The sequence below is a fragment of the Melozone crissalis genome, unplaced genomic scaffold (genome assembly GCF_028551555.1).
Source record: "Melozone crissalis strain CALT ecotype California unplaced genomic scaffold, PUWL_Pcris_2 ptg000145l_1, whole genome shotgun sequence".
Taxonomy (NCBI): domain Eukaryota; kingdom Metazoa; phylum Chordata; class Aves; order Passeriformes; family Passerellidae; genus Melozone; species Melozone crissalis.
The window spans coordinates 309,152-595,602 of NW_026535917.1; the positions used below are offsets into that span (position 1 = coordinate 309,152).

Genomic DNA, 286,451 nt, shown 5'->3' on the forward strand with positions numbered 1-286,451 from the left:
TGATTTTATGTATTGCTGTATGAGCCCTCCTGGGAGAGACATTTTGGGGTGGATCAGTGAGCTGTCATGTCTCCTTCTTGTATTATGAGACTGATGTGCTGGAAATAAAATCAAAAAATCTCTTCACTGGTCTGTTTACAATGTTATCCATATTTGGATATTTTGCCGCGGCCTAGTGGGTTTCTTTTTTAAGACGTGGGTTCCTGACACAATTGGACTTATATCTACCCATCCCCCGACAAATGGTGCCCCGTCCGAGGAAGTAGAATAGAAGAAAAAAGAAAAATCGTGGATGTACCAGCCGCGGAGACCCAAGTGTTAACAAGGAGGACACTGTATCATCTCTCCCGCCGAAGTCAAGAAAATTGTAAGTAACTATTTCGGGAGAGCGCTTGGGTAACGTTGGGAGCAAATATAAAGAAAAAGAAAAATTATTAAAAGATCACAAAACTGGGAACGAATTTATCAAAAGTTGAATGGGATGTTTTTCATCAATTAGAGACAATGTTACAAGAAAAAGGTCACTCTGAAATTTCAAAAACTGAGCTTAAAAACTTACTTATCTGGGTTAAGGCGAATACGCAAGATTTGATTTTGCAGTCTGCTTTTACTTTTCATTTTTGGGATCAGATAAACTGGAGAATCTATAATCTAGTTTCTCTCAAAAAAGATGAAAGCTTAAGAGAACTTATGCCGATTTGTAGAGCTCTGTTGGAGTGTTTTAAACAAACTGATAATAATAAGATCAACTTGGACTCAGAAAACAAAGCTTCTGGCTCTATCTCTTTAAATGCCAGTAAACCGGAGACTGTGTGTGTATCGGAGAATGTAACAAGTGTTGTTTCAAATGGTGACACTATTGCTTTGAACTCTGTTGAAAAAAATCATCCTTCTCTCTCTCTGGGAAAAAATGAGACTCTTTCGGACTTTTCTTCGTGTAGTTCTGTTAATGTAAAAATATGTGACTCTTGTAAGGGGGATGGGACAAAGTGTGTAAAAGATGGGAATGAAAAAGTGATTGTACTTCCTAAAATTGTTTGCACAGGGACACTGAAACCTGAATGGGATTCTGTTGGGCCTGGGGTGGAGGCTGAAGTGGCTGCTTCCACTCGGGAAATTGCGGTTCCGGGGAACTCTTTTTCAGTTAAGCAAAAATATGGTTGTTCTGGTGGTTGTCAATCTAAAGATACAGAGAAAGAGAAACTGGTTTTAATTCAAAGGGTGGAGTCCTTTGAAAGGATGGATAACTCTCAAAAACCTGAAAAAACACGGGTTGAGTTTTTAAAATGCCATGATCCTAATTCTTGTACTTTAAAACAAAACCATGTAAGTTTAAAATCTGGATTTGGGGACTCCCAAGCTGAGTTTTTCTTGGCAGGGAGACAATGTGAAACTTGTAGTAAAGTATCAACCTCAAGGTTAAATGGCACTGTTCCCAGAAGAGAGGAACACGCCTCTGTCCCTGCCCCTTTGGGTCGGGCTTCAGAAGAGGCATGTTGTTTGTGGGAGTCCACTCTCCCGGCCCCTTTGGGCCGGGCTTCGGAGGAGGCGTGTTGTTTGCGGGAGTCCACCCCTGCCTTTTATGGCCGAGTTCCCAGAACTGGCCGAGTTCCCAGAACTGGCCGAGTTCCCGGAGTTGGCAGAATTCCTGGACAAGAGTACAGTGTCCCTGTCAGGAATTTGGAAGTGGCCAGAGTGCCTGGAAGGTTTGGATTTAGTGACTTTTCAGAATCAGAAAATGTATTGGTTAAAAGTAAAGGTCAGCCTGTCATTGATCGAAGTGACAATTTTGATTTTCCATTGAATTTACCTGATTGGTCATACATTAATCGGAAACTAGAAAAAGATTCAGATTTAAGGGAACAATATCTTGCTTTACCAGTAAAATATGGAAGAAATGATAGAAATCCAAAATATGAAAGACTTGATCATCATGATATAAAGGAGTTGCGACAGGCTTTGAAAGAGAGTGGATTCTCTTCTTCCTATTTTAACAGTGTGTTGAAAAATACTTTTAACTCTTATGATTTAGTTCCTGCTGATTGCAGGAATGTGGCCTCTCTGATCTTAACCAATTCACAGTACCTACTATGGGAAATACAATGGAAAAAATTACTTAACAAGTTGGTTGAAGGATATGCAAATACTGATTATGCTAATCTAGATGTTGCTCAATTAGCTGGTGATTCACCTTACAATAGGCCTGAAAATCAAGCAGCTGAACTGCCTCGGCCTGTGTTAACAGACATTAAGGATGCTGCTAGAAAGGCCTTGCTTTCACTTGAGCCTGCTGGCTCACACTTGAATTCATATCCACTGATCAGACAAGGTGAAACTGAATCTTATGGTTCCTTTTTGGATAGATTAACTCAAGCAGTTGAAAGGCAATGTCCAGATGAACAAGCCCGCTCTTATATCATTCAAAATCTTGCTTCTGTAAATGCTAATAATGAATGTAGAAAAATTATTTTAGCTTTGCCTGATCAGCCTCCAACAATTACACAGATGCTAACAGCTTGCAGTAGACTTGTGGGTTCACAAAATGCTGTAAATTCACAGGTCAATGCTTTGGAAAAAACACTGGAACACAATTTGACACAACGAATGGATAAAATTGAAAAGCTTTTAGAAAAACATTGGGAAAATTCTGTTAATGCTGTAAAAGTAGATCCTAATAAAAAGCCTGTCTGCTTTGGTTGTGGTAAATTAGGACACCTTAAAAAGGATTGTCGTGGGACATCAAATCAAATTTCTATTTGCCCTCGATGCCGAAAAGGAAGGCATCTTGCTAAATTCTGTCACTCACTATTTGATATCAATGGCAACCCCCTGTCTTTAAACTTCAGAAACAGCGCGTTCCACCGCGCTCAGACACAAATGGTGGCACCCACTGGCAATCAGATCTCAGACCAAGTGATGATGACACGTCAGCCATTTGTCTCTCAACCAGCACAACCTCGAATGATCCCAGCTCAGCAATTCCAAACACAAGGGTGGAATTGTGTTCCTCAAAACTAATTCATCTTTTAAATAATTTTTGCTGGGTGAATATTCCCACTGGGCTGATCAGTTCTTGTCAACAAGGACAAGATTTTTTAATTTTGGGCAAAGCAAATAACAAATTACTGGGACTGTCAATCTTTCCTACTATTGTTTCAGTAAATCATAATGAGGAGCTGATGATTTTAGCTCTTGCATTCGATGTTCCTGTGGTAATTCCACCAAAAACACCTATTGCTATTGCATTTCTGACATCTGAAAATGGGTCTCCCAACATCTCAGATCCAGAGGTTTTCTGGGTGCAATGTTTGAATCGTGACCGTCCGCAATTAACTTGTAGTCTGACTCACTGTGGTAGAACAATTCATGTTACAGGAATGCCTGATACTGGTGCAGATGTCACTGTGATTTCTCACATGTTTTGGCCCAATGACTGGGGATTAGTAGCTCCTTCAGGTTCTCTTTCAGGGATTGGAGGTGCTACTGTGTGTATGCAAAGTGCATCCATGATTGACATTACAGGTCCTGAAGGAAAGACTGCTACGGTGCGTCCTTTTGTTGTTCAGAAGCCTCTCACCGTTTGGGGGAGAGACGTCCTGTCCCAATGGGGAGCAAGATTGGAAGTGGGCCTGTAATGAAAGCTTCATCGAAACCTGCTACTCTGAAGCTCACCTGGAAAACTGATCATCCTGTGTGGGTCGATCAATGGCCTTTGACGGAAACAAAGTTGAACATTCTTAACAAACTGGTAAAAGAACAATTACAGCAAGATCACATCACTCCCACGAACAGTCCCTGGAACTCTCCAGTTTTCATCATCCACAAGAAGACATCTAATTCCTGGAGGTTGCTACATGACCTGAGGAAAATCAATGAAGTAATTGAAGACATGGGCCCTCTTCAACCTGGACTTCCTTCTTTGCCCATGATCCCAAGGCATTGGCCTCTCGTTGTAATTGATTTAAAGGACTGTTTTTTCCACATTCCACTTCACCCTGATGACGCTCCAAGATTTGCTTTTTCAGTCCCTGTCATCAACCGAAGTGAACCCGTTCGAAGATACCACTGGAAATCGCTTCCACAAGGAATGAAAAATTCGCCTGTGATTTGTCAACATTTCGTTGCCCAAGCTTTGCATCCTGCTCGTCAGAAGTTTCCAAGATCCATGATTCTACACTATATGGATGATCTTCTCATCACAGCTTCTACACAGGAAGAGTTGGAAGAAACTCGAGACTGTGTTCAAGAATTTTCAGTTATCTATTTGCCATTGAAAAATGATTACTTCAATTGGGCAATGCGAAATTCTGATGATTTACAATATGCATTCTTAGGTTTCCCAGGTGTTTGTTCCATACACTATCCAGCTCACAAACTACTGCAAGCAAAATTGAGTTTCAGAGAAAAACCTAAATTAAGTGAAGAACCTTTAAATGCTGTGACTCTCTTCACTGATGGCTCTGGTAAAAGCCACAAGTCCGTTGTAACTTGGTTTAATGAAAAGACTAAGGTTTGGGAATCAGATATTCAAGCGGTAGAGGGATCCCCTCAAATTGTTGAGCTTGATGCAGTAGTTCGAGCTTTTCAGCTTTTCCCTCAGCCTTTTAATCTAGTTACAGATTCTGCTTATGTTGCTAATATAGTCAGGAGAATAGAAGGTTCAATTTTAAAGGATGTTAGTAATGAAACTTTACATCGTTGGCTTTCATGTCTTTTTATAACTTTGCAATATAGAACTAATCCATATTTTGTTTCTCACATTAGGGCGCATTCTTCACTTCCTGGATTTTTAGTGGAAGGAAATGCAAGAGCGGACAAGCTGACAATGGTCATTTCTAACACATTGCCAAACATTTTTGAACAAGCAAAATTGAGTCATGCCTTTTTCCACCAAAATGCACAAGCACTCATGCGAATGTTCCAAATCACTAAAAGTCAAGCTAAAGCTATCATTCATACTTGCCCTGATTGTCAATTGGTACAACCTCCTGTCTCTACAGGAGCAATCAACCCCCGAGGCTTACAAAGCCTACAGTTGTGGCAAACAGATGTTACTAAGTATCCTTCTTTTGGTAAATTTAAAAATATTCATGTTTCCATAGACACGTTCTCTGGTGCAGTTTTCGCTTCCCTTCACACAGGTGAAACTGGCAGCCATGCCTGTCATCATTTCTTGCAAGCTTTTGCTTCCTTGGGTATACCCCAAGAAGTAAAAACTGACAATAGTCCTGCATACATATCCCAAAAATTGGCCACATTTTTAAACGAATGGGGTGTTCGACACATTTTTGGTATTCCCCATTCTCCCACAAGCCAAGCAATCATTGAAAGAACACATCAAACCTTAAAACGCATATTAGATCAACAGAGAGGGGGAACAGAGATAACCCCGCAGATGAGACTGAGTAAGGCTCTGTATGTTTTTAATTTTCTAAATAGTTCAAGTACAGAACCAGATCCACCAATTTTTAGACACTTTTCAAATAACACACAGGCAAAACTGAAAGAACATCCTCCTGTTCTAATTAGGAATCCTGACTCTGGACAGATGGAAGGTCCGTTTCATTTAATAACGTGGGGCAAAGGGTATGCTTCTATTTCCACAGGTGCTGGAATTAAGTGGGTTCCTGCCAAAAACGTCAAACCATATCGCACTTCAGAACCAGTTGTCGGATCCAGAACCGAGGAAGCAAGTACGCAGACGTGAACCGAATCGAAGGATCCCGGGTCTCGCCTGACGCCTCTTGTGCCTGACGTTCTTTGTGCATCGGTGGAACCCATGAACTCTGATTTTGTGCCAATGTTATTCATGAGTATACTAATTGAATGCTGAATGTTTGCTTTACAAAATTAATATTTGGCTGAAAACTTAAGGTTGTCGTTTTTGTGTAGAAAGAATTTTGCCAAAACTTAGTTCTTGAAAGAGATGGGGAAAAATCAAATGGTATACTTGTTTTGCTTGATTTTAATTGTTTTTTGTCGTGCAGATCTGCCTGTGGATCAACCGAAAACGAATGTTTGGGTGACCTTAGCCAAGGCTGCTGGATCGGATACTATATGTCTGTTTAATTCGGAACCAGAAAAGCCTTTTTCAACCTGTCTGGTTGGTGTGCCAGTGAAAGAGTTGCCTTTGATCAAAAAACAATCTAATGGTAAACCAAGTGGAATTGACAATGGAAACAGTCCTTCCTTTAATTGGAATATTTGGTCCAAAAAACTCCTTAGGGCAGCATCTGAATCTCAAGAATTGGAAATCCTTGGTTCTTTGACCATGGATTTTTGTTTTACTTTCATGACTCGTGCCTGGCGAAAAGGTGATCCCCCAAAGTTCAGTGTTACCCCTCATTATTTTGCATATAAAAATTTGAGTTTTTGGTGTAATGTTTCAAACAGTTGGGATGTGTTTCCGGAGACGGATCAATATCCACGGCAATTGCCGAAAGGGTATTGGTTCATCTGTGGAGACAGAGCTTGGCAAGGCATTCCAGCTCACCTTGAAGGTGGCCCTTGTAGCATTGGTATGCTCACCATAATTGCTCCCACTGCCAAAGCAGTGATGAAAAAGAAACAAAGGAGAACGAGAGCTGTTCCTCATTATGATGAGAACTGTCAGAGTGATTTTATGCCTTGGAATGCCGCCAGAAGGGTTTCAGCAGGTATATTTTTACCACAATTGGCTTCAGCAGTGGCATTGAGACAATTAGATCGAGTTGGATGTTGGCTGAGCAAACAAGCTAATGCCACATCCTCCGCAATCAGTGATATGTTGACTGATGTTGATAGTATTAGACATGCTACTCTTCAAAACAGAGCAGCCATTGATTTTCTTTTACTGGCACAAGGACATGGTTGTGAGGAATTTGAAGGATTGTGTTGTATGAATTTGTCTGATCATTCTGAATCCATTCACAAAAGCATTCAAAAATTAAAGGATCTGACAGCCCAAATTAAAGAAGATGGAGGTTCTTGGTTGGATGATTTGTTTCAAAATTGGAATTTTGCACCTTGGCTAAGGCAACTTTGCGAGATAGGTCTTTACGTGTTAGGTGTTCTAATACTGATATTGATAGTGGTACCTTGTATACTCTGTTGTGTTCGGCGAATGATGAACAAAACAGTCCAAGAAGTTTTTGTCATTCAAGCAGGAGAATTAGGAAGTAGAAGCATGGAGAGTGTACGAAATCTCACGAAAGCAGTAGATGAGGGTATTGACATGAACGAAGGTTTTGAATTAAGGCCTTGGAATCGACCAGAGTTTTTCGAACGATAACTTGTGACTGTTGCCGAACGTGAATCATACCTCTTTCAAGAATTAGGTTTTCACAGCATCAAGTTGCTGTGCCGTAATATAGCAATACTTTAGTTTAGTGAAAATAGGTCTTCAACAGATAATAAGCAGAAATTTTGCAATAGAGCTATGAAACGCAAGTAGTAAGCGACAAGAAAATGAAAGTTTCTGTGTCAAACAGAGAGGGGGAAATGTTGGAATCCATAAGGTAAGAGGGTTTTTAGGAAATGGTTAAAAAGGTATAGGCCTCAGACTGAAGTTCTGTTAGCATTGCAAAGGCAAGCAGAAAAGTTTCCCATGCAAGCAGAAAAGTTTCCCAAGCAGTAGACGTGACAAATAACAATAGATCTCTGTAGAATTGGTTTTAGGATGGCAACAAGGTTATTTAATGTATATCTTTAGAAGGTTAGCATGAATAGAGCTCTGTTCATTGTCTCTTATGAACCAGTCTTTGTTTTAGCTACGATTACGTATACTTTGTGGGATTGGATAGAACGCTTGTCAATATGTGTTTTCTGTATGTGATTGGCTGAACTCTAGATTGAGATGATTTTATGTATTGCTGTATGAGCCCTCCTGGGAGAGACATTTTGGGGTGGATCAGTGAGCTGTCATGTCTCCTTCTTGTATTATGAGACTGATGTGCTAGAAATAAAATCAAAAAATCTCTTCACTGGTCTGTTTACAATGTTATCCATATTTGGATATTTTGCCGCGGCCTAGTGGGTTCCTTTTTTAAGACGTGGGTTCCTGACACAATTGGACTTATATCTACCCATCCCCCGACAAGTGGAAAAGCTTTTTGCTAAGATGTAGACGAGAAGAGAGGCTAAAGACGAAGGTACGGTGCTCTGCAGAGCTAAGCACCGCTCCCGGACCTCTTTCGGCAGAAGGCGCACACCGCAGAGCACTGTGAGCGGCAGAATCGTCTTTGCGCGAAGAAGCAGCGTCTTCGTCTCCGGGAGCCGGAGAGAGCGGCAACTTCGCAAAGGTGATGAAACAAGCTGTACAACACTGCGATTGTGTGCGCAGCTTGCCAACTGAGAGAAAACAGTACCTGACCACTCTCCTGCCTTTTCTATTCACATGAACATTCGATTGCAAGCTGTTTTGGACAACTTTCTTTCTCTTCTTGCAAAACACTCGGCAGACCTCCGTGCAGCTTCTAGAACACGATGGGAGATGTTATTTGTGCTGGCACAGTTTCTCCTTGCCAGGCACAGTGGAAAAGCTTTTTGCTAAGATGTAGACGAGAAGAGAGGCTAAAGACGAAGGTACGGTGCTCTGCAGAGCTAAGCACAGCTCCCGGGCCTCTTTCGGCAGAAGACACACGCTGCAGAGCACTGTGAGCGGCAGAATCGTCTTTGCGCGAAGAAGCAGCTTCTTCGTCTCCGGGAGCCGGAGAGAGCGGCAACTTCGCAAAGGTGATGAAACAAGCTTTACAACACTGCGATTGTGTGCGCAGCTTGCCAACTGAGAGAAAACAGTACCTGACCACTCTCCTGCCTTTTCTATTCACATGAACATTCGATTGCAAGCTGTTTTGGACAACTTTCTTTCTCTTCTTGCAAAACACTCGGCAGACCTCCGTGCAGCCTCTAGAACATGATGGGAGATGTTTTCTGTGCTGGCACAGTTTCTCCTTGCCAGACAGAGTGGAAAAGCTTTTTGCTGAGATGTAGACGAGAAGAGAGGCTAAAGACGAAGGTACGGTGCTCTGCAGATCTAAGCACCGCTCCCGGACCTCTTTCGGCAGAAGGCGCACACCGCAGAGCACTGTGAGCGGCAGAATCGTCTTTGCGCGAAGAAGCAGCTTCTTCGTCTCCGGGAGCTGGAGAGAGCGGCACCTTCGCAAAGGTGATGAAACAAGCTGTACAACACTGCGATTGTGTGCGCAGCTTGCCAACTGAGAGAAAACAGTACCTGACCACTCTCCTGCCTTTTCTATTCACATGAACATTCGATTGCAAGCTGTTTTGGACAACTTTCTTTCTCTTCTTGCAAAACACTCGGCAGACCTCCGTGCAGCCTCTAGAACACGATGGGAGATGTTTTTTGTGCTGGCACAGTTTCTCCTTGCCAGAGAGAGTGGAAAAGCTTTTTGCTAAGATGTAGACGAGAAGAGACGCTAAAGACGAAGGTACGGTGCTCTGCAGAGCTAAGCACCGCTCCCGGGCCTCTTTCGGCAGAAGACACACACTGCAGAGCACTCTGAGCGGCAGAATCGTCTTTGCGCGAAGAAGCAGCTTCTTCCTCTCCGGGAGCCGGAGAGAGCGGCAACTTCGCAAAGGTGATGAAACAAGCTGTACAACACTGCGATTGTGTGCGCAGCTTGCCAACTGAGAGAAAACAGTACCTGACCACTCTCCTGCCTTTTCTATTCACATGAACATTCGATTGCAAGCTGTTTTGGACAACTTTCTTTCTCTTCTTGCAAAACACTCGGCAGACCTCCGTGCAGCCTCTAGAACACGATGGGAGATGTTTTTTGTGCTGGCACAGTTTCTCCTTGCCAGACAGAGTGGAAAAGCTTTTTGCTAAGATGTAGACGAGAAGAGAGGCTAAAGACGAAGGTACGGTGCTCTGCAGAGCTAAGCACAGCTGCCGGGCCTATTTCGGCAGAAGACACACACCGCAGAGCACTGTGAGCGGCAGAATCGTCTTTGCGCGAAGAAGCAGCTTCTTCGTCTCCGGGAGCCGGAGAGAGCGGCAGCTTCGCAAAGGTGATGAAACAAGCTGTACAACACTGCGATTGTGTGCGCAGCTTGCCAACTGAGAGAAAACAGTACCGGACCACTCTCCTGCCTTTTCTATTCACATGAACATTCGATTGCAAGCTGTTTTGGACAACTTTCTTTCTCTTCTTGCAAAACACTCGGCAGACCTCCGTGCAGCCTCTAGAACACGATGGGAGATGTTTTTTGTGCTGGCACAGTTTCTCCTTGCCAGACAGAGTGGAAAAGCTTTTTGCTAAGATGTAGACGAGAAGAGAGGCTAAAGACGAAGGTACGGTGCTCTGCAGAGCTAAGCACCGCTCCCGGGCCTCTTTCGGCAGAAGACGAACACCGGAGAGCACTGTGAGCGCCAGAATCGTCTTTGCGTGAAGAAGCCGCTTCTTCTCCTCCGGGAGCCGGAGAGAGCGGCAACTTCGCAAAGGTGATGAAACAAGCTGTACAACACTGCGATTGTGTGCGCAGCTTGCCAACTGAGAGAAAACAGTACCTGACCACTCTCCTGCCTTTTCTATTCACATGAACATTCGATTGCAAGCTGTTTTGGACAACTTTCTTTCTCTTCTTGCAAAACACTCGGCAGACCTCCGTGCAGCCTCTAGAACACGATGGGAGATGTTTTTTGTGCTGGCACAGTTTCTCCTTGCCAGACAGAGTGGAAGAGCTTTTTGCTAAGATGTAGACGAGAAGAGAGGCTAAAGACGAAGGTACGGTGCTCTGCAGAGCTAAGCACCGCTCCCGGACCTCTTTCGGCAGAAGGCGCACACCGCAGAGCACTGTGAGCGGCAGAATCGTCTTTGCGCGAAGAAGCAGCTTCTTCGTCTCCGGGAGCCGGAGAGAGCGGCAGCTTCGCAAAGGTGATGAAACAAGCTGTACAACACTGCGATTGTGTGCGCAGCTTGCCAACTGAGAGAAAACAGTACCTGACCACTCTCCTGCCTTTTCTATTCACGTGAACATTCGATTGCAAGCTGTTTTGGACAACTTTCTTTCTCTTCTTGCAAAACACTCGGCAGACCTCCGTGCAGCCTCTAGAACACGATGGGAGATGTTTTTTGTGCTGGCACAGTTTCTCCTTGCCAGACAGAGTGGAAAAGCTTTTTGCTAAGATGTAGACGAGAAGAGAGGCTAAAGACGAAGGTACGGTGCTCTGCAGAGCTAAGCACCGCTCCCGGACCTCTTTCGGCAGAAGGCGCACACCGCAGAGCACTGTGAGCGGCAGAATCGTCTTTGCGCGAAGAAGCCGCTTCTTCGTCTCCGGGAGCCGGAGAGAGCGGCAACTTCGCAAAGGTGATGAAACAAGCTGTACAACACTGCGATTGTGTGCGCAGCTTGCCAACTGAGAGAAAACAGTACCTGACCACTCTCCTGCCTTTTCTATTCACATGAACATTCGATTGCAAGCTGTTTTGGACAACTTTCTTTCTCTTCTTGCAAAACACTCGGCAGACCTCCGTGCAGCCTCTAGAACACGATGGGAGATGTTTTTTGTGCTGGCACAGTTTCTCCTTGCCAGACAGAGTGGAAAAGCTTTTTGCTAAGATGTAGACGAGAAGAGAGGCTAAAGACGAAGGTACGGTGCTCTGCAGAGTTAAGCACCGCTCCCGGGCCACTTTCGGCAGAAGACGAACACCGCAGAGCACTGTGAGCGCCAGAATCGTCTTTGCGTGAAGAAGCCGCTTCTTCTCCTCCGGGAGCCGGAGAGAGCGGCAACTTCGCAAAGGTGATGAAACAAGCTGTACAACACTGCGATTGTGTGCGCAGCTTGCCAACTGAGAGAAAACAGTACCTGACCACTCTCCTGCCTTTTCTATTCACATGAACATTCGATTGCAAGCTGTTTTGGACAACTTTCTTTCTCTTCTTGCAAAACACTCGGCAGACCTCCGTGCAGCCTCTAGAACACGATGGGAGATGTTTTTTGTGCTGGCACAGTTTCTCCTTGCCAGACACAGTGGAAAAGATTTTGCTAAGATGTAGACGAGAAGAGAGGCTAAAGACAAAGGTACGGTGCTCTGCAGAGCTAAGCACCGCTCCCGGGCCTCTTTCGGCAGAAGACGAACACCGCAGAGCACTGTGAGCGCCAGAATCGTCTTTGCGTGAAGAAGCCGCTTCTTCTCCTCCGGGAGCCGGAGAGAGCGGCAACTTCGCAAAGTTGATGAAACAAGCTGTACAACACTGCGATTGTGTGCGCAGCTTGCCAACTGAGAGAAAACAGTACCTGACCACTCTTCTGCCTTTTCTATTCACATGAACATTCGATTGCAAGCTGTTTTGGACAACTTTCTTTCTCTTCTTGCAAAACACTCGGCAGACCTCCGTGCAGCCTCTAGAACACGATGGGAGATGTTTTTTGTGCTGGCACAGTTTCTCCTTGCCAGGCACAGTGGAAAAGCTTTTTGCTAAGATGTAGACGAGAAGAGAGGCTAAAGACGAAGGTACGGTGCTCTGCAGAGCTAAGCACAGCTCCCGGGCCTCTTTCGGCAGAAGGCGCACACCGCAGAGCACTGTGAGCGGCAGAATCGTCTTTGCGCGAAGAACCAGCTTCTTCGTCTCCGGGAGCCGGAGAGAGCGGCAATTTCGCAAATGTGATGAAAAGAAGCTGTACAACACTGCGATTGTGTGCGCAGCTTGCCAACTGAGAGAAAACAGTACCTGACCACTCTCCTGCCTTTTCTATTCACATGAACATTCGATTGCAAGCTGTTTTGGACAACTTTCTTTCTCTTCTTGCAAAACACTCGGCAGACCTCCGTGCAGCCTCTAGAACACGATGGGAGATGTTTTTTGTGCTGGCACAGTTTCTCCTTGCCAGACAGAGTGGAAAAGCTTTTTGCTAAGATGTAGACGAGAAGAGAGGCTAAAGACGAAGGTACGGTGCTCTGCAGAGCTAAGCACCGCTCCCGGACCTCTTTCGGCAGAAGGCGCACACCGCAGAGCACTGTGAGCGGCAGAATCGTCTTTGCGCGAAGAAGCCGCTTCTTCGTCTCCGGGAGCCGGAGAGAGCGGCAACTTCGCAAAGGTGATGAAACAAGCTGTATAACACTGCGATTGTGTGCGCAGCTTGCCAACTGAGAGAAAACAGTACCTGACCACTCTCCTGCCTTTTCTATTCACATGAACATTCGATTGCAAGCTGTTTTGGACAACTTTCTTTCTCTTCTTGCAAAACACTCGGCAGACCTCCGTGCAGCCTCTAGAACACGATGGGAGATGTTTTTTGTGCTGGCACAGTTTCTCCTTGCCAGACAGAGTGGAAAAGCTTTTTGCTAAGATGTAGACGAGAAGAGAGGCTAAAGACGAAGGTACGGTGCTCTGCAGAGCTAAGCACCGCTCCCGGGCCTCTTTCGGCAGAAGACGAACACCAGAGAGCACTGTGAGCGCCAGAATCGTCTTTGCGTGAAGAAGCCGCTTCTTCTCCTCCGGGAGCCTGAGAGAGCGGCAACTTCGCAAAGGTGATGAAACAAGCTGTACAACACTGCGATTGTGTGCGCAGCTTGCCAACTGAGAGAAAACAGTACCTGACCACTCTTCTGCCTTTTCTATTCACATGAACATTCGATTGCAAGCTGTTTTGGACAACTTTCTTTCTCTTCTTGCAAAACACTCGGCAGACCTCCGTGCAGCCTCTAGGACACGATGGGAGATGTTTTTTGTGCTGGCACAGTTTCTCCTTGCCAGACAGAGTGGAAAAGCTTTTTGCTAAGATGTAGACGAGAAGAGAGGCTAAAGACGAAGGTACGGTGCTCTGCAGAGCTAAGCACCGCTCCCGGACCTCTTTCGGCAGAAGGCGCCCACCGCAGAGCACTGTGAGCGGCAGAATCGTCTTTGCGCGAAGAAGCAGCTTCTTCATCTCCGGGAGCCGGAGAGAGCGGCAGCTTCGCAAAGGTGATGAAACAAGCTGTACAACACTGCGATTGTGTGCGCAGCTTGCCAACTGAGAGAAAACAGTACCTGACCACTCTCCTGCCTTTTCTATTCACATGAACATTCGATTGCAAGCTGTTTTGGACAACTTTCTTTCTCTTCTTGCAAAACACTCGGCAGACCTCCGTGCAGCCTCTAGAACACGATGGGAGATGTTTTTTGTGCTGGCACAGTTTCTCCTTGCCAGACAGAGTGGAAAAGCTTTTTGCTAAGATGTAGACGAGAAGAGAGGCTAAAGACGAAGGTACGGTGCTCTGCAGAGCTAAGCACCGCTCCCGGACCTCTTTCGGCAGAAGGCGCACACCGCAGAGCACTGTGAGCGGCAGAATCGTCTTTGCGCGAAGAAGCCGCTTCTTCGTGTCCGGGAGCCGGAGAGAGCGGCAGCTTCGCAAAGGTGATGAAACAAGCTGTGCAACACTGCGATTGTGTGCGCAGCTTGCCAACTGAGAGAAAACAGTACCTGACCACTCTCCTGCCTTTTCTATTCACATGAACATTCGATTGCAAGCTGTTTTGGACAACTTTCTTTCTCTTCTTGCAAAACACTCGGCAGACCTCCGTGCAGCCTCTAGAACACGATGGGAGATGTTTTTTGTGCTGGCACAGTTTCTCCTTGCCAGACAGAGTGGAAAAGCTTTTTGCTAAGATGTAGACGAGAAGAGAGGCTAAAGACGAAGGTACGGTGCTCTGCAGAGTTAAGCACCGTTCCCGGGCCTCTTTCGGCAGAAGACGAACACAGCAGAGCACTGTGAGCGCCAGAATCGTCTTTGCGTGAAGAAGCCGCTTCTTCTCCTCCGGGAGCCGGAGAGAGCGGCAACTTCGCAAAGGTGATGAAACAAGCTGTACAACACTGCGATTGTGTGCGCAGCTTGCCAACTGAGAGAAAACAGTACCTGACCACTCTCCTGCCTTTTCTATTCACATGAACATTCGATTGCAAGCTGTTTTGGACAACTTTCTTTCTCTTCTTGCAAAACACTCGGCAGACCTCCGTGCAGCCTCTAGAACACGATGGGAGATGTTTTTTGTGCTGGCACAGTTTCTCCTTGCCAGACACAGTGGAAAAGCTTTTTGCTAAGATGTAGACGAGAAGAGAGGCTAAAGACAAAGGTACGGTGCTCTGCAGAGCTAAGCACCGCTCCCGGGCCTCTTTCGGCAGAAGACGAACACCGCAGAGCACTGTGAGCGCCAGAATCGTCTTTGCGTGAAGAAGCCGCTTCTTCTCCTCCGGGAGCCGGAGAGAGCGGCAACTTCGCAAAGTTGATGAAACAAGCTGTACAACACTGCGATTGTGTGCACAGCATGCCAACTGAGAGAAAACAGTACCTGACCACTCTTCTGCCTTTTCTATTCACATGAACATTCGATTGCAAGCTGTTTTGGACAACTTTCTTTCTCTTCTTGCAAAACACTCGGCAGACCTCCGTGCAGCCTCTAGAACACGATGGGAGATGTTTTTTGTGCTGGCACAGTTTCTCCTTGCCAGGCACAGTGGAAAAGCTTTTTGCTAAGATGTAGACGAGAAGAGAGGCTAAAGACGAAGGTACGGTGCTCTGCAGAGCTAAGCACAGCTCCCGGGCCTCTTTCGGCAGAAGGCGCACACCGCAGAGCACTGTGAGCGGCAGAATCGTCTTTGCGCGAAGAACCAGCTTCTTCGTCTCCGGGAGCCGGAGAGAGCGGCAATTTCGCAAATGTGATGAAAAGAAGCTGTACAACACTGCGATTGTGTGCGCAGCTTGCCAACTGAGAGAAAACAGTACCTGACCACTCTCCTGCCTTTTCTATTCACATGAACATTCGATTGCAAGCTGTTTTGGACAACTTTCTTTCTCTTCTTGCAAAACACTCGGCAGACCTCCGTGCAGCCTCTAGAACACGATGGGAGATGTTTTTTGTGCTGGCACAGTTTCTCCTTGCCAGACAGAGTGGAAAAGCTTTTTGCTAAGATGTAGACGAGAAGAGAGGCTAAAGACGAAGGTACGGTGCTCTGCAGAGCTAAGCACCGCTCCCGGACCTCTTTCGGCAGAAGGCGCACACCGCAGAGCACTGTGAGCGGCAGAATCTTCTTTGCGCGAAGAAGCCGCTTCTTCGTCTCCGGGAGCCGGAGAGAGCGGCAACTTCGCAAAGGTGATGAAACAAGCTGTACAACACTGCGATTGTGTGCGCAGCTTGCCAACTGAGAGAAAACAGTACCTGACCACTCTCCTGCCTTTTCTATTCACATGAACATTCGATTGCAAGCTGTTTTGGACAACTTTCTTTCTCTTCTTGCAAAACACTCGGCAGACCTCCGTGCAGCCTCTAGAACACGATGGGAGATGTTTTTTGTGCTGGCACAGTTTCTCCTTGCCAGACAGAGTGGAAAAGCTTTTTGCTAAGATGTAGACGAGAAGAGAGGCTAAAGAGGAAGGTACGGTGCTCTGCAGAGCTAAGCACAGCTCCCGGACCTCTTTCGGCAGAAGGCGCACACCGCAGAGCACTGTGAGCGGCAGAATCGTCTTTGCGCGAAGAAGCAGCTTCTTCGTCTCCGGGAGCCGGAGAGAGCGGCAATTTCGCAAATGTGATGAAAAGAAGCTGTACAACACTGCGATTGTGTGCGCAGCTTGCCAACTGAGAGAAAACAGTACCTGACCACTCTCCTGCCTTTTCTATACACATGAACATTCGATTGCAAGCTGTTTTGGACAACTTTCTTTCTCTTCTTGCAAAACACTCGGCAGACCTCCGTGCAGCCTCTAGAACACGATGGGAGATGTTTTTTGTGCTGGCACAGTTTCTCCTTGCCAGACAGAGTGGAAAAGCTTTTTGCTAAGAAGTAGACGAGAAGAGAGGCTAACGACCAAGTACGGTGCTCTGCAGAGCTAAGCACACCTCCCGGGCCTCTTTCGGCAGAAGACACACACTGCAGAGCACTGTGAGCGGCAGAATCGTCTTTGCGCGAAGAAGCAGCTTCTTCGTCTCCGGGAGCTGGAGAAAGCGGCAACTTGGCAAAGGTGATGAAACAAGCTGTACAACACTGCGATTGTGTGCGCAGCTTGCCAACTGAGAGAAAACAGTACCTGACCACTCTCCTGCCTTTTCTATTCACATGAACATTCGATTGCAAGCTGTTTTGGACAACTTTCTTTCTCTTCTTGCAAAACACTCGGCAGACATCTGTGCAGCTTCTAGAACACGATGGGAGATGTTTTTTGTGCTGGCACAGTTTCTCCTTGCCAGACAGAGTGGAAAAGCTTTTTGCTAAGATGTAGACGAGAAGAGAGGCTAAAGACGAAGGTACGGTGCTCTGCAGAGCTAAGCACCGCTCCCGGACCTCTTTCGGCAGAAGGCGCACACCGCAGAGCACTGTGAGCGGCAGAATCGTCTTTGCGCGAAGAAGCCGCTTCTTCGTCTCGGGAGCCGGAGAGAGCGGCAACTTCGCAAAGGTGATGAAACAAGCTGTACAACACTGCGATTGTGTGCGCAGCTTGCCAACTGAGAGAAAACAGTACCTGACCACTCTTCTGCCTTTTCTATTCACATGAACATTCGATTGCAAGCTGTTTTGGACAACTTTCTTTCTCTTCTTGCAAAACACTCGGCAGACCTCCGTGCAGCTTCTAGAACACGATGGGAGATGTTTTTTGTGCTGGCACAGTTTCTCCTTGCCAGGCACAGTGGAAAAGCTTTTTGCAGAGATGTAGACGAGAAGAGAGGCTAAAGACGAAGGTACGGTGCTCTGCAGAGCTAAGCACTGCTCCCGGGCCTCTTTCGGCAGAAGACACACGCTGCAGAGCACTGTGAGCGGCAGAATCGTCTTTGCGCGAAGAAGCAGCTTCTTCGTCTCCGGGAGCCGGAGAGAGCGGCAACTTCGCAAAGGTGATGAAACAAGCTTTACAACACTGCGATTGTGTGCGCAGCTTGCCAAGTGAGAGAAAACAGTACCTGACCACTCTCCTGCCTTTTCTATTCACATGAACATTCGATTGCAAGCTGTTTTGGACAACTTTCTTTCTCTTCTTGCAAAACACTCGGCAGACCTCCGTGCAGCCTCTAGAACACGATGGGAGATGTTTTCTGTGCTGGCACAGTTTCTCCTTGCCAGACAGAGTGAAAAAGCTTTTTGCTAAGATGTAGACGAGAAGAGAGGCTAAAGAGGAAGGTACGGTGCTCTGCAGAGCTAAGCACCGCTCCCGGACCTCTTTCGGCAGAAGGCGCACACCGCAGAGCACTGTGAGCGGCAGAATCGTCTTTGCGCGAAGAAGCAGCTTCTTCGTCTCCGGGAGCCGGAGAGGGCGGCAACTTAGCAAAGGTGATGAAACAAGCTGTACAACACTGCGATTGTGTGCGCAGCTTGCCAACTGAGAGAAAACAGTACCTGACCACTCTCCTGCCTTTTCTATTCACATGAACATTCGATTGCAAGCTGTTTTGGACAACTTTCTTTCTCTTCTTGCAAAACACTCGGCAGACCTCCGTGCAGCCTCTAGAACACGATGGGAGATGTTTTTTGTGCTGGCACAGTTTCTCCTTGCCAGACAGAGTGGAAAAGCTTTTTGCTAAGATGTAGACGAGAAGAGAGGCTAAAGAGGAAGGTACGGTGCTCTGCAGAGCTAAGCACCGCTCCCGGGCCTCTTTCGGCAGAAGACACACACTGCAGAGCACTGTGAGCGGCAGAATCGTCTTTGCGCGAAGAAGCAGCTTCTTCGTCTCCGGGAGCCGGAGAGAGCGGCAACTTCGCAAAGGTGATGAAACAAGCTGTACAACACTGCGATTGTGTGCGCAGCTTGCCAACTGAGAGAAAACAGTACCTGACCACTCTCCTGAATTTTCTATACACATGAACATTCGATTGCAAGCTGTTTTGGACAACTTTCTTTCTCTTCTTGCAAAACACTCGGCAGACCTCCGTGCAGCCTCTAGAACACGATGGGAGATGTTTTTTGTGCTGGCACAGTTTCTCCTTGCCAGACAGAGTGGAAAAGCTTTTTGCTAAGATGTAGACGAGAAGAGAGGCTAAAGACGAAGGTACGGTGCTCTGCAGAGCTAAGCACCGCTCCCGGGCCTCTTTCGGCAGAAGACACACACCGCAGAGCACTGTGAGCGGCAGAATCGTCTTTGGGCGAAGAAGCAGCTTCTTCGTCTCCGGGAGCCGGAGAGAGCGGCAACTTCGCAAAGGTGATGAAACAAGCTGTACAACACTGCGATTGTGTGCGCAGCTTGCCAACTGAGAGAAAACAGTACCTGACCACTCTTCTGCCTTTTCTATTCACATGAACATTCGATTGCAAGCTGTTTTGGACAACTTTCTTTCTCTTCTTGCAAAACACTCGGCAGACCTCCGTGCAGCTTCTAGAACACGATGGGAGATGTTATTTGTGCTGGCACAGTTTCTACTTGCCAGGCACAGTGGAAAAGCTTTTTGCTAAGATGTAGACGAGAAGAGAGGCTAAAGACGAAGGTACGGTGCTCTGCAGAGCTAAGCACTGCTCCCGGGCCTCTTTCGGCAGAAGACACACGCTGCAGATCACTGTGAGCGGCAGAATCGTCTTTGCGCGAAGAAGCAGCTTCTTCGTCTCCGGGAGCCGGAGAGAGCGGCAACTTCGCAAAGGTGATGAAACAAGCTGTACAACACTGCGATTGTGTGCGCAGCTTGCCAACTGAGAGAAAACAGTACATGACCACTCTCCTGCCTTTTCTATTCACATGAATATTCGATTGCAAGCTGTTTTGGACAACTTTCTTTCTCTTCTTGCAAAACACTCGGCAGACCTCCGTGCAGCCTCTAGAACACGATGGGAGATGTTTTTTGTGCTGGCACAGTTTCTCCAGAACACGATGGGAGATGTTTTTTGTGCTGGCACAGTTTCTCCTTGCCAGACAGAGTGGAAAAGCTTTTTGCTAAGATGTAGACGAGAAGAGAGGCTAAAGACGAAGGTACGGTGCTCTGCAGAGCTAAGCACCGCTCCCGGGCCTCTTTCGGCAGAAGGCGCACACCGCAGAGCACTGTGAGCGGCAGAATCGTCTTTGCGCGAAGAAGCAGCTTCTTCGTCTCCGGGAGCCGGAGAGAGCGGCAGCTTCGCAAAGGTGATGAAACAAGCTGTACAACACTGCGATTGTGTGCGCAGCTTGCCAACTGAGAGAAAACAGTACCTGACCACTCTCCTGCCTTTTCTATTCACATGAACATTCGATTGGAAGCTGTTTTGGACAACTTTCTTTCTCTTCTTGCAAAACACTCGGCAGACTTCCGTGCAGCCTCTAGAACACGATGGGAGATGTTTTGTGTGCTGGCACAGTTTCTCCTTGCCAGACAGAGTGGAAAAGCTTTTTGCTAAGATGTAGACGAGAAGAGAGGCTAAAGACGAAGGTACGGTGCTCTGCAGAGCTAAGCACCGCTCCCGGACCTCTTTCGGCAGAAGGCGCACACCGCAGAGCACTGTGAGCGGCAGAATCGTCTTTGCGCGAAGAAGCAGCTTCTTCGTCTCCGGGAGCCGGAGAGAGCGGCAGCTTCGCAAAGGTGATGAAACAAGCTGTACAACACTGCGATTGTGTGCGCAGCTTGCCGACTGAGAGAAAACAGTACCTGACCACTCTCCTGCCTTTTCTATTCACATGAACATTCGATTGCAAGCTGTTTTGGACAACTTTCTTTCTCTTCTTGCAAAACACTCGGCAGACCTCCGTGCAGCTTCTAGAACACGATGGGAGATGTTTTCTGTGCTGGCAAAGTTTCTCCTTGCCAGACAGAGTGGAAAAGCTTTTTGCTAAGGTGTAGACGAGAAGAGAGGCTAAAGACGAAGGTACGGTGCTCTGCAGAGCTAAGCACCGCTCCCGGGCCTCTTTCGGCAGAAGGCGCACACCGCAGAGCACTGTGAGCGGCAGAATCGTCTTTGCGCGAAGAAGCAGCTTCTTCGTGTCCGGGAGCCGGAGAGAGCGGCAGCTTCGCAAGGGTGATGAAACAAGCTGTACAACACTGCGATTGTGTGCGCAGCTTGCCGACTGAGAGAAAACAGTACCTGACCACTCTCCTGCCTTTTCTATTCACATGAACATTCGATTGCAAGCTGTTTTGGACAACTTTCTTTCTCTTCTTGCAAAACACTCGGCAGACCTCCGTGCAGCTTCTAGAACACGATGGGAGATGTTTTCTGTGCTGGCAAAGTTTCTCCTTGCCAGACAGAGTGGAAAAGCTTTTTGCTAAGATGTAGACGAGAAGAGAGGCTAAAGACGAAGGTACGGTGCTCTGCAGAGCTAAGCACCGCTCCCGGGCCTCTTTCGGCAGAAGGCGCACACCGCAGAGCACTGTGAGCGGCAGAATCGTCTTTGCGCGAAGAAGCAGCTTCTTCGTCTCCGGGAGCCGGAGAGAGCGGCAGCTTCGCAAAGGTGATGAAACAAGCTGTACAACACTGCGATTGTGTGCGCAGCTTGCCAAGGGAGAGAAAACAGTACCTGACCACTCTCCTGCCTTTTCTATTCACATGAACATTCGATTGCAAGCTGTTTTGGACAACTTTCTTTCTCTTCTTGCAAAACACTCGGCAGACCTCCGTGCAGCCTCTAGAACACGATGGGAGATGTTTTTTGTGCTGGCACAGTTTCTCCTTGCCAGACAGAGTGGAAAAGCTTTTTGCTAAGATGTAGACGAGAAGAGAGGCTAAAGACGAAGGTACTGTGCTCTGCAGAGCTAAGCACCGCTCCCGGACCTCTTTCGGCAGAAGGCGCACACCGCAGAGCACTGTGAGCGGCAGAATCGTCTTTGCGCGAAGAAGCAGCTTCTTCGTCTCCGGGAGCCGGAGAGAGCGGCAGCTTCGCAAAGGTGATGAAACAAGCTGTACAACACTGCGATTGTGTGCGCAGCTTGCCAAGTGAGAGAAAACAGTACCTGACCACTCTCCTGCCTTTTCTATTCACATGAACATTCGATTGCAAGCTGTTTTGGACAACTTTCTTTCTCTTCTTGCAAAACACTCGGCAGACCTCCGTGCAACCTCCAGAACACGATGGGAGATGTTTTTTGTGTTTGCACAGTTTCTCCTAGCGAGACAGAGTGGAAAAGCTTTTTGCTAAGATGTAGACGAGAAGAGAGGCTAAAGACGAAGGTACGGTGCTCTGCAGAGCTAAGCACCGCTCCCGGACCTCTTTCGGCAGAAGGCGCACACCGCAGAGCACTGTGAGCGGCAGAATCGTCTTTGCGCGAAGAAGCAGCTTCTTCGTCTCCGGGAGCCGGAGAGAGCGGCAGCTTCGCAAAGGTGATGAAACAAGCTGTACAACACTGCGATTGTGTGCGCAGCTTGCCGACCTGAGAAAAAAAAGTACCTGACCACTCTCCTGCCTTTTCTATTCACATGAACATTCGATTGGAAGCTGTTTTGGACAACTTTCTTTCTCTTCTTGCAAAACACTCTGCAGACCTCCGTGCAGCTTCTAGAACACGATGGGAGATGTTTTTTGTGCTGGCACAGTTTCTCCTTGCCAGACAGAGTGGAAAAGCTTTTTGCTAAGATGTAGACGAGAAGAGAGGCTAAAGACGAATGTACGGTGCTCTGCAGAGCTTAGCACCGCTCCCGGACCTCTTTCGGCAGAAGGCGCACACCGCAGAGCACTGTGAGCGGCAGAATCGTCTTTGCGCGAAGAAGCAGCTTCTTCGTCTCCGGGAGCCGGAGAGAGCGGCAGCTTCGCAAAGGTGATGAAACAAGCTGTACAACACTGCGATTGTGTGCGCAGCTTGCCGACTGAGAGAAAACAGTACCTGACCACTCTCCTGCCTTTTCTATTCACATGAACATTCGATTGCAAGCTGTTTTGGACAACTTTCTTTCTCTTCTTGCAAAACACTCGGCAGACCTCCGTGCAGCTTCTAGAACACGATGGGAGATGTTTTCTGTGCTGGCACAGTTTCTCCTTGCCAGACAGAGTGGAAAAGCTTTTTGCTAAGATGTAGACGAGAAGAGAGGCTAAAGACGAAGGTACGGTGCTCTGCAGAGCTAAGCACCGCTCCCGGACCTCTTTCGGCAGAAGGCGCACACCGCAGAGCACTGTGAGCGGCAGAATCGTCTTTGCGCGAAGAAGCAGCTTCTTCGTCTCCGGGAGCCGGAGAGAGCGGCAGCTTCGCAAAGGTGATGAAACAAGCTGTACAACACTGCGATTGTGTGCGCAGCTTGCCGACTGAGAGAAAACAGTACCTGACCACTCTCCTGCCTTTTCTATTCACATGAACATTCGATTGCAAGCTGTTTTGGACAACTTTCTTTCTCTTCTTGCAAAACACTCGGCAGACCTCCGTGCAGCTTCTAGAACACGATGGGAGATGTTTTCTGTGCTGGCACAGTTTCTCCTTGCCAGACAGAGTGGAAAAGCTTTTTGCTAAGATGTAGACGAGAAGAGAGGCTAAAGACGAAGGTACGGTGCTCTGCAGACCTTAGCACCGCTCCCGGACCTCTTTCGGCAGAAGGCGCACACCGCAGAGCACTGTGAGCGGCAGAATCGTCTTTGCGCGAAGAAGCAGCTTCTTCGTCTCCGGGAGCCGGAGAGAGCGGCAACTTCGCAAAGGTGATGATACAAGCTGTACAACACTGCGATTGTGTGCGCAGCTTGCCGACTTAGAGAAAACAGTACCTGACCACTCTCCTGCCTTTTCTATTCACATGAACATTCGATTGCAAGCTGTTTTGGACAACTTTCTTTCTCTTCTTGCAAAACACTCGGCAGACCTCCGTGCAGCCTCTAGAACACGATGGGAGATGTTTTTTGTGCTGGCACAGTTTCTCCTAGCGAGACAGAGTGGAAAAGCTTTTTGCTAAGATGTAGACGAGAAGAGAGGCTAAAGACGAAGGTACGGTGCTCTGCAGAGCTAAGCACCGCTCCCGGACCTCTTTCGGCAGAAGGCGCACACCGCAGAGCACTGTGAGCGGCAGAATCGTCTTTGCGCGAAGAAGCAGCTTCTTCGTATCCGGGAACCGGAGAGAGCGGCAACTTGGCAAAGGTGATGAAACAAGCTGTACAACACTGCGATTGTGTGCGCAGCTTGCCAACTGAGAGAAAACAGTACCTGACCACTCTCCCGCATTTCTATTCACATGAACATTCGATTGCAAGCTGTTTTGGACAACTTTCTTTCTCTTCTTGCAAAACACTCGGCAGACCTCCGTGCAGCCTCTAGAACACGATGGGAGATGTTTTCTGTGCTGGCAAAGTTTCTCCTTGCCAGACAGAGTGGAAAAGCTTTTTGCTAAGATGTAGACGAGAAGAGAGGCTAAAGACGAAGGTACGGTGCTCTGCAGAGCTTAGCACCGCTCCCGGACCTCTTTCGGCAGAAGGCGCACACCGCAGAGCACTGTGAGCGGCAGAATCGTCTTTGCGCGAAGAAGCAGCTTCTTCGTCTCCGGGAGCCGGAGAGAGCGGCAGCTTCGTAAAGGTGATGAAACAAGCTGTACAACACTGCGATTGTGTGCGCAGCTTGCCAACTGAGAGAAAACAGTACCTGACCACTCTCCTGCCTTTTCTATTCACATGAACATTCGATTGCAATCTGTTTTGGACAACTTTCTTTCTCTTCTTGCAAAACACTCAGCAGACCTCGGTGCAGCCTCTAGTACACGATGGGAGATGTTTTCTGTGCTGGCACAGTTTCTCCTTGCCAGACAGAGTGGAAAAGCTTTTTGCTAAGATGTAGACGAGAAGAGAGGCTAAAGAAGCACGTATGGTGCTTCTCAGAGCTAAGCACAGCTCCCGGACCTCTTTCGGCAGAAGGCGCACACCGCAGAGCACTGTGAGCGGCAGAATCGTCTTTGCGCGAAGAAACAGCTTCTTCGTCTCCGGGAGCCGGAGAGAGCGGCAGCTTCGCAAAGGTGATGAAACAAGCTGTACAACACTGCGATTGTGTGCGCAGCTTGCCGACTGAGAGAAAACAGTACCTGACCACTCTCCTGCCTTTTCTATTCACATGAACATTCGATTGCAAGCTGTTTTGGACAACTTTCTTTCTCTTCTTGCAAAACACTCGGCAGACCTCCGTGCAACCTCCAGAACACGATGGGAGATGTTTTCTGTGCTGGCACAGTTCCTCCTTGCCAGACAGAGTGGAAAAGCTTTTTGCTAAGATGTAGACGAGAAGAGAGGCTAAAGACGAAGGTACGGTGCTCTGCAGAGCTTAGCACCGCTCCCGGACCTCTTTCGGCAGAAGGCGCACACCGCAGAGCACTGTGAGCGGCAGAATCGTCTTTGCGCGAAGAAGCAGCTTCTTCGTCTCCGGGAGCCGGAGAGAGCGGCAGCTTCGCAAAGGTGATGAAACAAGCTGTACAACACTGCGATTGTGTGCGCAGCTTGCCGACTTAGAGAAAACAGTACCTGACCACTCTCCTGCCTTTTCTATTCACATGAACATTCGATTGCAAGCTGTTTTGGACAACTTTCTTTCTCTTCTTGCAAAACACTCGGCAGACCTCCGTGCAGCCTCTAGAACTCGATGGGAGATGTTTTTTGTGCTGGCACAGTTTCTCCAAGCGAGACAGAGTGGAAAAGCTTTTTGCTAAGATGTAGACGAGAAGAGTGGCTAAAGACGAAGGTACGGTGCTCTGCAGAGCTAAGCACCGCTCCCGGACCTCTTTCGGCAGAAGGCGCACACCGCAGAGCACTGTGAGCGGCAGAATCGTCTTTGCGCGAAGAAGCAGCTTCTTCGCCTCCGGGAGCCGGAGAGAGCGGCAGCTTCGCAAAGGTGATGAAACAAGCTGTACAACACTGCGATTGTGTGCGCAGCTTGCCGACTGAGAGAAAACAGTACCTGACCACTCTCCTGCCTTTTCTATTCACATGAACATTCGATTGCAAGCTGTTTTGGACAACTTTCTTTCTCTTCTTGCAAAACACTCGGCAGACCTCCGTGCAGCCTCTAGAACACGATGGGAGATGTTTTTTGTGCTGGCACAGTTTCTCCTTGCCAGACAGAGTGGAAAAGCTTTTTGCTAAGATGTAGACGAGAAGAGAGGCTAAAGACGAAGGTACGGTGCTCTGCAGAGCTAAGCACCGCTCCCGGACCTCTTTCGGCAGAAGGCGCACACCGCAGAGCACTGTGAGCGGCAGAATCGTCTTTGCGCGAAGAAGCAGCTTCTTCGTCTCCGGGAGCCGGAGAGAGCGGCAGCTTCGCAAAGGTGATGAAACAAGCTGTACAACACTGCGATTGCGAGCGCAGCTTGCCAACTGAGAAAAAACAGTACCTGACCACTCTCCTGCCTTTTCTATTCACATGAACATTCGATTGGAAGCTGTTTTGGACAACTTTCTTTCTCTTCTTGCAAAACACTCTGCAGACCTCCGTGCAGCTTCTAGAACACGATGGGAGATGTTTTCTGTGCTGGCAAAGTTTCTCCTTGCCAGACAGAGTGGAAAAGCTTTTTGCTGAGATGTAGAATAGAAGAGAGGCTAAAGACGAAGGTACGGTGCTCTGCAGAGCTTAGCACCGCTCCCGGACCTCTTTCGGCAGAAGGCGCACACCGCAGAGCACTGTGAGCGGCAGAATCGTCTTTGCGCGAAGAAGCAGCTTCTTCGTCTCCGGGAGCCGGAGAGAGCGGCAGCTTCGCTAGGGTGATGAAACAAGCTGTACAACACTGCGATTGTGTGCGCAGCTTGCCGACTGAGAGAAAACAGTACCTGACCACTCTCCTGCCTTTTCTATTCACATGAACATTCGATTGCAAGCTGTTTTGCACAACTTTCTTTCTCTTCTTGCAAAACACTCGGCAGACCTCCGTGCAGCCTCTAGAACACGATGGGAGATGTTTTTTGTGCTGGCACAGTTTCTCCTTGCCAGACAGAGTGGAAAAGCTTTTTGCTAAGATGTAGACGAGAAGAGAGGCTAAAGACGAATGTACGGTGCTCTGCAGAGCTTAGCACCGCTCCCGGACCTCTTTCGGCAGAAGGCGCACACCGCAGAGCACTGTGAGCGGCAGAATCGTCTTTGCGCGAAGAAGCAGCTTCTTCGTCTCCGGGAGCCGGAGAGAGCGGCAGCTTCGCAAAGGTGATGAAACAAGCTGTACAACACTGCGATTGTGTGCGCAGCTTGCCGACTGAGAGAAAACAGTACCTGACCACTCTCCTGCCTTTTCTATTCACATGAACATTCGATTGCAAGCTGTTTTGGACAACTTTCTTTCTCTTCTTGCAAAACACTCGGCAGACCTCCGTGCAGCTTCTAGAACACGATGGGAGATGTTTTCTGTGCTGGCACAGTTTCTCCTTGCCAGACAGAGTGGAAAAGCTTTTTGCTAAGATGTAGACGAGAAGAGAGGCTAAAGACGAAGGTACTGTGCTCTGCAGAGCTAAGCACCGCTCCCGGACCTCTTTCGGCAGAAGGCGCACACCACAGAGCACTGTGAGCGGCAGAATCGTCTTTGCGCGAAGAAGCAGCTTCTTCGTCTCCGGGAGCCGGAGAGAGCGGCAACTTCGCAAAGGTGATGAAACAAGCTGTACAACACTGCGATTGTGTGCGCAGCTTGCCAACTGAGAGAAAACAGTACCTGACCACTCTCCTGCCTTTTCTATTCACATGAACATTCGATTGCAAGCTGTTTTGGACAACTTTCTTTCTCTTCTTGCAAAACACTCGGCAGACCTCCGTGCAACCTCCACAACACGATCGGAGATGTTTTTTGTGCTGGCACAGTTTCTCCTTGCCAGACAGAGTGGAAAAGCTTTTTGCTAAGATGTAGACGAGAAGAGAGGCTAAAGACGATGGTACGGTGCTCTGCAGAGCTAAGCACCGCTTCCGGGCGTCTTTCGGCAGAAGGCGCACACCGCAGAGCACTGTGAGCGGCAGAATCGTCTTTGCGCGAAGAAGCAGCTTCTTCGTCTCCGGGAGCCGGAGAGAGCGGCAGCTTCGCAAAGGTGATGAAACAAGCAGTACAACACTGCGATTGTGTGCGCAGCTTGCCGACTGAGAGAAAACAGTACCTGACCACTCTCCTGCCTTTTCTATTCACATGAACATTCGATTGCAAGCTGTTTTGGACAACTTTCTTTCTCTTCTTGCAAAACACTCGGCAGACCTCCGTGCAGCCTCTAGAACACGATGGGAGATGTTTTTTGTGCTGGCACAGTTTCTCCTAGCGAGACAGAGTGGAAAAGCTTTTTGCTAAGATGTAGACGAGAAGAGTGGCTAAAGACGAAGGTACGGTGCTCTGCAGAGCTAAGCACCGCTCCCGGACCTCTTTCGGCAGAAGGCGCACACCGCAGAGCACTGTGAGCGGCAGAATCGTCTTTGCGCGAAGAAGCAGCTTCTTCGTATCCGGGAACCGGAGAGAGCGGCAACTTCGCAAAGGTGATGAAACAAGCTGTACAACACTGCGATTGTGTGCGCAGCTTGCCAACTGAGAGAAAACAGTACCTGACCACTCTCCTGCCTTTTCTATTCACATGAACATTCGATTGCAAGCTGTTTTGGACAACTTTCTTTCTCTTCTTGCAAAACACTCGGCAGACCTCCGTGCAACCTCCAGAACACGATGGGAGATGTTTTCTGTGCTGGCACAGTTTCTCCTTGCCAGACAGAGTGGAAAAGCTTTTTGCTAAGATGTAGACGAGAAGAGAGGCTAAAGACGAAGGTACGGTGCTCTGCAGAGCTAAGCACCGCTCCCGGGCCTCTTTCGGCAGAAGGCGCACACCGCAGAGCACTGTGAGCGGCAGAATCGTCTTTGCGCGAAGAAGCAGCTTCTTCGCCTCCGGGAGCCGGAGAGAGCGGCAGCTTCGCAAAGGTGATGAAACAAGCTGTGCAACACTGCGATTGTGTGCGCAGCTTGCCGACTGAGAGAAAACAGTACCTGACCACTCTCCTGCCTTTTCTATTCACATGAACATTCGATTGCAAGCTGTTTTGGACAACTTTCTTTCTCTTCTTGCAAAACACTCGGCAGACCTCCGTGCAGCCTCTAGAACACGATGCGAGATGTTTTTTGTGCTGGCACAGTTTCTCCTTGCCAGACAGAGTGGAAAAGCTTTTTGCTAAGATGTAGACGAGAAGAGAGGCTAAAGACGAAGGTACGGTGCTCTGCAGAGCTAAGCACCGCTCCCGGACCTCTTTCGGCAGAAGGCGCACACCGCAGAGCACTGTGAGCGGCAGAATCGTCTTTGCGCGAAGAAGCAGCTTCTTCGTCTCCGGGAGCCGGAGAGAGCGGCAGCTTCACAAAGGTGATGAAACAAGCTGTACAACACTGCGATTGCGAGCGCAGCTTGCCAACAGAGAAAAAACAGTACCTGACCACTCTCCTGCCTTTTCTATTCACATGAACATTCGATTGGAAGCTGTTTTGGACAACTTTCTTTCTCTTCTTGCAAAACACTCTGCAGACCTCCGTGCAGCTTCTAGAACACGATGGGAGATGTTTTCTGTGCTGGCAAAGTTTCTCCTTGCCAGACAGAGTGGAAAAGCTTTTTGCTGAGATGTAGAATAGAAGAGAGGCTAAAGACGAAGGTACGGTGCTCTGCAGAGCTTAGCACCGCTCCCGGACCTCTTTCGGCAGAAGGCGCACACCGCAGAGCACTGTGAGCGGCAGAATCGTCTTTGCGCGAAGAAGCAGCTTCTTCGTCTCCGGGAGCCGGAGAGAGCGGCAGCTTCGCTAGGGTGATGAAACAAGCTGTACAACACTGCGATTGTGTGCGCAGCTTGCCGACTGAGAGAAAACAGTACCTGACCACTCTCCTGCCTTTTCTATTCACATGAACATTCGATTGCAAGCTGTTTTGCACAACTTTCTTTCTCTTCTTGCAAAACACTCGGCAGACCTCCGTGCAGCCTCTAGAACACGATGGGAGATGTTTTTTGTGCTGGCACAGTTTCTCATTGCCAGACAGAGTGGAAAAGCTTTTTGCTAAGATGTAGACGAGAAGAGAGGCTAAAGACGAATGTACGGTGCTCTGCAGAGCTTAGCACCGCTCCCGGACCTCTTTCGGCAGAAGGCGCACACCGCAGAGCACTGTGAGCGGCAGAATCGTCTTTGCGCGAAGAAGCAGCTTCTTCGTCTCCGGGAGCCGGAGAGAGCGGCAGCTTCGCAAAGGTGATGAAACAAGCTGTACGACACTGCGATTGTGTGCGCAGCTTGCCGACTGAGAGAAAACAGTACCTGACCACTCTCCTGCCTTTTCTATTCACATGAACATTCGATTGCAAGCTGTTTTGGACAACTTTCTTTCTCTTCTTGCAAAACACTCGGCAGACCTCCGTGCAGCTTCTAGAACACGATGGGAGATGTTTTCTGTGCTGGCACAGTTTCTCCTTGCCAGACAGAGTGGAAAAGCTTTTTGCTAAGATGTAGACGAGAAGAGAGGCTAAAGACGAAGGTACTGTGCTCTGCAGAGCTAAGCACCGCTCCCGGACCTCTTTCGGCAGAAGGCGCACACCACAGAGCACTGTGAGCGGCAGAATCGTCTTTGCGCGAAGAAGCAGCTTCTTCGTCTCCGGGAGCCGGAGAGAGCGGCAACTTCGCAAAGGTGATGAAACAAGCTGTACAACACTGCGATTGTGTGCGCAGCTTGCCAACTGAGAGAAAACAGTACCTGACCACTCTCCTGCCTTTTCTATTCACATGAACATTCGATTGCAAGCTGTTTTGGACAACTTTCTTTCTCTTCTTGCAAAACACTCGGCAGACCTCCGTGCAACCTCCACAACACGATGGGAGATGTTTTTTGTGCTGGCACAGTTTCTCCTTGCCAGACAGAGTGGAAAAGCTTTTTGCTAAGATGTAGACGAGAAGAGAGGCTAAAGACGATGGTACGGTGCTCTGCAGAGCTAAGCACCGCTTCCGGGCGTCTTTCGGCAGAAGGCGCACACCGCAGAGCACTGTGAGCGGCAGAATCGTCTTTGCGCGAAGAAGCAGCTTCTTCGTCTCCGGGAGCCGGAGAGAGCGGCAGCTTCGCAAAGGTGATGAAACAAGCAGTACAACACTGCGATTGTGTGCGCAGCTTGCCGACTGAGAGAAAACAGTACCTGACCACTCTCCTGCCTTTTCTATTCACATGAACATTCGATTGCAAGCTGTTTTGGACAACTTTCTTTCTCTTCTTGCAAAACACTCTGCAGACCTCCGTGCAGCTTCTAGAACACGATGGGAGATGTTTTCTGTGCTGGCACAGTTTCTCCTTGCCAGACAGAGTGGAAAAGCTTTTTGCTAAGATGTAGACGAGAAGAGAGGCTAAAGACGAAGGTACGGTGCTCTGCAGAGCTAAGCACCGCTCCCGGACCTCTTTCGGCAGAAGGCGCACACCGCAGAGCACTGTGAGCGGCAGAATCGTCTTTGCGCGAAGAAGCAGCTTCTTCGTCTCCGGGAGCCGGAGAGAGCGGCAGCTTGGCAAAGGCGATGAAACAAGCTGTACAACACTGCGATTGTGTGCGCAGCTTGCCAAGTGAGAGAAAACAGTACCTGACCACTCTCCTGCCTTTTCTATTCACATGAACATTCGATTGCAAGCTGTTTTGGACAATTTTCTTTCTCTTCTTGCAAAACACTCAGCAGACCTCCGTGCAGCCTCTAGTACACGATGGGAGATGTTTTTTGTGCTGGCACAGTTTCTCCTTGCCAGACAGAGTGGAAAAGCTTTTTGCTAAGATGTAGACGAGAAGAGAGGCTAAAGACGAATGTACGGTGCTCTGCAGAGCTTAGCACCGCTCCCGGACCTCTTTCGGCAGAAGGCGCACACCGCAGAGCACTGTGAGCGGCAGAATCGTCTTTGCGCGAAGAAGCAGCTTCTTCGTCTCCGGGAGCCGGAGAGAGCGGCAGCTTCGCAAAGGTGATGAAACAAGCTGTACAACACTGCGATTGTGTGCGCAGCTTGCCGACTGAGAGAAAACAGTACCTGACCACTCTCCTGCCTTTTCTATTCACATGAACATTCGATTGCAAGCTGTTTTGGACAACTTTCTTTCTCTTCTTGCAAAACACTCGGCAGACCTCCGTGCAGCTTCTAGAACACGATGGGAGATGTTTTCTGTGCTGGCACAGTTTCTCCTTGCCAGACAGAGTGGAAAAGCTTTTTGCTAAGATGTAGACGAGAAGAGAGGCTAAAGACGAAGGTACTGTGCTCTGCAGAGCTAAGCACCGCTCCCGGACCTCTTTCGGCAGAAGGCGCACACCACAGAGCACTGTGAGCGGCAGAATCGTCTTTGCGCGAAGAAGCAGCTTCTTCGTCTCCGGGAGCCGGAGAGAGCGGCAACTTCGCAAAGGTGATGAAACAAGCTGTACAACACTGCGATTGTGTGCGCAGCTTGCCAACTGAGAGAAAACAGTACCTGACCACTCTCCTGCCTTTTCTATTCACATGAACATTCGATTGCAAGCTGTTTTGGACAACTTTCTTTCTCTTCTTGCAAAACACTCGGCAGACCTCCGTGCAACCTCCACAACACGATCGGAGATGTTTTTTGTGCTGGCACAGTTTCTCCTTGCCAGACAGAGTGGAAAAGCTTTTTGCTAAGATGTAGACGAGAAGAGAGGCTAAAGACGATGGTACGGTGCTCTGCAGAGCTAAGCACCGCTTCCGGGCGTCTTTCGGCAGAAGGCGCACACCGCAGAGCACTGTGAGCGGCAGAATCGTCTTTGCGCGAAGAAGCAGCTTCTTCGTCTCCGGGAGCCGGAGAGAGCGGCAGCTTCGCAAAGGTGATGAAACAAGCAGTACAACACTGCGATTGTGTGCGCAGCTTGCCGACTGAGAGAAAACAGTACCTGACCACTCTCCTGCCTTTTCTATTCACATGAACATTCGATTGCAAGCTGTTTTGGACAACTTTCTTTCTCTTCTTGCAAAACACTCGGCAGACCTCCGTGCAGCCTCTAGAACACGATGGGAGATGTTTTTTGTGCTGGCACAGTTTCTCCTAGCGAGACAGAGTGGAAAAGCTTTTTGCTAAGATGTAGACGAGAAGAGTGGCTAAAGACGAAGGTACGGTGCTCTGCAGAGCTAAGCACCGCTCCCGGACCTCTTTCGGCAGAAGGCGCACACCGCAGAGCACTGTGAGCGGCAGAATCGTCTTTGCGCGAAGAAGCAGCTTCTTCGTATCCGGGAACCGGAGAGAGCGGCAACTTCGCAAAGGTGATGAAACAAGCTGTACAACACTGCGATTGTGTGCGCAGCTTGCCAACTGAGAGAAAACAGTACCTGACCACTCTCCTGCCTTTTCTATTCACATGAACATTCGATTGCAAGCTGTTTTGGACAACTTTCTTTCTCTTCTTGCAAAACACTCGGCAGACCTCCGTGCAACCTCCAGAACACGATGGGAGATGTTTTCTGTGCTGGCACAGTTTCTCCTTGCCAGACAGAGTGGAAAAGCTTTTTGCTAAGATGTAGACGAGAAGAGAGGCTAAAGACGAAGGTACGGTGCTCTGCAGAGCTAAGCACCGCTCCCGGGCCTCTTTCGGCAGAAGGCGCACACCGCAGAGCACTGTGAGCGGCAGAATCGTCTTTGCGCGAAGAAGCAGCTTCTTCGCCTCCGGGAGCCGGAGAGAGCGGCAGCTTCGCAAAGGTGATGAAACAAGCTGTACAACACTGCGATTGTGTGCGCAGCTTGCCGACTGAGAGAAAACAGTACCTGACCACTCTCCTGCCTTTTCTATTCACATGAACATTCGATTGCAAGCTGTTTTGGACAACTTTCTTTCTCTTCTTGCAAAACACTCGGCAGACCTCCGTGCAGCCTCTAGAACACGATGCGAGATGTTTTTTGTGCTGGCACAGTTTCTCCTTGCCAGACAGAGTGGAAAAGCTTTTTGCTAAGATGTAGACGAGAAGAGAGGCTAAAGACGAAGGTACGGTGCTCTGCAGAGCTAAGCACCGCTCCCGGACCTCTTTCGGCAGAAGGCGCACACCGCAGAGCACTGTGAGCGGCAGAATCGTCTTTGCGCGAAGAAGCAGCTTCTTCGTCTCCGGGAGCCGGAGAGAGCGGCAGCTTCACAAAGGTGATGAAACAAGCTGTACAACACTGCGATTGCGAGCGCAGCTTGCCAACTGAGAAAAAACAGTACCTGACCACTCTCCTGCCTTTTCTATTCACATGAACATTCGATTGGAAGCTGTTTTGGACAACTTTCTTTCTCTTCTTGCAAAACACTCTGCAGACCTCCGTGCAGCTTCTAGAACACGATGGGAGATGTTTTCTGTGCTGGCAAAGTTTCTCCTTGCCAGACAGAGTGGAAAAGCTTTTTGCTGAGATGTAGAATAGAAGAGAGGCTAAAGACGAAGGTACGGTGCTCTGCAGAGCTTAGCACCGCTCCCGGACCTCTTTCGGCAGAAGGCGCACACCGCAGAGCACTGTGAGCGGCAGAATCGTCTTTGCGCGAAGAAGCAGCTTCTTCGTCTCCGGGAGCCGGAGAGAGCGGCAGCTTCGCTAGGGTGATGAAACAAGCTGTACAACACTGCGATTGTGTGCGCAGCTTGCCGACTGAGAGAAAACAGTACCTGACCACTCTCCTGCCTTTTCTATTCACATGAACATTCGATTGCAAGCTGTTTTGCACAACTTTCTTTCACTTCTTGCAAAACACTCGGCAGACCTCCGTGCAGCCTCTAGAACACGATGGGAGATGTTTTTTGTGCTGGCACAGTTTCTCATTGCCAGACAGAGTGGAAAAGCTTTTTGCTAAGATGTAGACGAGAAGAGAGGCTAAAGACGAATGTACGGTGCTCTGCAGAGCTTAGCACCGCTCCCGGACCTCTTTCGGCAGAAGGCGCACACCGCAGAGCACTGTGAGCGGCAGAATCGTCTTTGCGCGAAGAAGCAGCTTCTTCGTCTCCGGGAGCCGGAGAGAGCGGCAGCTTCGCAAAGGTGATGAAACAAGCTGTACAACACTGCGATTGTGTGCGCAGCTTGCCGACTGAGAGAAAACAGTACCTGACCACTCTCCTGCCTTTTCTATTCACATGAACATTCGATTGCAAGCTGTTTTGGACAACTTTCTTTCTCTTCTTGCAAAACACTCGGCAGACCTCCGTGCAGCTTCTAGAACACGATGGGAGATGTTTTCTGTGCTGGCACAGTTTCTCCTTGCCAGACAGAGTGGAAAAGCTTTTTGCTAAGATGTAGACGAGAAGAGAGGCTAAAGACGAAGGTACTGTGCTCTGCAGAGCTAAGCACCGCTCCCGGACCTCTTTCGGCAGAAGGCGCACACCACAGAGCACTGTGAGCGGCAGAATCGTCTTTGCGCGAAGAAGCAGCTTCTTCGTCTCCGGGAGCCGGAGAGAGCGGCAACTTCGCAAAGGTGATGAAACAAGCTGTACAACACTGCGATTGTGTGCGCAGCTTGCCAACTGAGAGAAAACAGTACCTGACCACTCTCCTGCCTTTTCTATTCACATGAACATTCGATTGCAAGCTGTTTTGGACAACTTTCTTTCTCTTCTTGCAAAACACTCGGCAGACCTCCGTGCAACCTCCACAACACGATGGGAGATGTTTTTTGTGCTGGCACAGTTTCTCCTTGCCAGACAGAGTGGAAAAGCTTTTTGCTAAGATGTAGACGAGAAGAGAGGCTAAAGACGATGGTACGGTGCTCTGCAGAGCTAAGCACCGCTTCCGGGCGTCTTTCGGCAGAAGGCGCACACCGCAGAGCACTGTGAGCGGCAGAATCGTCTTTGCGCGAAGAAGCAGCTTCTTCGTCTCCGGGAGCCGGAGAGAGCGGCAGCTTCGCAAAGGTGATGAAACAAGCAGTACAACACTGCGATTGTGTGCGCAGCTTGCCGACTGAGAGAAAACAGTACCTGACCACTCTCCTGCCTTTTCTATTCACATGAACATTCGATTGCAAGCTGTTTTGGACAACTTTCTTTCTCTTCTTGCAAAACACTCTGCAGACCTCCGTGCAGCTTCTAGAACACGATGGGAGATGTTTTCTGTGCTGGCACAGTTTCTCCTTGCCAGACAGAGTGGAAAAGCTTTTTGCTAAGATGTAGACGAGAAGAGAGGCTAAAGACGAAGGTACGGTGCTCTGCAGAGCTAAGCACCGCTCCCGGACCTCTTTCGGCAGAAGGCGCACACCGCAGAGCACTGTGAGCGGCAGAATCGTCTTTGCGCGAAGAAGCAGCTTCTTCGTCTCCGGGAGCCGGAGAGAGCGGCAGCTTGGCAAAGGCGATGAAACAAGCTGTACAACACTGCGATTGTGTGCGCAGCTTGCCAAGTGAGAGAAAACAGTACCTGACCACTCTCCTGCCTTTTCTATTCACATGAACATTCGATTGCAAGCTGTTTTGGACAATTTTCTTTCTCTTCTTGCAAAACACTCAGCAGACCTCCGTGCAGCCTCTAGTACACGATGGGAGATGTTTTTTGTGCTGGCACAGTTTCTCCTTGCCAGACAGAGTGGAAAAGCTTTTTGCTAAGATGTAGACGAGAAGAGAGGCTAAAGACGAAAGTACGGTGCTCTGCAGAGCTTAGCACCGCTCCCGGACCTCTTTCGGCAGAAGGCGCACACTGCAGAGCACTGTGAGCGGCAGAATCGTCTTTGCGCGAAGAAGCAGCTTCTTCGTCTCCGGGAGCCGGAGAGAGCGGCAGCTTCGCAAAGGTGTTGAAACAAGCTGTACAACACTGCGATTGTGTGCGCAGCTTGCCGACTGAGAGAAAACAGTACCTGACCACTCTCCTGCCTTTTCTATTCACATGAACATTCGATTGCAAGCTGTTTTGGACAACTTTCTTTCTCTTCTTGCAAAACACTCGGCAGACCTCCGTGCAGCTTCTAGAACACGATGGGAGATGTTTTCTGTGCTGGCACAGTTTCTCCTTGCCAGACAGAGTGGAAAAGCTTTTTGCTAAGATGTAGACGAGAAGAGAGGCTAAAGACGAAGATACTGTGCTCTGCAGAGCTTAGCACCGCTCCCGGACCTCGTTCGGCAGAAGGCGCACACCACAGAGCACTGTGAGCGGCAGAATCGTCTTTGCGCGAAGAAGCAGCTTCTTCGTCTCCGGGAGCCGGAGAGAGCGGCAACTTCGCAAAGGTGATGATACAAGCTGTACAACACTGCGATTGTGTGCGCAGCTTGCCGACTTAGAGAAAACAGTACCTGACCACTCTCCTGCCTTTTCTATTCACATGAACATTCGATTGCAAGCTGTTTTGGACAACTTTCTTTCTCTTCTTGCAAAACACTCGGCAGACCTGCGTGCAGCCTCTAGAACACGATGGGAGATGTTTTTTGTGCTGGCACAGTTTCTCCTTGCCAGACAGAGTGGAAAAGCTTTTTGCTAAGATGTAGACGAGAAGAGAGGCTAAAGACGAAGGTACGGTGCTCTGCAGAGCTAAGCACCGCTCCCGGACCTCTTTCGGCAGAAGGCGCACACCGCAGAGCACTGTGAGCGGCAGAATCGTCTTTGCGCGAAGAAGCAGCTTCTTCGTATCCGGGAGCCGGAGAGAGCGGCAGCTTGGCAAAGGCGATGAAACAAGCTGTACAACACTGCGATTGTGTGCGCAGCTTGCCAAGTGAGAGAAAACAGTACCTGACCACTCTCCTGCCTTTTCTATTCACATGAACATTCGATTGCAAGCTGTTTTGGACAATTTTCTTTCTCTTCTTGCAAAACACTCTGCAGACCTCCGTGCAGCCTCTAGTACACGATGGGAGATGTTTTTTGTGCTGGCACAGTTTCTCCTTGCCAGACAGAGTGGAAAAGCTTTTTGCTAAGATGTAGACGAGAAGAGAGGCTAAAGACGAAAGTACGGTGCTCTGCAGAGCTTAGCACCGCTCCCGGACCTCTTTCGGCAGAAGGCGCACACTGCAGAGCACTGTGAGCGGCAGAATCGTCTTTGCGCGAAGAAGCAGCTTCTTCGTCTCCGGGAGCCGGAGAGAGCGGCAGCTTCGCAAAGGTGTTGAAACAAGCTGTACAACACTGCGATTGTGTGCGCAGCTTGCCGACTGAGAGAAAACAGTACCTGACCACTCTCCTGCCTTTTCTATTCACATGAACATTCGATTGCAAGCTGTTTTGGACAACTTTCTTTCTCTTCTTGCAAAACACTCGGCAGACCTCCGTGCAGCTTCTAGAACACGATGGGAGATGTTTTCTGTGCTGGCACAGTTTCTCCTTGCCAGACAGAGTGGAAAAGCTTTTTGCTAAGATGTAGACGAGAAGAGAGGCTAAAGACGAAGATACTGTGCTCTGCAGAGCTTAGCACCGCTCCCGGACCTCGTTCGGCAGAAGGCGCACACCACAGAGCACTGTGAGCGGCAGAATCGTCTTTGCGCGAAGAAGCAGCTTCTTCGTCTCCGGGAGCCGGAGAGAGCGGCAACTTCGCAAAGGTGATGATACAAGCTGTACAACACTGCGATTGTGTGCGCAGCTTGCCGACTTAGAGAAAACAGTACCTGACCACTCTCCTGCCTTTTCTATTCACATGAACATTCGATTGCAAGCTGTTTTGGACAACTTTCTTTCTCTTCTTGCAAAACACTCGGCAGACCTGCGTGCAGCCTCTAGAACACGATGGGAGATGTTTTTTGTGCTGGCACAGTTTCTCCTTGCCAGACAGAGTGGAAAAGCTTTTTGCTAAGATGTAGACGAGAAGAGAGGCTAAAGACGAAGGTACGGTGCTCTGCAGAGCTAAGCACCGCTCCCGGACCTCTTTCGGCAGAAGGCGCACACCGCAGAGCACTGTGAGCGGCAGAATCGTCTTTGCGCGAAGAAGCAGCTTCTTCGTATCCGGGAACCGGAGAGAGCGGCAACTTCGCAAAGGTGATGAAACAAGCTGTACAACACTGCGATTGTGTGCGCAGCTTGCCAACTGAGAGAAAACAGTACCTGACCACTCTCCTGCCTTTTCTATTCACATGAACATTCGATTGCAAGCTGTTTTGGACAACTTTCTTTCTCTTCTTGCAAAACACTCTGCAGACCTCCGTGCAGCTTCTAGAACACGATGGGAGATGTTTTCTGTGCTGGCACAGTTTCTCCTTGCCAGACAGAGTGGAAAAGCTTTTTACTAAGATGTAGACGAGAAGAGAGGCTAAAGACGAAGGTACGGTGCTCTGCAGAGCTTAGCACCGCTCCCGGACCTCTTTCGGCAGAAGGCGCACACCGCAGAGCACTGTGAGCGGCAGAATCGTCTTTGCGCGAAGAAGCAGCTTCTTCGTCTCCGGGAGCCGGAGAGAGCGGCAACTTCGCAAAGGTGATGATACAAGCTGTACAACACTGCGATTGTGTGCGCAGCTTGCCGACTTAGAGAAAACAGTACCTGACCACTCTCCTGCCTTTCTATTCACATGAACATTCGATTGCAAGCTGTTTTGGACAACTTTCTTTCTCTTCTTGCAAAACACTCGGCAGACCTCCGTGCAGCCTCTAGAACACGATGGGAGATGTTTTTTGTGCTGGCACAGTTTCTCCTAGCGAGACAGAGTGGAAAAGCTTTTTGCTAAGATGTAGACGAGAAGAGAGGCTAAAGACGAAGGTACGGTGCTCTGCAGAGCTAAGCACCGCTCCCGGACCTCTTTCGGCAGAAGGCGCACACCGCAGAGCACTGTGAGCGGCAGAATCGTCTTTGCGCGAAGAAGCAGCTTCTTCGTATCCGGGAACCGGAGAGAGCGGCAACTTCGCAAAGGTGATGAAACAAGCTGTACAACACTGCGATTGTGTGCGCAGCTTGCCAACTGAGAGAAAACAGTACCTGACCACTCTCCTGCCTTTTCTATTCACATGAACATTCGATTGCAAGCTGTTTTGGACAACTTTCTTTCTCTTCTTGCAAAACACTCGGCAGACCTCCGTGCAACCTCCAGAACACGATGGGAGATGTTTTTTGTGTTTGCACAGTTTCTCCTTGCCAGACAGAGTGGAAAAGCTTTTTGCTAAGATGTAGACGAGAAGAGAGGCTAAAGACGAAGGTACGGTGCTCTGCAGAGCTAAGCACCGCTGCCGGACCTCTTTCGGCAGAAGGCGCACACCGCAGAGCACTGTGAGCGGCAGAATCGTCTTTGCGCGAAGAAGCAGCTTCTTCGTCTCCGGGAGCCGGAGAGAGCGGCAGCTTCGCAAAGGTGATGAAACAAGCAGTACAACACTGCGATTGTGTGTGCAGCTTGCCGACTGAGAGAAAACAGTACCTGACCACTCTCCTGCCTTTTCTATTCACATGAACATTCGATTGCAAGCTGTTTTGGACAACTTTCTTTCTCTTCTTGCAAAACACTCTGCAGACCTCCGTGCAGCTTCTAGAACACGATGGGAGATGTTTTCTGTGCTGGCACAGTTTCTCCTTGCCAGACAGAGTGGAAAAGCTTTTTGCTAAGATGTAGACGAGAAGAGAGGCTAAAGACGAAGGTACGGTGCTCTGCAGAGCTAAGCACCGCTCCCGGACCTCTTTCGGCAGAAGGCGCACACCGCAGAGCACTGTGAGCGGCAGAATCGTCTTTGCGCGAAGAAGCAGCTTCTTCGTCTCCGGGAGCCGGAGAGAGCGGCAGCTTGGCAAAGGTGATGAAACAAGCTGTACAACACTGCGATTGTGTGCGCAGCTTGCCAAGTGAGAGAAAACAGTACCTGACCACTCTCCTGCCTTTTCTATTCACATGAACATTCGATTGCAAGCTGTTTTGGACAATTTTCTTTCTCTTCATGCAAAACACTCAGCAGACCTCCGTGGAGCCTCTAGTACACGATGGGAGATGTTTTTTGTGCTGGCACAGTTTCTCCTTGCCAGACAGAGTGGAAAAGCTTTTTGCTAAGATGTAGACGAGAAGAGAGGCTAAAGACGAAAGTACGGTGCTCTGCAGACCTTAGCACCGCTCCCGGACCTCTTTCGGCAGAAGGCGCACACCGCAGAGCACTGTGAGCGGCAGAATCGTCTTTGCGCGAAGAAGCAGCTTCTTCGTCTCCGGGAGCCGGAGAGAGCGGCAGCTTCGCAAAGGTGTTGAAACAAGCTGTACAACACTGCGATTGTGTGCGCAGCTTGCCGACTGAGAGAAAACAGTACCTGACCACTCTCCTGCCTTTTCTATTCACATGAACATTCGATTGCAAGCTGTTTTGGACAACTTTCTTTCTCTTCTTGCAAAACACTCGGCAGACCTCCGTGCAGCTTCTAGAACACGATGGGAGATGTTTTCTGTGCTGGCACAGTTTCTCCTTGCCAGACAGAGTGGGAAAGCTTTTTGCTAAGATGTAGACGAGAAGAGAGGCTAAAGACGAAGGTACTGTGCTCTGCAGAGCTTAGCACCGCTCCCGGACCTCGTTCGGCAGAAGGCGCACACCACAGAGCACTGTGAGCGGCAGAATCGTCTTTGCGCGAAGAAGCAGCTTCTTCGTCTCCGGGAGCCGGAGAGAGCGGCAACTTCGCAAAGGTGATGAAACAAGCTGTACAACACTGCGATTGTGTGCGCAGCTTGCCAACTGAGAGAAAACAGTACCTGACCACTCTCCTGCCTTTTCTATTCACATGAACATTCGATTGCAAGCTGTATTGGACAACTTTCTTTCTCTTCTTGCAAAACACTCGGCAGACCTCGGTGCAACCTCTAGAAAACGATGGGAGATGTCTTCTGTGCTGGCACAGTTTCTCCTTGCCAGACAGAGTGGAAAAGCTTTTTGCTAAGATGTAGACGAGAAGAGAGGCTAAAGACGAAGGTACGGTGCTCTGCAGAGCTTAGCACCGCTCCCGGACCTCTTTCGGCAGAAGGCGCACACCGCAGAGCACTGTGAGCGGCAGAATCGTCTTTGCGCGAAGAAGCAGCTTCTTCGTCTCCGGGAGCCGGAGAGAGCGGCAGCTTCGCAAAGGTGATGAAACAAGCTGTACAACACTGCGATTGTGTGCGCAGCTTGCCAACTGAGAGAAAACAGTACCTGACCACTCTCCTGCCTTTTCTATTCACATGAACATTCGATTGCAAGCTGTTTTGGACAACTTTCTTTCTCTTCTTGCAAAACACTCTGCAGACCTCCGTGCAGCTTCTAGAACACGATGGGAGATGTTTTCTGTGCTGGCAAAGTTTCTCCTTGCCAGACAGAGTGGAAAAGCTTTTTGCTAAGATGTAGACGAGAAGAGAGGCTAAAGACGAAGGTACGGTGCTCTGCAGAGCTTAGCACCGCTGCCGGACCTCTTTCGGCAGAAGGCGCACACCGCAGAGCACTGTGAGCGGCAGAATCGTCTTTGCGCGAAGAAGCAGCTTCTTCGTCTCCGGGAGCCGGAGAGAGCGGCAGCTTCGCAAAGGTGATGAAACAAGCTGTACAACACTGCGATTGTGTGCGCAGCTTGCAGACTGCGAGAAAACAGTACCTGACCACTCTCCTGCCTTTTCTATTCACATGAACATTCGATTGCAAGCTGTTTTGGACAACTTTCTTTCTCTTCTTGCAAAACACTCGGCAGACCTCCGTGCAACCTCCAGAACACGATGGGAGATGTTTTTTGGGTTTGCACAGTTTCTCCTTGCCAGACAGAGTGGAAAAGCTTTTTGCTAAGATGTAGACGAGAAGAGAGGCTAAAGACGAAGGTACGGTGCTCTGCAGAGCTAAGCACCGCTGCCGGACCTCTTTCGGCAGAAGGCGCACACCGCAGAGCACTGTGAGCGGCAGAATCGTCTTTGCGCGAAGAAGCAGCTTCTTCGTCTCCGGGAGCCGGAGAGAGCGGCGGCTTCGCAAAGGTGATGAAACAAGCAGTACAACACTGCGATTGTGTGCGCAGCTTGCCGACTGAGAGAAAACAGTACCTGACCACTCTCCTGCCTTTTCTATTCACATGAACATTCGATTGGAAGCTGTTTTGGACAACTTTCTTTCTCTTCTTGCAAAACACTCTGCAGACCTCCGTGCAGCTTCTAGAACACGATGGGAGATGTTTTCTGTGCTGGCACAGTTTCTCCTTGCCAGACAGAGTGGAAAAGCTTTTTGCTAAGATGTAGACGAGAAGAGAGGCTAAAGACGAAGGTACGGTGCTCTGCAGAGCTAAGCACCGCTCCCGGACCTCTTTCGGCAGAAGGCGCACACCGCAGAGCACTGTGAGCGGCAGAATCGTCTTTGCGCGAAGAAGCAGCTTCTTCGTCTCCGGGAGCCGGAGAGAGCGGCAGCTTGGCAAAGGTGATGAAACAAGCTGTACAACACTGCGATTGTGTGCGCAGCTTGCCAAGTGAGAGAAAACAGTACCTGACCACTCTCCTGCCTTTTCTATTCACATGAACATTCGATTGCAAGCTGTTTTGGACAATTTTCTTTCTCTTCTTGCAAAACACTCAGCAGACCTCCGTGGAGCCTCTAGTACACGATGGGAGATGTTTTTTGTGCTGGCACAGTTTCTCCTTGCCAGACAGAGTGGAAAAGCTTTTTGCTAAGATGTAGACGAGAAGAGAGGCTAAAGACGAAAGTACGGTGCTCTGCAGAGCTTAGCACCGCTCCCGGACCTCTTTCGGCAGAAGGCGCACACCGCAGAGCACTGTGAGCGGCAGAATCGTCTTTGCGCGAAGAAGCAGCTTCTTCGTCTCCGGGAGCCGGAGAGAGCGGCAGCTTCGCAAAGGTGTTGAAACAAGCTGTACAACACTGCGATTGTGTGCGCAGCTTGCCGACTGAGAGAAAACAGTACCTGACCACTCTCCTGCCTTTTCTATTCACATGAACATTCGATTGCAAGCTGTTTTGGACAACTTTCTTTCTCTTCTTGCAAAACACTCTGCAGACCTCCGTGCAGCTTCTAGAACACGATGGGAGATGTTTTCTGTGCTGGCACAGTTTCTCCTTGCCAGAACGAGTGGGAAAGCTTTTTGCTAAGATGTAGACGAGAAGAGAGGCTAAAGACGAAGGTACTGTGCTCTGCAGAGCTTAGCACCGCTCCCGGACCTCGTTCGGCAGAAGGCGCACACCACAGAGCACTGTGAGCGGCAGAATCGTCTTTGCGCGAAGAAGCAGCTTCTTCGTCTCCGGGAGCCGGAGAGAGCGGCAACTTCGCAAAGGTGATGAAACAAGCTGTACAACACTGCGATTGTGTGCGCAGCTTGCCAACTGAGAGAAAACAGTACCTGACCACTCTCCTGCCTTTTCTATTCACATGAACATTCGATTGCAAGCTGTTTTGGACAACTTTCTTTCTCTTCTTGCAAAACACTCGGCAGACCTCCGTGCAGCCTCTAGAACACGATGGGAGATGTCTTCTGTGCTGGCACAGTTTCTCCTTGCCAGACAGAGTGGAAAAGCTTTTTGCTAAGATGTAGACGAGAAGAGAGGCTAAAGACGAAGGTACGGTGCTCTGCAGAGCTTAGCACCGCTCCCGGACCTCTTTCGGCAGAAGGCGCACACCGCAGAGCACTGTGAGCGGCAGAATCGTCTTTGCGCGAAGAAGCAGCTTCTTCGTCTCCGGGAGCCGGAGAGAGCGGCAGCTTCGCAAAGGTGATGAAACAAGCTGTACAACACTGCGATTGTGTGCGCAGCTTGCCAACTGAGAGAAAACAGTACCTGACCACTCTCCTGCCTTTTCTATTCACATGAACATTCGATTGCAAGCTGTTTTGGACAACTTTCTTTCTCTTCTTGCAAAACACTCTGCAGACCTCCGTGCAACTTCTAGAACACGATGGGAGATGTTTTCTGTGCTGGCAAAGTTTCTCCTTGCCAGACAGAGTGGAAAAGCTTTTTGCTAAGATGTAGACGAGAAGAGAGGCTAAAGACGAAGGTACGGTGCTCTGCAGAGCTTAGCATCGCTGCCGGACCTCTTTCGGCAGAAGGCGCACACCGCAGAGCACTGTGAGCGGCAGAATCGTCTTTGCGCGAAGAAGCAGCTTCTTCGTCTCCGGGAGCCGGAGAGAGCGGCAGCTTCGCAAAGGTGATGAAACAAGCTGTACAACACTGCGATTGTGTGCGCAGCTTGCAGACTGCGAGAAAACAGTACCTGACCACTCTCCTGCCTTTTCTATTCACATGAACATTCGATTGCAAGCTGTTTTGGACAACTTTCTTTCTCTTCTTGCAAAACACTCGGCAGACCTCCGTGCAACCTCCAGAACACGATGGGAGATGTTTTTTGTGTTTGCACAGTTTCTCCTTGCCAGACAGAGTGGAAAAGCTTTTTGCTAAGATGTAGACGAGAAGAGAGGCTAAAGACGAAGATACGGTGCTCTGCAGAGCTTAGCACCGCTGCCGGACCTCTTTCGGCAGAAGGCGCACACCGCAGAGCACTGTGAGCGGCAGAATCGTCTTTGCGCGAAGAAGCAGCTTCTTCGTATCCGGGAGCCGGAGAGAGCGGCAGCTTCGCAAAGGTGATGAAACAAGCTGTACAACACTGCGATTGTGTGCGCAGCTTGCCGACTGAGAGAAAACAGTACCTGACCACTCTCCTGCCTTTTCTATTCACATGAACATTCGATTGCAAGCTGTTTTGGACAACTTTCTTTCTCTTCTTGCAAAACACTCGGCAGACCTGCGTGCAGCCTCTAGAACACGATGGGAGATGTTTTATGTGCTGGCAAAGTTTCTCCTTGCCAGACAGAGTGGAAAAGCTTTTTGCTAAGATGTAGACGAGAAGAGAGGCTAAAGACGAAGGTACGGTGCTCTGCAGACCTTAGCACCGCTCCCGGACCTCTTTCGGCAGAAGGCGCACACCGCAGAGCACTGTGAGCGGCAGAATCGTCTTTGCGCGAAGAAGCAGCTTCTTCGTCTCCGGGAGCCGGAGAGAGCGGCAACTTCGCAAAGGTGATGATACAAGCTGTACAACACTGCGATTATGTGCGCAGCTTGCCGACTGAGAGAAAACAGTACCTGACCACTCTCCTGCCTTTTCTATTCACATGAACATTCGATTGCAAGCTGTTTTGGACAACTTTCTTTCTCTTCTTGCAAAACACTCGGCAGACCTCCGTGCAGCTTCTAGAACACGATGGGAGATGTTTTCTGTGCTGGCAAAGTTTCTCCTAGCCAGACAGAGTGGTAAAGCTTTTTGCTAAGGTGTAGACGAGAAGAGAGGCTAAAGACGAAGGTACGGTGCTCTGCAGAGCTAAGCACCGCTCCCGGGCGTCTTTCGGCAGAAGGCGCACACCGCAGAGCACTGTGAGCGGCAGAATCGTCTTTGCGCGAAGAAGCAGCTTCTTCGTCTCCGGGAGCCGGAGAGAGCGGCAGCTTCGCAAGGGTGATGAAACAAGCTGTACAACACTGCGATTGTGTGCGCAGCTTGCCGACTGAGAGAAAACAGTACCTGACCACTCTCCTGCCTTTTCTATTCACATGAACATTCGATTGCAAGCTGTTTTGGACAACTTTCTTTCTCTTCTTGCAAAACACTCGGCAGACCTCCGTGCAGCCTCCAGAACACGATGGGAGATTTTTTTAGTGCTGGCAAAGTTTCCCCTTGCCAGACAGAGTGGAAAAGCTTTTTGCTAAGATGTAGAATAGAAGAGAGGCTAAAGACGAAGGTACGGTGCTCTGCAGAGCTTAGCACCGCTCCCGGACCTCTTTCGGCAGAAGGCGCACACCGCAGAGCACTGTGAGCGGCAGAATCGTCTTTGCGCCAAGAAGCAGCTTCTTCATCTCCGGGAGCCGGAGAGAGCGGCAGCTTCACAAACGTGATGAAACAAGCTGTACAACACTGCGATTGTGTGCGCAGCTTGCCGACTGAGAGGAAACAGTACCTGACCACTCTCCTGCCTTTTCTATTCACATGAACATTCGATTGCAAGCTGTTTTGGACAACTTTCTTTCTCTTCTTGCAAAACACTCGGCAGACCTCGGTGCAGCCTCTAGAACACGATGGGAGATGTTTTTTGTGCTGGCACAGTTTCTCCTTGCCAGACAGAGTGGAAAAGCTTTTTGCTAAGATGTAGACGAGAAGAGAGGCTAAAGACGAAGGTACGGTGCTCTGCAGAGCTAAGCACCGCTCCCGGACCTCTTTCGGCAGAAGGCGCACACCGCAGAGCACTGTGAGCGGCAGAATCGTCTTTGCGCGAAGAAGCAGCTTCTTCCCATCCTGGAGCCGGAGAGAGTGGCAGCTTCACAAAGGTGATGAAACAAGCTGTACAACACTGCGATTATGTGCGCAGCTTGCCGACTGAGAGAAAACAGTACCTGACCACTCTCCTGCCTTTTCTATTCACATGAACATTCGATTGCAAGCTGTTTTGGACAACTTTCTTTCTCTTCTTGCAAAACACTCGGCAGACCTCCGTGCAGCCTCTAGAACACGATGGGAGATGTTTTTTGTACTGGCAAAGTTTCTCCTTGCCAGACAGAGTGGAAAAGCTTTTTGCTAAGATGTAGACGAGAAGAGAGGCTAACGACGAAGGTACGGTGCTCTGCAGAGCTAAGCACCTCTCCCGGGCCTCTTTCGGCAGAAGACACACACTGCAGAGCACTGTGAGCGGCAGAAGTCTTTGCGCGAAAAAGCAGCTTCTTCATCTCCGGGAGCCGGAGAGGGCGGCAGCTTCACAAAGGTGATGAAACAAGCTGTACAACACTGCGATTGTGTGCGCAGCTTGCCGACTGAGAGAAAACAGTACCTGACCACTCTCCTGCCTTTTCTATTCACATGAACATTCGATTGCAAGCTGTTTTGGACAACTTTCTTTCTCTTCTTGCAAAACACTCGGCAGACCTCCGTGCAGCCTCTAGAACACGATGGGAGATGTTTTTTGTGCTGGCACAGTTTCTCCTTTCCAGACAGAGTGGAAAAGCTTTTTGCTAAGATGTAGACGAGAAGAGAGGCTAAAGACGAAGGTACGGTGCTCTGCAGAGCTAAGCACCGCTCCCGGACCTCTTTCGGCAGAAGGCGCACACTGCAGAGCACTGTGAGCGGCAGAATCGTCTTTGCGCGAAAAAGCAGCTTCTTCGTCTCCGGGAGCCGGAGAGGGCGGCAGCTTCGCAAAGGTGATGAAACAAGCTGTACAACACTGCGATTGTGTGCGCAGCTTGCCAAGTGAGAGAAAACAGTACCTGACCACTCTCCTGCCTTTTCTATTCACATGAACATTCGATTGCAAGCTGTTTTGGACAACTTTCTTTCTCTTCTTGCAAAACACTCTGCAGACCTCCGTGCAGCTTCTAGAACACGATGGGAGATGTTTTTTGTCCTGGCAGAGTTTCTCCTTGCCAGACAGAGTGGAAAAGCTTTTTGCTAAGATGTAGACGAGAAGAGAGGCTAAAGACGAAGGTACGGTGCTCTGCAGAGCTAAGCACCGCTCCCGGACCTCTTTCGGCAGAAGGCGCACACCGCAGAGCACTGTGAGCGGCAGAATCGTCTTTGCGCGAAGAAGCAGCTTCTTCGTCTCCGGGAGCCGGAGAGAGCGGCAGCTTCGCAAAGGTGATGAAACAAGCTGTACAACACTGCGATTGTGTGCGCAGCTTGCCAACTGAGAGAAAACAGTACCTGACCACTCTCCTGCCTTTTCTATTCACATGAACATTCGATTGCAAGCTGTTTTGGACAACTTTCTTTCTCTTCTTGCAAAACACTCGGCAGACCTCCGTGCAGCCTCCAGAACACGATGGGAGATGTTTTTTGTGCTGGCACAGTTTCTCCTTTCCAGACAGAGTGGAAAAGCTTTTTGCTAAGATGTAGACGAGAAGTGAGGCTAAAGACGAAGGTACGGTGCTCTGCAGAGCTAAGCACCGCTGCCGGACCTCTTTCGGCAGAAGGCGCACACCGCAGAGCACTGTGAGCGGCAGAATCGTCTTTGCGCGAAGAAGCAGCTTCTTCGTCTCCGGGACCCGGAGAGAGCGGCAGCTTCGCAAAGGTGATGAAACAAGCTGTACAACACTGCGATTGTATGCGCAGCTTGCCAACTGAGAGAAAACAGTACCTGACCACTCTCCTGCCTTTTCTATTCACATGAACATTCGATTGCAAGCTGTTTTGGACAACTTTCTTTCTCTTCTTGCAAAACACTCGGCAGACCTCCGTGCAGCTTCTAGAACACGATGGGAGATGTTTTCTGTGCTGGCAAAGTTTCTCCTAGCCAGACAGAGTGGAAAAGCTTTTTGCTAAGGTGTAGTCGAGAAGAGAGGCTAAAGACGAAGGTACGGTGCTCTGCAGAGCTAAGCACCGCTCCCGGGCCTCTTTCGGCAGAAGGCGCACACCGCAGAGCACTGTGAGCGGCAGAATCGTCTTTGCGCGAAGAAGCAGCTTCTTCGTCTCCGGGAGCCGGAGAGAGCGGCAGCTTCGCAAAGGTGATGAAACAAGCTGTACAACACTGCGATTGCGTGCGCAGCTTGCCAACTGAGAGAAAACAGTACCTGACCACTCTCCTGCCTTTTCTATTCACATGAACATTCGATTGCAAGCTGTTTTGGACAATTTTCTTTCTCTTCTTGAAAAACACTCAGCAGACCTCGGTGCAGCCTCTAGTACACGATGGGAGATGTTTTTTGTGCTGGCACAGTTTCTCCTTGCCAGACAGAGTGGAAAAGATTTTTGCTAAGATGTAGACGAGAAGAGAGGCTAAAGACGAAGGTACGGTGCTCTGCAGAGCTAAGCACCGCTGCCGGACCTCTTTCGGCAGAAGGCGCACACCGCAGAGCACTGTGAGCGGCAGAATCGTCTTTGCGCGAAGAAGCAGCTTCTTCGTCTCCGGGAGCCGGAGAGAGCGGCAGCTTCGCAAAGGTGATGAAACAAGCAGTACAACACTGCGATTGTGTGCGCAGCTTGCCGACTGAGAGAAAACAGTACCTGACCACTCTCCTGCCTTTTCTATTCACATGAACATTCGATTGCAAGCTGTTTTGGACAACTTTCTTTCTCTTCTTGCAAAACACTCTGCAGACCTCCGTGCAGCCTCTAGAACACGATGGGAGATGTTTTCTGTGCTGGCAAAGTTTCTCCTTGCCAGAGAGAGTGGAAAAGCTTTTTGCTAAGATGTAGACGAGAAGAGAGGCTAAAGACGAAGGTACGGTGCTCTGCAGAGCTAAGCACCGCTCCCGGACCTCTTTCGGCAGAAGGCGCACACCGCAGAGCACTGTGAGCGGCAGAATCGTCTTTGCGCGAAGAAGCAGCTTCTTCGTCTCCGGGAGCCGGAGAGAGCGGCAGCTTCGCAAAGGTGATGAAACAAGCTGTACACCACTGCGATTGTGTGCGCAGCTTGCCAACTGAGAGAAAACAGTACCTGACCACTCTCCTGCCTTTTCTATTCACATGAACATTCGATTGCAAGCTGTTTTGGACAACTTTCTTTCTCTTCTTGCAAAACACTCAGCAGACCTCGGTGCAGCCTCTAGTACACGATGGGAGATGTTTTTTGTGCTGGCACAGTTTCTCCTTGCCAGACAGAGTGGAAAAGCTTTTTGCTAAGATGTAGACGAGAAGAGAGGCTAAAGACGAAGGTACGGTGCTCTGCAGAGCTAAGCACCGCTCCCGGACCTCTTTCGGCAGAAGGCGCACACCGCAGAGCACTGTGAGCGGCAGAATCGTCTTTGTGCGAAGAAGCAGCTTCTTCGTCTCCGGGAGCCGGAGAGAGCGGCAGCTTCGCAAAGGTGATGAAACAAGCTGTACAACACTGCGATTGTGTGCGCAGCTTGCCGACTGAGAGAAAACAGTACCTGACCACTCTCCTGCCTTTTCTATTCACATGAACATTCGATTGCAAGCTGTTTTGGACAACTTTCTTTCTCTTCTTGCAAAACACTCGGCAGACCTCCGTGCAACCTCTAGAACACGATGGGAGATGTTTTCTGTGCTGGCACAGTTTCTCCTTGCCAGACAGAGTGGAAAAGCTTTTTGCTAAGATGTAGACGAGAAGAGAGGCTAAAGACGAAGGTACGGTGCTCTGCAGAGCTAACCACCGCTCCCGGGCCTCTTTCGGCAGAAGGCGCACACCGCAGAGTACTGTGAGCGGCAGAACCGTCTTTGCGCGAAGAAGCAGCTTCTTCGTCTCCGGGAGCCGGAGAGAGCGGCAGCTTCGCAAAGGTGATGAAACAAGCTGTACAACACTGCGATTGTGTGCGCAGCTTGCCGACTGAGAGAAAACAGTACCTGACCACTCTCCTGCCTTTTCTATTCACATGAACATTCGATTGCAAGCTGTTTTGGACAACTTTCTTTCTCTTCTTGCAAAACACTCGGCAGACCTCTGTGCAGCCTCCAGAACACGATGGGAGATGTTTTTTGTGCTGGCACAGTTTCTCCTTGCCAGACAGAGTGGAAAAGCTTTTTGCTAAGATGTAGACGAGAAGTGAGGCTAAAGACGAAGGTACGGTGCTCTGCAGAGCTAAGCACCGCTGCCGGACCTCTTTCGGCAGAAGGCGCACACCGCAGAGCACTGTGAGCGGCAGAATCGTCTTTGCGCGAAGAAGCAGCTTCTTCGCCTCCGGGAGCCGGAGAGAGCGGCAGCTTCACAAAGGTGATGAAACAAGCTGTACAACACTGCGATTGTGTTCGCAGCTTGCCAACTGAGAGAAAACAGTACCTGACCACTCTCCTGCCTTTTCTATTCACATGAACATTCGATTGCAAGCTGTTTTGGACAATTTTCTTTCTCTTCTTGCAAAACACTCAGCAGACCTCGGTGCAGCCTCTAGTACACGATGGGAGATGTTTTTTGTGCTGGCACAGTTTCTCCTTGCCAGACAGAGTGGAAAAGCTTTTTGCTAAGATGTAGACGAGAAGAGAGGCTAAAGACGAAGGTACGGTGCTCTGCAGAGCTAAGCACCGCTGCCGGACCTCTTTCGGCAGAAGGCGCACACCGCAGAGCACTGTGAGCGGCAGAATCGTCTTTGCGCGAAGAAGCAGCTTCTTCGTCTCCGGGAGCCGGAGAGAGCGGCAGCTTCGCAAAGGTGATGAAACAAGCAGTACAACACTGCGATTGTGTGCGCAGCTTGCCGACTGAGAGAAAACAGTACCTGACCACTCTCCTGCCTTTTCTATTCACATGAACATTCGATTGGAAGCTGTTTTGGACAACTTTCTTTCTCTTCTTGCAAAACACTCTGCAGACCTCCGTGCAGCCTCTAGAACACGATGGGAGATGTTTTCTGTGCTGGCAAAGTTTCTCCTTGCCAGAGAGAGTGGAAAAGCTTTTTGCTAAGATGTAGACGAGAAGAGAGGCTAAAGACGAAGGTACGGTGCTCTGCAGAGCTAAGCACCGTTCCCGGACCTCTTTCGGCAGAAGGCGCACACCGCAGAGCACTGTGAGCGGCAGAATCGTCTTTGCGCGAAGAAGCAGCTTCTTCGTCTCCGGGAGCCGGAGAGAGCGGCAGCTTCGCAAAGGTGATGAAACAAGCTGTACACCACTGCGATTGTGTGCGCAGCTTGCCAACTGAGAGAAAACAGTACCTGACCACTCTCCTGCCTTTTCTATTCACATGAACATTCGATTGCAAGCTGTTTTGGACAACTTTCTTTCTCTTCTTGCAAAACACTCAGCAGACCTCGGTGCAGCCTCTAGTACACGATGGGAGATGTTTTTTGTGCTGGCACAGTTTCTCCTAGCCAGATAGAGTGGAAAACCTTTTATCAAGATGTAGACGAGAAGAGAGGCTAAAGACGAAGGTACGGTGCTCTGCAGAGCTAAGCACCGCTCCCGGACCTCTTTCGGCAGAAGGCGCACACCGCAGAGCACTGTGAGCGGCAGAATCGTCTTTGCGCGAAGAAGCAGCTTCTTCGTCTCCGGGAGCCGGAGAGAGCGGCAGCTTCGCAAAGGTGATGAAACAAGCTGTACAACACTGCGATTGTGTGCGCAGCTTGCCGACTGAGAGAAAACAGTACCTGACCACTCTCCTGCCTTTTCTATTCACATGAACATTCGATTGCAAGCTGTTTTGGACAACTTTCTTTCTCTTCTTGCAAAACACTCGGCAGACCTCCGTGCAACCTCTAGAACACGATGGGAGATGTTTTCTGTGCTGGCACAGTTTCTCCTTGCCAGACAGAGTGGAAAAGCTTTTTGCTAAGATGTAGACGAGAAGAGAGGCTAAAGACGAAGGTACGGTGCTCTGCAGAGCTAACCACCGCTCCCGGGCCTCTTTCGGCAGAAGGCGCACACCGCAGAGTACTGTGAGCGGCAGAATCGTCTTTGCGCGAAGAAGCAGCTTCTTCGTCTCCGGGAGCCGGAGAGAGCGGCAGCTTCGCAAAGGTGATGAAACAAGCTGTACAACACTGCGATTGTGTGCGCAGCTTGCCGACTGAGAGAAAACAGTACCTGACCACTCTCCTGCCTTTTCTATTCACATGAACATTCGATTGCAAGCTGTTTTGGACAACTTTCTTTCTCTTCTTGCAAAACACTCGGCAGACCTCCGTGCAACCTCTAGAACACGATGGGAGATGTTTTCTGTGCTGGCACAGTTTCTCCTTGCCAGACAGAGTGGAAAAGCTTTTTGCTAAGATGTAGACGAGAAGAGAGGCTAAAGACGAAGGTACGGTGCTCTGCAGAGCTAACCACCGCTCCCGGGCCTCTTTCGGCAGAAGGCGCACACCGCAGAGTACTGTGAGCGGCAGAATCGTCTTTGCGCGAAGAAGCAGCTTCTTCGTCTCCGGGAGCCGGAGAGAGCGGCAGCTTCGCAAAGGTGATGAAACAAGCTGTACAACACTGCGATTGTGTGCGCAGCTTGCCGACTGAGAGAAAACAGTACCTGACCACTCTCCTGCCTTTTCTATTCACATGAACATTCGATTGCAAGCTGTTTTGGACAACTTTCTTTCTCTTCTTGCAAAACACTCGGCAGACCTCCGTGCAGCCTCTAGAACACGATGGGAGATGTTTTTTGTGCTGGCAAAGTTTCTCCTTGCCAGACAGAGTGGAAAAGCTTTTTGCTAAGATGTAGACGAGAAGAGAGGCTAACGACGAAGGTACGGTGCTCTGCAGAGCTAAGCACCTCTCCCGGGCCTCTTTCGGCAGAAGACACACACTGCAGAGCACTGTGAGCGGCAGAAGTCTTTGCGCGAAAAAGCAGCTTCTTCATCTCCGGGAGCCGGAGAGGGCGGCAGCTTCACAAAGGTGATGAAACAAGCTGTACAACACTGCGATTGTGTGCGCAGCTTGCCGACTGAGAGAAAACAGTACCTGACCACTCTCCTGCCTTTTCTATTCACATGAACATTCGATTGCAAGCTGTTTTGGACAACTTTCTTTCTCTTCTTGCAAAACACTCGGCAGACCTCTGTGCAGCCTCTAGAACACGATGGGAGATGTTTTTTGTGCTGGCACAGTTTCTCCTTTCCAGACAGAGTGGAAAAGCTTTTTGCTAAGATGTAGACGAGAAGTGAGGCTAAAGACGAAGGTACGGTGCTCTGCAGAGCTAAGCACCGCTGCCGGACCTCTTTCGGCAGAAGGCGCACACCGCAGAGCACTGTGAGCGGCAGAATCGTCTTTGCGCGAAGAAGCAGCTTCTTCGCCTCCGGGAGCCGGAGAGAGCGGCAGCTTCACAAAGGTGATGAAACAAGCTGTACAACACTGCGATTGTGTGCGCAGCTTGCCGACTGAGAGAAAACAGTACCTGACCACTCTCCTGCCTTTTCTATTCACATGAACATTCGATTGCAAGCTGTTTTGGACAACTTTCTTTCTCTTCTTGCAAAACACTCGGCAGACCTCCGTGCAGCTTCTAGAACACGATGGGAGATGTTTTCTGTGCTGGCAAAGTTTCTCCTAGCCAGAGAGAGTGGAAAAGCTTTTTGCTAAGATGTAGACGAGAAGAGAGGCTAAAGACGAAGGTACGGTGCTCTGCAGAGCTTAGCACCGCTGCCGGACCTCTTTCGGCAGAAGGCGCACACCGCAGAGCACTGTGAGCGGCAGAATCGTCTTTGCGCGAAGAAGCAGCTTCTTCGTCTCCGGGACCCGGAGAGAGCGGCAGCTTCGCAAAGGTGATGAAACAAGCAGTACAACACTGCGATTGTATGCGCAGCTTGCCAACTGAGAGAAAACAGTACCTGACCACTCTCCTGCCTTTTCTATTCACATGAACATTCGATTGCAAGCTGTTTTGGACAACTTTCTTTCTCTTCTTGCAAAACACTCGGCAGACCTCCGTGCAGCTTCTAGAACACGATGGGAGATGTTTTCTGTGCTGGCAAAGTTTCTCCTAGCCAGACAGAGTGGAAAAGCTTTTTGCTAAGGTGTAGTCGAGAAGAGAGGCTAAAGACGAAGGTACGGTGCTCTGCAGAGCTAAGCACCGCTCCCGGGCCTCTTTCGGCAGAAGGCGCACACCGCAGAGCACTGTGAGCGGCAGAATCGTCTTTGCGCGAAGAAGCAGCTTCTTCGTCTCCGGGAGCCGGAGAGAGCGGCAGCTTCGCAAAGGTGATGAAACAAGCTGTACAACACTGCGATTGCGTGCGCAGCGTGCCAACTGAGAGAAAACAGTACCTGACCACTCTCCTGCCTTTTCTATTCACATGAACATTCGATTGCAAGCTGTTTTGGACAACTTTCTTTCTCTTCTTGCAAAACACTCTGCAGACCTCCGTGCAGCCTCTAGAACACGATGGGAGATGTTTTCTGTGCTGGCAAAGTTTCTCCTTGCCAGAGAGAGTGGAAAAGCTTTTTGCTAAGATGTAGACGAGAAGAGAGGCTAAAGACGAAGGTACGGTGCTCTGCAGAGCTAAGCACCGCTCCCGGACCTCTTTCGGCAGAAGGCGCACACCGCAGAGCACTGTGAGCGGCAGAATCGTCTTTGCGCGAAGAAGCAGCTTCTTCGTCTCCGGGAGCCGGAGAGAGCGGCAGCTTCGCAAAGGTGATGAAACAAGCTGTACACCACTGCGATTGTGTGCGCAGCTTGCCAACTGAGAGAAAACAGTACCTGACCACTCTCCTGCCTTTTCTATTCACATGAACATTCGATTGCAAGCTGTTTTGGACAACTTTCTTTCTCTTCTTGCAAAACACTCAGCAGACCTCGGTGCAGCCTCTAGTACACGATGGGAGATGTTTTTTGTGCTGGCACAGTTTCTCCTTGCCAGACAGAGTGGAAAAGCTTTTTGCTAAGATGTAGACGAGAAGAGAGGCTAAAGACGAAGGTACGGTGCTCTGCAGAGCTAAGCACCGCTGCCGGACCTCTTTCGGCAGAAGGCGCACACCGCAGAGCACTGTGAGCGGCAGAATCGTCTTTGCGCGAAGAAGCAGCTTCTTCGTCTCCGGGAGCCGGAGAGAGCGGCAGCTTCGCAAAGGTGATGAAACAAGCAGTACAACACTGCGATTGTGTGCGCAGCTTGCCGACTGAGAGAAAACAGTACCTGACCACTCTCCTGCCTTTTCTATTCACATGAACATTCGATTGGAAGCTGTTTTGGACAACTTTCTTTCTCTTCTTGCAAAACACTCTGCAGACCTCCGTGCAGCCTCTAGAACACGATGGGAGATGTTTTCTGTGCTGGCAAAGTTTCTCCTTGCCAGAGAGAGTGGAAAAGCTTTTTGCTAAGATGTAGACGAGAAGAGAGGCTAAAGACGAAGGTACGGTGCTCTGCAGAGCTAAGCACCGTTCCCGGACCTCTTTCGGCAGAAGGCGCACACCGCAGAGCACTGTGAGCGGCAGAATCGTCTTTGCGCGAAGAAGCAGCTTCTTCGTCTCCGGGAGCCGGAGAGAGCGGCAGCTTCGCAAAGGTGATGAAACAAGCTGTACACCACTGCGATTGTGTGCGCAGCTTGCCAACTGAGAGAAAACAGTACCTGACCACTCTCCTGCCTTTTCTATTCACATGAACATTCGATTGCAAGCTGTTTTGGACAACTTTCTTTCTCTTCTTGCAAAACACTCAGCAGACCTCGGTGCAGCCTCTAGTACACGATGGGAGATGTTTTTTGTGCTGGCACAGTTTCTCCTAGCCAGATAGAGTGGAAAACCTTTTATCAAGATGTAGACGAGAAGAGAGGCTAAAGACGAAGGTACGGTGCTCTGCAGAGCTAAGCACCGCTCCCGGACCTCTTTCGGCAGAAGGCGCACACCGCAGAGCACTGTGAGCGGCAGAATCGTCTTTGCGCGAAGAAGCAGCTTCTTCGTCTCCGGGAGCCGGAGAGAGCGGCAGCTTCGCAAAGGTGATGAAACAAGCTGTACAACACTGCGATTGTGTGCGCAGCTTGCCGACTGAGAGAAAACAGTACCTGACCACTCTCCTGCCTTTTCTATTCACATGAACATTCGATTGCAAGCTGTTTTGGACAACTTTCTTTCTCTTCTTGCAAAACACTCGGCAGACCTCCGTGCAACCTCTAGAACACGATGGGAGATGTTTTCTGTGCTGGCACAGTTTCTCCTTGCCAGACAGAGTGGAAAAGCTTTTTGCTAAGATGTAGACGAGAAGAGAGGCTAAAGACGAAGGTACGGTGCTCTGCAGAGCTAACCACCGCTCCCGGGCCTCTTTCGGCAGAAGGCGCACACCGCAGAGTACTGTGAGCGGCAGAATCGTCTTTGCGCGAAGAAGCAGCTTCTTCGTCTCCGGGAGCCGGAGAGAGCGGCAGCTTCGCAAAGGTGATGAAACAAGCTGTACAACACTGCGATTGTGTGCGCAGCTTGCCGACTGAGAGAAAACAGTACCTGACCACTCTCCTGCCTTTTCTATTCACATGAACATTCGATTGCAAGCTGTTTTGGACAACTTTCTTTCTCTTCTTGCAAAACACTCGGCAGACCTCCGTGCAGCCTCTAGAACACGATGGGAGATGTTTTTTGTGCTGGCACAGTTTCTCCTAGCGAGACAGAGTGGAAAAGCTTTTTGCTAAGATGTAGACGAGAAGAGAGGCTAAAGACGAAGGTACGGTGCTCTGCAGAGCTAAGCACCGCTCCCGGACCTCTTTCGGCAGAAGGCGCACACCGCAGAGCACTGTGAGCGGCAGAATCGTCTTTGCGCGAAGAAGCAGCTTCTTCGTATCCGGGAGCCGGAGAGAGCGGCAACTTCGCAAAGGTGATGAAACAAGCTGTACAACACTGCGATTGTGTGCGCAGCTTGCCAACTGAGAGAAAACAGTACCTGACCACTCTCCTGCCTTTTCTATTCACATGAACATTCGATTGCAAGCTGTTTTGGACAACTTTCTTTCTCTTCTTGCAAAACACTCGGCAGACATCCGTGCAGCCTCCAGAACACGATGGGAAATGTTTTGTGTGCTGGCACAGTTTCTCCTTGCCAGACAGAGTGGAAAAGCTTTTTGCTAAGATGTAGACGAGAAGAGAGGCTAAAGACGAAGGTACGGTGCTCTGCAGAGCTTAGCACCGCTCCCGGGCCTCTTTCGGCAGAAGGCGCACACCGCAGAGCACTGTGAGCGGCAGAATCGTCTTTGCGCGAAGAAGCAGCTTCTTCGCCTCCGGGAGCCGGAGAGAGCGGCAGCTTCGCAAAGGTGATGAAACAAGCTGTACAACACTGCGATTGTGTGCGCAGCTTGCCGACTGAGAGAAAACAGTACCTGACCACTCTCCTGCCTTTTCTATTCACATGAACATTCGATTGCAAGCTGTTTTGGACAACTTTCTTTCTCTTCTTGCAAAACACTCGGCAGACCTCCGAGCAGCCTCTAGAACACGATGGGAGATGTTTTTTGTGCTGGCACAGTTTCTCCTTGCCAGACAGAGTGGAAAAGCTTTTTGCTAAGATGTAGACGAGAAGAGAGGCTAAAGACGAAGGTACGGTCCTCTGCAGAGCTAAGCACCGCTCCCGGGCCTCTTTCGGCAGAAGGCGCACACCGCAGAGCACTGTGAGCGGCAGAATCGTCTTTGCACGAAGAAGCAGCTTCTTCGTCTCCGGGAGCCGGAGAGAGCGGCAGCTTCGCAAAGGTGATGAAACAAGCTGTACAACACTGCGATTGTGTGCGCAGCTTGCCAAGTGAGAGAAAACAGTACCTGACCACTCTCCTGCCTTTTCTATTCAGATGAACATTCGATTGCAAGCTGTTTTGGACAACTTTCTTTCTCTTCTTGCAAAACACTCGGCAGACCTCCGTGCAGCCTCTAGAACACGATGGAGATGTTTTTTGTGCTGGCACAGTTTCTCCTTGCCAGACAGAGTGGAAAAGCTTTTTGCTAAGATGTAGACGAGAAGAGAGGCTAAAGACGAAGGTACGGTGCTCTGCAGAGCTTAGCACCGCTGCCGGACCTCTTTCGGCAGAAGGCGCACACCGCAGAGCACTGTGAGCGGCAGAATCGTCTTTGCGCGAAGAAGCAGCTTCTTCGTCTCCGGGAGCCGGAGAGAGCGGCAGCTTCGCAAAGGTGATGAAACAAGCTGTACAACACTGCGATTGTGTGCGCAGCTTGCCAACTGAGAGAAAACAGTACCTGACCACTCTCCTGCCTTTTCTATTCACATGAACATTCGATTGCAAGCTGTTTTGGACAACTTTCTTTCTCTTCTTGCAAAACACTCGGCAGACCTCCGTGCAGCTTCTAGAACACGATGGGAGATGTTTTCTGTGCTGGCACAGTTTCTCCTTGCCAGACAGAGTGGAAAAGCTTTTTGCTAAGATGTAGACGAGAAGAGAGGCTAAAGACGAAGGTACGGTGCTCTGCAGAGCTAAGCACCGCTCCCGGACCTCTTTCGGCAGAAGGCGCACACCGCAGAGCACTGTGAGCGGCAGAATCGTCTTTGCGCGAAGAAGCAGCTTCTTCGTCTCCGGGAGCCGGAGAGAGCGGCAGCTTCGCAAAGGTGATGAAACAAGCTGTACAACACTGCGATTGTGTGCGCAGCTTGCCAACTGAGAGAAAACAGTACCTGACCACTCTCCTGCCTTTTCTATTCACATGAACATTCGATTGGAAGCTGTTTTGGACAACTTTCTTTCTCTTCTTGCAAAACACTCGGCAGACTTCCGTGCAGCCTCTAGAACACGATGGGAGATGTTTTGTGTGCTGGCACAGTTTCTCCTTGCCAGACAGAGTGGAAAAGCTTTTTGCTAAGATGTAGACGAGAAGAGAGGCTAAAGACGAAGGTACGGTGCTCTGCAGAGCTAAGCACCGCTGCCGGACCTCTTTCGGCAGAAGGCGCACACCGCAGAGCACTGTGAGCGGCAGAATCGTCTTTGCGCGAAGAAGCAGCTTCTTCGTCTCCGGGAGCCGGAGAGAGCGGCAGCTTCGCAATGGTGATGAAACAAGCTGTACAACACTGCGATTGTGTGCGCAGCTTGCCGACTGAGAGAAAACAGTACCTGACCACTCTCCTGCCTTTTCTAATTACATGAACATTCAATTGCAAGCTGTTTTGGACAACTTTCTTTCTCTTCTTGCAAAATACTCGGCAGACCTCCGTGCAGGCTCTAGAACACGATGGGAGATTTTTTTAGTGCTGGCAAAGTTTCTCCTTACCAGACAGAGTGGAAAAGCTTTTTGCTAAGATGTAGAATAGAAGAGAGGCTAAAGACGAAGGTACGGTGCTCTGCAGAGCTTAGCACCGCACCCGGACCTCTTTCGGCAGAAGGCGCACACCGCAGAGCACTGTGAGCGGCAGAATCGTCTTTGCGCGAAGAAGCAGCTTCTTCATCTCCGGGAGCCGGAGAGAGCGGCAGCTTCACAAAGGTGATGAAACAAGCTGTACAACACTGCGATTGTGTGCGCAGCTTGCCGACTGAGAGGAAACAGTACCTGACCACTCTCCTGCCTTTTCTATTCACATGAACATTCGATTGCAAGCTGTTTTGGACAACTTTCTTTCTCTTCTTGCAAAACACTCGGCAGACCTCGGTGCAGCCTCTAGAACACGATGGGAGATGTTTTCTGTGCTGGCACAGTTTCTCCTTGCCAGACAGAGTGGAAAAGCTTTTTGCTAACATGTAGACGAGAAGAGAGGCTAAAGACGAAGGTACGGTGCTCTGCAGAGCTAAGCACCGCTCCCGGGCCTCTTTCGGCAGAAGGCGCACACCGCAGAGCACTGTGAGCGGCAGAATCGTCTTTGCGCGAAGAAGCAGCTTCTTCGTCTCCGGGAGCCGGAGAGAGCGGCAGCTTCGCAAAGGTGATGAAACAAGCTGTACAACACTGCGATTGTGTGCGCAGCTTGCCAACTGAGAGAAAACAGTACCTGACCACTCTCCTGCCTTTTCTATTCACATGAACATTCGATTGGAAGCTGTTTTGGACAACTTTCTTTCTCTTCTTGCAAAACACTCGGCAGACTTCCGTGCAGCCTCTAGAACACGATGGGAGATGTTTTGTGTGCTGGCACAGTTTCTCCTTGCCAGACAGAGTGGAAAAGCTTTTTGCTAAGATGTAGACGAGAAGAGAGGCTAAAGACGAAGGTACGGTGCTCTGCAGAGCTAAGCACCGCTGCCGGACCTCTTTCGGCAGAAGGCGCACACCGCAGAGCACTGTGAGCGGCAGAATCGTCTTTGCGCGAAGAAGCAGCTTCTTCGTCTCCGGGAGCCGGAGAGAGCGGCAGCTTCGCAATGGTGATGAAACAAGCTGTACAACACTGCGATTGTGTGCGCAGCTTGCCGACTGAGAGAAAACAGTACCTGACCACTCTCCTGCCTTTTCTAATTACATGAACATTCAATTGCAAGCTGTTTTGGACAACTTTCTTTCTCTTCTTGCAAAATACTCGGCAGACCTCCGTGCAGGCTCTAGAACACGATGGGAGATTTTTTTAGTGCTGGCAAAGTTTCTCCTTACCAGACAGAGTGGAAAAGCTTTTTGCTAAGATGTAGAATAGAAGAGAGGCTAAAGACGAAGGTACGGTGCTCTGCAGAGCTTAGCACCGCACCCGGACCTCTTTCGGCAGAAGGCGCACACCGCAGAGCACTGTGAGCGGCAGAATCGTCTTTGCGCGAAGAAGCAGCTTCTTCATCTCCGGGAGCCGGAGAGAGCGGCAGCTTCACAAAGGTGATGAAACAAGCTGTACAACACTGCGATTGTGTGCGCAGCTTGCCGACTGAGAGGAAACAGTACCTGACCACTCTCCTGCCTTTTCTATTCACATGAACATTCGATTGCAAGCTGTTTTGGACAACTTTCTTTCTCTTCTTGCAAAACACTCGGCAGACCTCGGTGCAGCCTCTAGAACACGATGGGAGATGTTTTCTGTGCTGGCACAGTTTCTCCTTGCCAGACAGAGTGGAAAAGCTTTTTGCTAACATGTAGACGAGAAGAGAGGCTAAAGACGAAGGTACGGTGCTCTGCAGAGCTAAGCACCGCTCCCGGGCCTCTTTCGGCAGAAGGCGCACACCGCAGAGCACTGTGAGCGGCAGAATCGTCTTTGCGCGAAGAAGCAGCTTCTTCCCATCCTGGAGCCGGAGAGAGCGGCAGCTTCACAAAGGTGATGAAACAAGCTGTACAACACTGCGATTGCGTGCGCAGCTTGCCAACTGAGAGAAAACAGTACCTGACCACTCTCCTGCCTTTTCTATTCACATGAACATTCGATTGCAAGCTGTTTTGGACAACTTTCTTTCTCTTCTTGCAAAACACTCAGCAGACCTCGGTGCAGCCTCTAGTACACGATGGGAGATGTTTTTGGTGCTGGCACAGTTTCTCCTTGCCAGACAGAGTGGAAAAGCTTTTTGCTAAGATGTAGACGAGAAGAGAGGCTAAAGACGAAGGTACGGTGCTCTGCAGAGCTAAGCACCGCTGCCGGACCTCTTTAGGCAGAAGGCGCACACCGCAGAGCACTGTGAGCGGCAGAATCGTCTTTGCGCGAAGAAGCAGCTTCTTCGTCTCCGGGAGCCGGAGAGAGCGGCAGCTTCGCAAAGGTGATGAAACAAGCAGTACAACACTGCGATTGTGTGCGCAGCTTGCCGACTGAGAGAAAACAGTACCTGACCACTCTCCTGCCTTTTCTATTCACATGAACATTCGATTGGAAGCTGTTTTGGACAACTTTCTTTCTCTTCTTGCAAAACACTCTGCAGACCTCCGTGCAGCCTCTAGAACACGATGGGAGATGTTTTCTGTGCTGGCAAAGTTTCTCCTTGCCAGACAGAGTGGAAAAGCTTTTTGCTAAGATGTAGACGAGAAGAGAGGCTAAAGACGAAGGTACGGTGCTCTGCAGAGCTAAGCACCGCTCCCGGGCCTCTTTCGGCAGAAGGCGCACACCGCAGAGCACTGTGAGCGGCAGAATCGTCTTTGCGCGAAGAAGCAGCTTCTTCCCATCCTGGAGCCGGAGAGAGCGGCAGCTTCACAAAGGTGATGAAACAAGCTGTACAACACTGCGATTGTGTGCGCAGCTTGCCGACTGAGAGAAAACAGTACCTGACCACTCTCCTGCCTTTTCTATTCACATGAACATTCGATTGCAAGCTGTTTTGGACAACTTTCTTTCTCTTCTTGCAAAACACTCCCCAGACCTCCGTGCAGCCTCTAGAACACGATGGGAGATGTTTTTTGTGCTGGCACAGTTTCTCCTTGCCAGACAGAGTGGAAAAGCTTTTTGCTAAGATGTAGACGAGAAGAGAGGCTAAAGACGAAGGTACGGTGCTCTGCAGAGCTTAGCACCTCTCCCGGGCCTCTTTCGGCAGAAGGCGCACACTGCAGAGCACTGTGAGCGGCAGAAGTCTTTGCGCGAAAAAGCAGCTTCTTCATCTCCGGGAGCCGGAGAGGGCGGCAGCTTCACAAAGGTGATGAAACAAGCTGTACAACACTGCGATTGTGTGCGCAGCTTGCCGACTGAGAGAAAACAGTACCTGACCACTCTCCTGCCTTTTCTATTCACATGAATATTCGATTGCAAGCTGTTTTGGACAACTTTCTTTCTCTTCTTGCAAAACACTCGGCAGACCTCCGTGCAGCCTCTAGAACACGATGGGATATGTTTTTTGTCCTGGCAGAGTTTCTCCGTGCCAGACAGAGTGGAAAAGCTTTTTGCTAAGATGTAGACGAGAAGAGAGGCTAAAGACGAAGGTACGGTGCTCTGCAGAGCTAAGCACCGCTGCCGGACGTCTTTCGGCAGAAGGCGCACACCGCAGAGCACTGTGAGCGGCAGAATCGTCTTTGCGCGAAGAAGCAGCTTCTTCGTCTCCGGGAGCCGGAGAGAGCGGCAGCTTCACAAAGGTGATGAAACAAGCTGTACAACACTGCGATTGTGTGCGCAGCTTGCCGACTGAGAGAAAACAGTACCTGACCACTCTCCTGCCTTTTCTATTCACATGAACATTCGATTGCAAGCTGTTTTGGACAACTTTCTTTCTCTTCTTGCAAAACACTCTGCAGACCTCCGTGCAGCTTCTAGAACACGATGGGCGATGTTTTCTGTGCTGGCAAAATTTCTCCTAGCCAGACAGAGTGGAAAAGCTTTTTGCTACGATGTAGACGAGAAGAGAGGCTAAAGACGAAGGTACGGTGCTCTGCAGAGCTTAGCACCGCTCCCGGACCTCTTTCGGCAGAAGGCGCACACCGCAGAGCACTGTGAGCGGCAGAATCGTCTTTGCGCGAAGAAGCAGCTTCTTCGTCTCCGGGAGCCGGAGAGAGCGGCAGCTTCGCAAAGGTGATGAAACAAGCTGTACAACACTGCGATTGTGTGCGCAGCTTGCCGACTGAGAGAAAACAGTACCTGACCACTCTCCTGCCTTTTCTATTCACATGAACATTCGATTGCAAGCTGTTTTGGACAACTTTCTTTCTCTTCTTGCAAAACACTCTGCAGACCTCCGTGCAGCTTCTAGAACACGATGGGAGATGTTTTCTGTGCTGGCACAGTTTCTCCTTGCCAGACAGAGTGGAAAAGCTTTTTGCTAAGATGTAGACGAGAAGAGAGGCTAAAGACGAAGGTACGGTGCTCTGCAGAGCTTAGCACAGGTCCCGGGCCTCTTTCGGCAGAAGGCGCACACCGCAGAGCACTGTGAGCGGCAGAATCGTCTTTGCGCGAAGAAGCAGCTTCTTCGTCTCCGGGAGCCGGAGAGAGCGGCAGCTTCGCAAAGGTGATGAAACAAGCTGTACAACACTGCGATTGTGTGCGCAGCTTGCCGACTGAGAGAAAACAGTACCTGACCACTCTCCTGCCTTTTCTATTCACATGAACATTCGATTGCAAGCTATTTTTGACAACTTTTTTCTCTTCTTGCAAAACACTCGGCAGACCTCCGTGCAGCTTCTAGAACACGATGGGAGATGTTTTATGTGCTGGCAAAGTTTCTCCTTGCCAGACAGAGTGGAAAAGCTTTTTGCTAAGATGTAGACGAGAAGAGAGGCTAAAGACGAAGGTACGGTGCTCTGCAGAGCTAAGCACCGCTCCCGGACGTCTTTCGGCAGAAGGCGCACACCGCAGAGCACTGTGAGCGGCAGAATCGTCTTTGCGCGAAGAAGCAGCTTCTTCGTCTCCGGGAGCCGGATAGAGCGGCAACTTCGCAAAGGTGATGATACAAGCTGTACAACACTGCGATTGTGTGCGCAGCTTGCCGACTTAGAGAAAACAGTACCTGACCACTCTCCTGCCTTTTCTATTCACATGAATATTCGATTGCAAGCTGTTTTGCACAACTTTCTTTCTCTTCTTGCAAAACACTCGGCAGACCTCCGTGCAGCCTCTAGAACACGATGGGAGATGTTTTTTGTGCTGGCACAGTTTCTCCTAGCGAGACAGAGTGGAAAAGCTTTTTGCTAAGATGTAGACGAGAAGAGAGGCTAAAGACGAAGGTACGGTGCTCTGCAGAGCTAAGCACCGCTCCCGGACCTCTTTCGGCAGAAGGCGCACACCGCAGAGCACTGTGAGCGGCAGAATCGTCTTTGCGCGAAGAAGCAGCTTCTTCGTATCCGGGAGCCGGAGAGAGCGGCAACTTCGCAAAGGTGATGAAACAAGCTGTACAACACTGCGATTGTGTGCGCAGCTTGCCAACTGAGAGAAAACAGTACCTGACCACTCTCCTGCCTTTTCTATTCACATGAACATTCGATTGCAAGCTGTTTTGGACAACTTTCTTTCTCTTCTTGCAAAACACTCGGCAGACCTCCGTGCAACCTCCAGAACACGATGGGAAATGTTTTGTGTGCTGGCACAGTTTCTCCTTGCCAGACAGAGTGGAAAAGCTTTTTGCTAAGATGTAGACGAGAAGAGAGGCTAAAGACGAAGGTACGGTGCTCTGCAGAGCTAAGCACCGCTCCCGGGCCTCTTTCGGCAGAAGGCGCACACCGCAGAGCACTGTGAGCGGCAGAATCGTCTTTGCGCGAAGAAGCAGCTTCTTCGCCTCCGGGAGCCGGAGAGAGCGGCAGCTTCGCAAAGGTGATGAAACAAGCTGTACAACACTGCGATTGTGTGCGCAGCTTGCCAAGTGAGAGAAAACAGTACCTGACCACTCTCCTGCCTTTTCTATTCACATGAACATTCGATTGCAAGCTGTTTTGGACAACTTTCTTTCTCTTCTTGCAAAACACTCGGCAGACCTCCGTGCAGCCTCTAGAACACGATGGGAGATGTTTTTTGTGCTGGCACAGTTTCTCCTTGCCAGACAGAGTGGAAAAGCTTTTTGCTAAGATGTAGACGAGAAGAGAGGCTAAAGACGAAGGTACGGTGCTCTGCAGAGCTAAGCACCGCTCCCGGACCTCTTTCGGCAGAAGGCGCACACCGCAGAGCACTGTGAGCGGCAGAATCGTCTTTGCGCGAAGAAGCAGCTTCTTCGTCTCCGGGAGCCGGAGAGAGCGGCAGCTTCGCAAAGGTGATGAAACAAGCTGTACAACACTGCGATTATGTGCGCAGCTTGCCAACTGAGAGAAAACAGTACCTGACCACTCTCCTGCCTTTTCTATTCACATGAACATTCGATTGCAAGCTGTTTTGGACAACTTTCTTTCTCTTCTTGCAAAACACTCGGCAGACCTCGGTGCAGCCTCTAGAACACGATGGGAGATGTTTTCTGTGCTGGCACAGTTTCTCCTTGCCAGACAGAGTGGAAAAGCTTTTTGCTAACATGTAGACGAGAAGAGAGGCTAAAGACGAAGGTACGGTGCTCTGCAGAGCTAAGCACCGCTCCCGGGCCTCTTTCGGCAGAAGGCGCACACCGCAGAGCACTGTGAGCGGCAGAATCGTCTTTGCGCGAAGAAGCAGCTTCTTCGTCTCCGGGAGCCGGAGAGAGCGGCAGCTTCGCAAAGGTGATGAAACAAGCTGTACAACACTGCGATTGTGTGCGCAGCTTGCCAACTGAGAGAAAACAGTACCTGACCACTCTCCTGCCTTTTCTATTCACATGAACATTCGATTGGAAGCTGTTTTGGACAACTTTCTTTCTCTTCTTGCAAAACACTCGGCAGACTTCCGTGCAGCCTCTAGAACACGATGGGAGATGTTTTGTGTGCTGGCACAGTTTCTCCTTGCCAGACAGAGTGGAAAAGCTTTTTGCTAAGATGTAGACGAGAAGAGAGGCTAAAGACGAAGGTACGGTGCTCTGCAGAGCTAAGCACCGCTGCCGGACCTCTTTCGGCAGAAGGCGCACACCGCAGAGCACTGTGAGCGGCAGAATCGTCTTTGCGCGAAGAAGCAGCTTCTTCGTCTCCGGGAGCCGGAGAGAGCGGCAGCTTCGCAATGGTGATGAAACAAGCTGTACAACACTGCGATTGTGTGCGCAGCTTGCCGACTGAGAGAAAACAGTACCTGACCACTCTCCTGCCTTTTCTAATTACATGAACATTCAATTGCAAGCTGTTTTGGACAACTTTCTTTCTCTTCTTGCAAAATACTCGGCAGACCTCCGTGCAGGCTCTAGAACACGATGGGAGATTTTTTTAGTGCTGGCAAAGTTTCTCCTTACCAGACAGAGTGGAAAAGCTTTTTGCTAAGATGTAGAATAGAAGAGAGGCTAAAGACGAAGGTACGGTGCTCTGCAGAGCTTAGCACCGCACCCGGACCTCTTTCGGCAGAAGGCGCACACCGCAGAGCACTGTGAGCGGCAGAATCGTCTTTGCGCGAAGAAGCAGCTTCTTCATCTCCGGGAGCCGGAGAGAGCGGCAGCTTCACAAAGGTGATGAAACAAGCTGTACAACACTGCGATTGTGTGCGCAGCTTGCCGACTGAGAGGAAACAGTACCTGACCACTCTCCTGCCTTTTCTATTCACATGAACATTCGATTGCAAGCTGTTTTGGACAACTTTCTTTCTCTTCTTGCAAAACACTCGGCAGACCTCGGTGCAGCCTCTAGAACACGATGGGAGATGTTTTCTGTGCTGGCACAGTTTCTCCTTGCCAGACAGAGTGGAAAAGCTTTTTGCTAACATGTAGACGAGAAGAGAGGCTAAAGACGAAGGTACGGTGCTCTGCAGAGCTAAGCACCGCTCCCGGGCCTCTTTCGGCAGAAGGCGCACACCGCAGAGCACTGTGAGCGGCAGAATCGTCTTTGCGCGAAGAAGCAGCTTCTTCCCATCCTGGAGCCGGAGAGAGCGGCAGCTTCACAAAGGTGATGAAACAAGCTGTACAACACTGCGATTGCGTGCGCAGCTTGCCAACTGAGAGAAAACAGTACCTGACCACTCTCCTGCCTTTTCTATTCACATGAACATTCGATTGCAAGCTGTTTTGGACAACTTTCTTTCTCTTCTTGCAAAACACTCAGCAGACCTCGGTGCAGCCTCTAGTACACGATGGGAGATGTTTTTGGTGCTGGCACAGTTTCTCCTTGCCAGACAGAGTGGAAAAGCTTTTTGCTAAGATGTAGACGAGAAGAGAGGCTAAAGACGAAGGTACGGTGCTCTGCAGAGCTAAGCACCGCTGCCGGACCTCTTTAGGCAGAAGGCGCACACCGCAGAGCACTGTGAGCGGCAGAATCGTCTTTGCGCGAAGAAGCAGCTTCTTCGTCTCCGGGAGCCGGAGAGAGCGGCAGCTTCGCAAAGGTGATGAAACAAGCAGTACAACACTGCGATTGTGTGCGCAGCTTGCCGACTGAGAGAAAACAGTACCTGACCACTCTCCTGCCTTTTCTATTCACATGAACATTCGATTGGAAGCTGTTTTGGACAACTTTCTTTCTCTTCTTGCAAAACACTCTGCAGACCTCCGTGCAGCCTCTAGAACACGATGGGAGATGTTTTCTGTGCTGGCAAAGTTTCTCCTTGCCAGACAGAGTGGAAAAGCTTTTTGCTAAGATGTAGACGAGAAGAGAGGCTAAAGACGAAGGTACGGTGCTCTGCAGAGCTAAGCACCGCTCCCGGGCCTCTTTCGGCAGAAGGCGCACACCGCAGAGCACTGTGAGCGGCAGAATCGTCTTTGCGCGAAGAAGCAGCTTCTTCCCATCCTGGAGCCGGAGAGAGCGGCAGCTTCACAAAGGTGATGAAACAAGCTGTACAACACTGCGATTGTGTGCGCAGCTTGCCGACTGAGAGAAAACAGTACCTGACCACTCTCCTGCCTTTTCTATTCACATGAACATTCGATTGCAAGCTGTTTTGGACAACTTTCTTTCTCTTCTTGCAAAACACTCCCCAGACCTCCGTGCAGCCTCTAGAACACGATGGGAGATGTTTTTTGTGCTGGCACAGTTTCTCCTTGCCAGACAGAGTGGAAAAGCTTTTTGCTAAGATGTAGACGAGAAGAGAGGCTAAAGACGAAGGTACGGTGCTCTGCAGAGCTTAGCACCTCTCCCGGGCCTCTTTCGGCAGAAGGCGCACACTGCAGAGCACTGTGAGCGGCAGAAGTCTTTGCGCGAAAAAGCAGCTTCTTCATCTCCGGGAGCCGGAGAGGGCGGCAGCTTCACAAAGGTGATGAAACAAGCTGTACAACACTGCGATTGTGTGCGCAGCTTGCCGACTGAGAGAAAACAGTACCTGACCACTCTCCTGCCTTTTCTATTCACATGAATATTCGATTGCAAGCTGTTTTGGACAACTTTCTTTCTCTTCTTGCAAAACACTCGGCAGACCTCCGTGCAGCCTCTAGAACACGATGGGATATGTTTTTTGTCCTGGCAGAGTTTCTCCGTGCCAGACAGAGTGGAAAAGCTTTTTGCTAAGATGTAGACGAGAAGAGAGGCTAAAGACGAAGGTACGGTGCTCTGCAGAGCTAAGCACCGCTGCCGGACGTCTTTCGGCAGAAGGCGCACACCGCAGAGCACTGTGAGCGGCAGAATCGTCTTTGCGCGAAGAAGCAGCTTCTTCGTCTCCGGGAGCCGGAGAGAGCGGCAGCTTCACAAAGGTGATGAAACAAGCTGTACAACACTGCGATTGTGTGCGCAGCTTGCCGACTGAGAGAAAACAGTACCTGACCACTCTCCTGCCTTTTCTATTCACATGAACATTCGATTGCAAGCTGTTTTGGACAACTTTCTTTCTCTTCTTGCAAAACACTCTGCAGACCTCCGTGCAGCTTCTAGAACACGATGGGCGATGTTTTCTGTGCTGGCAAAATTTCTCCTAGCCAGACAGAGTGGAAAAGCTTTTTGCTACGATGTAGACGAGAAGAGAGGCTAAAGACGAAGGTACGGTGCTCTGCAGAGCTTAGCACCGCTCCCGGACCTCTTTCGGCAGAAGGCGCACACCGCAGAGCACTGTGAGCGGCAGAATCGTCTTTGCGCGAAGAAGCAGCTTCTTCGTCTCCGGGAGCCGGAGAGAGCGGCAGCTTCGCAAAGGTGATGAAACAAGCTGTACAACACTGCGATTGTGTGCGCAGCTTGCCGACTGAGAGAAAACAGTACCTGACCACTCTCCTGCCTTTTCTATTCACATGAACATTCGATTGCAAGCTGTTTTGGACAACTTTCTTTCTCTTCTTGCAAAACACTCTGCAGACCTCCGTGCAGCTTCTAGAACACGATGGGAGATGTTTTCTGTGCTGGCACAGTTTCTCCTTGCCAGACAGAGTGGAAAAGCTTTTTGCTAAGATGTAGACGAGAAGAGAGGCTAAAGACGAAGGTACGGTGCTCTGCAGAGCTTAGCACAGGTCCCGGGCCTCTTTCGGCAGAAGGCGCACACCGCAGAGCACTGTGAGCGGCAGAATCGTCTTTGCGCGAAGAAGCAGCTTCTTCGTCTCCGGGAGCCGGAGAGAGCGGCAGCTTCGCAAAGGTGATGAAACAAGCTGTACAACACTGCGATTGTGTGCGCAGCTTGCCGACTGAGAGAAAACAGTACCTGACCACTCTCCTGCCTTTTCTATTCACATGAACATTCGATTGCAAGCTATTTTTGACAACTTTTTTCTCTTCTTGCAAAACACTCGGCAGACCTCCGTGCAGCTTCTAGAACACGATGGGAGATGTTTTATGTGCTGGCAAAGTTTCTCCTTGCCAGACAGAGTGGAAAAGCTTTTTGCTAAGATGTAGACGAGAAGAGAGGCTAAAGACGAAGGTACGGTGCTCTGCAGAGCTAAGCACCGCTCCCGGACGTCTTTCGGCAGAAGGCGCACACCGCAGAGCACTGTGAGCGGCAGAATCGTCTTTGCGCGAAGAAGCAGCTTCTTCGTCTCCGGGAGCCGGATAGAGCGGCAACTTCGCAAAGGTGATGATACAAGCTGTACAACACTGCGATTGTGTGCGCAGCTTGCCGACTTAGAGAAAACAGTACCTGACCACTCTCCTGCCTTTTCTATTCACATGAATATTCGATTGCAAGCTGTTTTGCACAACTTTCTTTCTCTTCTTGCAAAACACTCGGCAGACCTCCGTGCAGCCTCTAGAACACGATGGGAGATGTTTTTTGTGCTGGCACAGTTTCTCCTAGCGAGACAGAGTGGAAAAGCTTTTTGCTAAGATGTAGACGAGAAGAGAGGCTAAAGACGAAGGTACGGTGCTCTGCAGAGCTAAGCACCGCTCCCGGACCTCTTTCGGCAGAAGGCGCACACCGCAGAGCACTGTGAGCGGCAGAATCGTCTTTGCGCGAAGAAGCAGCTTCTTCGTATCCGGGAGCCGGAGAGAGCGGCAACTTCGCAAAGGTGATGAAACAAGCTGTACAACACTGCGATTGTGTGCGCAGCTTGCCAACTGAGAGAAAACAGTACCTGACCACTCTCCTGCCTTTTCTATTCACATGAACATTCGATTGCAAGCTGTTTTGGACAACTTTCTTTCTCTTCTTGCAAAACACTCGGCAGACCTCCGTGCAACCTCCAGAACACGATGGGAAATGTTTTGTGTGCTGGCACAGTTTCTCCTTGCCAGACAGAGTGGAAAAGCTTTTTGCTAAGATGTAGACGAGAAGAGAGGCTAAAGACGAAGGTACGGTGCTCTGCAGAGCTAAGCACCGCTCCCGGGCCTCTTTCGGCAGAAGGCGCACACCGCAGAGCACTGTGAGCGGCAGAATCGTCTTTGCGCGAAGAAGCAGCTTCTTCGCCTCCGGGAGCCGGAGAGAGCGGCAGCTTCGCAAAGGTGATGAAACAAGCTGTACAACACTGCGATTGTGTGCGCAGCTTGCCAAGTGAGAGAAAACAGTACCTGACCACTCTCCTGCCTTTTCTATTCACATGAACATTCGATTGCAAGCTGTTTTGGACAACTTTCTTTCTCTTCTTGCAAAACACTCGGCAGACCTCCGTGCAGCCTCTAGAACACGATGGGAGATGTTTTTTGTGCTGGCACAGTTTCTCCTTGCCAGACAGAGTGGAAAAGCTTTTTGCTAAGATGTAGACGAGAAGAGAGGCTAAAGACGAAGGTACGGTGCTCTGCAGAGCTAAGCACCGCTCCCGGACCTCTTTCGGCAGAAGGCGCACACCGCAGAGCACTGTGAGCGGCAGAATCGTCTTTGCGCGAAGAAGCAGCTTCTTCGTCTCCGGGAGCCGGAGAGAGCGGCAGCTTCGCAAAGGTGATGAAACAAGCTGTACAACACTGCGATTATGTGCGCAGCTTGCCAACTGAGAGAAAACAGTACTTGACCACTCTCCTGCCTTTTCTATTCACATGAACATTCGATTGCAAGCTGTTTTGGACAACTTTCTTTCTCTTCTTGCAAAACACTCTGCAGACCTCCGTGCAGCTTCTAGAACACGATGGGAGATGTTTTCTGTGCTGGCAAAGTTTCTCCTAGCCAGACAGAGTGGAAAAGCTTTTTGCTAAGATGTAGACGAGAAGAGAGGCTAAAGACGAAGGTACGGTGCTCTGCAGAGCTTAGCACCGCTCCCGGACCTCTTTCGGCAGAAGGCGCACACCGCAGAGCACTGTGAGCGGCAGAATCGTCTTTGCGCGAAGAAGCAGCTTCTTCGTCTCCGGGAGCCGGAGAGAGCGGCAGCTTCGCAAAGGTGATGAAACAAGCTGTACAACACTGCGATTGTGTGCGCAGCTTGCCAACTGAGAGAAAACAGTACCTGACCACTCTCCTGCCTTTTCTATTCACATGAACATTCGATTGCAAGCTGTTTTGGACAACTTTCTTTCTCTTCTTGCAAAACACTCGGCAGACCTCCGTGCAGCTTCTAGAACACGATGGGAGATGTTTTCTGTGCTGGCAAAGTTTCTCCTAGCCAGACAGAGTGGAAAAGCTTTTTGCTAAGATGTAGACGAGAAGAGAGGCTAAAGACGAAGGTACGGTGCTCTGCAGAGCTAAGCACCGCTGCCGGACCTCTTTCGGCAGAAGGCGCACACCGCAGAGCACTGTGAGCGGCAGAATCGTCTTTGCGCGAAGAAGCAGCTTCTTCGTCTCCGGGAGCCGGAGAGAGCGGCAGCTTCGCAAAGGTGATGAAACAAGCAGTACAACACTGCGATTGTGTGCGCAGCTTGCCGACTGAGAGAAAACAGTACCTGACCACTCTCCTGCCTTTTCTATTCACATGAACATTCGATTGGAAGCTGTTTTGGACAACTTTCTTTCTCTTCTTGCAAAACACTCTGCAGACCTCCGTGCAGCTTCTAGAACACGATGGGAGATGTTTTCTGTGGTGGCACAGTTTCTCCTTGCCAGACAGAGTGGAAAAGCTTTTTGCTAAGATGTAGACGAGAAGAGAGGCTAAAGACGAAGGTACGGTGCTCTGCAGAGCTAAGCACCGCTCCCGGACCTCTTTCGGCAGAAGGCGCACACCGCAGAGCACTGTGAGCGGCAGAATCGTCTTTGCGCGAAGAAGCAGCTTCTTCGTCTCCGGGAGCCGGAGAGAGCGGCAGCTTCGCAAAGGTGATGAAACAAGCTGTACAACACTGCGATTGTGTGCGCAGCTTGCCAACTGAGAGAAAACAGTACCTGACCACTCTCCTGCCTTTTCTATTCACATGAACATTCGATTGCAAGCTGTTTTGGACAACTTTCTTTCTCTTCTTGCAAAACACTCGGCAGACCTCCGTGCAGCCTCTAGAACACGATGGGAGATGTTTTCTGTGCTGGCACAGTTTCTCCTTGCCAGACAGAGTGGAAAAGCTTTTTGCTAAGATGTAGACGAGAAGAGAGGCTAAAGACGAAGGTATGGTGCTCTGCAGAGCTAAGCACCGCTGCCGGACCTCTTTCGGCAGAAGGCGCACACCGCAGAGCACTGTGAGCGGCAGAATCGTCTTTGCGCGAAGAAGCAGCTTCTTCGTCTCCGGGAGCCGGAGAGAGCGGCAGCTTCGCAAAGGTGATGAAACAAGCAGTACAACACTGCGATTGTGTGCGCAGCTTGCCGACTGAGAGAAAACAGTACCTGACCACTCTCCTGCCTTTTCTATTCATATGAACATTCGATTGGAAGCTGTTTTGGACAACTTTCTTTCTCTTCTTGCAAAACACTCTGCAGACCTCCGTGCAGCTTCTAGAACACGATGGGAGATGTTTTCTGTGGTGGCACAGTTTCTCCTTGCCAGACAGAGTGGAAAAGCTTTTTGCTAAGATGTAGACGAGAAGAGAGGCTAAAGACGAAGGTACGGTGCTCTGCAGAGCTAAGCACCGCTCCCGGACCTCTTTCGGCAGAAGGCGAACACCGCAGAGCACTGTGAGCGGCAGAATCGTCTTTGCGCGAAGAAGCAGCTTCTTCGTCTCCGGGAGCCGGAGAGAGCGGCAGCTTCGCAAAGGTGATGAAACAAGCTGTACAACACTGCGATTGTGTGCGCAGCTTGCCAACTGAGAGAAAACAGTACCTGACCACTCTCCTGCCTTTTCTATTCACATGAACATTCGATTGGAAGCTGTTTTGGACAACTTTCTTTCTCTTCTTGCAAAACACTCGGCAGACTTCCGTGCAGCCTCTAGAACACGATGGGAGATGTTTTGTGTGCTGGCACACTTTCTCCTTGCCAGACAGAGTGGAAAAGCTTTTTGCTAAGATATAGACAAGAAGAGAGGCTAAAGACGAATGTACGGTGCTCTGCAGAGCTAAGCACCGCTCCCGGACCTCTTTCGGCAGAAGGCGCACACCGCAGAGCACTGTGAGCGGCAGAATCGTCTTTGCGCGAAGAAGCAGCTTCTTCGTCTCCGGGAGCCGGAGAGAGCGGCAGCTTCGCAATGGTGATGAAACAAGCTGTACAACACTGCGATTGTGTGCGCAGCTTGCCGACTGAGAGAAAACAGTACCTGACCACTCTCCTGCCTTTTCTAATTACATGAACATTCAATTGCAAGCTGTTTTGGACAACTTTCTTTCTCTTCTTGCAAAACACTCGGCAGACCTCCGTGCAGCCTCTAGAACACGATGGGAGATATTTTTAGTGCTGGCAAAGTTTCTCCTTGCCAGACAGAGTGGAAAAGCTTTTTGCTAAGATGTAGAATAGAAGAGAGGCTAAAGACGAAGGTACGGTGCTCTGCAGAGCTTAGCACCGCACCCGGACCTCTTTCGGCAGAAGGCGCACACCGCAGAGCACTGTGAGCGGCAGAATCGTCTTTGCGCGAAGAAGCAGCTTCTTCATCTCCGGGAGCCGGAGAGAGCGGCAGCTTCACAAACGTGATGAAACAAGCTGTACAACACTGCGATTGTGTGCGCAGCTTGCCGACTGAGAGGAAACAGTACCTGACCACTCTCCTGCCTTTTCTATTCACATGAACATTCGATTGCAAGCTGTTTTGGACAACTTTCTTTCTCTTCTTGCAAAACACTCGGCAGACCTCGGTGCAGCCTCTAGAACACGATGGGAGATGTTTTCTGTGCTGGCACAGTTTCTCCTAGCCAGACAGAGTGGAAAAGCTTTTTGCTACGATGTAGACGAGAAGAGAGGCTAAAGACGAAGGTACGGTGCTCTGCAGAGCTTAGCACCGCTCCCGGACCTCTTTCGGCAGAAGGCGCACACCGCAGAGCACTGTGAGCGGCAGAATCGTCTTTGCGCGAAGAAGCAGCTTCTTCGTCTCCGGGAGCCGGAGAGAGCGGCAGCTTCGCAAAGGTGATGAAACAAGCTGTACAACACTGCGATTGTGTGCGCAGCTTGCCGACTGAGAGAAAACAGTACCTGACCACTCTCCTGCCTTTTCTATTCACATGAACATTCGATTGCAAGCTGTTTTGGACAACTTTCTTTCTCTTCTTGCAAAACACTCTGCAGACCTCCGTGCAGCTTCTAGAACACGATGGGAGATGTTTTCTGTGCTGGCACAGTTTCTCCTTGCCAGACAGAGTGGAAAAGCTTTTTGCTAAGATGTAGACGAGAAGAGAGGCTAAAGACGAAGGTACGGTGCTCTGCAGAGCTTAGCACAGGTCCCGGGCCTCTTTCGGCAGAAGGCGCACACCGCAGAGCACTGTGAGCGGCAGAATCGTCTTTGCGCGAAGAAGCAGCTTCTTCGTCTCCGGGAGCCGGAGAGAGCGGCAGCTTCGCAAAGGTGATGAAACAAGCTGTACAACACTGCGATTGTGTGCGCAGCTTGCCGACTGAGAGAAAACAGTACCTGACCACTCTCCTGCCTTTTCTATTCACATGAACATTCGATTGCAAGCTATTTTTGACAACTTTTTTCTCTTCTTGCAAAACACTCGGCAGACCTCCGTGCAGCTTCTAGAACACGATGGGAGATGTTTTATGTGCTGGCAAAGTTTCTCCTTGCCAGACAGAGTGGAAAAGCTTTTTGCTAAGATGTAGACGAGAAGAGAGGCTAAAGACGAAGGTACGGTGCTCTGCAGAGCTAAGCACCGCTCCCGGACGTCTTTCGGCAGAAGGCGCACACCGCAGAGCACTGTGAGCGGCAGAATCGTCTTTGCGCGAAGAAGCAGCTTCTTCGTCTCCGGGAGCCGGAGAGAGCGGCAACTTCGCAAAGGTGATGATACAAGCTGTACAACACTGCGATTGTGTGCGCAGCTTGCCGACTTAGAGAAAACAGTACCTGACCACTCTCCTGCCTTTTCTATTCACATGAACATTCGATTGCAAGCTGTTTTGCACAACTTTCTTTCTCTTCTTGCAAAACACTCGGCAGACCTCCGTGCAGCCTCTAGAACACGATGGGAGATGTTTTTTGTGCTGGCACAGTTTCTCCTAGCGAGACAGAGTGGAAAAGCTTTTTGCTAAGATGTAGACGAGAAGAGAGGCTAAAGACGAAGGTACGGTGCTCTGCAGAGCTAAGCACCGCTCCCGGACCTCTTTCGGCAGAAGGCGCACACCGCAGAGCACTGTGAGCGGCAGAATCGTCTTTGCGCGAAGAAGCAGCTTCTTCGTATCCGGGAGCCGGAGAGAGCGGCAACTTCGCAAAGGTGATGAAACAAGCTGTACAACACTGCGATTGTGTGCGCAGCTTGCCAACTGAGAGAAAACAGTACCTGACCACTCTCCTGCCTTTTCTATTCACATGAACATTCGATTGCAAGCTGTTTTGGACAACTTTCTTTCTCTTCTTGCAAAACACTCGGCAGACCTCCGTGCAACCTCCAGAACACGATGGGAAATGTTTTGTGTGCTGGCACAGTTTCTCCTTGCCAGACAGAGTGGAAAAGCTTTTTGCTAAGATGTAGACGAGAAGAGAGGCTAAAGACGAAGGTACGGTGCTCTGCAGAGCTAAGCACCGCTCCCGGGCCTCTTTCGGCAGAAGGCGCACACCGCAGAGCACTGTGAGCGGCAGAATCGTCTTTGCGCGAAGAAGCAGCTTCTTCGCCTCCGGGAGCCGGAGAGAGCGGCAGCTTCGCAAAGGTGATGAAACAAGCTGTACAACACTGCGATTGTGTGCGCAGCTTGCCAAGTGAGAGAAAACAGTACCTGACCACTCTCCTGCCTTTTCTATTCACATGAACATTCGATTGCAAGCTGTTTTGGACAACTTTCTTTCTCTTCTTGCAAAACACTCGGCAGACCTCCGTGCAGCCTCTAGAACACGATGGGAGATGTTTTTTGTGCTGGCACAGTTTCTCCTTGCCAGACAGAGTGGAAAAGCTTTTTGCTAAGATGTAGACGAGAAGAGAGGCTAAAGACGAAGGTACGGTGCTCTGCAGAGCTAAGCACCGCTCCCGGACCTCTTTCGGCAGAAGGCGCACACCGCAGAGCACTGTGAGCGGCAGAATCGTCTTTGCGCGAAGAAGCAGCTTCTTCGTCTCCGGGAGCCGGAGAGAGCGGCAGCTTCGCAAAGGTGATGAAACAAGCTGTACAACACTGCGATTATGTGCGCAGCTTGCCAACTGAGAGAAAACAGTACTTGACCACTCTCCTGCCTTTTCTATTCACATGAACATTCGATTGCAAGCTGTTTTGGACAACTTTCTTTCTCTTCTTGCAAAACACTCGGCAGACCTCCGTGCAGCTTCTAGAACACGATGGGAGATGTTTTCTGTGCTGGCAAAGTTTCTCCTAGCCAGACAGAGTGGAAAAGCTTTTTGCTAAGATGTAGACGAGAAGAGAGGCTAAAGACGAAGGTACGGTGCTCTGCAGAGCTTAGCACCGCTCCCGGACCTCTTTCGGCAGAAGGCGCACACCGCAGAGCACTGTGAGCGGCAGAATCGTCTTTGCGCGAAGAAGCAGCTTCTTCGTCTCCGGGAGCCGGAGAGAGCGGCAGCTTCGCAAAGGTGATGAAACAAGCTGTACAACACTGCGATTGTGTGCGCAGCTTGCCAACTGAGAGAAAACAGTACCTGACCACTCTCCTGCCTTTTCTATTCACATGAACATTCGATTGCAAGCTGTTTTGGACAACTTTCTTTCTCTTCTTGCAAAACACTCGGCAGACCTCCGTGCAGCTTCTAGAACACGATGGGAGATGTTTTCTGTGCTGGCAAAGTTTCTCCTAGCCAGACAGAGTGGAAAAGCTTTTTGCTAAGATGTAGACGAGAAGAGAGGCTAAAGACGAAGGTACGGTGCTCTGCAGAGCTAAGCACCGCTGCCGGACCTCTTTCGGCAGAAGGCGCACACCGCAGAGCACTGTGAGCGGCAGAATCGTCTTTGCGCGAAGAAGCAGCTTCTTCGTCTCCGGGAGCCGGAGAGAGCGGCAGCTTCGCAAAGGTGATGAAACAAGCAGTACAACACTGCGATTGTGTGCGCAGCTTGCCGACTGAGAGAAAACAGTACCTGACCACTCTCCTGCCTTTTCTATTCACATGAACATTCGATTGGAAGCTGTTTTGGACAACTTTCTTTCTCTTCTTGCAAAACACTCGGCAGACCTCCGTGCAGCTTCTAGAACACGATGGGAGATGTTTTCTGTGGTGGCACAGTTTCTCCTTGCCAGACAGAGTGGAAAAGCTTTTTGCTAAGATGTAGACGAGAAGAGAGGCTAAAGACGAAGGTACGGTGCTCTGCAGAGCTAAGCACCGCTCCCGGACCTCTTTCGGCAGAAGGCGCACACCGCAGAGCACTGTGAGCGGCAGAATCGTCTTTGCGCGAAGAAGCAGCTTCTTCGTCTCCGGGAGCCGGAGAGAGCGGCAGCTTCGCAAAGGTGATGAAACAAGCTGTACAACACTGCGATTGTGTGCGCAGCTTGCCAACTGAGAGAAAACAGTACCTGACCACTCTCCTGCCTTTTCTATTCACATGAACATTCGATTGGAAGCTGTTTTGGACAACTTTCTTTCTCTTCTTGCAAAACACTCGGCAGACTTCCGTGCAGCCTCTAGAACACGATGGGAGATGTTTTCTGTGGTGGCACAGTTTCTCCTTGCCAGACAGAGTGGAAAAGCTTTTTGCTAAGATGTAGACGAGAAGAGAGGCTAAAGACGAAGGTACGGTGCTCTGCAGAGCTAAGCACCGCTCCCGGACCTCTTTCGGCAGAAGGCGCACACCGCAGAGCACTGTGAGCGGCAGAATCGTCTTTGCGCGAAGAAGCAGCTTCTTCGTCTCCGGGAGCCGGAGAGAGCGGCAGCTTCGCAATGGTGATGAAACAAGCTGTACAACACTGCGATTGTGTGCGCAGCTTGCCGACTGAGAGAAAACAGTACCTGACCACTCTCCTGCCTTTTCTAATTACATGAACATTCAATTGCAAGCTGTTTTGGACAACTTTCTTTCTCTTCTTGCAAAACACTCGGCAGACCTCCGTGCAGGCTCTAGAACACGATGGGAGATATTTTTAGTGCTGGCAAAGTTTCTCCTTGCCAGACAGAGTGGAAAAGCTTTTTGCTAAGATGTAGAATAGAAGAGAGGCTAAAGACGAAGGTACGGTGCTCTGCAGAGCTTAGCACCGCACCCGGACCTCTTTCGGCAGAAGGCGCACACCGCAGAGCACTGTGAGCGGCAGAATCGTCTTTGCGCGAAGAAGCAGCTTCTTCATCTCCGGGAGCCGGAGAGAGCGGCAGCTTCACAAACGTGATGAAACAAGCTGTACAACACTGCGATTGTGTGCGCAGCTTGCCGACTGAGAGGAAACAGTACCTGACCACTCTCCTGCCTTTTCTATTCACATGAACATTCGATTGCAAGCTGTTTTGGACAACTTTCTTTCTCTTCTTGCAAAACACTCGGCAGACCTCCGTGCAACCTCCACAACACGATGGGAAATGTTTTCTGTGCTGGCACAGTTTCTCCTTGCCAGAGAGAGTGGAAAAGCTTTTTGCTAAGATGTAGACGAGAAGAGAGGCTAAAGACGAAGGTACGGTGCTCTGCAGAGCTAAGCACCGCTCCCGGGCCTCTTTCGGCAGAAGGCGCACACCGCAGAGCACTGTGAGCGGCAGAATCGTCTTTGCGCGAAGAAGCAGCTTCTTCGCCTCCGGGAGACGGAGAGAGCGGCAGCTTCGCAAAGGTGATGAAACAAGCTGTACAACACTGCGAATGTGTGCGCAACTTTCCAAGTGAGAGAAAACAGTACCTGACCACTCTCCTGCCTTTTCTATTCACATGAACATTCGATTGCAAGCTGTTTTGGACAACTTTCTTTCTCTTCTTGCAAAACACTCGGCAGACCTCCGTGCAGCCTCTAGAACACGATGGGAGATGTTTTTTGTGCTGGCACAGTTTCTCCTTGCCAGACAGAGTGGAAAAGCTTTTTGCTAAGATGTAGACGAGAAGAGAGGCTAAAGACGAAGGTACGGTGCTCTGCAGAGCTAAGCACCGCTCCCGGACCTCTTTCGGCAGAAGGCGCACACCGCAGAGCACTGTGAGCGGCAGAATCGTCTTTGCGCGAAGAAGCAGCTTCTTCGTCTCCGGGAGCCGGAGAGAGCGGCAGCTTCGCAAAGGTGATGAAACAAGCTGTACAACACTGCGATTATGTGCGCAGCTTGCCAACTGAGAGAAAACAGTACCTGACCACTCTCCTGCCTTTTCTATTCACATGAACATTCGATTGCAAGCTGTTTTGGACAACTTTCTTTCTCTTCTTGCAAAACACTCTGCAGACCTCCGTGCAGCTTCTAGAACACGATGGGAGGTGTTTTCTGTGCTGGCAAAGTTTCTCCTAGCCAGACAGAGTGGAAAAGCTTTTTGCTAAGATGTAGACGAGAAGAGAGGCTAAAGACGAAGGTACGGTGCTCTGCAGAGCTTAGCACCGCTCCCGGACCTCTTTCGGCAGAAGGCGCACACCGCAGAGCACTGTGAGCGGCAGAATCGTCTTTGCGCGAAGAAGCAGCTTCTTCGTCTCCGGGAGCCGGAGAGAGCGGCAGCTTCGCAAAGGTGATGAAACAAGCTGTACAACACTGCGATTGTGTGCGCAGCTTGCCAACTGAGAGAAAACAGTACCTGACCACTCTCCTGCCTTTTCTATTCACATGAACATTCGATTGCAAGCTGTTTTGGACAACTTTCTTTCTCTTCTTGCAAAACACTCGGCAGACCTCCGTGCAGCTTCTAGAACACGATGGGAGATGTTTTCTGTGCTGGCAAAGTTTCTCCTAGCCAGACAGAGTGGAAAAGCTTTTTGCTAAGGTGTAGACGAGAAGAGAGGCTAAAGACGAAGGTACGGTGCTCTGCAGAGCTAAGCACCGCTCCCGGACCTCTTTCGGCAGAAGGCGCACACCGCAGAGCACTGTGAGCGGCAGAATCGTCTTTGCGCGAAGAAGCAGCTTCTTCGTCTCCGGGAGCCGGAGAGAGCGGCAGCTTCGCAAGGGTGATGAAACAAGCTGTACAACACTGCGATTGTGTGCGCAGCTTGCCGACTGAGAGAAAACAGTACCTGACCACTCTCCTGCCTTTTCTATTCACATGAACATTCGATTGCAAGCTGTTTTGGACAACTTTCTTTCTCTTCTTGCAAAACACTCGGCAGACCTCCGTGCAGCCTCTAGAACACGATGGGAGATGTTTTCTGTGCTGGCACAGTTTCTCCTTGCCAGACAGAGTGGAAAAGCTTTTTGCTAAGATGTAGACGAGAAGAGAGGCTAAAGACGAAGGTATGGTGCTCTGCAGAGCTAAGCACCGCTGCCGGACCTCTTTCGGCAGAAGGCGCACACCGCAGAGCACTGTGAGCGGCAGAATCGTCTTTGCGCGAAGAAGCAGCTTCTTCGTCTCCGGGAGCCGGAGAGAGCGGCAGCTTCGCAAAGGTGATGAAACAAGCAGTACAACACTGCGATTGTGTGCGCAGCTTGCCGACTGAGAGAAAACAGTACCTGACCACTCTCCTGCCTTTTCTATTCACATGAACATTCGATTGGAAGCTGTTTTGGACAACTTTCTTTCTCTTCTTGCAAAACACTCTGCAGACCTCCGTGCAGCTTCTAGAACACGATGGGAGATGTTTTCTGTGGTGGCACAGTTTCTCCTTGCCAGACAGAGTGGAAAAGCTTTTTGCTAAGATGTAGACGAGAAGAGAGGCTAAAGACGAAGGTACGGTGCTCTGCAGAGCTAAGCACCGCTCCCGGACCTCTTTCGGCAGAAGGCGAACACCGCAGAGCACTGTGAGCGGCAGAATCGTCTTTGCGCGAAGAAGCAGCTTCTTCGTCTCCGGGAGCCGGAGAGAGCGGCAGCTTCGCAAAGGTGATGAAACAAGCTGTACAACACTGCGATTGTGTGCGCAGCTTGCCAACTGAGAGAAAACAGTACCTGACCACTCTCCTGCCTTTTCTATTCACATGAACATTCGATTGGAAGCTGTTTTGGACAACTTTCTTTCTCTTCTTGCAAAACACTCGGCAGACTTCCGTGCAGCCTCTAGAACACGATGGGAGATGTTTTGTGTGCTGGCACACTTTCTCCTTGCCAGACAGAGTGGAAAAGCTTTTTGCTAAGATATAGACAAGAAGAGAGGCTAAAGACGAATGTACGGTGCTCTGCAGAGCTAAGCACCGCTCCCGGACCTCTTTCGGCAGAAGGCGCACACCGCAGAGCACTGTGAGCGGCAGAATCGTCTTTGCGCGAAGAAGCAGCTTCTTCGTCTCCGGGAGCCGGAGAGAGCGGCAGCTTCGCAATGGTGATGAAACAAGCTGTACAACACTGCGATTGTGTGCGCAGCTTGCCGACTGAGAGAAAACAGTACCTGACCACTCTCCTGCCTTTTCTAATTACATGAACATTCAATTGCAAGCTGTTTTGGACAACTTTCTTTCTCTTCTTGCAAAACACTCGGCAGACCTCCGTGCAGCCTCTAGAACACGATGGGAGATATTTTTAGTGCTGGCAAAGTTTCTCCTTGCCAGACAGAGTGGAAAAGCTTTTTGCTAAGATGTAGAATAGAAGAGAGGCTAAAGACGAAGGTACGGTGCTCTGCAGAGCTTAGCACCGCACCCGGACCTCTTTCGGCAGAAGGCGCACACCGCAGAGCACTGTGAGCGGCAGAATCGTCTTTGCGCGAAGAAGCAGCTTCTTCATCTCCGGGAGCCGGAGAGAGCGGCAGCTTCACAAACGTGATGAAACAAGCTGTACAACACTGCGATTGTGTGCGCAGCTTGCCGACTGAGAGGAAACAGTACCTGACCACTCTCCTGCCTTTTCTATTCACATGAACATTCGATTGCAAGCTGTTTTGGACAACTTTCTTTCTCTTCTTGCAAAACACTCGGCAGACCTCGGTGCAGCCTCTAGAACACGATGGGAGATGTTTTCTGTGCTGGCACAGTTTCTCCTTGCCAGACAGAGTGGAAAAGCTTTTTGCTAAGATGTAGACGAGAAGAGAGGCTAAAGACGAAGGTACGGTGCTCTGCAGAGCTAAGCACCGCTCCCGGGCCTCTTTCGGCAGAAGGCGCACACCGCAGAGCACTGTGAGCGGCAGAATCGTCTTTGCGCGAAGAAGCAGCTTCTTCCCATCCTGGAGCCGGAGAGAGCGGCAGCTTCACAAAGGTGATGAAACAAGCTGTACAACACTGCGATTGTGTGCGCAGCTTGCCGACTGAGAGAAAACAGTACCTGACCACTCTCCTGCCTTTTCTATTCACATGAACATTCGATTGCAAGCTGTTTTGGACAACTTTCTTTCTCTTCTTGCAAAACACTCGGCAGACCTCCGTGCAGCTTCTAGAACACGATGGGAGATGTTTTCTGTGCTGGCAAAGTTTCTCCTAGCCAGACAGAGTGGAAAAGCTTTTTGCTAAGGTGTAGACGAGAAGAGAGGCTAAAGACGAAGGTACGGTGCTCTGCAGAGCTAAGCACCGCTCCCGGGCCTCTTTCGGCAGAAGGCGCACACCGCAGAGCACTGTGAGCGGCAGAATCGTCTTTGCGCGAAGAAGCAGCTTCTTCGTCTCCGGGAGCCGGAGAGAGCGGCAGCTTCGCAAAGTGGATGAAACAAGCTGTACAACACTGCGATTGCGTGCGCAGCTTGCCAACTGAGAAAAAACAGTACCTGACCACTCTCCTGCCTTTTCTATTCACATGAACATTCGATTGGAAGCTGTTTTGGACAACTTTCTTTCTCTTCTTGCAAAACACTCGGCAGACCTCCGTGCAGCTTCTAGAACACGATGGGAGATGTTTTCTGTGCTGGCAAAGTTTCTCCTTGCCAGACAGAGTGGAAAAGCTTTTTGCTGAGATGTAGAATAGAAGAGAGGCTAAAGACGAAGGTACGGTGCTCTGCAGAGCTTAGCACCGCTCCCGGACCTCTTTCGGCAGAAGGCGCACACCGCAGAGCACTGTGAGCGGCAGAATCGTCTTTGCGCGAAGAAGCAGCTTCTTCGTATCCGGGAGCCGGAGAGAGCGGCAGCTTCGCAAAGGTGATGAAACAAGCTGTACAACACTGCGATTGTGTGCGCAGCTTGCCGACTGAGAGAAAACAGTACCTGACCACTCTCCTGCCTTTTCTATTCACATGAACATTCGATTGCAAGCTGTTTTGGACAACTTTCTTTCTCTTCTTGCAAAACACTCGGCAGACCTCCGTGTAACCTCCAGAACACGATGGGAGATGTTTTCTGTGCTGGCAAAGTTCCTCCTAGCCAGACAGAGTGGAAAAGCTTTTTGCTAAGATGTAGACGAGAAGAGAGGCTAAAGACGAAGGTACGGTGCTCTGCAGAGCTAAGCACCGCTCCCGGACCTCTTTCGGCAGAAGGCGCACACCGCAGAGCACTGTGAGCGGCAGAATCGTCTTTGCGCGAAGAAGCAGCTTCTTCGTCTCCGGGAGCCGGAGAGAGCGGCAGCTTCGCAAAGGTGATGAAACAAGCTGTACAACACTGCGATTGTGTGCGCAGCTTGCCGACTGAGAGAAAACAGTACCTGACCACTCTCCTGCCTTTTCTATTCACATGAACATTCGATTGCAAGCTGTTTTGGACAACTTTCTTTCTCTTCTTGCAAAACACTCGGCAGACCTCCGTGCAGCTTCTAGAACACGATGGGAGATGTTTTCTGTGCTGGCACAGTTTCTCCTTGCCAGACAGAGTGGAAAAGCTTTTTGCTAAGATGTAGACGAGAAGAGAGGCTAAAGACGAAGGTACTGTGCTCTGCAGAGCTAAGCACCGCTCCCGGACCTCTTTCGGCAGAAGGCGCACACCACAGAGCACTGTGAGCGGCAGAATCGTCTTTGCGCGAAGAAGCAGCTTCTTCGTCTCCGGGAGCCGGAGAGAGCGGCAACTTCGCAAAGGTTATGAAACAAGCTGTACAACACTGCGATTGTGTGCGCAGCTTGCCAACTGAGAGAAAACAGTACCTGACCACTCTCCTGCCTTTTCTATTCACATGAACATTCGATTGCAAGCTGTTTTGGACAACTTTCTTTCTCTTCTTGCAAAACACTCGGCAGACCTCCGTGCAGCCTCTAGAACACGATGGGAGATGTTTTATGTGCTGGCACAGTTTCTCCTTGCCAGACAGAGTGGAAAAGCTTTTTGCTAAATGTAGACGAGAAGAGAGGCTAAAGACGAAGGTACGGTGCTCTGCAGAGCTAAGCACCGCTCCCGGACCTCTTTCGGCAGAAGGCGCACACCGCAGAGCACTGTGAGCGGCAGAATCGTCTTTGCGCGAAGAAGAAGCTTCTTCGTCTCCGGGAGCCGGAGAGAGCGGCAGCTTCGCAAAGGTGATGAAACAAGCTGTACAACACTGCGATTATGTGCGCAGCTTGCCAACTGAGAGAAAACAGTACCTGACCACTCTCCTGCCTTTTCTATTCACATGAACATTCGATTGCAAGCTGTTTTGGACAACTTTCTTTCTCTTCTTGCAAAACACTCGGCAGACCTCCGTGCAGCTTCTAGAACACGATGGGAGATGTTTTCTGTGCTGGCACAGTTTCTCCTTGCCAGACAGAGTGGAAAAGCTTTTTGCTAAGATGTAGACGAGAAGAGAGGCTAAAGACGAAGGTACGGTGCTCTGCAGAGCTAAGCACCGCTCCCGGACCTCTTTCGGCAGAAGGCGCACACCGCAGAGCACTGTGAGCGGCAGAATCGTCTTTGCGCGAAGAAGCAGCTTCTTCGTCTCCGGGAGCCGGAGAGAGCGGCAGCTAGGCAAAGGTGATGAAACAAGCTGTACAACACTGCGATTGTGTGCGCAGCTTGCCAACTGAGAGAAAACAGTACCTGACCACTCTCCTGCCTTTTCTATTCACATGAACATTCGATTGCAAGCTGTTTTGGACAACTTTCTTTCTCTTCTTGCAAAACACTCGGCAGACTTCCGTGCAGCCTCTAGAACACGATGGGAGATGTTTTGTGTGCTGGCACAGTTTCTCCTTGCCAGACAGAGTGGAAAAGCTTTTTGCTAAGATGTAGACGAGAAGAGAGGCTAAAGACGAAGGTACGGTGCTCTGCAGAGCTAAGCACCGCTGCCGGACCTCTTTCGGCAGAAGGCGCACACCGCAGAGCACTGTGAGCGGCAGAATCGTCTTTGCGCGAAGAAGCAGCTTCTTCGTCTCCGGGAGCCGGAGAGAGCGGCAGCTTCGCAATGGTGATGAAACAAGCTGTACAACACTGCGATTGTGTGCGCAGCTTGCCAACTGAGAGAAAACAGTACCTGACCACTCTCCTGCCTTTTCTAATTACATGAACATTCAATTGCAAGCTGTTTTGGACAACTTTCTTTCTCTTCTTGCAAAACACTCGGCAGACCTCCGTGCAGGCTCTAGAACACGATGGGAGATTTTTTTAGTGCTGGCAAAGTTTCTCCTTGCCAGACAGAGTGGAAAAGCTTTTTGCTAAGATGTAGAATAGAAGAGAGGCTAAAGACGAAGGTACGGTGCTCTGCAGAGCTTAGCACCGCACCCGGACCTCTTTCGGCAGAAGGCGCACACCGCAGAGCACTGTGAGCGGCAGAATCGTCTTTGCGCGAAGAAGCAGCTTCTTCATCTCCGGGAGCCGGAGAGAGCGGCAGCTTCACAAACGTGATGAAACAAGCTGTACAACACTGCGATTGTGTGCGCAGCTTGCCGACTGAGAGGAAACAGTACCTGACCACTCTCCTGCCTTTTCTATTCACATGAACATTCGATTGCAAGCTGTTTTGGACAACTTTCTTTCTCTTCTTGCAAAACACTCGGCAGACCTCGGTGCAGCCTCTAGAACACGATGGGAGATGTTTTCTGTGCTGGCACAGTTTCTCCTTGCCAGACAGAGTGGAAAAGCTTTTTGCTAAGATGTAGACGAGAAGAGAGGCTAAAGACGAAGGTACGGTGCTCTGCAGAGCTAAGCACCGCTCCCGGGCCTCTTTCGGCAGAAGGCGCACACCGCAGAGCACTGTGAGCGGCAGAATCGTCTTTGCGCGAAGAAGCAGCTTCTTCCCATCCTGGAGCCGGAGAGAGCGGCAGCTTCACAAAGGTGATGAAACAAGCTGTACAACACTGCGATTGTGTGCGCAGCTTGCCGACTGAGAGAAAACAGTACCTGACCACTCTCCTGCCTTTTCTATTCACATGAACATTCGATTGCAAGCTGTTTTGGACAACTTTCTTTCTCTTCTTGCAAAACACTCCCCAGACCTCCGTGCAGCCTCTAGAACACGATGGGAGATGTTTTCTGTGCTGGCACAGTTTCTCCTTGCCAGACAGAGTGGAAAAGCTTTTTGCTAAGATGTAGACGAGAAGAGAGGCTAAAGACGAAGGTACGGTGCTCTGCAGAGCTTAGCACCTCTCCCGGGCCTCTTTCGGCAGAAGGCGCACACTGCAGAGCACTGTGAGCGGCAGAAGTCTTTGCGCGAAAAAGCAGCTTCTTCATCTCCGGGAGCCGGAGAGGGCGGCAGCTTCACAAAGGTGATGATACAAGCTGTACAACACTGCGATTGTGTGCGCAGCTTGCCGACTGAGAGAAAACAGTACCTGACCACTCTCCTGCCTTTTCTATTCACATGAACATTCGATTGCAAGCTGTTTTGGACAACTTTCTTTCTCTTCTTGCAAAACACTCGGCAGACCTCCGTGCAGCTTCTAGAACACGATGGGAGATGTTTTCTGTGCTGGCAAAGTTTCTCCTAGCCAGACAGATTGGAAAAGCTTTTTGCTAAGGTGTAGACGAGAAGAGAGGCTAAAGACGAAGGTACGGTGCTCTGCAGAGCTAAGCACCGCTCCCGGGCCTCTTTCGGCAGAAGGCGCACACCGCAGAGTACTGTGAGCGGCAGAATCGTCTTTGCGCGAAGAAGCAGCTTCTTCGTCTCCGGGAGCCGGAGAGAGCGGCAGCTTCGCAAAGGTGATGAAACAAGCTGTACAACACTGCGATTGTGTGCGCAGCTTGCCGACTGAGAGAAAACAGTACCTGACCACTCTCCTGCCTTTTCTATTCACATGAACATTCGATTGCAAGCTGTTTTGGACAACTTTCTTTCTCTTCTTGCAAAACACTCGGCAGACCTCCGTGCAGCCTCTAGAACACGATGGGAGATGTTTTTTGTGCTGGCACAGTTTCTCCTAGCGAGACAGAGTGGAAAAGCTTTTTGCTAAGATGTAGACGAGAAGAGAGGCTAAAGACGAAGGTACGGTGCTCTGCAGAGCTAAGCACCGCTCCCGGACCTCTTTCGGCAGAAGGCGCACACCGCAGAGCACTGTGAGCGGCAGAATCGTCTTTGCGCGAAGAAGCAGGTTCTTCGTCTCCGGGAGCCGGAGAGAGCGGCAGCTTCGCAAAGGTGATGAAACAAGCTGTACAACACTGCGATTGTGTGCGCAGCTTGCCAACTGAGAGAAAACAGTACCTGACCACTCTCCTGCCTTTTCTATTCACATGAACATTCGATTGCAAGCTGTTTTGGACAACTTTCTTTCTCTTCTTGCAAAACACTCGGCAGACCTCCGTGCAACCTCCAGAACACGATGGGAAATGTTTTGTGTGCTGGCACAGTTTCTCCTTGCCAGACAGAGTGGAAAAGCTTTTTGCTAAGATGTAGACGAGAAGAGAGGCTAAAGACGAAGGTACGGTGCTCTGCAGAGCTAAGCACCGCTCCCGGGCCTCTTTCGGCAGAAGGCGCACACCGCAGAGCACTGTGAGCGGCAGAATCGTCTTTGCGCGAAGAAGCAGCTTCTTCGTCTCCGGGAGCCGGAGAGAGCGGCAGCTTCGCAAAGGTGATGAAACAAGCTGTACAACACTGCGATTGTGTGCGCAGCTTGCCAAGTGAGAGAAAACAGTACCTGACCACTCTCCTGCCTTTTCTATTCACATGAACATTCGATTGGAAGCTGTTTTGGACAACTTTCTTTCTCTTCTTGCAAAACACTCGGCAGACCTCCGTGCAGCCTCTAGAACACGATGGGAGATGTTTTTTGTGCTGGCACAGTTTCTCCTTGCCAGACAGAGTGGAAAAGCTTTTTGCTAAGATGTAGACGAGAAGAGAGGCTAAAGACGAAGGTACGGTGCTCTGCAGAGCTAAGCACCGCTCCCGGACCTCTTTCGGCAGAAGGCGCACACCGCAGAGCACTGTGAGCGGCAGAATCGTCTTTGCGCGAAGAAGCAGCTTCTTCGTCTCCGGGAGCCGGAGAGAGCGGCAGCTTCGCAAAGGTGATGAAACAAGCTGTACAACACTGCGATTATGTGCGCAGCTTGCCAACTGAGAGAAAACAGTACCTGACCACTCTCCTGCCTTTTCTATTCACATGAACATTCGATTGCAAGCTGTTTTGGACAACTTTCTTTCTCTTCTTGCAAAACACTCTGCAGACCTCCGTGCAGCTTCTAGAACACGATGGGAGATGTTTTCTGTGCTGGCAAAGTTTCTCCTAGCCAGACAGAGTGGAAAAGCTTTTTGCTAAGATGTAGACGAGAAGAGAGGCTAAAGACGAAGGTACGGTGCTCTGCAGAGCTTAGCACCGCTCCCGGACCTCTTTCGGCAGAAGGCGCACACCGCAGAGCACTGTGAGCGGCAGAATCGTCTTTGCGCGAAGAAGCAGCTTCTTCGTCTCCGGGAGCCGGAGAGAGCGGCAGCTTCGCAAAGGTGATGAAACAAGCTGTACAACACTGCGATTGTGTGCGCAGCTTGCCAACTGAGAGAAAACAGTACCTGACCACTCTCCTGCCTTTTCTATTCACATGAACATTCGATTGCAAGCTGTTTTGGACAACTTTCTTTCTCTTCTTGCAAAACACTCGGCAGACCTCCGTGCAGCTTCTAGAACACGATGGGAGATGTTTTCTGTGCTGGCAAAGTTTCTCCTAGCCAGACAGAGTGGAAAAGCTTTTTGCTAAGGTGTAGACGAGAAGAGAGGCTAAAGACGAAGGTACGGTGCTCTGCAGAGCTAAGCACCGCTCCCGGGCCTCTTTCGGCAGAAGGCGCACACCGCAGAGCACTGTGAGCGGCAGAATCGTCTTTGCGCGAAGAAGCAGCTTCTTCGTGTCCGGGAGCCGGAGAGAGCGGCAGCTTCGCAAGGGTGATGAAACAAGCTGTACAACACTGCGATTGTGTGCGCAGCTTGCCGACTGAGAGAAAACAGTACCTGACCACTCTCCTGCCTTTTCTATTCACATGAACATTCGATTGCAAGCTGTTTTGGACAACTTTCTTTCTCTTCTTGCAAAACACTCGGCAGACCTGCGTGCAGCCTCTAGAACACGATGGGAGATGTTTTCTGTGCTGGCACAGTTTCTCCTTGCCAGACAGAGTGGAAAAGCTTTTTGCTAAGATGTAGACGAGAAGAGAGGCTAAAGACGAAGGTACGGTGCTCTGCAGAGCTAAGCACCGCTGCCGGACCTCTTTCGGCAGAAGGCGCACACCGCAGAGCACTGTGAGCGGCAGAATCGTCTTTGCGCGAAGAAGCAGCTTCTTCGTCTCCGGGAGCCGGAGAGAGCGGCAGCTTCGCAAAGGTGATGAAACAAGCAGTACAACACTGCGATTGTGTGCGCAGCTTGCCGACTGAGAGAAAACAGTACCTGACCACTCTCCTGCCTTTTCTATTCACATGAACATTCGATTGGAAGCTGTTTTGGACAACTTTGTTTCTCTTCTTGCAAAACACTCTGCAGACCTCCGTGCAGCTTCTAGAACACGATGGGAGATGTTTTCTGTGGTGGCACAGTTTCTCCTTGCCAGACAGAGTGGAAAAGCTTTTTGCTAAGATGTAGACGAGAAGAGAGGCTAAAGACGAAGGTACGGTGCTCTGCAGAGCTAAGCACCGCTCCCGGACCTCTTTCGGCAGAAGGCGCACACCGCAGAGCACTGTGAGCGGCAGAATCGTCTTTGCGCGAAGAAGCAGCTTCTTCGTCTCCGGGAGCCGGAGAGAGCGGCAGCTTCGCAAAGGTGATGAAACAAGCTGTACAACACTGCGATTGTGTGCGCAGCTTGCCAACTGAGAGAAAACAGTACCTGACCACTCTCCTGCCTTTTCTATTCACATGAACATTCGATTGGAAGCTGTTTTGGACAACTTTCTTTCTCTTCTTGCAAAACACTCGGCAGACTTCCGTGCAGCCTCTAGAACACGATGGGAGATGTTTTGTGTGCTGGCACACTTTCTCCTTGCCAGACAGAGTGGAAAAGCTTTTTGCTAAGATGTAGACGAGAAGAGAGGCTAAAGACGAAGGTACGGTGCTCTGCAGAGCTAAGCACCGCTCCCGGACCTCTTTCGGCAGAAGGCGCACACCGCAGAGCACTGTGAGCGGCAGAATCGTCTTTGCGCGAAGAAGCAGCTTCTTCGTCTCCGGGAGCCGGAGAGAGCGGCAGCTTCGCAATGGTGATGAAACAAGCTGTACAACACTGCGATTGTGTGCGCAGCTTGCCGACTGAGAGAAAACAGTACCTGACCACTCTCCTGCCTTTTCTAATTACATGAACATTCAATTGCAAGCTGTTTTGGACAACTTTCTTTCTCTTCTTGCAAAACACTCGGCAGACCTCCGTGCAGGCTCTAGAACACGATGGGAGATTTTTTTAGTGCTGGCAAAGTTTCTCCTTGCCAGACAGAGTGGAAAAGCTTTTTGCTAAGATGTAGACGAGAAGAGAGGCTAAAGACGAAGGTACGGTGCTCTGCAGAGCTTAGCACCGCTCCCGGACCTCTTTCGGCAGAAGGCGCACACCGCAGAGCACTGTGAGCGGCAGAATCGTCTTTGCGCGAAGAAGCAGCTTCTTCGTCTCCGGGAGCCGGAGAGAGCGGCAGCTTCGCAAAGGTGATGAAACAAGCTGTACAACACTGCGATTGTGTGCGCAGCTTGCCAACTGAGAGAAAACAGTACCTGACCACTCTCCTGCCTTTTCTATTCACATGAACATTCGATTGCAAGCTGTTTTGGACAACTTTCTTTCTCTTCTTGCAAAACACTCGGCAGACCTCCGTGCAGCTTCTAGAACACGATGGGAGATGTTTTCTGTGCTGGCAAAGTTTCTCCTAGCCAGACAGAGTGGAAAAGCTTTTTGCTAAGGTGTAGACGAGAAGAGAGGCTAAAGACGAAGGTACGGTGCTCTGCAGAGCTAAGCACCGCTCCCGGGCCTCTTTCGGCAGAAGGCGCACACCGCAGAGCACTGTGAGCGGCAGAATCTTCTTTGCGCGAAGAAGCAGCTTCTTCGTCTCCGGGAGCCGGAGAGAGCGGCAGCTTCGCAAAGGTGATGAAACAAGCTGTACAACACTGCGATTGTGTGCGCAGCTTGCCGACTGAGAGAAAACAGTACCTGACCACTCTCCTGCCTTTTCTATTCACATGAACATTCGATTGCAAGCTGTTTTGGACAACTTTCTTTCTCTTCTTGCAAAACACTCGGCAGACCTCCGTGCAGCCTCTAGAACACGATGGGAGATGTTTTCTGTGCTGGCACAGTTTCTCCTTGCCAGACAGAGTGGAAAAGCTTTTTGCTAAGATGTAGACGAGAAGAGAGGCTAAAGACGAAGGTACGGTGCTCTGCAGAGCTAAGCACCGCTCCCGGACCTCTTTCGGCAGAAGGCGCACACCGCAGAGCACTGTGAGCGGCAGAATCGTCTTTGCGCGAAGAAGCAGCTTCTTCGTCTCCGGGAGCCGGAGAGAGCGGCAGCTTCGCAAAGGTGATGAAACAAGCTGTACAACACTGCGATTATGTGCGCAGCTTGCCAACTGAGAGAAAACAGTACCTGACCACTCTCCTGCCTTTTCTATTCACATGAACATTCGATTGCAAGCTGTTTTGGACAACTTTCTTTCTCTTCTTGCAAAACACTCTGCAGACCTCCGTGCAGCTTCTAGAACACGATGGGAGATGTTTTCTGTGCTGGCAAAGTTTCTCCTAGCCAGACAGAGTGGAAAAGCTTTTTGCTAAGATGTAGACGAGAAGAGAGGCTAAAGACGAAGGTACGGTGCTCTGCAGAGCTTAGCACCGCTCCCGGACCTCTTTCGGCAGAAGGCGCACACCGCAGAGCACTGTGAGCGGCAGAATCGTCTTTGCGCGAAGAAGCAGCTTCTTCGTCTCCGGGAGCCGGAGAGAGCGGCAGCTTCGCAAAGGTGATGAAACAAGCTGTACAACACTGCGATTGTGTGCGCAGCTTGCCAACTGAGAGAAAACAGTACCTGACCACTCTCCTGCCTTTTCTATTCACATGAACATTCGATTGCAAGCTGTTTTGGACAACTTTCTTTCTCTTCTTGCAAAACACTCGGCAGACCTCCGTGCAGCTTCTAGAACACGATGGGAGATGTTTTCTGTGCTGGCAAAGTTTCTCCTAGCCAGACAGAGTGGAAAAGCTTTTTGCTAAGGTGTAGACGAGAAGAGAGGCTAAAGACGAAGGTACGGTGCTCTGCAGAGCTAAGCACCGCTCCCGGGCCTCTTTCGGCAGAAGGCGCACACCGCAGAGCACTGTGAGCGGCAGAATCGTCTTTGCGCGAAGAAGCAGCTTCTTCGTCTCCGGGAGCCGGAGAGAGCGGCAGCTTCGCAAGGGTGATGAAACAAGCTGTACAACACTGCGATTGTGTGCGCAGCTTGCCGACTGAGAGAAAACAGTACCTGACCACTCTCCTGCCTTTTCTATTCACATGAACATTCGATTGCAAGCTGTTTTGGACAACTTTCTTTCTCTTCTTGCAAAACACTCGGCAGACCTGCGTGCAGCCTCTAGAACACGATGGGAGATGTTTTCTGTGCTGGTACAGTTTCTCCTTGCCAGACAGAGTGGAAAAGCTTTTTGCTAAGATGTAGACGAGAAGAGAGGCTAAAGACGAAGGTACGGTGCTCTGCAGAGCTAAGCACCGCTGCCGGACCTCTTTCGGCAGAAGGCGCACACCGCAGAGCACTGTGAGCGGCAGAATCGTCTTTGCGCGAAGAAGCAGCTTCTTCGTCTCCGGGAGCCGGAGAGAGCGGCAGCTTCGCAAAGGTGATGAAACAAGCAGTACAACACTGCGATTGTGTGCGCAGCTTGCCGACTGAGAGAAAACAGTACCTGACCACTCTCCTGCCTTTTCTATTCACATGAACATTCGATTGGAAGCTGTTTTGGACAACTTTCTTTCTCTTCTTGCAAAACACTCTGCAGACCTCCGTGCAGATTCTAGAACACGATGGGAGATGTTTTCTGTGGTGGCACAGTTTCTCCTTGCCAGACAGAGTGGAAAAGCTTTTTGCTAAGATGTAGACGAGAAGAGAGGCTAAAGACGAAGGTACGGTGCTCTGCAGAGCTAAGCACCGCTCCCGGACCTCTTTCGGCAGAAGGCGCACACCGCAGAGCACTGTGAGCGGCAGAATCGTCTTTGCGCGAAGAAGCAGCTTCTTCGTCTCCGGGAGCCGGAGAGAGCGGCAGCTTCGCAAAGGTGATGAAACAAGCTGTACAACACTGCGATTGTGTGCGCAGCTTGCCAAGTGAGAGAAAACAGTACCTGACCACTCTCCTGCCTTTTCTATTCACATGAACATTCGATTGCAAGCTGTTTTGGACAACTTTCTTTCTCTTCTTGCAAAACACTCGGCAGACTTCCGTGCAGCCTCTAGAACACGATGGGAGATGTTTTGTGTGCTGGCACACTTTCTCCTTGCCAGACAGAGTGGAAAAGCTTTTTGCTAAGATGTAGACGAGAAGAGAGGCTAAAGACGAATGTACGGTGCTCTGCAGAGCTAAGCACCGCTCCCGGACCTCTTTCGGCAGAAGGCGCACACCGCAGAGCACTGTGAGCGGCAGAATCGTCTTTGCGCGAAGAAGCAGCTTCTTCGTCTCCGGGAGCCGGAGAGAGCGGCAGCATCGCAATGGTGATGAAACAAGCTGTACAACACTGCGATTGTGTGCGCAGATTGCCGACTGAGAGAAAACAGTACCTGACCACTCTCCTGCCTTTTCTAATTACATGAACATTCAATTGCAAGCTGTTTTGGACAACTTTCTTTCTCTTCTTGCAAAACACTCGGCAGACCTCCGTGCAGGCTCTAGAACACGATGGGAGATTTTTTTAGTGCTGGCAAAGTTTCTCCTTGCCAGACAGAGTGGAAAAGCTTTTTGCTAAGATGTAGACGAGAAGAGAGGCTAAAGACGAAGGTACGGTGCTCTGCAGAGCTTAGCACCGCTCCCGGACCTCTTTCGGCAGAAGGCGCACACCGCAGAGCACTGTGAGCGGCAGAATCGTCTTTGCGCGAAGAAGCAGCTTCTTCGTCTCCGGGAGCCGGAGAGAGCGGCAGCTTCGCAAAGGTGATGAAACAAGCTGTACAACACTGCGATTGTGTGCGCAGCTTGCCAACTGAGAGAAAACAGTACCTGACCACTCTCCTGCCTTTTCTATTCACATGAACATTCGATTGCAAGCTGTTTTGGACAACTTTCTTTCTCTTCTTGCAAAACACTCGGCAGACCTCCGTGCAGCTTCTAGAACACGATGGGAGATGTTTTCTGTGCTGGCAAAGTTTCTCCTAGCCAGACAGAGTGGAAAAGCTTTTTGCTAAGGTGTAGACGAGAAGAGAGGCTAAAGACGAAGGTACGGCGCTCTGCAGAGCTAAGCACCGCTCCCGGGCCTCTTTCGGCAGAAGGCGCACACCGCAGAGCACTGTGAGCGGCAGAATCTTCTTTGCGCGAAGAAGCAGCTTCTTCGTCTCCGGGAGCCGGAGAGAGCGGCAGCTTCGCAAAGGTGATGAAACAAGCTGTACAACACTGCGATTGTGTGCGCAGCTTGCCGACTGAGAGAAAACAGTACCTGACCACTCTCCTGCCTTTTCTATTCACATGAACATTCGATTGCAAGCTGTTTTGGACAACTTTCTTTCTCTTCTTGCAAAACACTCGGCAGACCTCCGTGCAGCCTCTAGAACACGATGGGAGATGTTTTCTGTGCTGGCACAGTTTCTCCTTGCCAGACAGAGTGGAAAAGCTTTTTGCTAAGATGTAGACGAGAAGAGAGGCTAAAGACGAAGGTACGGTGCTCTGCAGAGCTTAGCACCGCTGCCGGACCTCTTTCGGCAGAAGGCGCACACCGCAGAGCACTGTGAGCGGCAGAATCGTCTTTGCGCGAAGAAGCAGCTTCTTCGTCTCCGGGAGCCGGAGAGAGCGGCAGCTTCGCAAAGGTGATGAAACAAGCAGTACAACACTGCGATTGTGTGCGCAGCTTGCCGACTGAGAGAAAACAGTACCTGACCATTCTCCTGCCTTTTCTATTCACATGAACATTCGATTGGAAGCTGTTTTGGACAACTTTCTTTCTCTTCTTGCAAAACACTCTGCAGACCTCCGTGCAGCTTCTAGAACACGATGGGAGATGTTTTCTGTGGTGGCACAGTTTCTCCTTGCCAGACAGAGTGGAAAAGCTTTTTGCTAAGATGTAGACGAGAAGAGAGGCTAAAGACGAAGGTACGGTGCTCTGCAGAGCTAAGCACCGCTCCCGGACCTCTTTCGGCAGAAGGCGCACACCGCAGAGCACTGTGAGCGGCAGAATTGTCTTTGCGCGAAGAAGCAGCTTCTTCGTCTCCGGGAGCCGGAGAGAGCGGCAGCTTCGCAAAGGTGATGAAACAAGCTGTACAACACTGCGATTGTGTGCGCAGCTTGCCAACTGAGAGAAAACAGTACCTGACCACTCTCCTGCCTTTTCTATTCACATGAACATTCGATTGGAAGCTGTTTTGGACAACTTTCTTTCTCTTCTTGCAAAACACTCGGCAGACTTCCGTGCAGCCTCTAGAACACGATGGGAGATGTTTTGTGTGCTGGCACACTTTCTCCTTGCCAGACAGAGTGGAAAAGCTTTTTGCTAAGATGTAGACGAGAAGAGAGGCTAAAGACGAATGTACGGTGCTCTGCAGAGCTAAGCACCGCTCCCGGACCTCTTTCGGCAGAAGGCGCACACCGCAGAGCACTGTGAGCGGCAGAATCGTCTTTGCGCGAAGAAGCAGCTTCTTCGTCTCCGGGAGCCGGAGAGAGCGGCAGCTTCGCAATGGTGATGAAACAAGCTGTACAACACTGCGATTGTGTGCGCAGCTTGCCGACTGAGAGAAAACAGTACCTGACCACTCTCCTGCCTTTTCTAATTACATGAACATTCAATTGCAAGCTGTTTTGGACAACTTTCTTTCTCTTCTTGCAAAACACTCAGCAGACCTCCGTGCAGGCTCTAGAACACGATGGGAGATTTTTTTAGTGCTGGCAAAGTTTCTCCTTGCCAGACAGAGTGGAAAAGCTTTTTGCTAAGATGTAGAATAGAAGAGAGGCTAAAGACGAAGGTACTGTGCTCTGCAGAGCTTAGCACCGCACCCGGACCTCTTTCGGCAGAAGGCGCACACCGCAGAGCACTGTGAGCGGCAGAATCGTCTTTGCGCGAAGAAGCAGCTTCTTCATCTCCGGGAGCCGGAGAGAGCGGCAGCTTCACAAACGTGATGAAACAAGCTGTACAACACTGCGATTGTGTGCGCAGCTTGCCGACTGAGAGGAAACAGTACCTGACCACTCTCCTGCCTTTTCTATTCACATGAATATTCGATTGCAAGCTGTTTTGGACAACTTTCTTTCTCTTCTTGCAAAACACTCGGCAGACCTGCGTGCAGCCTCTAGAACACGATGGGAGATGTTTTCTGTGCTGGCACAGTTTCTCCTTGCCAGACAGAGTGGAAAAGCTTTTTGCTAAGATGTAGACGAGAAGAGAGGCTAAAGACGAAGGTACGGTGCTCTGCAGAGCTAAGCACCGCTCCCGGGCCTCTTTCGGCAGAAGGCGCACACCGCAGAGCACTGTGAGCGGCAGAATCGTCTTTGCGCGAAGAAGCAGCTTCTTCCCATCCTGGAGCCGGAGAGAGCGGCAGCTTCACAAAGGTGATGAAACAAGCTGTACAACACTGCGATTGTGTGCGCAGCTTGCCGACTGAGAGAAAACAGTACCTGACCACTCTCCTGCCTTTTCTATTCACATGAACATTCGATTGCAAGCTGTTTTGGACAACTTTCTTTCTCTTCTTGCAAAACACTCGGCAGACCTCCGTGCAGCCTCTAGAACACGATGGGAGATGTTTTTTGTGCTGGCACAGTTTCTCCTAGCGAGACAGAGTGGAAAAGCTTTTTGCTAAGATGTAGACGAGAAGAGAGGCTAAAGACGAAGGTACGGTGCTCTGCAGAGCTAAGCACCGCTCCCGGACCTCTTTCGGCAGAAGGCGCACACTGCAGAGCACTGTGAGCGGCAGAATCGTCTTTGCGCGAAAAAGCAGCTTCTTCGTCTCCGGGAGCCGGAGAGGGCGGCAGCTTCGCAAAGGTGATGAAACAAGCTGTACAACACTGCGATTGTGTGCGCAGCTTGCCAAGTGAGAGAAAACAGTACCTGACCACTCTCCTGCCTTTTCTATTCACATGAACATTCGATTGCAAGCTGTTTTGGACAACTTTCTTTCTCTTCTTGCAAAACACTCGGCAGACCTCCGTGCAGCCTCTAGAACAAGATGGAATATGTTTTTTGTCCTGGCAGAGTTTCTCCTTGCCAGACAGAGTGGAAAAGCTTTTTGCTAAGATGTAGACGAGAAGAGAGGCTAAAGACGAAGGTACGGTGCTCTGCAGAGCTTAGCACCGCTCCCGGACCTCTTTCGGCAGAAGGCGCACACCGCAGAGCACTGTGAGCGGCAGAATCGTCTTTGCGCGAAGAAGCAGCTTCTTCGCCTCCGGGAGCCGGAGAGAGCGGCAGCTTCACAAAGGTGATGAAACAAGCTGTACAACACTGCGATTGTGTGCGCAGCTTGCCGACTGAGAGAAAACAGTACCTGACCACTCTCCTGCCTTTTCTATTCACATGAACATTCGATTGCAAGCTGTTTTGGACAACTTTCTTTCTCTTCTTGCAAAACACTCTGCAGACCTCCGTGCAGCCTCTAGAACACGATGGGAGATGTTTTCTGTGCTGGCAAAGTTTCTCCTAGCCAGACAGAGTGGAAAAGCTTTTTGCTAAGATGTAGACGAGAAGAGAGGCTAAAGACGAAGGTACGGTGCTCTGCAGAGCTTAGCACCGCTGCCGGACCTCTTTCGGCAGAAGGCGCACACCGCAGAGCACTGTGAGCGGCAGAATCGTCTTTGCGCGAAGAAGCAGCTTCTTCGTCTCCGGGAGCCGGAGAGAGCGGCAGCTTCGCAAAGGTGATGAAACAAGCTGTACAACACTGCGATTGTGTGCGCAGCTTGCCAACTGAGAGAAAACAGTACCTGACCACTCTCCTGCCTTTTCTATTCACATGAACATTCGATTGCAAGCTGTTTTGGACAACTTTCTTTCTCTTCTTGCAAAACACTCGGCAGACCTCCGTGCAGCTTCTAGAACACGATGGGAGATGTTTTCTGTGCTGGCAAAGTTTCTCCTAGCCAGACAGAGTGGAAAAGCTTTTTGCAAAGGTGTAGACGAGAAGAGAGGCTAAAGACGAAGGTACGGTGCTCTGCAGAGCTAAGCACCGCTCCCGGGCCTCTTTCGGCAGAAGGCGCACACCGCAGAGCACTGTGAGCGGCAGAATCGTCTTTGCGCGAAGAAGCAGCTTCTTCGTCTCCGGGAGCCGGAGAGAGCGGCAGCTTCGCAAAGTGGATGAAACAAGCTGTACAACACTGCGATTGCGTGCGCAGCTTGCCAACTGAGAAAAAACAGTACCTGACCACTCTCCTGCCTTTTCTATTCACATGAACATTCGATTGGAAGCTGTTTTGGACAACTTTCTTTCTCTTCTTGCAAAACACTCTGCAGACCTCCGTGCAGATTCTAGAACACGATGGGAGATGTTTTCTGTGCTGGCAAAGTCTCTCCTTGCCAGACAGAGTGGAAAAGCTTTTTGCTGAGATGTAGAATAGAAGAGAGGCTAAAGACGAAGGTACGGTGCTCTGCAGAGCTTAGCACCGCTCCCGGACCTCTTTCGGCAGAAGGCGCACACCGCAGAGCACTGTGAGCGGCAGAATCGTCTTTGCGCGAAGAAGCAGCTTCTTCGTATCCGGGAGCCGGAGAGAGCGGCAGCTTCGCAAAGGTGATGAAACAAGCTGTACAACACTGCGATTGTGTGCGCAGCTTGCCGACTGAGAGAAAACAGTACCTGACCACTCTCCTGCCTTTTCTATTCACATGAACATTCGATTGCAAGCTGTTTTGGACAACTTTCTTTCTCTTCTTGCAAAACACTCGGCAGACCTCCGTGCAACCTCCAGAACACGATGGGAGATGTTTTCTGTGCTGGCAAAGTTCCTCCTAGCCAGACAGAGTGGAAAAGCTTTTTGCTAAGATGTAGACGAGAAGAGAGGCTAAAGACGAAGGTACGGTGCTCTGCAGAGCTAAGCACCGCTCCCGGACCTCTTTCGGCAGAAGGCGCACACCGCAGAGCACTGTGAGCGGCAGAATCGTCTTTGCGCGAAGAAGCAGCTTCTTCGTCTCTGGGAGCCGGAGAGAGCGGCAGCTTCGCAAAGGTGATGAAACAAGCTGTACAACACTGCGATTGTGTGCGCAGCTTGCCGACTGAGAGAAAACAGTACCTGACCACTCTCCTGCCTTTTCTATTCACATGAACATTCGATTGCAAGCTGTTTTGGACAACTTTCTTTCTCTTCTTGCAAAACACTCGGCAGACCTCCGTGCAGCTTCTAGAACACGATGGGAGATGTTTTCTGTGCTGGCACAGTTTCTCCTTGCCAGACAGAGTGGAAAAGCTTTTTGCTAAGATGTAGACGAGAAGAGAGGCTAAAGACGAAGGTACTGTGCTCTGCAGAGCTAAGCACCGCTCCCGGACCTCTTTCGGCAGAAGGCGCACACCACAGAGCACTGTGAGCGGCAGAATCGTCTTTGCGCGAAGAAGCAGCTTCTTCGTCTCCGGGAGCCGGAGAGAGCGGCAACTTCGCAAAGGTTATGAAACAAGCTGTACAACACTGCGATTGTGTGCGCAGCTTGCCAACTGAGAGAAAACAGTACCTGACCACTCTCCTGCCTTTTCTATTCACATGAACATTCGATTGCAAGCTGTTTTGGACAACTTTCTTTCTCTTCTTGCAAAACACTCGGCAGACCTCCGTGCAACCTCCACAACACGATGGGAGATGTTTTTTGTGCTGGCACAGTTTCTCCTTGCCAGACAGAGTGGAAAAGCTTTTTGCTAAGATGTAGACGAGAAGAGAGGCTAAAGACGAAGGTACGGTGCTCTGCAGAGCTAAGCACCGCTGCCGGACCTCTTTCGGCAGAAGGCGCACACCACAGAGCACTGTGAGCGGCAGAATCGTCTTTGCGCGAAGAAGCAGCTTCTTCGTCTCCGGGAGCCGGAGAGAGCGGCAGCTTCGCAAAGGTGATGAAACAAGCTGTACAACACTGCGATTGTGTGCGCAGCTTGCCGACTGAGAGAAAACAGTACCTGACCACTCTCCTGCCTTTTCTATTCACATGAACTTTCGATTGGAAGCTGTTTTGGACAACTTTCTTTCTCTTCTTGCAAAACACTCGGCAGAACTCCGTGCAGCTTCTAGAACACGATGGGAGATGTTTTCTGTGCTGGCACAGTTTCTCCTTGCCAGACAGAGTGGAAAAGCTTTTTGCTAAGATGTAGAAGAGAAGAGAGGCTAAAGACGAAGGTACGGTGCTCTGCAGAGCTAAGCACCGCTCCCGGACCTCTTTCGGCAGAAGGCGCACACCGCAGAGCACTGTGAGCGGCAGAATCGTCTTTGCGCGAAGAAGCAGCTTCTTCGTCTCCGGGAGCCGGAGAGAGCGGCAGCTTCGCAAAGGTGATGAAACAAGCTGTACAACACTGCGATTGTGTGCGCAGCTTGCCAACTGAGAGAAAACAGTACCTGACCACTCTCCTGCCTTTTCTATTCACATGAACATTCGATTGCAAGCTGTTTTGGACAATTTTCTTTCTCTTCTTGCAAAACACTCAGCAGACCTCCGTGCAGCCTCTAGTACACGATGGGAGATGTTTTTTGTGCTGGCACAGTTTCTCCTTGCCAGACAGAGTGGAAAAGCTTTTTGCTAAGATGTAGACGAGAAGAGAGGCTAAAGACGAAGGTACGGTGCTCTGCAGAGCTAAGCACCGCTGCCGGACCTCTTTCGGCAGAAGGCGCACACCGCAGAGCACTGTGAGCGGCAGAATCGTCTTTGCGCGAAGAAGCAGCTTCTTCGTCTCCGGGAGCCGGAGAGAGCGGCAGCTTCGCAAAGGTGATGAAACAAGCTGTACAACACTGCGATTGTGTGCGCAGCTTGCCGACTGAGAGAAAACAGTACCTGACCACTCTCCTGCCTTTTCTATTCACATGAACATTCGATTGCAAGCTGTTTTGGACAACTTTCTTTCTCTTCTTGCAAAACACTCGGCAGACCTCCGTGCAGCTTCTAGAAAACGATGGGAGATGTTTTCTGTGGTGGCACATTTTCTCCTTGCCAGACAGAGTGGAAAAGCTTTTTGCTAAGATGTAGACGAGAAGAGAGGCTAAAGACGAAGGTACTGTGCTCTGCAGAGCTTAGCACCGCTCCCGGACCTCGTTCGGCAGAAGGCGCACACCACAGAGCACTGTGAGCGGCAGAATCGTCTTTGCGCGAAGAAGCAGCTTCTTCGTCTCCGGGAGCCGGAGAGAGCGGCAACTTCGCAAAGGTGATGAAACAAGCTGTACAACACTGCGATTGTGTGCGCAGCTTGCCAACTGAGAGAAAACAGTACCTGACCACTCTCCTGCCTTTTCTATTCACATGAACATTCGATTGCAAGCTGTTTTGGACAACTTTCTTTCTCTTCTTGCAAAACACTCAGCAGACCTCCGTGCAGCCTCTAGTACACGATGGGAGATGTTTTTTGTGCTGGCACAGTTTCTCCTTGCCAGACAGAGTGGAAAAGCTTTTTGCTAAGATGTAGACGAGAAGAGAGGCTAAAGACGAAGGTACGGTGCTCTGCAGAGCTAAGCACCCCTTCCGGACCTCTTTCGGCAGAAGGCGCACACCGCAGAGCACTGTGAGCGGCAGAATCGTCTTTGCGCGAAGAAGCAGCTTCTTCGTCTCCGGGAGCCGGAGAGAGCGGCAGCTTCGCAAAGGTGATGAAACAAGCTGTACAACACTGCGATTGCGTGCGCAGCTTGCAGACTGCGAGAAAACAGTACCTGACCACTCTCCTGCCTTTTCTATTCACATGAACATTCGATTGCAAGCTGTTTTGGACAACTTTCTTTCTCTTCTTGCAAAACACTCGGCAGACCTCCGTGCAACCTCCAGAACAAGATGGGAGATGTTTTTTGTGTTTGCACAGTTTCTCCTTGCCAGACAGAGTGGAAAAGCTTTTTGCTAAGATGTAGACGAGAAGAGAGGCTAAAGACGAAGGTACGGTGCTCTGCAGAGCTAAGCACCGCTGCCGGACCTCTTTCGGCAGAAGGCGCACACCGCAGAGCACTGTGAGCGGCAGAATCGTCTTTGCGCGAAGAAGCAGCTTCTTCGTCTCCGGGAGCCGGAGAGAGCGGCAGCTTCGCAAAGGTGATGAAACAAGCTGTACAACACTGCGATTGTGTGCGCAGCTTGCCGACTGAGAGAAAACAGTACCTGACCACTCTCCTGCCTTTTCTATTCACATGAACATTCGATTGGAAGCTGTTTTGGACAACTTTCTTTCTCTTCTTGCAAAACACTCTGCAGACCTCCGTGCAGCTTCTAGAACACGATGGGAGATGTTTTCTGTGCTGGCAAAGTTTCTCCTTGCCAGACAGAGTGGAAAAGCTTTTTGCTAAGATGTAGACGAGAAGAGAGGCTAAAGACGAAGGTACGGTGCTCTGCAGAGCTAAACACCGCTCCCGGGCCTCTTTCGGCAGAAGGCGCACACCGCAGAGCACTGTGAGCGGCAGAATCGTCTTTGCGCGAAGAAGCAGCTTCTTCGTCTCCGGGAGCCGGAGAGAGCGGCAGCTTCGCAAAGGTGATGAAACAAGCTGTACAACACTGCGATTGTGTGCGCAGCTTGCCAACTGAGAGAAAACAGTACCTGACCACTCTCCTGCCTTTTCTATTCACATGAACATTCGATTGCAAGCTGTTTTGGACAATTTTCTTTCTCTTCTTGCAAAACACTCAGCAGACCTCGGTGCAGCCTCTAGTACACGATGGGAGATGTTTTTTGTGCTGGCACAGTTTCTCCTTGCCAGACAGAGTGGAAAAGCTTTTTGCTAAGATGTAGACGAGAAGAGAGGCTAAAGACGAAGGTACGGTGCTCTGCAGAGCTAAGCACCGCTCCCGGACCTCTTTCGGCAGAAGGCGCACACCGCAGAGCACTGTGAGCGGCAGAATCGTCTTTGCGCGAAGAAGCAGCTTCTTCGTCTCCGGGAGCCGGAGAGAGCGGCAGCTTCGCAAAGGTGATGAAACAAGCTGTACAACACTGCGATTGTGTGCGCAGCTTGCCAAGTGAGAGAAAACAGTACCTGACCACTCTCCTGCCTTTTCTATTCACATGAACATTCGATTGCAAGCTGTTTTGGACAACTTTCTTTCTCTTCTTGCAAAACACTCGGCAGACCTCCGTGCAGCCTCTAGAACACGATGGGAGATGTTTTTTGTGCTGGCACAGTTTCTCCTTGCCAGACAGAGTGGAAAAGCTTTTTGCTAAGATGTAGACGAGAAGAGAGGCTAAAGACGAATGTACGGTGCTCTGCAGAGCTTAGCACCTCTGCCGGACCTCTTTCGGCAGAAGGCGCACACCGCAGAGCACTGTGAGCGGCAGAATCGTCTTTGCGCGAAGAAGCAGCTTCTTCGTCTCCGGGAGCCGGAGAGAGCGGCAGCTTCGCAAAGGTGATGAAACAAGCTGTACAACACTGCGATTGTGTGCGCAGCTTGCCGACTGAGAGAAAACAGTACCTGACCACTCTCCTGCCTTTTCTATTCACATGAACATTCGATTGCAAGCTGTTTTGGACAACTTTCTTTCTCTTCTTGCAAAACACTCGGCAGACCTCCGTGCAGCTTCTAGAACACGATGGGAGATGTTTTCTGTGCTGGCACAGTTTCTCCTAGCGAGACAGAGTGGAAAAGCTTTTTGCTAAGATGTAGACGAGAAGAGAGGCTAAAGACGAAGGTACGGTGCTCTGCAGAGCTAAGCACCGCTGCCGGACCTCTTTCGGCAGAAGGCGCACACCGCAGAGCACTGTGAGCGGCAGAATCGTCTTTGCGCGAAGAAGCAGCTTCTTCGTCTCCGGGAGCCGGAGAGAGCGGCAGCTTCGCAAAGGTGATGAAACAAGCTGTACAACACTGCGATTGTGTGCGCAGCTTGCCGACTGAGAGAAAACAGTACCTGACCACTCTCCTGCCTTTTCTATTCACATGAACATTCGATTGGAAGCTGTTTTGGACAACTTTCTTTCTCTTCTTGCAAAACACTCGGCAGACCTCCGTGCAGCTTCTAGAACACGATGGGAGATGTTTTCTGTGCTGGCAAAGTTTCTCCTTGCCAGACAGAGTGGAAAAGCTTTTTGCTAAGATGTAGACGAGAAGAGAGGCTAAAGACGAAGGTACGGTGCTCTGCAGAGCTAAGCACCGCTCCCGGACCTCTTTCGGCAGAAGGCGCACACCGCAGAGCACTGTGAGCGGCAGAATCGTCTTTGCGCGAAGAAGCAGCTTCTTCGTGTCCGGGAGCCGGGGAGAGCGGCAGCTTCGCAAAGGTGATGAAACAAGCTGTACAACACTGCGATTGTGTGCGCAGCTTGCCAACTGAGAGAAAACAGTACCTGACCACTCTCCTGCCTTTTCTATTCACATGAATATTCGATTGGAAGCTGTTTTGGACAATTTTCTTTCTCTTCTTGCAAAACACTCAGCAGACCTCGGTGCAGCCTCTAGTACACGATGGGAGATGTTTTTTGTGCTGGCACAGTTTCTCCTTGCCAGAGAGAGTGGAAAAGCTTTTTGCTAAGATGTAGACGAGAAGAGAGGCTAAAGACGAGGGTACGGTGCTCTGCAGAGCTAAGCACCGCTCCCGGACCTCTTTCGGCAGAAGGCGCACACCGCAGAGCACTGTGAGCGGCAGAATCGTCTTTGCGCGAAGAAGCAGCTTCTTCGTCTCCGGGAGCCGGAGAGAGCGGCAGCTTCGCAAAGGTGATGAAACAAGCTGTACAACACTGCGATTGTGTGCGCAGCTTGCCGACTGAGAGAAAACAGTACCTGACCACTCTCCTGCCTTTTCTATTCACATGAACATTCGATTGCAAGCTGTTTTGGACAACTTTCTTTCTCTTCTTGCAAAACACTCGGCAGACCTCCGTGCAGCCTCTAGAACACGATGGGAGATGTTTTTTGTGCTGGCACAGTTTCTCCTAGCGAGACAGAGTGGAAAAGCTTTTTGCTAAGATGTAGACGAGAAGAGAGGCTAAAGACGAAGGTACGGTGCTCTGCAGAGCTAAGCACCGCTCCCGGACCTCTTTCGGCAGAAGGCGCACACCGCAGAGCACTGTGAGCGGCAGAATCGTCTTTGCTCGAAGAAGCAGCTTCTTCGTCTCCGGGAGCCGGAGAGAGCGGCAACTTCGCAAAGGTGATGAAACAAGCTGTACAACACTGCGATTGTGTGCGCAGCTTGCCGACTGAGAGAAAACAGTACCTGACCACTCTCCTGCCTTTTCTATTCACATGAACATTCGATTGCAAGCTGTTTTGGACAACTTTCTTTCTCTTCTTGCAAAACACTCGGCAGACCTCCGTGCAGCTTCTAGAACACGATGGGAGATGTTTTCTGTGCTGGCACAGTTTCTCCTTGCCAGACAGAGTGGAAAAGCTTTTTGCTAAGATGTAGACGAGAAGAGAGGCTAAAGACGAAGGTACTGTGCTCTGCAGAGCTAAGCACCGCTCCCGGACCTCTTTCGGCAGAAGGCGCACACCGCAGAGCACTGTGAGCGGCAGAATCGTCTTTGCGCGAAGAAGCAGCTTCTTCGTCTCCGGGAGCCGGAGAGAGCGGCAGCTTCGCAAAGGTGATGAAACAAGCTGTACAACACTGCGATTGTGTGCGCAGCTTGCCGACTGAGAGAAAACAGTACCTGACCACTCTCCTGCCTTTTCTATTCACATGAACATTCGATTGGAAGCTGTTTTGGACAACTTTCTTTCTCTTCTTGCAAAACACTCGGCAGACCTCCGTGCAGCTTCTAGAACACGATGGGAGATGTTTTCTGTGCTGGCAAAGTTTCTCCTTGCCAGACAGAGTGGAAAAGCTTTTTGCTAAGATGTAGACGAGAAGAGAGGCTAAAGACGAAGGTACGGTGCTCTGCAGAGCTAAGCACCGCTCCCGGACCTCTTTCGGCAGAAGGCGCACACCGCAGAGCACTGTGAGCGGCAGAATCGTCTTTGCGCGAAGAAGCAGCTTCTTCGTGTCCGGGAGCCGGAGAGGGCGGCAGCTTCGCAAAGGTGATGAAACAAGCTGTACAACACTGCGATTGTGTGCGCAGCTTGCCAACTGAGAGAAAACAGTACCTGACCACTCTCCTGCCTTTTCTATTCACATGAACATTCGATTGCAAGCTGTTTTGGACAACTTTCTTTCTCTTCTTGCAAAACACTCGGCAGACCTCCGTGCAGCTTCTAGAACACGATGGGAGATGTTTTCTGTGCTGGCAAAGTTTCTCCTTGCCAGACAGAGTGGAAAAGCTTTTTGCTAAGATGTAGACGAGAAGAGAGGCTAAAGACGAAGGTACGGTGCTCTGCAGAGCTTAGCACCGCTGCCGGACCTCTTTCGGCAGAAGGCGCACACCGCAGAGCACTGTGAGCGGCAGAATCGTCTTTGCGCGAAGAAGCAGCTTCTTCGTGTCCGGGAGCCGGAGAGAGCGGCAGCTTCGCAAAGGTGATGAAACAAGCTGTACAACACTGCGATTGTGTGCGCAGCTTGCCAACTGAGAGAAAACAGTACCTGACCACTCTCCTGCCTTTTCTATTGACATGAACATTCGATTGCAAGCTGTTTTGGACAACTTTCTTTCTCTTCTTGCAAAACACTCGGCAGACCTCCGTGCAGCTTCTAGAACACGATGGGAGATGTTTTATGTGCTGGCAAAGTTTCTCCTTGCCAGACACAGTGGAAAAGCTTTTTGCTAAGATGTAGACGAGAAGAGAGGCTAAAGACGAAGGTACGGTGCTCTGCAGACCTTAGCACCGCTCCCGGACCTCTTTCGGCAGAAGGCGCACACCGCAGAGCACTGTGAGCGGCAGAATCGTCTTTGCGCGAAGAAGCAGCTTCTTCGTCTCCGGGAGCCGGAGAGAGCGGCAACTTCGCAAAGGTGATGATACAAGCTGTACAACACTGCGATTGTGTGCGCAGCTTGCCGACTTAGAGAAAACAGTACCTGACCACTCTCCTGCCTTTTCTATTCACATGAACATTCGATTGCAAGCTGTTTTGGACAACTTTCTTTCTCTTCTTGCAAAACACTCGGCAGACCTCCGTGCAGCCTCTAGAACACGATGGGAGATGTTTTTTGTGCTGGCACAGTTTCTCCTAGCGAGACAGAGTGGAAAAGCTTTTTGCTAAGATGTAGACGAGAAGAGAGGCTAAAGACGAAGGTACGGTGCTCTGCAGAGCTAAGCACCGCTCCCGGACCTCTTTCGGCAGAAGGCGCACACCGCAGAGCACTGTGAGCGGCAGAATCGTCTTTGCGCGAAGAAGCAGCTTCTTCGTCTCCGGGAGCCGGAGAGAGCGGCAGCTTCGCAAAGGTGATGAAACAAGCTGTACAACACTGCGATTGTGTGCGCAGCTTGCCAAGTGAGAGAAAACAGTACCTGACCACTCTCCTGCCTTTTCTATTCACATGAACATTCGATTGCAAGCTGTTTTGGACAACTTTCTTTCTCTTCTTGCAAAACACTCGGCAGACCTCCGTGCAGCCTCTAGAACACGATGGGAGATGTTTTTTGTGCTGGCACAGTTTCTCCTTGCCAGACAGAGTGGAAAAGCTTTTTGCTAAGATGTAGACGAGAAGAGAGGCTAAAGACGAATGTACGGTGCTCTGCAGAGCTTAGCACCGCTCCCGGACCTCTTTCGGCAGAAGGCGCACACCGCAGAGCACTGTGAGCGGCAGAATCGTCTTTGCGCGAAGAAGCAGCTTCTTCGTCTCCGGGAGCCGGAGAGAGCGGCAGCTTCACAAAGGTGATGAAACAAGCTGTACAACACTGCGATTGTGTGCGCAGCTTGCCGACTGAGAGAAAACAGTACCTGACCACTCTCCTGCCTTTTCTATTCACGTGAACATTCGATTGCAAGCTGTTTTGGACAACTTTCTTTCTCTTCTTGCAAAACACTCGGCAGACCTCCGTGCAGCTTCTAGAACACGATGGGAGATGTTTTCTGTGCTGGCACAGTTTCTCCTTGCCAGACAGAGTGGAAAAGCTTTTTGCTAAGATGTAGACGAGAAGAGAGGCTAAAGACGAAGGTACGGTGCTCTGCAGAGCAAAGCACCGCTCCCGGACCTCTTTCGGCAGAAGGCGCACACCGCAGAGCACTGTGAGCGGCAGAATCGTCTTTGCGCGAAGAAGCAGCTTCTTCGTCTCCGGGAGCCGGAGAGAGCGGCAACTTCGCAAAGGTGATGAAACAAGCTGTACAACACTGCGATTGTGTGCGCAGCTTGCCAACTGAGAGAAAACAGTACCTGACCACTCTCCTGCCTTTTCTATTCACATGAACATTCGATTGCAAGCTGTTTTGGACAACTTTCTTTCTCTTCTTGCAAAACACTCTGCAGACCTCCGTGCAGCTTCTAGAACACGATGGGAGATGTTTTCTGTGCTGGCACAGTTTCTCCTTGCCAGACAGAGTGGAAAAGCTTTTTGCTAAGATGTAGACGAGAAGAGAGGCTAAAGACGAAGGTACGGTGCTCTGCAGAGCTAAGCACCGCTCCCGGACCTCTTTCGGCAGAAGGCGCACACCGCAGAGCACTGTGAGCGGCAGAATCGTCTTTGCGCGAAGAAGCAGCTTCTTCGTCTCCGGGAGCCGGAGAGAGCGGCAGCTTCGCAAAGGTGATGAAACAAGCTGTACAACACTGCGATTGTGTGCGCAGCTTGCCAACTGAGAGAAAACAGTACCTGACCACTCTCCTGCCTTTTCTATTCACATGAACATTCGATTGCAAGCTGTTTTGGACAATTTTCTTTCTCTTCTTGCAATACACTCAGCAGACCTCGGTGCAGCCTCTAGTACACGATGGGAGATGTTTTTTGTGCTGGCACAGTTTCTCCTTGCCAGACAGAGTGGAAAAGCTTTTTGCTAAGATGTAGAAGAGAAGAGAGGCTAAAGACGAAGGTACGGTGCTCTGCAGAGCTAAGCAACGCTGCCGGACCTCTTTCGGCAGAAGGCGCACACCGCAGAGCACTGTGAGCGGCAGAATCGTCTTTGCGCGAAGAAGCAGCTTCTTCGTCTCCGGGAGCCGGAGAGAGCGGCAGCTTCGCAAAGGTGATGAAACAAGCTGTACAACACTGCGATTGTGTGCGCAGCTTGCCGACTGAGAGAAAACAGTACCTGACCACTCTCCTGCCTTTTCTATTCACATGAACATTCGATTGGAAGCCGGTTTGGACAACTTTCTTTCTCTTCTTGCAAAACACTCGGCAGACCTCCGTGCAGCTTCTAGAACACGATGGGAGATGTTTTCTGTGCTGGCAAAGTTTCTCCTTGCCAGACAGAGTGGAAAAGCTTTTTGCTAAGATGTAGACGAGAAGAGAGGCTAAAGACGAAGGTACGGTGCTCTGCAGAGCTAAGCACCGCTGCCGGACCTCTTTCGGCAGAAGGCGCACACCGCAGAGCACTGTGAGCGGCAGAATCGTCTTTGCGCGAAGAAGCAGCTTCTTCGTGTCTGGGAGCCGGAGAGAGCGGCAGCTTCGCAAAGGTGATGAAACAAGCTGTACAACACTGCGATTGTGTGCGCAGCTTGCCGACTGAGAGAAAACAGTACCTGACCACTCTCCTGCCTTTTCTATTCACATGAACATTCGATTGGAAGCTGTTTTGGACAACTTTCTTTCTCTTCTTGCAAAACACTCGGCAGACCTCCGTGCAGCTTCTAGAACACGATGGGAGATGTTTTCTGTGCTGGCAAAGTTTCTCCTTGCCAGACAGAGTGGAAAAGCTTTTTGCTAAGATGTAGACGAGAAGAGAGGCTAAAGACGAAGGTACGGTGCTCTGCAGAGCTAAGCACCGCTCCCGGACCTCTTTCGGCAGAAGGCGCACACCGCAGAGCACTGTGAGCGGCAGAATCGTCTTTGCGCGAAGAAGCAGCTTCTTCGTGTCCGGGAGCCGGAGAGGGCGGCAGCTTCGCAAAGGTGATGAAACAAGCTGTACAACACTGCGATTGTGTGCGCAGCTTGCCAACTGAGAGAAAACAGTACCTGACCACTCTCCTGCCTTTTCTATTCACATGAACATTCGATTGCAAGCTGTTTTGGACAACTTTCTTTCTCTTCTTGCAAAACACTCGGCAGACCTCCGTGCAGCCTCTAGAACACGATGGGAGATGTTTTTTGTGCTGGCACAGTTTCTCCTTGCCAGACAGAGTGGAAAAGCTTTTTGCTAAGATGTAGACGAGAAGAGAGGCTAAAGACGAATGTACGGTGCTCTGCAGAGCTTAGCACCGCTCCCGGACCTCTTTCGGCAGAAGGCGCACACCGCAGAGCACTGTGAGCGGCAGAATCGTCTTTGCGCGAAGAAGCAGCTTCTTCGTCTCCGGGAGCCGGAGAGAGCGGCAGCTTCACAAAGGTGATGAAACAAGCTGTACAACACTGCGATTGTGTGCGCAGCTTGCCGACTGAGAGAAAACAGTACCTGACCACTCTCCTGCCTTTTCTATTCACGTGAACATTCGATTGCAAGCTGTTTTGGACAACTTTCTTTCTCTTCTTGCAAAACACTCGGCAGACCTCCGTGCAGCTTCTAGGACACGATGGGAGATGTTTTCTGTGCTGGCACAGTTTCTCCTTGCCAGACAGAGTGGAAAAGCTTTTTGCTAAGATGTAGACGAGAAGAGAGGCTAAAGACGAAGGTACGGTGCTCTGCAGAGCAAAGCACCGCTCCCGGACCTCTTTCGGCAGAAGGCGCACACCCCAGAGCACTGTGAGCGGCAGAATCGTCTTTGCGCGAAGAAGCAGCTTCTTCGTCTCCGGGAGCCGGAGAGAGCGGCAACTTCGCAAAGGTGATGAAACAAGCTGTACAACACTGCGATTGTGTGCGCAGCTTGCCAACTGAGAGAAAACAGTACCTGACCAATCTCCTGCCTTTTCTATTCACATGAACATTCGATTGCAAGCTGTTTTGGACAACTTTCTTTCTCTTCTTGCAAAACACTCTGCAGACCTCCGTGCAGCTTCTAGAACACGATGGGAGATGTTTTCTGTGCTGGCACAGTTTCTCCTTGCCAGACAGAGTGGAAAAGCTTTTTGCTAAGATGTAGACGAGAAGAGAGGCTAAAGACGAAGGTACGGTGCTCTGCAGAGCTAAGCACCGCTGCCGGACCTCTTTCGGCAGAAGGCGCACACCGCAGAGCACTGTGAGCGGCAGAATCGTCTTTGCGCGAAGAAGCAGCTTCTTCGTGTCCGGGAGCCGGAGAGAGCGGCAGCTTCGCAAAGGTGATGAAACAAGCTGTACAACACTGCGATTGTGTGCGCAGCTTGCCAACTGAGAGAAAACAGTACCTGACCACTCTCCTGCCTTTTCTATTCACATGAACATTCGATTGCAAGCTGTTTTGGACAACTTTCTTTCTCTTCTTGCAATACACTCAGCAGACCTCGGTGCAGCCTCCAGTACACGATGGGAGATGTTTTTTGTGCTGGCACAGTTTCTCCTTGCCAGACAGAGTGGAAAAGCTTTTTGCTAAGATGTAGACGAGAAGAGAGGCTAAAGACGAAGGTACGGTTCTCTGCAGAGCTAAGCACCGCTGCCGGACCTCTTTCGGCAGAAGGCGCACACCGCAGAGCACTGTGAGCGGCAGAATCGTCTTTGCGCGAAGAATCAGCTTCTACGTCTCCGGGAGCCGGAGAGAGCGGCAGCTTCGCAAAGGTGATGAAACAAGCTGTACAACACTGCGATTGTGTGCGCAGCTTGCCGACTGAGAGAAAACAGTACCTGACCACTCTCCTGCCTTTTCTATTCACATGAACATTCGATTGGAAGCCGGTTTGGACAACTTTCTTTCTCTTCTTGCAAAACACTCGGCAGACCTCCGTGCAGCTTCTAGAACACGATGGGAGATGTTTTCTGTGCTGGCAAAGTTTCTCCTTGCCAGACAGAGTGGAAAAGCTTTTTGCTAAGATGTAGACGAGAAGAGAGGCTAAAGACGAAGGTACGGTGCTCTGCAGAGCTAAGCACCGCTGCCGGACCTCTTTCGGCAGAAGGCGCACACCGCAGAGCACTGTGAGCGGCAGAATCGTCTTTGCGCGAAGAAGCAGCTTCTTCGTGTCCGGGAGCCGGAGAGAGCGGCAGCTTCGCAGAGGTGATGAAACAAGCTGTACAACACTGCGATTGTGTGCGCAGCTTGCCAACTGAGAGAAAACAGTACCTGACCACTCTCCTGCCTTTTCTATTCACATGAACATTCGATTGGAAGCTGTTTTGGACAATTTTCTTTCTCTTCTTGCAAAACACTCAGCAGACCTCGTTGCAGCCTCTAGTACACGATGGGAGATGTTTTTTGTGCTGGCACAGTTTCTCCTTGCCAGAGAGAGTGGAAAAGCTTTTTGCTAAGATGTAGACGAGAAGAGAGGCTAAAGACGAAGGTACGGTGCTCTGCAGAGCTAAGCACCGCTCCCGGACCTCTTTCGGCAGAAGGCGCACACCGCAGAGCACTGTGAGCGGCAGAATCGTCTTTACGCGAAGAAGCAGCTTCTTCGTCTCCGGGAGCCGGAGAGAGCGGCAGCTTCGCAAAGGTGATGAAACAAGCTGTACAACACTGCGATTGTGTGCGCAGCTTGCCGACTGAGAGAAAACAGTACCTGACCACTCTCCTGCCTTTTCTATTCACATGAACATTCGATTGCAAGCTGTTTTGGACAACTTTCTTTCTCTTCTTGCAAAACACTCGGCAGACCTCCGTGCAGCCTCTAGAACACGATGGGAGATGTTTTATGTGCTGGCAAAGTTTCTCCTTGCCAGACAGAGTGGAAAAGCTTTTTGCTAAGATGTAGACGAGAAGAGAGGCTAAAGACGAAGGTACGGTGCTCTGCAGAGCTTAGCACCGCACCCGGACCTCTTTCGGCAGAAGGCGCACACCGCAGAGCACTGTGAGCGGCAGAATCGTCTTTGCGCGAAGAAGCAGCTTCTTCGTCTCCGGGAGCCGGAGAGAGCGGCAACTTCGCAAAGGTGATGATACAAGCTGTACAACACTGCGATTGTGTGCGCAGCTTCCCGACTTAGAGAAAACAGTACCTGACCACTCTCCTGCCTTTTCTATTCACATGAACATTCGATTGCAAGCTGTTTTGGACAACTTTCTTTCTCTTCTTGCAAAACACTCGGCAGACCTCCGTGCAGCCTCTAGAACACGATGGGAGATGTTTTTTGTGCTGGCACAGTTTCTCCTAGCGAGACAGAGTGGAAAAGCTTTTTGCTAAGATGTAGACGAGAAGAGAGGCTAAAGACGAAGGTACGGTGCTCTGCAGAGCTAAGCACCGCTCCCGGACCTCTTTCGGCAGAAGGCGCACACCGCAGAGCACTGTGAGCGGCAGAATCGTCTTTGCGCGAAGAAGCAGCTTCTTCGTCTCCGGGAGCCGGAGAGAGCGGCAGCTTCGCAAAGGTGATGAAACAAGCTGTACAACACAGCGATTGTGTGCGCAGCTTGCCAACTGAGAGAAAACAGTACCTGACCACTCTCCTGCCTTTTCTATTCACATGAACATTCGATTGCAAGCTGTTTTGGACAATTTTCTTTCTCTTCTTGCAATACACTCAGCAGACCTCGGTGCAGCCTCTAGTACACGATGGGAGATGTTTTTTGTGCTGGCACAGTTTCTCCTTGCCAGACAGAGTGGAAAAGCTTTTTGCTAAGATGTAGACGAGAAGAGAGGCTAAAGACGAAGGTACGGTGCTCTGCAGAGCTAAGCACCGCTGCCGGACCTCTTTCGGCAGAAGGCGCACACCGCAGAGCACTGTGAGCGGCAGAATCGTCTTTGCGCGAAGAAGCAGCTTCTTCGTCTCCGGGAGCCGGAGAGAGCGGCAGCTTCGCAAAGGTGATGAAACAAGCTGTACAACACTGCGATTGTGTGAGCAGCTTGCCGACTGAGAGAAAACAGTACCTGACCACTCTCCTGCCTTTTCTATTCACATGAACATTCGATTGCAAGCTGTTTTGGACAACTTTCTTTCTCTTCTTGCAAAACACTCGGCAGACCTCCGTGCAGCTTCTAGAACACGATGGGAGATGTTTTCTGTGCTGGCAAAGTTTCTCCTTGCCAGACAGAGTGGAAAAGCTTTTTGCTAAGATGTAGACGAGAAGAGAGGCTAAAGACGAAGGTACGGTGCTCTGCAGAGCTAAGCACCGCTCCCGGACCTCTTTCGGCAGAAGGCGCACACCGCAGAGCACTGTGAGCGGCAGAATCGTCTTTGCGCGAAGAAGCAGCTTCTTCGTGTCCGGGAGCCGGAGAGAGCGGCAGCTTCGCAAAGGTGATGAAACAAGCTGTACAACACTGCGATTGTGTGCGCAGCTTGCCAACTGAGAGAAAACAGTACCTGACCACTCTCCTGCCTTTTCTATTCACATGAACATTCGATTGCAAGCTGTTTTGGACAATTTTCTTTCTCTTCTTGCAAAACACTCAGCAGACCTCGGTGCAGCCTCTAGTACACGATGGGAGATGTTTTTTGTGCTGGCACAGTTTCTCCTTGCCAGACAGAGTGGAAAAGCTTTTTGCTAAGATGTAGACGAGAAGAGAGGCTAAAGACGAAGGTACGGTGCTCTGCAGAGCTAAGCACCGCTCCCGGACCTCTTTCGGCAGAAGGCGCACACCGCAGAGCACTGTGAGCGGCAGAATCGTCTTTGCGCGAAGAAGCAGCTTCTTCGTCTCCGGGAGCCGGAGAGAGCGGCAGCTTCGCAAAGGTGATGAAACAAGCTGTACAACACTGCGATTGTGTGCGCAGCTTGCCGACTTAGAGAAAACAGTACCTGACCACTCTCCTGCCTTTTCTATTCACATGAACATTCGATTGCAATCTGTTTTGGACAACTTTCTTTCTCTTCTTGCAAAACACTCGGCAGACCTCCGTGCAGCTTCTAGAACACGATGGGAGATGTTTTATGTGCTGGCAAAGTTTCTCCTTGCCAGACAGAGTGGAAAAGCTTTTTGCTAAGATGTAGACGAGAAGAGAGGCTAAAGACGAAGGTACGGTGCTCTGCAGACCTTAGCACCGCTCCCGGACCTCTTTCGGCAGAAGGCGCACACCGCAGAGCACTGTGAGCGGCAGAATCGTCTTTGCGCGAAGAAGCAGCTTCTTCGTCTCCGGGAGCCGGAGAGAGCGGCAACTTCGCAAAGGTGATGATACAAGCTGTACAACACTGCGATTGTGTGCGCAGCTTGCCGACTTAGAGAAAACAGTACCTGACCACTCTCCTGCCTTTTCTATTGACATGAACATTCGATTGCAAGCTGTTTTGGACAACTTTCTTTCTCTTCTTGCAAAACACTCGGCAGACCTGCGTGCAGCCTCTAGAACACGATGGGAGATGTTTTTTGTGCTGGCACAGTTTCTCCTAGCGAGACAGAGTGGAAAAGCTTTTTGCTAAGATGTAGACGAGAAGAGAGGCTAAAGACGAAGGTACGGTGCTCTGCAGAGCTAAGCACCGCTCCCGGACCTCTTTCGGCAGAAGGCGCACACCGCAGAGCACTGTGAGCGGCAGAATCGTCTTTGCGCGAAGAAGCAGCTTCTTCGTCTCCGGGAGCCGGAGAGAGCGGCAGCTTCGCAAAGGTGATGAAACAAGCTGTACAACACTGCGATTGTGTGCGCAGCTTGCCAACTGAGAGAAAACAGTACCTGACCACTCTCCTGCCTTTTCTATTCACATGAACATTCGATTGCAAGCTGTTTTGGACAACTTTCTTTCTCTTCTTGCAAAACACTCAGCAGACCTCGGTGCAGCCTCTAGTACACGATGGGAGATGTTTTTTGTGCTGGCACAGTTTCTCCTTGCCAGAGAGAGTGGAAAAGCTTTTTGCTAAGATGTAGACGAGAAGAGAGGCTAAAGACGAAGGTACGGTGCTCTGCAGAGCTAAGCACCGCTCCCGGACCTCTTTCGGCAGAAGGCGCACACCGCAGAGCACTGTGAGCGGCAGAATCGTCTTTGCGCGAAGAAGCAGCTTCTTCGTCTCCGGGAGCCGGAGAGAGCGGCAGCTTCGCAAAGGTGATGAAACAAGCTGTACAACACTGCGATTGTGTGCGCAGCTTGCCGACTGAGAGAAAACAGTACCTGACCACTCTCCTGCCTTTTCTATTCACATGAACATTCGATTGCAAGCTGTTTTGGACAACTTTCTTTCTCTTCTTGCAAAACACTCGGCAGACCTCCGTGCAGCTTCTAGAACACGATGGGAGATGTTTTATGTGCTGGCAAAGTTTCTCCTTGCCAGACAGAGTGGAAAAGCTTTTTGCTAAGATGTAGACGAGAAGAGAGGCTAAAGACGAAGGTACGGTGCTCTGCAGACCTTAGCACCGCTCCCGGACCTCTTTCGGCAGAAGGCGCACACCGCAGAGCACTGTGAGCGGCAGAATCGTCTTTGCGCGAAGAAGCAGCTTCTTCGTCTCCGGGAGCCGGAGAGAGCGGCAACTTCGCAAAGGTGATGATACAAGCTGTACAACACTGCGATTGTGTGCGCAGCTTGCCGACTTAGAGAAAACAGTACCTGACCACTCTCCTGCCTTTTCTATTCACATGAACATTCGATTGCAAGCTGTTTTGGACAACTTTCTTTCTCTTCTTGCAAAACACTCGGCAGACCTGCGTGCAGCCTCTAGAACACGATGGGAGATGTTTTTTGTGCTGGCACAGTTTCTCCTAGCGAGACAGAGTGGAAAAGCTTTTTGCTAAGATGTAGACGAGAAGAGAGGCTAAAGACGAAGGTACGGTGCTCTGCAGAGCTAAGCACCGCTCCCGGACCTCTTTCGGCAGAAGGCGCACACCGCAGAGCACTGTGAGCGGCAGAATCGTCTTTGCGCGAAGAAGCAGCTTCTTCGTGTCCGGGAGCCGGAGAGAGCGGCAGCTTCGCAAAGGTGATGAAACAAGCTGTACAACACTGCGATTGTGTGCGCAGCTTGCCAACTGAGAGAAAACAGTACCTGACCACTCTCCTGCCTTTTCTATTCACATGAACATTCGATTGCAAGCTGTTTTGGACAATTTTCTTTCTCTTCTTGCAAAACACTCAGCAGACCTCGGTGCAGCCTCTAGTACACGATGGGAGATGTTTTTTGTGCTGGCACAGTTTCTCCTTGCCAGAGAGAGTGGAAAAGCTTTTTGCTAAGATGTAGACGAGAAGAGAGGCTAAAGACGAAGGTACGGTGCTCTGCAGAGCTAAGCACCGCTCCCGGACCTCTTTCGGCAGAAGGCGCACACCGCAGAGCACTGTGAGCGGCAGAATCGTCTTTGTGCGAAGAAGCAGCTTCTTCGTCTCCGGGAGCCGGAGAGAGCGGCAGCTTCGCAAAGGTGATGAAACAAGCTGTACAACACTGCGATTGTGTGCGCAGCTTGCCGACTGAGAGAAAACAGTACCTGACCACTCTCCTGCCTTTTCTATTCACATGAACATTCGATTGCAAGCTGTTTTGGACAACTTTCTTTCTCTTCTTGCAAAACACTCGGCAGACCTCCGTGCAGCTTCTAGAACACGATGGGAGATGTTTTCTGTGCTGGCAAAGTTTCTCCTTGCCAGACAGAGTGGAAAAGCTTTTTGCTAAGATGTAGACGAGAAGAGAGGCTAAAGACGAAGGTACGGTGCTCTGCAGAGCTTAGCACCGCTCCCGGACCTCTTTCGGCAGAAGGCGCACACCGCAGAGCACTGTGAGCGGCAGAATCGTCTTTGCGCGAAGAAGCAGCTTCTTCGTGTCCGGGAGCCGGAGAGAGCGGCAGCTTCGCAAAGGTGATGAAACAAGCTGTACAACACTGCGATTGTGTGCGCAGCTTGCCGACTGAGAGAAAACAGTACCTGACCACTCTCCTGCCTTTTCTATTCACATGAACATTCGATTGCAATCTGTTTTGGACAACTTTCTTTCTCTTCTTGCAAAACACTCGGCAGACCTCCGTGCAGCTTCTAGAACACGATGGGAGATGTTTTATGTGCTGGCAAAGTTTCTCCTTGCCAGACAGAGTGGAAAAGCTTTTTGCTAAGATGTAGACGAGAAGAGAGGCTAAAGACGAAGGTACGGTGCTCTGCAGACCTTAGCACCGCTCCCGGACCTCTTTCGGCAGAAGGCGCACACCGCAGAGCACTGTGAGCGGCAGAATCGTCTTTGCGCGAAGAAGCAGCTTCTTCGTCTCCGGGAGCCGGAGAGAGCGGCAACTTCGCAAAGGTGATGATACAAGCTGTACAACACTGCGATTGTGTGCGCAGCTTCCCGACTTAGAGAAAACAGTACCTGACCACTCTCCTGCCTTTTCTATTCACATGAACATTCGATTGCAAGCTGTTTTGGACAACTTTCTTTCTCTTCTTGCAAAACACTCGGCAGACCTCCGTGCAGCCTCTAGAACACGATGGGAGATGTTTTTTGTGCTGGCACAGTTTCTCCTAGCGAGACAGAGTGGAAAAGCTTTTTGCTAAGATGTAGACGAGAAGAGAGGCTAAAGACGAAGGTACGGTGCTCTGCAGAGCTAAGCACCGCTCTCCGACCTCTTTCGGCAGAAGGCGCACACCGCAGAGCACTGTGAGCGGCAGAATCGTCTTTGCGCGAAGAAGCAGCTTCTTCGTATCCGGGAGCCGGAGAGAGCGGCAACTTCGCAAAGGTGATGAAACAAGCTGTACAACACTGCGATTGTGTGCGCAGCTTGCCGACTGAGAGAAAACAGTACCTGACCACTCTCCTGCCTTTTCTATTCACATGAACATTCGATTGCAAGCTGTTTTGGACAACTTTCTTTCTCTTCTTGCAAAACACTCGGCAGACCTCCGTGCAGCCTCTAGAACACGATGGGAGATGTTTTCTGTGCTGGCACAGTTTCTCCTTGCCAGACAGAGTGGAAAAGCTTTTTGCTAAGATGTAGACGAGAAGAGAGGCTAAAGACGAAGGTACGGTGCTCTGCAGAGCTTAGCACCGCTCCCGGACCTCTTTCGGCAGAAGGCGCACACCGCAGAGCACTGTGAGCGGCAGAATCGTCTTTGCGCGAAGAAGCAGCTTCTTCGTCTCCGGGAGCCGGAGAGAGCGGCAGCTTCGCAAAGGTGATGAAACAAGCTGTACAACACTGCGATTGTGTGCGCAGCTTGCCAACTGAGAGAAAACAGTACCTGACCACTCTCCTGCCTTTTCTATTCACATGAACATTCGATTGCAAGCTGTTTTGGACAACTTTCTTTCTCTTCTTGCAAAACACTCTGCAGACCTCCGTGCAGCTTCTAGAACACGATGGGAGATGTTTTCTGTGCTGGCACAGTTTCTCCTTGCCAGACAGAGTGGAAAAGCTTTTTGCTAAGATGTAGACGAGAAGAGAGGCTAAAGACGAAGGTACGGTGCTCTGCAGAGCTAAGCACCGCTCCCGGACCTCTTTCGGCAGAAGGCGCACACCGCAGAGCACTGTGAGCGGCAGAATCGTCTTTGCGCGAAGAAGCAGCTTCTTCGTCTCCGGGAGCCGGAGAGAGCGGCAGCTTCGCAAAGGTGATGAAACAAGCTGTACAACACTGCGATTGTGTGCGCAGCTTGCCAACTGAGAGAAAACAGTACCTGACCACTCTCCTGCCTTTTCTATTCACATGAACATTCGATTGCAAGCTGTTTTGGACAATTTTCTTTCTCTTCTTGCAATACACTCAGCAGATTTCGGTGCAGCCTCTAGTACACGATGGGAGATGTTTTTTGTGCTGGCACAGTTTCTCCTTGCCAGACAGAGTGGAAAAGCTTTTTGCTAAGATGTAGACGAGAAGAGAGGCTAAAGACGAAGGTACGGTGCTCTGCAGAGCTAAGCACCGCTGCCGGACCTCTTTCGGCAGAAGGCGCACACCGCAGAGCACTGTGAGCGGCAGAATCGTCTTTGCGCGAAGAAGCAGCTTCTTCGTCTCCGGGAGCCGGAGAGAGCGGCAGCTTCGCAAAGGTGATGAAACAAGCTGTACAACACTGCGATTGTGTGCGCAGCTTGCCAACTGAGAGAAAACAGTACCTGACCACTCTCCTGCCTTTTCTATTCACATGAACATTCGATTGCAAGCTGTTTTGGACAACTTTCTTTCTCTTCTTGCAAAACATTCGGCAGACCTCCGTGCAGCTTCTAGAACACGATGGGAGATGTTTTCTGTGCTGGCAAAGTTTCTCCTTGCCAGACAGAGTGGAAAAGCTTTTTGCTGAGATGTAGAATAAAAGAGAGGCTAAAGACGAAGGTACGGTGCTCTGCAGAGCTTAGCACCGCTCCCGGACCTCTTTCGGCAGAAGGCGCACACCGCAGAGCACTGTGAGCGGCAGAATCGTCTTTGCGCGAAGAAGCAGCTTCTTCGTCTCCGGGAGCCGGAGAGAGCGGCAGCTTCGCAAAGGTGATGAAACAAGCTGTACAACACTGCGATTGTGTACGCAGCTTGCCGACTGAGAGAAAACAGTACCTGACCACTCTCCTGCCTTTTCTATTCACATGAACATTCGATTGCAAGCTGTTTTGGACAACTTTCTTTCTCTTCTTGCAAAACACTCGGCAGACCTCCGTGCAACCTCCAGAACACGATGGGAGATGTTTTCTGTGCTGGCAAAGTTCCTCCTAGCCAGACAGAGTGGAAAAGCTTTTTGCTAAGATGTAGACGAGAAGAGAGGCTAAAGACGAAGGTACGGTGCTCTGCAGAGCTAAGCACCGCTCCCGGGCCTCTTTCGGCAGAAGGCGCACACCGCAGAGCACTGTGAGCGGCAGAATCGTCTTTGCGCGAAGAAGCAGCTTCTTCGTCTCCGGGAGCCGGAGAGAGCGGCAGCTTCGCAAAGGTGATGAAACAAGCTGTACAACACTGCGATTGTGTGCGCAGCTTGCCAACTGAGAGAAAACAGTACCTGACCACTCTCCTGCCTTTTCTATTCACGTGAACATTCGATTGCAAGCTGTTTTGGACAACTTTCTTTCTCTTCTTGCAAAACACTCGGCAGACCTCCGTGCAGCCTCTAGAACACGATGGGAGATGTTTTTTGTGCTGGCACAGTTTCTCCTTGCCAGACAGAGTGGAAAAGCTTTTTGCTAAGATGTAGACGAGAAGAGAGGCTAAAGACGAATGTACGGTGCTCTGCAGAGCTTAGCACCGCTCCCGGACCTCTTTCGGCAGAAGGCGCACACCGCAGAGCACTGTGAGGGGCAGAATCGTCTTTGCGCGAAGAAGCAGCTTCTTCGTCTCCGGGAGCCGGAGAGAGCGGCAGCTTCGCAAAGGTGATGAAACAAGCTGTACAACACTGCGATTGTGTGCGCAGCTTGCCGACTGAGAGAAAACAGTACCTGACCACTCTCCTGCCTTTTCTATTCACATGAACATTCGATTGCAAGCTGTTTTGGACAACTTTCTTTCTCTTCTTGCAAAACACTCGGCAGACCTCCGTGCAGCTTCTAGAACACGATGGGAGATGTTTTCTGTGCGGGCACAGTTTCTCCTTGCCAGACAGAGTGGAAAAGCTTTTTGCTAAGATGTAGACGAGAAGAGAGGCTAAAGACGAAGGTACTGTGCTCTGCAGAGCTAAGCACCGCTCCCGGACCTCTTTCGGCAGAAGGCGCACACCACAGAGCACTGTGAGCGGCAGAATCGTCTTTGCGCGAAGAAGCAGCTTCTTCGTCTCCGGGAGCCGGAGAGAGCGGCAACTTCGCAAAGGTGATGAAACAAGCTGTACAACACTGCGATTGTGTGCGCAGCTTGCCAAGTGAGAGAAAACAGTACCTGACCACTCTCCTGCCTTTTCTATTCACATGAACATTCGATTGCAAGCTGTTTTGGACAACTTTCTTTCTCTTCTTGCAAAACACTCGGCAGACCTCCGTGCAGCTTCTAGAACACGATGGGAGATGTTTTCTGTGCTGGCAAAGTTTCTCCTTGCCAGACAGAGTGGAAAAGCTTTTTGCTGAGATGTAGAATAAAAGAGAGGCTAAAGACGAAGGTACGGTGCTCTGCAGAGCTTAGCACCGCTCCCGGACCTCTTTCGGCAGAAGGCGCACACCGCAGAGCACTGTGAGCGGCAGAATCGTCTTTGCGCGAAGAAGCAGCTTCTTCGTCTCCGGGAGCCGGAGAGAGCGGCAGCTTCGCAAAGGTGATGAAACAAGCTGTACAACACTGCGATTGTGTACGCAGCTTGCCGACTGAGAGAAAACAGTACCTGACCACTCTCCTGCCTTTTCTATTCACATGAACATTCGATTGCAAGCTGTTTTGGACAACTTTCTTTCTCTTCTTGCAAAACACTCGGCAGACCTCCGTGCAACCTCCAGAACACGATGGGAGATGTTTTCTGTGCTGGCAAAGTTTCTCCTAGCCAGACAGAGTGGAAAAGCTTTTTGCTAAGATGTAGACGAGAAGAGAGGCTAAAGACGAAGGTACGGTGCTCTGCAGAGCTAAGCACCGCTCCCGGGCCTCTTTCGGCAGAAGGCGCACACCGCAGAGCACTGTGAGCGGCAGAATCGTCTTTGCGCGAAGAAGCAGCTTCTTCGTCTCCGGGAGCCGGAGAGAGCGGCAGCTTCGCAAAGGTGATGAAACAAGCTGTACAACACTGCGATTGTGTGCGCAGCTTGCCAACTGAGAGAAAACAGTACCTGACCACTCTCCTGCCTTTTCTATTCACGTGAACATTCGATTGCAAGCTGTTTTGGACAACTTTCTTTCTCTTCTTGCAAAACACTCGGCAGACCTCCGTGCAGCCTCTAGAACACGATGGGAGATGTTTTTTGTGCTGGCACAGTTTCTCCTTGCCAGACAGAGTGGAAAAGCTTTTTGCTAAGATGTAGACGAGAAGAGAGGCTAAAGACGAATGTACGGTGCTCTGCAGAGCTTAGCACCGCTCCCGGACCTCTTTCGGCAGAAGGCGCACACCGCAGAGCACTGTGAGGGGCAGAATCGTCTTTGCGCGAAGAAGCAGCTTCTTCGTCTCCGGGAGCCGGAGAGAGCGGCAGCTTCGCAAAGGTGATGAAACAAGCTGTACAACACTGCGATTGTGTGCGCAGCTTGCCGACTGAGAGAAAACAGTACCTGACCACTCTCCTGCCTTTTCTATTCACATGAACATTCGATTGCAAGCTGTTTTGGACAACTTTCTTTCTCTTCTTGCAAAACACTCGGCAGACCTCCGTGCAGCTTCTAGAACACGATGGGAGATGTTTTCTGTGCGGGCACAGTTTCTCCTTGCCAGACAGAGTGGAAAAGCTTTTTGCTAAGATGTAGACGAGAAGAGAGGCTAAAGACGAAGGTACTGTGCTCTGCAGAGCTAAGCACCGCTCCCGGACCTCTTTCGGCAGAAGGCGCACACCACAGAGCACTGTGAGCGGCAGAATCGTCTTTGCGCGAAGAAGCAGCTTCTTCGTCTCCGGGAGCCGGAGAGAGCGGCAACTTCGCAAAGGTGATGAAACAAGCTGTACAACACTGCGATTGTGTGCGCAGCTTGCCAAGTGAGAGAAAACAGTACCTGACCACTCTCCTGCCTTTTCTATTCACATGAACATTCGATTGCAAGCTGTTTTGGACAACTTTCTTTCTCTTCTTGCAAAACACTCGGCAGACCTCCGTGCAACCTCCACAACACGATGGGAGATGTTTTTTTGTGCTGGCACAGTTTCTCCTTGCCAGACAGAGTGGAAAAGCTTTTTGCTAAGATGTAGACGAGAAGAGAGGCTAAAGACGAAGGTACGGTGCTCTGCAGAGCTAAGCACCGCTGCCGGACCTCTTTCGGCAGAAGGCGCACACCGCAGAGCACTGTGAGCGGCAGAATCGTCTTTGCGCGAAGAAGCAGCTTCTTCGTCTCCGGGAGCCGGAGAGAGCGGCAGCTTCGCAAAGGTGATGAAACAAGCTGTACAACACTGCGATTGTGTGCGCAGCTTGCCGACTGAGAGAAAACAGTACCTGACCACTCTCCTGCCTTTTCTATTCACATGAACATTCGATTGCAAGCTGTTTTGGACAACTTTCTTTCTCTTCTTGCAAAACACTCTGCAGACCTCCGTGCAGCTTCTAGAACACGATGGGAGATGTTTTCTGTGGTGGCACAGTTTCTCCTTGCCAGACAGAGTGGAAAAGCTTTTTGCTAAGATGTAGACGAGAAGAGAGGCTAAAGACGAAGGTACTGTGCTCTGAAAAGCTTAGCACCGCTTCCGGACCTCGTTCGGCAAAAGGCGCACGCCACAGAGCACTGTGAGGGGCAGAATCGTCTTTGCGCGAAGAAGCAGCTTCTTCGTCTCCGGGAGCCGGAGAGAGCGGCAGCTTCGCAAAGGTGATGAAACAAGCTGTACAACACTGCGATTGTGTGCGCAGCTTGCCAACTGAGAGAAAACAGTACCTGACCACTCTCCTGCCTTTTCTATTCACATGAACATTCGATTGCAAGCTGTTTTGGACAACTTTCTTTCTCTTCTTGCAAAACACTCGGCAGACCTCCGTGCAGCCTCTAGAACACGATGGGAGATGTCTTCTGTGCTGGCACAGTTTCTCCTTGCCAGACAGAGTGGAAAAGCTTTTTGCTAAGATGTAGACGAGAAGAGAGGCTAAAGACGAAGGTACGGTGCTCTGCAGAGCTTAGCACCGCTCCCGGACCTCTTTCGGCAGAAGGCGCACACCGCAGAGCACTGTGAGCGGCAGAATCGTCTTTGCGCGAAGAAGCAGCTTCTTCGTCTCCGGGAGCCGGAGAGAGCGGCAGCTTCGCAAAGGTGATGAAACAAGCTGTACAACACTGCGATTGTGTGCGCAGCTTGCCAACTGAGAGAAAACAGTACCTGACCACTCTCCTGCCTTTTCTATTCACATGAACATTCGATTGCAAGCTGTTTTGGACAACTTTCTTTCTCTTCTTGCAAAACACTCGGCAGACCTCCGTGCAGCTTCTAGAACACGATGGGAGATGTTTTCTGTGCTGGCACAGTTTCTCCTTGCCAGACAGAGTGGAAAAGCTTTTTGCTAAGATGTAGACGAGAAGAGAGGCTAAAGACGAAGGTACGGTGCTCTGCAGAGCTTAGCACCGCTGCCGGACCTCTTTCGGCAGAAGGCGCACACCGCAGAGCACTGTGAGCGGCAGAATCGTCTTTGCGCGAAGAAGCAGCTTCTTCGTCTCCGGGAGCCGGAGAGAGCGGCAGCTTCGCAAAGGTGATGAAACAAGCTGTACAACACTGCGATTGCGTGCGCAGCTTGCAGACTGCGAGAAAACAGTACCTGACCACTCTCCTGCCTTTTCTATTCACATGAACATTCGATTGCAAGCTGTTTTGGACAACTTTCTTTCTCTTCTTGAAAAACACTCGGCAGACCTCCGTGCAACCTCCAGAACACGATGGGAGATGTTTTTTGTGTTTGCACAGTTTCTCCTTGCCAGACAGAGTGGAAAAGCTTTTTGCTAAGATGTAGACGAGAAGAGAGGCTAAAGACGAAGGTACGGTGCTCTGCAGAGCTAAGCACCGCTGCCGGACCTCTTTCGGCAGAAGGCGCACACCGCAGAGCACTGTGAGCGGCAGAATCGTCTTTGCGCGAAGAAGCAGCTTCTTCATCTCCGGGAGCCGGAGAGAGCGGCAGCTTCGCAAAGGTGATGAAACAAGCTGTACAACACTGCGATTGTGTGCGCAGCTTGCCAACTGAGAGAAAACAGTACCTGACCACTCTCCTGCCTTTTCTATTCACATGAACATTCGATTGGAAGCTGTTTTGGACAACTTTCTTTCTCTTCTTGCAAAACACTCGGCAGACCTCCGTGCAGCTTCTAGAACCCGATGGGAGATGTTTTCTGTGCTGGCAAAGTTTCTCCTTGCCAGACAGAGTGGAAAAGCTTTTTGCTAAGATGTAGACGAGAAGAGAGGCTAAAGACGAAGGTACGGTGCTCTGCAGAGCTAAGCAGCGCTCCCGTACCTCTTTCGGCAGAAGGCGCACACCGCAGAGCACTGTGAGCGGCAGAATCGTCTTTGCGCGAAGAAGCTGCTTCTTCGTCTCCGGGAGCCGGAGAGAGCGGCAGCTTCGCAAAGGTGATGAAACAAGCTGTACAACACTGCGATTGTGTGCGCAGCTTGCCGACTGAGAGAAAACAGTACCTGACCACTCTCCTGCCTTTTCTATTCACATGAACATTCGATTGCAAGCTGTTTTGGACAACTTTCTTTCTCTTCTTGCAAAACACTCTGCAGACCTCCGTGCAGATTCTAGAACACGATGGGAGATGTTTTATGGGCTGGCAAAGTTTCTCCTTGCCAGACAGAGTGGAAAAGCTTTTTGCTAAGATGTAGACGAGAAGAGAGGCTAAAGACGAAGGTACGGTGCTCTGCAGACCTTAGCACCGCTCCCGGACCTCTTTCGGCAGAAGGCGCACACCGCAGAGCACTGTGAGCGGCAGATTCGTCTTTGCGCGAAGAAGCAGCTTCTTCGTCTCCGGGAGCCGGAGAGAGCGGCAACTTCGCAAAGGTGATGATACAAGCTGTACAACACTGCGATTGTGTGCGCAGCTTGCCGACTTAGAGAAAACAGTACCTGACCACTCTCCTGCCTTTTCTATTCACATGAACATTCGATTGCAAGCTGTTTTGGACAACTTTCTTTCTCTTCTTGCAAAACCCTCGGCAGACCTCCGTGCAGCCTCTAGAACACGATGGGAGATGTTTTTTGTGCTGGCACAGTTTCTCCTAGCGAGACAGAGTGGAAAAGCTTTTTGCTAAGATGTAGACGAGAAGAGAGGCTAAAGACGAAGGTACGGTGCTCTGCAGAGCTAAGCACCGCTCCCGGACCTCTTTCGGCAGAAGGCGCACACCGCAGAGCACTGTGAGCGGCAGAATCGTCTTTGCGCGAAGAAGCAGCTTCTTCGTCTCCGGGAGCCGGAGAGAGCGGCAGCTTCGCAAAGGTGATGAAACAAGCTGTACAACACTGCGATTGTGTGCGCAGCTTGCCGACTGAGAGAAAACAGTACCTGACCACTCTCCTGCCTTTTCTATTCACATGAACATTCGATTGCAAGCTGTTTTGGACAACTTTCTTTCTCTTCTTGCAAAACACTCGGCAGACCTACGTGCAACCTCCAGAACACGAAGGGAGATGTTTTCTGTGCTGGCACAGTTTCTCCTTGCCAGACAGAGTGGAAAAGCTTTTTGCTAAGATGTAGACGAGAAGAGAGGCTAAAGACGAAGGTACGGTGCTCTGCAGAGCTAAGCACCGCTCCCGGGCCTCTTTCGGCAGAAGGCGCACACCGCAGAGTACTGTGAGCGGCAGAATCGTCTTTGCGCGAAGAAGCAGCTTCTTCGCCTCCGGGAGCCGGAGAGAGCGGCAGCTTCGCAAAGGTGATGAAACAAGCTGTACAACACTGCGATTGTGTGCGCAGCTTGCCGACTGAGAGAAAACAGTACCAGACCACTCTCCTGCCTTTTCTATTCACATGAACATTCGATTGCAAGCTGTTTTGGACAACTTTCTTTCTCTTCTTGCAAAACACTCGGCAGACCTCCGTGCAGCTTCTAGAACACGATGGGAGATGTTTTCTGTGGTGGCACAGTTTCTCCTTGCCAGACAGAGTGGAAAAGCTTTTTGCTAAAATGTAGACGAGAAGAGAGGCTAAAGACGAAGGTACGGTGCTCTGCAGAGCTTAGCACCGCTCCCGGACCTCTTTCGGCAGAAGGCGCACACCGCAGAGCACTGTGAGCCGCAGAATCGTCTTTGCGCGAAGAAGCAGCTTCTTCGTATCCGGGAGCCGGAGAGAGCGGCAGCTTCGCAAAGGTGATGAAACAAGCTGTACAACACTGCGATTGTGTGCGCAGCTTGCCGACTGAAAGAAAACAGTACCTGACCACTCTCCTGCCTTTTCTATTCACATGAACATTCGATTGCAAGCTGTTTTGGACAACTTTCTTTCTCTTCTTGCAAAACACTCTGCAGACCTCCGTGCAGATTCTAGAACACGATGGGAGATGTTTTATGGGCTGGCAAAGTTTCTCCTTGCCAGACAGAGTGGAAAAGCTTTTTGCTAAGATGTAGACGAGAAGAGAGGCTAAAGACGAAGGTACGGTGCTCTGCAGACCTTAGCACCGCTCCCGGACCTCTTTCGGCAGAAGGCGCACACCGCAGAGCACTGTGAGCGGCAGATTCGTCTTTGCGCGAAGAAGCAGCTTCTTCGTCTCCGGGAGCCGGAGAGAGCGGCAACTTCGCAAAGGTGATGATACAAGCTGTACAACACTGCGATTGTGTGCGCAGCTTGCCGACTTAGAGAAAACAGTACCTGACCACTCTCCTGCCTTTTCTATTCACATGAACATTCGATTGCAAGCTGTTTTGGACAACTTTCTTTCTCTTCTTGCAAAACCCTCGGCAGACCTCCGTGCAGCCTCTAGAACACGATGGGAGATGTTTTTTGTGCTGGCACAGTTTCTCCTAGCGAGACAGAGTGGAAAAGCTTTTTGCTAAGATGTAGACGAGAAGAGAGGCTAAAGACGAAGGTACGGTGCTCTGCAGAGCTAAGCACCGCTCCCGGACCTCTTTCGGCAGAAGGCGCACACCGCAGAGCACTGTGAGCGGCAGAATCGTCTTTGCGCGAAGAAGCAGCTTCTTCGTATCCGGGAGCCGGAGAGAGCGGCAACTTCGCAAAGGTGATGAAACAAGCTGTACAACACTGCGATTGTGTGCGCAGCTTGCCAACTGAGAGAAAACAGTACCTGACCACTCTCCTGCCTTTTCTATTCACATGAACATTCGATTGCAAGCTGTTTTGGACAACTTTCTTTCTCTTCTTGCAAAACACTCGGCAGACCTCCGTGCAACCTCCAGAACACGATGGGAAATGTTTTGTGTGCTGGCACAGTTTCTCCTTGCCAGACAGAGTGGAAAAGCTTTTTGCTAAGATGTAGACGAGAAGAGAGGCTAAAGACGAAGGTACGGTGCTCTGCAGAGCTAAGCACCGCTCCCGGGCCTTTTCGGCAGAAGGCGCACACCGCAGAGCACTGTGAGCGGCAGAATCGTCTTTGCGCGAAGAAGCAGCTTCTTCGTCTCCGGGAGCCGGAGAGAGCGGCAGCTTCGCAAAGGTGATGAAACAAGCTGTACAACACTGCGATTGTGTGCGCAGCTTGCCGACTGAGAGAAAACAGTACCTGACCACTCTCCTGCCTTTTCTATTCACATGAACATTCGATTGCAAGCTGTTTTGGACAACTTTCTTTCTCTTCTTGCAAAACACTCGGCAGACCTCCGTGCAGCCTCTAGAACACGATGGGAGATGTTTTTTGTGCTGGCACAGTTTCTCCTTGCCAGACAGAGTGGAAAAGCTTTTTGCTAAGATGTAGACGAGAAGAGAGGCTAAAGACGAAGGTACGGTGCTCTGCAGAGCTAAGCACCGCTCCCGGACCTCTTTCGGCAGAAGGCGCACACCGCAGAGCACTGTGAGCGGCAGAATCGTCTTTGCGCGAAGAAGCAGCTTCTTCGTCTCCGGGAGCCGGAGAGAGCGGCAGCTTCGCAAAGGTGATGAAACAAGCTGTACAACACTGCGATTGTGTGCGCAGCTTGCCAAGTGAGAGAAAACAGTACCTGACCACTCTCCTGCCTTTTCTATTCACATGAACATTCGATTGCAAGCTGTTTTGGACAACTTTCTTTCTCTTCTTGCAAAACACTCTGCAGACCTCCGTGCAGCTTCTAGAACACGATGGGAGATGTTTTCTGTGCTGGCAAAGTTTCTCCTTGCCAGACAGAGTGGAAAAGCTTTTTGCTAAGATGTAGACGAGAAGAGAGGCTAAAGACGAAGGTACGGTGCTCTGCAGAGCTTAGCACCGCTCCCGGACCTCTTTCGGCAGAAGGCGCACACCGCAGAGCACTGTGAGCGGCAGAATCGTCTTTGCGCGAAGAAGCAGCTTCTTCGTCTCCGGGAGCCGGAGAGAGCGGCAGCTTCGCAAAGGTGATGAAACAAGCTGTACAACACTGCGATTGTGTGCGCAGCTTGCCAACTGAGAGAAAACAGTACCTGACCACTCTCCTGCCTTTTCTATTCACATGAACATTCGATTGCAAGCTGTTTTGGACAACTTTCTTTCTCTTCTTGCAAAACACTCGGCAGACCTCCGTGCAGCTTCTAGAACACGATGGGAGATGTTTTCTGTGCTGGCAAAGTTTCTCCTAGCCAGACAGAGTGGAAAAGCTTTTTGCTAAGGTGTAGACGAGAAGAGAGGCTAAAGACGAAGGTACGGTGCTCTGCAGAGCTAAGCACCGCTCCCGGGCCTCTTTCGGCAGAAGGCGCACACCGCAGAGCACTGTGAGCGGCAGAATCGTCTTTGCGCGAAGAAGCAGCTTCTTCGTCTCCGGGAGCCGGAGAGAGTGGCAGCTTCGCAAGGGTGATGAAACAAGCTGTACAACACTGCGATTGTGTGCGCAGCTTGCCGACTGAGAGAAAACAGTACCTGACCACTCTCCTGCCTTTTCTATTCACATGAACATTCGATTGCAAGCTGTTTTGGACAACTTTCTTTCTCTTCTTGCAAAACACTCGGCAGACCTACGTGCAACCTCCAGAACACGATGGGAGATGTTTTCTGTGCTGGCAAAGTTTCTCCTTGCCAGACAGAGTGGAAAAGCTTTTTGCTAAGATGTAGACGAGAAGAGAGGCTAAAGACGAAGGTACGGTGCTCTGCAGAGCTAAGCACCGCTCCCGGACCTCTTTCGGCAGAAGGCGCACACCGCAGAGCACTGTGAGCGGCAGAATCGTCTTTGCGCGAAGAAGCAGCTTCTTCGTCTCCGGGAGCCGGAGAGAGCGGCAGCTTCGCAAAGGTGATGAAACAAGCTGTACAACACTGCGATTGTGTGCGCAGCTTGCCAACTGAGAGAAAACAGTACCTGACCACTCTCCTGCCTTTTCTATTCACATGAACATTCGATTGCAAGCTGTTTTGGACAACTTTCTTTCTCTTCTTGCAAAACCCTCGGCAGACCTCCGTGCAGCTTCTAGAACACGATGGGAGATGTTTTCTGTGCTGGCAAAGTTTCTCCTTGCCAGACAGAGTGGAAAAGCTTTTTGCTAAGGTGTAGACGAGAAGAGAGGCTAAAGACGAAGGTACGGTGCTCTGCAGAGCTAAGCACCGCTCCCGGGCCTCTTTCGGCAGAAGGCGCACACCGCAGAGCACTGTGAGCGGCAGAATCGTCTTTGCGCGAAGAAGCAGCTTCTTCGTGTCCGGGAGCCGGAGAGAGCGGCAGCTTCGCAAGGGTGATGAAACAAGCTGTACAACACTGCGATTGTGTGCGCAGCTTGCCGACTGAGAGAAAACAGTACCTGACCACTCTCCTGCCTTTTCTATTCACATGAACATTCGATTGCAAGCTGTTTTGGACAACTTTCTTTCTCTTCTTGCAAAACACTCGGCAGACCTCCGTGCAGCTTCTAGAACACGATGGGAGATGTTTTCTGTGCTGGCAAAGTTTCTCCTTGCCAGACAGAGTGGAAAAGCTTTTTGCTAAGATGTAGACGAGAAGAGAGGCTAAAGACGAAGGTACGGTGCTCTGCAGAGCTAAGCACCGCTCCCGGGCCTCTTTCGGCAGAAGGCGCACACCGCAGAGCACTGTGAGCGGCAGAATCGTCTTTGCGCGAAGAAGCAGCTTCTTCGTCTCCGGGAGCCGGAGAGAGCGGCAGCTTCGCAAAGGTGATGAAACAAGCTGTACAACACTGCGATTGTGTGCGCAGCTTGCCAAGGGAGAGAAAACAGTACCTGACCACTCTCCTGCCTTTTCTATTCACATGAACATTCGATTGGAAGCTGTTTTGGACAACTTTCTTTCTCTTCTTGCAAAACACTCGGCAGACCTCCGTGCAGCCTCTAGAACACGATGGGAGATGTTTTTTGTGCTGGCACAGTTTCTCCTTGCCAGACAGAGTGGAAAAGCTTTTTGCTAAGATGTAGACGAGAAGAGAGGCTAAAGACGAAGGTACGGTGCTCTGCAGAGCTAAGCACCGCTGCCGGACCTCTTTCGGCAGAAGGCGCACACCGCAGAGCACTGTGAGCGGCAGAATCGTCTTTGCGCAAAGAAGCAGCTCCTTCGTCTCCGGGAGCCGGAGAGAGCGGCAGCTTCGCAAAGGTGATGAAACAAGCAGTACAACACTGCGATTGTGTGCGCAGCTTGCCGACTGAGAGAAAACAGTACCTGACCACTCTCCTGCCTTTTCTATTCACATGAACATTCGATTGCAAGCTGTTTTGGACAACTTTCTTTCTCTTCTTGCAAAACACTCTGCAGACCTCCGTGCAGCTTCTAGAACACGATGGGAGATGTCTTCTGTGCTGGCACAGTTTCTCCTTGCCAGACAGAGTGGAAAAGCTTTTTGCTAAGATGTAGACGAGAAGAGAGGCTAAAGACGAAGGTACGGTGCTCTGCAGAGCTAAGCACCGCTCCCGGACCTCTTTCGGCAGAAGGCGCACACCGCAGAGCACTGTGAGCGGCAGAATCGTCTTTGCGCGAAGAAGCAGCTTCTTCGTCTCCGGGAGCCGGAGAGAGCGGCAGCTTCGCAAAGGTGATGAAACAAGCTGTACAACACTGCGATTGTGTGCGCAGCTTGCCAAGTGAGAGAAAACAGTACCTGACCACTCTCCTGCCTTTTCTATTCACATGAACATTCGATTGCAAGCTGTTTTGGACAACTTTCTTTCTCTTCTTGCAAAACACTCGGCAGACCTCCGTGCAACCTCCAGAACACGATGGGAGATGTTTTTTGTGTTTGCACAGTTTCTCCTAGCGAGACAGAGTGGAAAAGCTTTTTGCTAAGATGTAGACGAGAAGAGAGGCTAAAGACGAAGGTACGGTGCTCTGCAGAGCTAAGCACCGCTCCCGGACCTCTTTCGGCAGAAGGCGCACACCGCAGAGCACTGTGAGCGGCAGAATCGTCTTTGCGCGAAGAAGCAGCTTCTTCGTCTCCGGGAGCCGGAGAGAGCGGCAGCTTCGCAAAGGTGATGAAACAAGCTGTACAACACTGCGATTATGTGCGCAGCTTGCCGACTGAGAGAAAACAGTACCTGACCACTCTCCTGCCTTTTCTATTCACATGAACATTCGATTGGAAGCTGTTTTGGACAACTTTCTTTCTCTTCTTGCAAAACACTCGGCAGACCTCCGTGCAACCTCCACAACACGATGGGAGATGTTTTTTGTGCTGGCACAGTTTCTCCTTGCCAGACAGAGTGGAAAAGCTTTTTGCTAAGATGTAGACGAGAAGAGAGGCTAAAGACGAAGGTACGGTGCTCTGCAGAGCTAAGCACCGCTCCCGGACCTCTTTCGGCAGAAGGCGCACACCGCAGAGCACTGTGAGCGGCAGAATCGTCTTTGCGCGAAGAAGCAGCTTCTTCGTCTCCGGGAGCCGGAGAGAGCGGCAGCTTCGCAAAGGTGATGAAACAAGCTGTACAACACTGCGATTGTGTGCGCAGCTTGCCGACTGAGAGAAAACAGTACCTGACCACTCTCCTGCCTTTTCTATTCACATGAACATTCGATTGCAAGCTGTTTTGGACAACTTTCTTTCTCTTCTTGCAAAACACTCTGCAGACCTCCGTGCAGCTTCTAGAACACGATGGGAGATGTTTTCTGTGGTGGCACAGTTTCTCCTTGCCAGACAGAGTGGAAAAGCTTTTTGCTAAGATGTAGACGAGAAGAGAGGCTAAAGACGAAGGTACTGTGCTCTGAAAAGCTTAGCACCGCTTCCGGACCTCGTTCGGCAAAAGGCGCACACCACAGAGCACTGTGAGGGGCAGAATCGTCTTTGCGCGAAGAAGCAGCTTCTTCGTCTCCGGGAGCCGGAGAGAGCGGCAGCTTCGCAAAGGTGATGAAACAAGCTGTACAACACTGCGATTGTGTGCGCAGCTTGCCAACTGAGAGAAAACAGTACCTGACCACTCTCCTGCCTTTTCTATTCACATGAACATTCGATTGCAAGCTGTTTTGGACAACTTTCTTTCTCTTCTTGCAAAACACTCGGCAGACCTCCGTGCAGCTTCTAGAACACGATGGGAGATGTTTTCTGTGCTGGCAAAGTTTCTCCTTGCCAGAAAGAGTGGAAAAGCTTTTTGCTAAGATGTAGACGAGAAGAGAGGCTAAAGACGAAGGTACGGTGCTCTGCAGAGCTTAGCACCGCTGCCGGACCTCTTTCGGCAGAAGGCGCACACCGCAGAGCACTGTGAGCGGCAGAATCGTCTTTGCGCGAAGAAGCAGCTTCTTCGTCTCCGGGAGCCGGAGAGAGCGGCAGCTTCGCAAAGGTGATGAAACAAGCTGTACAACACTGCGATTGCGTGCGCAGCTTGCAGACTGCGAGAAAACAGTACCTGACCACTCTCCTGCCTTTTCTATTCACATGAACATTCGATTGCAAGCTGTTTTGGACAACTTTCTTTCTCTTCTTGCAAAACACTCGGCAGACCTCCGTGCAACCTCCAGAACACGATGGGAGATGTTTTTTGTGTTTGCACAGTTTCTCCTTGCCAGACAGATTGGAAAAGCTTTTTGCTAAGATGTAGACGAGAAGAGAGGCTAAAGACGAAGGTACGGTGCTCTGCAGAGCTAAGCACCGCTGCCGGACCTCTTTCGGCAGAAGGCGCACACCGCAGAGCACTGTGAGCGGCAGAATCGTCTTTGCGCGAAGAAGCAGCTTCTTCGTATCCGGGAGCCGGAGAGAGCGGCAGCTTCGCAAAGGTGATGAAACAAGCTGTACAACACTGCGATTGTGTGCGCAGCTTGCCAACTGAGAGAAAACAGTACCTGACCACTCTCCTGCCTTTTCTATTCACATGAACATTCGATTGCAAGCTGTTTTGGACAATTTTCTTTCTCTTCTTGCAAAACACTCAGCAGACCTCGGTGCAGCCTCTAGTACACGATGGGAGATGTTTTTTGTGCTGGCACAGTTTCTCCTTGCCAGACAGAGTGGAAAAGCTTTTTGCTAAGATGTAGACGAGAAGAGAGGCTAAAGACGAAGGTACGGTGCTCTGCAGAGCTTAGCACCGCTCCCGGACCTCTTTCGGCAGAAGGCGCACACCGCAGAGCACTGTTAGCGGCAGAATCGTCTTTGCGCGAAGAAGCAGCTTCTTCGTCTCCGGGAGCCGGAGAGAGCGGCAGCTTCGCAAAGGTGATGAAACAAGCTGTACAACACTGCGATTGTGTGCGCAGCTTGCCGACTGAGAGAAAACAGTACCTGACCACTCTCCTGCCTTTTCTATTCACATGAACATTCGATTGCAAGCTGTTTTGGACAACTTTCTTTCTCTTCTTGCAAAACACTCGGCAGACCTACGTGCAACCTCCAGAACACGATGGGAGATGTTTTCTGTGCTGGCACAGTTTCTCCTTGCCAGACAGAGTGGAAAAGCTTTTTGCTAAGATGTAGACGAGAAGAGAGGCTAAAGACGAAGGTACGGTGCTCTGCAGAGCTAAGCACCGCTCCCGGGCCTCTTTCGGCAGAAGGCGCACACCGCAGAGTACTGTGAGCGGCAGAATCGTCTTTGCGCGAAGAAGCAGCTTCTTCGCCTCCGGGAGCCGGAGAGAGCGGCAGCTTCGCAAAGGTGATGAAACAAGCTGTACAACACTGCGATTGTGTGCGCAGCTTGCCGACTGAGAGAAAACAGTACCAGACCACTCTCCTGCCTTTTCTATTCACATGAACATTCGATTGCAAGCTGTTTTGGACAACTTTCTTTCTCTTCTTGCAAAACACTCTGCAGACCTCCGTGCAGCTTCTAGAACACGATGGGAGATGTTTTCTGTGGTGGCACAGTTTCTCCTTGCCAGACAGAGTGGAAAAGCTTTTTGCTAAAATGTAGACGAGAAGAGAGGCTAAAGACGAAGGTACGGTGCTCTGCAGAGCTTAGCACCGCTCCCGGACCTCTTTCGGCAGAAGGCGCACACCGCAGAGCACTGTGAGCGGCAGAATCGTCTTTGCGCGAAGAAGCAGCTTCTTCGTATCCGGGAGCCGGAGAGAGCGGCAGCTTCGCAAAGGTGATGAAACAAGCTGTACAACACTGCGATTGTGTGCGCAGCTTGCCGACTGAAAGAAAACAGTACCTGACCACTCTCCTGCCTTTTCTATTCACATGAAAATTCGATTGCAAGCTGTTTTGGACAACTTTCTTTCTCTTCTTGCAAAACACTCTGCAGACCTCCGTGCAGCTTCTAGAACACGATGGGAGATGTTTTATGGGCTGGCAAAGTTTCTCCTTGCCAGACAGAGTGGAAAAGCTTTTTGCTAAGATGTAGACGAGAAGAGAGGCTAAAGACGAAGGTACGGTGCTCTGCAGACCTTAGCACCGCTCCCGGACCTCTTTCGGCAGAAGGCGCACACCGCAGAGCACTGTGAGCGGCAGATTCGTCTTTGCGCGAAGAAGCAGCTTCTTCGTCTCCGGGAGCCGGAGAGAGCGGCAACTTCGCAAAGGTGATGATACAAGCTGTACAACACTGCGATTGTGTGCGCAGCTTGCCGACTTAGAGAAAACAGTACCTGACCACTCTCCTGCCTTTTCTATTCACATGAACATTCGATTGCAAGCTGTTTTGGACAACTTTCTTTCTCTTCTTGCAAAACCCTCGGCAGACCTCCGTGCAGCCTCTAGAACACGATGGGAGATGTTTTTTGTGCTGGCACAGTTTCTCCTAGCGAGACAGAGTGGAAAAGCTTTTTGCTAAGATGTAGACGAGAAGAGAGGCTAAAGACGAAGGTACGGTGCTCTGCAGAGCTAAGCACCGCTGCCGGACCTCTTTCGGCAGAAGGCGCACACCGCAGAGCACTGTGAGCGGCAGAATCGTCTTTGCGCGAAGAAGCAGCTTCTTCGTATCCGGGAGCCGGAGAGAGCGGCAACTTCGCAAAGGTGATGAAACAAGCTGTACAACACTGCGATTGTGTGCGCAGCTTGCCAACTGAGAGAAAACAGTACCTGACCACTCTCCTGCCTTTTCTATTCACATGAACATTCGATTGGAAGCTGTTTTGGACAACTTTCTTTCTCTTCTTGCAAAACACTCGGCAGACCTCCGTGCAACCTCCAGAACACGATGGGAAATGTTTTGTGTGCTGGCACAGTTTCTCCTTGCCAGACAGAGTGGAAAAGCTTTTTGCTAAGATGTAGACGAGAAGAGAGGCTAAAGACGAAGGTACGGTGCTCTGCAGAGCTAAGCACCGCTCCCGGGCCTTTTCGGCAGAAGGCGCACACCGCAGAGCACTGTGAGCGGCAGAATCGTCTTTGCGCGAAGAAGCAGCTTCTTCGCCTCCGGGAGCCGGAGAGAGCGGCAGCTTCGCAAAGGTGATGAAACAAGCTGTACAACACTGCGATTGTGTGCGCAGCTTGCCGACTGAGAGAAAACAGTACCTGACCACTCTCCTGCCTTTTCTATTCACATGAACATTCGATTGCAAGCTGTTTTGGACAACTTTCTTTCTCTTCTTGCAAAACACTCGGCAGACCTCCGTGCAGCCTCTAGAACACGATGGGAGATGTTTTTTGTGCTGGCACAGTTTCTCCTTGCCAGACAGAGTGGAAAAGCTTTTTGCTAAGATGTAGACGAGAAGAGAGGCTAAAGACGAAGGTACGGTGCTCTGCAGAGCTAAGCACCGCTCCCGGACCTCTTTCGGCAGAAGGCGCACACCGCAGAGCACTGTGAGCGGCAGAATCGTCTTTGCGCGAAGAAGCAGCTTCTTCGTCTCCGGGAGCCGGAGAGAGCGGCAGCTTCGCAAAGGTGATGAAACAAGCTGTACAACACTGCGATTGTGTGCGCAGCTTGCCAACTGAGAGAAAACAGTACCTGACCACTCTCCTGCCTTTTCTATTCACATGAACATTCGATTGCAAGCTGTTTTGGACAACTTTCTTTCTCTTCTTGCAAAACACTCGGCAGACCTCCGTGCAGCTTCTAGAACACGATGGGAGATGTTTTCTGTGCTGGCAAAGTTTCTCCTAGCCAGACAGAGTGGAAAAGCTTTTTGCTAAGGTGTAGACGAGAAGAGAGGCTAAAGACGAAGGTACGGTGCTCTGCAGAGCTAAGCACCGCTCCCGGGCCTCTTTCAGCAGAAGGCGCACAACGCAGAGCACTGTGAGCGGCAGAATCGTCTTTGCGCGAAGAAGCAGCTTCTTCGTCTCCGGGAGCCGGAGAGAGCGGCAGCTTCGCAAAGGTGATGAAACAAGCTGTACAACACTGCGATTGTGTGCGCAGCTTGCCAACTGAGAGAAAACAGTACCTGACCACTCTCCTGCCTTTTCTATTCAAATGAACATTCGATTGCAAGCTGTTTTGGACAACTTTCTTTCTCTTCTTGCAAAACACTCGGCAGACTTCCGTGCAGCCTCTAGAACACGATGGGAGATGTTTTGTGTGCTGGCACAGTTTCTCCTTGCCAGACAGAGTGGAAAAGCTTTTTGCTAAGATGTAGACGAGAAGAGAGGCTAAAGACGAAGGTACGGTGCTCTGCAGAGCTAAGCACCGCTCCCGGACCTCTTTCGGCAGAAGGCGCACACCGCAGAGCACTGTGAGCGGCAGAATCGTCTTTGCGCGAAGAAGCAGCTTCTTCGTCTCCGGGAGCCGGAGAGAGCGGCAGCTTCGCAAAGGTGATGAAACAAGCTGTACAACACTGCGATTGTGTGCGCAGCTTGCCAACTGAGAGAAAACAGTACCTGACCACTCTCCTGCCTTTTCTATTCACATGAACCTTCGATTGCAAGCTGTTTTGGACAACTTTCTTTCTCTTCTTGCAAAACACTCGGCAGACCTCCGTGCAGCTTCTAGAACACGATGGGAGATGTTTTCTGTGCTGGCAAAGTTTCTCCTTGCCAGACAGAGTGGAAAAGCTTTTTGCTAAGGTGTAGACGAGAAGAGAGGCTAAAGACGAAGGTACGGTGCTCTGCAGAGCTAAGCACCGCTCCCGGGCCTCTTTCGGCAGAAGGCGCACACCGCAGAGCACTGTGAGCGGCAGAATCGTCTTTGCGCGAAGAAGCAGCTTCTTCGTGTCCGGGAGCCGGAGAGAGCGGCAGCTTCGCAAGGGTGATGAAACAAGCTGTACAACACTGCGATTGTGTGCGCAGCTTGCCGACTGAGAGAAAACAGTACCTGACCACTCTCCTGCCTTTTCTATTCACATGAACATTCGATTGCAAGCTGTTTTGGACAACTTTCTTTCTCTTCTTGCAAAACACTCGGCAGACCTCCGTGCAGCTTCTAGAACACGATGGGAGATGTTTTCTGTGCTGGCAAAGTTTCTCCTTGCCAGACAGAGTGGAAAAGCTTTTTGCTAAGATGTAGACGAGAAGAGAGGCTAAAGACGAAGGTACGGTGCTCTGCAGAGCTAAGCACCGCTCCCGGGCCTCTTTCGGCAGAAGGCGCACACCGCAGAGCACTGTGAGCGGCAGAATCGTCTTTGCGCGAAGAAGCAGCTTCTTCGTCTCCGGGAGCCGGAGAGAGCGGCAGCTTCGCAAAGGTGATGAAACAAGCTGTACAACACTGCGATTGTGTGCGCAGCTTGCCAAGGGAGAGAAAACAGTACCTGACCACTCTCCTGCCTTTTCTATTCACATGAACATTCGATTGCAAGCTGTTTTGGACAACTTTCTTTTTCTTCTTGCAAAACACTCGGCAGACCTCCGTGCAGCCTCTAGAACACGATGGGAGATGTTTTTTGTGCTGGCACAGTTTCTCCTTGCCAGACAGAGTGGAAAAGCTTTTTGCTAAGATGTAGACGAGAAGAGAGGCTAAAGACGAAGGTACGGTGCTCTGCAGAGCTAAGCACCGCTCCCGGACCTCTTTCGGCAGAAGGCGCACACCGCAGAGCACTGTGAGCGGCAGAATCGTCTTTGCGCGAAGAAGCAGCTTCTTCGTCTCCGGGAGCCGGAGAGAGCGGCAGCTTCGCAAAGGTGATGAAACAAGCTGTACAACACTGCGATTGTGTGCGCAGCTTGCCAAGTGAGAGAAAACAGTACCTGACCACTCTCCTGCCTTTTCTATTCACATGAACATTCGATTGCAAGCTGTTTTGGACAACTTTCTTTCTCTTCTTGCAAAACACTCGGCAGACCTCCGTGCAACCTCCAGAACACGATGGGAGATGTTTTTTGTGTTTGCACAGTTTCTCCTAGCGAGACAGAGTGGAAAAGCTTTTTGCTAAGATGTAGACGAGAAGAGAGGCTAAAGACGAAGGTACGGTGCTCTGCAGAGCTAAGCACCGCTCCCGGACCTCTTTCGGCAGAAGGCGCACACCGCAGAGCACTGTGAGCGGCAGAATCGTCTTTGCGCGAAGAAGCAGCTTCTTCGTCTCCGGGAGCCGGAGAGAGCGGCAGCTTCGCAAAGGTGATGAAACAAGCTGTACAACACTGCGATTATGTGCGCAGCTTGCCGACTGAGAGAAAACAGTACCTGACCACTCTCCTGCCTTTTCTATTCACATGAACATTCGATTGGAAGCTGTTTTGGACAACTTTCTTTCTCTTCTTGCAAAACACTCTGCAGACCTCCGTGCAGCTTCTAGAACACGATGGGAGATGTTTTCTGTGCTGGCAAAGTTTCTCCTTGCCAGACAGAGTGGAAAAGCTTTTTGCTAAGATGTAGACGAGAAGAGAGGCTAAAGACGAAGGTACGGTGCTCTGCAGAGCTAAGCACCGCTCCCGGACCTCTTTCGGCAGAAGGCGCACACCGCAGAGCACTGTGAGCGGCAGAATCGTCTTTGCGCGAAGAAGCAGCTTCTTCGTCTCCGGGAGCCGGAGAGAGCGGCAGCTTCGCAAAGGTGATGAAACAAGCTGTACAACACTGCGATTGTGTGCGCAGCTTGCCAACTGAGAGAAAACAGTACCTGACCACTCTCCTGCCTTTTCTATTCACATGAACATTCGATTGCAAGCTGTATTGGACAATTTTCTTTCTCTTCTTGCAAAACACTCAGCAGACCTCGGTGCAGCCTCTAGTACACGATGGGAGATGTTTTTTGTGCTGGCACAGTTTCTCCTTGCCAGACAGAGTGGAAAAGGTTTTTGCTAAGATGTAGACGAGAAGAGAGGCTAAAGACGAAGGTACGGTGCTCTGCAGACCTTAGCACCGCTCCCGGACCTCTTTCGGCAGAAGGCGCACACCGCAGAGCACTGTGAGCGGCAGAATCGTCTTTGCGCGAAGAAGCAGCTTCTTCGTCTCCGGGAGCCGGAGAGAGCGGCAGCTTCGCAAAGGTGATGAAACAAGCTGTACAACACTGCGATTGTGTGCGCAGCTTGCCAACTGAGAGAAAACAGTACCTGACCACTCTCCTGCCTTTTCTATTCACATGAACATTCGATTGGAAGCTGTTTTGGACAACTTTCTTTCTCTTCTTGCAAAACACTCGGCAGACTTCCGTGCAGCCTCTAGAACACGATGGGAGATGTTTTGTGTGCTGGCACAGTTTCTCCTTGCCAGACAGAGTGGAAAAGCTTTTTGCTAAGATGTAGACGAGAAGAGAGGCTAAAGACGAATGTACGGTGCTCTGCAGAGCTTAGCACCGCTCCCGGACCTCTTTCGGCAGAAGGCGCACACCGCAGAGCACTGTGAGCGGCAGAATCGTCTTTGCGCGAAGAAGCCGCTTCTTCCAATCCTGGAGCCGGAGAGAGCGGCAGCTTCACAAAGGTGATGAAACAAGCTGTACAACACTGCGATTGTGTGCGCAGCTTGCCGACTGAGAGAAAACAGTACCTGACCACTCTCCTGCCTTTTCTATTCACATGAACATTCGATTGCAAGCTGTTTTGGATAACTTTCTTTCTCTTCTTGCAAAACACTCTGCAGACCTCCGTGCAGCTTCTAGAACACGATGGGAGATGTTTTCTGTGCTGGCAAAGTTTCTCCTAGCCAGACAGAGTGGAAAAGCTTTTTGCTAAGATGTAGACGAGAAGAGAGGCTAAAGACGAAGGTACGGTGCTCTGCAGAGCTTAGCACCGCTCCCGGACCTCTTTCGGCAGAAGGCGCACACCGCAGAGCACTGTGAGCGGCAGAATCGTCTTTGCGCGAAGAAGCAGCTTCTTCGTCTCCGGGAGCCGGAGAGAGCGGCAGCTTCGCAAAGGTGATGAAACAAGCTGTACAACACTGCGATTGTGTGCGCAGCTTGCCAACTGAGAGAAAACAGTACCTGACCACTCTCCTGCCTTTTCTATTCACATGAACATTCGATTGCAAGCTGTTTTGGACAACTTTCTTTCTCTTCTTGCAAAACACTCGGCAGACCTCCGTGCAGCTTCTAGAACACGATGGGAGATGTTTTCTGTGCTGGCAAAGTTTCTCCTAGCCAGACAGAGTGGAAAAGCTTTTTGCTAAGGTGTAGACGAGAAGAGAGGCTAAAGACGAAGGTACGGTGCTCTGCAGAGCTAAGCACCGCTCCCGGGCCTCTTTCGGCAGAAGGCGCACACCGCAAAGCACTGTGAGCGGCAGAATCGTCTTTGCGCGAAGAAGCAGCTTCTTCGTCTCCGGGAGCCGGAGAGAGCGGCAGCTTCGCAAAGGTGATGAAACAAGCTGTACAACACTGCGATTGCGTGCGCAGCTTGCCAACTGAGAAAAAACAGTACCTGACCACTCTCCTGCCTTTTCTATTCACATGAACATTCGATTGCAAGCTGTTTTGGACAACTTTCTTTCTCTTCTTGCAAAACACTCTGCAGACCTCCGTGCAGCTTCTAGAACACGATGGGAGATGTTTTCTGTGCTGGCAAAGTTTCTCCTTGCCAGACAGAGTGGAAAAGCTTTTTGCTGAGATGTAGAATAGAAGAGAGGCTAAAAACGAAGGTACGGTGCTCTGCAGAGCTTAGCACCGCTCCCGGACCTCTTTCGGCAGAAGGCGCACACCGCAGAGCACTGTGAGCGGCAGAATCGTCTTTGCGCGAAGAAGCAGCTTCTTCGTATCCGGGAGCCGGAGAGAGCGGCAGCTTCGCAAGGGTGATGAAACAAGCTGTACAACACTGCGATTGTGTGCGCAGCTTGCCGACTGAGAGAAAACAGTACCTGACCACTCTCCTGCCTTTTCTATTCACATGAACATTCGATTGCAAGCTGTTTTGGTCAACTTTCTTTCTCTTCTTGCAAAACACTCGGCAGACCTCCGTGCAACCTCCAGAACACGATGGGAGATGTTTTCTGTGCTGGCAAAGTTTCTCCTTGCCAGACAGAGTGGAAAAGCTTTTTGCTAAGATGTAGACGAGAAGAGAGGCTAAAGACGAAGGTACGGTGCTCTGCAGAGCTAAGCACCGCTCCCGGGCCTCTTTCGGCAGAAGGCGCACACCGCAGAGCACTGTGAGCGGCAGAATCGTCTTTGCGCGAAGAAGCAGCTTCTTCGTCTCCGGGAGCCGGAGAGAGCGGCAGCTTCGCAAAGGTGATGAAACAAGCTGTACAACACTGCGATTGTGTGCGCAGCTTGCCAAGTGAGAGAAAACAGTACCTGACCACTCTCCTGCCTTTTCTATTCACATGAACATTCGATTGCAAGCTGTTTTGGACAACTTTCTTTCTCTTCTTGCAAAACACTCGGCAGACCTCCGTGCAGCCTCTAGAACACGATGGGAGATGTTTTTTGTGCTGGCACAGTTTCTCCTTGCCAGACAGAGTGGAAAAGCTTTTTGCTAAGATGTAGACGAGAAGAGAGGCTAAAGACGAATGTACGGTGCTCTGCAGAGCTTAGCACCGCTCCCGGACCTCTTTCGGCAGAAGGCGCACACCGCAGAGCACTGTGAGCGGCAGAATCGTCTTTGCGCGAAGAAGCAGCTTCTTCGTCTCCGGGAGCCGGAGAGAGCGGCAGCTTCGCAAAGGTGATGAAACAAGCTGTACAACACTGCGATTGTGTGCGCAGCTTGCCAACTGAGAGAAAACAGTACCTGACCACTCTCCTGCCTTTTCTATTCACATGAACATTCGATTGCAAGCTGTTTTGGACAACTTTCTTTCTCTTCTTGCAAAACACTCGGCAGACCTCCGTGCAGCTTCTAGAACACGATGGGAGATGTTTTATGTGCTGGCACAGTTTCTCCTTGCCAGACAGAGTGGAAAAGCTTTTTGCTAAGATGTAGACGAGAAGAGAGGCTAAAGACGAAGGTACTGTGCTCTGCAGAGCTAAGCACCGCTCCCGGACCTCTTTCGGCAGAAGGCGCACACCACAGAGCACTGTGAGCGGCAGAATCGTCTTTGCGCGAAGAAGCAGCTTCTTCGTCTCCGGGAGCCGGAGAGAGCGGCAACTTCGCAAAGGTGATGAAACAAGCTGTACAACACTGCGATTGTGTGCGCAGCTTGCCAACTGGGAGAAAACAGTACCTGACCACTCTCCTGCCTTTTCTATTCACATGAACATTCGATTGCAAGCTGTTTTGGACAACTTTCTTTCTCTTCTTGCAAAACACTCGGCAGACCTCCGTGCAACCTCCAGAACACGATGGGAGATGTTTTTTGTGCTGGCACAGTTTCTCCTTGCCAGACAGAGTGGAAAAGCTTTTTGCTAAGATGTAGACGAGAAGAGAGGCTAAAGACGAAGGTACTGTGCTCTGCAGAGCTAAGCACCGCTCCCGGACCTCTTTCGGCAGAAGGCGCACACCACAGAGCACTGTGAGCGGCAGAATCGTCTTTGCGCGAAGAAGCAGCTTCTTCGTCTCCGGGAGCCGGAGAGAGCGGCAACTTCGCAAAGGTGATGAAACAAGCTGTACAACACTGCGATTGTGTGCGCAGCTTGCCAACTGAGAGAAAACAGTACCTGACCACTCTCCTGCCTTTTCTATTCACATGAACATTCGATTGCAAGCTGTTTTGGACAACTTTCTTTCTCTTCTTGCAAAACACTCGGCAGACCTCCGTGCAACCTCCAGAACACGATGGGAGATGTTTTTTGTGCTGGCACAGTTTCTCCTTGCCAGACAGAGTGGAAAAGCTTTTTGCTAAGATGTAGACGAGAAGAGAGGCTAAAGACGAAGGTACGGTGCTCTGCAGAGCTAAGCACCGCTCCCGGACCTCTTTCGGCAGAAGGCGCACACCGCAGAGCACTGTGAGCGGCAGAATCGTCTTTGCGCGAAGAAGCAGCTTCTTCGTCTCCGGGAGCCGGAGAGAGCGGCAGCTTCGCAAAGGTGATGAAACAAGCTGTACAACACTGCGATTGTGTGCGCAGCTTGCCAAGTGAGAGAAAACAGTACCTGACCACTCTCCTGCCTTTTCTATTCACATGAACATTCGATTGCAAGCTGTTTTGGACAACTTTCTTTCTCTTCTTGCAAAACACTCTGCAGACCTCCGTGCAGCTTCTAGAACACGATGGGAGATGTTTTCTGTGCTGGCAAAGTTTCTCCTTGCCAGACAGAGTGGAAAAGCTTTTTGCTGAGATGTAGAATAGAAGAGAGGCTAAAAACGAAGGTACGGTGCTCTGCAGAGCTTAGCACCGCTCCCGGACCTCTTTCGGCAGAAGGCGCACACCGCAGAGCACTGTGAGCGGCAGAATCGTCTTTGCGCGAAGAAGCAGCTTCTTCGTATCCGGGAGCCGGAGAGAGCGGCAGCTTCGCAAGGGTGATGAAACAAGCTGTACAACACTGCGATTGTGTGCGCAGCTTGCCGACAGAGAGAAAACAGTACCTGACCACTCTCCTGCCTTTTCTATTCACATGAACATTCGATTGCAAGCTGTTTTGGACAACTTTCTTTCTCTTCTTGCAAAACACTCGGCAGACCTCCGTGCAACCTCCAGAACACGATGGGAGATGTTTTCTGTGCTGGCAAAGTTTCTCCTTGCCAGACAGAGTGGAAAAGCTTTTTGCTAAGATGTAGACGAGAAGAGAGGCTAAAGACGAAGGTACGGTGCTCTGCAGAGCTAAGCACCGCTCCCGGGCCTCTTTCGGCAGAAGGCGCACACCGCAGAGCACTGTGAGCGGCAGAATCGTCTTTGCGCGAAGAAGCAGCTTCTTCGTCTCCGGGAGCCGGAGAGAGCGGCAGCTTCGCAAAGGTGATGAAACAAGCTGTACAACACTGCGATTGTGTGCGCAGCTTGCCAACTGAGAGAAAACAGTACCTGACCACTCTCCTGCCTTTTCTATTCACATGAACATTCGATTGCAAGCTGTTTTGGACAACTTTCTTTCTCTTCTTGCAAAACACTCGGCAGACCTCCGTGCAGCCTCTAGAACACGATGGGAGATGTTTTTTGTGCTGGCACAGTTTCTCCTTGCCAGACAGAGTGGAAAAGCTTTTTGCTAAGATGTAGACGAGAAGAGAGGCTAAAGACGAATGTACGGTGCTCTGCAGAGCTTAGCACCGCTCCCGGACCTCTTTCGGCAGAAGGCGCACACCGCAGAGCACTGTGAGCGGCAGAATCGTCTTTGCGCGAAGAAGCAGCTTCTTCGTCTCCGGGAGCCGGAGAGAGCGGCAACTTCGCAAAGGTGATGAAACAAGCTGTACAACACTGCGATTGTGTGCGCAGCTTGCCAAGTGAGAGAAAACAGTACCTGACCACTCTCCTGCCTTTTCTATTCACATGAACATTCGATTGCAAGCTGTTTTGGACAACTTTCTTTCTCTTCTTGCAAAACACTCGGCAGACCTCCGTGCAACCTCCACAACACGATGGGAGATGTTTTTTGTGCTGGCACAGTTTCTCCTTGCCAGACAGAGTGGAAAAGCTTTTTGCTAAGATGTAGACGAGAAGAGAGGCTAAAGACGAAGGTACGGTGCTCTGCAGAGCTAAGCACCGCTGCCGGACCTCTTTCGGCAGAAGGCGCACACCGCAGAGCACTGTGAGCGGCAGAATCGTCTTTGCGCGAAGAAGCAGCTTCTTCGTCTCCGGGAGCCGGAGAGAGCGGCAGCTTCGCAAAGGTGATGAAACAAGCTGTACAACACTGCGATTGTGTGCGCAGCTTGCCGACTGAGAGAAAACAGTACCTGACCACTCTCCTGCCTTTTCTATTCACATGAACATTCGATTGCAAGCTGTTTTGGACAACTTTCTTTCTCTTCTTGCAAAACACTCTGCAGACCTCCGTGCAGCTTCTAGAACACGATGGGAGATGTTTTCTGTGGTGGCACAGTTTCTCCTTGCCAGACAGAGTGGAAAAGCTTTTTGCTAAGATGTAGACGAGAAGAGAGGCTAAAGACGAAGGTACTGTGCTCTGAAAAGCTTAGCACCGCTTCCGGACCTCGTTCGGCAAAAGGCGCACGCCACAGAGCACTGTGAGGGGCAGAATCGTCTTTGCGCGAAGAAGCAGCTTCTTCGTCTCCGGGAGCCGGAGAGAGCGGCAGCTTCGCAAAGGTGATGAAACAAGCTGTACAACACTGCGATTGTGTGCGCAGCTTGCCAACTGAGAGAAAACAGTACCTGACCACTCTCCTGCCTTTTCTATTCACATGAACATTCGATTGCAAGCTGTTTTGGACAACTTTCTTTCTCTTCTTGCAAAACACTCGGCAGACCTCCGTGCAGCCTCTAGAACACGATGGGAGATGTCTTCTGTGCTGGCACAGTTTCTCCTTGCCAGACAGAGTGGAAAAGCTTTTTGCTAAGATGTAGACGAGAAGAGAGGCTAAAGACGAAGGTACGGTGCTCTGCAGAGCTTAGCACCGCTCCCGGACCTCTTTCGGCAGAAGGCGCACACCGCAGAGCACTGTGAGCGGCAGAATCGTCTTTGCGCGAAGAAGCAGCTTCTTCGTCTCCGGGAGCCGGAGAGAGCGGCAGCTTCGCAAAGGTGATGAAACAAGCTGTACAACACTGCGATTGTGTGCGCAGCTTGCCAACTGAGAGAAAACAGTACCTGACCACTCTCCTGCCTTTTCTATTCACATGAACATTCGATTGCAAGCTGTTTTGGACAACTTTCTTTCTCTTCTTGCAAAACACTCGGCAGACCTCCGTGCAGCTTCTAGAACACGATGGGAGATGTTTTCTGTGCTGGCAAAGTTTCTCCTTGCCAGACAGAGTGGAAAAGCTTTTTGCTAAGATGTAGACGAGAAGAGAGGCTAAAGACGAAGGTACGGTGCTCTGCAGAGCTTAGCACCGCTGCCGGACCTCTTTCGGCAGAAGGCGCACACCGCAGAGCACTGTGAGCGGCAGAATCGTCTTTGCGCGAAGAAGCAGCTTCTTCGTCTCCGGGAGCCGGAGAGAGCGGCAGCTTCGCAAAGGTGATGAAACAAGCTGTACAACACTGCGATTGCGTGCGCAGCTTGCAGACTGCGAGAAAACAGTACCTGACCACTCTCCTGCCTTTTCTATTCACATGAACATTCGATTGCAAGCTGTTTTGGACAACTTTCTTTCTCTTCTTGCAAAACACTCGGCAGACCTCCGTGCAACCTCCAGAACACGATGGGAGATGTTTTTTGTGTTTGCACAGTTTCTCCTTGCCAGACAGAGTGGAAAAGCTTTTTGCTAAGATGTAGACGAGAAGAGAGGCTAAAGACGAAGGTACGGTGCTCTGCAGAGCTAAGCACCGCTGCCGGACCTCTTTCGGCAGAAGGCGCACACCGCAGAGCACTGTGAGCGGCAGAATCGTCTTTGCGCGAAGAAGCAGCTTCTTCATCTCCGGGAGCCGGAGAGAGCGGCAGCTTCGCAAAGGTGATGAAACAAGCTGTACAACACTGCGATTGTGTGCGCAGCTTGCCAACTGAGAGAAAACAGTACCTGACCACTCTCCTGCCTTTTCTATTCACATGAACATTCGATTGGAAGCTGTTTTGGACAACTTTCTTTCTCTTCTTGCAAAACACTCTGCAGACCTCCGTGCAGCTTCTAGAACACGATGGGAGATGTTTTCTGTGCTGGCAAAGTTTCTCCTTGCCAGACAGAGTGGAAAAGCTTTTTGCTAAGATGTAGACGAGAAGAGAGGCTAAAGACGAAGGTACGGTGCTCTGCAGAGCTAAGCACCGCTCCCGGACCTCTTTCGGCAGAAGGCGCACACCGCAGAGCACTGTGAGCGGCAGAATCGTCTTTGCGCGAAGAAGCAGCTTCTTCGTCTCCGGGAGCCGGAGAGAGCGGCAGCTTCGCAAAGGTGATGAAACAAGCTGTACAACACTGCGATTGTGTGCGCAGCTTGCCGACTGAGAGAAAACAGTACCTGACCACTCTCCTGCCTTTTCTATTCACATGAACATTCGATTGCAAGCTGTTTTGGACAACTTTCTTTCTCTTCTTGCAAAACACTCGGCAGACCTACGTGCAACCTCCAGAACACGATGGGAGATGTTTTCTGTGCTGGCACAGTTTCTCCTTGCCAGACAGAGTGGAAAAGCTTTTTGCTAAGATGTAGACGAGAAGAGAGGCTAAAGACGAAGGTACGGTGCTCTGCAGAGCTAAGCACCGCTCCCGGGCCTCTTTCGGCAGAAGGCGCACACCGCAGAGTACTGTGAGCGGCAGAATCGTCTTTGCGCGAAGAAGCAGCTTCTTCGCCTCCGGGAGCCGGAGAGAGCGGCAGCTTCGCAAAGGTGATGAAACAAGCTGTACAACACTGCGATTGTGTGCGCAGCTTGCCGACTGAGAGAAAACAGTACCAGACCACTCTCCTGCCTTTTCTATTCACATGAACATTCGATTGCAAGCTGTTTTGGACAACTTTCTTTCTCTTCTTGCAAAACACTCTGCAGACCTCCGTGCAGCTTCTAGAACACGATGGGAGATGTTTTCTGTGGTGGCACAGTTTCTCCTTGCCAGACAGAGTGGAAAAGCTTTTTGCTAAAATGTAGACGAGAAGAGAGGCTAAAGACGAAGGTACGGTGCTCTGCAGAGCTTAGCACCGCTCCCGGACCTCTTTCGGCAGAAGGCGCACACCGCAGAGCACTGTGAGCGGCAGAATCGTCTTTGCGCGAAGAAGCAGCTTCTTCGTATCCGGGAGCCGGAGAGAGCGGCAGCTTCGCAAAGGTGATGAAACAAGCTGTACAACACTGCGATTGTGTGCGCAGCTTGCCGACTGAAAGAAAACAGTACCTGACCACTCTCCTGCCTTTTCTATTCACATGAACATTCGATTGCAAGCTGTTTTGGACAACTTTCTTTCTCTTCTTGCAAAACACTCTGCAGACCTCCGTGCAGATTCTAGAACACGATGGGAGATGTTCTATGGGCTGGCAAAGTTTCTCCTTGCCAGACAGAGTGGAAAAGCTTTTTGCTAAGATGTAGACGAGAAGAGAGGCTAAAGACGAAGGTACGGTGCTCTGCAGACCTTAGCACCGCTCCCGGACCTCTTTCGGCAGAAGGCGCACACCGCAGAGCACTGTGAGCGGCAGATTCGTCTTTGCGCGAAGAAGCAGCTTCTTCGTCTCCGGGAGCCGGAGAGAGCGGCAACTTCGCAAAGGTGATGATACAAGCTGTACAACACTGCGATTGTGTGCGCAGCTTGCCGACTTTGAGAAAACAGTACCTGACCACTCTCCTGCCTTTTCTATTCACATGAACATTCGATTGCAAGCTGTTTTGGACAACTTTCTTTCTCTTCTTGCAAAACCCTCGGCAGACCTCCGTGCAGCCTCTAGAACACGATGGGAGATGTTTTTTGTGCTGGCACAGTTTCTCCTAGCGAGACAGAGTGGAAAAGCTTTTTGCTAAGATGTAGACGAGAAGAGAGGCTAAAGACGAAGGTACGGTGCTCTGCAGAGCTAAGCACCGCTCCCGGACCTCTTTCGGCAGAAGGCGCACACCGCAGAGCACTGTGAGCGGCAGAATCGTCTTTGCGCGAAGAAGCAGCTTCTTCGTATCCGGGAGCCGGAGAGAGCGGCAACTTCGCAAAGGTGATGAAACAAGCTGTACAACACTGCGATTGTGTGCGCAGCTTGCCAACTGAGAGAAAACAGTACCTGACCACTCTCCTGCCTTTTCTATTCACATGAACATTCGATTGCAAGCTGTTTTGGACAACTTTCTTTCTCTTCTTGCAAAACACTCGGCAGACCTCCGTGCAACCTCCAGAACACGATGGGAAATGTTTTGTGTGCTGGCACAGTTTCTCCTTGCCAGACAGAGTGGAAAAGCTTTTTGCTAAGATGTAGACGAGAAGAGAGGCTAAAGACGAAGGTACGGTGCTCTGCAGAGCTAAGCACCGCTCCCGGGCCTTTTCGGCAGAAGGCGCACACCGCAGAGCACTGTGAGCGGCAGAATCGTCTTTGCGCGAAGAAGCAGCTTCTTCGCCTCCGGGAGCCGGAGAGAGCGGCAGCTTCGCAAAGGTGATGAAACAAGCTGTACAACACTGCGATTGTGTGCGCAGCTTGCCGACTGAGAGAAAACAGTACCTGACCACTCTCCTGCCTTTTCTATTCACATGAACATTCGATTGCAAGCTGTTTTGGACAACTTTCTTTCTCTTCTTGCAAAACACTCGGCAGACCTCCGTGCAGCCTCTAGAACACGATGGGAGATGTTTTTTGTGCTGGCACAGTTTCTCCTTGCCAGACAGAGTGGAAAAGCTTTTTGCTAAGATGTAGACGAGAAGAGAGGCTAAAGACGAAGGTACGGTGCTCTGCAGAGCTAAGCACCGCTCCCGGACCTCTTTCGGCAGAAGGCGCACACCGCAGAGCACTGTGAGCGGCAGAATCGTCTTTGCGCGAAGAAGCAGCTTCTTCGTCTCCGGGAGCCGGAGAGAGCGGCAGCTTCGCAAAGGTGATGAAACAAGCTGTACAACACTGCGATTGTGTGCGCAGCTTGCCAAGTGAGAGAAAACAGTACCTGACCACTCTCCTGCCTTTTCTATTCACATGAACATTCGATTGCAAGCTGTTTTGGACAACTTTCTTTCTCTTCTTGCAAAACACTCTGCAGACCTCCGTGCAGCTTCTAGAACACGATGGGAGATGTTTTCTGTGCTGGCAAAGTTTCTCCTTGCCAGACAGAGTGGAAAAGCTTTTTGCTAAGATGTAGACGAGAAGAGAGGCTAAAGACGAAGGTACGGTGCTCTGCAGAGCTTAGCACCGCTCCCGGACCTCTTTCGGCAGAAGGCGAACACCGCAGAGCACTGTGAGCGGCAGAATCGTCTTTGCGCGAAGAAGCAGCTTCTTCGTCTCCGGGAGCCGGAGAGAGCGGCAGCTTCGCAAAGGTGATGAAACAAGCTGTACAACACTGCGATTGTGTGCGCAGCTTGCCAACTGAGAGAAAACAGTACCTGACCACTCTCCTGCCTTTTCTATTCACATGAACATTCGATTGCAAGCTGTTTTGGACAACTTTCTTTCTCTTCTTGCAAAACACTCGGCAGACCTCCGTGCAGCTTCTAGAACACGATGGGAGATGTTTTCTGTGCTGGCAAAGTTTCTCCTAGCCAGACAGAGTGGAAAAGCTTTTTGCTAAGGTGTAGACGAGAAGAGAGGCTAAAGACGAAGGTACGGTGCTCTGCAGAGCTAAGCACCGCTCCCGGGCCTCTTTCGGCAGAAGGCGCACACCGCAGAGCACTGTGAGCGGCAGAATCGTCTTTGCGCGAAGAAGCAGCTTCTTCGTCTCCGGGAGCCGGAGAGAGTGGCAGCTTCGCAAGGGTGATGAAACAAGCTGTACAACACTGCGATTGTGTGCGCAGCTTGCCGACTGAGAGAAAACAGTACCTGACCACTCTCCTGCCTTTTCTATTCACATGAACATTCGATTGCAAGCTGTTTTGGACAACTTTCTTTCTCTTCTTGCAAAACACTCGGCAGACCTCCGTGCAACCTCCAGAACACGATGGGAGATGTTTTCTGTGCTGGCAAAGTTTCTCCTTGCCAGACAGAGTGGAAAAGCTTTTTGCTAAGATGTAGACGAGAAGAGAGGCTAAAGACGAAGGTACGGTGCTCTGCAGAGCTAAGCACCGCTCCCGGGCCTCTTTCGGCAGAAGGCGCACACCGCAGAGCACTGTGAGCGGCAGAATCGTCTTTGCGCGAAGAAGCAGCTTCTTCGTCTCCGGGAGCCGGAGAGAGCGGCAGCTTCGCAAAGGTGATGAAACAAGCTGTACAACACTGCGATTGTGTGCGCAGCTTGCCAACTGAGAGAAAACAGTACCTGACCACTCTCCTGCCTTTTCTATTCACATGAACATTCGATTGGAAGCTGTTTTGGACAACTTTCTTTCTCTTCTTGCAAAACACTCGGCAGACTTCCGTGCAGCCTCTAGAACACGATGGGAGATGTTTTGTGTGCTGGCACAGTTTCTCCTTGCCAGACAGAGTGGAAAAGCTTTTTGCTAAGATGTAGACGAGAAGAGAGGCTAAAGACGAAGGTACGGTGCTCTGCAGAGCTAAGCACCGCTCCCGGACCTCTTTCGGCAGAAGGCGCACACCGCAGAGCACTGTGAGCGGCAGAATCGTCTTTGCGCGAAGAAGCAGCTTCTTCGTGTCCGGGAGCCGGAGAGAGCGGCAGCTTCGCAAAGGTGATGAAACAAGCTGTACAACACTGCGATTGTGTGCGCAGCTTGCCAACTGAGAGAAAACAGTACCTGACCACTCTCCTGCCTTTTCTATTCACATGAACATTCGATTGCAAGCTGTTTTGGACAACTTTCTTTCTCTTCTTGCAAAACACTCGGCAGACCTCCGTGCAGCTTCTAGAACACGATGGGAGATGTTTTCTGTGCTGGCAAAGTTTCTCCTTGCCAGACAGAGTGGAAAAGCTTTTTGCTAAGGTGTAGACGAGAAGAGAGGCTAAAGACGAAGGTACGGTGCTCTGCAGAGCTAAGCACCGCTCCCGGGCCTCTTTCGGCAGAAGGCGCACACCGCAGAGCACTGTGAGCGGCAGAATCGTCTTTGCGCGAAGAAGCAGCTTCTTCGTGTCCGGGAGCCGGAGAGAGCGGCAGCTTCGCAAGGGTGATGAAACAAGCTGTACAACACTGCGATTGTGTGCGCAGCTTGCCGACTGAGAGAAAACAGTACCTGACCACTCTCCTGCCTTTTCTATTCACATGAACATTCGATTGCAAGCTGTTTTGGACAACTTTCTTTCTCTTCTTGCAAAACACTCGGCAGACCTCCGTGCAGCTTCTAGAACACGATGGGAGATGTTTTCTGTGCTGGCAAAGTTTCTCCTTGCCAGACAGAGTGGAAAAGCTTTTTGCTAAGATGTAGACGAGAAGAGAGGCTAAAGACGAAGGTACGGTGCTCTGCAGAGCTAAGCACCGCTCCCGGGCCTCTTTCGGCAGAAGGCGCACACCGCAGAGCACTGTGAGCGGCAGAATCGTCTTTGCGCGAAGAAGCAGCTTCTTCGTCTCCGGGAGCCGGAGAGAGCGGCAGCTTCGCAAAGGTGATGAAACAAGCTGTACAACACTGCGATTGTGTGCGCAGCTTGCCAAGGGAGAGAAAACAGTACCTGACCACTCTCCTGCCTTTTCTATTCACATGAACATTCGATTGCAAGCTGTTTTGGACAACTTTCTTTCTCTTCTTGCAAAACACTCGGCAGACCTCCGTGCAGCCTCTAGAACACGATGGGAGATGTTTTTTGTGCTGGCACAGTTTCTCCTTGCCAGACAGAGTGGAAAAGCTTTTTGCTAAGATGTAGACGAGAAGAGAGGCTAAAGACGAAGGTACGGTGCTCTGCAGAGCTAAGCACCGCTGCCGGACCTCTTTCGGCAGAAGGCGCACACCGCAGAGCACTGTGAGCGGCAGAATTGTCTTTGCGCAAAGAAGCCGCTCCTTCGTCTCCGGGAGCCGGAGAGAGCGGCAGCTTCGCAAAGGTGATGAAACAAGCAGTACAACACTGCGATTGTGTGCGCAGCTTGCCGACTGAGAGAAAACAGTACCTGACCACTCTCCTGCCTTTTCTATTCACATGAACATTCGATTGCAAGCTGTTTTGGACAACTTTCTTTCTCTTCTTGCAAAACACTCTGCAGACCTCCGTGCAGCTTCTAGAACACGATGGGAGATGTCTTCTGTGCTGGCACAGTTTCTCCTTGCCAGACAGAGTGGAAAAGCTTTTTGCTAAGATGTAGACGAGAAGAGAGGCTAAAGACGAAGGTACGGTGCTCTGCAGAGCTAAGCACCGCTCCCGGACCTCTTTCGGCAGAAGGCGCACACCGCAGAGCACTGTGAGCGGCAGAATCGTCTTTGCGCGAAGAAGCAGCTTCTTCGTCTCCGGGAGCCGGAGAGAGCGGCAGCTTCGCAAAGGTGATGAAACAAGCTGTACAACACTGCGATTGTGTGCGCAGCTTGCCAAGTGAGAGAAAACAGTACCTGACCACTCTCCTGCCTTTTCTATTCACATGAACATTCGATTGCAAGCTGTTTTGGACAACTTTCTTTCTCTTCTTGCAAAACACTCGGCAGACCTCCGTGCAACCTCCAGAACACGATGGGAGATGTTTTTTGTGTTTGCACAGTTTCTCCTAGCGAGACAGAGTGGAAAAGCTTTTTGCTAAGATGTAGACGAGAAGAGAGGCTAAAGACGAAGGTACGGTGCTCTGCAGAGCTAAGCACCGCTCCCGGACCTCTTTCGGCAGAAGGCGCACACCGCAGAGCACTGTGAGCGGCAGAATCGTCTTTGCGCGAAGAAGCAGCTTCTTCGTCTCCGGGAGCCGGAGAGAGCGGCAGCTTCGCAAAGGTGATGAAACAAGCTGTACAACACTGCGATTATGTGCGCAGCTTGCCGACTGAGAGAAAACAGTACCTGACCACTCTCCTGCCTTTTCTATTCACATGAACATTCGATTGGAAGCTGTTTTGGACAACTTTCTTTCTCTTCTTGCAAAACACTCGGCAGACCTCCGTGCAACCTCCACAACACGATGGGAGATGTTTTTTGTGCTGGCACAGTTTCTCCTTGCCAGACAGAGTGGAAAAGCTTTTTGCTAAGATGTAGACGAGAAGAGAGGCTAAAGACGAAGGTACGGTGCTCTGCAGAGCTAAGCACCGCTGCCGGACCTCTTTCGGCAGAAGGCGCACACCGCAGAGCACTGTGAGCGGCAGAATCGTCTTTGCGCGAAGAAGCAGCTTCTTCGTCTCCGGGAGCCGGAGAGAGCGGCAGCTTCGCAAAGGTGATGAAACAAGCTGTACAACACTGCGATTGTGTGCGCAGCTTGCCAACTGAGAGAAAACAGTACCTGACCACTCTCCTGCCTTTTCTATTCACATGAACATTCGATTGCAAGCTGTTTTGGACAACTTTCTTTCTCTTCTTGCAAAACACTCTGCAGACCTCCGTGCAGCTTCTAGAACACGATGGGAGATGTTTTCTGTGGTGGCACAGTTTCTCCTTGCCAGACAGAGTGGAAAAGCTTTTTGCTAAGATGTAGACGAGAAGAGAGGCTAAAGACGAAGGTACTGTGCTCTGAAAAGCTTAGCACCGCTTCCGGACCTCGTTCGGCAAAAGGCGCACACCACAGAGCACTGTGAGGGGCAGAATCGTCTTTGCGCGAAGAAGCAGCTTCTTCGTCTCCGGGAGCCGGAGAGAGCGGCAGCTTCGCAAAGGTGATGAAACAAGCTGTACAACACTGCGATTGTGTGCGCAGCTTGCCAACTGAGAGAAAACAGTACCTGACCACTCTCCTGCCTTTTCTATTCACATGAACATTCGATTGCAAGCTGTTTTGGACAACTTTCTTTCTCTTCTTGCAAAACACTCGGCAGACCTCCGTGCAGCTTCTAGAACACGATGGGAGATGTTTTCTGTGCTGGCAAAGTTTCTCCTTGCCAGACAGAGTGGAAAAGCTTTTTGCTAAGATGTAGACGAGAAGAGAGGCTAAAGACGAAGGTACGGTGCTCTGCAGAGCTTAGCACCGCTGCCGGACCTCTTTCGGCAGAAGGCGCACACCGCAGAGCACTGTGAGCGGCAGAATCGTCTTTGCGCGAAGAAGCAGCTTCTTCGTCTCCGGGAGCCGGAGAGAGCGGCAGCTTCGCAAAGGTGATGAAACAAGCTGTACAACACTGCGATTGTGTGCGCAGCTTGCCGACTGAGAGAAAACAGTACCTGACCACTCTCCTGCCTTTTCTATTCACATGAACATTCGATTGCAAGCTGTTTTGGACAACTTTCTTTCTCTTCTTGCAAAACACTCGGCAGACCTACGTGCAACCTCCAGAACACGATGGGAGATGTTTTCTGTGCTGGCACAGTTTCTCCTTGCCAGACAGAGTGGAAAAGCTTTTTGCTAAGATGTAGACGAGAAGAGAGGCTAAAGACGAAGGTACGGTGCTCTGCAGAGCTAAGCACCGCTCCCGGGCCTCTTTCGGCAGAAGGCGCACACCGCAGAGCACTGTGAGCGGCAGAATCGTCTTTGCGCGAAGAAGCAGCTTCTTCGCCTCCGGGAGCCGGAGAGAGCGGCAGCTTCGCAAAGGTGATGAAACAAGCTGTACAACACTGCGATTGTGTGCGCAGCTTGCCGACTGAGAGAAAACAGTACCAGACCACTCTCCTGCCTTTTCTATTCACATGAACATTCGATTGCAAGCTGTTTTGGACAACTTTCTTTCTCTTCTTGCAAAACACTCTGCAGACCTCCGTGCAGCTTCTAGAACACGATGGGAGATGTTTTCTGTGGTGGCACAGTTTCTCCTTGCCAGACAGAGTGGAAAAGCTTTTTGCTAAAATGTAGACGAGAAGAGAGGCTAAAGACGAAGGTACGGTGCTCTGCAGAGCTTAGCACCGCTCCCGGACCTCTTTCGGCAGAAGGCGCACACCGCAGAGCACTGTGAGCGGCAGAATCGTCTTTGCGCGAAGAAGCAGCTTCTTCGTATCTGGGAGCCGGAGAGAGCGGCAGCTTCGCAAAGGTGATGAAACAAGCTGTACAACACTGCGATTGTGTGCGCAGCTTGCCGACTGAAAGAAAACAGTACCTGACCACTCTCCTGCCTTTTCTATTCACATGAACATTCGATTGCAAGCTGTTTTGGACAACTTTCTTTCTCTTCTTGCAAAACACTCTGCAGACCTCCGTGCAGCTTCTAGAACAAGATGGGAGATGTTTTATGGGCTGGCAAAGTTTCTCCTTGCCAGACAGAGTGGAAAAGCTTTTTGCTAAGATGTAGACGAGAAGAGAGGCTAAAGACGAAGGTACGGTGCTCTGCAGACCTTAGCACCGCTCCCGGACCTCTTTCGGCAGAAGGCGCACACCGCAGAGCACTGTGAGCGGCAGATTCGTCTTTGCGCGAAGAAGCAGCTTCTTCGTCTCCGGGAGCCGGAGAGAGCGGCAACTTCGCAAAGGTGATGATACAAGCTGTACAACACTGCGATTGTGTGCGCAGCTTGCCAAGTGAGAGAAAACAGTACCTGACCACTCTCCTGCCTTTTCTATTCACATGAACATTCGATTGCAAGCTGTTTTGGACAACTTTCTTTCTCTTCTTGCAAAACCCTCGGCAGACCTCCGTGCAGCCTCTAGAACACGATGGGAGATGTTTTTTGTGCTGGCACAGTTTCTCCTAGCGAGACAGAGTGGAAAAGCTTTTTGCTAAGATGTAGACGAGAAGAGAGGCTAAAGACGAAGGTACGGTGCTCTGCAGAGCTAAGCACCGCTGCCGGACCTCTTTCGGCAGAAGGCGCACACCGCAGAGCACTGTGAGCGGCAGAATCGTCTTTGCGCGAAGAAGCAGCTTCTTCGTATCCGGGAGCCGGAGAGAGCGGCAACTTCGCAAAGGTGATGAAACAAGCTGTACAACACTGCGATTGTGTGCGCAGCTTGCCAACTGAGAGAAAACAGTACCTGACCACTCTCCTGCCTTTTCTATTCACATGAACATTCGATTGCAAGCTGTTTTGGACAACTTTCTTTCTCTTCTTGCAAAACACTCGGCAGACCTCCGTGCAACCTCCAGAACACGATGGGAAATGTTTTGTGTGCTGGCACAGTTTCTCCTTGCCAGACAGAGTGGAAAAGCTTTTTGCTAAGATGTAGACGAGAAGAGAGGCTAAAGACGAAGGTACGGTGCTCTGCAGAGCTAAGCACCGCTCCCGGGCCTTTTCGGCAGAAGGCGCACACCGCAGAGCACTGTGAGCGGCAGAATCGTCTTTGCGCGAAGAAGCAGCTTCTTCGCCTCCGGGAGCCGGAGAGAGCGGCAGCTTCGCAAAGGTGATGAAACAAGCTGTACAACACTGCGATTGTGTGCGCAGCTTGCCGACTGAGAGAAAACAGTACCTGACCACTCTCCTGCCTTTTCTATTCACATGAACATTCGATTGCAAGCTGTTTTGGACAACTTTCTTTCTCTTCTTGCAAAACACTCGGCAGACCTCCGTGCAGCCTCTAGAACACGATGGGAGATGTTTTTTGTGCTGGCACAGTTTCTCCTTGCCAGACAGAGTGGAAAAGCTTTTTGCTAAGATGTAGACGAGAAGAGAGGCTAAAGACGAAGGTACGGTGCTCTGCAGAGCTAAGCACCGCTCCCGGACCTCTTTCGGCAGAAGGCGCACACCGCAGAGCACTGTGAGCGGCAGAATCGTCTTTGCGCGAAGAAGCAGCTTCTTCGTCTCCGGGAGCCGGAGAGAGCGGCAGCTTCGCAAAGGTGATGAAACAAGCTGTACAACACTGCGATTGTGTGCGCAGCTTGCCAACTGAGAGAAAACAGTACCTGACCACTCTCCTGCCTTTTCTATTCACATGAACATTCGATTGCAAGCTGTTTTGGACAACTTTCTTTCTCTTCTTGCAAAACACTCGGCAGACCTCCGTGCAGCTTCTAGAACACGATGGGAGATGTTTTCTGTGCTGGCAAAGTTTCTCCTAGCCAGACAGAGTGGAAAAGCTTTTTGCTAAGGTGTAGACGAGAAGAGAGGCTAAAGACGAAGGTACGGTGCTCTGCAGAGCTAAGCACCGCTCCCGGGCCTCTTTCGGCAGAAGGCGCACACCGCAGAGCACTGTGAGCGGCAGAATCGTCTTTGCGCGAAGAAGCAGCTTCTTCGTCTCCGGGAGCCGGAGAGAGCAGCAGCTTCGCAAAGGTGATGAAACAAGCTGTACAACACTGCGATTGTGTGCGCAGCTTGCCAACTGAGAGAAAACAGTACCTGACCACTCTCCTGCCTTTTCTATTCACATGAACATTCGATTGGAAGCTGTTTTGGACAACTTTCTTTCTCTTCTTGCAAAACACTCGGCAGACTTCCGTGCAGCCTCTAGAACACGATGGGAGATGTTTTGTGTGCTGGCACAGTTTCTCCTTGCCAGACAGAGTGGAAAAGCTTTTTGCTAAGATGTAGACGAGAAGAGAGGCTAAAGACGAGGTACGGTGCTCTGCAGAGCTAAGCACCGCTCCCGGACCTCTTTCGGCAGAAGGCGCACACCGCAGAGCACTGTGAGCGGCAGAATCGTCTTTGCGCGAAGAAGCAGCTTCTTCGTCTCCGGGAGCCGGAGAGAGCGGCAGCTTCGCAAAGGTGATGAAACAAGCTGTACAACACTGCGATTGTGTGCGCAGCTTGCCAACTGAGAGAAAACAGTACCTGACCACTCTCCTGCCTTTTCTATTCACATGAACATTCGATTGCAAGCTGTTTTGGACAACTTTCTTTCTCTTCTTGCAAAACACTCGGCAGACCTCCGTGCAGCTTCTAGAACACGATGGGAGATGTTTTCTGTGCTGGCAAAGTTTCTCCTTGCCAGACAGAGTGGAAAAGCTTTTTGCTAAGGTGTAGACGAGAAGAGAGGCTAAAGACGAAGGTACGGTGCTCTGCAGAGCTAAGCACCGCTCCCGGGCCTCTTTCGGCAGAAGGCGCACACCGCAGAGCACTGTGAGCGGCAGAATCGTCTTTGCGCGAAGAAGCAGCTTCTTCGTGTCCGGGAGCCGGAGAGAGCGGCAGCTTCGCAAGGGTGATGAAACAAGCTGTACAACACTGCGATTGTGTGCGCAGCTTGCCGACTGAGAGAAAACAGTACCTGACCACTCTCCTGCCTTTTCTATTCACATGAACATTCGATTGCAAGCTGTTTTGGACAACTTTCTTTCTCTTCTTGCAAAACACTCGGCAGACCTCCGTGCAGCTTCTAGAACACGATGGGAGATGTTTTCTGTGCTGGCAAAGTTTCTCCTTGCCAGACAGAGTGGAAAAGCTTTTTGCTAAGATGTAGACGAGAAGAGAGGCTAAAGACGAAGGTACGGTGCTCTGCAGAGCTAAGCACCGCTCCCGGGCCTCTTTCGGCAGAAGGCGCACACCGCAGAGCACTGTGAGCGGCAGAATCGTCTTTGCGCGAAGAAGCAGCTTCTTCGTCTCCGGGAGCCGGAGAGAGCGGCAGCTTCGCAAAGGTGATGAAACAAGCTGTACAACACTACGATTGTGTGCGCAGCTTGCCAAGGGAGAGAAAACAGTACCTGACCACTCTCCTGCCTTTTCTATTCACATGAACATTCGATTGCAAGCTGTTTTGGACAACTTTCTTTTTCTTCTTGCAAAACACTCGGCAGACCTCCGTGCAGCCTCTAGAACACGATGGGAGATGTTTTTTGTGCTGGCACAGTTTCTCCTTGCCAGACAGAGTGGAAAAGCTTTTTGCTAAGATGTAGACGAGAAGAGAGGCTAAAGACGAAGGTACGGTGCTCTGCAGAGCTAAGCACCGCTGCCGGACCTCTTTCGGCAGAAGGCGCACACCGCAGAGCACTGTGAGCGGCAGAATCGTCTTTGCGCGAAGAAGCAGCTCCTTCGTCTCCGGGAGCCGGAGAGAGCGGCAGCTTCGCAAAGGTGATGAAACAAGCAGTACAACACTGCGATTGTGTGCGCAGCTTGCCGACTGAGAGAAAACAGTACCTGACCACTCTCCTGCCTTTTCTATTCACATGAACATTCGATTGCAAGCTGTTTTGGACAACTTTCTTTCTCTTCTTGCAAAACACTCTGCAGACCTCCGTGCAGCTTCTAGAACACGATGGGAGATGTCTTCTGTGCTGGCACAGTTTCTCCTTGCCAGACAGAGTGGAAAAGCTTTTTGCTAAGATGTAGACGAGAAGAGAGGCTAAAGACGAAGGTACGGTGCTCTGCAGAGCTAAGCACCGCTCCCGGACCTCTTTCGGCAGAAGGCGCACACCGCAGAGCACTGTGAGCGGCAGAATCGTCTTTGCGCGAAGAAGCAGCTTCTTCGTCTCCGGGAGCCGGAGAGAGCGGCAGCTTCGCAAAGGTGATGAAACAAGCTGTACAACACTGCGATTGTGTGCGCAGCTTGCCAAGTGAGAGAAAACAGTACCTGACCACTCTCCTGCCTTTTCTATTCACATGAACATTCGATTGCAAGCTGTTTTGGACAACTTTCTTTCTCTTCTTGCAAAACACTCGGCAGACCTCCGTGCAACCTCCAGAACGCAATGGGAGATGTTTTTTGTGTTTGCACAGTTTCTCCTAGCGAGACAGAGTGGAAAAGCTTTTTGCTAAGATGTAGACGAGAAGAGAGGCTAAAGACGAAGGTACGGTGCTCTGCAGAGCTAAGCACCGCTCCCGGACCTCTTTCGGCAGAAGGCGCACACCGCAGAGCACTGTGAGCGGCAGAATCGTCTTTGCGCGAAGAAGCAGCTTCTTCGTCTCCGGGAGCCGGAGAGAGCGGCAGCTTCGCAAAGGTGATGAAACAAGCTGTACAACACTGCGATTATGTGCGCAGCTTGCCGACTGAGAGAAAACAGTACCTGACCACTCTCCTGCCTTTTCTATTCACATGAACATTCGATTGGAAGCTGTTTTGGACAACTTTCTTTCTCTTCTTGCAAAACACTCTGCAGACCTCCGTGCAGCTTCTAGAACACGATGGGAGATGTTTTCTGTGCTGGCAAAGTTTCTCCTTGCCAGACAGAGTGGAAAAGCTTTTTGCTAAGATGTAGACGAGAAGAGAGGCTAAAGACGAAGGTACGGTGCTCTGCAGAGCTAAGCACCGCTCCCGGACCTCTTTCGGCAGAAGGCGCACACCGCAGAGCACTGTGAGCGGCAGAATCGTCTTTGCGCGAAGAAGCAGCTTCTTCGTCTCCGGGAGCCGGAGAGAGCGGCAGCTTCGCAAAGGTGATGAAACAAGCTGTACAACACTGCGATTGTGTGCGCAGCTTGCCAACTGAGAGAAAACAGTACCTGACCACTCTCCTGCCTTTTCTATTCACATGAACATTCGATTGCAAGCTGTATTGGACAATTTTCTTTCTCTTCTTGCAAAACACTCAGCAGACCTCGGTGCAGCCTCTAGTACACGATGGGAGATGTTTTTTGTGCTGGCACAGTTTCTCCTTGCCAGACAGAGTGGAAAAGGTTTTTGCTAAGATGTAGACGAGAAGAGAGGCTAAAGACGAAGGTACGGTGCTCTGCAGACCTTAGCACCGCTCCCGGACCTCTTTCGGCAGAAGGCGCACACCGCAGAGCACTGTGAGCGGCAGAATCGTCTTTGCGCGAAGAAGCAGCTTCTTCGTCTCCGGGAGCCGGAGAGAGCGGCAGCTTCGCAAAGGTGATGAAACAAGCTGTACAACACTGCGATTGTGTGCGCAGCTTGCCAACTGAGAGAAAACAGTACCTGACCACTCTCCTGCCTTTTCTATTCACATGAACATTCGATTGGAAGCTGTTTTGGACAACTTTCTTTCTCTTCTTGCAAAACACTCGGCAGACTTCCGTGCAGCCTCTAGAACACGATGGGAGATGTTTTGTGTGCTGGCACAGTTTCTCCTTGCCAGACAGAGTGGAAAAGCTTTTTGCTAAGATGTAGACGAGAAGAGAGGATAAAGACGAAGGTACGGTGCTCTGCAGAGCTTAGCACCGCTCCCGGACCTCTTTCGGCAGAAGGCGCACACCGCAGAGCACTGTGAGCGGCAGAATCGTCTTTGCGCGAAGAAGCCGCTTCTTCCAATCCTGGAGCGGGAGAGAGCGGCAGCTTCACAAAGGTGATGAAACAAGCTGTACAACACTGCGATTGTGTGCGCAGCTGGCCGACTGAGAGAAAACAGTACCTGACCACTCTCCTGCCTTTTCTATTCACATGAACATTCGATTGCAAGCTGTTTTGGACAACTTTCTTTCTCTTCTTGCAAAACACTCGGCAGACCTCCGTGCAGCCTCCAGAACACGATGGGAGATGTTTTTTGTGCTGGCACAGTTTCTCCTTGCCAGACAGAGTGGAAAAGCTTTTTGCTAAGATGTAGACGAGAAGAGAGGCTAAAGACGAAGGTACTGTGCTCTGCAGAGCTAAGCACCGCTCCCGGACCTCTTTCGGCAGAAGGCGCACACCACAGAGCACTGTGAGCGGCAGAATCGTCTTTGCGCGAAGAAGCAGCTTCTTCGTCTCCGGGAGCCGGAGAGAGCGGCAACTTCGCAAAGGTGATGAAACAAGCTGTACAACACTGCGATTGTGTGCGCAGCTTGCCAACTGAGAGAAAACAGTACCTGACCACTCTCCTGCCTTTTCTATTCACATGAACATTCGATTGCAAGCTGTTTTGGACAACTTTCTTTCTCTTCTTGCAAAACACTCTGCAGACCTCCGTGCAGCTTCTAGAACACGATGGGAGATGTTTTCTGTGCTGGCAAAGTTTCTCCTTGCCAGACAGAGTGGAAAAGCTATTTGCTGAGATGTAGAATAGAAGAGAGGCTAAAAACGAAGGTACGGTGCTCTGCAGAGCTTAGCACCGCTCCCGGACCTCTTTCGGCAGAAGGCGCACACCGCAGAGCACTGTGAGCGGCAGAATCGTCTTTGCGCGAAGAAGCAGCTTCTTCGTATCCGGGAGCCGGAGAGAGCGGCAGCTTCGCAAGGGTGATGAAACAAGCTGTACAACACTGCGATTGTGTGCGCAGCTTGCCAACTGAGAGAAAACAGTACCTGACCACTCTCCTGCCTTTTCTATTCACATGAACATTCGATTGCAAGCTGTATTGGACAATTTTCTTTCTCTTCTTGCAAAACACTCAGCAGACCTCGGTGCAGCCTCTAGTACACGATGGGAGATGTTTTTTGTGCTGGCACAGTTTCTCCTTGCCAGACAGAGTGGAAAAGGTTTTTGCTAAGATGTAGACGAGAAGAGAGGCTAAAGACGAAGGTACGGTGCTCTGCAGACCTTAGCACCGCTCCCGGACCTCTTTCGGCAGAAGGCGCACACCGCAGAGCACTGTGAGCGGCAGAATCGTCTTTGCGCGAAGAAGCAGCTTCTTCGTCTCCGGGAGCCGGAGAGAGCGGCAGCTTCGCAAAGGTGATGAAACAAGCTGTACAACACTGCGATTGTGTGCGCAGCTTGCCAACTGAGAGAAAACAGTACCTGACCACTCTCCTGCCTTTTCTATTCACATGAACATTCGATTGGAAGCTGTTTTGGACAACTTTCTTTCTCTTCTTGCAAAACACTCGGCAGACTTCCGTGCAGCCTCTAGAACACGATGGGAGATGTTTTGTGTGCTGGCACAGTTTCTCCTTGCCAGACAGAGTGGAAAAGCTTTTTGCTAAGATGTAGACGAGAAGAGAGGATAAAGACGAAGGTACGGTGCTCTGCAGAGCTTAGCACCGCTCCCGGACCTCTTTCGGCAGAAGGCGCACACCGCAGAGCACTGTGAGCGGCAGAATCGTCTTTGCGCGAAGAAGCCGCTTCTTCCAATCCTGGAGCGGGAGAGAGCGGCAGCTTCACAAAGGTGATGAAACAAGCTGTACAACACTGCGATTGTGTGCGCAGCTGGCCGACTGAGAGAAAACAGTACCTGACCACTCTCCTGCCTTTTCTATTCACATGAACATTCGATTGCAAGCTGTTTTGGACAACTTTCTTTCTCTTCTTGCAAAACACTCGGCAGACCTCCGTGCAGCCTCCAGAACACGATGGGAGATGTTTTTTGTGCTGGCACAGTTTCTCCTTGCCAGACAGAGTGGAAAAGCTTTTTGCTAAGATGTAGACGAGAAGAGAGGCTAAAGACGAAGGTACTGTGCTCTGCAGAGCTAAGCACCGCTCCCGGACCTCTTTCGGCAGAAGGCGCACACCACAGAGCACTGTGAGCGGCAGAATCGTCTTTGCGCGAAGAAGCAGCTTCTTCGTCTCCGGGAGCCGGAGAGAGCGGCAACTTCGCAAAGGTGATGAAACAAGCTGTACAACACTGCGATTGTGTGCGCAGCTTGCCAACTGAGAGAAAACAGTACCTGACCACTCTCCTGCCTTTTCTATTCACATGAACATTCGATTGCAAGCTGTTTTGGACAACTTTCTTTCTCTTCTTGCAAAACACTCTGCAGACCTCCGTGCAGCTTCTAGAACACGATGGGAGATGTTTTCTGTGCTGGCAAAGTTTCTCCTTGCCAGACAGAGTGGAAAAGCTATTTGCTGAGATGTAGAATAGAAGAGAGGCTAAAAACGAAGGTACGGTGCTCTGCAGAGCTTAGCACCGCTCCCGGACCTCTTTCGGCAGAAGGCGCACACCGCAGAGCACTGTGAGCGGCAGAATCGTCTTTGCGCGAAGAAGCAGCTTCTTCGTATCCGGGAGCCGGAGAGAGCGGCAGCTTCGCAAGGGTGATGAAACAAGCTGTACAACACTGCGATTGTGTGCGCAGCTTGCCGACTGAGAGAAAACAGTACCTGACCACTCTCCTGCCTTTTCTATTCACATGAACATTCGATTGCAAGCTGTTTTGGACAACTTTCTTTCTCTTCTTGCAAAACACTCGGCAGACCTCCGTGCAACCTCCAGAACACGATGGGAGATGTTTTCTGTGCTGGCAAAGTTTCTCCTTGCCAGACAGAGTGGAAAAGCTTTTTGCTAAGATGTAGACGAGAAGAGAGGCTAAAGACGAAGGTACGGTGCTCTGCAGAGCTAAGCACAGCTCCCGGGCCTCTTTCGGCAGAAGGCGCACACCGCAGAGCACTGTGAGCGGCAGAATCGTCTTTGCGCGAAGAAGCAGCTTCTTCGTCTCCGGGAGCCGGAGAGAGCGGCAGCTTCGCAAAGGTGATGAAACAAGCTGTACAACACTGCGATTGTGTGCGCAGCTTGCCAACTGAGAGAAAACAGTACCTGACCACTCTCCTGCCTCTTCTATTCACATGAACATTCGATTGCAAGCTGTTTTGGACAACTTTCTTTCTCTTCTTGCAAAACACTCGGCAGACCTCCGTGCAGCCTCTAGAACACGATGGGAGATGTTTTTTGTGCTGGCACAGTTTCTCCTTGCCAGACAGAGTGGAAAAGCTTTTTGCTAAGATGTAGACGAGAAGAGAGGCTAAAGACGAATGTACGGTGCTCTGCAGAGCTTAGCACCGCTCCCGGACCTCTTTCGGCAGAAGGCGCACACCGCAGAGCACTGTGAGCGGCAGAATCGTCTTTGCGCGAAGAAGCAGCTTCTTCGTCTCCGGGAGCCGGAGAGAGCGGCAGCTTCGCAAAGGTGATGAAACAAGCTGTACAACACTGCGATTGTGTGCGCAGCTTGCCGACTGAGAGAAAACAGTACCTGACCACTCTCCTGCCTTTTCTATTCACATGAACATTCGATTGCAAGCTGTTTTGGACAACTTTCTTTCTCTTCTTGCAAAACACTCGGCAGACCTCCGTGCAGCTTCTAGAACACGATGGGAGATGTTTTATGTGCTGGCACAGTTTCTCCTAGCCAGACAGAGTGGAAAAGCTTTTTGCTAAGATGTAGACGAGAAGAGAGGCTAAAGACGAAGGTACTGTGCTCTGCAGAGCTAAGCACCGCTCCCGGACCTCTTTCGGCAGAAGGCGCACACCACAGAGCACTGTGAGCGGCAGAATCGTCTTTGCGCGAAGAAGCAGCTTCTTCGTCTCCGGGAGCCGGAGAGAGCGGCAACTTCGCAAAGGTGATGAAACAAGCTGTACAACACTGCGATTGTGTGCGCAGCTTGCCAACTGAGAGAAAACAGTACCTGACCACTCTCCTGCCTTTTCTATTCACATGAACATTCGATTGCAAGCTGTTTTGGACAACTTTCTTTCTCTTCTTGCAAAACACTCGGCAGACCTCCGTGCAACCTCCAGAACACGATGGGAGATGTTTTTTGTGCTGGCACAGTTTCTCCTTGCCAGACAGAGTGGAAAAGCTTTTTGCTAAGATGTAGACGAGAAGAGAGGCTAAAGACGAAGGTACGGTGCTCTGCAGAGCTAAGCACCGCTGCCGGGCCTCTGTCGGCAGAAGGCGCACACTGCAGAGCACTGTGAGCGGCAGAATCGTCTTTGCGCGAAGAAGCAGCTTCTTCGTCTCCGGGAGCCGGAGAGAGCGGCAGCTTCGCAAAGGTGATGAAACAAGCTGTACAACACTGCGATTGTGTGCGCAGCTTGCCAACTGAGAGAAAACAGTACCTGACCACTCTCCTGCCTTTTCTATTCACATGAACATTCGATTGGAAGCTGTTTTGGACAACTTTCTTTCTCTTCTTGGAAAACACTCGGCAGACCTCCGTGCAGCTTCTAGAACACGATGGGAGATGTTTTATGTGCTGGCACAGTTTCTCCTTGCCAGACAGAGTGGAAAAGCTTTTTGCTAAGATGTAGACGAGAAGAGAGGCTAAAGACGAAGGTACTGTGCTCTGCAGAGCTAAGCACCGCTCCCGGACCTCTTTCGGCAGAAGGCGCACACCGCAGAGCACTGTGAGCGGCAGAATCGTCTTTGCGCGAAGAAGCAGCTTCTTCGTCTCCGGGAGCCGGAGAGAGCGGCAACTTCGCAAAGGTGATGAAACAAGCTGTACAACACTGCGATTGTGTGCGCAGCTTGCCAACTGAGAGAAAACAGTACCTGACCACTCTCCTGCCTTTTCTATTCACATGAACATTCGATTGCAAGCTGTTTTGGACAACTTTCTTTCTCTTCTTGCAAAACACTCGGCAGACCTCCGTGCAACCTCCAGAACACGATGGGAGATGTTTTTTGTGCTGGCACAGTTTCTCCTTGCCAGACAGAGTGGAAAAGCTTTTTGCTAAGATGTAGACGAGAAGAGAGGCTAAAGACGAAGGTACGGTGCTCTGCAGAGCTAAGCACCGCTGCCGGGCCTCTTTCGGCAGAAGGCGCACACCGCAGAGCACTGTGAGCGGCAGAATCGTCTTTGCGCGAAGAAGCAGCTTCTTCGTCTCCGGGAGCCGGAGAGAGCGGCAGCTTCGCAAAGGTGATGAAACAAACTGTACAACACTGCGATTGTGTGCGCAGCTTGCCGCCTGAGAGAAAACAGTACCTGACCACTCTCCTGCCTTTTCTATTCACATGAACATTCGATTGGAAGCTGTTTTGGACAACTTTCTTTCTCTTCTTGGAAAACACTCGGCAGACCTCCGTGCAGCTTCTAGAACACGATGGGAAATGTTTTCTGTGGTGGCACAGTTTCTCCTTGCCAGACAGAGTGGAAAAGCTTTTTGCTAAGATGTAGACGAGAAGAGAGGCTAAAGACGAAGGTACGGTGCTCTGCAGAGCTAAGCACCGCTCCCGGACCTCTTTCGGCAGAAGGCGCACACCGCAGAGCACTGTGAGCGGCAGAATCGTCTTTGCGCGAAGAAGCAGCTTCTTCGTCTCCGGGAGCCGGAGAGAGCGGCAGCTTCGCAAAGGTGATGAAACAAGCTGTACAACACTGCGATTGTGTGCGCAGCTTGCCGACTTAGAGAAAACAGTACCTGACCACTCTCCTGCCTTTCTATTCACATGAACATTCGATTGCAAGCTGTTTTGGACAACTTTCTTTCTCTTCTTGCAAAACACTCGGCAGACCTCCGTGCAGCCTCTAGAACACGATGGGAGATGTTTTTTGTGCTGGCACAGTTTCTCCTAGCGAGACAGAGTGGAAAAGCTTTTTGCTAAGATGTAGACGAGAAGAGAGGCTAAAGACGAAGGTACGGTGCTCTGCAGAGCTAAGCACCGCTCCCGGACCTCTTTCGGCAGAAGGCGCACACCGCAGAGCACTGTGAGCGGCAGAATCGTCTTTGCGCGAAGAAGCAGCTTCTTCGTCTCCGGGAGCCGGAGAGAGCGGCAGCTTCGCAAAGGTGATGAAACAAGCTGTACAACACTGCGATTGTGTGCGCAGCTTGCCAAGTGAGAGAAAACAGTACCTGACCACTCTCCTGCCTTTTCTATTCAAATGAACATTCGATTGCAAGCTGTTTTGGACAACTTTCTTTCTCTTCTTGCAAAACACTCGGCAGACCTCCGTGCAGCCTCTAGAACACGATGGGAGATGTTTTCTGTGCTGGCACAGTTTCTCCTTGCCAGAGAGAGTGGAAAAGCTTTTTGCTAAGATGTAGACGAGAAGAGAGGCTAAAGACGAAGGTACGGTGCTCTGCAGAGCTAAGCACCGCTCCCGGACCTCTTTCGGCAGAAGGCGCACACCGCAGAGCACTGTGAGCGGCAGAATCATCTTTGCGCCAAGAAGCAGCTTCTTCGTCTCCGGGAGCCGGAGAGAGCGGCAGCTTCGCAAAGGTGATGAAACAAGCTGTACAACACTGCGATTGTGTGCGCAGCTTGCCGACTGAGAGAAAACAGTACCTGACCACTCTCCTGCCTTTTCTATTCACATGAACATTCGATTGCAAGCTGTTTTGGAAAACTTTCTTTCTCTTCTTGCAAAACACTCGGCAGATTTCCGTGCAGCCTTTAGAACACGATGGGAGATGTTTTCTGTGCTGGCACAGTTTCTCCTTGCCAGACAGAGTGGAAAAGCTTTTTGCTAAGATGTAGACGAGAAGAGAGGCTAAAGACGAAGGTACGGTGCTCTGCAGAGCTAAGCACAGCTCCCGGGCCTCTTTCGGCAGAAGACGCACACTGCAGAGCACTGTGAGCGGCAGAATCGTCTTTGCGCGAAGAAGCAGCTTCTTCGTCTCCGGGAGCCGGAGAGAGCGGCAGCTTCGCAAAGGTGATGAAACAAGCTGTACAACACTGCGATTGTGTGCGCAGTTTGCCGACTGAGAGAAAACAGTACCTGACCACTCTCCTGCCTTTTCTATTCACATGAACATTCGATTGCAAGCTGTTTTGGACAACTTTCTTTCTCTTCTTGCAAAACACTCGGCAGATTTCCGTGCAGCCTTTAGAACACGATGGGAGATGTTTTCTTTGCTGGCACAGTTTCTCCTTGCCAGACAGAGTGGAAAAGCTTTTTGCTAAGATGTAGACGAGAAGAGAGGCTAAAGACGAAGGTACGGTGCTCTGCAGAGCTAAGCACAGCTCCCGGGCCTCTTTCGGCAGAAGACGCACACTGCAGAGCACTGTGAGCGGCAGAATCGTCTTTGCACGAAGAAGCAGCTTCTTCGTCTCCGGGAGCCGGAGAGAGCGGCAACTTGGCAAAGGTGATGAAACAAGCTGTACAACACTGCGATTGTGTGCGCAGCTTGCCAAGTGAGAGAAAACAGTACCCGACCACTCTCCTGCCTTTTCTATTCACATGAACATTCGATTGGAAGCTGTTTTGGACAACTTTCTTTCTCTTCTTGCAAAACACTCGGCAGACCTCCGTGCAGCCTCTAGAACACGATGGGAGATGTTTTCTGTGCTGGCACAGTTTCTCCTTGCCAGACAGAGTGGAAAAGCTTTTTGCTAAGATGTAGACGAGAAGAGAGGCTAAAGACGAAGGTACGGTGCTCTGCAGACCTAGAGCACCGCTCCCGGACCTCTTTCGGCAGAAGGCGCACACTGCAGAGCACTGTGAGCGGCAGAATCGTCTTTGCGCGAAGAAGCAGCTTCTTCGTCTCCGGGAGCCGGAGAGAGCGGCAGCTTCGCAAAGGTGATGAAACAAGCTGTACAACACTGCGATTGTGTGCGCAGCTTGCCAACTGAGAGAAAACAGTACCTGACCACTCTCCTGCCTTTTCTATTCACATGAACATTCGATTGCAAGCTGTTTTGGACAACTTTCTTTCTCTTCTTGCAAAACACTCGGCAGACCTCCGTGCAGCCTCTAGAACACGATGGGAGATGTTTTCTGTGCTGGCACAGTTTCTCCTTTCCAGAGAGATTGGAAAAGCTTTTTGCTAAGATGTAGACGAGAAGAGAGGCTAAAGACGAAGGTACGGTGCTCTGCAGAGCTAAGCACCGCTCCCGGACCTCTTTCGGCAGAAGGCGCACACCGCAGAGCACTGTGAGCGGCAGAATCGTCTTTGCGCGAAGAAGCAGCTTCTTCGTCTCCGGGAGCCGGAGAGAGCGGCAGCTTCGCAAAGGTGATGAAACAAGCTGTACAACACTGCGATTGTGTGCGCAGCTTGCCAACTGAGAGAAAACAGTACCTGACCACTCTCCTGCCTTTTCTATTCAAATGAACATTCGATTGCAAGCTGTTTTGGACAACTTTCTTTCTCTTCTTGCAAAACACTCGGCAGACCTCCGTGCAGCCTCTAGAACACGATGGGAGATGTTTTCTGTGCTGGCACAGTTTCTCCTTGCCAGAGAGAGTGGAAAAGCTTTTTGCTAAGATGTAGACGAGAAGAGAGGCTAAAGACGAAGGTACGGTGCTCTGCAGAGCTAAGCACCGCTCCCGGACCTCTTTCGGCAGAAGGCGCACACCGCAGAGCACTGTGAGCGGCAGAATCGTCTTTGCGCGAAGAAGCAGCTTCTTCGTCTCCGGGAGCCGGAGAGAGCGGCAGCTTCGCAAAGGTGATGAAACAAGCTGTACAACACTGCGATTGTGTGCGCAGCTTGCCGACTGAGAGAAAACAGTACCTGACCACTCTCCTGCCTTTTCTATTCACATGAACATTCGATTGCAAGCTGTTTTGGAAAACTTTCTTTCTCTTCTTGCAAAACACTCGGCAGATTTCCGTGCAGCCTTTAGAACACGATGGGAGATGTTTTCTGTGCTGGCACAGTTTCTCCTTGCCAGACAGAGTGGAAAAGCTTTTTGCTAAGATGTAGACGAGAAGAGAGGCTAAAGACGAAGGTACGGTGCTCTGCAGAGCTAAGCACAGCTCCCGGGCCTCTTTCGGCAGAAGACGCACACTGCAGAGCACTGTGAGCGGCAGAATCGTCTTTGCGCGAAGAAGCAGCTTCTTCGTCTCCGGGAGCCGGAGAGAGCGGCAGCTTCCCAAAGGTGATGAAACAAGCTGTACAACACTGCGATTGTGTGCGCAGTTTGCCGACTGAGAGAAAACAGTACCTGACCACTCTCCTGCCTTTTCTATTCACATGAACATTCGATTGCAAGCTGTTTTGGACAACTTTCTTTCTCTTCTTGCAAAACACTCGGCAGATTTCCGTGCAGCCTTTAGAACACGATGGGAGATGTTTTCTGTGCTGGCACAGTTTCTCCTTGCCAGACAGAGTGGAAAAGCTTTTTGCTAAGATGTAGACGAGAAGAGAGGCTAAAGACGAAGGTACGGTGCTCTGCAGAGCTAAGCACAGCTCCCGGGCCTCTTTCGGCAGAAGACGCACACTGCAGAGCACTGTGAGCGGCAGAATCGTCTTTGCGCGAAGAAGCAGCTTCTTCGTCTCCGGGAGCCGGAGAGAGCGGCAACTTCGCAAAGGTGATGAAACAAGCTGTACAACACTGCGATTGTGTGCGCAGCTTGCCAACTGAGAGAAAACAGTACCTGACCACTCTCCTGCCTTTTCTATTCACATGAACATTCGATTGCAAGCTGTTTTGGACAACTTTCTTTCTCTTCTTGCAAAACACTCGGCAGACCTCCGTGCAGCCTCTAGAAGACGATGGGAGATGTTTTCTGTGCTGGCACAGTTTCTCCTTGCCAGACAGAGTGGAAAAGCTTTTTGCTAAGATGTAGACGAGAAGAGAGGCTAAAGACGAAGGTACGGTGCTCTGCAGAGCTAGAGCACCGCTCCCGGACCTCTTTCGGCAGAAGGCGCACACTGCAGAGCACTGTGAGCGGCAGAATCGTCTTTGCGCGAAGAAGCAGCTTCTTCGTCTCCGGGAGCCGGAGAGAGCGGCAGCTTCGCAAAGGTGATGAAACAAGCTGTACAACACTGCGATTGTGTGCGCAGCTTGCCAACTGAGAGAAAACAGTACCTGACCACTCTCCTGCCTTTTCTATTCACATGAACATTCGATTGCAAGCTGTTTTGGACAACTTTCTTTCTCTTCTTGCAAAACACTCGGCAGACCTCCGTGCAGCCTCTAGAACACGATGGGAGATGTTTTCTGTGCTGGCACAGTTTCTCCTTTCCAGAGAGATTGGAAAAGCTTTTTGCTAAGATGTAGACGAGAAGAGAGGCTAAAGACGAAGGTACGGTGCTCTGCAGAGCTAAGCACCGCTCCCGGACCTCTTTCGGCAGAAGGCGCACACCGCAGAGCACTGTGAGCGGCAGAATCGTCTTTGCGCGAAGAAGCAGCTTCTTCGTCTCCGGGAGCCGGAGAGAGCGGCAGCTTCGCAAAGGTGATGAAACAAGCTGTACAACACTGCGATTGTGTGCGCAGCTTGCCAACTGAGAGAAAACAGTACCTGACCACTCTCCTGCCTTTTCTATTCAAATGAACATTCGATTGCAAGCTGTTTTGGACAACTTTCTTTCTCTTCTTGCAAAACACTCGGCAGACCTCCGTGCAGCCTCTAGAACACGATGGGAGATGTTTTCTGTGCTGGCACAGTTTCTCCTTGCCAGAGAGAGTGGAAAAGCTTTTTGCTAAGATGTAGACGAGAAGAGAGGCTAAAGACGAAGGTACGGTGCTCTGCAGAGCTAAGCACCGCTCCCGGACCTCTTTCGGCAGAAGGCGCACACCGCAGAGCACTGTGAGCGGCAGAATCGTCTTTGCGCGAAGAAGCAGCTTCTTCGTCTCCGGGAGCCGGAGAGAGCGGCAGCTTCGCAAAGGTGATGAAACAAGCTGTACAACACTGCGATTGTGTGCGCAGCTTGCCGACTGAGAGAAAACAGTACCTGACCACTCTCCTGCCTTTTCTATTCACATGAACATTCGATTGCAAGCTGTTTTGGAAAACTTTCTTTCTCTTCTTGCAAAACACTCGGCAGACCTCCGTGCAGCCTTTAGAACACGATGGGAGATGTTTTCTGTGCTGGCACAGTTTCTCCTTGCCAGACAGAGTGGAAAAGCTTTTTGCTAAGATGTAGACGAGAAGAGAGGCTAAAGACGAAGGTACGGTGCTCTGCAGAGCTAAGCACAGCTCCCGGGCCTCTTTCGGCAGAAGACGCACACTGCAGAGCACTGTGAGCGGCAGAATCGTCTTTGCGCGAAGAAGCAGCTTCTTCGTCTCCGGGAGCCGGAGAGAGCGGCAGCTTCCCAAAGGTGATGAAACAAGCTGTACAACACTGCGATTGTGTGCGCAGTTTGCCGACTGAGAGAAAACAGTACCTGACCACTCTCCTGCCTTTTCTATTCACATGAACATTCGATTGCAAGCTGTTTTGGACAACTTTCTTTCTCTTCTTGCAAAACACTCGGCAGATTTCCGTGCAGCCTTTAGAACACGATGGGAGATGTTTTCTGTGCTGGCACAGTTTCTCCTTGCCAGACAGAGTGGAAAAGCTTTTTGCTAAGATGTAGACGAGAAGAGAGGCTAAAGACGAAGGTACGGTGCTCTGCAGAGCTAAGCACAGCTCCCGGGCCTCTTTCGGCAGAAGACGCACACTGCAGAGCACTGTGAGCGGCAGAATCGTCTTTGCGCGAAGAAGCAGCTTCTTCGTCTCCGGGAGCCGGAGAGAGCGGCAGCTTCGCAAAGGTGATGAAACAAGCTGTACAACACTGCGATTGTGTGCGCAGTTTGCCGACTGAGAGAAAACAGTACCTGACCACTCTCCTGCCTTTTCTATTCACATGAACATTCGATTGCAAGCTGTTTTGGACAACTTTCTTTCTCTTCTTGCAAAACACTCGGCAGATTTCCGTGCAGCCTTTAGAACACGATGGGAGATGTTTTCTTTGCTGGCACAGTTTCTCCTTGCCAGACAGAGTGGAAAAGCTTTTTGCTAAGATGTAGACGAGAAGAGAGGCTAAAGACGAAGGTACGGTGCTCTGCAGAGCTAAGCACAGCTCCCGGGCCTCTTTCGGCAGAAGACGCACACTGCAGAGCACTGTGAGCGGCAGAATCGTCTTTGCACGAAGAAGCAGCTTCTTCGTCTCCGGGAGCCGGAGAGAGCGGCAACTTGGCAAAGGTGATGAAACAAGCTGTACAACACTGCGATTGTGTGCGCAGCTTGCCAAGTGAGAGAAAACAGTACCCGACCACTCTCCTGCCTTTTCTATTCACATGAACATTCGATTGGAAGCTGTTTTGGACAACTTTCTTTCTCTTCTTGCAAAACACTCGGCAGACCTCCGTGCAGCCTCTAGAACACGATGGGAGATGTTTTCTGTGCTGGCACAGTTTCTCCTTGCCAGACAGAGTGGAAAAGCTTTTTGCTAAGATGTAGACGAGAAGAGAGGCTAAAGACGAAGGTACGGTGCTCTGCAGACCTAGAGCACCGCTCCCGGACCTCTTTCGGCAGAAGGCGCACACTGCAGAGCACTGTGAGCGGCAGAATCGTCTTTGCGCGAAGAAGCAGCTTCTTCGTCTCCGGGAGCCGGAGAGAGCGGCAGCTTCGCAAAGGTGATGAAACAAGCTGTACAACACTGCGATTGTGTGCGCAGCTTGCCAACTGAGAGAAAACAGTACCTGACCACTCTCCTGCCTTTTCTATTCACATGAACATTCGATTGCAAGCTGTTTTGGACAACTTTCTTTCTCTTCTTGCAAAACACTCGGCAGACCTCCGTGCAGCCTCTAGAACACGATGGGAGATGTTTTCTGTGCTGGCACAGTTTCTCCTTTCCAGAGAGATTGGAAAAGCTTTTTGCTAAGATGTAGACGAGAAGAGAGGCTAAAGACGAAGGTACGGTGCTCTGCAGAGCTAAGCACCGCTCCCGGACCTCTTTCGGCAGAAGGCGCACACCGCAGAGCACTGTGAGCGGCAGAATCGTCTTTGCGCGAAGAAGCAGCTTCTTCGTCTCCGGGAGCCGGAGAGAGCGGCAGCTTCGCAAAGGTGATGAAACAAGCTGTACAACACTGCGATTGTGTGCGCAGCTTGCCAACTGAGAGAAAACAGTACCTGACCACTCTCCTGCCTTTTCTATTCAAATGAACATTCGATTGCAAGCTGTTTTGGACAACTTTCTTTCTCTTCTTGCAAAACACTCGGCAGACCTCCGTGCAGCCTCTAGAACACGATGGGAGATGTTTTCTGTGCTGGCACAGTTTCTCCTTGCCAGAGAGAGTGGAAAAGCTTTTTGCTAAGATGTAGACGAGAAGAGAGGCTAAAGACGAAGGTACGGTGCTCTGCAGAGCTAAGCACCGCTCCCGGACCTCTTTCGGCAGAAGGCGCACACCGCAGAGCACTGTGAGCGGCAGAATCGTCTTTGCGCGAAGAAGCAGCTTCTTCGTCTCCGGGAGCCGGAGAGAGCGGCAGCTTCGCAAAGGTGATGAAACAAGCTGTACAACACTGCGATTGTGTGCGCAGCTTGCCGACTGAGAGAAAACAGTACCTGACCACTCTCCTGCCTTTTCTATTCACATGAACATTCGATTGCAAGCTGTTTTGGAAAACTTTCTTTCTCTTCTTGCAAAACACTCGGCAGATTTCCGTGCAGCCTTTAGAACACGATGGGAGATGTTTTCTGTGCTGGCACAGTTTCTCCTTGCCAGACAGAGTGGAAAAGCTTTTTGCTAAGATGTAGACGAGAAGAGAGGCTAAAGACGAAGGTACGGTGCTCTGCAGAGCTAAGCACAGCTCCCGGGCCTCTTTCGGCAGAAGACGCACACTGCAGAGCACTGTGAGCGGCAGAATCGTCTTTGCGCGAAGAAGCAGCTTCTTCGTCTCCGGGAGCCGGAGAGAGCGGCAGCTTCCCAAAGGTGATGAAACAAGCTGTACAACACTGCGATTGTGTGCGCAGTTTGCCGACTGAGAGAAAACAGTACCTGACCACTCTCCTGCCTTTTCTATTCACATGAACATTCGATTGCAAGCTGTTTTGGACAACTTTCTTTCTCTTCTTGCAAAACACTCGGCAGATTTCCGTGCAGCCTTTAGAACACGATGGGAGATGTTTTCTGTGCTGGCACAGTTTCTCCTTGCCAGACAGAGTGGAAAAGCTTTTTGCTAAGATGTAGACGAGAAGAGAGGCTAAAGACGAAGGTACGGTGCTCTGCAGAGCTAAGCACAGCTCCCGGGCCTCTTTCGGCAGAAGACGCACACTGCAGAGCACTGTGAGCGGCAGAATCGTCTTTGCGCGAAGAAGCAGCTTCTTCGTCTCCGGGAGCCGGAGAGAGCGGCAACTTCGCAAAGGTGATGAAACAAGCTGTACAACACTGCGATTGTGTGCGCAGCTTGCCAACTGAGAGAAAACAGTACCTGACCACTCTCCTGCCTTTTCTATTCACATGAACATTCGATTGCAAGCTGTTTTGGACAACTTTCTTTCTCTTCTTGCAAAACACTCGGCAGACCTCCGTGCAGCCTCTAGAAGACGATGGGAGATGTTTTCTGTGCTGGCACAGTTTCTCCTTGCCAGACAGAGTGGAAAAGCTTTTTGCTAAGATGTAGACGAGAAGAGAGGCTAAAGACGAAGGTACGGTGCTCTGCAGAGCTAGAGCACCGCTCCCGGACCTCTTTCGGCAGAAGGCGCACACCGCAGAGCACTGTGAGCGGCAGAATCGTCTTTGCGCGAAGAAGCAGCTTCTTCGTCTCCGGGAGCCGGAGAGAGCGGCAGCTTCGCAAAGGTGATGAAACAAGCTGTACAACACTGCGATTGTGTGCGCAGCTTGCCAACTGAGAGAAAACAGTACCTGACCACTCTCCTGCCTTTTCTATTCACATGAACATTCGATTGCAAGCTGTTTTGGACAACTTTCTTTCTCTTCTTGCAAAACACTCGGCAGACCTCCGTGCAGCCTCTAGAACACGATGGGAGATGTTTTCTGTGCTGGCACAGTTTCTCCTTTCCAGAGAGATTGGAAAAGCTTTTTGCTAAGATGTAGACGAGAAGAGAGGCTAAAGACGAAGGTACGGTGCTCTGCAGAGCTAAGCACCGCTCCCGGACCTCTTTCGGCAGAAGGCGCACACCGCAGAGCACTGTGAGCGGCAGAATCGTCTTTGCGCGAAGAAGCAGCTTCTTCGTCTCCGGGAGCCGGAGAGAGCGGCAGCTTCGCAAAGGTGATGAAACAAGCTGTACAACACTGCGATTGTGTGCGCAGCTTGCCAACTGAGAGAAAACAGTACCTGACCACTCTCCTGCCTTTTCTATTCAAATGAACATTCGATTGCAAGCTGTTTTGGACAACTTTCTTTCTCTTCTTGCAAAACACTCGGCAGACCTCCGTGCAGCCTCTAGAACACGATGGGAGATGTTTTCTGTGCTGGCACAGTTTCTCCTTGCCAGAGAGAGTGGAAAAGCTTTTTGCTAAGATGTAGACGAGAAGAGTGGCTAAAGACGAAGGTACGGTGCTCTGCAGAGCTAAGCACCGCTCCCGGACCTCTTTCGGCAGAAGGCGCACACCGCAGAGCACTGTGAGCGGCAGAATCGTCTTTGCGCGAAGAAGCAGCTTCTTCGTCTCCGGGAGCCGGAGAGAGCGGCAGCTTCGCAAAGGTGATGAAACAAGCTGTACAACACTGCGATTGTGTGCGCAGCTTGCCGACTGAGAGAAAACAGTACCTGACCACTCTCCTGCCTTTTCTATTCACATGAACATTCGATTGCAAGCTGTTTTGGAAAACTTTCTTTCTCTTCTTGCAAAACACTCGGCAGACCTCCGTGCAGCCTTTAGAACACGATGGGAGATGTTTTCTGTGCTGGCACAGTTTCTCCTTGCCAGACAGAGTGGAAAAGCTTTTTGCTAAGATGTAGACGAGAAGAGAGGCTAAAGACGAAGGTACGGTGCTCTGCAGAGCTAAGCACAGCTCCCGGGCCTCTTTCGGCAGAAGACGCACACTGCAGAGCACTGTGAGCGGCAGAATCGTCTTTGCGCGAAGAAGCAGCTTCTTCGTCTCCGGGAGCCGGAGAGAGCGGCAGCTTCCCAAAGGTGATGAAACAAGCTGTACAACACTGCGATTGTGTGCGCAGTTTGCCGACTGAGAGAAAACAGTACCTGACCACTCTCCTGCCTTTTCTATTCACATGAACATTCGATTGCAAGCTGTTTTGGACAACTTTCTTTCTCTTCTTGCAAAACACTCGGCAGATTTCCGTGCAGCCTTTAGAACACGATGGGAGATGTTTTCTGTGCTGGCACAGTTTCTCCTTGCCAGACAGAGTGGAAAAGCTTTTTGCTAAGATGTAGACGAGAAGAGAGGCTAAAGACGAAGGTACGGTGCTCTGCAGAGCTAAGCACAGCTCCCGGGCCTCTTTCGGCAGAAGACGCACACTGCAGAGCACTGTGAGCGGCAGAATCGTCTTTGCGCGAAGAAGCAGCTTCTTCGTCTCCGGGAGCCGGAGAGAGCGGCAACTTCGCAAAGGTGATGAAACAAGCTGTACAACACTGCGATTGTGTGCGCAGCTTGCCAACTGAGAGAAAACAGTACCTGACCACTCTCCTGCCTTTTCTATTCACATGAACATTCGATTGCAAGCTGTTTTGGACAACTTTCTTTCTCTTCTTGCAAAACACTCGGCAGACCTCCGTGCAGCCTCTAGAAGACGATGGGAGATGTTTTCTGTGCTGGCACAGTTTCTCCTTGCCAGACAGAGTGGAAAAGCTTTTTGCTAAGATGTAGACGAGAAGAGAGGCTAAAGACGAAGGTACGGTGCTCTGCAGAGCTAGAGCACCGCTCCCGGACCTCTTTCGGCAGAAGGCGCACACTGCAGAGCACTGTGAGCGGCAGAATCGTCTTTGCGCGAAGAAGCAGCTTCTTCGTCTCCGGGAGCCGGAGAGAGCGGCAGCTTCGCAAAGGTGATGAAACAAGCTGTACAACACTGCGATTGTGTGCGCAGCTTGCCAACTGAGAGAAAACAGTACCTGACCACTCTCCTGCCTTTTCTATTCACATGAACATTCGATTGCAAGCTGTTTTGGACAACTTTCTTTCTCTTCTTGCAAAACACTCGGCAGACCTCCGTGCAGCCTCTAGAACACGATGGGAGATGTTTTCTGTGCTGGCACAGTTTCTCCTTTCCAGAGAGATTGGAAAAGCTTTTTGCTAAGATGTAGACGAGAAGAGAGGCTAAAGACGAAGGTACGGTGCTCTGCAGAGCTAAGCACCGCTCCCGGACCTCTTTCGGCAGAAGGCGCACACCGCAGAGCACTGTGAGCGGCAGAATCGTCTTTGCGCGAAGAAGCAGCTTCTTCGTCTCCGGGAGCCGGAGAGAGCGGCAGCTTCGCAAAGGTGATGAAACAAGCTGTACAACACTGCGATTGTGTGCGCAGCTTGCCAACTGAGAGAAAACAGTACCTGACCACTCTCCTGCCTTTTCTATTCAAATGAACATTCGATTGCAAGCTGTTTTGGACAACTTTCTTTCTCTTCTTGCAAAACACTCGGCAGACCTCCGTGCAGCCTCTAGAACACGATGGGAGATGTTTTCTGTGCTGGCACAGTTTCTCCTTGCCAGACAGAGTGGAAAAGCTTTTTGCTAAGATGTAGACGAGAAGAGAGGCTAAAGACGAAGGTACGGTGCTCTGCAGAGCTAAGCACAGCTCCCGGGCCTCTTTCGGCAGAAGACGCACACTGCAGAGCACTGTGAGCGGCAGAATCGTCTTTGCGCGAAGAAGCAGCTTCTTCGTCTCCGGGAGCCGGAGAGAGCGGCAACTTCGCAAAGGTGATGAAACAAGCTGTACAACACTGCGATTGTGTGCGCAGCTTGCCAACTGAGAGAAAACAGTACCTGACCACTCTCCTGCCTTTTCTATTCACATGAACATTCGATTGCAAGCTGTTTTGGACAACTTTCTTTCTCTTCTTGCAAAACACTCGGCAGACCTCCGTGCAACCTCCAGAACACGATGGGAGATGTTTTTTGTGCGGGCACAGTTTCTCCTTGCCAGACAGAGTGGAAAAGCTTTTTGCTAAGATGTAGACGAGAAGAGAGGCTAAAGACGAAGGTACGGTGCTCTGCAGAGCTAAGCACCGCTGCCGGGCCTCTGTCGGCAGAAGGCGCACACTGCAGAGCACTGTGAGCGGCAGAATCGTCTTTGCACGAAGAAGCCGCTTCTTCGTCTCCGGGAGCCGGAGAGAGCGGCAGCTTCGCAAAGGTGATGAAACAAGCTGTACAACACTGCGATTGTGTGCGCAGCTTGCCGACTGAGAGAAAACAGTACCTGACCACTCTCCTGCCTTTTCTATTCACATGAACATTCGATTGCAAGCTGTTTTGGACAACTTTCTTTCTCTTCTTGCAAAACACTCGGCAGACCTCCGTGCAGCTTCTAGAACACGATGGGAGATGTTTTATGTGCTGGCACAGTTTCTCCTTGCCAGACAGAGTGGAAAAGCTTTTTGCTAAGATGTAGACGAGAAGAGAGGCTAAAGACGAAGGTACTGTGCTCTACAGAGCTAAGCACCGCTCCCGGACCTCTTTCGGCAGAAGGCGCACACCGCAGAGCACTGTGAGCGGCAGAATCGTCTTTGCGCGAAGAAGCAGCTTCTTCGTCTCCGGGAGCCGGAGAGAGCGGCAACTTCGCAAAGGTGATGAAACAAGCTGTACAACACTGCGATTGTGTGCGCAGCTTGCCAACTGAGAGAAAACAGTACCTGACCACTCTCCTGCCTTTTCTATTCACATGAACATTCGATTGCAAGCTGTTTTGGACAACTTTCTTTCTCTTCTTGCAAAACACTCGGCAGACCTCCGTGCAACCTCCAGAACACGATGGGAGATGTTTTTTGTGCTGGCACAGTTTCTCCTTGCCAGACAGAGTGGAAAAGCTTTTTGCTAAGATGTAGACGAGAAGAGAGGCTAAAGACGAAGGTACGGTGCTCTGCAGAGCTAAGCACCGCTGCCGGGCCTCTTTCGGCAGAAGGCGCACACTGCAGAGCACTGTGAGCGGCAGAATCGTCTTTGCGCGAAGAAGCAGCTTCTTCGTCTCCGGGAGCCGGAGAGAGCGGCAGCTTCGCAAAGGTGATGAAACAAGCTGTACAACACTGCGATTGTGTGCGCAGCTTGCCAAGTGAGAGAAAACAGTACCTGACCACTCTCCTGCCTTTTCTATTCACATGAACATTCGATTGGAAGCTGTTTTGGACAACTTTCTTTCTCTTCTTGGAAAACACTCTGCAGACCTCCGTGCAGCTTCTAGAACACGATGGGAGATGTTTTCTGTGGTGGCACAGTTTCTCCTTGCCAGACAGAGTGGAAAAGCTTTTTGCTAAGATGTAGACGAGAAGAGAGGCTAAAGACGAAGGTACGGTGCTCTGCAGAGCTAAGCACCGCTCCCGGGCCTCTTTCGGCAGAAGGCGCACACCGCAGAGCACTGTGAGCGGCAGAATCGTCTTTGCGCGAAGAAGCAGCTTCTTCGTCTCCGGGAGCCGGAGAGAGCGGCAGCTTCGCAAAGGTGATGAAACAAGCTGTACAACACTGCGATTGTGTGCGCAGCTTGCCAACTGAGAGAAAACAGTACCTGACCACTCTCCTGCCTTTTCTATTCACATGAACATTCGATTGCAAGCTGTTTTGGACAATTTTCTTTCTCTTCTTGCAAAACACTCAGCAGACCTCCGTGCAGCCTCTAGTACACGATGGGAGATGTTTTTTGTGCTTGCACAGTTTCTCCTTGCCAGACAGAGTGGAAAAGCTTTTTGCTAAGATGTAGACGAGAAGAGAGGCTAAAGACGAAGGTACGGTGCTCTGCAGAGCTTAGCACCGCTCCCGGACCTCTTTCGGCAGAAGGCGCACACAGCAGAGCACTGTGAGCGGCAGAATCGTCTTTGCGCGAAGAAGCAGCTTCTTCGTCTCCGGGAGCCGGAGAGAGCGGCAGCTTCGCAAAGGTGATGAAACAAGCTCTACAACACTGCGATTGTGTGCGCAGCTTGCCGACTGAGAGAAAACAGTACCTGACCACTCTCCTGCCTTTTCTATTCACATGAACATTCGATTGGAAGCTGTTTTGGACAACTTTCTTTCTCTTCTTGCAAAACACTCTGCAGACCTCCGTGCAGCTTCTAGAACACGATGGGAGATGTTTTCTGTGGTGGCACAGTTTCTCCTTGCCAGACAGAGTGGAAAAGCTTTTTGCTAAGATGTAGACGAGAAGAGAGGCTAAAGACGAAGGTACTGTGCTCTGCAGAGCTTAGCACCGCTCCCGGACCTCGTTCGGCAGAAGGCGCACACCACAGAGCACTGTGAGCGGCAGAATCGTCTTTGCGCGAAGAAGCAGCTTCTTCGTCTCCGGGAGCCGGAGAGAGCGGCAACTTCGCAAAGGTGATGAAACAAGCTGTACAACACTGCGATTGTGTGCGCAGCTTGCCAACTGAGAGAAAACAGTACCTGACCACTCTCCTGCCTTTTCTATTCACATGAACATTCGATTGCAAGCTGTTTTGGACAACTTTCTTTCTCTTCTTGCAAAACACTCGGCAGACCTCCGTGCAGCCTCTAGAACACGATGGGAGATGTCTTCTGTGCTGGCACAGTTTCTCCTTGCCAGACAGAGTGGAAAAGCTTTTTGCTAAGATGTAGACGAGAAGAGAGGCTAAAGACGAAGGTACGGTGCTCTGCAGAGCTTAGCACCGCTGCCGGACCTCTTTCGGCAGAAGGCGCACACCGCAGAGCACTGTGAGCGGCAGAATCGTCTTTGCGCGAAGAAGCAGCTTCTTCGTCTCCGGGAGCCGGAGAGAGCGGCAGCTTCGCAAAGGTGATGAAACAAGCTGTACAACACTGCGATTGCGTGCGCAGCTTGCAGACTGCGAGAAAACAGTACCTGACCACTCTCCTGCCTTTTCTATTCACATGAACATTCGATTGCAAGCTGTTTTGGACAACTTTCTTTCTCTTCTTGCAAAACACTCGGCAGACCTCCGTGCAACCTCCAGAACACGATGGGAGATGTTTTCTGTGCTGGCACAGTTTCTCCTTGCCAGACAGAGTGGAAAAGCTTTTTGCTAAGATGTAGACGAGAAGAGAGGCTAAAGACGAAGGTACGGTGCTCTGCAGAGCTAAGCACAGGTCCCGGGCCTCTTTCGGCAGAAGGCGCACACCGCAGAGCACTGTGAGCGGCAGAATCGTCTTTGCGCGAAAACGCAGCATCTTCGTCTCCGGGAGCCGGAGAGAGCGGCAACTTCGCAAAGGTGATGAAACAAGCTGTACAACACTGCGATTGTGTGCGCAGCTTGCCAACTGAGAGAAAACAGTACCTGACCACTCTCCTGCCTTTTCTATTCACATGAACATTCGATTGCAAGCTGTTTTGGACAACTTTCTTTCTCTTCTTGCAAAACACTCGGCAGACCTCCGTGCAGCCTCTAGAACACGATGGGAGATGTTTTCTGTGCTGGCACAGTTTCTCCTTGCCAGACAGAGTGGAAAAGCTTTTTGCTAAGATGTAGACGAGAAGAGAGGCTAAAGACGAAGGTACGGTGCTCTGCAGAGCTAAGCACCGCTCCTGGGCCTCTTTCGGCAGAAGGCGCACACCGCAGAGCACTGTGAGCGGCAGAATCGTCTTTGCACGAAGAAGCAGCTTCTTCGTCTCCGGGAGCCGGAGAGAGCGGCAGCTTCGCAAAGGTGATGAAACAAGCTGTACAACACTGCGATTGTGTGCGCAGCTTGACAACTGAGAGAAAACAGTACCTGACCACTCTCCTGCCTTTTCTATTCACATGAACATTCGATTGCAAGCTGTTTTGGACAACTTTCTTTCTCTTCTTGCAAAACACTCGGCAGAACTCCGTGCAGCCTCTAGAACACGATGGGAGATGTTTTATGTGCTGGCACAGTTTCTCCTTGCCAGACAGAGTGGAAAAGCTTTTTGCTAAGATGTAGACGAGAAGAGAGGCTAAAGACGAAGGTACGGTGCTCTGCAGAGCTAGAGCACCGCTCCCGGACCTCTTTCGGCAGAAGGCGCACACTGCAGAGCACTGTGAGCGGCAGAATCGTCTTTGCGCGAAGAAGCAGCTTCTTCGTCTCCGGGAGCCGGAGAGAGCGGCAGCTTCGCAAAGGTGATGAAACAAGCTGTACAACACTGCGATTGTGTGCGCAGCTTGCCAACTGAGAGAAAACAGTACCTGACCACTCTCCTGCCTTTTCTATTCACATGAACATTCGATTGCAAGCTGTTTTGGACAACTTTCTTTCTCTTCTAGCAAAACACTCGGCAGACCTCCGTGCAGCCTCTAGAACACGATGGGAGATGTTTTCTGTGCTGGCACAGTTTCTCCTTTCCAGAGAGATTGGAAAAGCTTTTTGCTAAGATGTAGACGAGAAGAGAGGCTAAAGACGAAGGTACGGTGCTCTGCAGAGCTAAGCACCGCTCCCGGACCTCTTTCGGCAGAAGGCGCACACCGCAGAGCACTGTGAGCGGCAGAATCGTCTTTGCGCGAAGAAGCAGCTTCTTCGTCTCCGGGAGCCGGAGAGAGCGGCAGCTTCGCAAAGGTGATGAAACAAGCTGTACAACACTGCGATTGTGTGCGCAGCTTGCCAACTGAGAGAAAACAGTACCTGACCACTCTCCTGCCTTTTCTATTCACATGAACATTCGATTGCAAGCTGTTTTGGACAACTTTCTTTCTCTTCTTGCAAAACACTCGGCAGACCACCGTGCAGCCTCTAGAACACGATGGGAGATGTTTTCTGTGCTGGCACAGTTTCTCCTTGCCAGAGAGAGTGGAAAAGCTTTTTGCTAAGATGTAGACGAGAAGAGAGGCTAAAGACGAAGGTACGGTGCTCTGCAGAGCTAAGCACCGCTCCCGGACCTCTTTCGGCAGAAGGCGCACACCGCAGAGCACTGTGAGCGGCAGAATCGTCTTTGCGCGAAGAAGCAGCTTCTTCGTCTCCGGGAGCCGGAGAGAGCGGCAGCTTCCCAAAGGTGATGAAACAAGCTGTACAACACTGCGATTGTGTGCGCAGTTTGCCGACTGAGAGAAAACAGTACCTGACCACTCTCCTGCCTTTTCTATTCACATGAACATTCGATTGCAAGCTGTTTTGGACAACTTTCTTTCTCTTCTTGCAAAACACTCGGCAGATTTCCGTGCAGCCTTTAGAACACGATGGGAGATGTTTTCTGTGCTGGCACAGTTTCTCCTTGCCAGACAGAGTGGAAAAGCTTTTTGCTAAGATGTAGACGAGAAGAGAGGCTAAAGACGAAGGTACGGTGCTCTGCAGAGCTAAGCACAGCTCCCGGGCCTCTTTCGGCAGAAGACGCACACTGCAGAGCACTGTGAGCGGCAGAATCGTCTTTGCACGAAGAAGCAGCTTCTTCGTCTCCGGGAGCCGGAGAGAGCGGCAACTTGGCAAAGGTGATGAAACAAGCTGTACAACACTGCGATTGTGTGCGCAGCTTGCCAAGTGAGAGAAAACAGTACCCGACCACTCTCCTGCCTTTTCTATTCACATGAACATTCGATTGGAAGCTGTTTTGGACAACTTTCTTTCTCTTCTTGCAAAACACTCGGCAGACCTCCGTGCAGCCTCTAGAACACGATGGGAGATGTTTTCTGTGCTGGCACAGTTTCTCCTTGCCAGACAGAGTGGAAAAGCTTTTTGCTAAGATGTAGACGAGAAGAGAGGCTAAAGACGAAGGTACGGTGCTCTGCAGAGCTAAGCACAGCTCCCGGGCCTCTTTCGGCAGAAGACGCACACTGCAGAGCACTGTGAGCGGCAGAATCGTCTTTGCGCGAAGAAGCAGCTTCTTCGTCTCCGGGAGCCGGAGAGAGCGGCAACTTCGCAAAGGTGATGAAACAAGCTGTACAACACTGCGATTGTGTGCGCAGCTTGCCAACTGAGAGAAAACAGTACCTGACCACTCTCCTGCCTTTTCTATTCACATGAACATTCGATTGCAAGCTGTTTTGGACAACTTTCTTTCTCTTCTTGCAAAACACTCGGCAGACCTCCGTGCAACCTCCAGAACACGATGGGAGATGTTTTTTGTGCGGGCACAGTTTCTCCTTGCCAGACAGAGTGGAAAAGCTTTTTGCTAAGATGTAGACGAGAAGAGAGGCTAAAGACGAAGGTACGGTGCTCTGCAGAGCTAAGCACCGCTGCCGGGCCTCTGTCGGCAGAAGGCGCACACTGCAGAGCACTGTGAGCGGCAGAATCGTCTTTGCACGAAGAAGCCGCTTCTTCGTCTCCGGGAGCCGGAGAGAGCGGCAGCTTCGCAAAGGTGATGAAACAAGCTGTACAACACTGCGATTGTGTGCGCAGCTTGCCGACTGAGAGAAAACAGTACCTGACCACTCTCCTGCCTTTTCTATTCACATGAACATTCGATTGCAAGCTGTTTTGGACAACTTTCTTTCTCTTCTTGCAAAACACTCGGCAGACCTCCGTGCAGCTTCTAGAACACGATGGGAGATGTTTTATGTGCTGGCACAGTTTCTCCTTGCCAGACAGAGTGGAAAAGCTTTTTGCTAAGATGTAGACGAGAAGAGAGGCTAAAGACGAAGGTACTGTGCTCTACAGAGCTAAGCACCGCTCCCGGACCTCTTTCGGCAGAAGGCGCACACCGCAGAGCACTGTGAGCGGCAGAATCGTCTTTGCGCGAAGAAGCAGCTTCTTCGTCTCCGGGAGCCGGAGAGAGCGGCAACTTCGCAAAGGTGATGAAACAAGCTGTACAACACTGCGATTGTGTGCGCAGCTTGCCAACTGAGAGAAAACAGTACCTGACCACTCTCCTGCCTTTTCTATTCACATGAACATTCGATTGCAAGCTGTTTTGGACAACTTTCTTTCTCTTCTTGCAAAACACTCGGCAGACCTCCGTGCAACCTCCAGAACACGATGGGAGATGTTTTTTGTGCTGGCACAGTTTCTCCTTGCCAGACAGAGTGGAAAAGCTTTTTGCTAAGATGTAGACGAGAAGAGAGGCTAAAGACGAAGGTACGGTGCTCTGCAGAGCTAAGCACCGCTGCCGGGCCTCTTTCGGCAGAAGGCGCACACTGCAGAGCACTGTGAGCGGCAGAATCGTCTTTGCGCGAAGAAGCAGCTTCTTCGTCTCCGGGAGCCGGAGAGAGCGGCAGCTTCGCAAAGGTGATGAAACAAGCTGTACAACACTGCGATTGTGTGCGCAGCTTGCCAAGTGAGAGAAAACAGTACCTGACCACTCTCCTGCCTTTTCTATTCACATGAACATTCGATTGGAAGCTGTTTTGGACAACTTTCTTTCTCTTCTTGGAAAACACTCTGCAGACCTCCGTGCAGCTTCTAGAACACGATGGGAGATGTTTTCTGTGGTGGCACAGTTTCTCCTTGCCAGACAGAGTGGAAAAGCTTTTTGCTAAGATGTAGACGAGAAGAGAGGCTAAAGACGAAGGTACGGTGCTCTGCAGAGCTAAGCACCGCTCCCGGGCCTCTTTCGGCAGAAGGCGCACACCGCAGAGCACTGTGAGCGGCAGAATCGTCTTTGCGCGAAGAAGCAGCTTCTTCGTCTCCGGGAGCCGGAGAGAGCGGCAGCTTCGCAAAGGTGATGAAACAAGCTGTACAACACTGCGATTGTGTGCGCAGCTTGCCAACTGAGAGAAAACAGTACCTGACCACTCTCCTGCCTTTTCTATTCACATGAACATTCGATTGCAAGCTGTTTTGGACAATTTTCTTTCTCTTCTTGCAAAACACTCAGCAGACCTCCGTGCAGCCTCTAGTACACGATGGGAGATGTTTTTTGTGCTTGCACAGTTTCTCCTTGCCAGACAGAGTGGAAAAGCTTTTTGCTAAGATGTAGACGAGAAGAGAGGCTAAAGACGAAGGTACGGTGCTCTGCAGAGCTTAGCACCGCTCCCGGACCTCTTTCGGCAGAAGGCGCACACAGCAGAGCACTGTGAGCGGCAGAATCGTCTTTGCGCGAAGAAGCAGCTTCTTCGTCTCCGGGAGCCGGAGAGAGCGGCAGCTTCGCAAAGGTGATGAAACAAGCTCTACAACACTGCGATTGTGTGCGCAGCTTGCCGACTGAGAGAAAACAGTACCTGACCACTCTCCTGCCTTTTCTATTCACATGAACATTCGATTGGAAGCTGTTTTGGACAACTTTCTTTCTCTTCTTGCAAAACACTCTGCAGACCTCCGTGCAGCTTCTAGAACACGATGGGAGATGTTTTCTGTGGTGGCACAGTTTCTCCTTGCCAGACAGAGTGGAAAAGCTTTTTGCTAAGATGTAGACGAGAAGAGAGGCTAAAGACGAAGGTACTGTGCTCTGCAGAGCTTAGCACCGCTCCCGGACCTCGTTCGGCAGAAGGCGCACACCACAGAGCACTGTGAGCGGCAGAATCGTCTTTGCGCGAAGAAGCAGCTTCTTCGTCTCCGGGAGCCGGAGAGAGCGGCAACTTCGCAAAGGTGATGAAACAAGCTGTACAACACTGCGATTGTGTGCGCAGCTTGCCAACTGAGAGAAAACAGTACCTGACCACTCTCCTGCCTTTTCTATTCACATGAACATTCGATTGCAAGCTGTTTTGGACAACTTTCTTTCTCTTCTTGCAAAACACTCGGCAGACCTCCGTGCAGCCTCTAGAACACGATGGGAGATGTCTTCTGTGCTGGCACAGTTTCTCCTTGCCAGACAGAGTGGAAAAGCTTTTTGCTAAGATGTAGACGAGAAGAGAGGCTAAAGACGAAGGTACGGTGCTCTGCAGAGCTTAGCACCGCTGCCGGACCTCTTTCGGCAGAAGGCGCACACCGCAGAGCACTGTGAGCGGCAGAATCGTCTTTGCGCGAAGAAGCAGCTTCTTCGTCTCCGGGAGCCGGAGAGAGCGGCAGCTTCGCAAAGGTGATGAAACAAGCTGTACAACACTGCGATTGCGTGCGCAGCTTGCAGACTGCGAGAAAACAGTACCTGACCACTCTCCTGCCTTTTCTATTCACATGAACATTCGATTGCAAGCTGTTTTGGACAACTTTCTTTCTCTTCTTGCAAAACACTCGGCAGACCTCCGTGCAACCTCCAGAACACGATGGGAGATGTTTTCTGTGCTGGCACAGTTTCTCCTTGCCAGACAGAGTGGAAAAGCTTTTTGCTAAGATGTAGACGAGAAGAGAGGCTAAAGACGAAGGTACGGTGCTCTGCAGAGCTAAGCACAGGTCCCGGGCCTCTTTCGGCAGAAGGCGCACACCGCAGAGCACTGTGAGCGGCAGAATCGTCTTTGCGCGAAAACGCAGCATCTTCGTCTCCGGGAGCCGGAGAGAGCGGCAACTTCGCAAAGGTGATGAAACAAGCTGTACAACACTGCGATTGTGTGCGCAGCTTGCCAACTGAGAGAAAACAGTACCTGACCACTCTCCTGCCTTTTCTATTCACATGAACATTCGATTGCAAGCTGTTTTGGACAACTTTCTTTCTCTTCTTGCAAAACACTCGGCAGACCTCCGTGCAGCCTCTAGAACACGATGGGAGATGTTTTCTGTGCTGGCACAGTTTCTCCTTGCCAGACAGAGTGGAAAAGCTTTTTGCTAAGATGTAGACGAGAAGAGAGGCTAAAGACGAAGGTACGGTGCTCTGCAGAGCTAAGCACCGCTCCTGGGCCTCTTTCGGCAGAAGGCGCACACCGCAGAGCACTGTGAGCGGCAGAATCGTCTTTGCACGAAGAAGCAGCTTCTTCGTCTCCGGGAGCCGGAGAGAGCGGCAGCTTCGCAAAGGTGATGAAACAAGCTGTACAACACTGCGATTGTGTGCGCAGCTTGACAACTGAGAGAAAACAGTACCTGACCACTCTCCTGCCTTTTCTATTCACATGAACATTCGATTGCAAGCTGTTTTGGACAACTTTCTTTCTCTTCTTGCAAAACACTCGGCAGAACTCCGTGCAGCCTCTAGAACACGATGGGAGATGTTTTATGTGCTGGCACAGTTTCTCCTTGCCAGACAGAGTGGAAAAGCTTTTTGCTAAGATGTAGACGAGAAGAGAGGCTAAAGACGAAGGTACGGTGCTCTGCAGAGCTAGAGCACCGCTCCCGGACCTCTTTCGGCAGAAGGCGCACACTGCAGAGCACTGTGAGCGGCAGAATCGTCTTTGCGCGAAGAAGCAGCTTCTTCGTCTCCGGGAGCCGGAGAGAGCGGCAGCTTCGCAAAGGTGATGAAACAAGCTGTACAACACTGCGATTGTGTGCGCAGCTTGCCAACTGAGAGAAAACAGTACCTGACCACTCTCCTGCCTTTTCTATTCACATGAACATTCGATTGCAAGCTGTTTTGGACAACTTTCTTTCTCTTCTAGCAAAACACTCGGCAGACCTCCGTGCAGCCTCTAGAACACGATGGGAGATGTTTTCTGTGCTGGCACAGTTTCTCCTTTCCAGAGAGATTGGAAAAGCTTTTTGCTAAGATGTAGACGAGAAGAGAGGCTAAAGACGAAGGTACGGTGCTCTGCAGAGCTAAGCACCGCTCCCGGACCTCTTTCGGCAGAAGGCGCACACCGCAGAGCACTGTGAGCGGCAGAATCGTCTTTGCGCGAAGAAGCAGCTTCTTCGTCTCCGGGAGCCGGAGAGAGCGGCAGCTTCGCAAAGGTGATGAAACAAGCTGTACAACACTGCGATTGTGTGCGCAGCTTGCCAACTGAGAGAAAACAGTACCTGACCACTCTCCTGCCTTTTCTATTCACATGAACATTCGATTGCAAGCTGTTTTGGACAACTTTCTTTCTCTTCTTGCAAAACACTCGGCAGACCACCGTGCAGCCTCTAGAACACGATGGGAGATGTTTTCTGTGCTGGCACAGTTTCTCCTTGCCAGAGAGAGTGGAAAAGCTTTTTGCTAAGATGTAGACGAGAAGAGAGGCTAAAGACGAAGGTACGGTGCTCTGCAGAGCTAAGCACCGCTCCCGGACCTCTTTCGGCAGAAGGCGCACACCGCAGAGCACTGTGAGCGGCAGAATCGTCTTTGCACGAAGAAGCAGCTTCTTCGTCTCCGGGAGCCGGAGAGAGCGGCAGCTTCCCAAAGGTGATGAAACAAGCTGTACAACACTGCGATTGTGTGCGCAGTTTGCCGACTGAGAGAAAACAGTACCTGACCACTCTCCTGCCTTTTCTATTCACATGAACATTCGATTGCAAGCTGTTTTGGACAACTTTCTTTCTCTTCTTGCAAAACACTCGGCAGATTTCCGTGCAGCCTTTAGAACACGATGGGAGATGTTTTCTGTGCTGGCACAGTTTCTCCTTGCCAGACAGAGTGGAAAAGCTTTTTGCTAAGATGTAGACGAGAAGAGAGGCTAAAGACGAAGGTACGGTGCTCTGCAGAGCTAAGCACAGCTCCCGGGCCTCTTTCGGCAGAAGACGCACACTGCAGAGCACTGTGAGCGGCAGAATCGTCTTTGCACGAAGAAGCAGCTTCTTCGTCTCCGGGAGCCGGAGAGAGCGGCAACTTGGCAAAGGTGATGAAACAAGCTGTACAACACTGCGATTGTGTGCGCAGCTTGCCAAGTGAGAGAAAACAGTACCCGACCACTCTCCTGCCTTTTCTATTCACATGAACATTCGATTGGAAGCTGTTTTGGACAACTTTCTTTCTCTTCTTGCAAAACACTCGGCAGACCTCCGTGCAGCCTCTAGAACACGATGGGAGATGTTTTCTGTGCTGGCACAGTTTCTCCTTGCCAGACAGAGTGGAAAAGCTTTTTGCTAAGATGTAGACGAGAAGAGAGGCTAAAGACGAAGGTACGGTGCTCTGCAGAGCTAGAGCACCGCTCCCGGACCTCTTTCGGCAGAAGGCGCACACTGCAGAGCACTGTGAGCGGCAGAATCGTCGTTGCGCGAAGAAGCAGCTTCTTCGTCTCCGGGAGCCGGAGAGAGCGGCAGCTTCGCAAAGGTGATGAAACAAGCTGTACAACACTGCGATTGTGTGCGCAGCTTGCCAACTGAGAGAAAACAGTACCTGACCACTCTCTTGCCTTTTCTATTGACATGAACATTCGATTGCAAGCTGTTTTGGACAACTTTCTTTCTCTTCTTGCAAAACAGTCGGCAGACCTCCGTGCAGCCTCTAGAACACGATGGGAGATGTTTTCTGTGCTGGCACAGTTTCTCCTTGCCAGACAGAATGGAAAAGCTTTTTGCTAAGATGTAGACGAGAAGAGAGGCTAAAGACGAAGGTACGGTGCTCTGCAGAGCTAAGCACCGCTGCCGGACCTCTTTCGGCAGAAGGCGCACACCGCAGAGCACTGTGAGCGGCAGAATCGTCTTTGCGCGAAAACGCAGCATCTCCGTCTCCGGGAGCCGGAGAGAGCGGCAACTAGGCAAAGGTGATGAAACAAGCTGTACAACACTGCGATTGTGTGCGCAGCTTGCCAACTGAGAGAAAACAGTACCTGACCACTCTCCTGCCTTTTCTATTCACATGAACATTCGATTGCAAGCTGTTTTGGACAACTTTCTTTCTCTTCTTGCAAAACACTGGGCAGACCTCCGTGCAGCCTCTAGAACACGATGGGAGATGTTTTCTGTGCTGGCACAGTTTCTCCTTGCCAGACAGAGTGGAAAAGCTTTTTGCTAAGATGTAGACGAGAAGAGAGGCTAAAGACGAAGGTACGGTGCTCTGCAGAGCTAAGCACCGCTCCCGGACCTCTTTCAGCAGAAGGCGCACACCGCACAGCACTGTGAGCGGCAGAATCGTCTTTGCGCGAAGAAGCAGCTTCTTCGTCTCCGGGAGCCGGAGAGAGCGGCAGCTTCGCAAAGGTGATGAAACAAGCTCTACAACACTGCGATTGTGTGCGCAGTTTGCCAACTGAGAGAAAACAGTACCTGACCACTCTCCTGCCTTTTCTATTCACATGAACATTCGATTGGAAGCTGTTTTGGACAACTTTCTTTCTCTTCTTGCAAAACACTCGGCAGACCTCCGTGCAGCCTCCAGAACACGATGGGAGATGTTTTCTGTGCTGGCACATTTTCTCCTTGCCAGACAGATTGGAAAAGCTTTTTGCTAAGATGTAGACGAGAAGAGAGGCTAAAGACGAAGGTACGGTGCTCTGCAGAGCTAAGCACCGCTCCCGGACCTCTTTCGGCAGAAGACACACACTGCAGAGCACTGTGAGCGGCAGAATCGTCTTTGCGCGAAGAAGCAGCTTCTTCGTCTCCGGGAGCCGTAGAGAGCGGCAACTTCGCAAAGGTGATGAAACAAGCTGTACAACACTGCGATTGTGTGCGCAGCTTGCCAACTGAGAGAAAACAGTACCTGACCACTCTCCTGCCTTTTCTATTCACATGAACATTCGATTGCAAGCTGTTTTGGAAAACTTTCTTTCTCTTCTTGCAAAACACTCGGCAGACCTCCGTGCAGCCTCTAGAACACGATGGGAGATGTTTTCTGTGCTGGCACAGTTTCTCCTTGGCAGACAGAGTGGAAAAGATTTTTGCTAAGATGTAGACGAGAAGAGAGGCTAAAGACGAATGTACGGTGCTCTGCAGAGCTAGAGCACCGCTCCCGGACCTCTTTCGGCAGAAGGCGCACACTGCAGAGCACTGTGAGCGGCAGAATCGTCTTTGCGCGAAGAAGCAGCTTCTTCGTCTCCGGGAGCCGGAGAGAGCGGCAGCTTCGCAAAGGTGATGAAACAAGCTGTACAACACTGCGATTGTGTGCGCAGCTTGCCAACTGAGAGAAAACAGTACCTGACCACTCTCCTGCCTTTTCTATTCACATGAACATTCGATTGCAAGCTGTTTTGGACAACTTTCTTTCTCTTCTTGCAAAACACTCGGCAGACCTCCGTGCAACCTCCACAACACGATGGGAGATGTTTTTTGTGCTGGCACAGTTTCTCCTTGCCAGACAGATTGGAAAAGCTTTTTGCTAAGATGTAGACGAGAAGAGAGGCTAAAGACGAAGGTACGGTGCTCTGCAGAGCTAAGCACCGCTCCCGGACCTCTTTCGGCAGAAGGCGCACACCGCAGAGCACTGTGAGCCGCAGAATCGTCTTTGCGCGAAGAAGCAGCTTCTTCGTCTCCGGGAGCCGGAGAGAGCGGCAGCTTCGCAAAGGTGATGAAACAAGCTGTACAACACTGCGATTGTGTGCGCAGTTTGCCAACTGAGATAAAAGAGTACCTGATCATTCTCCTGCCTTTTCTATTGACATGAACATTCGATTGCAAGCTGTTTTGGACAACTTTCTTTCTCTTCTTGCAAAACACTCGGCAGACCTCCGTGCAGCCTCTAGAACACGATGGGAGATGTTTTCTGTGCTGGCACAGTTTCTCCTTGCCAGACAGAGTGGAAAAGCTTTTTGCTAAGATGTAGACGAGAAGAGAGGCTAAAGACGAAGGTACGGTGCTCTGCAGAGCTTAGCACGGCTCCCGGGCCTCTTTCGGCAGAAGGCGCACACCGCAGAGCACTGTGAGCGGCAGAATCGTCTTTGCGCGAAGAAGCAGCTTCTTCGTGTCCGGGAGCCGGAGAGAGCGGCAGCTTCGCAAAGGTGATGAAACAAGCTGTACAACACTGCGATTGTGTGCGCAGTTTGCCGACTGAGATAAAAGAGTACCTGATCATTCTCCTGCCTTTTCTATTGACATGAACATTCGATTGCAAGCTGTTTTGGACAACTTTCTTTCTCTTCTTGCAAAACACTCGGCAGACCTCCGTGCAGCCTCTAGAACACGATGGGAGATGTTTTCTGTGCTGGCACAGTTTCTCCTTGCCAGACAGAGTGGAAAAGCTTTTTGCTAAGATGTAGACGAGAAGAGAGGCTAAAGACGAAGGTACGGTGCTCTGCAGAGCTTAGCACGGCTCCCGGGCCTCTTTCGGCAGAAGGCGCACACCGCAGAGCACTGTGAGCGGCAGAATCGTCTTTGCGCGAAGAAGCAGCTTCTTCGTGTCCGGGAGCCGGAGAGAGCGGCAGCTTCGCAAAGGTGATGAAACAAGCTGTACAACACTGCGATTGTGTGCGCAGCTTGCCGACTGAGAGAAAACAGTACCTGACCACTCTCCTGCCTTTTCTATTCACATGAACATTCGATTGCAAGCTGTTTTGGACAACTTTCTTTCTCTTCTTGCAAAACACTCGGCAGACCTCCGTGCAGCTTCTAGAATACGATGGGAGATGTTTTCTGTGCTGGCACAGTTTCTCCTTGCCAGACAGAGTGGAAAAGCTTTTTGCTAAGATGTAGACGAGAAGAGAGGCTAAAGACGAAGGTACGGTGCTCTGTAGAGCTAAGCACGGCTCCCGGGCCTCTTTCGGCAGAAGGCGCACACCGCAGAGCACTGTGAGCGGCAGAATCGTCTTTGCGCGAAGAAGCAGCTTCTTCGTGTCCGGGAGCCGGAGAGAGCGGCAGCTTCGCAAAGGTGATGAAACAAGCTGTACAACACTGCGATTGTGTGCGCAGCTTGCCGACTGAGAGAAAACAGTACCTGACCACTCTCCTGCCTTTTCTATTCACATGAACATTCGATTGCAAGCTGTTTTGGACAACTTTCTTTCTCTTCTTGGAAAACACTCGGCAGACCTCCGTGCAGCTTCTAGAATACGATGGGAGATGTTTTCTGTGCTGGCACAGTTTCTCCTTGCCAGACAGAGTGGAAAAGCTTTTTGCTAAGATGTAGACGAGAAGAGAGGCTAAAGACGAAGGTACGGTTCTCTGCAGAGCTAGAGCACCGCTCCCGGACCTCTTTCGGCAGAAGGCGCACACTGCAGAGCACTGTGAGCGGCAGAATCGTCTTTGGGCGAAGAAGCAGCTTCTTCGTCTCCGGGAGCCGGAGAGAGCGGCAGCTTCGCAAAGGTGATGAAACAAGCTGTACAACACTGCGATTGTGTGCGCAGTTTGCCAACTGAGAGAAAAGAGTACCTGACCACTCTCCTGCCTTTTCTATTCACATGAACATTCGATTGGAAGCTGTTTTGGACAACTTTCTTTCTCTTCTTGCAAAACACTCGGCAGACCTCCGTGCAGCCTCTAGAACTCGATGGGAGATGTTTTCTGTGCTGGCACAGTTTCTCCTTGCCAGACAGATTGGAAAAGCTTTTTGCTAAGATGTAGACGAGAAGAGAGGCTAAAGACGAAGGTACGGTGCTCTGCAGAGGTAAGCACCGCTCCCGGACCTCTTTCGGCAGAAGACGCACACTGCAGAGCACTGTGAGCGGCAGAATCGTCTTTGCGCGAAGAAGCAGCTTCTTCGTCTCCGGAGCCGTAGAGAGCGGCAACTTCCCAAAGGTGATGAAACAAGCTGTACAACACTGCGATTGTGTGCGCAGCTTGCCAAGTGAGAGAAAACAGTACCTGACCACTCTCCTGCCTTTTCTATTCACATGAACATTCGATTGCAAGCTGTTTTGGACAACTTTCTTTCTCTTCTTGCAAAACACTCGGCAGACCTCCGTGCAGCCTCTAGAACACGATGCGAGATGTTTTCTGTGCTGGCACAGTTTCTCCTTGCCAGAGAGAGTGGAAAAGCTTTTTGCTAAGATGTAGACGAGAAGAGAGGCTAAAGACGAAGGTACGGTGCTCTGCAGAGCTAAGCACCGCTCCCGGACCTCTTTCGGCAGAAGGCGCACACCGCAGAGCACTGTGAGCGGCAGAATCGTCTTTGCGCGAAGAAGCAGCTTCTTCGTCTCCGGGAGCCGGAGAAAGCGGCAGCTTCGCAAAGGTGATGAAACAAGCTGTACAACACTGCGATTGTGTGCGCAGCTTGCCGACTGAGAGAAAACAGTACCTGACCACTCTCCTGCCTTTTCTATTCACATGAACATTCGATTGCAAGCTGTTTTGGACAACTTTCTTTCTCTTCTTGCAAAACACTCGGCAGACCTCCGTGCAGCCTCTAGAACACGATGGGAGATGTTTTTTGTGCTGGCACAGTTTCTCCTTGCCAGACAGAGTGGAAAAGCTTTTTGCTAAGATGTAGACGAGAAGAGAGGCTAAAGACGAAGGTACGGTGCTCTGCAGAGCTAAGCACCGCTCCCGGACCTCTTTCGGCAGAAGGCGCACACCGCAGAGCACTGTGAGCGGCAGAATCGTCTTTGCGCGAAGAAGCAGCTTCTTCGTCTCCGGGAGCCGGAGAGAGCGGCAGCTTCGCAAAGGTGATGAAACAAGCTGTACAACCCTGCGATTGTGTGCGCAGCTTGCCAACTGAGAGAAAACAGTACCTGACCACTCTCCTGCCTTTTCTATTCACATGAACATTCGATTGCAAGCTGTTTTGGACAACTTTCTTTCTCTTCTTGCAAAACACTCGGCAGACCTCCGTGCAGCTTCTAGAACACGATGGGAGATGTTTTCTGTGCTGGCACAGTTTCTCCTTGCCAGACAGAGTGGAAAAGCTTTTTGCTAAGATGTAGACGAGAAGAGAGGCTAAAGACGAAGGTACGGTGCTCTGCAGAGCTAAGCACCGCTCCCGGACCTCTTTCGGCAGAAGCCGCACACCGCAGAGCACTGTGAGCGGCAGAATCGTCTTTGCGCGAAGAAGCAGCTTCTTCGTCTCCGGGAGCCGGAGAGAGCGGCAGCTTCGCAAAGGTGATGAAACAAGCCGTACAACACTGCGATTGTGTGCGCAGCTTGCCAACTGAGAGAAAACAGTACCTGACCACTCTCCTGCCTTTTCTATTCACATGAACATTCGATTGCAAGCTGTTTTGGACAACTTTCTTTCTCTTCTTGCAAAACACTCGGCAGACCTCCGTGCAGCCTCTAGAACACGATGGGAGATGTTTTTTGTGCTGGCACAGTTTCTCCTTGCCAGACAGAGTGGAAAAGCTTTTTGCTAAGATGTAGACGAGAAGAGAGGCTAAAGACGAAGGTACGGTGCTCTGCAGAGCTAAGCACAGCTCCCGGGCCTCTTTCGGCAGAAGACGCACACTGCAGAGCACTGTGAGCGGCAGAATCGTCTTTGCACGAAGAAGCAGCTTCTTCGTCTCCGGGAGCCGGAGAGAGCGGCAACTTGGCAAAGGTGATGAAACAAGCTGTACAACACTGCGATTGTGTGCGCAGCTTGCCAAGTGAGAGAAAACAGTACCCGACCACTCTCCTGCCTTTTCTATTCACATGAACATTCGATTGGAAGCTGTTTTGGACAACTTTCTTTCTCTTCTTGCAAAACACTCGGCAGACCTCCGTGCAGCCTCTAGAACACGATGGGAGATGTTTTCTGTGCTGGCACAGTTTCTCCTTGCCAGACAGAGTGGAAAAGCTTTTTGCTAAGATGTAGACGAGAAGAGAGGCTAAAGACGAAGGTACGGTGCTCTGCAGAGCTAGAGCACCGCTCCCGGACCTCTTTCGGCAGAAGGCGCACACTGCAGAGCACTGTGAGCGGCAGAATCGTCGTTGCGCGAAGAAGCAGCTTCTTCGTCTCCGGGAGCCGGAGAGAGCGGCAGCTTCGCAAAGGTGATGAAACAAGCTGTACAACACTGCGATTGTGTGCGCAGCTTGCCAACTGAGAGAAAACAGTACCTGACCACTCTCTTGCCTTTTCTATTGACATGAACATTCGATTGCAAGCTGTTTTGGACAACTTTCTTTCTCTTCTTGCAAAACAGTCGGCAGACCTCCGTGCAGCCTCTAGAACACGATGGGAGATGTTTTCTGTGCTGGCACAGTTTCTCCTTGCCAGACAGAATGGAAAAGCTTTTTGCTAAGATGTAGACGAGAAGAGAGGCTAAAGACGAAGGTACGGTGCTCTGCAGAGCTAAGCACCGCTGCCGGACCTCTTTCGGCAGAAGGCGCACACCGCAGAGCACTGTGAGCGGCAGAATCGTCTTTGCGCGAAAACGCAGCATCTCCGTCTCCGGGAGCCGGAGAGAGCGGCAACTAGGCAAAGGTGATGAAACAAGCTGTACAACACTGCGATTGTGTGCGCAGCTTGCCAACTGAGAGAAAACAGTACCTGACCACTCTCCTGCCTTTTCTATTCACATGAACATTCGATTGCAAGCTGTTTTGGACAACTTTCTTTCTCTTCTTGCAAAACACTGGGCAGACCTCCGTGCAGCCTCTAGAACACGATGGGAGATGTTTTCTGTGCTGGCAAAGTTTCTCCTTGCCAGACAGAGTGGAAAAGCTTTTTGCTAAGATGTAGACGAGAAGAGAGGCTAAAGACGAAGGTACGGTGCTCTGCAGAGCTAAGCACCGCTCCCGGACCTCTTTCAGCAGAAGGCGCACACCGCACAGCACTGTGAGCGGCAGAATCGTCTTTGCGCGAAGAAGCAGCTTCTTCGTCTCCGGGAGCCGGAGAGAGCGGCAGCTTCGCAAAGGTGATGAAACAAGCTCTACAACACTGCGATTGTGTGCGCAGTTTGCCAACTGAGAGAAAACAGTACCTGACCACTCTCCTGCCTTTTCTATTCACATGAACATTCGATTGGAAGCTGTTTTGGACAACTTTCTTTCTCTTCTTGCAAAACACTCGGCAGACCTCCGTGCAGCCTCCAGAACACGATGGGAGATGTTTTCTGTGCTGGCACATTTTCTCCTTGCCAGACAGATTGGAAAAGCTTTTTGCTAAGATGTAGACGAGAAGAGAGGCTAAAGACGAAGGTACGGTGCTCTGCAGAGCTAAGCACCGCTCCCGGACCTCTTTCGGCAGAAGACGCACACTGCAGAGCACTGTGAGCGGCAGAATCGTCTTTGCGCGAAGAAGCAGCTTCTTCGTCTCCGGGAGCCGGAGAGAGCGGCAACTTCGCAAAGGTGATGAAACAAGCTGTACAACACTGCGATTGTGTGCGCAGCTTGCCAACTGAGAGAAAACAGTACCTGACCACTCTCCTGCCTTTTCTATTCACATGAACATTCGATTGCAAGCTGTTTTGGAAAACTTTCTTTCTCTTCTTGCAAAACACTCGGCAGACCTCCGTGCAGCCTCTAGAACACGATGGGAGATGTTTTCTGTGCTGGCACAGTTTCTCCTTGGCAGACAGAGTGGAAAAGATTTTTGCTAAGATGTAGACGAGAAGAGAGGCTAAAGACGAAGGTACGGTGCTCTGCAGAGCTAGAGCACCGCTCCCGGACCTCTTTCGGCAGAAGGCGCACACTGCAGAGCACTGTGAGCGGCAGAATCGTCTTTGCGCGAAGAAGCAGCTTCTTCGTCTCCGGGAGCCGGAGAGAGCGGCAGCTTCGCAAAGGTGATGAAACAAGCTGTACAACACTGCGATTGTGTGCGCAGCTTGCCAACTGAGAGAAAACAGTACCTGACCACTCTCCTGCCTTTTCTATTCACATGAACATTCGATTGCAAGCTGTTTTGGACAACTTTCTTTCTCTTCTTGCAAAACACTCGGCAGACCTCCGTGCAACCTCCACAACACGATGGGAGATGTTTTTTGTGCTGGCACAGTTTCTCCTTGCCAGACAGATTGGAAAAGCTTTTTGCTAAGATGTAGACGAGAAGAGAGGCTAAAGACGAAGGTACTGTGCTCTGCAGAGCTAAGCACCGCTCCCGGACCTCTTTCGGCAGAAGGCGCACACCGCAGAGCACTGTGAGCCGCAGAATCGTCTTTGCGCGAAGAAGCAGCTTCTTCGTCTCCGGGAGCCGGAGAGAGCGGCAGCTTCGCAAAGGTGATGAAACAAGCTGTACAACACTGCGATTGTGTGCGCAGTTTGCCAACTGAGATAAAAGAGTACCTGATCATTCTCCTGCCTTTTCTATTGACATGAACATTCGATTGCAAGCTGTTTTGGACAACTTTCTTTCTCTTCTTGCAAAACACTCGGCAGACCTCCGTGCAGCCTCTAGAACACGATGGGAGATGTTTTCTGTGCTGGCACAGTTTCTCCTTGCCAGACAGAGTGGAAAAGCTTTTTGCTAAGATGTAGACGAGAAGAGAGGCTAAAGACGAAGGTACGGTGCTCTGCAGAGCTTAGCACGGCTCCCGGGCCTCTTTCGGCAGAAGGCGCACACCGCAGAGCACTGTGAGCGGCAGAATCGTCTTTGCGCGAAGAAGCAGCTTCTTCGTGTCCGGGAGCCGGAGAGAGCGGCAGCTTCGCAAAGGTGATGAAACAAGCTGTACAACACTGCGATTGTGTGCGCAGCTTGCCGACTGAGAGAAAACAGTACCTGACCACTCTCCTGCCTTTTCTATTCACATGAACATTCGATTGCAAGCTGTTTTGGACAACTTTCTTTCTCTTCTTGCAAAACACTCGGCAGACCTCCGTGCAGCTTCTAGAATACGATGGGAGATGTTTTCTGTGCTGGCACAGTTTCTCCTTGCCAGACAGAGTGGAAAAGCTTTTTGCTAAGATGTAGACGAGAAGAGAGGCTAAAGACGAAGGTACGGTGCTCTGTAGAGCTAAGCACGGCTCCCGGGCCTCTTTCGGCAGAAGGCGCACACCGCAGAGCACTGTGAGCGGCAGAATCGTCTTTGCGCGAAGAAGCAGCTTCTTCGTGTCCGGGAGCCGGAGAGAGCGGCAGCTTCGCAAAGGTGATGAAACAAGCTGTACAACACTGCGATTGTGTGCGCAGCTTGCCGACTGAGAGAAAACAGTACCTGACCACTCTCCTGCCTTTTCTATTCACATGAACATTCGATTGCAAGCTGTTTTGGACAACTTTCTTTCTCTTCTTTCAAAACACTCGGCAGACCTCCGTGCAGCTTCTAGAATACGATGGGAGATGTTTTCTGTGCTGGCACAGTTTCTCCTTGCCAGACAGAGTGGAAAAGCTTTTTGCTAAGATGTAGACGAGAAGAGAGGCTAAAGACGAAGGTACGGTTCTCTGCAGAGCTAGAGCACCGCTCCCGGACCTCTTTCGGCAGAAGGCGCACACTGCAGAGCACTGTGAGCGGCAGAATCGTCTTTGGGCGAAGAAGCAGCTTCTTCGTCTCCGGGAGCCGGAGAGAGCGGCAGCTTCGCAAAGGTGATGAAACAAGCTGTACAACACTGCGATTGTGTGCGCAGTTTGCCAACTGAGAGAAAAGAGTACCTGACCACTCTCCTGCCTTTTCTATTCACATGAACATTCGATTGGAAGCTGTTTTGGACAACTTTCTTTCTCTTCTTGCAAAACACTCGGCAGACCTCCGTGCAGCCTCTAGAACTCGATGGGAGATGTTTTCTGTGCTGGCACAGTTTCTCCTTGCCAGACAGATTGGAAAAGCTTTTTGCTAAGATGTAGACGAGAAGAGAGGCTAAAGACGAAGGTACGGTGCTCTGCAGAGGTAAGCACCGCTCCCGGACCTCTTTCGGCAGAAGACGCACACTGCAGAGCACTGTGAGCGGCAGAATCGTCTTTGCGCGAAGAAGCAGCTTCTTCGTCTCCGGAGCCGTAGAGAGCAGCAACTTCCCAAAGGTGATGAAACAAGCTGTACAACACTGCGATTGTGTGCGCAGCTTGCCAAGTGAGAGAAAACAGTACCTGACCACTCTCCTGCCTTTTCTATTCACATGAACATTCGATTGCAAGCTGTTTTGGACAACTTTCTTTCTCTTCTTGCAAAACACTCGGCAGACCTCCGTGCAGCCTCTAGAACACGATGCGAGATGTTTTCTGTGCTGGCACAGTTTCTCCTTGCCAGAGAGAGTGGAAAAGCTTTTTGCTAAGATGTAGACGAGAAGAGAGGCTAAAGACGAAGGTACGGTGCTCTGCAGAGCTAAGCACCGCTCCCGGACCTCTTTCGGCAGAAGGCGCACACCGCAGAGCACTGTGAGCGGCAGAATCGTCTTTGCGCGAAGAAGCAGCTTCTTCGTCTCCGGGAGCCGGAGAAAGCGGCAGCTTCGCAAAGGTGATGAAACAAGCTGTACAACACTGCGATTGTGTGCGCAGCTTGCCAACTGAGAGAAAACAGTACCTGACCACTCTCCTGCCTTTTCTATTCACATGAACATTCGATTGCAAGCTGTTTTGGACAACTTTCTTTCTCTTCTTGCAAAACACTCGGCAGACCTCCGTGCAGCCTCTAGAACACGATGGGAGATGTTTTTTGTGCTGGCACAGTTTCTCCTTGCCAGACAGAGTGGAAAAGCTTTTTGCTAAGATGTAGACGAGAAGAGAGGCTAAAGACGAAGGTACGGTGCTCTGCAGAGCTAAGCACCGCTCCCGGACCTCTTTCGGCAGAAGGCGCACACCGCAGAGCACTGTGAGCGGCAGAATCGTCTTTGCGCGAAGAAGCAGCTTCTTCGTCTACGGGAGCCGGAGAGAGCGGCAGCTTCGCAAAGGTGATGAAACAAGCTGTACAACCCTGCGATTGTGTGCGCAGCTTGCCAAGTGAGAGAAAACAGTACCTGACCACTCTCCTGCCTTTTCTATTCACATGAACATTCGATTGCAAGCTGTTTTGGACAACTTTCTTTCTCTTCTTGCAAAACACTCGGCAGACCTCCGTGCAGCCTCTAGAACACGATGGGAGATGTTTTCTGTGCTGGCACAGTTTCTCCTTGCCAGACAGAGTGGAAAAGCTTTTTGCTAAGATGTAGACGAGAAGAGAGGCTAAAGACGAAGGTACGGTGCTCTGGGGAGCTAAGCACCGCTCCCGGGCGTCTTTCCGCAGAAGGCGCACACCGCAGAGCACTGTGAGCGGCAGAATCGTCTTTGCGTGAAGAAGCAACTTATTCGTCTCCGGGAGCCGGAGAGAGCGGCAGCTTCGCAAAGGTGATGAAACAAGCTGTACAACACTGCGATTGTGTGCGCAGCTTGCCAACTGAGAGAAAACAGTACCTGACCACTCTCCTGCCTTTTCTATTCACATGAACATTCAATTGCAAGCTGTTTTGGACAACTTTCTTTCTCTTCTTGCAAAACACTCGGCAGACCTCCGTGCAGCCTCTAGAACACGATGGGAGATGTTTTTTGTGCTGGCAAAGTTTCCCCTTGCCAGACAGAGTGGAAAAGCTTTTTGCTAAGATGTAGACGAGAAGAGAGGCTAAAGACGAAGGTACAGTGCTCTGCAGAGCTAAGCACAGCTCCCGGGCCTCTTTGGGCAGAAGACGCACACTGCAGAGCACTGTGAGCGGCAGAATCGTCTTAGCGCGAAGAAGCAGCTTCTTCGTCTCCGGGAGCCGGAGAGAGCGGCAGCTTCGCAAAGGTGATGAAACAAGCTGTACAACACTGCGATTGTGTGCGCAGCTTGCCAACTGAGAGAAAAGAGTAGTTGACCACTCTCCTGCCTTTTCTATTCACATGAACATTCGATTGCAAGCTGTTTTGGACAACTTTCTTTCTCTTCTTGCAAAACACTCGGCAGACCTCCGTGCAGCCTCTAGAACACGATGGGAGATGTTTTTTGTGCTGGCACAGTTTCTCCTTGCCAGACAGATTGGAAAAGCTTTTTGCTAAGATGTAGACGAGAAGAGAGTATAAAGACGAAGGTACGGTGCTCTGCAGAACTAAGAACCGCTCCCGAATCTCTTTCGGCAGAAGGCGCACAACGCAGAGCACTGTGAGCGGCAGAATCGTCTTTGCGCGAAGAAGCAGCTTCTTCGTCTCCGGGAGCCGGAGAGAGCGGCAGCTTCGCAAAGGTGATGAAACAAGCTGTACAACACTGCGATTGTGTTCGCAGCTTGCCAACTGAGAGAAAACAGTACCTGACAACTTTCCTGCATTTTCTAATCACATGAATATTCGATTGCAAGCTGTTTTGGACAACTTTCTTTCTCTTCTTGCAAAACACTCGGCAGACCTCCGTGCAGCCTCTAGAACACGATGGGAGATGTTTTTTGTGCTGGCACAGTTTCTCCTTGCCAGACAGAGTGGAAAAGCTTTTTGCTAAGATGTAGACGAGAAGAGAGGCTAAAGACGAAGGTACGGTGCTCTGCAGAGCTAAGCACCGCTCCCGGACCTCTTTCGGCAGAAGGCGCACACCGCAGAGCACTGTGAGCGGCAGAATCGTCTTTGCGCGAAGAAGCAGCTTCTTCGTCTCCGGGAGCCGGAGAGCGGCAACTTCGAAAAGGTGATGAAACAAGCTGTACAACACTGCGATTGTGTGCGCAGCTTGCCAACTGAGAGAAAACAGTACCTGACCACTCTCCTGCCTTTTCTATTCACATAAACATTCGATTGGAAGCTGTTTTGGTCAACTTTCTTTCTCTTCTTGCAAAACACTCGGCAGACCTCCGTGCAGCCTCTAGAACACGATGGGAGATGTTTTTTGTGCTGGCACAGTTTCTCCTTGCCAGACAGAGTGGAAAAGCTTTTTGCTAACATGTAGACGAGAAGAGAGGCTAAAGACGAAGGTACGGTGCTCTGCAGAGCTAAGCACCGCTCCCGGAACTCTTTCGGCAGAAGGCGCACACCGCAGAGCACTGTGAGCGGCAGAATCGTCTTTGCGCGAAGAAGCAGCTTCTTCGTCTCCGGGAGCCGGAGAGAGCGGCAGCTTCGCAAAGGTGATGAAACAAGCTGTACAACACTGCGATTGTGTGCGCAGTTTGCCAACTGAGATAAAACAGTGCCTGATAATTCTCCTGCCTTTTCTATTCACATGAACATTCGATTGCAAGCTGTTTTGGACAACTTTCTTTCTCTTCTTGCAAAACACTCGGCAGACCTCCGTGCAGCCTCTAGAACACGATGGGAGATGTTTTCTGTGCTGGCACAGTTTCTCCTTGCCAGAGAGAGTGGAAAAGCTTTTTGCTAACATGTAGACGAGAAGAGAGGCTAAAGACGAAGGTACGGTGCTCTGCAGAGCTAAGCACCGCTCCCGGACCTCTTTCGGCAGAAGACACCCACTGCAGAGCACTGTGAGCGGCAGAATCGTCTTTGTGCGAAAAAGCAGCTTCTTCGTCTCCGGGAGCCGGAGAGAGCGGCAGCTTCGCAAAGGTGATGAAACAAGCTGTACAACACTGCGATTGTGTGCGCAGCTTGCCAAGTGAGAGAAAACTGTACCTGACCACTCTCCTGCCTTTTCTATTCACATGAACATTCGATTGCAAGCTGTTTTGGACAACTTTCTTTCTCTTCTTGCAAAACACTCGGCAGACCTCCGTGCAGCTTCTAGAACACGATGGGAGATGTTTTTTGTGCTGGCACAGTTTCTCCTTGCCAGACAGATTGGAAAAGCTTTTTGCTAAGATGTAGACGAGAAGAGAGGCTAAAGACGAAGGTACGGTGCTCTGCAGAGCTAAGCACAGCTCCCGGGCCTCTTTCGGCAGAAGGCGCACACCGCAGAGCACTGTGAGCGGCAGAATCGTCTTTGCGCGAAGAAGCAACTTATTCGTCTCCGGGAGCCGGAGAGAGCGGCAGCTTCGCAAAGGTGATGAAACAAGCTGTACAACACTGCGATTGTGTGCGCAGCTTGCCAAGTGAGAGAAAACAGTACCTGACCACTCTCCTGCCTTTTCTATTCACATGAACATTCGATTGGAAGCTGTTTTGGACAACTTTCTTTCTCTTCTTGCAAAACACTCGGCAGACCTCCGTGCAGCCTCTAGAACACGATGGGAGATGTTTTTTGTGCTGGCACAGTTTCTCCTTGCCAGACAGAGTGGAAAAGCTTTTTACTAAGATGTAGACGAGAAGAGAGGCTAAAGACGAAGGTACGGTGCTCTGCAGAGCTAAGCACTGCTCCCGGACCTCTTTCGGCAGAAGGCGCACACCGCAGAGCACTGTGAGCGGCAGAATCGTCTTTGCGCGAAAACGCAGCTTCTTCGTCTCCGGGAGCCGGAGAGAGCGGCAACTTCGCAAAGGTGATGAAACAAGCTGTACAACACTGCGATTTTGTGCGCAGCTTGCCAACTGAGAGAAAACAGTACCTGACCACTCTCCTGCCTTTTCTATTCACATGAACATTCGATTGCAAGCTGTTTTGGACAACTTTCTTTCTCTTCTTGCAAAACACTCGGCAGACCTCCGTGAAGCCTCTAGAACACGGTGGGAGATGTTTTCTGTGCTGGCACAGTTTCTCCTTGCCAGACAGAGTGGAAAAGCTTTTTGCTAAGATGTAGACGAGAAGAGAGGCTAAAGACTAAGGTACGGTGCTCTGCAGAGCTAAGCACCGCTCCCGGACCTCTTTCGGCAGAAGGCGCACACCGCAGAGCACTGTGAGCGGCAGAATCGTCTTTGCGCGAAGAAGCAGCTTCTTCGTCTCCGGGAGCCGGAGAGAGCGGCAGCTTCGCAAAGGTGATGAAACAAGCTGTACAACACTGCGATTGTGTGCGCAGCTTGCCAACTGAGAGAAAACAGTACCTGACCACTCTCCTGCCTTTTCTATTCACATGAACATTCGATTGGAAGCTGTTTTGGACAACTTTCTTTCTCTTCTTGCAAAACACTCGGCAGACCTCCGTGCAGCCTCTAGAACACGAATGGAGATGTTTTCTGTGCTGGCACAGTTTCTCCTAGACAGACAGAGTGGAAAAGCTTTTTGCTAACATGTAGACGAGAAGAGAGGCTAAAGACGAAGATACGGTGCTCTGCAGAGCTAAGCACCGCTCCCGGACCTCTTTCGGCAGAAGGCGCACACCGCAGAGCACTGTGAGCGGCAGAATCGTCTTTGCACGAAGAAGCAGCTTCTTCGTCTCCGGGAGCCGGAGAGAGCGGCAACTTCGCAAAGGTGATGAAACAAGCTGTACAACACTGCGATTGTGTGCGCAGCTTGCCAACTGAGAGAAAACAGTACCTGACCACTCTCCTGCCTTTTCTATTCACATGAACATTCGATTGCAAGCTGTTTTGGACAACTTTCTTTCTCTTCTTGCAAAACACTCGGCAGACCTCCGTGCAGCCTCTAGTACACGATGGGAGATGTTTTCTGTGCTGGCACAGTTTCTCCTTGCCAGACAGAGTGGAAAAGCTTGTTGCTAAGATGTAGACGAGAAGAGAGGCTAAAGACGAAGGTACTGTGCTCTGCAGAGCTAAGCACAGCTCCCGGGCCTCTTTCGGCAGAAGGCGCACACCGCAGAGCACTGTGAGCGGCAGAATCGTCTTTGCGCGAAGAAGCAGCTTCTTCCTGTCCGGGAGCCGCAGAGAGCGGCAGCTTCGCAAAGGTGATGAAACAAGCTGTACAACACTGCGATTGTGTGGGCAGCTTGCTAACTGAGAGAAAACAGTACCTGAACACTCTCCTGCTTTTCTATTCACATGAACATTCGATTGCAAGCTGTTTTGGACAACTTTCTTTCTCTTCTTGCAAAACACTCGGCAGACCTCCGTGCAGCCTCTAGAACACGATGGGAGATGTTTTCTGTGCTGGCAAAGTTTCTCCTTGCCAGACAGAGTGGAAAAGCTTTTTGCTAAGATGTAGACGAGAAGAGAGGCTAAAGACGAAGGTACGGTGCTCTGCAGAGCTAAGCACCGCTCCCGGACCTCTTTCAGCAGAAGGCGCACACGGCAGAGCACTGTGAGCGGCAGAATCGTCTTTGCGCGAAGAAGCAGCTTCTTCGTCTCCGGGAGCCGGAGAGAGCGGCAGCTTCGCAAAGGTGATGAAACAAGCTGTACAACACTGCGATTGTGTGCGCAGCTTGCCAACTAAGAGAAAACAGTACCTGACCACTCTCCTGCCTTTTCTATTCACATGAACATTCGATTGCAAGCTGTTTTGGACAACTTTCTTTCTCTTCTTGCAAATCACTCGGCAGACTTCCGTGCAGCCTCTAGAACACGATGGGAGATGTTTTTTGTGCTGGCACAGTTTCTCCTTGCCAGACAGAGTGGAAAAGCTTTTTGCTAAGATGTAGACGAGAAGAGAGGCTAAAGACGAAGGTACGGTGCTCTGCAGAGCTGAGCACCGCTCCCGGACCTCTTTCGGCAGAAGGCGCACACCGCAGAGCACTGTGAGCGGCAGAATCGTCTTTGCGCGAAGAAGCAGCTTCTTCGTCTCCGGGAGCCGAGAGAGAGCGGCAACTTCGCAAAGGTAATGAAACATGCTGTACAACACTGCGATTGTGTGCGCAGCTTGCCAACTGAGAGAAAACAGTACCTGACCACTCTCCTGCCTTTTCTATTCACATAAACATTCGATTGGAAGCTGTTTTGGACAACTTTCTTTCTCTTCTTGCAAAACACTCGGCAGACCTCCGTGCAGCCTCTAGAACACGATGGGAGATGTTTTTTGTGCTGGCACAGTTTCTCCTTGCCAGACAGAGTGGAAAAGCTTTTTGCTAAGATGTAGACGAGAAGAGAGGCTAAAGACGAATGTACGGTGCTCTGCAGAGCTTAGCACCGCTCCCGGACCTCTTTGGGCAGAAGGCGCACTCCGCAGAGCACTGTGAGCGGCAGAATCGTCTTTGCGCGAAGAAGCAGCTTCTTCGTCTCCGGGAGCCGGAGAGAGCGGCAGCTTCGCAAAGGTGATGAAACAAGCTGTACAACACTGCGATTGTGTGCGCAGCTTGCCAAGTGAGAGAAAACTGTACCTGACCACTCTCCTGCCTTTTCTATTCACATGAACATTCGATTGCAAGCTGTTTTGGACAACTTTCTTTCTCTTCTTGCAAAACACTCGGCAGACCTCCGTGCAGCCTCCAGAACACGATGGGAGATGTTTTTTGTGCTGGCACAGTTTCTCCTTGCCAGACAGAGTGGAAAAGCTTTTTGCTAACATGTAGACGAGAAGAGAGGCTAAAGACGAAGGTACGGTGCTCTGCACAGCTAAGCACCGCTCCCGGACCTCTTTCGGCAGAAGGCGCACACCGCAGAGCACTGTGAGCGGCAGAATCGTCTTTGCGCGAAGAAGCAGCTTCTTCGTCTCCGGGAGCCGGAGAGAGCGGCAACTTCGCAAAGGTGATGAAACAAGCTGTACAACACTGCGATTGTGTGCGCAGCTTGCCAACTGAGAGAAAACAGTACCTGACCACTCTCCTGCCTTTTCTATTCACATGAACATTCGATTGCAAGCTGTTTTGGACAACTTTCTTTCTCTTCTTGCAAAACACTCGGCAGACCTCCGTGCAGCCTCTAGAACACGATGGGAGATGTTTTCTGTGCTGGCACAGTTTCTCCTTGCCAGACAGAGTGGAAAAGCTTTTTGCTAAGATGTAGACGAGAAGAGAGGCTAAAGACGAAGGTACGGTGCTCTGCAGAGCTAAGCACAGGTCCCGGGCCTCTTTCGGCAGAAGGCGCACACCGCAGAGCACTGTGAGCGGCAGAATCGTCTTTGCGCGAAGAAGCTGTTTCTTCCCCTCCGGGAGCCGGAGAGAGCGGCAGCTTCGCAAAGTGATGAAACAAGCTGTACAACACAGCGATTGTGGGCGCAGCTTGCCAAGTGAGAGAAAACAGTACCTGACCACTCTCCTGCCTTTTCTATTCACATGAACATTCGATTGCAAGCTGTTTTGGACAACTTTCTTTCTCTTCTTGCAAAACACTCGGCAGACCTCCGTGCAGCCTCTAGTACACGATGGCAGATGTTTTTTGTGCTGGCACAGTTTCTCCTTGCCAGACAGAGTGGAAAAGCTTTTTGCTAAGATGTAGACAAGAAGAGAGGCTAAAGACGAAGGTACGGTGCTCTGCAGAGCTAAGCACTGCTGCCGGACGTCTTTCTGCAGAAGGCGCACACCGCAGAGCACTGTGAGCGGCAGAATCGTCTTTGCGCGAAGAAGCAGCTTCTTCGTCCCCGGGAGCCGGAGAGAGCGGCAGCTTCGCAAAGGTGATGAAACAAGCTGTACAACACTGCGATTGTGTGCGCAGCTTGCCGACTGAGAGAAAACAGTACCTGACCACTCTCCTGCCTTTTCTATTCACATGAACATTCGATTGCAAGCTGTTTTGGTCAACTTTCTTTCTCTTCTTGCAAAACACTCTGCAGACCTCCGTGCAGCTTCTAGAACAGGATGGGAGATGTTTTCTGTGCTGGCAAAGTTTCTCCTTGCCAGACAGAGTGGAAAAGCTTTTTGCTAAGATGTAGACGAGAAGAGAGGCTAAAGACGAAGGTACGGTGCTCTGCAGAGCTAAGCACCGCTGCCGGACCTCTTTCGGCAGAAGGCGCACACCGCAGAGCACTGTGAGCGGCAGAATCGTCTTTGCGCGAAGAAGCAGCTTCTTCGTCTCCGGGAGCCGGAGAGAGCGGCAGCTTCCCAAAGGTGATGAAACAAGCTGTACAACACTGCGATTGTGTGCGCAGCTTGCCAAGTGAGAGAAAACAGTACCTGACCACTCTCCTGCCTTTTCTATTCACATGAACATTCGATTGCAAGCTGTTTTGGACAACTTTCTTTCTCTTCTTGCAAAACACTCGGCAGACCTCCGTGCAACCTCCAGAACACGATGGGAGATGTTTTTTGTGCTGGCACAGTTTCTCCTTGCCAGACAGAGTGGAAAAGCTTTTTGCTAAGATGTAGACGAGAAGAGAGGCTAAAGACGAAGGTACGGTGCTCTGCAGAGCTTAGCACCGCTCCCGGACCTCTTTCGGCAGAAGGCGCACACCGCAGAGCACTGTGAGCGGCAGAATCGTCTTTGCGCGAAGAAGCAGCATCTTCATCTCCGGGAGCCGGAGAGAGCGGCAACTTCGCAAAGGTGATGAAACAAGCTGTACAACACTGCGATTGTGTGCGCAGCTTGCCAACTGAGAGAAAACAGTACCTGACCACTCTCCTGCCTTTTCTATTCACATGAACATTCGATTGCAAGCTGTTTTGGACAACTTTCTTTCTCTTCTTGCAAAACACTCGGCAGACCTCCGTGCAGCCTCTAGAACACGATGGGAGATGTTTTCTGTGCTGGCACAGTTTCTCCTTGCCAGACAGAGTGGAAAAGCTTTTTGCTAAGATGTAGACGAGAAGAGAGGCTAAAGACGAAGGTACGGTGCTCTGCAGAGCTAAGCACAGCTCCCGGGCCTCTTTCGGCAGAAGGCGCACACCGCAGAGCACTGTGAGCGGCAGAATCGTCTTTGCGCGAAGAAGCAGCTTCTTCGTCTCCGGGAGCCGGAGAGAGCGGCAACTTCGCAAAGGTGATGAAACAAGCTGTACAACACTGCGATTGTGTGCGCAGCTTGCCAAGTGCGAGAAAACAGTACCTGACCACTCTCCTGCCTTTTCTATTCACATGAACATTCGATTGGAAGCTGTTTTCGACAACTTTCTTTCTCTTCTTGCAAAACACTCGGCAGACCTCCGTGCAGCTTCTAGAACACGATGGGAGATGTTTTTTTTGCTGGCACAGTTTCTCCTTGCCAGACAGAGTGGAAAAGATTTTTGCTAAGATGTAGACGAGAAGAGAGGCTAAAGACGAAGGTACGGTGCTCTGCAGAGCTAAGCACCGCTCCCGGACCTCTTTCGGCAGAAGGCGCACACCGCAGAGCACTGTGAGCGGCAGAATCGTCTTTGCGCGAAGAAGCAGCTTCTTCGTCTCCGGGAGCCGGAGAGAGCGGCAGCTTCCCAAAGGTGATGAAACAAGCTGTACAACACTGCGATTGTGTGCGCAGCTTGCCGACTGAGAGAAAACAGTACCTGACCACTCTACTGCCTTTTCTATTCACATGAACATTCGATTGCAAGCTGTTTTGGACAACTTTCTTTCTCTTCTTGCAAAACACTCGGCAGACCTCCGTGCAGCCTCTAGTACACGATGGGAGATGTTTTTTGTGCTGGCACAGTTTCTCCTTGCCAGACAGAGTGGAAAAGCTTTTTGCTAAGATGTAGACGAGAAGAGAGGCTAAAGACGAAGGTACGGTGCTCTGCAGAACTTAGCACCGCTCCCGGACCTCTTTCGGCAGAAGGCGCACACCGCAGAGCACTGTGAGCGGCAGAATCGTCTTTGCGCGAAGAAGCAGCATCTTCATCTCCGGGAGCCGGAGAGAGCGGCAACTTCGCAAAGGTGATGAAACAAGCTGTACAACACTGCGATTGTGTGCGCATCTTGCCAAGTGAGAGAAAACAGTACCAGACCACTCTCCTGCCTTCTGTATTCACATGAACATTCGATTGGAAGCTGTTTTGGACAACTTTCTTTCTCTTCTTGCAAAACACTCGGCAGACCTCCGTGCAGCCTCTAGAACACGATGGGAGATGTTTTCTGTGCTGGCACAGTTTCTCCTTGCCAGACAGGGTGGAAAAGCTTTTTGCTAAGATGTAGACGAGAAGAGAGGCTAAAGACGAAGGTACGGTGCTCTGCAGAGCTTAGCACCGCTGCCGGACCTCTTTCGGCAGAAGGCGCACACCGCAGAGCACTGTGAGCGGCAGAATCGTCTTTGCGCGAAGAAGCAGCTTCTTCGTCTCCGGGAGCCGGAGAGAGCGGCAGCTTCCCAAAGGTGATGAAACAAGCTGTACAACACTGCGATTGTGTGCGCAGCTTGCCGACTGAGAGAAAACAGTACCTGACCACTCTCCTGCCTTTTCTATTCACATGAACATTCGATTGCAAGCTGTTTTGGACAACTTTGTTTCTCTTATTGCAAAACACTCTGCAGACCTCCGTGCAGCTTCTAGAACACGATGGGAGATGTTTTCTGTGCTGGCAAAGTTTCTCCTTGCCAGACAGAGTGGAAAAGCTTTTTGCTAAGATGTAGACGAGAAGAGAGGCTAAAGACGAAGGTACGGTGCTCTGCAGAACTTAGCACCGCTCCCGGACCTCTTTCGGCAGAAGGCGCACACCGCAGAGCACTGTGAGCGGCAGAATCGTCTTTGCGCGAAGAAGCAGCATCTTCCTCTACGGGGGGCGGAGAGAGCGGCAGCTTAACAAAGGTGATGAAACAAGCTGTACAACACTGCGATTGTGTGCGCAGCTTGCCGACTGAGAGAAAACAGTACCTGACCACTCTCCTGCCTTTTCTATTCACATGAACATTCGATTGCAAGCTGTTTTGGACAACTTTCTTTCTCTTCTTGCAAAACACTCGGCAGACCTCCGTGCAGCCTCTAGAACACGATGGGAGATGTTTTCTGTGCTGGCACAGTTTCTCCTTGCCAGACAGAGTGGAAAAGCTTTTTGCTAAGATGTAGACGAGAAGAGAGGCTAAAGACGAAGGTACGGTGCTCTGCAGAGCTAAGCACAGCTCCCGGGCCTCTTTCGGCAGAAGGCGCACACCGCAGAGCACTGTGAGCGGCAGAATCGTCTTTGCGCGAAGAAGCAGCTTCTTCGTCTCCGGGAGCCGGAGAGAGCGGCAACTTCGCAAAGGTGATGAAACAAGCTGTACAACACTGCGATTGTGTGCGCAGCTTGCCAAGTGAGAGAAAACAGTACCTGACCACTCTCCTGCCTTTTCTATTCACATGAACATTCGATTGCAAGCTGTTTTGGACAACTTTCTTTCTCTTCTTGCAAAACACTCGGCAGACCTCCGTGCAGCTTCTAGAACACGATGGGAGATGTTTTTTTTGCTGGCACAGTTTCTCCTTGCCAGACAGAGTGGAAAAGATTTTTGCTAAGATGTAGACGAGAAGAGAGGCTAAAGACGAAGGTACGGTGCTCTGCAGAGCTAAGCACCGCTCCCGGACCTCTTTCGGCAGAAGGCGCACGCCGCAGAGCACTGTGAGCGGCAGAATCGTCTTTGCGCGAAGAAGCAGCTTCTTCGTCTCCGGGAGCCGGAGAGAGCGGCAGCTTCCCAAAGGTGATGAAACAAGCTGTACAACACTGCGATTGTGTGCGCAGCTTGCCGACTGAGAGAAAACAGTACCTGACCACTCTCCTGCCTTTTCTATTCACATGAACATTCGATTGCAAGCTGTTTTGGACAACTTTCTTTCTCTTCTTGCAAAACACTCGGCAGACCTCCGTGCATCCTCTAGTACACTATGGGAGATGTTTTTTGTGCTGGCACAGTTTCTCCTTGCCAGACAGAGTGGAAAAGCTTTTTGCTAAGATGTAGACGAGAAGAGAGGCTAAAGACGAAGGTACGGTGCTCTGCAGAACTTAGCACCGCTCCCGGACCTCTTTCGGCAGAAGGCGCACACCGCAGAGCACTGTGAGCGGCAGAATCGTCTTTGCGCGAAGAAGCAGCATCTTCATCTCCGGGAGCCGGAGAGAGCGGCAACTTCGCAAAGGTGATGAAACAAGCTGTACAACACTGCGATTGTGTGCGCAGCTTGCCAAGTGAGAGAAAACAGTACCAGACCACTCTCCTGCCTTTTCTATTCACATGAACATTCGATTGGAAGCTGTTTTGGACAACTTTCTTTCTCTTCTTGCAAAACACTCGGCAGACCTCCGTGCAGCCTCTAGAACACGATGGGAGATGTTTTCTGTGCTGGCACAGTTTCTCCTTGCCAGACAGGGTGGAAAAGCTTTTTGCTAAGATGTAGACGAGAAGAGAGGCTAAAGACGAAGGTACGGTGCTCTGCAGAGCTTAGCACCGCTGCCGGACCTCTTTCGGCAGAAGGCGCACACCGCAGAGCACTGTGAGCGGCAGAATCGTCTTTGCGCGAAGAAGCAGCTTCTTCGTCTCCGGGAGCCGGAGAGAGCGGCAGCTTCCCAAAGGTGATGAAACAAGCTGTACAACACTGCGATTGTGTGCGCAGCTTGCCGACTGAGAGAAAACAGTACCTGACCACTCTCCTGCCTTTTCTATTCACATGAACATTCGATTGGAAGCTGTTTTGGACAACTTTCTTTCTCTTCTTGCAAAACACTCGGCAGACCTCCGTGCAGCTTCTAGAACAGGATGGGAGATGTTTTCTGTGCTGGCAAAGTTTCTCCTTGCCAGACAGAGTGGAAAAGCTTTTTGCTAAGATGTAGACGAGAAGAGAGGCTAAAGACGAAGGTACGGTGCTCTGCAGAACTTAGCACCGCTCCCGGACCTCTTTCGGCAGAAGGCGCACACCGCAGAGCACTGTGAGCGGCAGAATCGTCTTTGCGCGAAGAAGCAGCATCTTCCTCTACGGGGGGCGGAGAGAGCGGCAGCTTAACAAAGGTGATGAAACAAGCTGTACAACACTGCGATTGTGTGCGCAGCTTGCCGACTGAGAGAAAACAGTACCTGACCACTCTCCTGCCTTTTCTATTCACATGAACATTCGATTGCAAGCTGTTTTGGACAACTTTCTTTCTCTTCTTGCAAAACACTCGGCAGACCTGCGTGCAGCCTCTAGAACACGATGGGAGATGTTTTCTGTGCTGGCACAGTTTCTCCTTGCCAGACAGAGTGGAAAAGCTTTTTGCTAAGATGTAGACGAGAAGAGAGGCTAAAGACGAAGGTACGGTGCTCTGCAGAGCTAAGCACCGCTCCCGGACCTCTTTCGGCAGAAGGCGCACACCGCAGAGCACTGTGAGCGGCAGAATCGTCTTTGCGCGAAGAAGCAGCTTCTTCGTCTCCGGGAGCCGGAGAGAGCGGCAGCTTCGCAAAGGTGATGAAACAAGCTGTACAACACTGCGATTGTGTGCGCAGCTTGCCAACTGAGAGAAAACAGTACCTCACCACTCTCCTGTCTTTTCTATTCACATGAACATTCGATTGCAAGCTGTTTTGGACAACTTTCTTTCTCTTCTTGCAAAACACTCGGCAGACCTCCGTGCAGCTTCTAGAACACGATGGGAGATGTTTTCTGTGCTGGAAAATTTTCTCCTTGCCAGACAGAGTGGAAAAGCTTTTTGCTAAGATGTAGACGAGAAGAGAGGCTAAAGACGAAGGTACGGTGCTCTGCAGAGCTAAGCACCGCTCCCGGACCTCTTTCGGCAGAAGGCGCACACCGCAGAGCACTGTGAGCGGCAGAATCGTCTTTGCGCGAAGAAGCAGCTTCTTCGTCTCCGGGAGCCGGAGAGAGCGGCAGCTTCCCAAAGGTGATGAAACAAGCTGTACAACACTGCGATTGTGTGCGCAGCTTGCCGACTGAGAGAAAACAGTACCTGACCACTCTACTGCCTTTTCTATTCACATGAACATTCGATTGCAAGCTGTTTTGGACAACTTTCTTTCTCTTCTTGCAAAACACTCGGCAGACCTCCGTGCAGCCTCTAGAACACGATGGGAGATGTTTTTTGTGCTGGCACAGTTTCTCCTAGCCAGACAGAGTGGAAAAGCTTTTTGCTAAGATGTAGACGAGAAGAGAGGCTAAAGACGAAGGTACGGTGCTCTGCAGAACTTAGCACCGCTCCCGGACCTCTTTCGGCAGAAGGCGCACACCGCAGAGCACTGTGAGCGGCAGAATCGTCTTTGCGCGAAGAAGCAGCATCTTCATCTCCGGGAGCCGGAGAGAGCGGCAACTTCGCAAAGGTGATGAAACAAGCTGTACAACACTGCGATTGTGTGCGCAGCTTGCCAAGTGAGAGAAAACAGTACCTGACCACTCTCCTGCCTTTTCTATTCACATGAACATTCGATTGCAAGCTGTTTTGGACAACTTTCTTTCTCTTCTTGCAAAACACTCGGCAGACCTCCGTGCAGCCTCTAGAACACGATGGGAGATGTTTTCTGTGCTGGCACAGTTTCTCCTTGCCAGACAGAGTGGAAAAGCTTTTTGCTAAGATGTAGACGAGAAGAGAGGCTAAAGACGAAGGTACGGTGCTCTGCAGAGCTTAGCACCGCTGCCGGACCTCTTTCGGCAGAAGGCGCACACCGCAGAGCACTGTGAGCGGCAGAATCGTCTTTGCGCGAAGAAGCAGCTTCTTCGTCTCCGGGAGCCGGAGAGAGCGGCAGCTTCCCAAAGGTGATGAAACAAGCTGTACAACACTGCGATTGTGTGCGCAGCTTGCCGACTGAGAGAAAACAGTACCTGACCACTCTCCTGCCTTTTCTATTCACATGAACATTCGATTGCAAGCTGTTTTGGACAACTTTCTTTCTCTTCTTGCAAAACACTCTGCAGACCTCCGTGCAGCTTCTAGAACACGATGGGAGATGTTTTCTGTGCTGGCAAAGTTTCTCCTTGCCAGAGAGAATGGAAAAGCTTTTTGCTAAGATGTAGACGAGAAGAGAGGCTAAAGACGAAGGTACGGTGCTCTGCAGAACTTAGCACCGCTCCCGGACCTCTTTCGGCAGAAGGCGCACACCGCAGAGCACTGTGAGCGGCAGAATCGTCTTTGCGCGAAGAAGCAGCATCTTCCTCTCCGGGGGCCGGAGAGAGCGGCAGCTTAACAAAGGTGATGAAACAAGCTGTACAACACTGCGATTGTGTGCGCAGCTTGCCGACTGAGAGAAAACAGTACCTGACCACTCTCCTGCCTTTTCTATTCACATGAACATTCGATTGCAAGCTGTTTTGGACAACTTTCTTTCTCTTCTTGCAAAACACTCGGCAGACCTCCGTGCAGCCTCTAGAACACGATGGGAGATGTTTTCTGTGCTGGCACAGTTTCTCCTTGCCAGACAGAGTGGAAAAGCTTTTTGCTAAGATGTAGAGGAGAAGAGAGGCTAAAGACGAAGGTACGGTGCTCTGCAGAGCTAAGCACCGCTCCCGGACCTCTTTCGGCAGAAGGCGCACACCGCAGAGCACTGTGAGCGGCAGAATCGTCTTTGCGCGAAGAAGCAGCTTCTTCGTCTCCGGGAGCCGGAGAGAGCGGCAGCTTCGCAAAGGTGATGAAACAAGCTGTACAACACTGCGATTGTGTGCGCAGCTTGCCAACTGAGAGAAAACAGTACCTGACCACTCTCCTGTCTTTTCTATTCACATGAACATTCGATTGCAAGCTGTTTTGGACAACTTTCTTTCTCTTCTTGCAAAACACTCGGCAGACCTCCGTGCAGCTTCTAGAACACGATGGGAGATGTTTTCTGTGCTGGAAAATTTTCTCCTTGCCAGACAGAGTGGAAAAGCTTTTTGCTAAGATGTAGACGAGAAGAGAGGCTAAAGACGAAGGTACGGTGCTCTGCAGAGCTAAGCACCGCTCCCGGACCTCTTTCGGCAGAAGGCGCACACCGCAGAGCACTGTGAGTGGCAGAATCGTCTTTGCGCGAAGAAGCAGCTTCTTCGTCTCCGGGAGCCGGAGAGAGCGGCAGCTTCGAAAGGGTGATGAAACAAGCTGTACAACACTGCGATTGTGTGCGCAGCTTGCCAACTGAGAGAAAACAGTACCTGACCACTCTCCTGCCTTTTCTATTCACATGAACATTCGATTGCAAGCTGTTTTGGACAACTTTCTTTCTCTTCTTGCAAAACACTCGGCAGACCTCCGTGCAGCTTCTAGAACACGATGGGAGATGTTTTTTGTGCTGGCACAGTTTCTCCTTGCCAGACAGAGTGGAAAAGCTTTTTGCTAAGATGTAGACGAGAAGAGAGGCTAAAGACGAAGGTACGGTGCTCTGCAGAGCTAAGCACCGCTCCCGGACCTCTTTCGGTAGAAGGCCCACACCGCAGAGCACTGTGAGCGGCAGAATCGTCTTTGCGCAAAGAAGCAGCTTCTTCGTCTCCGGGAGCCGGAGAGAGCGGCAGCTTCGCAAAGGCGATGAAACAAGCTGTACAACACTGCGATTGTGTGCGCAGCTTGCCAACTGAGAGAAAACAGTACCTGACCACTCTCCTGCCTTTTCTATTCACATGAACATTCGATTGCAAGCTGTTTTGGACAACTTTCTTTCTCTTCTTGCAAAACACTCGGCAGACCTCCGTGCAGCCTCTAGAACAGGATGGGAGATGTTTTTTGTGCTGGCACAGTTTCTCCTTGCCAGACAGAGTGGAAAAGCTTTTTGCTAAGATGTAGACGAGAAGAGAGGCTAAAGACGAAGGTACGGTGCTCTGCAGAGCTTAGCACCGCTCCCGAACCTCTTTCGGCAGAAGGCGCACACCGCAGAGCACTGTGAGCGGCAGAATCGTCTTTGCGCGAAGAAGCAGCTTCTTCGTCTCCGGGAGCCGGAGAGAGCGGCAGCTTCGCAAAGGTGATGAAACAAGCTGTACAACACTGCGATTGTGTGCGCAGCTTGCCAACTGAGAGAAAACAGTACCTGACCACTCTCCTGCCTTTTCTATTCACATGAACATTCGATTGCAAGCTGTTTTGGACAACTTTCTTTCTCTTCTTGCAAAACACTCGTCAGACATCCGTGCAGCTTCTAGAACACGATGGGAGATGTTTTCTGTGCTGGCACAGTTTCTCCTTGCCAGACAGAGTGGAAAAGCTTTTTGCTAATATGTAGACGAGAAGAGAGGCTAAAGACGAAGGTACGGTGCTCTGCAGAGCTAAGCACCGCTCCCGGGCCTCTTTCGGCAGAAGGCGCACACCGCAGAGCACTGTGAGCGGCAGAATCGTCTTTGCGCGAAGAAGCAGCTTCTTCGTCTCCGGGAGCCGGAGAGAGCGGCAAGTTCGCAAAGGTGATGAAACAAGCTGTACAACACTGCGATTGTGTGCGCAGCTTGCCGACTGAGAGAAAACAGTACCTGACCACTCTCCTGCCTTTTCTATTCACATGAACATTCGATTGCAAGCTGTTTTGGACAACTTTCTTTCTCTTCTTGCAAAACACTCGGCAGACATCCGTGCAGCTTCTAGAACACGATGGGAGATGTTTTCTGTGCTGGCAAAGTTTCTCCTTGCCAGACAGAGTGGAAAAGCTTTTTGCTAACATGTAGACGAGAAGAGAAGCTAAAGACGAAGGTAGGGTGCTCTGCAGAGCTAAGTACCGCTCCCGGGCGTCTTTCGGCAGAAGGCGTACACCGCAGAGCACTGTGGCGGCAGAATCGTCTTTGCGCGAAGAAGCAGCTTCTTCGTCTCCGGGAGCCGGAGAGAGCGGCAGCTTCGCAAAGGTGATGAAACAAGCTGTACAACACTGCGATTGTCTGCGCAGCTTGCCAACTGAGAGAAAACAGTACCTGACCACTCTCCTGCCTTTTCTATTCACATGAACATTCGATTGCAAGCTGTTTTGGACAACTTTCTTTCTCTTCTTGCAAAACACTCGGCAGACCTCCGTGCAGCTTCTAGAACACGATGGGAGATGTTTTCTGTGCTGGCACAGTTTCTCCTTGCCAGACAGAGTGGAAAAGCTTTTTGCTAAGATGTAGACGAGAAGAGAGGCTAAAGACGAAGGTACGGTGCTCTGCAGAGCTAAGCACAGCTCCCGGGCCTCTTTCGGCAGAAGACACACACCGCAGAGCACTGTGAGCGGCAGAATCGTCTTTGCGCGAAGAAGCAGCTTCTTCGTCTCCGGGAGCCGGAGAGAGCGGCAGCTTCGCAAAGGTGATGAAACAAGCTGTACAACACTGCGATTGTGTGCGCAGCTTGCCAACTGAGAGAAAACAGTACCTGACCACTCTCCTGCCTTTTCTATTCACATGAACATTCTATTGCAAGCTGTTTTGGACAACTTTCTTTCTCTTCTTGCAAAACACTCGGCAGACCTCCGTGCAGCCTCTAGAACACGATGGGAGATGTTTTTTGAGCTGGCACAGTTTCTCCTTGCCAGACAGAGTGGAAAAGCTTTTTGCTAAGATGTAGACGAGAAGAGAGGCTAAAGACGAAGGTATGGTGCTCTGCAGAGCTAAGCACAGCTCCCGGATCTCTTTCGACAGAAGCCGCACACCGCAGAGCACTGCGAGCGGCAGAATCGTCTTTGCGCGAAGAAGCAGCTTCTTCGTCTCCTGGAACCGGATAGAGCGGCAACTTCGCAAAGGTGATGAAACAAGCTGTACAACACTGCGATTGTGTGCGCAGCTTGCCAACTGAGAGAAAACAGTACCTGACCACTCTCCTGCCTTTTCTATTGACATGAACATTCGATTGCAAGCTGTTTTGGACAACTTTCTTTCTCTTCTTGCAAAACACTCTGCGGACCTCCGTGCAGCTTCTAGAACACGATGAGAGATGTTTTCTGTGCTGGCAAAGTTTCTCCTTGCCAGACAGAGTGGAAAAGCTTTTTGCTAAGATGTAGACGAGAAGAGAGGCTAAAGACGAAGGTACGGTGCTCTGCAGAGCTAAGCACCGCTCCCGGGCCTCTTTCGGCAGAAGACACACACCGCAGAGCACTGTGAGCGGCAGAATCGTCTTTGCGCGAAGAAGCAGCTTCTTCGTCTCCGGGAGCCGGAGAGAGCGGCAACTTCGCAAAGGTGATGAAACAAGCTGTACAACACTGCGATTGTGTGCGCAGCTTGCCAACTGAGAGAAAACAGTACCTGACCACTCTCCTGCCTTTTCTATTCACTTGAACATTCGATTGCAAGCTGTTTTGGACAACTTTCTTTCTCTTCTTGCAAAACACTCGGCAGACCTCCGTGCAGCCTCTAGAACACGATGGGAGATGTTTTTTGTGCTGGCACAGTTTCTCCTTGCCAGACAGAGTGGAAAAGCTTTTTGCTAAGATGTAGACGAGAAGAGAGGCTAAAGACGAAGGTACGGTGCTCTGCAGAGCTAAGCACCGCTCCCGGACCTCTTTCGGCAGAAGGCCCACACCGCAGAGCACTGTGAGCGGCAGAATCGTCTTTGCGCGAAGAAGCAGCTTCTTCGTCTCCGGGAGCCGGAGAGAGCGGCAGCTTCGCAAAGGTGCTGAAACAAGCTGTACAACACTGCGATTGTGTGCGCAGCTTGCCAACTGAGAGAAAACAGTACCTGACCACTCTCCTGCCTTTTCTATTCACATGAACATTCGATTGCAAGCTGTTTTGGACAACTTTCTTTCTCTTCTTGCAAAACACTCGGCAGACCTCCGTGCAGCCTCTAGAACACGATGGGAGATGTTTTCTGTGCTGGCACAGTTTCTCCTTGCCAGACAGAGTGGAAAAGCTTTTTGCTAAGATGTAGACGAGAAGAGAGGCTAAAGACGAAGGTACGGTGCTCTGCAGAGCTTAGCACCGCTCCCGGACCTCTTTCGGCAGAAGGCGCACACCGCAGAGCACTGTGAGCAGCAGAATCGTCTTTGCGCGAAGAAGCAGCTTCTTCGTCTCCGGGAGCCGGAGAGAGCGGCAGCTTCGCAAAGGTGATGAAACAAGCTGTACAACACTGCGATTGTGTGCGCAGCTTGCCAACTGAGAGAAAACAGTACCTGACCACTCTCCTGCCTTTTCTATTCACATGAACATTCGATTGCAAGCTGTTTTGGACAACTTTCTTTCTCTTCTTGCAAAACACTCGGCAGACCTCCGTGCAGCCTCTAGAACACGATGGGAGATGTTTTTTGTGCTGGCACAGTTTCTCCTTGCCAGACAGAGTGGAAAGGCTTTTTGCTAAGATGTAGACGAGAAGAGAGGCTAAAGACGAAGGTACGGTGCTCTGCAGAGCTAAGCACCGCTCCCGGGCCTCTTTCGGCAGAAGCCGCACACCGCAGAGCACTGTGAGCGGCAGAATCGTCTTTGCGCGAAGAAGCAGCTTCTTCGTCTCCGGGAGCCGGAGAGAGCGGCAACTTCGCAAAGGTGATGAAACAAGCTGTACAACACTGCAATTGTGTGCGCAGCTTGCCAACTGAGAGAAAACAGTACCTGACAACTCTCTTGCCTTTTCTAATCACATGAACATTCGATTGCAAGCTGTTTTGGACAACTTTCTTTCACTTCTGGCAAAACACTCGGCAGACCTCCGTGCAGCCTCTAGAACACGATGGGAGATGTTTTCTGTGCTGGCACAGTTTCTCCTTGCCAGACAGAGTGGAAAAGCTTTTTGCTAAGATGTAGACGAGAAGAGAGGCTAAAGACGAAGGTACGGTGCTCTGCAGAGCTAAGCACCGCTCCCGGGCGTCTTTCGGCAGAAGGCGTACACCGCAGAGTACTGTGGCGGCAGAATCGTCTTTGCGCGAAGAAGCAGCTTCTTCGTCTCCGGGAGCCGGAGAGAGCGGCAGCTTCGCAAAGGTGATGAAACAAGCTGTACAACACAGTGATTGTGTGCGCAGCTTGCCAACTGAGAGAAAACAGTACCTGACCACTCTCCTGCCTTTTCTATTCACATGAACATTCGATTGCAAGCTGTTTTGGACAACTTTCTTTCTCTTCTTGCAAAACACTCTGTGGACCTCCGTGCAGCTTCTAGAACACGATGGGAGATGTTTTCTGTGCTGGCAAAGTTTCTCCTTGCCAGACAGAGTGGAAAAGCTTTTTGCTAAGATGTAGACGAGAAGAGAGGCTAAAGACGAAGGTACGGTGCTCTGCAGAGCTAAGCACAGCTCCCGGGCCTCTTTCGGCAGAAGACACACACTGCAGAGCACTGTGAGCGGCAGAATCGTCTTTGCGCGAAGAAGCAGCTTCTTCGTCTCCGGGAGCCGGAGAGAGCGGCAACTTCGCAAAGGTGATGAAACAAGCTGTACAACACTGTGATTGTGTGCGCAGCTTGCCAACTGAGAAAAAACAGTACCTGACCACTCTCCTGCTTTTTCTATTCACATGAACATTCGATTGCAAGCTGTTTTCGACAACTTTCTTTCTCTTCTTGCAAAACACTCGGCAGACCTCCGTGCAGCCTCTAGAACACGATGGGAGATGTTTTCTGTGCTGGCACAGTTTCTCCTTGCCAGACAGAGTGGAAAAGCTTTTTCCTAACATGTAGACTAGAAGAGAGTGTTGCCTTCCGATGCAAGGCAGGCGACCTGGTTCAGACGAACAGCACGGCAGCCCTCTCACTAGGGCCACTCGGGCCAATGACACACGCAGACATCAATGTGATGGACGGTCAAAAGGCGTTTATTATGTCGTCTCTTGGGTTTTTATAGTCTAAGGGGTCTCTACGTCAGCATGGGTCTGTCTTTACCTTCTATGGTTAGTAAGAGGTGGACTGTTACTGGGTAGGGGATGGAAAGTTACTGGAATTTGCTTAGGCGGGTTACATTCCTATGTAAGTTTCTTATCTATGGGAGGCAGATGGTCTTATCTAAGGGGATCTGAGGGTCCTGGCTTTCCGTGACATCGCGAGATCTTCCGCAGCGCCTTTCCCTGTCTACCACATCTCCCCCCCCCTTTTCACAAATGGATGAGGTAGTCATGCCTATAGGTACTTAAGTGAGGTGTAAGGTCCTAGCTTGACAAGGGAAAAGGGTCTTGGGAGTCCTGAGTAAGCTTTTGTCAGACAAGCTCGGAGGATCTTGTGACTGACGGTGTTCCCTGGTTGAATTCCCTGGTTGAATTCTCTGGTTGATTTCACAGCAATTGTCGTCGGCCTAAGAACAGGATGTTGGTCCGTTCCAGGCGGGTCTGAACGAACGAGACCAGTTTGTTCAGCAGGCATGGTCCGAAGGTGACTGTTAGAAACAGCATGGCCAATGGACCTATCAGGACAGAAATCAGAGTGGTTAGCCAAGGTGATTGATTGAACCAGGACTCGTACCAGCCCTGTTGGGCCTCCCTGTCTTTCTGTCTCTGAGCCAGTCGGTTCCGGAGTTCTGCCATGGAGTCCCTCACGACTCCCGTGTGATCTGCGTAGAAACAGCACTCCTCCTTCAAGGCGGCGCACAGGCCCCCTTGCTGCATGAACAGGAGGTCTAGGCCTCGCCTGTTCTGCAAGACCACTTCTGAGAGTGAGGAGACCAACTTCTCTAGAAAGGAGATGGATTTCTCGATCCTTTGCAGGTCCTCGTCAATTGTTGCTTGCAGCTGTGACAGTCCTTGGTGCTGGGTCGCTAGGGCTGAGACTCCTGTGGCCGTTCCGGCTGCTCCCAGGCTGAGCAGCATCGCGATAATTATACCTGTCAATATTTCTCTTTTGTGGATCCGGCCGGGTCCCTCAAGAAGATGGTACATTTCTTCGTCTGAGTGGTACAGGATCCTAGGAACAATCAGAACTTGGACACAGAAGTCGTTAGAGTCATTGAATTTCGGAAGGAACACACAAGGACTCACTCCGGATCGCTGGCAAACCCACATCCCAGATGCGGCTGGGACTGCCCATTTATTGTTTTTCCTGTTAGGCTTGACGATTTTGGTGCAGACGTTGCCTTTCCGCCTAGCTAGGGTTGCATTGCCAAAGCATCTGCCTCGGCCTGTGACTTGACTCAGGGTGATTCCCTTGCGAGGGGTGTCCCATCTGCACTGGTGAGGGGCGTCGGCTGAGGAGTAACTGAAGGGAGTGTTTAGAGCGACTCCTTCGAAAAAGGGGGGTTTGACATCGTAACAAAGCCAGCAGGATTCGGTTAGGTTAGGGTTGGATTCGTTCAGGGATACAAAGGTAGCTTCTAACATGCGAAGGATTGGGTCTGCGTCTGACTCGGTTAAGCGGCTCATCTGAAAGGTCTCCGCTTGACTGGTCGGGACTTTGCTGACCCCTGTGGGTAAGGTTTTGGGGTAGGTTACGTTTCTCCCTTTCGGCACGCTTTTAATCGCTTTGTTGGGTCCGACTGCTCGGGGTGCTGACGGTTGAAGCCTGATAATTTGCACATTCGCCCTCTCTTTTGACCCTTGAAGGACTACTGTCCATGTTCTGCCTGTGGCCCGGCTAGGGTGATCTGGCTGCAAGACCGTCATGTTGTACTCAGTGCATGCCCGAAATCTAGGGATTTTATGTTGGTTTCGATGGAAGTTCCCGTGAAAGAAGAGGGGTATTTTGCAACCGATGGGTGCCCAGGTGAACTGTAGGAATTTGTCTGGCTCTTGTGGATCCCACCCAGGCCCCGATGGCCTGGCATCTGTAACTATAGTTTCGCAACCCCAGTGCCCACAGTATCCCCACCCTGGGTGATTGCAGTAACTTTTCCCAGGGTTTGAAGCTGGGCACCAGTAGGATAGGTACGAGTGTGTGACGTGTGGGGAATAGGGGTGTACCTTTGGCTGTCCTGGAAACAGGTCGGTGATGCGGAGCACGAAGGATGGGGTGTTCGGTGTGGTGATTTGTCTGAGCGCTTTGCCCCTACTAAGGTGTCGCATTACCCACCTGAAGGGCTGATGGGGGTAGTGGTCTGGGCTGGCTTGCCCCCTGGCAACAAGCCCCAACAGCAAAATCGCACAGAAACACCCTTGGTGCTTGGGTCTCACCCGTGCGGGTCTCTCGGGTGCTGCTTGGCGGCTTGGTGGTCTGTCGCTTTCGTCCGGAACTGGAAAGTACGCGTCACAAGGACGTCCCACGAGCAGGTCCTGTAAACAGATACTCGCAATTCTCGTCAGTCTCATTCTGCTCGCCCTGAAGGTCCGGTTTAATCGACTTAAGTGGACACCACCTGATTTTGCCGTCCTTTTTGACCGCTGCGTACCCTCGCCCTGTGAGCACCAGCCTCCAACCCTGTTCCCACTCGCCTAGCTCGTTTCTGTTTACCACCTGCGGGCCCTCTTCTAGCGTTCGAGTAACCCAGTGTTTTTGAACGGGACTGTTTGTTTCATCTCCCCTAGGGAATTGATTCAGTGCCAGCAAGGCGGTTGCCAGCATACGTGCCTGATCTCCTGGGGGAATGGCGTTGGCAAAGCCCTCTGCTTTTGCCAACACTTTTATCTTGGTTTTCAGGGTCTGGTTTGCTCTCTGTACTATGGCCTGTCCGGTACTGTTATGTGGGATGCCGTGCACTAGCGTGATACCCCATTTCGAGGCGAATTCCTGTACTTGTTTGGATTTGAAGTTGGAGCTGTTGTCCGTTTTGATCTGCTTGGGGATGCCAAGCCAGGCCATGGCTGTCAGCCAGTGCTGAATTGTGGCTTTGGAATTGGTTTTGGGGTGCTGTGTAGCTACGATCGCTCCGCTATAAGTGTCTACTGTCACTGCAAGCCAAGCTCGGGGCCTTAGTATTTCGCACCAGGTGAAGTCCGACTGCCAGATTTCTGAGGGCTTGAGGCCTCTCGGGTTGACTCCGTAGGACCAAAGGGGTGACTTCTGGCAATGAGGGCAAGTGGCTACCACATGTTTGGCGTCCGCCGTCGAGATTCCGCATCTCTTCGCCAGTGCTTTGACTCCGATGTGGAGCGACTCGTGCAGTTGACGAGCTCTTTGCAAGGTCCAAACGCCTTTCGCTGCGGCGTCTGCTTTGTCGTTGCCGATCTGAAAGTAACCTTTGACTGGGTCATGGCTGTTGATGTGGATGACTGACACGGTGCCCTGTCGCGAGGAGAGTGCTTCTTCCAGCATTAGGGCTGCTGCTGATGTTGACACTTCGATGAAGTCAAGGGAGCTCTTTGCTTGCTGTGTCAGCTCCTTGGGTTCCCAGGGGTGCTTTCCTTTCAGGAGGTCGTACAGAGGGTCCATGATCTCGGGAGGAATCAGGACGATGTTGCGAAGCCACTGCAGCGATCCCACCAGGCGTTGCACGTCGTGGAGCGTCTCGATGTCTCGGTTGATCTTCATCTCGGGGGGTGTCACGTAGGAGCTTGTGATGCCTACTCCCAGGAAGGTCACGCAGGGTCCTCTCTTGATCTTTGCGCTCGCGATCTCGAAGCCGTTGGCTTGAAGGGTTTCCGTGACTGTGGACACCAGGTGATCCACTTGGCTTGTCGATGGTGCTGCGACCAGGATGTCGTCCATGTACTGGATGATGGTTGCGGTGGGGTATGAGTGTCGGACTGGCGTCAGTGCTTTGTCCACGGTGATTTGGCATATGGTGGGACTGTCGACCAGGCCTTGCGGAAGTACTCTCCATTGGAAGCGAAGGTTGGGCCTCTCGCCGTTCCGAAATGCCACGGAAAAGGCGAATCATTCTCTGTCCTCAGGGTGCAGGGGTATTGAAAAGAAGCAGTCCTTGATGTCCAGTACTGCACACGGCTGCCCTGTGGGGACGGCTGAGTTCGTGGGAAGCAGTGTCTGGACTGGACCCATGGGTCGAATCGTCTTGTTCACTTCTCTCAGGTCGTGGACGAGACGATAGCCTTGTCCGGACCTTTTGGGGACTATGAATACCGGGGTGTTCCATGGGCTGGTGGAGGGTTCTATGTGACCCTTTTCCAGTTCTCGATCGACCAGTTCCAGCAAGGCTGCCTGTCGGAGGAAGGAGACCCAGACACCAATTGGTTCATCCAAGTCCAATTTATTGATCGAATACGGCGGGTTAAATATGGTTCTTAATAAGCTTCATACATATTGCAAAAGTTGAGCTCAGGATTGGTTAGTTACATATCAGCAACTACACCTACTTCTACATTCTTGTGCTTATTCTTCTGTTACATTCTGCAGATATTCAGGACTAATCTCACCTCCCTTTCCTCATGTTGCAGCAAGGCCATCCGGCATTCTTGCCTGTCAGCAGTCACCGAATCAGAGACTGCTGACCTCCCTTTCAAGCTTAACCAGAGGCATTAAATCAGTATGGCCTTTCTCAATTAACCAACTCTTAATAAAATCCTCCACATTTCCCCCGCTTTCTTCTTGAGCAAGGAGATTAGTTTGCCAGGTTTTTGCTATCATACGGCTAACCATGTTTTGAATACAAGTAAAAATACAAGGCAAAATAAGCAAAAACATTACGATCACACCCAGTAAGCCGATAGCATATGTCACAATGTTCCTTAGCCATGGTCCAAGCCCTAAGCCTTTAAGCCATTCGTCAATTCCTAAACCTTCTTCTTCTTTGAGATTGTGAAGTCCCTGTTGTAGTTCTTTTATCTTAGTATGAATGGACACCGAATGATCAGACAAATTCATACAACACATTCCCTCAAATTCTTCACATCCATGCCCTTGTGCTAAGAGCAAAAAATCTACAGCAGCTCTATTTTGTAAAACAGCATGGTTAACACTTTGCACATCTGCAGTCATCATGTCCAGAATTTGGGATGTCTGGTTCAGCTCATTTCTTGTCCAGCACCCTAATTGTTTTGCTAAATTCATAGCCTTATTGGCAGATCCTCCTGGTAAGATAGTTGAAACTACTACTTGTCTGAATGTACCCCAAAACTTTGGATCTCCAATCTGGCTGCAGTCCAAGTCATGTATACTACGCCTTTTCCTGTTTGATGTTTGACTGAGCTGCATTAGCAAGGATACATTAGGGTGAAACAAGGACAATTTTCCCAAATAACAGGGTCCACCCTGTGGCTTAGCTGGTACACCATTCCACGCCCTGTCTCCACAAATTAGAAATATTCCTGTAGGTAATTTCATTGGTGCCGTGATGTTTGTGCCGTTACATTGACTGTAATGCTGTGGAGAGAATTCACTCAAATTCAGGGATGAATCCAAGGTGGCCCATGTGTCTTTAGGTTGATTTAAATTCTGGACATCCAAGGGTTTGAAACTAAACCATCCGCCAGCTGTGGTGTTAGACATACTGGCATTTGCACTTCCAAAAAGATCTAATTCTTCAGGAGGAGAACGCAAGGAAGTGTTAAGTGATTGGATTAGTAAACATTGGCGATAGCCATCACTCTGACCTGCAGTATATCCTTGCTGTGCTGGCAATGTGATGTTAGACATGTTACGCATGCATAAGGTTCGATTATTTATTAAACTGCAAAATTCTCCAGGAGACCACACTGGAAGTCCTACCAAGCATGTTCGAAATGGATTAGTAACCCCTCCAAGACTAAGACAAAGTGATGATTGATTAGTTTGATTAGCAAGTGTTACCCATAGATTTTCTCTTGGCTGACTGAAGTGTGTTATTCCTACTGCTTTAACTGCTACAGCGTTAAGCAGTATAATAAAAACAAACTTCATTTTTCTTTCCTTTTTGCCTGTTTTTTCTTCCTCTGCTGTCTTTTACTTGACTTGTTAGGCTGATTAAAATGGACCTGAGTCAGTCTTTGAATACACTGATCTAACCCCAAATCAGCATCCTTGCTCACAGGTATAGCATATGGCAAGTTTAAAGGCAAATCAGCTTTACAGCGAGCTGCTATAATGCGTGAGGCACTAGTAACTTCAAGCTCTCTAAGTGCTTGCTGCAACTTCCATCTAATATATGCTATAACCACTTGTTCTGCACTCTCAAAAAGCTCCAATCCTGCCCTTCCTGGCAGACCAGTATTTTGTTCAAGAGCTCTAACCCAGACAAAATCTTGAATCCACTTCCCGAAACAAGGTCCACACCATAAATTTGCTATTGTCATTTGTGAGTACCAATAAATCTTATTACAACCTGCACAAAGCAAAGCTATCCATGCATAGCACTTATCAGCATCCCTTTTGCAAACATAACAAGGAAGTGAATGTAAGTAGGCAGCACAATGTGGATCATAACAGTCAAGGCAATGTTCCTTTGCTGGATTTGTTAAACGAAAAGTTGATAATGAGTCAGTAAAACCAATCAACTCCTGGGCCGTCCGATAGTGACATGTCAGTGCTCTGTCCAACACTTTCGAGTGTCCCTTCAGCTGTAGCAGCAGCGGTTGTAGGACTAGAGGCAGTTTCTCCCTCAGTCGCTCCCTGTCCTCCTCTGTGAGGCGATCCACTAGAGGCTGCATCAAAAACAGGTTTAGTCCACTTAGCAGGCACCCACAAAGGTCCTGTAGGTGAGGAAACACAAAGATACCCCCGACCCCAATATAATACTTTCGCAGGTTTTTCCCATAATCCTGTACTCGGGTTCTTATACCTAACCCAGACCTCTGTCTCCTCAGTATTTTTCTGACCTGACCTTGGATGATGTTTAATCGCAGGAGGGGTATCATCTTCTCCAAAAATACATAAATGATTGATCACATACAGAACCTTGGCCAAACATGATTGTGGGTCTGTTAAGTCTTGATGCTTCTCAATATACCGTTTAAGGGTACCGTTTGCTCTTTCCACTATTGCCTGTCCAGTAGAAGAGTGTGGAATACCTGTCACATGCTTAATGGACCACCGATTTAAGAATTTCTGGACCCTAGCACACACATAAGCTCGACCATTATCTGTTTTGATGCTTCTTGGAACTCCCATAACAGCAAAGCAACTTAACAGGTGCCTAATAACATGTGTAGCTTTTTGTCCTGCCTGAGCCGTAGCCCATATGTAGTGACTATATGTATCTACAGTGACATGCACGTACTTAACTTTACCAAATCTAGGTACCTGTGTAACATCCATTTGCCATTTTTCATTTATTTCCAAACCTCGAGGATTAACTCCCACGCCTAAACCTATTCCTTCATTATGATAACTACATATTGGACATGCTCTAACAATGCCTTTAGCTTCTGATAAACTCAGTTCAAAATGTTTTGCAAGCCCTCTTGCGTTTTGATGATATCTGCTATGTGCTTCTCTGGCCAATGTATGCTTGTCAATAGGACAAGAGTTATCAATGGGTAAAGTAACCAATTTGTCTGCACGTTCATTCCCTTCTCCTAAACCTTCAGACCATTTATGGCTCCTAATATGAATCACAGAATACGCTGCACTTCTTTCTCGTAAAGCTTTCCTTAATTGTATCAATAGTTCATACAATCGTTTATTATTCACTTCCTTAATTGCTGCTTCCTCTATTCGTCTGGCTACTCCGGCAACATACATAGAGTCTGTGACCACATTTAAAGGCTCCTGTAAATTAGACACTGCCCATACTACTGCCAACAATTCCAAAGTTTGTAAACTATCTGCAGGATCTGCTGTAAGAAGTTGATGCTTCCATTGTCCTTTTTCTTGCCAGGTGACAGCAGCACGCCTTGATTTCTTTCCCGCATCTGTAAAAGCTGTAATAGCTCCTTCTATAGGGCGTTCTTCCCTCAATGGTCGAGTAATCCAGTTCCATTCTGTCATCCATTGCAAAACTTTAGGCACTAATTTGCTGGTTTCTACTTTAGCAGGTGATGCTAATAATGCTTCCTGCAAGTTCTTTGAATTAATCAAGTACCAGTCTAAAGTCTCTTTCTCCATAGGCAATCTAATGGTAGCAGGTTCTCGACCATCCACTTCAATAATTCTGAGACGCCCTTTTTTGACTAACACAGCCAATTGTTCAATTTTTGAGAATATTGTTCTCTTATGTTGTAGTGATGGTGACAACCATTCCAGAACTCGTATCTCCCCCGTTTTCTCCTGTTGTTGAGAGAGAGCACCAAGCAAATGGCAAGGACTATTCCAAATAGTAAGGTCAATAGGGCAGTCGAGTTGTCGACGAGACACATATCCCTGTTGTACACAATTACTAATTTGTTGCAAGGCAAGATAGTGCTCCTTTGTCAGGTGTACAGGAGTAGTAGGATCAATACCCTTTAACAAAGGCCGCAGGGTTTCTAATAAATGATTTGGTATTCCCACAATAGGTTTTAACCACTGTAAATCTCCCAGCAACTTCTGTGCATCATGCAAAGTTTTAATGTCCAATTGTAATTCCAATTTTTGAGGTATTACTTTTTGATCTGTTAAAGTCCATCCCAGATATTTCCACGGTGTGGTGGTCTGAATTTTCTCAGCAGCAATAACAAGCGAATATGCTGAAAGAGTATCTCTAATACTGTCAATCTGCAGAGAGGAGAATGGTTGTTGCTGGGCAAACAAAATGTCGTCCATGTAATGATATATTATAGTTGCTGGCCACTTACGACGTAGTGGCTGTAATGCAGCATCAACATAAAGCTGACACAACATCGGGGAATTACGCATGCCTTGCGGAAGAGTGTCCATTCAAATCTTTTATCTGGCTCTCCACGATTTATTGCCGGTAAAGTAAAAGCAAATCTCTTCATATCATCAGGATGCAGCCCAATAGTGAAAAAACAATCCTTTAGATCAATAATTAAAAGTGGCCAGTGTTCTGGGATCATAGCTGGATTTGGAAGACCAGGCTGTAAGGCCCCCATTGATTCCATCTGTTCATTTACAGCCCGTAAATCATGTATCAAACGATATTTCCCTGATTTCTTCTTGATAACAAAAATAGGTGTATTCCAAGGGCTCGTAGAAAGTCGTAAGTGTCCCTGTGAATATTGTTCCTTTACCAATTCATGGGCATGCATAAGACTCTCCCCTTTTAATGGCCATTGCTTAACCATCACCGGTGTATCCGTTTTCCAGGTGAGTGGAATGGGGAAAGTCCAAGCAATGGCAATTACCCCAAAGGGTGATGATTAGTTAACACCACTCCCAATTGTGTTAAAATATCCCTTCCAATTAAACAAGAAACTGTAGGTGGTAATTGAACAACTGAAAACACAGCAGATACTTGTTGATCATCAATACACACTAACAAAAGTGGTGATCTACTTGCTAATGTAAATCCTCCTACTCCGGTGAGCATATTTGATGATGGGAACAGAGGCCAATGTTGTGGCCATGCTTCTGGAGAGATAGTGCTGGTATCTGCTCCTGTATCCAATAATCCATAAAGGGTTATGCTTTGATGTCCATGGGTAATTTCCACCTTTTGTTTTGGTCTATTTTGTAAATCCACAGTTAAAAGTGTAACACTAGTAGAGCCAAAACCCTTCTCATTCCGCGTTTGTCCAGTAAATGATGGTATACCAGATGTCATTTGACATAGTGGTATTAATTGTGCAATGCGTTGTCCTTTTGTTATTTTAATAGGAGGATAAAGGGTGTAAACCATAATTTGTATTTCCCCTGTATAATCCGCATCGATAACACCAGGCAATACAAACAATCCCAGCATAGTTATTGAAGAACGTCCTAATAACAATGCTCCACATTTTTGTTCATTCAAAATGAGAGGACCCTTTACTCCAGTTGGTATCCTCTCAGGCCGATTCGTCATTAATGTGACGTCTACTGCTGCTGATAAGTCCAAGCCGAGGCTGCCTTCTGTGGCTGGTTGCAGACAGGGGGTGGCAGCGATGTTGCGTCGGCAGCTGGTGTTTCCGATGTCACGGCGGCTACTTGTGTCTGGGCGCGGCTCGCCTGCTGCGCGCTCCTGGGATAGTTTCCCGACCGGCGCCTACAAGCTGTAGAGTTGTGGCAACTGGATCGGCAGTTGTGACACCATATCCCGGTTGCTTGACATGTTCGTCGCGTGTGTCCCTCACTGCCGCATCTGTAGCACTTGAGGAATGGTCTCGAGCTCTGCGTGACCGCCAGTGAGCCATTTCGGAGAGGAGAAAGAGCAGCTAACACCTGACTTTGAGTAGACTCTGCTTGCTTTTGTAATCCTAACCCTAGCTCCTTTATTGCATCTACTATAAATGCCTGTGAAGCTGTTGGCATTAATGCCATTCGCTCTAATGCTTCCTCAATGGTCCAATTTGCCCCCAAAGTAGCTAACACTCTTTGTGTTGCTGGATGCTATTTTGAAGAGCACACTGCTTCAATAGCGCCCCCTTCATGTAGTCTGCGACACCAGCCCGATCTATAGCAGTAGCTGCCCTGTCTATAAAATTCCCAAATGATTCTTCTCTACCTTGTTTAATGCCCATATAAGCCGGTAACCCTCCTGGTTCTTTAACCATATCTATTGCAGCACGCACTAACCGCATAGACTCTCTAAGCTTATCTGCTCCCGATATCATCTGTGCCTCTGTACGCAAAAATGCCCCTAAGCCCATAAGCTCAGCTACTGTCACTCCATGTAATGGATCTCCTTGAGCTCGCTGTACAGCAACTGACTCATTTACCAAAGCGTGCCAATGTGCATTAAACAGTAACTGCTGATGCTGAGTAAATATCAACCGAACTATTCCTCTTAAATCATTTGGGCATAAAATCTGAGTATTAAAAAGATAATCTAACATTTGCCTAACAGGTTCACTTTTTACTCCAAACTGACTAACTGTAGAACGTAACTGAGCTAGCAGCTTCCAGTCTAAGGGCTCATAGGCTGCTATATTATGCGTAAGGTTCCCCTGTGCATCATATTGTAGTGTATATGTAACCGGACATGCAAGACTAGAGACTACTTCCATCGCCTCGCCATCCCCCATTTGCATTACTTCTTTTGCCACAGCAGCCCAAGCTTCCCTTCTCTGCTTAGCCATCTCCCCCCATAGGTCACTGTGTGCCCCCGGGATAGGATCTGACTCTTTAAGGGTGCTATGCTGCTGGCATTTCGGTACCGAGACCGAGGTTTCCGGCGGGGGATTCAGCCCCCCCGCCGGAGCTGACTCATACTGGGGAAGCGGCGGAGGCAAAGCCGGTGAAACCGGAGCTGGCTCGCGCGGGGGAAGCGGCCCCCCCCCCTACCGAAGTCGAGGGTGAAACCGGAGCCGGCTCACGCGGGGGAAGCGGCCCCCCCCCCCCACCGAAGCCGAGGGTGAAGCCGGAGCTGGCTCGCGCGGGGGAAGCGGCCCCCCCCCACCGAAGCCGACTCTCGCGGGGGAAGTGGCGGAGGCAAAGCTGGAGACGGAGGTGAAGCTGGCTTGCTCCCACCCCCACTATCCAACCTGCCTGAAGCTGGCGGCGGAGGCGAGCTCTTACCTCCACCATCCAGCCTGCCCTCCTCCCCCAACAGTAAAGGTGCAGACGGTTCCACACTATTTATAGGAAAATCCTGCACACCACTCTGCTGGGGACTCTTAGGCATAAGTATCTGAGTTACAGAAGGTGCCAGGGGATCATCCTCACGACCATACCCTATATTCTTCTTATAAGCTTCTGTTGCCCTTTCTGCTGCCTTTCTCTCAGAAACCTGCTGAAGCAACGTATTATACACCACCCGCCATAACTTGCCAAATTTCTTTGCTGACTTATCATCATCTAACACTGCATCCCACAGGATATCCCCAAACTTTTTCCACTCTGCTATCTCATGAACTGTATGTGGGTTAGCAAAAATCCCTTTAGAATGACCATAAGCTAATAACCCTGGTAACTCCTTTTTTAAATCTACCCCTTTTACTCCTCGCTTTTCTAAATATGAGGAGAATAGGTCGTATGTCGCTTGCCTATCCATACCTATATATCAGCGCGCGCTGTTGCAGCCTTCCAGGCTCCTGCGACATGTAGAGACTTGAGATACCATTGTAATCCTCAAGGGTGCTATTAAAATCCGGCACCGTCCCGGCTGCAAGGACTCTCACCCAACTTCCTCGACCGTGGCGAATTTATAATCCAAAAGAGCGAACGTTCAGAATGCTGCCTTTGCCCGCATTCTCCACCATTTGTCGGAGGAAGGAGACCCAGACACCAATTGGTTCATCCAAGTCCGATTTATTGATCGAATACGGCGGGTTAAATATGGTTCTTAATAAGCTTCATACATATTGCAAAAGTTGAGCTCAGGATTGGTTAGTTACATATCAGCAACTACACCTACTTCTACATTCTTATGCTTATTCTTCTGTTACATTCTGCAGATATTCAGGACTAATCTCACCTCCCTTTCCTCATGTTGCAGCAAGGCCATCCAGCATTCTTGCCTGTCAGCAGTCACTGAATCGGAGACTGCTGACCTCCCTTTCAAGCTTAACCAGCGGCATTAAGTCAGTATGGCCTTTCTCAGCTAACCAACTCTTAATAAAATCCTCCACAGAACTCAGGTAAACCAGTTTTGTGCCTCTCTGTCTCTTGGAATAGACTTAACACTGAATGATAGGAAACATTCAGGTATGGGTGAAGGGAAAAATAAGAATATTGATGCCTGCAAAAAGAGACTTGGAAGTGGCAGAGACATTATAAACAGGGTTTTAATACGATGTGAATTACAAGCACTTGATACAGAGGGGATGATATATTGATTTTCCTCATTCTGAACTATGCCTGTCACTAAGATCAATGGAAGTCACAAACCTATATCAAGGAAATTATAATATGTGGAATTATTTATAGAATGGCTGCTCCAGGTACACATCAATTGCAGCATCATAATGGCCCGACTTATGACTGAGGACAAAGCCATCTATTACATATTGTAAATGAGAAAGTGTGCATTGCCATCATTGCTTCATTTTCCACATTTTTCATAAGTGAAAGGAAGAACTAATAGAAGCATTCTTGTACAGCCTTTTTTTATAAAGAAGCAACAAACATTGTAGAGTTTATCACTAAACGACAACAATTCCACTTACAAACTAAGTCATTAAAAGAACAGCTACAGGCAGTATTTTCCAAAACAGAGTTATGCAATGTACACCAAGGCAAATACGCTGAAACTTTGGGAATCACTTCTGGATTGCTCAAAATTCTGGGCACCCTGAAGAAGCTGAAAAGCAGCAGCACACAGGAGGGCAGCATCTCCAAGCTGCTGGTGGCAAGGAAGCATGAACCTGTAAACGCATGCTTCCCTTTTCCACTGCAAAAGCTCTGTCACCACTGGCAGACAAAGAAAAAGTCTAATGGCTACACAGGCAGGCACCTTTATAATTTTCATATCTCAAAATTATGGCATTTCCAATAAAGTCTGCTTTTGAATCACCATTTACTTCTACAGTTCACTTAGTTTCACAGCAGTCTCTACCTCCCACTGTTAACTCTTAAAAGAAGCCTTTCAAAGGTCAACCCAAACTGTTAGGATTCTAGATGGTAAAACTGAATTTTTCATGTCTACTTGTTCTTCTGAAAGGCTTAAAAGCAATTTGTGGCAATCAGCACAAAGGGATTTGATTGACAAACTTTAACAAAGTGATCTAGAGAAGATTCATTGGGAAAAAAACTGCTAAAATTGCAAATTAAATGGCAAATAGTTTTTCTCTGTCTGCCCTTGAAGGAAAATAGGTTCTCTTCTTAGACGTGAAAATTTTGAATTCGGGAGGGAAAAAGAGGAATTTGGCTGGGTTTTTTTTGTATTTTATTTTTAAACCTCTAGTATTGTGTTAGACTGATAGCAACCAGCATAGTTAGAAGATTTATTTCTTTACTATCCTGATGGTGCAAATTATTTTGTATGCTACTGCCACTACTGCAAAGCCTTTGCTTTAGTCCTCAGACAATCCTATTACCCAAGTCAAAGTAACTCATTTTTCACCTACTTTAAGTCAGTTCTGAAATTCATATACAGGGCAAGAGCAGGATAAAGCTTTTGTCTGTTTGAAAGTACAGCATAACTGATAGATTTTACATTTTTGTAATGGTGCTTCAACCTCATATACCCATTTGCTTGTTTAATTTTTAAGTATTATTCTGATTTTTTTGCCTTTACAACATTCTTCTGTGACTTCAAATTACTGTTGCCTGCAAATATAACTAATGTGTTAATCTTCTCAACTTTCAAATCACTCACATGACATAAACCCACTCAAAACCATTTATATTTTGATCTACAAAAACCTACTACATTTTTTTACTAACAAGTTCAGGTTTTTTAAAATTATATTTATGTCTGTGAAAATTTTCCAATCTCCTACTCTACTCAAAGCTATTCTAACATTATGGCGATTTTATGTAATTAAATTATTTTCCTGTCTGGTAACTTACTGTAGTTTACATACTTTTGTATTTATTGGAGACATACCAGAAAAAAAAAAAAAGCATTTGAAATGCCAACAAACAAAATTTAACACAGAAAACTCAGAATTCATTAATGATAAAATATGTAGTTATGAAAGACTGCACAAAACTCATTCACTCACTGAATCACTACAGAGACTGAGGGATTTATGCAAGGTGCAATACATCCAAAACAATACAGCTCAGTTCAACACACCACATCTCACTGCATTAGTAGCACTTGTAAACTAAACCTACAGCTAAGCCATCTCAGCTCATTTACTCTTTATAAAATTACCTTTTCTCTTCAGAGCAGCTATCTTTGCCAAAGGACAAAGGGTTTATGTGGGCAAACCTACAGTATTAATCTACACATTAAGCACCTATTCTGGCAATAATAAATATGAAGGTCCAGAATTACCCATTACAGACCGTAAACATGCTTGTTTACTTATTAGGATCTTTATAAAGCCACCATACAAACAATTTGTGTTTAAGAAAAGTCCAAGATATGATTCAGTTACTTCTTTGCAGGCTGACCAAAATATTTTCTATTAGTTTTGCAGTGACCTTTGTTATATGTTATTCTAGTGTCGGGGATACACATTTTAAAACTCCTCTTGACAATGTGATTAGAACTGTTACTATATGATTAAAACTATATGATTAAGCTCATTAAAACCAATGATGAAAGTTTCTTTAGATAATCTAGCATGTGGATTAATTTTATGATTGACATTTGTTTGCTCAAGAAGGTTTTTTTATTCATCAAAGACTCAGGTAATGAAAAATCTTTACATCTTTTAATTACACATTCCTGATAATATCAGCCTCAATTTCTGCATAGTTGCAATTTAGAATAAAACATGTTTTAATTCACTTCTTCTAAAGCGCAGTAAAGATTTCATCAGGTATTAGTGGCAAACACCACCAGTCCAAACCTACTTGGATGTTTCTTTTCAATAACGTGACTAGTAAGAATTGCCATGCGTAACAAATTTTTCTTTTGCTTTCTCTGTGTTTGTGTAGATGTCGAACAAAAAATTTAATGACTGCGCAAATGGTTTTTAAAATACCCTCAAAATTGAAAGATAACTTTTTTTAAAAGCAACTGCTGCTCAGACTACTGCTCATATTCTACACTCGGTGAGCTGACCCTTGCAAGATTTCACATATCTGTCTCACAAACTGTTAATGACAGATAAAACACACCGCTGCAAAGAGTCTGCCCTGAGGTGACCCAGCAGCAGTCAGGCTGCTGCTCAGGCAGGCCTGGGCTCTGCTGGGCACTCAGAACCAGCCTCAGACCCTGTGCAGGCAGGCCTGGGCTCTGCTGGGCACTCAGAACCAGCCTCAGACCCTGTGCAGGCAGGCCTGGGCTCTGCTGGGCACTCAGAACCAGCCTCAGACCCTGTGCAGGCAGGCCTGGGCTCTGCTGGGCACTCAGAACCAGCCTGGGCTCTGCTGGGCACTCAGAACCAGCCTCAGACCCTGTGCAGGCAGGCCTGGGCTCTGCTGGGCACTCAGAACCAGCCTCAGATCCTGTGCAGGCAGGCCTGGGCTCTGCTGGGCACTCAGAACCAGCCTGGGCTCTGCTGGGCCCTCAGAACCAGCCTCAGACCCTGTGTGCCCGTGGCCCTGGGCTCTGCTGGGCACTCAGCACCAGTCTGGGCTCTGCTGGGCACTCAGAACCAGCCTCAGACCCTGTGTGCCCGTGGCCCTGGGCACTCAGAACCAGCCTGGGCTCTGCTGGGCACTCAGCACCAGCCTGGGCTCTGCTGGGCCCTCAGAACCAGCCTCAGACCCTGTGTGCCCGTGGCCCTGGGCTCTGCTGGGCACTCAGCACCAGCCTGGGCTCTGCTGGGCCCTCAGAACCAGCCTCAGACCCTGTGTGCCCGTGGCCCTGGGCTCTGCTGGGCACTCAGCACCAGCCTGGGCTCTGCTGGGCACTCAGAACCAGCCTCAGACCCTGTGTGCCCGTGGCCCTGGGCACTCAGAACCAGCCTGGGCTCTGCTGGGCACTCAGCACCAGCCTGGGCTCTGCTGGGCACTCAGAACCAGCCTCAGACCCTGTGTGCCCGTGGCCCTGGGCTCTGCTGGGCACTCAGCACCAGTCTGGGCTCTGCTGGGCACTCAGAACCAGCCTCAGACCCTGTGTGCCCGTGGCCCTGGGCACTCAGAACCAGCCTGGGCTCTGCTGGGCACTCAGCACCAGCCTGGGCTCTGCTGGGCCCTCAGAACCAGCCTCAGACCCTGTGTGCCCGTGGCCCTGGGCTCTGCTGGGCACTCAGCACCAGCCTGGGCTCTGCTGGGCACTCAGAACCAGCCTCAGACCCTGTGCAGGCAGGCCTGGGCTCTGCTGGGCCCTCAGAACCAGCCTCAGACCCTGTGTGCCCGTGGCCCTGGGCTCTGCTGGGCACTCAGCACCAGCCTGGGCTCTGCTGGGCACTCAGAACCACCCTCAGACCCTGTGTGCCCGTGGCCCTGGGCTCTGCTGGGCACTCAGAACCAGCCTCAGGCTCTGCTGGGCACTCAGAACCAGCCTCAGACCCTGTGTGCCCGTGGCCCTGGGCTCTGCTGGGCACTCAGAACCTGCCTCAGGCTCTGCTGGGCCCTCAGAACCAGCCTCAGGCCCTGTTCGCTGGCAGCCCTGGCCTGGCTCAGAGTTCCATGGAGCCCCACGTACCTCCTCATGCAATCCAGCGCCCGGATGAAGAAGTCTTTGTGCAGCTGGTGCCTGTCCCTCAGGATGGAGCACTGCTCCAGCGTCACTGACATGGATGTCCTGTCTTTGGCACTCTTGCAGCAGGTGAAGCGCACTCCGTTCAGCTTGCGGCAAATCTGAAACACGGGCAGGCCCCACAGGTCAGCTCTTCCTTCCTACCAGGCTGCGCAGCCCTACAGCTCTGCAAGCCCAGCGAGGGCTTCCAGACAGCTACAGCACTTCTCAAGAAGAAAACACCTTCTGGAAGTTAGTACCAGTACACTGAATTCCTGAATTTGACATGGGACTTTCATAACTATAAAAGAAACAGTTCCTTCACTGTTTCCTCACTGAATGCAGCAGCTGCCCTGTTCAATGAAAGCTAAATTGTCTGAATATCTGATGAATGAAGATATGGTGAGTCTTAACTCACAAACATGAATGTAGCAGACTAACTTCTTGTGAAGGTATGGAGTCAGACACATCTAACTTACATAGTTTTTATTTTCAACAGGTGAACTGTTCAATGTATGGCTCACAATTAATAAAGTTTAACAAATTGCTGCCATGGATTGTCTACTTTCACTTATACTTTGAAAAAGTTATAACACATAAAGGAAACATGACATTTTGGAGGATGATTCTTCCTCTTAGGAATCAATCTGTGGTTGTATCATTCCATTAGTTTATACTATGGTTTCAAATGATATTTTACTAGAAAAAGAAAAATTGAAGGAGAGCTTCTGTGCCCAAATCTACCATTTCCCAGATATAACCTGTCCTGAGAAAAGGTAATACTTTGCTTACACCTATCCCTGGGGAATCACAGGTGTAATGGTACAAAACCTCAAAATGTTTGTGAGAATGCAGCAAGGCAATAAACTACAGCAGGAATCACAAAAAGAAACTTCCCGCATTGGCTATCATGGGAGAGCTCGCAGGATGAACTGGAACATGAACTGAAACATGACCAGTGTCAGTCCAGCAAATAAGTGTTTCTTCATCTAATGCTAATTGCATTCTTAGAAATTCTATTAAACAATAAATACTATTAAATTCTATAAAAATCAAAAATTACTTAGAGCCTTTAAGTTCTTTGTGATACCATGGTGAGGACAATCTCAAAAGTTTAATTTAGGGAACCAATTAAGGGAATCTTACTTAGAATCCAAAGAGGTACAGGATAGTGAAGGAGAACCTATGAGTGTTTCTTCCATCATATAATTGAAAATTTTAAAAGTTAAATCTGTTTAAAAATTTGAACAGTTGCACTGGGATTTAAAACAAGTACTATATGATAATCTGCTTAAATAATTATGTGAAAGAACTGTTTCATTGAAGAGATTAATTCTCTTTGCACTAGTATCTTTGGAAGCCCCCGATTCATTGGGGCTATTCGATGTGAATGAGTCCTAAAAAAATTTTAAAATATTAAAAAATCATTTATAAAATAAAGTAAAAAAATCCCAGGTAATTATTCTGGATGAGTGATGGGCTCATATGTGGAATCTTGTACTTCCACTGCAATAAAAAAGTGATATTGCACAGCTACTGCACTGACAAAGTTTTCTTCTTACATCTTTTTCAATAAATAAATGGAATATAGAATAACAGTGTGTAGATCACTAGGACCAGAAATACACATTTCAGAAAGTTAAAGTAAGGGAACCAAGCAATCATGTCCCACATCATACCTCAAGGACACTAAAAAATTATTTTGAGTAATTTTATATTATCAAAGAATGGATATCAAACAAATCACTCAAATTCTAGCAGGTTCTACCAGTTTAAAAAGTGAGAAAAAGAAATTGTCTGCAAAAAACTATTACAGCACATCTGCCTTCTTTAACCAGTGAGTTTTCCAGTCATTTCCTTAAAATCCATTGCAGTTACAAAGTCAGCAAGCTTATGAAAATGAGTTTATGGTTAGTTCATCAATTTCTTTGAAACAAGAGAGCTCACCGTTGCAGCCAGCCACATGATTTCTACATTCTTTCTCTTTTTGGCCTGGATATTTTGATGAAGACTTTCTAGCAATCCCTTTAAATCATTTTGTTCTTGAAAATGTGGTAAACCTGGGAAAAAAGGACGAAAAAAGTTGCTCATTTTGATAAGGTTGGTCATATGATTGTCCCGACTAAAGAATGCTCATGGTAAAGAACAGGTCTATTATTTACAGCCTTGTTTTGGAACACAGGATAGAAATTACCAGCTAAATATTTAAGGAATAAGCAAACCTTATGTCTTTTGAGTATTGCCTTGTCCTCCCTAAGATCTTCACGTGGAAATTTGAAGTATCTTCAACCTTTATCTTATAAATGGATGGTGAAAAACAAAACCAAATCTCTGCTGTAGTTCTGTTCATCAGCTATTACAGACATTCAAAAGAAATCAGAAAAATAAAAAAAAAACTGAGTGTATTACAACCTGCTTTGATGGGATGATTATTTTTTAAAATTAAAGTAAAAAATTAGGGTTTTGTTTTCAAATTGAAACATCTAGTTTTTGTTTTAAAATATGCCTTAGATTTTTCTATAATGTAAGATAAGGGTTAAACAGCACTTAGTATCCCCTCTAAAAAGTAACAAAGTATATTTCTCCTGAAATTAAGTGGGGCTTTATTTTGAAGTAGAAAATAATTTCAAGTTTGCTTAAAATCCAAAAATTTACCTGCTTGTTCTGGGTATGGAATTTAAGTTGAAGTTTAATTTATCCTACATCTCCAGCAAAAATTCAAGAGTAGGCAATTTAATTTCCCCCTCTGTTTCATATGTATATAGAGGAGGGATTTTTCTAATGTTGCATTTATCCTTGCTAGTTCTGAAAATCAATAAAAACATGCAGAATCTGTTTTTTGAAATTATTTCTTCTCATGGTGGCAAAGTAAAAAGAATTTAAATCATAGTTATCACCAAATAAAGGGGCCAGAATCAAGTGGAACAAAGTGAAACTAAATTGATCAATGGATTTCTTCAAGCAGAGAAAGTAAATTATCCATCCAGTGAGGGGAAAAAACCCCACAACCCAAGCCCCAAACCCAAGCCCAAAAACTTATACTCAATTGGAAGAAAAAAAATGAGGGAAGTATTAATGAAGGTCAATATCCATTCTCCTAACGTGATCCAAGTTGGAATGATCCCTCTCATCAACAGGCTTTTACCTTTTACATCTAATAAATTTTGTAGTTTCCCTTATCCATGATTCATAGGAAGAAGTACTTTAAATCTATTCAAAAAGAACTAAGTTGCTCCAGTCATACTGTGCTGTCTAAAAAAACTCACAAACAAACAAGAAAAAAAGAAAAAGGGAGGAAAACATACATCCAGAATCTGTTTTGCAATAATTTTAATGTGGATTGTTTTACCTCTGTATCACAAGCTCTGATTGTACATTAGATAATGTAGAGCACATAAAACCACATCACACTCTGCTAGACTATTACACTTATGGGTGCATCTGTTTCTTTAAAACAGAGAGCACAAAATGGCAAAGATGCTTTGAGATGATGCAAATGTATCACTAAACATTCTATTGCTCCCAGTAGCTTTCCTTTGGGTCACAGCAGAAAACGTGACATCTCAGAGGGATGACTTCAGCACAGGTACAGCAAGAGTCTCCTAATTCACAGTACTGCCAAAGGGGTTGCACCTTGACTGGAAATGATCAATGGCCTAAACTCCTTGGGTCCCCCACAGTACCAAACCACCAAATCAGGCTGATAAGGGGGAGAAGCCTGGAAATACCAAACAGCCTTTTTGTTTTCAGGTACTTACGTACTACTAAACAACTATCTTACGTTTTTGGACCCTTACTGTCTTAGTATTTCTATAAAAGCAGTACCATTTTGAGCTATATTTGGTCAGCATTTTTGGTAGGAACCTTGCTGGAAACATGCTCTTATTTTCAGTTTCTGCTAAAAGAATTTAAGAGGTTAACAAATGGGTAAATGACGAAGTGTATGTTCATCCTAAAGACAGAAAGTCAGTGGATGCTTAGTTACAAGCAAGACTATTATTGCCAAGGAGAAATACAGACACAAGAGGAAAACTAACAGCGAAGGTGGCAATACCTTTCAGGGAGTGGGAAATTGAATTCTTTGAAAGGGAATATATGAATGAGGCAGCAGGCCAGGGAGGCTGCCAAGGGTGGATCCAACAGCCTGGCAAATAGGGCTGCAAATGCTCAAATTCTGTTGGGCTTTTTGAGCACTGTTTGGAACTGACAGCTTTGGGAACACAGTCCTGCATTGATTTTGTAGCACAGATTTGGCATTATAGGAAATTATCTGGATAGGTGGGACAAAACCATCAAAAAGCCATCAATATTGAATGCCTCTCACGTGGCCCCAGCACCAGGGTTGCTGCCAGCCTTGTATGGAGGTTTGTCTTCCAGACGAGGGGGAACAGGAGTGGGATTAAGTCCTGCCACAAATGAACAAGTTTGAGAGCTTCCCTTTTTTCCCAGGGGGCTGGTTTAAAAGGCACATTTCTCCAAGGCAAAAGACTGACTCTGTATACTGGCAGGGAGCTACTGGGAAGGGCAGTGGAACCAAAAGATGCTTTATGTTCCACAAAAAATTGTATAAAGAAGAGACTGAGTTCTTAAAGGTAAAGAAAAAAAGCAAGAAAGTTATAATAACCAGAAAATACACGATGAACTAGACACAATTAGTTCTCAAAAGCCTTCACAGTCTGAAAGAAGTCCAGGAACTGTGTGGCTCACTAATAATCCTTCAGGAAGGCAGTACAAGTTTAAATTGTGTTAATGAAAAGTAGCCAATACTGTCTGCATGCAAATTTTTGCTTTTATAAAATAAAATCCATTTATGAGGTAGCAGATCTACCTTAGTCCTAACCTGCATGAGGTTAGTTTTTCGAGGATGTTTTCTTAGCAAGATTCCCCTCAATTAATCACCCAACTTATTGTATGAGTTTCTCTGTAGACATCCTGGAAATAAATACTAGGTCTGTGGGGGGATGGATGGGCATCCTGCCCATCATTTAGGAAGGGCTTTTGTTTCTGTCAAAATGATTAACAAATTAAAATCATCCTGATATAAGAGATAAACATGTATACATACGCATGTGATGTATTAAAGTTTTACATAGCATTTAAACATCAGGCAGTTAAATCTCCCACATTTGGGACTATAGTTTGGGCATTAAAACTAACAGGATTCGATTGATGCAGATGTTTTCTTCAGTCCTTGCTTCTGGCAATCAGAGTAACAGCATAGTAATGCTTATGTTTATAATACAGAAGTTCTATAGAAGTGGAATACAGGGCCTATTCCAATGAAACCTTGTCGTTCATATAATGATGATGCGGCTCATTGCTTGTATTTGATCTGCAGATTTCTCCATGGTTCACCAAACCTCAACATATTTTCAGAATAAGAACAGAGGGTATGACTGAAGCTGATGAAATTGCCCACCAAGTATTTATGTAAAAATACAGTAGGTACAGACTGTCCTCTACATGAAATATTAACAAACTTATTATTTTAATAACTTAAAATAGCTGTTCAGTTCATCATTCCTCTGTTTCATTTTCTCTGTAGTTTCTGCTGTGGCACAAGGCCTGAAATCACTCCTGAGACCAGCAGGGTCATGTACAGGTACAAAATGTTTAAATTTATGGAACAAGTTATGGGATTCTGCTAATATTACTGTCTTATAACCTTCTACCTACTCAAAGCTTTTCAAACCGATTTGGACATTGCATTATTTTGTACTCACAATCAGGAGGCATTTTTTCTGTAAATAACTTGTAATATTCTTTGAGAAGCTCTAAGTTTTCCTGGTTAATGTTTTCCTGCAAAGTGGTATCTCCAAACCTATGAAAATACACAATAAATTATGAAAAAAACCCAAAACCCACAAACAACAACAAAAGATAAATTATCCTTCATAGTTATTTCTTTGCATAAAGAAATAACTTTGGTGCTAAATGCATTAGATTTTGTCAAACATGCAGTAGTTAAGTTCTTGTATGCTTTGGAATTAATTTTTGGAAACGAGATCATCGCTGATGCATACTTCTTCCAAAACTTTATTAACAAAGCAATCTATTTACAAACATGCAATAAGGCACTTATTCTTTTCCCCTCACAAATCGTGAATAAATGGAAAGGCACTTTGGGGGAATTCCAATTCCAAAAATTGGGTACCACAGGCAGAGAACACCAACTCTCCATCTCTTAGTGCTGCTACTGCTTAAGCATACCAATTTCTGTAAGAGCTGGATAATATGGAAGTGACACAAGATGGAAGAGAAGCTTATCTACAAAATAACTGTAGCTATAAAAACAAATATCTTTCTCTCTGAGACCAAGATTTCTACAACAGCCACATTTCACATGCCAAGAAACTAAATCTCACGGTACTACAGGAGATATGATTGTAAAGACACGAATGTCCCCATGACAATTAGGGCCAAAGTTTTGAAATTCATCTTCAGAATAGATTTGAAACGGGAATGGAGGAGTACAGGAAGAGAGGCATGGGCAGATAAGTGAGAAACTCAGAGAGAAGGGGACACAGATCAGAAGATACCAAATATGCTGCTAAATTGGGAACAAGGGAAGCAAATATTTCAACAGGCCACAGGGAGAAGATGTAACTACTTCCTTAGTAGCCATTGCTGCACTGTCACATGAGAACATTTCTTTTAAATCGGAAACATTCTCAAGTGTATTCTATCAAAAAACAAATTAAAAGATTTTTTTTCTAATACAGTAACATTTCCTAGAAATTTGCCACGAAAGTGTTTTTATATTCTCAGGTTCTTTATCCCACAAACCCCTCCATGTTTTTAGCCATAAATCGTGTGTGGTGTTTTCAGTCTCAAAAACAAATGTACAACTTTAGGAGTTAAGCAGCATTTTGAATTAAGACAAAAGCAGACTGTAACTGCATGCATTAAAGCTGCTTCTGCATTGAACTTATTTTCTTGGCAGATATTAGTACATATCCATATTTATAAATATGCAGTTATTTTGTTTTCTCCTATGGCTTTCTTTGCACACAATGTAAAATGACCACTGGGAACAACACTTCCTGCCACTTCACTTGCAAGCCAGGCATCTTTTCATACCAACTCCTCTACAAGCCCCCAGGTAATCAGGCTATTTCTAAATGTTGTCAAATTTTTCCTCAGACTATTCATAACTCAGTCCTTCCTGCCTATCTCACTCGTGTAAGCTCCCACCAGCCTGCTTCTTGCTTACCACATCATGTCTTACCTCTTATTTTTTGAGTGTCCCACTCAGAACTGTCATGACTGATTTTGTTGGTTTTGCACATTATGAGTTTGGCCACGTCACTCCTCTCAGCACTTTTCTCTTTATGTCATCAGAATAACCTATTTTCATTTTCAAGAAGTTTCCAAGTTCTCTAACCAGCTATCCAGCTCTTTCACAGTAAAATGCCAGATTTTACTGTCTTTAGATTCAGTCTATGTCTCCCATTTCAACTTTCTGCCTAAATTTTCTCACATACCACCACTCAACTTGGAGAAGTGTCCCATAAACATTCACAAAGCTACCTGATGACATTCTTTAGTAGACTTCTTTAAAAGACTGGGTTTACTTGGCTGTCTACAGTGAACAGGAGATAAAATCCTGTGGTGTTTAACTTCTTGCCTATTACCCAGGTTAAGGATTTTCACTGTCTCCCTCCATTACTCCAGCTACAGCTTTGCTATAAGCTTTTGGCTTAGAGCAAATGCAACCTCAAGATAAGCATTAGGTATTTTGGACGCTCTGTTAATAAAAGCAGCTAAAAGAAAAGAAGTTTTAACAAAGTAGCTGTCTGTATTGACATCTTGACTTCTACTTTGCAGTTTTAGCCCTGCACAAATGTGGTAATTTAACATGACTGACAGATACCCTTCTCTTGGAAGAGAAAATTAATACGTTGGTGAATCCATGACTATTATTATACTAATTAATTAGTTTCCAGCAATCTGTTGCAGAGGAGTACTAATTTCTCTAGCTTATCACTTGTTTGGTCTCTTCAAACCCATCTTCAAGATGTAAGAATTTTGAATTTTCAAACTTGTGTGAGAATTTCAGAGTACTGCATACAACCAAAATTCTGCATCTGAAATAGAAATCCATTTTGCACCTGTATCCAAGAGAAACATGGCACCAACTCTGTGAAACGGAGCCCTGCTTATGATCTTATCTTCATCTGGACTTTTTCACTGTTCTACATTGCTTCATAGCTTGTGTTTATTTCCTTTAATACCTTTGAAAATACACACTGAGTCAATGTGAGATTGTCTAAGAGCAAATAACAAAGAAGATTTGTTTCTAATCCTGAGAGATAGCCTGTACCAGCATGGAGTACTTGGACAGAAAATGCAACGTGACTTTTCCTTACCTCTCTGCCAGTGTTTGCTGCTCATTGATTCCAACATTAAAGAGCACTGGATACATGCGAAGCAGCTTTCCCTCTTTAATCTCTTGTGGCAGCAGCTCAAACATCTTTGCTGGGAGCTGGACCTCTATAATGTAATGTTCACTAGGAACAATGAAAACAAGAGTGAGGATGGGGTTCTTGAATGTCAGGAAAAGTTTCTTCAGCCAGAGAATGGTTGAGCAGGTTGAACTGGCTCCCCTGGGAAGTGTCACAGCACCAAGCCTCACAGAGTTCAAGAAGCATCTGAACTCTCAGGCACGGGGTGTGATTCTTGGGAAGCCCTGTGCAAGGCCAGGAGTTGCACTTGATGATGCATATGGGTCCCTTCTAACTCAAAATATTCTGTGATTCTGTAAAGAATGTTCCAAAAGCGCCTCTAATAAAAGAATGGCCTCTAATAAAAGCATGTGAGCTCCTGAACAGAATTTCACCTCCCCTGGGTGGCTGGTGTCTACCACCCACACCAGATGATCAGTGCACTGCTAGACAGTGCCACACACTTTGGATTGATTTGTTTGTGCACACAGAATGTCAGGTTTAAGCACTTTCCTAGAAAAAACAATTACAAGTAAATATGCTGACTCTTCAAGATAAGAATTTGTAGTTTGATTTTTCTGTCTTGCATTTCTACAGTCTTTCACTCTCATTTATTGAGCCATACCATATAACAACCAAAATAAAAATGGAGGGTTTCTAAAAAAATTATTAGAAAATAACTAGATTTTCACCTTTTCATCTTTTCTTTTTACGGTTCACTTCCAATGCTGTTTGATAGGAGCAGTCTTATCACAGCTCTAAGAGGAATGGCACTCCTCCACATAAACCTTGTAGATTTTATTTTTAAATTTTTTTTAATTTTAATTATTCCCAATGTATTGCCTATCATATTCCAGCCTTCCTGTTATTTATTCAATCCCTTCTCAGAAAGCCCATATGATGAGAGTGAATCATCCAGATTAATTAAGTAAATCAGTGGTGAAAGCCCCCTTCAGAGGAAACATATATTTTCTAAAAGTTCCTGCTTTTAGCTGAATTTAATTTACAGTCATCTTAAGAGCAATGATACTATTAAGGAAGTGATTTTTGCAAAATAAAACTATTTGGAGCTTCAGACTAGAATAATAATAAAGATGAAAAATCCATTCCAATCTTGTTAACCCTCAAATAGCCAAAATAAACGGAGTATTGCAGTTTATGTCCTGACATTCAGCAGTACTCACGTGAGATTCATAAAGGATAAGTGATTTTGTGCAAGGATTTCTGAGACTGCCTATGTCCTGTGTGATTTTCAGCAGCTAAAAAAGGCTTCCATTTTTAAAAGTGACTACTAAGTTTTTAATACTAAGTGGCATCGGAGTTTTTTGGTTTCCATCTTAAAAACAATCAAGGCCTAACTCTTGGAACTGCAGTTTCATTTCTCATGCTGAAATACAAATTCAGGACATTCAAAAGCAAAGTTTCTCAGTTAGAGACCACATTTGTAAACAATGGCCTTGTCACTTGTCCAGGGTTCAGTATCCATGTGTGAATAATGCACCAGCAGCTCTGCACAACACAGACGCTGCTCAGATTAATCTGTATTAGTAACTGGAACTTCAGCTTTTTATCAGGAGAGTAACCCAGAGCCTACTGGCTTTTAGAATCCCTACTAACTCACCTTCTAAAAAGTAAAACAATGCACTTTCAATAAAACAGAACTCAGCAACAAGAAAACCATTAGACGGGTTTCATGGGCTACAGATTAAAACTGCAGCTCAGTTTCCTGGGCTCCAAGAAACAAAGTTCTTACCGCCTTCCACTTATAATAGGCAAAAAATCTTCTGACTTGGCTTCAATTACTCTAAACATTACTTTCTGCAAATCTGAAATGCCCACAGCCATGTCTTCGAGCATCCCTGCTTCTTCACCTACATGAAAAGATTAAAGAGACTATTAACAGAGTTGGCAGATCAGTCACTGTATAGGTCAGGGCAAAGCAATATATTTTCCAGTCTGTGCATCTAAAAATCACAGTTCTAAATCCACATTACAGTAACCTACATAAAACCAGACTCATTTCTTGAACTGCTGACAATTTTGTGCCCTAAATGGTAACCATGAGTATTAAGCAATTCTGAAAATCAGCCTGCTCTATATAGACATAAAATAACCTCAGAAAAGCCATTTTTGTCTATTCTGAAAGTTTTCAAAAGGCTTTCCTGCTGATGGAGGACAAAGGTTTTGAGAATAAAAACAAGCATCATGTAAAATGGAGAAGACAGCTATCTCCAAATGAGCAACTGCATAATAAAGCTGCACAAATGCTAAATTCCTCTACTTTAGTCAAAATCCCTGATTCAGGGAATGATTCCAATAGATCTAGTTCAAAGTTTGAAACATAAGGCAATTTCTCCCTCCAAATTTCCTTTTTAATGCATATCAAATAATGGCATGTGTAACAAACTATGAAACTGTTTTCAGGCTATCTTCACATTATCAGCACTGGGGATCAGGGCCGAGGCTGATAAAAGCAGTAAGTGTTTAAATCTTCCGTTTGCATTAGTTTTATAAACCTGCTATTTTGGGTCAGGTCTGCATGGAACAATAAGCAGGCCGTGTTCTCTGAGGAACTCAGAATGAAACAGATTAATAACTTTTGCTGCAGAATTAACAACACAGTGTCAATGACTTCAGCTGTGCTATTATGTGCAAGTCTACTGTCTTGTAAGGACAAGATTTGATTCAGCAAGCCAAATAAGAGGCTTGCTGAGGTTAAAATAAGAACTTCCTGGGTAACTTCTGGGCAGGGAACATAAGGAACTTTGTCCAAGAGCAATACTTACTGTATGTGCTAAGGAGTCCTTCATACTGCACCAGCAATCCAACAGTGTGAAGCTGTTGTAAAAATCCTTGATCATGTAAACCTGTGTGCAATTTGATTGCAAAACCACAGACCAATCCAGCGAGTTGTAAAGATAATTAAAACATGTGCAAGAGTGTTACAAGACAAACAGATACAAGACATTTCAACTGTTACAAGACAAACAGTTAAAATGAGGCTTGCCATCATTATACACAACAGAGGTAGCACCTACATATTTGAGAAATCAGCATAGGTATTTCTGTTTAGTGACTAAGTACATGATTTCATAATAATGTATTTTGATGGATTTTTTGGGGGTGTATAAAGTAGTGAAATATTCTGTTAAGGTATATTAGATAAGCTTAATTTGTTTTGTATCATTGTGTGTTATTTACACTGACATAAATAAGACCAGAACCTCACTTGTCAGGCTTCAAACATGCAAGACTGTGAATTAAACATGTGAATTCTGATGGATTTGAAAGTGGTTCAACATCTAATGTAACTGAATCTCCTAGGCAGCTGCCAACTTAAGAGAGAAATTAAGTGAAATGTTTAGAAAAAAATCTATCTGAAAAAAACATGATATACAGGAGAAGACATAAAGAGCTTCAGTTATTTGCCAAGAAAAGACAGTTCTAAGGAAAGACATGCTAATAGTATTTAAACACTTAAAACACTGCCACAAACTGAAAACAAATTATCTTCTCCCTATTTCCAAGGTGACCAGGAGAAAAAAATCTCCCTGGCTTGGATGCTGCCTAGCCAGTACCATGGATTTCTACTTCCTATTTAATTTCTTACCACATTATAAATTATTTAGGTGAATATAATGGAAAATAAATGAAAAAGCTGTATCAAATTGTAAGGGAAAAAAAAAAAAAACAATGAGAAAGAAACCCACAAACACTGGCATGAAGAGTATGCTTATAATTAGAGCAAGAGAAGGAAGTGAGCGACACAAGACAACCTACTGCTTGGCTGAAGACGATGTCTCTCCTCAGGGTCAGCATCAGGCACTGGGGCAAGCCACAGGCAAGTTCCTGGAGCAGGACAAAGGCCATGGACTGCTTGGCCCTGGTCACCACCTCTGCCATGCAGGCCTTCAGCGTGACCACCTGCGGGTACAGCTGCTCGTACCAGTCACCTACAACACGACAGGTCATCTGCTCCAGACTGGAAAACTCGCAGTGAAAAACCCTTCTTCACTAGGAAGGATGGCAGGAGCAGCTGTGCACATCACCCTTCCCTTTAAAACAACCCCTGCAGCTCTCCCCAGACCACTGTGGGACCACAAATGCCACTGGAGAACATACTTATAAGCAGGATTCCATCTTACCACTGGGAATGGGGTTAAATCCCTGGCCTGAATCCAACTGCACTCTGAAACAATGGCCTTTTCCAACAGTCCCAGCATCCCTGTAAAACTGGTATTCAAGTGTCACAAACAGAGTACACAGGGAAACACATAAAACCTCATTTAGCACACAGAGATTAATACAGTGGCGATGGAGTCTCCTTTCAGGACTCAGAACTGGCTATGTAAGAAATGAAATAGCATCAAAAATGCAAAACCAGAGAGAATAACCAAATATTTAAGAAAAGGTGGGTGCTGGAGGGTAAAACACAATAACAAATAGGTATCTGGAAGGGTATCACCTACTTAATCTACAGGCTGGAAATATAAAAAGCTTCAGACCATATTCCTTTTTTTTTAGATTCTATGTTGTTCTCTTTAAACATTTAGACATTTTGAACTCATTTTAGCTATTTCTATCAGAGAGATGCAGAGTATTTTGAAACATGTTTTTCTCTATGAAAATACACGCTAGGCATATTAAAAAAAACACTCATGAAATGATTGAAAAATGTGATTCCTTAATACATTACAAATGAAACAGTGATAACTAGGAATGGAGGAGAATTGGAACACCTTACACAAACTTGCCCAATAATCCCAGCTACTCCTGAATTTTATATGATTTAATAAAATCAGACCTGCCTTGTAGTTGCATATGGCTTTGCCTACCCCTAAGTTGAGCAAATAATAAAAACAAATAAATAAATCCCCCTCCTTCAGAATCTACATCTCAGTTTGATTGTACAGTTTGAAATGAGGGAAATCAACACTCTAGAAGAATCTATATAAAAGTTGGGAATGCAACTGACAATGCAACAGTCTATAATTGGCTCATATTTTCTGTAGGTCAGTGTAATTAAGAATCAATGATAATTAAAATCTGTTGTAATTAGGTGCAAGACAGCAGCGTGTTGTTTCAGGTAACATTCTGAGTCAGGCCAGTAAAACCTCATTAGAACTTAGGAAGTTCTTGAGGCAGAAGACAGCTGCCTGTTGCCAGTCAATTTGGCTGAGCTCCAGAAAAACACACAAATTAATAAAACTGCAGCCAAGAAGACTGCAGAGAGCTTTGAAAGCTGGGAGAAATTAGAGAAAGCAAGGAGCAGGAAAGGGGAACAAGGACAGAGCATGCACAGAGAATCGGATGAGCTCTTTGTTAACTTTGTGGTCAGACAACATGAGTTTTACCACAGTCATACATATTTAACCATGAGTAAGTAACACAGACTGAGGAAGCATTCCCTGGAAAAAAGCAGTTCTGAAGCGAGTGTCATCCTGACAAAACAGACCATGAGCCACCCCCAGGCACAAGCTCCAGGTGATTTTATACATGTCATTGGCTAACAGAGTGATGACACGCTGTGTGCCAAACGCTGGTGTACACGTTTTAGAGAGGCTGCTGGAAAAATGGAGAGCTTGCAGCGCAGAGCTACCAAGATTTAATCTCCTTAAGCTGATGAAAAAGACTGAGCAGCAACTTGATTTCCCCTCTTCCTGAGGAGAAAATAACAAGAACTAACTGTGGTGTTTATTCCAGGGAATAAAAGCAAAAGAACAACCAGAGGCTGCTGCAAAACACAGACGAGTTTAGAAATAAGGTAGACAAAAAAGTGTAATGTACTGGAAGCCAGTGTAGACAGATCAGGCAATCTAAAGTCTCAGTCAAATTACAATCCTTTATTAATTTAAGCAATATACATATGCCAATAAAAGCATCAGCAGCAAAGTAAGCTCAAAGTCTAAAGTCTAAGAGTTCTCTTAGAGTGACTCAGTAAATCATATTGTATACATTTTAGAATAAGATATTTTTCAGAATACCTTTGTAGAATCACTTCAGGAAAGGAATAATACAAATTATTGCTTTTAACACATTCATGGACTCACACACATTGAACCTTCGGATCTCAACTTTCTTTTAAATTAAAATCACAGCGGAAAATTGTTTGAAGAAGGGGTGAAGAATTAACTGAATGAGTGACCATCTAAAAAAAGGAGATTAGAAGCAAGAACAGAAGCGACAAGGAGACTCCGGGATGACTGGCAGGTTGCTAAAATGACATGGGCAGCCTGTCAGTTTGGAACACTTAGCATCCAGAAGAACTGTCAGAGTCTCCGGATAAAGCAAAGAAACTCAGCACAAAAATAGAGCTAGTCAGCCACGGGAAACTAAAACAAGGCATGAAAACCAAACATATTAAATTAAAAAATTAAAGGATGAAACTAAAAGGACAGTACCACCGCTATGCAGTTAGAATGAGATTAAAACAAAAGTGCATGTTCCACAAAGCACTGAGTAAATATTCCATGTTCATTGCCAAGAGAGTGATGGCAGCTCAGTCTGTGACAGGATTTGCCCTTTGGTTACTGGAAAACGCCCTTCAGCCCCATGTTCCTGTAATCAACAGGCTGTGCAGGCAAATGACCTGCTTAGCACCCAGCTAGTCAGTTCTGCGTGCTCATATCCAAGTTGCAATATGTCAAACCACATGTTAAATTTTATAAACTTTGGCAGAAAAGCAAGCTTCTGGTCTTTTCAAAGTCAGGCCCACTGAAATGCTCATTAAAATATGCTGGTAACCAAAAAGGATGCTTCAGCATAGTACTCCTATCTCCTTTAGCCCTAGCAACAGATTAAAAAAGCCAATTTTGTCACTGCTATTTGTGCCACCTAAAATCCATAAATTGCTTTAAGTCACTTCAAAACTTGAATGGTATGAAGTTAAAAAACCAAACCTTAAAGAAAAAGCAGAAGAATGCATAATGTTGTGCCCTTAAAGCAAAGGGGGGCACTACAGCCACACAAATGTAAGAAATACAAATATAAATGTGACGTATAAATGTAACAGCAGATACCCACGAGGTAACGTTTCACTTAAATTAATCACTCGCTACCTGATCATAAAAATATTCCATGACAGAATTGAAATAATTAGAGGTAAAAAAACATAAATGAGTTGTCTTTATGTCACAAAGTGATCATTAGACAAACTCTGTTTTAATGAAAAAGGCAGGCAAATCAAACCAACCAACCAACACAGCAGCAGTAAATCCCTAAAATCAGCATGAAATAATTAACCCAGAATTTGATTTTACTGACTTAGGAAAGGAACAGTCTTTGAATTAATGTTTTTTTTTTTTTTAAAGGGAGGTTTAAAAAGACAGAAGATTGCACATATTCAACTTTGCACCATAAAAAGGTCAGTGCCTTATTTCTTTATTTTGCCACGCAGCTCTTGGAGCTCAGCTGAACTGCAGCTGAGGGCTAAGCTCTTTGAAAAAGGAGGAGGCTTTGTACTCATAATGCTGCAGCAGTTCTTGCAGGAACAATAAAAACCTGAATAAGATTTCCTGGTGTTCCTGCACTTGAAGGTAGCAGTTTGCTTTGCACAGTTTGGGTGTCCAGAAATTTGGAATTCTTGGGATTTATTATTCCACTGCAACCATCCAAGATTTTCTCCACTGTCACATGGATTAATAGCTAAACCCAAAACCATCCAATAATACCTACATGAGCATCTCAGCATGCTTAGTCAGAGTGAAAACAGAAAGAGAGGACAAAGGTAATAAAAGACAAAGCTAAGAAAATCTAATACACTTTAAGCATAGGAAGGTTCTGTGAATGCTGTGCAACTAAATATTCTTATATCTTGTTTTAGTTTGTTGATTCAGTTAAACAGTCTTTCCCTTACATATTTTTCAGCTTCTGTTTTTAGCCAAAGTACTTAGAGAAAGTACTGCTGAAGGGGATTGTCTTGTATTCCTGGGCTACATTCAGCCCAGATAAGGATCCTATCAAAAAGAAAAGGATGACACAGAAGAGAGGGGAAAAGGGGAAAAAAAAGCATAAGTAAAACTTTTGTAAATACAAGCTTCAAAGAAAAGGAAGGAAAAATGTGAGGAAGAGGAAGGAAAGAGAAAGCTTTTCACATGTGACTGCTCTAAATAAATTATGTCTGCTGCTCAAGGACACAGACCACAGAAAAATTTTTCATCTTCATGACTAAACAATATTTTATAATAAAAGCTTTTCTGAAGATTCCAATAAAACTAGAGCACGGCTTTATTTCCCACAGAACATAGCTTTATTTCCCACTTCTACCAGCCTGCATTGGAAGGGATGCAACGAAAGATGTAGTCCCCATCCCCAGGGCAATGAAAGTCCGAAATTTTGAATCTAAACTTATATAGTCCCCAACAGGTATGAGATAATACAAGAAAAATAAACCCACATATGTCTGTAGCAATGTGAGTATGAACAGAGGTCTCCTGTAATTCCAGCTAGGAAATGTGGCAATGTTCCCCAGGTGCTCTTTGCAAACCTATGCTGAAGGTTATCAAGGGCCAGTTCACGGAGCTCATGATTCCATAATTCACTTAAAGGCAAAATCCAGGTGCAATCACACTGGCAACTCAAATTGTTTGTGATGCTAGGTGGATCCTGTGTGTATCAAATGGGGGAGTCCTCACGCAGAGGCAGCGAGGGAACGGCTGGGTGGGAGCTCTGACAGGAGGCACGAGCAGCAGACAGAAACAGCAGCCACATGCAGCAGCCAAGCACAGACATCTGTCGGGGCTGTGCCAGCACCAGAGCCAACGCTGTGTTCCACTGGCACCTCTAATGCTGCAGGACAGGCTTTCACATCACAACTCTCACGGAAAACGAAAAGGCAAAAGTGAAAAGAATTTAATGTTGTCACATATTTCTCCAAGGCAAACCAGACTAGAGTCAGAAGAACAACAAAAAAGCCCTCTCCTTAAAAATCCTTCTACTCTTCCTGATTTATCCTGCAGAGGATTCATAATCCTGCGACTGATGAAACCATAGCATGTTACCTTGGTAACTGTAACTCAAATTCAGTTTTTAGAATACACTCAAAGGTCAGACTGCATGAAAAGTTAAGGCTAAGGAAGGTATAATTCACATTGAAAGGCAGAGTACAGCAAAAAAAAGTGCTCCAGTATCTCCAATTACAAAGATTCCAAACAACAAATATAAACATGTTTGAAAAAAGAGAGTAAGACCACACAATGCCATAGTCACTGAGACTGCAAATATCAACCTACTTTAGGAAACTCTGAATATATGTTACAACAATATCTAAATTTATATGAAAATGCTATTGCATCAAAATATTGTCATAATATTTTCTATCATCTAAAATGAACAGATGTGCATTTTTTGAAAGGTCTTTCATTGCTATATGCTACAAAAAACCAGTCAGGTTCACTAAATAAGCAAAAATTTAATCTCATACTTCAAGGCTTATTTGTTATTATTTTGTTCAAAACTCTGCATTCTTTTTCTTACAAAAGCAGCCCAATTTCTCTGAGTATCAACTAAAGCAGTTTCAGACTTAAAGATCAACCTGTGCCATATATTTGCAGTATTAATGAAATACATTATGCTCAAATATGCTCAAATTATGTATAATATATAAGCAAGATGTGGCAAGCTTTTCATTTATGTCACGTTTGTGAATTTTAAGTAGTGCAAAAGTCTGTTATTTTAGAAATGTATCTATGGGCGTACAGAGTGTGATTTTGTATCTAGGAAAATGCTGTGAACTCATAATCAGGCTTCAAGTTTAAAATGAAGCAGAATTAAAGCCAAATTTGTAACTGTAAACTTGGAATCTCAACCTCTGTGTAGTTGCTTCACAGTGCAGCCTTAGGGTTTCACGTTAAATTTCAGAGAGGGAGATGCAGAGAAAAACAAACATCTACACCCACACTCTCATAGAGAAGTCAAGCATGAAAAATTCTGGCCCCAAAGTTTTGAAAATCATTAGGGAACCAACTTTGGCACACACCTGGAAAGCTCTTCGGAAAGCTCCATCTTTCAAGTTAGTCCTATAAAAGAAAGCAATTTTAAAACGTCTCCATCTCTATGTGACCTTGAAAGTCCTATAAACTGTCCAAGGCATTCCTAAAACGATGTCTTACTCAAAAAGGACATGAAAACACAGCAGTTTGCCCCACAGATCTCTGCAGCTCTCATGCGAGGGAGTGTTAGAGAACTTTCAGGACAGCTCAACAAAAGCACTGCTCTCACTGAAGGACACCTGTACTTATTCAAGAGAAATAGGGATGGCTCTGAAATGAAGAAAAAAGCAAGGATTTATTCCAGCATCATAGAAGTTGGATATTTTTTGTGTCTTTGGCCCACCAGCTCCAGAAGACAACCTCTCAGCTGGATGAAGCTCATCTAAAATTTTCTAACCATCACTATTATCATTATTGCTAAGCAAGAGCTACCTTTCATTCTACTTGATGACTTGATGGCTGCCTTATTACAGTACTTTAAATGATGCAACTTTGCTTTTTCCTTTTTTGTTTTTGGCTTGTGACCTAAAAGTTGTAACCAATATTTCATTTGCCTGTGCTGGTTAAATCCATAACACGGCGTATAGCAGAGGAGATACTCAGGGGGTTGAAGAGAGCGAAGGAAATTAGGGAAAAGTCTGTAAAAGTCTGTAAAAGGCCCACCATCTAAGGATTCTCCCAAGTTCAAAACTACACCTACCTAGCTGTTGAATATTTGTACTTTCTCTGAGGAAGGCGGGAAAGGTGTAGAAAGCTGTGTTGATATTTTTCACCTGCAAGCCTTCACTAGAGAGCAGAGATTATATCACCCTCCTGTCTAACATTACATGCCTGGTAGACAGAAACTTAGAGAACCAAACAGATAAGGAATAAGCTGCTCTCTGAACAAATCACACAAAATCAAGTCCAACACATCTTGCACTGAAAACAAGGATGCCAGGACTCCAGCATAAACCTCTCACACTGGTAAAATGCAGATGTTACAGCTGCATTAAAAATCAATACTACAACCAGAATTCACAGATCTCACCAGTACTACACAAATGACATAAAACTTTAAAAGTGATTTTAATTCTTGTTGTGTAAGAAATAAATTACAAGTGAGTACTGATAACTTTAAAAGTCTTTATATAAAATGATGTAATTAAATTCCGTGGAGAACATGTAAGGGAAGACACAGGATAAAATGCACAATGAAAAAAAAGAAAATTGAAACTATACAAAACTGTACAAAATAAAGCAGTTGTGTTGGTTTGTTGTTTTGTATGGGGAGTTGATTTATTTAGCCAAAGAGTGGCACAAAGGTTGGCTCTGATGTCCTTCCATTAGGACTACTACCACCATCACTAAGGATCTGTTTCATTTATTGCAACACACTTTCAGACTAGAAAATCCCATTAGACTTATTAAGCAGATATAATCTATGCATCAAGAATGCAAACATGAATCATAGGAGAAGATCAGAAGAAGATCAGAAGATGAGAAGGAGAAGATCAGAAGGTGACAAGGACCCTTGTCACAAAATTTTCTTTACATCATCCCACTGAATTATTCCATTTGACCTTTTGACACAGGCTGACAGGTATATCCAGGTAAACATGAATTTTATCAAATCAGAAAATAAAAATCAGTATATCACCTCAGAAAAGCAGAAGCATTTGCAGGAGAATGACACTGATTCAGAATGTTCACCTTTCCTTACAAATTTTCTATGGGGTAAGACACAGTCCAATTTTTTTTTTCCTCAAAATACTACACGCAAGTAAAATCTAGAGTAAATTAAATTACATCAGCCTACAAAAAGAAAAGACCGTAGTTTCAAAAGGTTTACACTCTAGCACAAACAACTGCACATGGCAAGCAGTCTGAGCACACATTAAAGCTGTACTTTGATAAATAACCTCCCACAAATGTGTAAACCTTGCCATTAGCACTCTCATCAAAGATACTATGGAGTCTTCTCTAGATGACTTTTCTGTAGCTGTGCAAATTTTTCTTTACTCTTGTCAATGACTAAAAAAAAAAAATTAGGGGAGGTTGCTTACCGCCTGTATGCAACACCTTGCAATCTTCTGCTGAAGGCTCATTTTCACCCTCTTTGATGTTGCTGATGTTGTCCTTTTCAAGCAGCCTGTCCACTATGGCAATAAGGCACTTCAAACTCTTTGCCACGTTGGCCCAGACCCTGTCCTGAAAAGACCAGAATTATCACTGCATGTTACTGCAGAAAAAAAAACAAAAAGGGACAATAGTAAGTTATTCATGATGTTAGCATACGACTGCTCCTCTCATCCTTCAGCCTATTACCAACCTGAGCCTTTTTCATGGAGATTCTCTTGCAGCGTAAATGAACCCAAACTTTTATGGTTTTAGACACTGTGCACAAGCGCTTCAAACTTGACATAATGCAGACAAAGTTTCAGGTCTAATAGCAAGGAACTGAGCAGCTTGTCTATTTAAATGATACCTTAAGAGTACAGACACACTCAAAGCTTGACAAATGAAACCTTGTGTGGGCCAGTTTTGTCACAGTGTTTAATAACCTCTTTTTGATAATTTAACATATCCTGTATTTTATCACATCAGTTACTCTGCTGAAGAAAATGTTAATTCAAGGACTAAAATGAGAAACTTGCTGTCATGGCATATTTATTAGCTAACACAATTTCAGTTTTGTTCCTCACCTCTCACACAAACTGCAACCGTCACACTTAACTGAGTTTACAATAGGAGAATTAGGGAAGTAATAGAGAGGTACAAAAAGTTCTGTACAAGCAGAGAGGAAAAGAAATCATGTGGAGCATAAGAAAGAGCTGTTATGGATCAGAGATATAGGGAGGGTCCTTCAGGTGCTGGATGCTGCAGAAATCAAAGCTTTTGCACCTACTTTTGCAGCACTGAATAAGAAGGAAGAAACCAAGCCATACAAGTAATGAGGCTGTTCACAAGACAAGCAATCAGACTAAAACCAAACCATAACAAACCCACAGAAACCACCCTTCCCTCTCCAAGTATATGTTTCAATGCTGAGTCATTCTGAAAGTATTGCAGAGCAACCAGAGTTTGCTTGAGGGTTAAAAATGGGAATTTAACATCACTGCTTTGTTTTGTATTTTACAGAGCCAGAAGCATTATGTATTTGTCAGGTCTTCAGGCAGAAAAATGAAGTTGCAAAAATACCAAGAGAGAAGGTTAAAGAAAACTGAGAACTCAGAGAAATAGCATAGTTCCATTTAAATGGCAACCCTTGGATTTTGAGTGGAGGCACATCTAGAGCCACTGCTAAGGCAAACATTTAAATCTAATGTCGCTTTTCAACTATATGCCTCGCTTCAGCCTGACTAGAGGGATCTTATCTTATGCCCTGCTCCCTCCTCCTGAGGACACAAAAGACTGAGGGCAGGTATAGATTCCTTCAAAAGTTTCCTCCTCTATGCACTTCAAGCAATCCTGAAAAAACATTTACAATATGTGTGAAACTACTGATTTTTACCGCCCACAAGCATAATTCTGGGGAGAAGGATTCTATGAAGAATCCTCCAGAGTATAAGGGAGCTTCAGAGCTTTCAGTCACTGAAGTTGCTGAGGAATATGCAAGTGAGGTTGCTCAGAGAAGTTGGAGCAATCTAATTTCCCTTTTCTTTTGTGTGATGGGGGAACTTAATTCCTGCACAAAAAAAGCATTAAGCTCTTAAAGAGCATCTGGAGTTATTGCACAAGCAACACAAATATGAGCCCTTGTTTCACATTGGAAAGAGCACTTTTTTCAAACCAACTATTAACCCAGCATTGAGATGATTTCTATACAACATTCCCACAAACGTTCCCTGAGGGTTTAGAAGCGAAATTCATAAACATCTGTTGACAGAAAGCTCACTCTTATTATCATGTATCTGGCTTTTTTATATACAAGCAACTGAGAGGGAGCAAGGGCCTGTTTCACAGCCCCTTTTCTCCACACAGGAGGCTCCTGGGATTGTGGGCAGATAGAAAATGTAGAGGCATCTATTTATCATTCATTGAGATGTTATTCTGTCTGCACCAAAGGCAGTCACATTTATCTAAGAAGGCTGTTGAAATTCTGCAGTTTGCAAGGAACAATTTTCAAGTAAAACTGCAGTTTCCCATCACTGAAAATCAAGTGGCTTCTATGATTCTCCATGAGAAGAAATTAATCCGTTTCTTTGTTGGAGAATTTTGCTCAGACATGGCTTGAAGGAAAAAAGGCCATGAAAATATACAGCTGATTGAAAAGTAAAAGGCAGCTGTAAACAGCAAAGTTCTCAGGCTTGTTTTTAATAACAAGTAAATACCTTGTCCTTGGGTAGTGATGGGAAAGCAGTGACAAACATGGAGGCCTTGAGAACAGTTAATAACAGGATGAGAAACACAAGTTTTGGTCTCAATAACAAACCACAGGTATTGAAAACAAGAGGAGGGGTTGCTGTGTAATCTGTAGCCAATGATGAGCTCGGGTTTTGCAATATGTATGAACTTAATTAACACGGTTATAAAAATGTGCATGTTGGATCAATAAATTGGAGTTCGATGCTGATCAATTAAGATGGGCCGTCTCCCTTCACTTCGTCACTTCTTATTGTCATCTTTTACTACTTCCAGAATATTTTCCTGTAGCCTAGCACTGACCTTTCATCTTCTTAAGCAGATGAAAAGATGGAAAGGCAGGCCTTGGCATCAGTGAAAGCTGGGCACCTCTCCTAGGACAATTAAAAATGAGCCTGTAAAATAATTCTCTTTCATTCATCCAACTGAAAAAATTGTAATTAAGTTCCATCTGATCAGAAAGTATCATTAAAAACTAAGACACCTTCCTCATTTCAGAGAGCAGGAATGGACACTCCTTTCTGTCACTGCACCTGACTGGATGTCTTCCTTCTAAACACTGCCAGCCAGTGGAGTCCCAGAGGCTGTTTCTGTTTTTAAAGGATTCTCAGCCTTTCCGAATTCACCACAGAGCTCCTCAGTCACTTCTTGTCCCTCCATACACACCACTTCAGCTGTGTGCTTTGCTTGTGCCATGTATGGCACAGCATCTGCACGTCCAAGCACTCTGAAGATGCTGTGTCGCCTTCATTTCAGTGGATATTCAGATAATTCCTTAAGGCCTTTTTGAGCTCTGCTCAGAGATTAACACCCTCGTGGGCTGCTTCAAGGGTCAGCTTAAAGAGTTGTTTAAGGATGTAGATTTCAGGCAAAACTAAAGTTCCAACTGCAAAATGTAACACTAGTACTTATAATAGTACTTATAACACTTAGTACTGATAATAGTGAGGAAAAAACCTACAACAGCAAAGGAGGATAGAGCATTGTGCATACAAAGCAACATATATTAAAGTTTTTCCCTTTATAGTTGTGTTTCACAGTGGATTAAGTGTTTTTTCAAATTTTACATGCCTTTATTCTTTCTCTTTCCATCGTGCTAATCACAATTTGATTATTAAAACTCATATCACCTCTACTGACAGAAATAACTGAAAAGTTTAACCATTCAAATCCAGAAAAAATCACAAAATTTCTCCAAAATTTATACTGTCTCAAGTTTGACAATGACTCTGACTCAGCTCAATTCAGAAAACAGTGAAAGATACATTTAATTTGAATCAAGATTACTAATTCAGCAGAAAAAAATGAATGCTGTTTAAAATGACCCACTTATGCAGTTTAATAGGTGAGGACCAAGCACCTGGCGGCTTTTAGTTATGAATTACAGCAAAGCTATCTTCTCTTCAGAGATGCTGAACTGCAGTACTAAATTAAAATGCAGCTTTCACAAATGCCACTTTTTCCAGTGCAAAATTTATCTCTTTTACAAAAACTATTGTGTTATTTATATCTCTAAATGTTTCAACAGCTAAAAACAAACATTTTGGCTTTAGTTCAAGCAAAGAGCACCATTCCAGCCCCTCAGGTTGTTGAGAAAACAAGAAAAAGTGAATTAAAGGCTCTAAAACTGGAGGACAAATGAAATAATGAGTTATTTATTGTTTAAATCTCACGAATACTTAATGCATGGGGCTGGAAATAATTGCCTTTCTTCTAGAAGAAATATATTCTTCTTCCTTTATTTTTGGTGTGGAAAAAATTACAGGTTAGGTGGAATACCATAGCTCACACAAGTTATTAATTATTTACAATAGAGATGAATATGCTGACATCCTTTACGTCTATGAGAATACAGTGATGAACTCAAAGCATGAGCCTGGACTGAATAAAAATAGCTTGAGTACGTATGAAATAAAGTAACAGACCTATTAAAGAAGACATCCACCAAAATAATTGATTTATAACATTTCAGCCATATAAATAATACATATCTTTGAAAGATATGCTAAGAATGTTAAAATCCAAACACTGTATTTAATTCTTTTACAGAACCTCAGACAGTTTCTAAGAACAGAGTCTAGGGGCAATGGGCTGAGGGTTAATTCAGTGTATTTAAAATGATTACAGCCTGAGGGCTGGAGAGGGGTGTTGCAGGGGGTGGGGAACAAAAAAACCATTTCCCTGTGAACAGCATATACTGTTCCAGTCCTTAAATCTGCCCAACTAGCAAAACCAACCCAAGTAAGAACAAAGACTATTCTTGTGTCTGGGCAAGAATACACTCAACACCTTCACTGTTCTATGCACAACTAGGCAGTCTCAGAGCAGCACACTGTACTTAGGCAAAGCCTTGCAATTTAGCTTCAAAATCTGCATATCTGCGATGCATCTGAGAAGCACAATTTTACAGTTTTGCACCCCTTTGCCCCCTGCAACAGCATGTGACAAGGACACTGAGGGCTTGAGGTGGCTTATGCTAATTTGTAGGGTTTCACTGGCCAAGGGTTTCTGTCCACTTACCCACTCCTCCTCATCATACTCAGAATGATGGGGTATGGAGTCCTGCCTTTTGACGTGAGCAGGATGGTCCTGGTGCTGTGCATCAGCCCCTTCCTCTGCACTGCTCCTGGGCACAGCTGGTTTCTTGAGCACACAGCCAGGCCGGGCCGTGTACAGCGCTAGAAGGGCACTTCTCACCAGCTGGTCCTTGAACGTGTGCACAAATAACTCCGTCTAGGGAAAAAACCAAACCAATGGAAAGGTTAGAGCAAAGAATGTGGTATGGCAGCAAAGCTGTGTAACACTGAATTATCCTTAGGCAGAGCGGCTATTTGTTTCAGGCCTGCCTGGGAGGCAGAAAACAAAGTAGGCCAACAAATAATGAGGAAAATTTCAAGAGTTTTAGAGATCACATTCTACAATCCCAGTGTTCTAAGCATTAACACAGGAGCACATTATCTGTCAGAGATCACAATCTTTTCACATTTTATTTGAATTCCAAATTTCACCTCAGAGGCAAGCCTCAACAAGAACCACTTCCAAGAGTAACCAACCACAGCACAATGATTTCTGAATAAGTGTAAGATAAAACACAATTAACCAGTTCAATAATCTCTCTAAATAAAACCCACCACTCTACAATGCTGAAATAGCAGTATCTGCAAAAGCAGTATTTCCACAGATAAATTTTACTACTGGTAGGTGTCAACCCAGATATCATGGTAGGTGACACCTGATTTCAAGCTTGATTTTTTTGTATATTTTAAAGAAAGGAAACTCTGAAGTTGTCTTCTCAGGTCTTCTGAAGATGCTATTCAATCTCTGCATCATTTTTCTATGTTGACTGTTACAGCTGGCATTTTACCGTATTTTTCAAATCCTTCAACCTCCCTGCATTACTCATCTCCCTTCCACCTCAACAAGGAAAGTATGCCTTTGTGCAGACAATCTTAATTAAACAGGGATGTGGGAAGGTATGTAGATAAGAGTCAGAGGATCCAGCCTCAACCAGCAGGAAATGCCAAAAATGAGGGCTGCCCAGCCAAGCTCTCTTCAGCCCTTATGTGCTGCTTATGCAAAAACTGGAGGGAAAAGTAGCCAAAAAAACCCCAAAACAAACAAGTGCCAAGTGCCAGCACCTCCCTGGAACTCCTGAGAAGATTCCTGGAAGTCTTTTCTCCCAGTTTCTGCATTTCTTATCCTATCCCTTTCTTCATACTACCTGTTCCTCTTTTGCACCCACTCCTACTCAACTTCTTTTTCTTGCCTTCCTGTCTCAAGACCCTCTCAAAAGTTTACAGATATTTAAGACAGAAAGGCTCTAAAAAATTAATGGTTTTCTTAAGGCTCCAGCTGCTAGGTGAGGTACTTAAATGAGAAGTTTCTGTCTTTCCCATTTTCATTATGTTTACCAAAAAAATGCTTTCTGATTTGTTTCACATGGACGGGCTGAAAATTTTACTCCAAATAAATCTCTACAGTTCTAAAAATAAGAACTGCAGGCACATCTAAGAAAAATTATTGATTTTTTAAAACCAAAATCAGACCTGACTTGGGATTCTTTAGACTTGGCAACGCTACTCATCTCCCTGGCGATATTACCAGACCCATTCCTTCTCCTCATTACCAACTTGGTGCCTGAGGGAAAGGCCATTTTTTAACAGTTTTCTCAGGACTGTCTCCTCATTGTCCTGAATTGCTCTGCAGGACAATTGCAGTTTTCTACATTTCCAACCCAGATGGTGCATGCCTGGAGAATGACTTAGTCTCTGGGGAATAGTGCTATCACACCCCACCATTCTTTGCCTTACCATGGCACAATGAGATTTGAGGGGTTGTGTGGTAACAGCAAAGCTCCTCTTCAACACTTCTACAGTTCCATAGCAAGAGAGTTGAAACTCCATTACTTGTCTACCCTTAAAAACAGCAATATCATGGTTTTGCTGAGGTTTAATATCTACCTTCCCCACAATGTCTGTTTGAGAAAATTTCACGTTTCTGGTTCAGAATAACGCTCAAAAAAACTTTACATTTCAAAAAATTAGGAGAATTGGATAGCTTGATGTAAATAATGCCCACTAGGACTGCAAAGTTTAAGTAATATAATTGAATAGAAATATTTTATAGGGAAATTTAGTTTTTAAAAGAAAATCAGTACAGAAGTGCGACTCCATTTTTCATGCAGCAACTCAAATAATTCTGTAATTAAATTCCATTCAGAGATCCCATTGGTTTTACAGCAGTCTATGTTTTAACTTCACTTTCTAACAGCTCAGTACAGCTAAATTTGCAGAACATCACTATTTATGAAACTGCACTGAAATCACAAAACCAGTCTATACAAAGAAATAAAAACTCTGCAAATTCTTTCAGATACTCTACTAAAGAGTATTTCTGCAAACAAAGATAGGCATAGCTGGAAAATTAATTTATCAAGCCTGCTGCAAGCTGCAAATGCTGATACACTTGTCGATAGCTAAAGGCTTCCTTAATCAACTAACAAAAAGGGATGATAAAAGGTTAGTCTCAGGAAAACACTACAGGAAACTGTAAATTATATATGGAGATGCTTAACAGGAGAAAATAAGCTCCTTTTAAGAAGCAGCAGTGGAATTATTTGATTTAATTTTCCACTTTCAATCCATGCAGCCAGTCCTTCCATTTCCAACATGAACACTTTAATGTAATTCACATTATTGATAATTCAGATTTACTCACTGCTACCTAATAATTATAGAAAGAATTCTTATATATACCAAGTGATATGTTTTTTAATAAACTTGCAGAATTTAATCACCAGGCAAATAATTTTTATGGCTTCAAACAGATGTTTACTTTCTAAATATCTATCCAGTTAAAACATCAGAGCATTTATTTTTTACATACAAAAAGTGCAGGAAAGATGGAATAGCAAAGCACTACATATGCCTCAGGAGCACAAGCAGATATCATGTCATTATACTCAGCAGAGCATGTGCTACTCTGTGTTAAATGCAAGCAGGAACACTCTGGTAGTCTTGGTTCTCCAGTACTGTACCAGACTATACAGACAGAATATTTCAAGACAGCAATATAAGGCTTTGAATTAACCATGAGGGATCTAATTTCAGTATTGTGTGGGTTCACTGAGTTTAGGGCTTTGAAATTGTATTTCTCTTTCCTGAAGCTGTTTCTTGGTCTCTCTTCCCCATCTCTCCTCCCCTCTTTACAAGCAGCTGTCCCAGCACACTTGCTTCCTCAGCAATCCACCCTATTTCTCTATTGTCCACCTTTTCCTAGGAGTGCATTTGGTAATAGACAGGGAAGCAGGTATTGAACCACTCCTGCTGCAGTTGTTCAGACAACTGGATTTGTCTCTTCCAAGCAAAAGGTGGAGGCTAGACAGACATCCAAGGAGTACATGGGGTGAGACTCCTTCTTCTGGGAACCTGAGCTCATGCACTAACAGCAATTTAATCCTGGTCCTGAAAAGCTGATATGAACACACTCAACTAAGCCACCAGCTATAAATGTAAAATACCTAAGGCTTTAGCAAACTGAATGAATTGTCTTTTTTGTCCCCTTTTTATAGCCAGAGTCTCTAGCGAGCCATGGTTCAAGCAGTACTTTAGTACCATGGCTCCTGCCTCTGAAATCATCCCCTCCTCCTGTCCAGAGGCCAATGGCAGAGAAAATGCACATTGCTCAGCAACCACCCCTTGGATCTTCAGAACAAACCCTTCTTTGCCTGATTGGCTTTGCCTGTGCATACAGATTTCTTTGAACTAACCTCTAACAGAGCAGCTTCACTCTTCTATGCACAGCTAAAAATGCCCTCCTGCATCCAGAGGTACACCATAATCACTACAGTCCCCCTCCTTAAATTCCTCTGTTTCATTTCCAGGCTGAATTCTGCCTTCTTCCATCACCCCTGACGCTCAGAGCGACTCCACATTCTCAGAGCGAGTGTGGATTCACACATCTGCCGCTGAGAGCGATGTTTCTCTCCCTAGTGCTCTTCTAGAATGCCTTCCCAGCAAGTGGCCAAGCTCAATATCAATATTTGAAACCCTCCTATGGCACGAGGAGCTGCTGGGGTAATGGTGCTCAACAGACCAACAGGGCTGTCACTTCCCAATAGCTGAAGATGCATGGAAATGGTTACTGATCGTGTTATTGAGCCATACTGGGATCATACTGCTGAAGGGATGGCCCGTGGAGAAATGGGAAACTCTTCACAAGCTCTCGGGTCACAGGGTTCATATTGTTATTCATATAAGGGCTCATATTTTTATAGGGTAACATATGCTGGGAAGCACTACAGGCTTCAGCTAATCTCCATTATCAGTCTGTGAGACCAGCGGCGAACATTATCTTCTCTAATTTAGAACTAAAGGAACTAAAATGAGGAAGAGGTTACAGCTACAGACAGATATAATAGGAAAAAGAGAAATAAACTTTGAGATCTCCTAGAGCAAATTTCCCAGCTTCTCCTTCCAGGCTGCATCACCATTTCTGATCATGCTGTTATTCTAAACCTTATACACCAACCTGGCTTGAACTACCTCCCATAACCAGCAGCTTGAAATATAATAGAAAGAGAATGAAAAAAAAAGACTTCTCATACTACAAAATTATTTATAATTGTTGATATTTTCATAAACTCCAGTATGTAGCCACTAGAGGATGAAGAAGCTACATGAAATTAAATTAATTACACTTTTTAATAAAGCAATCTTTATAGATTTCATTAATTTTCTATACGGAAGGCCTACAGAAATGCTAAATAACATTATTTTTCTAATAACAACATTTTGATGCTTATTTTAGCTGAGTTTATTTAGCATTTCCTGATGCTGTGAAAGTCAAATGATGCAGAAACCCCCCCCCCCCCCTTCCTCCCCAGCAGTTAGAGAGACTTGGTTACTCCATTTTCCATTGCAGTGAGGATTTGAATCTTACTTTTTCTGAAAGCATCTTTAAAGAGTTCTTCAAGCTGTCTGGAGAACGCTGGCTTGCAGAACTGAGCAGCAGGTCTGCATGGCTTGATATGAGAGGCTGCAGATGACTGATGTTGCTGAGAACTTCTTTTGCCTTGGCTGTGTTTTCAGGTGAATAGTAAATACACTGGTATCCAGTGCTGTGATAACAGAGAGTCACATCATGTCAAATTCATTTCTGCCATTAACAGCAATGCTTATGGTGCTAAAAATCTTACCACTACTTTTGCAAAAAAAAAAAAGCCAGATGCCTGAACTTCACAGACACCACTGATCCTGCATTTAAGGGTAAAAACAAACCTTTCCTTGAACAGTAAAAGCATAAACGGCATGAAACAGCCCACCACCACATGCTCCAAGTAATACAGTGCAAAATTCCTTTGAGTGGGTGATCTGAACATAAACCCCCATGTTTTTATGTGTTTCTTTTAAACACTGTAATTCTAGAGACAGAAAATATTTGACAAAGTCAGGTAATAATATCAAAGAGCATAAGGCTCCTTATTCTTCCAACTGAGCTCCCCAAAAGAGAATTGACTGCCTCACCGAGTCTTTCCAAGTGGGCCATTAATGTTGAATTGATCAGTGGCCCACACTGTGTTTTGATTGGCCTCAATGATGTCCAGGAAGAGACGATAAACAGAGTTATCTCCAATAAAGAACAGGCATCTGATTTGCAAGAAGAGACCCAGCAATGGGTGCGGAAGTGAATTACTTCAAAACCACACAAATGCACACTGCAAACTTCCTACTGTCCACTGTTCAAACTACTGCAATTATTTTGCAGGACTTCTCCTATCCCTCTTTCTTCTTTTCCTCCCTACAAATTATGCAATATCCTCTTACACCACTGTTCTCAAACACCACTTCAGACAGCATGCACACACCCACTGGCTCTTGCCTGCAGCCCACAGCTCCTCACCTGAACCTCTGGTACGTAACCCTTCCTTTTATAAAGCCCTGGTTTAGTCTTTCAGAGAAACTAACCAAAATCTTCTGCAGCTTCAGATTAAAACAGGAAAAAAAGAACCCAAGCCCCTCCTGGCACATCACCAATGCCAGAGGAATGTACATGCTACTCCCAGCTGGTACTGTTTGTATCTCCCTTCTCTCCTTTTTGTCTGAAGTATTTCAGTCCCTTCAGCCATTTCACCACTTTCTTTCTTTCTTAATTTGGCATACCAAGACCAAATACTGACACTTGTTCAATCCTCTGAACTTTATGCATTCGCTTTCATTTCAGTCTTTGTCCAGATCTCTTCCCTACCCCCAGTTCCCCTTTGTGCCTTTTATTGAGTGAATTCTAGTTCCTTCTCTTTAGTTTTCTACAAATTAGAAACTAAATCTTGATCAGTCCCTTCCAATTCAGCATTTTCTATGATTCTGGCAAATAAGGATAGCTTCAAGCAGTTTTAAAATGAAGGCTCTTGCTTACATATTTTGCTGAGGTATACTCTCAATACCCAATTCTAATTTTCTATTCCCCAATATCCATTCTATTTTTCTGTCTTTCACCAATGTCTTCATTCCTAGATACAATTCTTTGTAGAAGCAATCAGGATTAATGGCATATAGCTGCCATTACTACCAGCCACATCTAAATTACGACGCATCTCCAACTTACATGAGCCACTCATGTCTACTAGACCCATGTCTAGTAGAAGTCATAATTCTGAGTATTTCAGCAAAGTGAATAATATAAACTGTCCCTCCTAATGAATTAGGAAAAACAAGCAAACCTCTGTCCCTCTGAGTAATCAAGAAACTGCCACAGTTCTGCCTTTGAGGTGGAGAGCCTGTTAGTGAGATGACTTCCAGAGTCAGATCTGGCACTACATCCACTGGAACCCTCAAGCAGCAGGCTCAGTGGATAGGGCAGGGACAAAGAGCAATAGTCTATGTTAATTGCAGTGAAGACATAGTCTTAAAAGTCTTGACACTTCTCTAATTCCCCATCAGGCTTTTCCCTCCCTTTATCAAAAAGTCCTTTTTGCAGGCTGAATCTGGCTAATGCTGTTATCAAGTTCACTCCTTTCTGGGATTTCCCTCAGTCTTTAAATCCTAGATAGTTTTCACTGATCTCCCACAGCTCTAGGCTTCACTGAATATTGCAGCAGAAAAGCTACAGACACCACTTGTAAGAAAGAGGGCAGTGACACCAAAGGTGTGGGCAGTTCTCATTGCAATTAAGTAAATCATAGCTTTTAAGTAAAGGAATTAGTGAAGAGAGAATGACTCTTCAGAATGAAGTGCACTACCAGACTGGTAATTATTTGGACAATTTAAACATTTTCAGAACCCTAGAAAGCACGACACAACTTCAAATATTTAGTTCCTCTCATAATTTGAGAGCAACTTTCTCAATCCCCCTAGAAGAATGTGTAATTATTTTTCAGAAACAACACGTTTGAAGTTTCTAACTGTTGTGTTCACACTGCTGCATGTATGACTAGCTGAGGTTTTCTGTGGCCTTAGCCTTCACAAACAGATATTCCCACTCACAAGTAAGCGACATTCCCTCCTCTGCAGCTACTTTTAAAGCTTAGTGCTGCATGCAGCTCTGGTATGTAAGCACTGTTAGGCAGAAGAGAAACTTTTCACAGGTGTCCTAAGGCACAAACTGCACGAAACTTCTGCATTAGGGTAAAGGCCGCATGGGTAGGTCCAGTGCAGAATAGCAGCAGCATAATGAAAACATACCTCTCATATGTAAATTATGACTCAGGTACCTTTTGAAAACTGTATTATAATGCTTTCTGGGAAAAGTTTGAAAGCTTTCACTAAGCATATAAAACCACACTTGACCATTTCCATATATTGGCGCCATCATTAACCATAACCACATGACTGTCAGCGGTCATTTCAGTCCTAAACTTGCTTTATGGACATTCTTCAGATCACATACCAGAAACTTTTCACTTAAAAGAAAAGCCTTTCTTGCTCTCATTTCAGGTCCTATTTTTTTTTTATAATGTGCCTTTTATAAAAATTGGATATGACATTCCTGATGGTAATAAATGAGAGAAGAATTGCAAAGCCACTGCATTTTTGTAAATATTATTATACAGGACTTTCCCTTTGTGTCTGCACAAAGATTGATATTCTGTGTAATAGAAAAGACGCCAGAACTATCTTCACATACACATTTTCCACATTCTTCTGCTTGATAAACTTTCACAAAACATATGTCTCAGTCTTGTTTTTGTTTTGCAACTGCAAATGCTACCAGATAACTGTTTCTCTTTGTCTGCAAATTCCACAAGTCTAAGACTGCGCAAGAAATATATTGCAATATGCTGACACTGTTGAATATTTTGATAAACTGCTCTAATAATCAGACTGAAGGTCAAAAACACGCAAGGCAATTCTGTCACATCTTGACAGCTGCTAGGATTGGCTGAGAACTAGTCTCTTCCCACGTCCTGCATTAGGTCTTCAGCTCAGTTAGCCTAGAGAAAACGGCTGCTGAATCTGCATTTTTCCTGTTCGTTCTGTATTCTGACTGATATCGCAAGGTGTCACTTCTTCCTTCAACAAAATCTTCAGAAAATCTAGCCCCATCATAAAACAGGAAATTCAAATTGCAGAAGGTGCCCCGGGGGACACAAGGTGTCCTCAAAACACCTTTATCCAGCAAAATAAACAGGTGCATGCAAAGTAGCACTGTTGTCGCCAGAGTGAAATAAATTTGTCCATTATAAGATTGAGAATGTAGTAAGAAATGGTTCATTTTCTGAAAGGTGAGCACTGTGAGAACTGTAATGCTACTTTATATCATATAACTTTAAAGGATTATGTCTATTATATTATTTATATCTAGCGGCTTCAGTTATAAATTTTTATGATAAAAACCCACAAATCACTATTGCAACTGCATTAATCAGATAGTAAAGGAGAAGATACTTTAAGAAGTGTCTTCAGACATTTTCTTCAACAGAAAACATGTACTTTGTAGGCCCTCATATGATGGGGATGAGGCTGCCCATACCAGTTTGCTGACAGCAGAATATTAACACCGAGTTTCTCGATGCGTCTTATGTGATCAACATGATGTACGTGTTTCATTGGCAGGTTTCAGCATCAGAGGTGGTCAGGGAAATGAAAGCTTTTTGAAGATTTAACAGGGTAGGGCAAGCAAGACCCCCTCAATAATACAGCTTTCAAAGCAACTAGATCTGCTGGGTTTTGTTTGATGTTAATATTAATGCCAGCTCCTATTCAACCTAGAAGTCAACAGAAGAATTGAATAATTTCCCTTTTATTCTCTATGATATTTTATCCAGGAAACTTTTTTGAGCATTGACTATAATGGAATTAATTTTCTGTGGACTGTCATGGTAATTTAGATCAGAGCACTCCCTCCCTGCTTTCCCTTTGGAATGCTGTAACACTGCAGTTGGCACCATCAGCTGGAGCACTGAGCAGTCACAACTACTGAAAAAATCTGAACAGCCACAGCAACAAACACAAATACATCCAATTCTTAGGAAAAGATGTGACTAACACTTTGGCGCATGTTCAACAGTGAACAAAGCATTTGAGCTCCACAATAAACTGAAACCTTTATTTTTGATTAGTCTTATTTTGGCTTTCTGAAGAATAAGAGTAGTTTGTTTTTTCACAGCGTACTAAAAATACTTCTACCTTAGCATACACCCAGGCCTGTCAGAAATAAAGCTGCTACCTTAAGTTACAATTTCTGTATTTAAAAATTGTCTACAGATACATTCCTCTTAGCACAAGAATTGCCAAAGAGATCGCTCATTCTGAACAGCAGGTTTTCAAGTACTGATATACCTCCAGCTTCCTAAAATACAAGGAAAAAAAATCATAATTTTGAACCATTAAGGTTGCAGAGGACCTCCAAGATCATCGAGTCCAACCTTTGACAGAACAACCCCCATATCAACTAAACCGCAGCACCGAGTGCCGAGTCCTGCCTTTTCTTGAGCACTTCCAGGGATGATGACTCCACCACAAGTCCCAATGCACAAAAACCCTTTACATGAAGAAATCCTCCCAACCTGAACACGCTGCAGCACAGCTTGAGGTAATTTCCTGTGTTTACTCAAAATTGGTCTTAACACAAGAAGTAGAGCGTGTTTCAATTTTCATCAAAGCAGGGGAAAAAAGGGGAATATTTTATGAATGCAGTGTTCAATCCTACCAGATTTTAATCTTCCATTCATTCAGCAGGATAAACTGTTTTGTTATTCAGTGAGCTTATAGCATTTTAATGCAACCTTAATGGTATTTTCCCAGCTGCTGGAAAGAATACTTACTTTCGTCTTTCAGCCTCAAATTTACTCAGCAGTTTCCGGAGACCACCATTCTTAAATCCTTGGAAATGTGCTGCTGGGGCTCCCACAGTGATAACATCATACAGAGCATCTGGAATGGGAACAGAGGAACACAGACATCTGAATGCTTCTATCCCTAAATCATGGAAACACTATGACATCTATTCCACAAAAAGTAAGGACAAGTCTATATAATTTCCAGGGAATAATTGATAATCCATGTCCCAAGAAGGCCCAAGAGCTAATCAATCTTTCTATACAGCCACTGCACACTTTAAAAAGTTCATTTGATTTATGGCTATATGTAAATTATGTGCCACTGAGTAGAAGAATATTCCAGCTCTGCAGTTTACAAAGCTGACAAGTAAATTGGCCCATTGCGTATTCCACTCTATTGCCCCTTTCATTATTTAACTTGTAGTCATGTTCAAGCATTTTAGAGTCAAAAGAGACCATTTTGATGGAATAGTCTGACTGAATAATAGAGACTACTGAATCACAGCTAATAATTCCTGCATCAAGCTTGTCTCTTGGTTGAGTGAAGGCATCTCTTTGTTTAGGCATCTAATCTTGATTAAAAGATTTCAAATGACAACAAACTCACTGCATTCCCAGAGAAGTCAATTAGGCTAGTAAAAATCCCTATTCCTTTTCTAGCTTGAATTTGTTCGGATGTAATGCTACTGTACTTTCAGATATAATGGTGTTTAATGCTGAATTGGTGAGCCCTGCTCTAGGATATACACTTCTTATATATGTTTATAAACACAAAGTCAGTTGAGAAGCTACCAGAATAGGAAATAAATCATACTAATGAAATGCTTGCTGAGAAAACAATCTGTTGTCTCTTTCTGTATATACCTGGTGCCTTATGACATAGGGGATGAATTCTTTTTGTGGATATATGCTTACAGAACTGGAGGTGAAACATCATTTTTCAAAGAGCTCGTGATTGATTCTCAGGGTGGAGATGAAGATTTAATTACATCCCACACCACATAACTATTTTTTCTAAGTTTAAAAATTTACATTTACAGTAAGTACCTGTTTTGTACCTGAACTTACTGGAGGTACAAAAGTGCAGTTCCAAATGCCTCATCTTTAAAATGCATTTCTAAAGGAAACGTTACAGGATGTTTTTTGAGAACTGTTTTATTCCTCAAAGAAGTTTCCCATGTAAATTAAAATCTAGACCTCTCCTAAAATAGAACTTGCATTGTGATGATAAATATGCCCAGAAGCATGAGCACTGTACAAATGATTCACAGTTAATGAACTATGCCTTACTTCCTGAGCTGAATCTCAGAACACATTTGCTCAAATTGATTTGAGCTCTAATGAGTTGGTGACTCTTCAATATCCACTTAAAAGGAGAAGTGACATAATTTCATTTGCCTAAGGTGAGCCTCAAGGTTCTTAAATAGCCCATTCTTTTAGGTCTTTATACAGATTATCACTAATACATATTCTTCAGCTATTAGGACTCCACTGATACTTGACAATAAGGAGGAGGAGGAGGCAGTCAGTGTCTTAAACTGGCCAGATGCAAAACAAAAACCACTTCAGTTCACCAAATCTATTTAAAACAAGCACATATTGCAAACAGAAACAAAAGCAAAGCTATGTCAATATACAGATTTAAGTTCTCTAGTATGATGAACAGAGCACAATGTGGGGTTTATCAAATGGATAAGGATACCATTGACCCATAGGAAAACAGTATTTTTCCTCAAAGCTACTCCTACTGAAAGCTTAAGCACACTTTCTCTTCCATTTCAGTACTCAATGACAACCCAAACAAAAGTTCAGGAAAAGCAAACCTATTATTATACATGTCAAACACAAAAAAACCCACATACCAATGTGTATATACAATAGATGGGATAAAAACCTATCTTGCATTCCCAAAATTAAGATATCTGATAGTGTAAGGGCTAATGACACCTCCATGGATCATTAGCTTGTTTAAATGCCACCTCCATGAATTTTTATTCTTCCCCTTCCAGTATCATTCTCCTGGTTATATTCAGGTGTCCTTTGATATATGCCAAGCAAAGCATGAGCTGAGAAAGACCAACTTCATATCGAAGTGCTGCCTATTCCAGATCAATTAGCAATTGCTGCAAACTGCTTAGCCTGCATATATCTAATACAAGACACAGGGAAGAACATCAGTTAACTAACAGAGGCAGAGTTTTATAATTTGAAGATCCAAATTTGGAAGACAACTAGAACAATTCTAACATTTATCTCTTCCTGTACTCTTTTTGATTATCAATTAATGATGTGTGCAAAGCAAAATGGTTTTGGAGAAGAAGGGAGAAAATTCATTAAAAAGCAAAACAAAACTCCAGTACTGTAAAAGTTGTGGGTGCTTAAGTAAGTCACAGATTTCACTCAAATTCTCTTTTTATTTAGCAAATAGAACAGTGTCCTGTTCACAAAGAGGTTTTGTTGAAAAGACAACGTTAAGCTTCTGGCCCCCATTACAAACCTAAAAATCCTTTTCAGTTAATTAATTAACTTGAAAACATTAAATTAAAATCTGTGTTATCACATTATGTCACTATAAATCCCCATCTTGTTGAAATATTTGGAGGCACAGTTTTTTAGTAAAACAAATAACAAAATATTGAACCAATAAGTATCTAACAGATAATTGGAAGCCCCTGTGTCCCAATTTAGAAGTGGATGTATACTCACACAGTACAAAACAGGAAATTTACCACTGTTTTTATTTCCTGTTTTACAATCTTAGATGCAGAGTGTATTAATAAGGCAAAAACCATATCAGAATGTAATTTCTGTGTTTGTAGTTACAGCAAATTTATCAGATCTCAATTGATCAACAAATTATTCACTGTGCCATTTGGTCATATATATGTATCAATATGATCTTTGATCTGTAAAGGAAGCTGCTAAAATCATATGCAAGTGGCAACAACAGAATTCTGTGTTAAAAAGAACCACAGACCATGTTAGAGAAAGTTATCCCCCTTTCCAGGAGATGTTGGAAGCTTGCAGTATTTTCACTCAACACTGAGCCAAAATAGCACATATTCTCCATTTACTTATTTGCTTGAAGTGTCATAGGAACAACATGAGCACATTCTTGGAATCTGTTTTTAGAAAAGAACTTGGAAGAAATTTAGTTAACCAGCCCCTAGTTTTCCAAGATGTGCAGTAATTGTCCACAACTTGTGGCATCAGAAGACGAGGCAGGGAAATTCCTTGCAGAGCTTTGACTTTGGATGTGATTTCTAGATTTCAGTGAAACTGTGTTTCAAAGCACACTTAGTCATACTTGGGGAATTTCTTTACCTTTCAATCGAGGACTATGCACATGCATTCTTTGCAGATGAAGATTTATTGGGATGAATTCTAGTGTTTTTTCTCCTTTGCTACAGCTTGATTTAAAGGAAGAACCTGAAAAACAAAAGTTTAAAGAATCATTGTCTTAACTACCCAGATGTTTTTGTATTCCTTTTAAAGGGAGACAATACTTGTATGTGAGGAGTTGTCTTTAATTTACCTTCAATGGATAATTATATATTAGGAGATGAAATGTTCACTGAGTCTCAGCATGTATCCATACTGGAAGCAGCAAAGCAGCATTTAATTCACAGAGCAATCTAACTGTTTTATTCTGGGAGACAGATACTCTTCCCTGCTGTCTGAAATCAGTCTGTAGTCTGCTGGAGACAACGCAGCAGTTAATGTGCATTGTGTATATTCTGTGCTAAAACTGCGAGGTTACAGAGCTATGATGGCACTGCATTTTTCCAAGTAAGATTATTTTCTTTGAAGAAAAGTATTGTATTGAATAGGCTATGCGTTCTTCCTAGAAAGGTCAAATAAAGAAACACAAACTATCTTAAGAAAAGCTATATATTTGTTCAGAGGAGGCATGATGCCTTGGAAAAACAAAACAAAACAAATTAATATGGCTGTATATTTCCAAAACATTAGAATTTGAGTAGTTTTTTGGTAGCGTAAAGAAAAATAATTAAAGTCCGACAGCATTAAAATATAATTTACCTGAACACATTTAATACAGAATCTGTATAAAATAAAAGGGTGTAGATTAGGAAAGAGAGGTGGCCTTGTCTTCTAACTCAGGCAGCCCAACGTTCACCTAGGCCACTTTTCCAACATTCTATCATTTCGCCAACTATTAATTACTAGAACTAAAATTCCTCTCACTCAGATGGAATTTTTAAATAAGTTTTGCCAAGGTTCAGCCTTTTTTTGAAGCAAACACATAAAAAGATAAAGAAAATATTTTAAATTGTTTTTTGCTTGCCCAATCAAGACTTGCTAGTGTTTATCTGTTGAAACTGCCACAGGACTGAGCACTGAGCCTCCCAATATAAACCACTCTGCCAGAGGGCACCAACGATGCTCCAGACCAGCCAAGCATGCTCAGGCTGCTCCCTAAGTTAGGAACTTTAAATTATAATTTAATACAGATGAAGAGCACAGCCAGGAGTCAAAATTTTAGATTAGACAGGAAATCCCATGATGCAGATTGAAACAAACAAATAATTTTCAAAGTTCCACTCCCTCCCAATATCACCAAATCTGTGCTTTAGAGTTACCTGAAATTACTGGGCTTTTTGTTTCCTAACACTTATATCTTCCTGGTATATTTCCTTACAATAAAATGCTTTACATTCTCTCAAATTCTCCCATAACTGAGGATAAAAGTGTTTGCCAAAACAACTCAAATCTGAAAGAGTTTTAACTTTCTTAAACATCCATTTTCAATAAATATGCTGGTAAACCAAAATTGCTGTCTAACACTAATGTGGCTTCCTCATACTTCCACAGCAATCTCTCAACTTCAAAAAGAAATTAGGTGGTCTCCTAACAGCCTTCTCCACTAAATTCCCAAATAGTTTGGTTGAGTTCAAGTGGGTATCACTCAAAAAGCCCAACGTGAGATTATTGTGCTGGGGAAGCATGAGCATATTTTGGAGAAATTTTATTTGCAGGTGCCATCTGCCCTTCTGAACAATTCAACACAAACTCAGGCGATGTTTTAGGATGAAGAAAGACACCTGCACTGGCTACACTGAAGAGCAAAATGGTTTTTGGCATGCCTTGAAATATGTTGACCTGAAAAGTCTGAATTAAAATTGTACTCACATCCCTAATCTTAGCAATTTCTACTTCATAAGTACTTGAATTTCAACGTGCTCCCAACATAACTATTTGTTCAACTACAGTATTAAATCAAATCTATGTCTGGCTCGCTTTTCTGATCTTGTATACAATCTTGTATTAGACTGCTTTGTTTTCTGATTAATGTCCCTTTCTCTTTTACATGTGCTGATTTGCTCCTCCCGGATGACCTCAGTTTCCCAGGACCACATTATTTCTCTCAAGACCCAATTAAGATGGGTCCTTTAACATTATAAACCCTTTAGAAAGCCACTTTGCACAACACAGGTCTTGCAGGGTTTATGTTTAAGAGATTATATTGTCTGTTTTT

General features: G+C 48.7%; 2 long non-coding RNA genes across 2 annotated transcripts; both read right to left on the minus strand.

Annotated features, from left to right (window-relative positions):
* Nucleotides 1-245,450: 245,450 nt before the first annotated feature.
* On the minus strand, nt 245,451-251,181 carry LOC128948645 (uncharacterized). The gene is made up of 3 exons (XR_008484133.1): nt 251,126-251,181; nt 247,350-247,462; nt 245,451-245,524 (listed from the first exon to the last, which is right to left on the minus strand). It is a non-coding gene; the product is annotated as an uncharacterized LOC128948645 (long non-coding RNA).
* LOC128948646 (uncharacterized) lies at nt 251,177-255,692 on the minus strand. Its single transcript, XR_008484134.1, has 3 exons — nt 255,600-255,692; nt 253,772-253,912; nt 251,177-251,223 (listed from the first exon to the last, which is right to left on the minus strand). It is a non-coding gene; the product is annotated as an uncharacterized LOC128948646 (long non-coding RNA).
* Between the last annotated feature and the right edge of the window lie 30,759 nt (nt 255,693-286,451).